The sequence below is a fragment of the Crotalus tigris genome, unplaced genomic scaffold (assembly GCF_016545835.1).
Source record: "Crotalus tigris isolate CLP2741 ecotype Arizona unplaced genomic scaffold, ASM1654583v1 scf7180000019642.961951, whole genome shotgun sequence".
Lineage (NCBI taxonomy): Eukaryota > Metazoa > Chordata > Lepidosauria > Squamata > Viperidae > Crotalus > Crotalus tigris.
This window is the reverse complement of record NW_024097636.1, coordinates 623,689-828,292: the sequence shown is the minus strand read 5'-3', so window position 1 is coordinate 828,292 and position 204,604 is coordinate 623,689. Positions and strand designations below refer to the sequence as shown.

General features: G+C 36.5%; 5 protein-coding genes and 1 long non-coding RNA gene across 9 annotated transcripts; 2 read left to right on the top strand and 4 right to left on the bottom strand.

Annotated features, from left to right (window-relative positions):
* Positions 1-14,537: 14,537 nt before the first annotated feature.
* Positions 14,538-20,288, bottom strand: F2RL1 (F2R like trypsin receptor 1). The gene is made up of 2 exons (XM_039363998.1): positions 20,155-20,288; positions 14,538-16,247 (listed from the first exon to the last, which is right to left on the bottom strand). The coding sequence occupies exons 1-2, from the start codon at positions 20,225-20,227 to the stop codon at positions 15,151-15,153; spliced, it is 1,170 nt and encodes a 389-aa protein (XP_039219932.1). The 5' UTR covers positions 20,228-20,288; the 3' UTR covers positions 14,538-15,150.
* Positions 20,289-20,388: 100 nt separating this feature from the next.
* On the top strand, positions 20,389-22,647 carry LOC120317405. The gene is made up of 2 exons (XR_005559228.1): positions 20,389-20,501; positions 22,015-22,647. It is a non-coding gene; the product is annotated as an uncharacterized LOC120317405 (long non-coding RNA).
* A 23,548-nt stretch (positions 22,648-46,195) lies between these two features.
* On the bottom strand, positions 46,196-51,623 carry LOC120317394 (proteinase-activated receptor 1-like). Its single transcript, XM_039363979.1, has 2 exons — positions 51,563-51,623; positions 46,196-47,376 (listed from the first exon to the last, which is right to left on the bottom strand). Exons 1-2 carry the CDS (start codon positions 51,621-51,623, stop codon positions 46,271-46,273), a joined length of 1,167 nt encoding a protein of 388 aa, XP_039219913.1. The 3' UTR covers positions 46,196-46,270.
* Positions 51,624-54,603: 2,980 nt separating this feature from the next.
* LOC120317418 (proteinase-activated receptor 1-like) lies at positions 54,604-62,776 on the bottom strand. The gene is made up of 2 exons (XM_039364048.1): positions 62,539-62,776; positions 54,604-56,505 (listed from the first exon to the last, which is right to left on the bottom strand). Exons 1-2 carry the CDS (start codon positions 62,621-62,623, stop codon positions 55,313-55,315), a joined length of 1,278 nt encoding a protein of 425 aa, XP_039219982.1. The 5' UTR covers positions 62,624-62,776; the 3' UTR covers positions 54,604-55,312.
* A 7,798-nt stretch (positions 62,777-70,574) lies between these two features.
* Positions 70,575-193,724, bottom strand: IQGAP2 (IQ motif containing GTPase activating protein 2). 4 transcript variants are annotated; one of them, XM_039364043.1, is made up of 38 exons: positions 193,049-193,724; positions 167,955-168,054; positions 131,993-132,149; positions 127,907-127,984; positions 126,302-126,378; positions 121,438-121,505; positions 120,944-121,057; positions 119,795-119,973; positions 118,445-118,532; positions 117,812-117,975; positions 117,315-117,402; positions 114,128-114,291; positions 112,808-112,968; positions 112,485-112,609; positions 111,572-111,735; positions 103,441-103,531; positions 100,524-100,685; positions 99,327-99,469; positions 97,211-97,381; positions 96,486-96,569; positions 95,798-95,869; positions 95,514-95,583; positions 94,321-94,529; positions 91,821-91,970; positions 90,667-90,830; positions 90,053-90,277; positions 87,448-87,588; positions 87,072-87,156; positions 84,342-84,574; positions 83,773-83,905; positions 81,360-81,462; positions 80,100-80,241; positions 77,879-77,966; positions 76,081-76,293; positions 74,695-74,855; positions 72,653-72,793; positions 72,392-72,500; positions 70,575-71,395 (listed from the first exon to the last, which is right to left on the bottom strand). In XM_039364043.1, exons 1-38 carry the CDS (start codon positions 193,098-193,100, stop codon positions 71,282-71,284), a joined length of 4,983 nt encoding a protein of 1,660 aa, XP_039219977.1. In that variant the 5' UTR covers positions 193,101-193,724; the 3' UTR covers positions 70,575-71,281. The 4 variants fall into 4 exon arrangements, with proteins under 4 accessions (XP_039219977.1, XP_039219978.1, XP_039219979.1 ...); XM_039364044.1 differs by lacking the exon at positions 193,049-193,724 and adding an exon at positions 192,672-192,785; XM_039364045.1 differs by lacking the exons at positions 117,315-117,402; positions 117,812-117,975 and having other exon boundaries at positions 193,049-193,719.
* F2RL2 (coagulation factor II thrombin receptor like 2) lies at positions 103,553-108,489 on the top strand. The gene is made up of 2 exons (XM_039364049.1): positions 103,553-105,660; positions 107,137-108,489. The coding sequence occupies exons 1-2, from the start codon at positions 105,597-105,599 to the stop codon at positions 108,228-108,230; spliced, it is 1,158 nt and encodes a 385-aa protein (XP_039219983.1). The 5' UTR covers positions 103,553-105,596; the 3' UTR covers positions 108,231-108,489.
* Positions 193,725-204,604: the final 10,880 nt, after the last annotated feature.

Sequence of the window (204,604 nt, the reverse complement as noted above, 5' to 3'; positions counted from 1 at the left end):
TTGAAGGATACCCAAGTATTTGTAGTACTCTTCCTCATCCAGACTCTTAATGTTATTTTCGTGGGGCATCTTGATTCCTTCAGTTTTCACTATTTTTCCTTGTTTGATAGTAAGTGTGGCACATTTGTCCAAGCCAAACTCCATTACAATATCTTGGCTATATATACGGACAGTGTTGAGCAGCGATTCTATTTCAGATGATGTTTTTCCATACAGCTTCAGATCATCCATGTAAAGGAGGTGGGATAGTCTGGCAGATGTTTTTGATGTTTGATAGCCATGTCCTGAGTTATTCAGTATTGTTGACAGAGGAAACAGTGCAATAACAAATAGTAATGGTGATAATGAATCTCCTTGAAATATTCCTCTCTTGATATTAACCTCTCCCAGCTTCTCACCATTGATTTGCAACTGTGTCTTCCATTGTGCCATCGATCTTTGCACAAATTTTCTGATGTTTCTACTGACTCCTGTTATTTCTAGGCACTTTATTATCCAATCATGTGGCAGAGAGTCAAATGCCTTTTTGTAGTCAATCCATGCCACATTCAGGTTGGTCTTCCTTCTCTTGCAGTTTTCCAAGATCATTTTGTCTATTAGGAGTTGATCTTTTGTTCCTCTGCTATTGGGGCGGTTTCCTTTCTGCTCAGGTGGAAAGAGATTGTTTTCAACTAGATGCTGTTGTACTGCATCAGCTACCACACCAGTTAGTAATTTGAAAGTTGTTGGTAAGCAGGTAATTGGCCTGTAGTTGCCTGGTGTTGCCCCTTTTGCTGGATTTTTCATTATTAGGTAGGTTTTCCCAGTTGTTAGCCACTTTTCAATTTCTCCTCCTTGTAGTATATTGTTGAACTGCTTGGCAATGAGTGGGTGTATAACAGTTAGATGTTTCAACCAAAACCCATGCAGTTCATCTTCACCTGGTGCTGACCAATTTTTGATTTTCTTTGCTCTTTTTTCTACCATTTTTGTTGTTATTACTAGTTCTTTCATTTCAACTTCTGTTTTATTTGCATCCACCTCTTTTAACCAAGCCGCATCCTTGTTGTATTTCTTTGGGTTATCCCATATCTGCTTCCAGAACTGCACTGTTTCTTCCTTGTCAGGTACTGACTGATTCCTTGCAGATTATTATTATTATTATTATCGATCATCGCATAGTCAGCCAGATGTTCAGACTGGATTTGGCATTTTGTCTACCTATCGAGTCCTTACCCAGGACCTGGGATAGGCAGATGTGGATGTCTGATGGTATTACAGATATCGTCGCAGGATGGAAGTAGTTCCTAGTAAGGCTGCCTTTTGCAATTGACTAATAGCAAATTTGTCAATGCCAATGGTGTTCAAGTGGTGCTCCAGTTGTTTTGGGATTGCACCCAAGGAGCCTATTACTATTGGTACTATCCTTGCTTGCTTTTGCCACAGTCTTTCTATTTCTATTTGTAGGTCTTTGTATTTTGTTATCTTCTCCAGTTCTTTCTCTTCTATTCTGCTATCTCCAGGCACTGCCACGTCCACTATCCAGACTTTTTTGTCTTTCTTATCGACAATTGTTAAGTCTGGGGTGTTATGTTGCAGGTGCTTGTCTGTTTGAATTCTGAAGTCCCAGAACAGTTTAATTTTATCATTTTCTATGACTTTCTCTATTTTATGATCCCACCAGTTCTTGCTTACAGGCAAATGATATTTTTTGCAGATCTTCTAATGCACCATTGTTGCTACTGTGGACCTAATGACTGGAATTGCCCAGGTGTTGATTGCCTTTATGGTATTTCCTTCACTGAGTTTGGACTTTAAGATCTTCTTCACTCTCTCTAATCTTTTTCTTGACTTCAGTGTGCTTGATGTTGTCAGCTTGAAGGATACCCATATATTTGTAGTAATCTTCCTCATCCAGACTCTTAATGTTATTTTCGTGGGGCATCTTGATTCCTTCAGTTTTCACTATTTTTCCTTGTTTGATAGTAAGTGTGGCACATTTGTCCAAGCCAAACTCCATTACAATATCTTGGCTATATATACGGACAGTGTTGAGCAGTGATTCTATTTCAGATGATGTTTTTCCATACAGCTTCAGATCATCCATGTAAAGGAGGTGGGATAGTCTGGCAGATGTTTTTGATGTTTGATAGCCATGTGCTGAATTATTCAGTATTGTTGACAGAGGAAACAGTGCAATAACAAATAGTAATGGTGACAATGAATCTCCTTGAAATATTCCTCTCTTGAAATTCACCTCTCCCAGTCTCTCACCATTGATCTGCAACTGTGTCTTCCATTGTGCCATCGATCTTTCCACAAATTTTCTGATGTTTCTACTGACTCCTGTTATTTCTAGGCACTTAATTATCCAGTCATGTGGCAGAAAGTCAAATGCCTTTTTGTAGTCAATCCATGCCACATTCAGGTTGGTCTTCCTTTTCTTGCAGTTTTCCAAGATCATTTTGTCTATTAGGAGTTGATCTTTTGTTCCTCTGCTATTGGGGCGGTTTCCTTTCTGCTCAGGTGGAAAGAGATTGTTTTCAACTAGATGCTGTTGTACTGATTATTATCAATCATCGCACAGTCAGCCAGATGTTCAGACTGGATTTGGCATTTTGTCTACCTATCGAGTCCTTTCCCAGGACCTGGGATAGGCAGATGTGGATGTTTGATGGTATTACAGGTATCGTCGCAGGATGGAAGCAGTTCCTAATAAGGCCGCCTTTTGCAATTGACTAATAGCGAATTTGTCAATGCCAATGGTGTTCAAGTGGTGCTCCAGTTGTTTTGGGATTGCACCCAAGGAGCCTATCACTATTGGTACTACCCTTGCTTGCTTTTGCCACAGTCTTTCTATTTCTATTTGTAGGTCTTTGTATTTTGTTATCTTCTCCAGTTCTTTCTCTTCTATTCTGCTGTCTCCAGGCACTGCCACATCCACTATCCAGACTTTTTTGTCTTTCTTATCGACAATTGTTAAGTCTGGGGTGTTATGTTGCAGGTGCTTGTCTGTTTGAATTCTGAAGTCCCAGAGCAGTTTAATTTTATCATTTTCTATGACTTTCTCTATTTTATGATCCCACCAGTTTTTGCTTACAGGCAAATGATATTTTTTGCAGATCTTCCAATGCACCATTGTTGCTACTTTGTCATGCCGCTGCTTGTAATCAGTTTGTGCAATCTTCTTGCAACAGCTTACCAAGTGGTCCACTGTTTCTTCAGCTTCTTTGCATAGGCGGCACTTACTGTCTGTTGCTGTCTTCTCAATTTTGACTTTGTATGCATTTGTCCTTAAGGCTTGGTCTTGTGCAGCCAGAATTAGTCCCTCGGTCTCTTTCTTCAATTTTCCTGCTCTTAGCCATTGCCAGGTTTTATTATTATCTGCTTTCCCAGCTATTTTTTTCATGTATTGGCCATGTAGTGCTTTGTCTTCCCATGCCTCTATTCTGTTCTTCATTTGGTCTTTCTTGTAGGCCAGTTTGGTCTCTCCAGTAGTTAGTAAGCCTTCCTGATATACTAATTTCAGTGCATCTTCATCATTGTTCTTCAGATATTCTTCCAAAGCCATTTTTTCTTCTTCAACCATCTGATGTACTTGTAGCATTCCACGCCCACCTATTTGCCTTGGTAGATAAAGTCTATCAATGTCACTGCGTGGATGAAGGGCATGATTCATTGTCATTATTTTTCTGGTCTGCCTATCCATTGCTTTTAGTTCTGCTTGAGTCCAGTCCACTATTCTAGCTGTGTACCTAATGACTGGGATTGCCCAGGTGTTGATTGCCTTTATGGTATTTCCTCCATTGAGTTTGGATTTTAAGATCTTCTTCACTCTCTTGATGTATTCACCTCTAATCTTTTTCTTGACTTCAGTGTGCTTGATGTTGTCAGCTTGAAGGATACCCAAGTATTTGTAGTACTCTTCCTCATCCAGACTCTTAATGTTATTTTCGTGGGGCATCTTGATTCCTTCAGTTTTCATTATTTTTCCTTGTTTGATAGTAAGTGTCGCACATTTGTCCAAGCCAAACTCCATTACAATATCTTGGCTATATACACGGACAGTGTTGAGCAGCGATTCTATTTCAGATGATGTTTTTCCATACAGCTTCAGATCATCCATATAAAGGAGGTGGGATAGTCTGGCAGACGTTTTTGATGTTTGATAGCCATGTCCTGAGTTATTCAGTATTCTTGACAGAGGAAACAGTGCAATAACAAATAGTAATGATGATAATGAATCTCCTTGAAATATTCCTCTCTTGATATTAACCTCTCCCAGCCTCTCACCATTGATCTGCAACTGTGTCTTCCATTGTGCCATCGATCTTTGCACAAATTTTCTGATGTTTCTACTGACTCCTGTTATTTCTAGGCACTTTATTATCCAATCATGTGGCAGAGAGTCAAATGCCTTTTTGTAGTCAATCCATGCCACATTCAGGTTGGTCTTCCTTCTCTTGCAGTTTTCCAAGATCATTTTGTCTATTAGGAGTTGATCTTTTGTTCCTCTGCTGTTGGGGCGGTTTCCTTTCTGCTCAGGTGGAAAGAGATTGTTTTCAACTAGATGCTGTTGCACTGCATCAGCTACTACACCAGTTAGTAATTTGAAAGTTGTTGGTAAGCAGGTAATTGGCCTGTAGTTACCTGGTGTTGCCCCTTTTGCTGGATTTTTCATTATTAGGTAGGTTTTCCCAGTTGTTAGCCACTTTTCAATTTCTCCTCCTTGTAGTATATTGTTGAACTGTTTGGCAATGAGTGGGTGTATAACAGTTAGATGTTTCAACCAAATTATTATTATTATTATTATTATTATTATTATATAAAAGCAAACAATCATGGTAGACCCTTGGGTATCCAGCTAACTATCAATATGAGTTTGGATATTCTTTCTTTTTCAAATCAAATGGCTAAATCACCATGTTTTTGGTTTTATAAAATAGAATATTGTCACAAGTTTAACTTGCTAGAAAGATGGTGTCACTCTTTACCAATTAACAAAAAATAAGTATCCTCAGTATATTGATCTGAAATTTAAAATTTATTGTAGATACATGAATGTTTACGGGTTAATTAAATTAATTAATTAAAATACTTAATGCTTCACAAGACTAGGTGGGCAGCCTCTGGGACCCAAAATATTATTGGAAATATGTGCCCAATCCCTTACCTGTCTAAATGCATTGAGTAAGAAAAGAATGCACTTCCTGCTGCATTTCATGTAATAAAATCTCAGATAGGACCCAAGCCCACTCACCTCTATTTGTACTTTCCACACTGTAAAAAACGACAATAGTCCTTTGATTCTAGTGAACATTAGTTGGAAAAGGCAGAACTATGGTTGAGGAATGGAACTCTGATCATAAAGTATGTGGATTTTTTTTTTAAAAAGGATTACTTTACCTGTATTTTTTATTATTAAGCACATTGCTATCACACTACATTCAAAAAGACTCTCAAGGGCTTATATAGAATAAAAAATATAATTTAAAATACTGCCCCCAGGATAAATCTAAACTAGCTGGCTGGGGAAATTGGGACTTGAAGTCCACACATCTTAAAATTATCAAGTCTGAAAAACACTGATCTAAACATTGCCCTCAACTTCATAAATGTCAATAATAAAACAACTTTGAGCAAGGAGGGACAATAATTTTAGTCCAGAATCCTATTGTGCATTACAACTAGATATTTTCTTTGGAGTGTGTCTCCCCCTTGTGTTTTGATACTGGGCAATTTCATCTCTAACTTTTGCAGTAGGAAAGCATTTAGAGCAGGAGTGTCCAACCTTGGGATCTTTAAGACTGTTGGCTGAGGAATTTTAGGAGTTGAAGTCCACAAGTCTTAAATTCTAGGAGTTATGGTCCCAGAATTTAACGCCACAAGTCTTAAAAGTTGCCAAGATTGGACACGCCTGCTTTAGAAGAAGTTTGTTCTTTCTTGCAGAGAACTGAAATATATCCACATACTTGCCCCAAGCCATTGTCTAAGTCTTTCAGCCAGTTATAATCACAAAAATAATCAGAAACTAGTGGCTTAAATTCATCCCCTCGTGACTCTATTTCAAGCATTTGAAATATATCCGCTATGTATTCAAAATGGACAGTGATTAATATTTATATGTTATTTATATGTAAGGATGTAGGTTTATACATATGCTGTATATAGCATGTTTAAATGTGTGTTATATTAGTGTACATTTTTTGAGAGCAAGCAACAAAATTTCATTAATGTGTGCCAATGTGCCCACAGTAAAAATTGACAATAAAGGTTATCTATCTATTTATTGCTATAATCAAGTGGAATAAAGTAAAATACCATTTCGTTTAAACAAAGAAGATGTATGATGCAGGAGCGTTCACAGGAGAATTGGAGATGGCAGTCATAACCACAACCCACCTAAGATGGATTATCCATCAGTTCAAATATGGCTGATTCTGAGTCTTGTGAATGTTTATAATTTTGATTGCATGGTTTTTAAAGGGTATTTTACTGATGATCATTTTTATTGCTAATACTAACTTATAGATTGGCTTAACACACTGTCAATTGTTTTTAATTGTTCCCTATTTTAGGGTGGAAATAAATATGAGGTTGAAAAATAGCATAAAGAAATCATTAATATAAAGGAATGAAACAATCTAAGTGGTTTTGTAAATGCTACATGAAAAAAACAGAAAATTAAGCCAATGAAGCTATTACTGGCATTGTAATAAAGTAGTATTGTGGAATTCCATGGTTGTGGCAATGTATAAATTGATTAAATGAATGTTTTGGTATGGAATGTTTTTAAAAGACCTGATGTTCAAAACATAATCAGAAGAGGGAGCCCATGACATATTATAAATAAATTGTAGATGGGCAAAATCAGGCTGGCCAGGTTTTGACAATGTTGAATAACTTCTTTTTCTTTTCTTTTTTAACAAACCACATGAGCAACCTTGGGAAAAATAATGTTATTGATGCTATTAGTAAACCACTGAGAATCAGTAATCAAGTATAAAAGTGCAACAAATTTAACCTGTGAATCCTAATTTAACTTTTCCCCACCTTTGTAATAATAGGCACTAGGTTAAGTTAATATTTGCTTTGTTACTTCTTTCATATTTAGCTAAACATTCCTGACATCATCAGGAATATTTCTGGGTAATTTTATAATCCACTATAAACCGGATTCCAGCCTATTAAAAGAACAATAAAGAGTTTATAAATCAGTGGCAGTTATGTTAAAGACATAAAGACATAATATTAAGAAACCATAACAGTCTTGCTCTGCAACATTCTTGCTTCTCATCTAAGTAAGGCTATAGCATCTTCCTTGTTTATTTCAGAAGTCTCTCTTTTCTCCCTCTAAGTAGGCATAACATCGCAATTGGATATTAATGTTACATAACATTGCTAGGACACAAAACAGGATTAACTTGGCTTATAAGCATGAAATTATACACTTGGAATGATTTAACCTATACTAAAGTACAGTCCTCACAGAAAGTTTTTGAGTTTGGTTAAGTAAAAAAAAGGGGGGTCAAATATTTTTAGTGCTTAAAGCAAAAAAAACCCCTTTAGATATTCTCAGGGCTGGTTTGGAAAATCAGCAACAAACTATTTTTGCAGGTGTCAATTAAACTATAGGGACATATTCATATAGTTAGTATTAGTCACGCTCAACTTAGCAAAGTCCTTATTTTAAAGCTCAAGGTCAGTTTTTTGGGAATAATCCACTGTAGGTGCCAGGTTATTTGCATGTATACTACACCATATCATATACTTAGGCTAGTAAGGTTTGCAAATATAACTATAATATCAAAATAGCTATAATTAATTCTTCAGCTACAGGGGTGCATATGCAGAGCTTTTGGAAAAAAGTAAATGCTCAAATCTACTTGTATTTCTTCTTGCTAGTCATTATATTTAAGTAGTAATCATAATTGGTTAATTTTACAGTAATTAATATTTAACTAAGAAAACTAATTCAATAGTGTAGGAATGTAATCAGCCACCTACTCTTAATGGATGCTTTTCATAAGAGGTCGTTTCCAGAGGGTAGTGAAAAAAATGTTTGTTAAGGTTACTACACCGTCTTTACAATTTTACCCTTTCTCAATTTCCCCCCATCTTTATTATTTTTATGTATAATTCAAGGTGGCATACATGCCTAATATGTCTTCTTTGTCCTATTTTCTCCACAACAACTCTGTGAGGTGAGTTGGGCTGAGAGGGAGTGACTGTCCCAAAGTCACCCAGCGAGCTTTGCACAAAGTTTCCAAGAAAACCACAAACATCTCAGATGACATATCTTAGATGTTTGAAGGTAGCATTATAATGCCATGCTTGATGGTCCTGAAAATCCAGTTCAGAAATCGGTCCCACTGATTTCAATAAGCTTAACTTTCCCATAGAAATACAGAGCATTTCAGGTTTAAGCCAAAAACCTATGTTAAAATTTATTACCAACTATGAACTTCCTCACTGTAAACTACTCATTTCTTTAAAAAAAATTTATCCTTTCTAAATCTATTTAACAAAAGTAATATGAGGGAATGGGATTCAATATTATCCATTTTGTGTGAGACGATAGTTTAAAATATGTTTCTTGCGGTTCATAGAATTATATGGAATGCTATGTCCAATTGTAATAAAAAACCAAGTTAGCTGCTTGCTTCTTCTATTATGATAGAAGCTTCAACCAACCTATCTTTTTATCACTGGCAGAGAATAATTATTGCTTAGTGGAAAAAATATGCTTTGTATGTGCAAATTTAATGTGATGATTTAGAGAATAAACTGCTTGAGATCCTAGAAAAGGGCAGCAAGTGAGAATATACAAGCTGAAATTAGTTAGACAAATATTTTGATCTAACAGAATGGAATTTGTCATCTAAGATTGTTTCTCTAAGATGAAAGATGGATCGTGTATGTGTGCCAGATAGCAATATTTATCATTTAGGTTTGTTCATATTTGTGTATAGTCTACAAAAGCACACTCTAATGCTGCTAATCAGACACAGCTCACAGCCAGAATACAGAAACAATTTCATACATAATCTGTTCTATAAACATTAGACAAACTAGTTTATCATCATCTGCCAACATCATGGGTGGTGATATGATGTTGCAGTACAGTTAAGTACAAAAAAGGCTATTTTTTGTAGCTGTAGCAGGAGGCCAAAACATCATTACTGCCAATAGTTTTTTCAAAAAGTTACAGAAGAATTCGATTCCAGTTAACATCAGCTTTGGCCTCCAAAATCCTACTTCCATTTTCAAAGCAAATATAAATGTAGGGATCCATTTGGAAGAGAAGGAATTCATACCAGACGAACTCTGTAGAATTTTTCAGAATGCAGTAAATAATCAGAGAAAGAAACTATTTTATGATGTTTGAAGCATAGAACATTATGAATTTAATCTAAAGTATGACAATCTGTATTATGGAAAAATGGAAAAGTCATGGATTTAATAGTCTATCTATGAAATGACTATGAAAGTCATTTAGGACAAAATGTTAAAAAGAAAATTATCAAATATTTCCTTTTCTTCAGCAAAGCCTTGGCTAGCTCTTTTCTTAAGATACCTATCTCTTTGGTCTTTTTTAAAAAAACATGGGAAGATACAGTATTAGACAGGAAGGTATAGCAAAGCAAAGGTGAACAGGGAGCATGTGGAATAAACAAAAAATGCATGGAAAAGGTAAAATATGTACAGTTGTCTTGATCAGTTTTCTCCAACTTGTTGGGGAGTTATGGATTAGTAATTCAACATATCTCAGAGTTCCAAGATGCGAAGACTGTGTCACTGTCTAAAATTAATCACCATGTTTGTTAATGTAAAATATTGTTTTGTTTTCCTTATGTCTGCTTTCTGCATTGTGAGTGACCTATTTGTTCTGATTAGCACTGAAAATCAAATTGGACAATTGCGTTATTTTTTTTCTAATTGCCCTTTTTGCAGAATGTGATGGAAACACAGCCTAAAAGCCTAATTACGTTTGCACACCAAATCATCCATTCCATTTTAAGACGCTACTGAACAGCAAACTATGTCATAATTCCTAGCAATATTCATTTGTTGCATCTACTTTATTATGCAATAGGCATCTTTTTTATTATATGAATGCACTCAACTACATTCCCTTTTACTCTTAAAAGCATTTTTAATCACTATGTTTCCAGCCTGATAAAAAAAAATTCTTATGAACTTGATTGCTTGCTAAGATCTTTGTTATTACTTCTCAAAGAATATGCACTTACTGTGAGTTTTGGTTCATCCCACAGTTAGCTTTTCTATATCTATGGTAGCTGCTTGAGGAGTGAGAAGGGGTTACAATATACAACAGCCTCCTTGTAAGTATCACTTCTCAAAGACACTGAAATTTGGTGGGTAGAACAAACAGCCAAAAACTGACTCAGTGCCAAAGAGGTGAAGTGCTTTTAACAGAAACTTGTTTAAAACATAGCAACACACTGGTATTAGATACTCAAACCTCTTATTGTTGCTTATGAATGTATTTGGTGAGATTACCTTGTTCCATTCCAGCAATTTTTCTTTGTTTTTGAATATTCTTGGATGAAATCCAACCTTTCTTCTGAACTTGCAGTGCAGTTGAAGGCCTTTAGTGAAAAATTGCTCTGCAGCACTGACTTTTATTCCGCTTAAGTAAAGAACTATTTTTTCGGGTTATAGTTCCTAAAAAGGCTGCAGAATGGCTCAGTGATTAGAGACGCTGAGATTGTCAGCTGGAAAGCTGACAGCCCTGGTTGAACATGACGGGATGAGCTTCTGTTATTTGCCTCAGGTCCTGCCCACCTAGCAGTTCAATAGCATGTGAATGCAAGTAGATAAATAGGTACCACTTTGGTGGGAAGGTAACAGCATTCTGTGTGCCTCGGCATATAGTCATGCTGGCTACATGATCATAGAAATGTCTTTGGACAGTGCTGGTTTCCTCGGCTAAGAAACAGAGATGAGCATTGCCCCCTAGAGTAGGACACAATTGGAATGGAGAAAACTTTACCTTTGTATTATTTTTAAAAACATCTTAGAATTGGACTTATCAGGTGCAAATCCAGTGGATTGCTCCTCCCAAGTTCCATGGCACATAGGTTTTTTTTAATTTTTTAGTCAATAGAGACCAGAGTCTTATGGAAGGATTTCTCTGCATATACTATGGGAATGTCCCCTTCAATAGGAAAGTGCAAGCTGCAAATCAATGGTATCATAGCATATTGCAAACAGTAAAAAAAACTCCAGTTGCTCTGCATTAAGTTCCCACCCCTTCCAACTTTCTGTACCTCTGCAGTGAAGAGAACAGAAAGCAAACAGCATGGTAGACTCTTCATTAAAAAAAAAAAGACAGAAGAAATGTGGTCTTTTTTTAATGAAGAGACTACCATGCTCTTTGCTTTCTGATTCATGATTCTTAGTCACTCACATTGGGACTTGCAATGGCATGAACAAAGCAAAGAAAAACTAGGGCAGTTCACAGTGAGTTGGGAACAGCTGTCCTTCCTACATTCTCCGTGTGTCTCCTGGCAAAATGCAGTTGTTGGGATGACTTCACTTTGCAGTATACCTGTCTCCTTTCAACACTATCAGGAGGTGAGAAAGCAAAGGTGAAAACAAAGGAAAGGAAGAAGGAATTTGAGACTGAAGGAGGACAGGAGACTAAGTATCCAGGAATGAGTATGCATAGATATGCATGGTGATATTGCCATTGGGAATCTTGACTAGGGTTCTTTAAGAGATACCAGATAAACTGCTCAGTCTCTCAACTTAAAATACAGTTTGCAGTGATTCTGATTTTACAATGAAACAACTGAGCTCATACAATCTGCAGAAGCTCAGATCTTCTAAAACTTTGCTGAGTTGTGAAATTTGGGCCATTTTCATAATAATATTTTAAGGACTGGCAGGCTCTGTCTAGTAGTATTAATATAGGAGCTCATTTATAAACCATGATTTCTGATTTAGCATACTCTGCAAACCCAGCAAAGGTATCTTATTTAGTAAATCCATGTTTTAGTGTGTGGTGACTGAACAATGTCACCCAGTCTTTCTTTGTCCTCATATTCTTAATATGTTCAAACCTGAATTTTCAAACTAACCTTATCTATCTCTCTTTGGACTTTAAGATTCATATTCACAAATTACTTGACCTTTAAGAAATTAATAGCAGTTGAAATCTAAGACATCTGGTGATTACCAACATTAGCAGTTGTTTTGCATACATTTCTATATGTAAAATATTTCTATATTCCTAAAACAGATTATATGCAGGAATTAAAGTGGGAGGCACTCTTTTTTTCTGACAACTTAGGTGCTTTGCTTTTAGAAAGCACCTAAAAAATATTCACAAAACCCACTCCTTCCTGTATTTCTGAGCATGACTCATATTTCTTTCTTTTTTTTTTGAAGAAATTTTATTGGTTTTTTAATTATTCAAACAAAATGCTCAAGACACACCGTGGTGTTAGAGTAGTCAAACATCCAAAGACAAAACATATATATATAATTCAGAGCATGACTCATATTTCTGAGCATGACTCATTTGAAAGGCAGTTTCCTGGAGTAGTGAATCATAGAAAAATGCAGCCGACAGGCTCCTGTGAAATAGTCTGGTATTATCTTGACAAGGTAGAGGAGGCCCTGTCATAGAAAAGTTACTCAGCAGATGCTTAAAAAGAGAAAAGTCACAGCCAACAAAGCAAAAAATGATTACTTTTAGAAAGGAAGTTGTTTATTGAAACATTAGGTTTTAAAGCACACTGTTTGGAGATCACATTTTAAGAAACCTTCTGAAGCAAAATTTAGTGATTGTAGTGATCATAGCAGCACAGCTACACTGAATTCATAATGTTCAAGATTTTTGTTTTGCAAGTAGGAAGAGAAATATCTGAAGACCAATAATTCATCTTTTTTAAAAACAAGGTACTTTGTGCTAGTTCACCAAAGATAGGATAAACCATCCCAAGGCTCTGTGACCTCTCATTGCTTATGTGATGTTGCCTGTAGATGTGAGTTAATATAGTTAAGAATTTTTAGGATGTATAGTTTTATTATCCTTGGTATTGTTTTAACTTCTGAGAGCCACTTTGGTTTAATGATTAAGGTATTAGGCTAGAAACCAGGAGACTAGAAGTTCTAGTGCTGCTGGTGGATGACTTTGGGCTAGTCACTCTTTCTCAGTCCATGATGTTAGGCTCAATTCCCGATTCAATGGATCAACAATTGGTTTAGTTAAAAAAAAAAGTAAATCCCGTGGGAAAAGCACTATGAAGGAAAATAAATGTTCTAACTACTGACTCTTCCATAGGGTGTGCATGACATGCCAAATTTGAAATCCCCAAGACATTTTGTTTTGAGCTCAGAATAGTTGAAACACTCAAAATGTTTTGCACTTCTATATCTCCATTTTTAAACAAGCTTATAATTCTAATTATATTGTTGACAGCTCTCTTCTCTAGAGGACAAAGGTGGGATATACAATTTAGTAAACAGAAAGAAAGTTCTTAAGTGCTAATATTAGTTTAGAAAAAGGATTTTCCTTGACTCGTAAGAAATTCAAGCTGGTTCTTGCCACTAAGGTTTTTTCGAAGTTTTACCAACATTGGGTTGCGTATACTAGTTTACTAATGATATTTTAAAAGATATTTGTGAGATCAAATAAAATAAAGATGTGGATTTGATCTCCAAAATATCTCCTTAATCCAGAAGAGAATTACTGAAAAAAGTCATTCTTCACAATACATACAAGCAAAGCTCATAAGTCTTGCATCCTGCCATGCCCAATTCAGGAACAGTCTACATTGTCAGAGATGAAAAAAAAAAACCGCTTATTTTTGGATTAGCAACAGAGATAAAGATTTTAGGCAAGTTGCAATCTAAGTTAAAACACTGGTATGAGCAACTAAGATTACCTTGATTACAAAAGGTGCTATGGACAGACAAGTGGGAGGAGGAGGATAGGCAACCATTGGGATATTAATGAAAATATTTAAAATGTTGCAAATGTGTTAGTGATGCTCCTACAAAATATTTCCTCTAGGAAATATGCTTATTAATAAAATAGTAAGTTCACAGAAATCAATTTGGGGAAACCGTTTCTCTCAGTCCCAGACAGTTTCCTTTTCTCACAAATTCACCATTGTGGGTTTGTGTGTGTGTTTGGACATGCTACATTTCCCAGAAGCCATTCAACCACTGTTTCTTCAGAAAACCTATGCGACTATTATAGGGGGAAAAAAAAGATGGTGTTAAATGCTGGTGCTTTAGAGTGGGGCAGCTTCTCATTTTTTTCAATAGGGATGAAATTTAATAAAATTAGATGGGCAGGAAGCCTAGCTAGACACACTTGTGGCCCTGGGCATCCTATAGTGGAGAAAATGAAATCAACCAGTTTTTCTATTGATCGATTTCACTGCTTTGGAGATGTGCTTCTTAAATCTTTATTTCATTTGGAGCCAGTGAGAAGAAAATGGAACTTTCACATGAAGAAAGAAGTTTGGTAAAGTGAAAGCAAATTTCATACATTTCCTATCAATCTAAATAAACTCAAATAAGTATATAAAAGTGTTTCTTTAATTAAAAACATTTAAAATATTGCAATAAACCTACAATTACATGCTACATTACTGGAAACATTGCGTATTCACAGCATAGTTAAAATAAAGGTATTAGGTATATTAGTGCAAAGAACAGTCACTGTTATATTAATAATACAGTATTCCAGGGCTTGCACAGTTCCTGGATTAGGAAAAGACAGGTTTGGCAAACACATACAATTACTCATATATGTTCTTCTACAGTTCCTTCTGTTATAAAACAGAAGATGTCTAAAATCTCAAACTAGTTAATATTAGTTAGGACTACCACTTGCGCCTGGATGCAAGATGCCTGTTTGATTAACACCAATATAGAAAACTTCTTTGCACAGCTGCTAATCACTTATAAAAACAATTCTGTCTTGTATTGGTCTAAACCCAAACTCACATATACTATATTGTCCATACCAGGCTGCCGCTTTGATTTTTTCCCTTTGTAAAGAACATGCTTGTCCATATGATTTTGTATGGAAAGTAGGTCTACCAGCTGTAAACATTTGTTTATTAAATGTTACTGGAGTTCAGTTTCATGTTCTGTCCATGGAAATCTTGTGTCATACACACAAATTTAATAAGTTGACTTAGTTGTGTTTGAACTAGAGGAATAAGAGGGGGATTTCCTTGGGTATCTGTTTGAAGAGAGGGAGACTTGCATCCTCTTGGTGGTGCGCACACTTCGACAGAGGAGGGCATTTTTTAAATTATCCCTGAAGTCTTTTGAAATGAAGTAGTAGATAAATGGATCGATGCAGCTGTTTAGAGCAGAAAGGCAAAGAGCTGTAATATATGATGCATATACATTACTGAAACCACTGGTTTTGATCTGGGCATAATGGACCACCAGCAGAATATTGCTAGGCACAAAACAGATCAAGTACATAGAAAGCACTGTAATGATAAGCTTGATGGCTCTTCTCCTTTTCTTTCCAATGGTTACATCTCTAATGGAAGCATTAAGAGTCTTTATCATGAGAATGTAAGCTCCAGTTGTGAGAATAGCTGGGAATAAGAAGACCCCAATAGCCAGGGAAAGGAAGTAGTTAAACATGTCACTGGCCAACACAGACTGAGGTAAGACATCATGACATGTGGTGATGTTAAGGTTAGAAATATAAACAGTTTGGTTAATAAGATATAGTGGCACTGTGCCAAGCAGTAGCACTATCCATACTGCAGCTGAAACTTTCATAGCAATTTCTGAATTCTTTCTTGAGTGCAGTATGGGGTTTGCAATTACCCAATACCTTTGCACGCTGAGGCATGTCATAAAAAGAATGGAGCAGTACATGTTTCCATAAAAGAACCCAACAAGTATTTTGCACAGGACTTCCCCATAGATCCAGTTGTTGCCATTAATATGGTAAGCAATTTTCAGAGGGAACCAGATTACGAAAAGGAGATCTGCCAGAGCCAAATTAGCCATATAGATCACCGCAGGATGCTTCTTCTTTGTTCTGAAGAAGAAAACCCACAGAGCCAAGACATTGCTTGGCAAGCCAATGATGAAGACTATAATGTAGATCACAGGAAGGAAAATTGTAGTCAGTTTCCCTGTAAGGATTTTGATTGCAAAGTCGTCTATGTTGTATGCATCTTTATTTGTTGAATTGCTTTTATGACCAATAAAGCTTCTTCCTCCTTTTGAAATGCCAGTTTGGTTTGACACTAAAAAAGAAACAAAGCAAATATGTTAAGTTACCTGGCCATTAACAGTCTCCCACACAGCCTATATAATGAAGTAACAAGTTATAAATACATAATTGGTATCATAATTCATTTGCTTTGGATAAAAATACTGTTGAACTGAGGAAAGTACACAGGCTAACTTGATTCCAGTAAGAAAAACTCTGCAGGTAGTCCTCAACTTACAACTGGCTGAAAGAATTGTTCACTGAGGGGAGCTGAACTTCTTCAGTGGGGTGCAAAATGGAGCTGAAATTCGGAAGCTGTTCCTGCACCCCACCAAAGGAGTTCCCTTCCATGCACAGAAGGGAACCAAAAGTCTTCAGCAGGCAGCTCTTTCAGCCAGCTCCCACAGATGAGAGGGACCCCAAATCCAACAGAGAGGTAAATGCTTGGCACAGGTTGTGCATGAGTGTCTCTTCACTCAGGGTCTGAAAATCCTGCTCGGATTTGGGGAAGGAGGATTTTCAATTCCCTGTTCTTACCCAACCTCTGAGACCGCATCTTCCCTGGGACTCCATCTGCTTAATGACCCTTGAGATTGCTTAACAATTACAACCCGGAATGCCAGGATTGCAGTCACTGAGTGAAACAGTCATGCAGCTTGTTTAACAAACACTTTGCTCAGCAACCAATAAATATTCCAGTGCCAATTGTGATCGTAAGTTGAGGATTACTGGTATAGCAAAATATTTTTGTCACATTTTAAAATGATTTTCTTATAGCTGGAAAAGGGGCGACACAGGTGCAGGGATGTAGCTAATCAATGTCATAAAAGTCACAACATTGGTCAGATTTTGAGGGGTGAAATAGGTGCTGTAAAACTCTAAAAAAGGAAAAAGATCAGTTCAGAATAGGGAGGATTAGGACGTTTATGAAATAAGGGCATTAAATGTATACCTTAACATAACTACTTTCCCCTTTACTCTTATTTCTGAACATTGCCTGCTCCAGGAACACATGTAACCTGCTGCAGATTACATTTCAATATCCTGGATGGAGCCAAAAAAGGAGGGACAAAAAGGAACGATCAGCTCTGCAACTGTTCTCACTTTTTAACATTAACGTCTAAATCCAATGTTATAGATAAATCATATCTAGTCTGGCCCGAATAGCAAATTTGAAAACGCAATTTCCTTTTTTAAGAAATAAATTTGTTGCCATTGTAGAGGATTTAATGCAAGCAAGGGAGTTTTCAATTGGCTTTAATCAAAACATCTGGGGGGCAACAAGATAGGGTAGATGTTGCATATCAATGAGAAGCGTTCTAGGATTGTCCCTAACATGGTTGCTTTATATAAAGGGAAAAAGATGCAATTCCTGCAGTCTAAATTGCAGGGTCTCACCTCAGACAGATCACAGTTTAAGCCTGAATACACATTATTAGAACAAATGCATACACCAAATTCCCACTTTGCCCAGCTAATGTGAGCTGGCCAGTTAGCCAGAACACATACAGCCCTCCCCCATCTTTTTAAAATATATGCAGCCCGTCTTTTTAATTTTTTTTTCAAATAAGTTCCTCAATATACTCACATGGATATATATCTCACCCTTTAAAAGCTCATTTTTGCTCAATAAATAACATGCATATTTAATAATTTACAACTAGTTTTACTTCCAACCCCGTTAGGTTTATTTTTATGTTAAGGGTCTAGAAAGTAAATAGGAAAGAACATTTTTCTTTTCTTAGAAATGTCCCATTCCACTACTCTGTCAACTGGTTTATTTATTTAGCATATGGCATATCCTATGTGGACTAGCAATATACAATATATTAACATTTCACCTAGATTAATAAAACACAATAAATCTGTTAATTGGTATTGTAGCATAAATACGGCATTGAGAATTGTGTATTGATTCATAACATGTAATTTCGACTATTCTTGTGCAAGAGATTGAGAAATAGGCACAATATTCTTGCCTGCCAATTCCCACACACTCAACATCACCAGCTCATTTTACTCTAGCATACTCAGGACTAACTTATTTGACTATGCAATTTATATCATATTCATGTTGTTGTGTGGGAGGCCATTAGTATTAACTGGATCAAAAGTTCATCCATTAATTTATGCAAACTCAGTCCAGTTCAGCGTTCACTGGAAAAGGTCATTTTTTTTGTACAGTACCCCCTTGAAACTATCTTGGATGGAAAAACAGGAACTATTTCCCTTATGTAGAAAGTATGTACTTTGTCATAGACAGAGAGGGAATCCTTATTAGGCAAAGATGCATCTTCTTTATTTAAGTCAGTGGTTCTCAACCTGTGGGTCGGGACCCCATTTGGGGTCAAACGACCATTTCATGGGGGTCACCAAACAAGGCTGTCCACCATTTTCCCCCCCTTTTCTTTGGCCACACTCCTGGCACCTGGTGATGTATAAGTGGTTGGGGGTCACCACAACATGGGGAACTGTATTATGGGGTCACGGCATTAGAAAGGTTGAGAACCACTGATTTAAGTAGAGGGCATTTTAAGTTCTTCTCATGTTGAACAATTTGGGATCACCACATACATTCCATGTTATTTTGCTCTGTAGAATAATACCTCAGAATTCCTAGCTCTTCATCCTTTTTCACCATTTCATATACATGCAAGTTAACGAGGGTAATACTGAAAATTAAACTGCAAATACTGCCTTCATTGATAAAGTTATTACATATGAATTGCACTGATCCTTTAGGAACGCTCCCAAATCATGGAGACTTAGAAATATCAGTTTAACCACAGATATATTCTTCTTCTTCTTCCAACTCCAAAAGAATGCACCACTGCCCAACTAATCAAATTGCAAAATTATATCATAAGCCAAGATAGCTTTATAAGAATGACTTCTTATGCTATTCTGAACATTTATTCACATGTTACAACAACCAATTACTGGAAAACAGATAGTGCTGTCCTGAGCTACCATAGTTAAGTATATAAGCAACAAGAAAACAACAATGTTCAACCTAAGCTTGTAAGAAAAAAAAATAGTGGCTTTTTGAAATAATAAACTCTTTAGATCTTTTCACTAACAATCAAAGTACAAGAGGTATTAGTTTGCTACAAGTCAGCTTTTCAAGCACTGAGCTGAGACTTCTCAAGTGAAGCAATCAAGGCAGAAAAAGTTTCCTGAACTTCTGCTCTTAGCCTTTGTAACTAGAGATTAAAAAAACAAACTTTTGCTTCTGCTCTAAAGAACCTGTTTCTATTAGGAACTAGGTTGTGTCATCAGGTTAAGCTTCAATTTATCAAGAAGAAAAACAAAAAAGCTTCAGTGAATTATAACATCACTACAGCAAGTTAAGCTCCAATGAAGTTACTCCTGTTTTGATTACAAAATAACCTTTTCTACTGCCTAGAATCTCAAACTAAATTCCCAATGTGGTGCCCAGAGCACAGCCGTACACCTCAGGTTTCCTATCCTATCTGGCATTTTCCTTTTTGAAAAAGGAAATGGGGAACGAAGCTGGGACCCACCACCAGATCCAGCATCTTATTCCCAAGAAAGGCCCCTAACCTTTCTCACAAAAGAAAAAGGGTGATCTTCGCTAAGCTGTCCTCCTGCTGACCCCAAAAGCATCAGGATCAGCAAAAGTAAGAAAAAGCTCGCCGTGGGTTAGGAATCGGGAGTAGGAGCAGAAGGGAAAGAGCAGGTAGCCATTCTGATAAAACAGGTTTTTGTCCCTGGTCCTATCCTCACGGTAGCCATTTTGTTGAGAGACCAAACACCCACCCCGCATCCAGCAGCCCCTTGGGGGGGGGGCACGTCCAGCATGTTCCCAGAACAGCCGATCTCCCCAGCGGTCCCGAAACGCGGAACCCCCCCCCCCCGCTTCGATGGAAAAGAAGACGGAAGAGGGCGAAAACGTCCCGAGCGCAGCTCACACTTCGCACCTGTAGCAGAGGCGACGGCCAGCGTTCCTCCCAAGACCAGGACCCCCAGCCAAGGCTGGCAGAGGCGCCCCATATCCGCAGCAGGGCTTCTCTGGATCGCTGCGACACAAGAACTTTCCACCTCTTCCCTTGTCAGCGCCCGGGAGTTTCACCGGAGTTTCACTGCAGCCTGAAAAAGGAGAGGGCGGCGGAGGCGGAGCCTCGCCCCTTCACGCCAGCCAGGTGCCCTTTGAGCCTGCGAGGGGCGGGGAAGGCAGAAGTTTCGCCCGGCGGTGGGCTGGCGAGCGCCGCGCAGAAGAGCCCGAGGGGAGCCGCGAACACCGAGAGTCGCGGGCGCCAGTTGGCAGGTTAGACCTGTGTCTCTACCTGCTTGGAACCTCTTCGTTTTCAATAGGAATTAAAAAGGGGAAAAAACTCTTGTGCGTTTTTTATGGAATGTTTTTATTAGACTAAGCACCCAAACGACCTGAAACAACAATGAAGAGAATCCGGTGTCTATAATCACGAAACACTCCGGGCTAATCAACGCTAAATGGGGCCACGCCGCTGCCTCCGCCGGGAGATTCGCGGAAAAGGAGGAGCCGCGATGGCGCCCAAAGGGAAGAGTTGTCTGGCATGGTATCTCCTTTACTGCAAACTGTTAAAAACTTTCTTTTTTCTGTTGATAATCGGCTGTCTTCAGACGCATTTTAGCCTATTGCGCAAGTTTTACCTCCGATAACATTTACAGTAAAATTGGTCTGCCTGTCAACCCAACAACTTTAAGATGTGTGGATTTTAAGTCCCACATTTTCCCAGGCTATACATCAGTGCCCCAGAACCGTCTTTTTGCATCCTCCAGAGTCGCATGTAATAGTTGAAAATCAATGATAAAATTTCCATTTTGAATTGAAAAAAATGAAAAATACTAGTGGAAATCTGGAAATAAATGTAACATTTTTAAAGGAACTGCCTAACCAGAAAATGAAAATGGGAAAATCTGTGGGATGAAACCTTTCCTACCCCAAAATATATTATCCTCAGTTGTAAAAACTGCCCCAACAACCCAGGTAATATTGACTCATTTGTCCATTGATTGGGATGTAATCACACAGGTATCTTAAGCTACTTTCTTTCCATTATCTTCATTATCTCTTCACTTCCTTTGTTAAACAAAGATGTTGGGAGAAAGAGTCTAGTTACTTTAACCAAAGGTTTCCTTTTCTCTTTGGTAAAATAAAATATGTCTGAATACACCAACCTTTGACAGAGAGCAACAGCAGTAGAGTGGCACTTAAGCTCAGCTGGAAGACAAAGAGACATGCAGACGCACAAGCAAGTGAATTCCTTTGGAGGGGACGTAGTTAGTCACTTTACAATAGCTAAGACTGCAGCTAATCAAATTTCATTTTGGAAAATAAATCTGTATTTGGGACACTATGATCAAGAAGACTTTGGCACTAGCATTCACCCTTGCAGTGCCAGAATGGGAAGAAATTTGGAGCAGGACTTCAATTAAGGAATTTAGGACATGTGTTGATACCTAGGGAAGAAATGTACCATAGGTCCTCAGATCTTATGTCATAAACACCTATATAACTCAAAACCAATATTTTGAATCTGACTTATGAACTAAGAGCTAGTGAAAGCCATTCAGAATATTTAATTCTAATTAAAATTTTGCCACATTTTTTTTCCCATGTAGAAGGCATTATTACAGTAGTAAAAACAAGAGGATTACCAGAGCATGAGTCAAATTATACATTTCTAAACGGGGATTACCATACTAAACTAGTAAGGACTACTTACAGAGGTCACTTGAAGTTATAACAACAGTAATGGATCTATGAGTATGTTTTAACTTTGGATTTTATTTTTCAGGAATCCTTCAAAACAGAATGAATTCCATTTCTCTGGAGCCACCCAGTAGCTGTCTGTTACTATTCTGTGGATTACATTTCAATTTGTTAGTTTTTATACAATTTATTTACTGTTGACTAGTACTACTTTAACATGTCTATGCTGAACACAACTCTAAAACTCTACATTGCCTTGATCAATAGTTTCATGGAGATATTTTATATAAGGGGGAAAACATGGAAATTGAGAATGGTACAACATCCAGAAGAACATTTCCAACAGCATCTTCTGGAAGTGCCCATGAAATTACAAGACTCGTCCTGTCAGTTTCATTAGAATTTAAGGAAAAGCTGCAGAATTATAAAACTTAATTTGTAAAATATTTTTCTTTTTTTTCTCCTTCATGTTGCAAAAAAGAATGGCTAGGAGAGCCATTCTCAAGTGCATATAATTCTTCAGAAGATGGTGGAACAAATAACTGAAGAAATATAAATGTTAAACTTTGAAATGATGTCATTCCATAGTAACTTTATTTCAATTGACACAATTGTTTAGTTTATTGTTTCTTTTCAGGTTAACTGTAATGCATTTTTAAAAATGTACTTTATCTGCTCTCAGATCTGTTTTGGATAAAAAATTGCTATTTTGACCCCACAATCTATTCCCTTTCTTCCATCAAATGTAGATTTCTGTTCCTAATTGCTGATTCATTTAGTATGAAGAAAAAAAAATCCCCAAATAAGACAATTATGCATATTTTAAAAGTTAGCAGATGGCAAAGATCCAGAGCAAACTATGCACAGAAAAGCTATCAATAACATTTAAATTATAAAGAAAACTGAATTTAAGAACTTAATCCTTCGTTTTTGCATCTGGTTGATCTAATCCAACTGGAAAACAAGATTGCATCAATTATGTCAACAGAATTGGGAAGGGAACAATAATTACTTTACTGAATGGTTGGTGTAATCTTACTATATATCTATAACATCATGAATCACTAATGCATTCAGTCTGCAGCTCTATCTTGAGACAGATTTTAAAGATAGAACTCATGACTATATGCTCTGTTCTAATTTATATATCCTACCTCAAGATATCAACATTGAAAAAATATTCTTCTGTCCTTTGTAATAACCCTGATGCTCTTTCCAAATGTTTAAGTAGAGTAGATGTGAATTCCTCACATAAGCAAAACTTTTATATCCATGGATTTAGCAAAGGGAGAAACAAACTTATAATTCATTTATTGGTTGAATTACAGTCTACTCTCTCATCATACAAAAAGCATTTTTTGTCAAGGAATGTTGCAGAATGGAAACACACTGGCATTTAAACTTGCAATTTATTTATATTATTTTTTAAAAAATACAGATGCTAATTATTTTCTCCTGATTTATTAAATTATTAAATAAGAAAATGTGTTTTAATTTTTAAAAACTCTGCTAAAGTGGAAGTATTAGGCTGAAAAAAAATCTTCAATTTGCTTAAAGAATGTTTATTAGAATATTTTAAGCTTTTTCTAATCTGTTGTCAGATTATGATTTTTAAAAAATCAAGATATGCTATCTTGAGGTCCAGATCTGAACTGTTTGTTCCACATAGAACAAGAACAAAGGAATATTTTCTATGTGATGTGTGATTTACAACCATTAGTTTATCTTCTAACAATTTCAGCAGATCACCATTTTCAAAGCAAGTCTGAAGAAGTTTGCTGCCTATATTTAGACAAGTTATGTATTTGCCTACAGATGTGTTTGCATAGCTATTCCCATTTTCTTGGTTAGCTGGAAAATGAAACAGTTCTTGCCATGATAAAAATGTAAATTTCATAGAAGATGTGGTACCTGTATTAGGAGAAAATTTTCATACTGAGAAATGGTATATGTGTGGGGGTTCAACCTTGACAACTTTAAGATTTGGGAACTTCAACTTCCCGGAGTTGAACTCCACAACTCTTAAATTTGTCAAGGTTGGGTATCCTGGTATATAAAAAAAATGTTATATGTATTAATTCTTTTCTGATCTTCAAAACAGCCATGTTGGGTTCTGGATTCATAGCAACCTGGGATATTCTAATATGGGTTTGACTCCACCAGTGAACACATGACCAACTGAGATAGAGAGTTTATTGTTACCATCACCATCCCTTTCTGCTTCCCAATGCACTACCAGCACATGATTAGGTCTATCGGACAGGCCTCTTCTGACTGGCTTATCCCCTGTTGACCACCCTAGATTGCTTTGAGGACTTCCTCTTTCCCCAGACCTTGCAAGGGAAGGTAGTCTTGAGAGTAGATAATGGGGGTGCTATTACTGAGAAAAGACTGGCAGGTGGAGGTGGAGGTGGGGATAGCAGTTGTATGAGTAGCAGTAGTAGAAACTCCTCCTGCTTTAAACAATGAATCTTCCCCTATCTGGAGAAGCAGTTCTTTCTGCTCCTGGTAGATAAAATAGATGACCATTTACCACAGAGATGGGGAACTATGGCCCTTTTATGACTTATGGACTTCAACTCCCAGAATTCTTGAGCCAGCCCATCTTTTCTGATCTTCAAAACAGCCATGTTGGGTTCTGGATTCATAAAACAAACAGCAATCTGGGATATTCTAATATGGGTTTGACTCTACCAGTGAAAACATGTCCAACTGAGATAGAGAATTCTGGCTTAGGAATTCTGGGAGTTGAAGTCCACAAGTCATAAAAGGAGCCATAGTTCCCTACCCCTGATTTGCCAAGTGAAATAACAAAAATAGGAAAGAACATCCAGCTCACAATGGCTTTCTACTGGTAGGTTATTTGATTTATAAGACTCCTTTGTGCAAAAAAGGCTTTGTGGTGCCCCAGGCAAAAAAAGAAAAGGAAAGGATTCAGCACAGCTCATATCTGTTAGGCTGAATTTCCTAAAACTGCCACAATATGTGCACTAGAAGATGTTAACAGACAATATGTATGAATTTTCTGAATTGATATACTCCTTTTGGAAGGAGGAAAACTGAAGTACATGAGCAGATACAGGTGGGTTTGGAATGAAATATTAATTTTTAAATTTTATTTTGGTGCCCCCCTCCCATCATGGTGCTGTTGTGTAATGCAAAACTCAGACACCTGCTTGTGGTTCCCCGATCTAGATATTCTGAAGAAAAGGACAACTCATAAATTTGGCCTTAAAATCCTCAGAGGTTTACATCATTGTTTACTTAGTGTTTAGCTGATTAATCCCTTTTCAGCATGACTAATTCTGCTATCATTCTGTTTAAATGTTTAAACTATGAGTAGACAGCTAAGCTGTCTGCCTGACTTCTCTGGTCAGTTTAGAATTAAGCAACTTTCCTTGCTTACTAAAAGAAAAGCTGCCATAATACAGAAATTACTCTGTTGTTATGTTTTTAAAAAATGTGTTATTTATTTTGTTCATTCAAACATTACAAAGTTAATAACCATTTATGACAAAAACAGGAACACCCTAACACAGCGGTTCTCAGCCTGTGGGTCGCGACCCCATTTGGGATCGAATGACCATTTCACGGGGGTCACCAAACAACGCGATCCGCCATTTTTTTCCTGGGGTGGCGCATGGGGCGCCACTGCGCATGCGCGCACATGGGGCGCCATGACGCATGGGGGCGCCGTGCATGCGTGCCGCACAGGGGCACCACACGGGGCGGCAGCGTGCAGGCGCACCGCGCGGGGCGGTGCATGGGGCGCCGCCGTGCAGGGGCAGCGCACAGGAGCGGCGCATGGGGGCGGCACCGCGCATGCGCGCCGCCTGCTTAATACCGGGGTCGCCGTATAAAAAGGTTGAGAACCACTGCCCTAACACATCACTGAATTAGGTTAGGTTATTTTATTCCTTACTCCCAAACCTCTTGGACTATAATTGAGCTGAATGAGTTCCCAGGGCAATTAATTTTTATAATAATTTTATTAAACATTGCACTTAATGAAAAACTAACACAAACTTTAAAAAAAGAAAAAAAATAGAAAATGCAAAAGAGAAGAAAAAAGAAACAAAAAAAGAATATAGTAAAGAAAAAGAAAAGAAATTATAAAGAAATGACTTCCTCCCTCATCATCATAAGTATAAACAGTTTTAGTAATTTGTCATCTTCTTTTAAAATACAACAAATTATCTTTTCTTTTCATATCTCATTTCTTATCTATAAACAAATCATTAAAGCTTCATCATTCAGTCCTGGTTAGCAAAACTCATTAAGGGTTATTAGAGATAGCAATGTATTATTTTAATCTTGATCAACTAAACCAACTTTATATTCCTTCCTTTTACTTTTTACAATCTTGATCTTTAAATCCTTCAAATAATGTTGTAGATCTTGATTTCTTTTCATTTTTTCTTCTCACAAAATTATTTAGAAAGTTGCTTTTGTAAATCCAGTATAGGAAAGTTATGCAGGTCACCCTTTTGATTTGTTATTTGTGTGTTCTTTTCAATTATTATGACATATTGAATGTAGCATCTTTTTCCAAATCATTCTTGTAGCCTATCATTTTTAAACCTACTTTCAGATCAGTCTCAGTCTTTCCAGTAGAACTAGTTCCTCTTCCATTACATCTTTTAAACATAGCCTATCCATAATGCCAGACACTCCTAAAATTAATTTGTACATTATTGTTCATAAATACCCTTTAATATGTCTAATGTTAAGGTATTTTGCTCTTCTAAAGTATTCTGTATTTATAACTCCACTTTAAGTGTTGTTCTCCTTTAATTGTAATCTCTATTTCTTTCTGGTTCCCTCCAGTATCCAACGTTCATCCTATATTTTTTTTAAAGAATTTAAAACAACAGCATTTTCCTATTGGAAGGTTTCAGATCTTATTTTAAATCCAAGTGGATTCTTAATCTGTTTGTAACTTTCTAAAACCAAAATTTTAATTACTCTTTTACTATTCAATCCAGAAGAAAATAAGTCCTTGTAATTGTATTTAAAATTTATTTTGCTAAGGATTGAAGAAAATTTATCCAGTGCTTGTCAATTCAAAGTCCCTAAGAATTGAAAAGCAATTTACAAATAATTTCTAAAAGTGATTAGAGAAGGCAGTATGCAAATTCAGGGTCCTTTGAAAAGGCACTCTATGGTTTGAGAAAAAATGGCATTCCCTTGTCTCTCAGAGCTCTAAACTCACTGGAAACAGCTCATGGCAATCTCCTCATGAGGAGCAACTGTCTGGACCACTTGTGGGTGATCTCAAGTTATCTCCTTGTCTGGAGAGAAATTACAAATATCTATTCTACTCTCTAGGTCCTCATTCCACTGCAGTTATCTGCTATGGTTGCTAAAATCAGAGCTGTCTTCAGTTCACCATTTCTTCACCCAAATCCCCCCAATAATATGTTTCTCACTTTCTGTAAATCTTCAAGTTGAGTGTGAATCCCAATGGATCACAGGAATATGTTTTATTGTAATATAGAAGTGGTTTTAATTCCCAAAACAATTATATATAGAAAAGTTCAAAATTCTGGTTTTATGTTTTAAGATCGGAGTATCTATATACTATTACAACTCTCATGCCTGTTCAATACTTTGTAACCTTCAGTTGGGTGAAATGTTACATCATAAGGCAAAACTTTGTCAACAAAGGTACTTCAAGTGAGCTAACCTTCAGGATGCAGGGACCCATTATTCCAGAGGGAATGAAATTTGATAATTCTTTTGCCACTTTAGCACTGCTGCTGTTTAGCACTGTCTCAGTCATCTGCAATCATTGTAATACTCATTTTCAACTTCCCACAACAGCTTCCCACAAACAAGCAAAGCCCCATCCACGAGATGCAGGCAGCACATAAAACTACACATCCTCCGGTCCACAGAAAAACCTCTCTCCATGGAACCGGTTCCTGTGCCCAAAAGATTGGGGACCTCTGCTCCACACCATGGAAGTTTCAAATTCAGTCACAATTTTGTTCCATACAGTAGTAACCTTGTGAATTCTAAAACTTCCCTTATATATTCAAGATGGACAGTGATTAATATTTATATGTTGCTTATATGTAAGGGTGTAGGTTTAAATGTGTGTTATGTATGTGTACACTTTGAGAGCAAGCAACTAAACCATCTATCAAATAACTCTTAGATATTTCAGTGTCTTTGATCTCCTCAAGTGCCATTTATCCTCCAGCAGAATTGCAACTTTCAAGCCTTTTAGATCATTAGTCTTTTAGCCTTTTAGATTCTTAGTCTTTTCTTTTCACAATAAGTCCGATCTTAAACTAATTTGCACAGAAAATAAGATATATGTGACGATATATGTGAAAATTAGAAGTGACACAGATTTATTTGCCAATTTAGGTGATGGCACTTTTTTTTTTTTTTTTACAAAAGTTGAATTGTGGAATTGATGTTCAATTTTTTTTTAAAAAAAGGGACGTATTACAATACACACTTCTTTGATTTGGTTTTGAATAGGAAATAATACTGAAAGGAATCCTGAGGAGGTAAATCTGACCCATGTTAAAGAAGTTTCATATATTCTCATAATCAAAAGTGCTAGTCTAGGCTCAACAGAAGAGCTTGGTCAGAGCTTGTATTTATCAAATGCTACCTTTGGTCAAAAGGAGACAAATGTGACCCTGCAAATTATCATTTAATTTGGCTCAGAAGCAAAATTGGTAAACTCTGTTCCAAGAACCTTTATTGGAAATTGGATTAGCTTATCCAGGATAAAGCACTTGCAGAAGAGAAAGATGGGTCAACAGTCTACATCGTGCTGTTTCATCTAACAGAAAAGTGTTTAATCAATCACGAGAATCTCTTTATATGATCACAACAGTTTGTTTATTACTAGGGTGGTGGCCTGGCAGAATACAACAGCTGTTAAATGTTAATAGGAACCAGACCTAGAGTAATGATGTCACATCGATAAGATGCCATCCAGAAATGCATTTGGGAAATTCCCTTTCTGATAAGTTTAAATTCATTTGCTGTGAGTTCCTGACAGCAAATGAGAAAGAGATTGATGATATTCAAAATGCAGAGACTGAATATTTTTATTTTCTATGCAATGGGAAATATGGGAGTGTCTATTTTATTATAATTCTATGGATGTTAAGCTTATGGTAAAACTACTGCACAAATTGCCACTCTCCTGCCAAATTAAGTTTGGGATATATTAGGCTTTAAATAACTCAGGACTAGATTACTTTAAGGAATTATTTATTTATGACCATCCTTTCCTACCATCTTCTAGACATTTTTACAGGATATAATTAAACATACATTTATTTAAATGCTGGCTTTCCCTACCCACTAACTCCTATAAATATAAAAATATAAAATATTATACACACACGCACACACACAAACATGCACACACTTGTAAATGTTTTAGGCTTGCCATTAATTAGAAATGGTTTGTACATGTTTTAGTTCTTGGGAGGGAGGAAGGAAGGAAGGAAGGAAGAGGTGTTTGTTATATATTATTTTTAATTTTATTTGTCTTTGGAGGTCTGTAAGTCACTCAGAGCCAGACATGACTGAAACAAGAATAAATAAATACTTCAGTGAATACTTGAAGGAGTTGAACTTATGGCCTTCCTTCTTTGTTAAGTGATGAAAAGCAGATCACTGCTCAGAATGCTTCTAGCCTCACATTAACTCTGAAATTCATCATTTATAGTGATGAAGTCTTGCCTCCTATAAGGCAATCTACATGTATATCTTGTGTAGACATGGATTACCATTTTCTGTAAACTTGGATCTGGTGTTGGAAGTGTCATTCAAAGCATTTGAAAGAGACCAAGCTGGGGAAGGATGCAATAATGCTTCAATTGTTGTCTCTGCAAGAGTCAGGTTTATATTGGCTTTGGAAGCAGAGCATCTCAATAAATAGATTTAAAATAGAGTTAAAATAAAATCCAAAGCATGCTGAACGTATGCTTTATAACAAACTATTAGCAAACATGGATATTCAACAATGGCAAGTATGTGAGGAGTTTACCTATGAATCTGATAGATAAGGAGCATATTTTAAAAAACGACTTAAGAGATTATTGTATTGCAGCCTAGTTTAAAGCATGTTTGTTTAAAAGTAAATCTATTTAGAACTGCTGCCTTGGAGGAAAAAAAATCTAGGTAGTTCCATCCCACTCTTTCTTCCCAGAACAAATTAACTTCTGGCAAGAGAAGCTGGGATAATCACTTCCAGATGTTCTTGGACCCCGACTTTCATCATTTCTAGCCAGCTTTGCCAGTAGCCTGCAATGATGGAGTCTCAGTATCAAGAGACCTTTGCAAGCATGGTTATGTTTAATCAGGGAGAAACATCAGAAAATAGAGACCTTCCTTGGTAAATAAGAGATGTGTATCCAGCTTACAAACATAAAACAGAAAAGAACATTTAATTGTTTCTGCCTCTCTCTGTTCTACACATGGACCTATCTAGTTCAGTATCTTCTCCTTTTTCAGAAGGATGTTTTTACTACACTAATATAACTTTGGTCTAGCAATTCCCATACTATAAGGATTTGAGCAAATTAGGTGACAAGATAGGTAGAACCTCCATATGTAGAAATACCTTTAATCAGAATTGACTTTCTGCTATGTGGCCTTCCCAGTCACCAAATCTTGGGAAAAATATGTGCATTTTTTAATTTCTTCTCCTCTGGCTTGAAAGGAAATCCCAACGTAAATTAGAGAACTGTCATCATTTAACTGTGCATGTTGCTTGAAACTTTGCATTCAGTTGTTATCTACAGTAGGTAGTACTATAGAATTACAGTATTAAGTCTTTTTGTAATATGCCTCTGTGCCATTGCCATCTAGTGGTAGACAGACAAACCAGCATCATCTCGCCCTGTTCTGATTTGCTTTGCCTCAGAAAAGTTAGCACTTACTGAGCAGGCTGTCTTAGTGGTTCAGTCAGACTGAAGGTCTTTTCCACATGAGTGATTTATTATGTCTATATAGCATTCCCCCAGCCATTACTGAAGTGATATAAAATCTGTCTATGTTACTCTTTGGCACAGAAATAGATTGTTAGAAGCATTCTAGAAGACACTATAAAGCACTGGTAAGGAAATTAACCATGTTTTTGTTTCCTTTGCATCTGTAGATTTTTTTTTTTTTTTAAAAAAGATAGTTTGTTACAACAGCTAGGAAAGCTCTGAGGAAAGAATTGCTGTGACAATTAAATATTTATATATTTATTGGGCTTACAGGCTGCTCCAGTCTGCTGACTTTGAATGGCATACCTAATACATAATTGGGATGAAAACATTGAATGAAGTAATACAATGAGTAAAAGAATTCCTAGGTAACTGGAGGTCATAACTAAAATCATTTGTGCTAATACAGACTCATTTTCCTTTCTGAGAGAGAGGGAGACCTTTCCCTCTCAGTTCAGTAATGTAAGGGCTGCCAAGATAAGCTTTATTAAAGGCAGACCTGAAACTCAGCAACAGCAGCTGGAAGCCAGAGGCTCCAGGCACGTGGTTTGCTGATGGATGGATTGAGATCTAAGGGCCAGAAGGTGACATTGGAAGTAACAGGGAGACTGTCAGCCTCCCACACTCTTCCAGATCATGCCCAGGACATTGTCTTCTTCACACTGGGTTCCCATACCCAGCCAACCTTCTGCTGACAACCTGACTTTGGCAAAACTAGTTCCCGCACTCATTCGGCCCAAAAGTAGCTTAATTTCCTCTAAGTGTAATTTAGGGTTAAATATATATAGTTTAAAATATTGCCATTGGCACTCCAAAGTAGTAAACAAACTTATCCTGTAGTAGTAAACAGTTCTTATCTTGAAGTTATCTTATGACTTATTGGTTCTTTTCCTGTCAAAAACCAACAAAGACCTACAGTTACTTCCTAGCAGTTTCCTTTATTGCTCCTCACCTATAGACAGGAATCTTGCACAACTAAAGCAACTACTTGCCTTACTAGAAATATACTCTGTGAACTGCTAGGGAAGAGCTTTCGTGCCTCTTTCTCCCGACCAAACCATGTAAACTTGGCTGTCACTTGGTCCTCTGGAAAGCAGCACCTGAGAATCCAGACTACATTCCACAGCATGTCATGGTAGCACAGCCTCTTAGGTGTTGTAGGGCAGGGTTTTGCCTTGTAGCCCTCAACTTCTACAAAAATCTTTGCTTTTCCATTCTTTGGGGTCCTCTTCCCTGTAAAAGAAGTGTCCAACAGATATTGCAATAAAGCTTAGCATGTGCTCCTTCTTCAGACCAAATCTATTGCTTATTGATTATTCTTCTGGTAGTGCAGCCTCTTAGATATTGGAGGGCAGGGGACAACAATTATTATCCACCTCTGATTTCTCCAACGGGCCGGTTGCCATGGTCACAATTAACACACTCGTGTGTCCACAGATACAACTGTTATAATTTACCAGGATGGGAAATAGATATAGCACAAACAGAAGGTGTAGTCACTCATGCACCCCAAATGCAAGTCACGGCCCCTTTGAGCAGCTTGTCTGAGAGGAGATCCAAGCAAACAAGTCCAGAGTTGTGGCAAAGTTAGATCAGAAAGCAGCCCAAAGATTAAAGAAACAAATGTGGGTGGTAGTCTGATCCAAAGTCCAGGAGTGGGATTCCAAGAGGCACAGGTTTTCATGAAGTGATCAAAATAGCAAGGCAAAGTCACAGTTGGAAGTGGCCCTGACACCAATCAACACTTTTTACAGTACGGTAATAATGAATAAGCAAATAATATAGTCCAATGTTTCTCAACCTCAGCAACTTCAAGATGTGTGGACTTCAGCTCCCAAAATTTCCCAGCCAGCATGATAGCTAGGGAATTCTGGAAGCTGAAGTCCACACATCTTAAAGCTGTTGATGCTGAGAAACATGGATATATAATACCACTTATTTATCTTTCAAAAGTTGCTTCTAAATCCTTAATCTATAGTTATTGTCACTTATCTTTTTAAAGGTCATCCTAAATTCTTAATTTATAGATATTGTCAAAGGGCCTTCTAGGCCTTTCCTTTTCTTAAATATATATGAAGGACTAACAGGGACAATGAAAAACTCAAGATTGTGGCTACAGCTACTTCACCAAAGTTCTGCTTCTTTTTACATGCACAGGTAAATTTTTTAGGCTTGCCATTAATTAGAAATGGCTCTCATCTTGACTTTTCTTTATATTTCCACATATACCCTATGTACTGAATATCTGATTCCTTTTCTCTTCTTTTATTTCCCAATTGACAATTGTCATATTGAGGGGGAAATATAATAATTGGAATTAATACCTGTAACCAATAGCATAGAGGATAAATAAATTGTGGAATCATAACCAGTCAAAAACGTGTTTCACACCATTGAAGAGATACTTGTTGAACTAAAACAAGAATAAAAGAAAACAGGAAAGTTTATGGTGGGACAATGTAATACTCTTTTATTATTTTTATAAAAGGAGTGAGATTTTCCTCTGTCCCAGAAGCCTCTTATGATATTGTGGTACAATCACAAGCTTTACATTTGAATTCCTCAGGCCAGCTGACCTGGTCTATGAATCCACTAGTTCATCTTCATGGTGTATCACTTCAAATGCTTTGGGATCTGTTATTTACTTCAAATCTTGTTCTGCTGTTGACTGATATTTTAGTTCTTTGTCCCATCAGCCTATCATTTTTCTCCAGGTATCGCACACATCATACTTTGGCAAGGTTCTACATTTAGGCAAGAAAAACCAAATGCACAAGTACAGCATAGGTGGCACCATGCTCAATAGTAGTAACTGTGAGAGGGACCTCGGAGTCCTAGTAGACAATCACTTAAATATGAGCCAGCAGTGTGCTGCAGCTGCCAAAAAGGCCAACACAGTGCTAGGCTGCATTAACAGAGAGATAGAATCAAGATCACGTGAAGTATTAATACCACTCTTCAATGCCTTGGTAAGGCCACACTTGGAATACTGCATCCAGTTTTGGTCACCACGATGTAAAAAAGATGTTGAGACTCTAGAAAGAGTACAGAGAAGAGCAACAAAGATGATTAGGGGACTGGAGGCTAAAACATATAAGGAACGGTTGCTAGAATTGGGTATGTCTAGTTTAACAAAGAGAAGGACAAGGGGGGATGTTATGTCCCGAGCCTTGCAAACGGCTTGGGGCGTTTGCAGGCGGTCCCGGGCAGGTGCAAAGCTGCCCGGGACCAAACAGGCTGTCGCCAGCGCCGTGTGCATGCGCGGGTGCTGGCGCCGGAAAAGTATCGCATTGACCCGGGAAATGGCTATATAAGAAGCTGGGAGGTTTTGGGAGCTGCTGAAGCCATCTACTTGTGAACTGAACACAGAATAAAAGAGAACTGAGAACTACGACTGCTTCTCGTGTCTGCTTTTCGCCAAGGACTCAACACTGGCGACGAAGGTGGGATTGCCTTACATCACCTGGAAAGGAAGAAATGTAAGCTTACCCAAGTGAGTCCTGAGCGGCGGAACGGCGTTGACTTGGCAGCTACTCACCAATCCAGTGCGCATTCGGGGGTAGGCTGGCTGATAGACCCGTCTCCTGAAGATGGCAAAGGTTGGAAGGCTTTCGGAGTTCGATGTCTCACATCCAGAGCGGTGGGAGTCCTACGTAGCCAGGGCGGAGAACTACTTCAAGGCAAACCAAGTGAGGGAAGAGAGCTTGAAGGCTGCCACCCTGCTTTGTGTTTGCGGTCAAGACGCCTTCGAAATCGCAGAAAACCTTGCAGCACCTGTTCCAGTAGAGTCTGTTAGCTACGCAGATCTAAAGAAGCTACTGAAGGAGCATTTCCAGCCTAAGATGTCCGTCATCGCATGGCGCCACACCTTCGAGCAGAGGGATCAACGATCCGGAGAGTCGGCCAAAGAATACATCGCCGCATTGAGGAAGGCCGCCAAGCACTGCGAGTTCAAGGACCTCGAAGAACGACTGAGGGACCGATTCGTGTGCGGTTTAAGGCATCGAGATCTACAACAGAGGCTTTTCGCCAAAGAAGAACTGTCCTTCCAAGATGCCTTAAGAGAGGTCACCGCAGAAGAAGCAGCAGGCGGCGCTGTCAAGAACATGCGGCCGATCAGAAACAGTCCAGAAGTTGCATCCGTGCACCAGGAAGACGTCCAAGGAAACTCCGAGGAGGATCCGGACGAGGAAGTCGACCGTCTCCACCCCACGAAGGAAGGAAAGCAGAAGGGAAGCTCTTCAGCTCCACTCAAGTGCATCGGCTGTGGAGGTCGCCACAGGAGAACCGACTGCAAGTTCCGCTCCGCTACCTGCCGGGCATGCGGCAAACAAGGACACATTGCAGCTGTGTGTCTGGGCCGACGAAAGGTACAACCTCAGGAAGAACTGCGCCTGAAAGGTACCGGGGTTCCCAGCCAGAATAGGGTAGTTTTTGCGCTTCGCGAAGAAGCATCTTCAGGACAGGCACACACAAGCCCATCAAGAAAAAGCTGTCACTCAAGGTGAAGCTACAAGGGGTTCCATTAACTATGGAACTAGACACAGGGTCTGCCCTTTCAATCATCTCCTTGCATACATTTAGGAAGATTTGTTCCGGTAGTGGAACTCAGGCCAAGTTAAGGCCTTCTGACATTGTGTTAACAGATTTTCAAAATTCAAGAGTGTGTGTTAAGGGGGAGGCCACCCTTACGTGTGCAATACAAAATTTTGAAGGTCCACTAGACTTATTAGTAGTAGGGGGTGAACGAACGAGTCTCATAAGACTCGATTGGTTTGAGGCCCTGGGGATACACGTCACAGGACTCAACAGCTTACAAACACTCGACCTACAGGACGTCTGCAAAGAATTTGCAGATGTTTTCAGCCCCCAGCTGGGCACATTCAAAGGACCCCCTGTGTCCTTAAAGCTAGACCCCACTGTCACTCCCATTAGAATTAAAGCAAGAAGGGTCCCTTTTGCTTTAAAGAGTAAAATTGACACTGAGTTAACAAACTTATCCAACAGGGAATTCTAGAACCTGTTATTCCATTCCTTGGGAGACCCCCATTGTCACGCCTAAAAGGCAAATGGGGACATTCGCATTTGTGCTGATTTAAATGCACTCTTAATAAGGCATTGCAGCAACAGCCTATCCTGTTCCTGTGTCAGTCATATTCTTGCCTCCCTCAAGGGGGGGGCGCGTTTTTAAAAGCTTGACCTAGCTCAAGCGTAAGACAGCTGCCTGTTGATGATGATGCTGCTATAGCTCAGACTATTGTGACCCACAGGGGAGCCTTTAAGGTAAAAAGGCTGCAGTTTGGAGTGAATGTCGCTCCTGGGATTTTCCAAAAGGTAATGGAAAACACACTGCGGGGCATACCGGGGGTTTGCCCCTACTTTGATGATGTCTTAATTGCAGGAGACCCACACACATTCTAGCTGAAAGGCTAAGGGCTGTTCTGTTAAGATTCAGGAAAACAGGCCTCAAGCTCAAAAAAGACAAATGCCAGATTGGGGTGCCTTCTAAGAATTTCTGGGGTTCAAAATTGATGCTGCTGGGATTCACCCTGCTGAATCCAAACTAACTGCTATTTTAGAAGCACCCAGGCCAAAGTCTAAGGCCGAACTTCAGGCCTTCCTGGGCCTCCTGAATTTCTACAATTCCTTCCTTCCACATAAAGCCAGTGTGGCTGAGCCTCTTCACAGGCTACTAGACAAGCAAGCAGTGTGGCACTGGTCACAAACACATGAGGCTTGTTTTAACAAAGTCAAGGCCTTGCTCACTTCTAACAGTGTACTTGCACATTTCAACGAGTCCCTTCCTGTGTGCATCGCTTGTGATGCGTCCCCTTACGGGGTAGGAGCTGTCCTGAGTCACCTCAGGTCTGATGGAACTCAGGTTCCTGTTGCATATTACTCCAGAACATTGTCTTCTGCTGAGAGCAACTACGCTCAGACAGACAGGGAGGCTCTGGCTGTTGTTGCTGGAATTAAAAAATTCCATGATTTTCTATATGGCAGGCATTTCACGGTCTTCACTGACCATAAGCCTCTGCTGGGACTGTTTACCACACGTAAGCAGACTCCCCAGATCATTTCCCCCAGAATGCTTAGGTGGTCTATTTTTTTGTCTGCATATGATTTTTCTTTACTCCACAAGCCTGGGAAAGAAATGGGCCATGCTGATGGCCTCAGTAGATTGCCTCTGCCAGTAGTAGAAGCTGACCCTGCGCCAGCTGTCAACATTCTATCAATCCAAGCCTTGCCCGAGCTCCCTCTTAGTGCCAGGGATGTTGCCGCTGAAACAGGTACAGATCACACACTTTCACGTGTCCGTTCCTGGGTTTTGTCTGGCTGGCCTGAGCACTGCCCTAGTCCTGAGTTTCAGAGTTTCTGGTCCAAAAGGAACGAGCTGTCCCTTTCTCAGGGTTGTCTGCTTTGGGGAAACAGAGTTGTCATTCCCACCTCAATGAGGACTAGGGTCTTAGAATCCCTCCACGAGGGTCATCCTGGCATTGTTCGTATGAAGGCTCTTGCGCGCAGCCACTTGTGGTGGCCTAGTTTAGATAAGGATATTGAGGCTAAGGTGCATGCATGCCACCTGTGCCAACGATCTTGCCCAGAGATGCCCCAAGCTCCCGTGCATAGATGGGAGGAAACACAGTCCCCATGGTCTAGGGTGCACATTGACTACGCTGGGCCCTTTCAGGGCCAGTTCTTCTTGGTCCTTGTTGACAGCCATTCAAAATGGCTTGAGGTTGTACCTGTCTCATCCACCACCACTGCAAAGACTATTCAGGTACTGAGGGGGATTTTTGCTGCACACGGGCTCCCAGATGTCATTGTGTCTGACAACGGCCCTCAATTCACTTCCTCCGAATTCCAAGCTTTCTTACAGGCTAACATGATTCGTCATGCCACGTCTGCACCCTTCCACCCGTCCACCAACGGTATGGCTGAACGTATGGTGCGCATCACAAAGGACGCCTTGAAAAGACTCACCTACGGGGACTGGCATCACAGGTTGGCTGACTTTCTCCTTTCTTATCGCACCACACCGTCCACTTCTACAGGGAGAAGCCCAGCTGAACTTCGTTGGGGGCGTCAACTTACTACTAAACTTGACCGGTTGCATCCGGACAGACTGCCTTCATCTACCTCACATCCTAGGGCACCTAGACCACTACTTGTGGGTGCCCCGGTTTGGACTCACAATTACGGGCCTGGTCATACATGGGTCCCCGCTTCTATTTCCAGGGTCACAGGTCCTCTCTCCTACGAGGTAGCCCTGGACAACGGTCGTGTCCTGCGTCAGCACATCAACCAACTCCGCCCTAGGCGGGACCTTTCAGATGAGACTCCTGGGTCTTTTCCAAGGGGGGAGGGGGAGCCCTTTGGAGCAAAGGGAAGGGAACGAGTTGCTGCTCATCTCCACTGATGGAGCCACTGACGGCCCATTTCAAGCTTCCGCAAGTGCTCCGAAAAGGAATTCATGGAGCTTACCCACACAACAGGCACTCACGCCTACTCCAGCCAGGGAGTCACCCCGGGGGCATACTCACTGTCCACACACATCACACAGCACTCCAGTCACGGAGGATACCCGGGAGCACCCCAACAAATCATTCCCCGCAAGAGAGCTGGCACACAATCCCCAGAGTTGGCCTGACCTTACCCCTAATCCTACAGGGGGTCAAACTTACAGGGAGGTGGTCGAGGAACCAAGTCCCGACCGCAACACCTCTAGCCCAAATCAGGGAGTAACTGAGTTTGGGGAAGGTACAGAGACCCACACGAGCCCGGACACAGAATGGGGCTTAGGGATTGGACAGCCTCCTGACAGTTCTTGGACGGACCTAGGAGGTTCTATAGAGACGCCCAGCAGTGGCTATCACTTCAAGGGGCCCGAGGGCCTACAGCTAGACAGGTCAACCAGGTCACAACGTGACAGAAGCCCTGGCCTGACGAGCCCGGTGGGCGAGCAAGTAGGCCGGGCATCGGGGCAAAGTCCTTGGAAGGCACCAAGGCATGATAAGGGGAACAGGCTCTTGTCACCCCTCAGTCAGGGAACACCTGTCAGAAACCCAGAGTTGAGAAGGTCACAGAGAGCAAGAAAGTCTCCTAAATACTTAGAGGATTACATAACATTGCTGGCTAAACAAAAGCCAGGTAACGATAGGAGCACTGAGAAGCAGAACACTGCATAAAATAAATGATTATATGTTGGTAGTAGTTTTAGCCCGGGGGAAAGGGGTGTTATGTTCCGAGCCTTGCAAACGGCTCGGGGCGTTTGCAGGCGGTCCCGGGCAGGTGCAAAGCTGCCCGGGACCAGACAGGCTGTCGCCAGCGCCGTGCGCATGCGCGGGTGCTGGCGCGGGAAAAGTATCGCATTGACCCAGGAAATAGCTATATAAGAAGCTGGGAGGTTTTGGGAGCTGCTGAAGCCATCTACTTGTGAACTGAACACAGAATAAAAGAGAACTGAGAACTACGACTGCTTCTCGTGTCTGCTTTTCGCCAAGGACTCAACAGGGGACATGATAGCAGTATTCCAATATCTCAGGGGCTGCCATAAAGAAGAGGGAATTAAGTTATTTTCCAAAGCACCTGAAGGCAGGACAAGAAGCAACGGGTGGAAACTAATCAAGGAGAGAAGCAACCTAGAACTACGGAGAAACTTCCTGACAGTGAGACCAATTAATCAGTGGAACAGCCTGCCTCCAGAAGCAGTAAATGCTCCAACACTGGAAGTTTTTAAGAAGAGACTGGACAGCCATTTGTCCGAAATGGTGTAGGGTTTCCTGTCCGAGCAGGGGGTTGGACTAGGTGACCTCCAAGGTCCCTTCCAACTTTACTACTACTACTACTACTACTACTACTATTATTATTATTATTATATATGTTTACATATTTTTTGCATTTTTTTTGTTAAACTTGATTATGTGGACAACTGGTTTGTTATCATGCATCTGACAATCCTATCCCCCACACAAGTATCTTTTCATTTTATAAGGTTTTCTATTGCTTTAAGCTGTTAACCATTTTATGGAGTTCTGAGGTAGTGATGCTAGTATTCAAGAGGGGATATATCTCAAGTTCCGAATTTTGACATGGTTTATCTCTTGTGATCTGAGGGCCAAGTTGGAGGATTGCTCCTGAAATGAATTCACACTGGGACAAATAAAGCAATTATGAACTTGCTTAGATCATATAAATATTACCTAAAATTTAGTTTAATGAATATTTTTAATAGAGATCTATTATTTTGCATGCATTTGCATCTGCATTGTTGGGAACATTTGGTGTCAAATGAAAGTGTGAAAAGGTCACACTTGCATCAACTCTGATCAAAAAACCACAGTGGAAGCACAACCAGTTGCATAGCAATTCTGCTACACTAGCATACATCATAATGGCTGCAGATTGTCTTTCAATCTTAAATTCAAACTTAATCAATTCCCTCCCAATTGTATAATTATATAGTAGTAGTAGTAGTAGTAGTAGTAGTAGTAGTAGTAGTAGCAGCAGCAGCAGCAATAATCATCATCATCATCATCATCATCATCATCATCATCATCATCATCTCTAGATGTTATTGGGATCCACTATCTATCAACTTCTGATAGAATTACCATTACTTATAACAATGATTATACCTAGTCAGTATGGAATATTAGAAAGCTATAAAAAGGATCCTATGAGGTACAAGTTTTAGCTGCATTCAGTATCTCATCTTTTTAAGTCTTTTCTTCACAAGGCCAGGTTTATAAATTTCTCCTTGCAAGCTTTATTTGAAATCATCTGATTATTTTGAATAGCTTTTTTACTTCTCTCTTCCAGCAATTCTTATTTGTAGAAGAATATGCTCTCAAGGTGTTTGGTACTTAATTTTCAATGTCAGGAAAAATTCCAGTAAAAATAAGAAAAATAATTGTAAAGGTTAAGATATAATCTGGCATAGATGTACACTTGAAAACCTGCATGATATGTGTTTTCCTTTGTTTTGTAAATTTATCTAGTCAGCAGTTGATTTCCCTTTCATATTTTGAGAAAAAGTATCCCCATGTATGTACATTTGCCACCAAAGAGAGGAAATACTTGAGGGTATGGATTAGAAAATCCAGCTGTTCCAGTTATAGATCTCAGTGAAAAACCACTGCATGCTTCAGTATTTGCTGAAACTGCTTTAAAATTAAGCGGCCAGAAGAACAAAAATGTTGTAACATTAATATTTAGAATGGCTCTGTTTGAAATACTGTGCAGAGCTGAGCATCACTAAAGAAGACTCCTCAGGATCTGGAGCAAAACAGTTTCATAAATCACACGAAATTTCTTCCTGAGAAAGATAAACCTCTTGCCATCATTGTTACTTTCAGCTTTTTCTTTTGTACCATCACTAAGGTAGAGCAGTGAAAAAACACACAATAGTTTTCAGTACTTTTTAGCAGAAGACGCTTCAATTAATTTTCCAATAAAACTGAAATATTATCAAATCACATATCTTTACAAATAAGAATATAAACTATCACATTTTGTGTAGAATATCAACTCTAGATGTAAAATGGAGTGCCTCTTACCCTTAAGAAGAGATTGCTGTTTTTAATACCTTAAAAGAAACTTAATAATGCAGGTTGATGACATAGACAATAAGTTGTCCTTGACTTATGACCACAATTGAGCCCAACATTTTTGTTGCTAAGTAAGGCAGTTGTTAAGTGAGTTTTGTCCTGTTTTATGACTTTTTGGCTACAGTGGTTAAGTGAATCACTGCAATTGTTAAGTGAATCATTGTTAAATGTTAAATCTGGCTTCCCCCCGTTGACTTAGCTTGTTGGAAGCTGGTTGGGAAGGTTACAAATGGAGGTTACGTGATACTGGGACAATGCAACTGTCATAAAGACAGGCCAATTGCAAGAGTCCAAATTTTAATCATGTGACCATGGGGATACTGCAATGGTGGCAAGTGTGAAAAACGGTCATAAATCACTTTTTCTGTGTTGTTGCAATTTCAAATGTTCACTAAACAACTGGTTGTAAGCCACCTGTAAAATGTCAAGGATAAAGACTGTGTAAACACTGAACTAATATGTACTCCGTGAAGCTCAGATCCATAGTTTCAAGAGGTTCTGCACTATTATCATTTTAATAAAATATTATAGACAAAAATGTTGCAGTGCTTTCAAGATTATAACATTTATTATTACAGAAGCATTTGTAAATGATATTTAAAATGATACTGTGCATTACAAACATTCTTGCATTGGTGAACTGATTAATGTGAATAAAAGCTGTTGTTGAGAGCAAGGAAATGAGTTGGAACTTTCCAAGAAATTTAGGTTTCTTGAAGTGCAAATCCTAGCCAAAAGGAAAGGACAATGAGTCATGTCTTTTGGAACAAAAGCCATCTATGTGCCAGGACCTTAAGGAGATATCCTTCTTGAGATATTTCAGGCTATGACAAATAGAACCGGACAGAACAGAGCAGAATAACAGAGTTGGAAGGGAGATCTTCTAGTCTAACCCCCTACTCAGGCAGGAAAAACTATACCATTTCAGACAAATGATTGTCTAATCTCTTCTTTAAAATTCCAGTGTTGGAGCATTCACAACTTCTGGTGGCAAGTTGTTCCACTGATTAATAGTTCTGTCAGGAAATTTCTCCTTAGTTCTGAGTTGCTTCTCTCCTTGATTAGTTTCCATCCATTGCTTCTTGTCCTGCCTTCAGGTGCTTTGGACAATAGCTTGACTCCCTCTTTTTTCTGGCAATCCCTGAGATTTTGGAACACTGCTATCATGTCACCCCTAGTCCTTCTCTTCATTAAACTAGACATACCCAATTCCAGAAACTATTCTTTATATGTTTTAGTCTCCAGTCCCCTAATCATCTTTGTTGCTCTTCTCTGTATTCTCTGTACTCAGCATCTTTTTTACATCGTGGTGACCAAAACTGGATACAGTATTCCAAGTGTGGTCTAACCAAGGCATTATGGTATTAACACTTCACATGATCTTGATTATATCCCTTTTTTAATGCAGCCTAGCACTGTGTTGGCTTTTTTGGCAGCTGCAGCACACTGCTGGCTCATATTTAAGTGATTGTCCACTACGACTTCAAAATCCCTCTCACATTTGCTACTATTGAGCCAGATACATTATACCTGTGCATTTGGTGCATGTAGAACCTTACTTTTTTCACCATTGAATTTCATTTTGTCAGATAGCATCCAATGTTCAAATCTGTCAAGATCCTTCTGTATTTTAAGCCTATCTTCTGGAGTGTTGGCTATTCCTGCTAGCTTGGTGTTGTCTGCAAATTTAATGAGTTCCCCATCTTTCCCCTCATCCAAATCATTGATGAAGACGTTGAAGAGTACTGGGCCTGAAACAGAGCCTTGGGGTATCCCACTGCAGACTTCCCTCCATGTAGATGCAGTTCCATTGAGGACTACATGTGGTTGGTCAGCCAGTTACAAATCCATCTGCTGGTGATGCTGTCTAACCCATATTTTTTCTATCTTATCAAATAGTAGGTTGTGGTCTACTTTATCAAATGCCTTACTGAAGTCCAAGTAAATTATATCCACAGCATTCCTCTGGTCCACTAATTTTGTCACTTTGTCAAAGAATGCAATAAGATTTGTTTGGCATGATCTGTTTTTGACAAAGCTTCGTAGCTTGATTATCTTTTCCACAATCTTCCCAGGTAGTGAAGTCAAGCTAATAGGTCTGTAGTTTCTTGGATCTTTTTTCCCCCCTTTTTTGAAGATGGGAACTACTTCAGTTCTTTTCCAGTCCTCTGGTAGTTCCCCAGTGCTCCAGGATTTTTGAAAGATATAGTTCAGTGGTTCTAAATCACATCTGCCAGTTCCTTGAGAACCTTGGGGTGTAGCCTATCTGGTTCTGGTGATTTGAACTCGCCAACAAGTTATGGTGCTAAGTACAAGTAATCCTCGACTTACAACAATAGAGCCCAAAATTTCTATTACTAAGTGAGATATTTGTTAAGTGAATTTTGCCTGACTTTATAACCTTTCTTGCCACAGTTGTTAAGTGAATCACCGCAGTTGATAATGTGGTAACCCAGTTGTTAAATGAACCTGGCTTCCCCATTGACTTTGTTTGTCAGAAGGTCGCAAAAAGGGATCACATGATCTTGGGACACAGCAACGGTCATAAATATGAACCAGTTGCCAAGCATCTGAATTTTGATCACATGATCATGGAGATGCTACAAGGTTATAATTGTGAAAAATGGTCATAAGTCCATTTTTTCAGTGCCATTGTAACTTTGAACGTTCACTAAACACACTGTTGTAAGTTGACGACCACCTGTAATTCAGGGATGATGGTGGGATAAAACAAGACTTTGAGATTATCATATTAATCAAAGAAGGGGGGTGTTGTGTGAGTCTCCTTTGTGAGGAGAGCAGCCTGGATGTGTTTCTGGAAGATATTTGTGCAAATGCAAGCTGCTTGGCATTTGGAGCTCAGATTATTTGGGATTTGGTATGGACAGCCAACTGCTCTACTGTTCCCAATTTCTTGCTCAAATTGTCTTTTATAAATAGATTCTTATGTGTTTCTCAAATTTTGGAACTTGCCCAATTAGACTAGGGAGAATGCATTAAAAAAGATAACTGCCCTGCAATATATTCTTTTTTTTTTTTTTGATAATATATTTAAGTTGTTTTGGCATATAAAATAGCAGGCCAAGTAGTGTGTTGCAGCCCACTGCCTTTGTGTTTACATAAAAATATTTATACACATATCATGGAGGAAATCTGTGTGGTTATTAAGAGTTGGCACTGTCTTGATTCATATAATCCATCAGTTTATACAGCTGTCTCAGAGGCACAGAGTCAACCCTAAACCTCAACAGTTTCAGTTTTAGATTTCAGATCTTCATACTAACTAATTTAATTTGAATAAAAAAATTGTGTTTCTGCTACAAAAATAGGTTGCTTTGTTGCATATTTGGAATAACGGGACCAAACCACCAAGCAGATATCTGAATGAATATATTGAGAGGAAGGAGAAATCTGAGAAAGCTCTGATGGGATGGAACTGATGAGATATAAAATGTATTTCATCAATTCCATTATATGAAGAACGGTTGTAGGAATTGGGTATGGTTCAGTGCAGAGAAAAGAAGGACTAGGGGTGACATGGTAGCAATATTCCAGTGTTTGAGGGGCTGCCACAAAGAAGAGAGAGTCAACTTATTTTCTAAAGCACCAGAAAGGAAGACAAGAAACAATGGATGGAAATTAATCAAGGAGAGAAGCAACCTGAATTTAAGGAGAATCTTTCTAACAGTGAGAAGAGAACAATTAACTAGTGAAACAGCTTGCTTTCAGAAGTTGTGGGTGCTTCATCACTCAAGGTTATTAAGAAAAGACAGGACAGCCACTTGTCTGAAATGGTATAGGGTCTCCTGCTTGAGGGGGGGGATGTTGGACTACTAGAAGACCTCCAAGATCTCTTTCAGCTGTATTCTGATTAAAGATGCTGAAAGAGACAGAGGTGAAAGCATCAAAAGGTATGGAAAGAAGCAGTGTATGGATGTGATGCAATAGCTTGCAAAGGAAGACAGCCAAGGTGCCTTTGAGTGAATGGTGTTGCATTAAACTAAATTTCTCTATTTCCTTCCTCTATAGTGCTTTTTTTGCCTACTATGTCTTACTCATTTTCTGTATTCTGTATACTGTTATTTACACTGAAAAGGACTAATGTGTTTTTATGAAAATGTGTATAAATGCCTTTGGCAAGTAAGCTAATTTGCTATTAAGTTGGATGGGTATTTGAAATAACTTAGCTGAACTCATATTCACAACTACACAAACAACACATACAAAAAAGAGGCAGAGCTTCAATTATGCAGTCGTGGTCCCCATCTTGACTTTTTTAACTATGCTGAGGATATTCCTGCTATACAGGTACTCCTCGACTTACAACCGTTCATTTCATGACCGTTCAAAGTTACAACAGCACTGAAAAAGTGACATGATCATTTTTCACACCTTCGACCATTGCATCATCCCCATGGTCACATGATCAAAATTTGGACACTTGGAAACTTGCACATATTTATGACGGTTGCATTGTTTCAGGAAATATGATCACCTTTTGTGATTGTCTGACAAGCAAAGTCAAAAGGGAAGCCAGATTCACTTAACAAGCATGTTACTAACTTAACAACTGCAGTGATTATTTAACAACTGTGGCAAGAAAGGTCATAAAGTGGGACAAAATTACCTTAACAACCGTCTTGCTTAGCAACAGAAATTTTGTGGTCATAAGTTGAGGACTCCCTGTATAGGACATTGAACATTTAGATTCACACTTGGAATATTATAAATCCATGCATTATGTAGATACTGCAATAAAAAACTAAATGGGAAACGAAGGGTCTAAGCCTTTGGGAGAGGGTGCAGTGCTGCAGCTTGTTTGACTACCTTTTCCATCCAGAAGCAGCTTTCTGGGGCACAAAAGATTCCAGACCTGCCTCTGACATTCTGAGGAGGCGTAATAGTAGATTAAGGGGTCGAGGCAACAGTTAAGGACACTCAGGAAAAGGCTGAGCATGTGGGCAAAAAAGATGCTCTGAAGCTGTTCATATGGAAAGAAGGGTTGTATTAATAGCAGGATATTGGCTGGACCAAAACAAAGAAAGAAGGTGCACAAGACAATGCTGGACAAGAAGATCGCCCGTCTCTTCCTCCCTGACTGTACTATAAAGTTAGACAAAAAAAGTTTCCTTATAATACATATATAACAAGCGGTAGAGATTAGTAAAGGGATAAAAAAGAAGAAAGTAGACAAAGCAAATAAGTAATAACTGAAGAATTCCACAGAAACAGAAATGTTTTGCGCCTCAAAGCAAGTTGTAATGTTCATCTGAGGTACCCACAGCGTGAGATCAAAGACCATCAATGGGCTTGCCCCCACTATGGCAAGTAGCCAGATGGCAAAACAGACCATAGAGGCACGTCTTGCTGTGCGCCAGGACAGAGACTTCATGGGGCAAACCAAAGCGAAGAAACGATCAATGCTGATCCCTGTCATCAGCAGAATGGAGCTGTACATGTTGCAGATGAAAGTAGAAGTGGCCAGTTGACACATAGTAGACCCAAAGACCCAGTTGTGTCCCCTAAAGAGGTATGCAATTTTAAGAGGCAGAATGCTCAGCACAATCAGATCTGCAAAAGCCAGGTTGATCATATACACCACAGCTGGCTTCCAAAGCTTTGTCTTCATCACAAAAATATGAATAGCCAAAACATTTAAGGGAACACCCAGAACAAACACAAGAATCTCGACTGCAGGGAGAAACTGGGTCAGCCATGGATTAGTGAGATATGTTTCAACATCATCTGAAAAGAGAGCAGGACTTCCTCCTTTATTGTGGATGTCTGGCAGATTCCCATTTGTAGAATTGATTAAAGCTGGCAAACATTTCCTAGGCTTAGATAAAAGAATAATTTGATCCGATGAATCTGGGTGGGAAAAAAATAAAAAGCAATATACAAATGAAATATATAAACACTGCACAAGTGGCCTGGCAACGTTTCATATAACTCTTTTCATCAAAATACACTACAAGAAGTACTTGCTTAACAACTGCTCTGTTTAGTGACCTTTTGAAGTTATGCCAGCATTGAAAAAGAAACCTTGTGACTGGGCCTCACATTTACAACCATCACAGCATCCCCGTGGTTGCAACTAGTGGGATTTTACAACTATTAGAGCAACCTACAGTCATGCAATTGCCATTAGTGCACTGCACAGTCAGCTTCCAATAAACAGGGTCAATGGAGAAACCAGAAATAAATCACAACTCATAGTCATGTGATGTCCTATTTAGTGACCATGGGTGAATCAACAACCGTGACAACCGTGGCAGAAATGAGGTTGCATGTTCAACTTGGTCACATGTTGTCTTGTTTAACAATTGTGTCACTTAGCAATGGAGTTGTCCCAGTTATGGTTGTTAACGAGGACCACTGGTATGCAATAAGTCACAGAGTAGAATATAATCAGGACTAATAATAATAATAATAATAATAATAATAATAATAATAATAATAATAATAAAAGTTGGAAGGGACCTTGGAGGTCATCTAGTCCAATCCCCGACTCAGGCAGGAAACCCTATACCATTTCAGACAAATGGCTTAAAAACTTCCAGTGTTGGAGCATTCACGGCTTCTGGAAGCAGGTTGTTCCACTGGTTAATTGTTCTAACTGTCAGGAAGTTTCTCCTTAGTTCTAGGTTGCTTCTCTTCTTGATTAATTTCCATCTGTTGCTTCTTGTCCTGCCTTCAGGTGCTTTGGAAAATAGCTTGACTCCCTCTTCTTTGTGGCAGCTCCTGAGATATTGGAATACTGCTATCATGTCCCCCCTCGTCCTTCTCTTCATTAAACTAGACATACCCAATTCCAGCAGACATTCCTTATATGCTTTAGCCTCCAGTCCCCTAATCATCTTTGTTGCTCTTCTCTGTACTCTGGTAGCATTGCTTCTGCCTATCACATCTTCTTAAGAAGCACAAGCTCTGATGAATTGCAGCATTCTTCATCAAATGTATAGTATTGCTGGACTGTGAAAGGACCTTGTCTATATCAAAACAAATGGGAGTTAGTGATGGGAGTCAGTGCTGCTCTCCTGCAGTTCTATACTGGGAGAAGTTGGCCATCAGAAAAGTGCATGCCTTTTAATAAAATATCTGAATCTGAAAATGTGCCACCAGGTTCCTTCTGGGTTTTGGTTACTATAGACTAACATGGATCTTCTCCTACAATGTCTAGATCAGAATATACGGATTTAGATTCTTAAATTTATCCATCCCGAGCCAATTAAAGTTGCTATACTTTTTAACTTTAGTTTTGCCTATTATAATTGGGACACTTCACATTCTAAATCTTCAGATTCTAAAGGAGGTATAGAATTGAGCTGGGGGAGCATTATGAGCTACATTGTTCAGCAACAGTAACAATGACAATCACACCAGCAACCACCCAAAAAACCCTCAATGCAAATAGGGTGCCTCTTTACAAGAAAATTCTCAGAAGCGCAGGCATTTCCTCTCCATTGAAATCCAATATTAAAGATTAAAGCAAACTGAAACATTGTAATGAATATTTTGCAATTTTCCCCTTTTACCTTGTGTAAAAACAGCTGAATTAAAAGTGACTAATTCCAGTGACATATACTTACTATTTGTTTTCACAGTAGCAAATATCACGCAGAGTATGAAGAAAAGAGAAAACAGCATCTTCATAGAAGAGTCCATTTCTTCTTTGGAAAAGCTGCTAACCTACTACTAGGTTTCTCAGTGCAAACTATAAATAAGTGACATTTCAAAAACCACCTTCCTTTTCTCTCTGATTTAGGTTTAATGGATACATAATTTGACTCTTCATTCTGTTGGGATCCAAAGGTTTGCTTAAGGCAGCAGGGCGTCACATCTGAAACCATTTCAATCCATGAAGTCAAAGGGCAGCATAAGAAAGAAGAAACGGTGAGATAATTTCTCTCTTGGGCTGGTCCAAAAAGCCTCTTATGGGCACTCTCAGGCAACCCGGCTCATTTCTTTTCTGCCTTTAAATTATTTTTCAAGAGAATAATGAGTTGTAATAATGGGAAAGCTCCAATGATTTTATCCCTTGAGCTTTGATTTTTGTCCTCAAAAAGTGCTTCCTAACAGCAAATTGTTTCTGAAAAACACATTATAGTAGATGTTATGGGCACAGATGCATTTATTGTGGTGGTAAATGAAGAATGGCCCAGGAAAAAATGGAGAGAAAGTAGCAATTAAGTTTCTTTAATCAACAGAACTCACTTATCGTATCTTTTCAGCAGACTAAATGTTTTGTTTTATTTCTCATCACTGGAACTTGAAATTGGAAGATTTATGTCTAAAACTAACCAATAGTTTCATTGATGAAAAAGTATTTTTCATTCTAAATACAACCAATATACAGTATCACGTTCATTCTGTATTAATCTCATGAACTGTGCAATTCTTCAAGAAGTTCAATTTCTAAAATTTTTGAAGCAGCTTCATAACTCAAAATTGAGTCTAAATTTAAATAAATAACCTTAGGAAGGACTTCTCAGATTTTTCTGCTGCTTCTAAGAGTTGTTACCGATACTATTGTATGCAATGTTGAAAATTCACTTCTGTATAGGGACTCTGACAATTACTTGAAAGTCAGACCATGAATTTTATAACTTCATTTGTCTCTGTGATTATTAAAGTTGATAGCTGGAAAATCAGTATGGATAAATCCTAGTTTTGTTTGTACCTGATATATAAATCCCTAGGCCAGTCCAGAGGAAGTGCAAACAGTCAGTTTAGCTAGTGAAATATATAGTTTGATGTTGATTTCTTAAACTTCACAAACATCAAAGCAGTTAACTGGAACCCTGGAACATGGGTTTTAAGGCAGGCCAAAGCAGAGAGAGACAAAAACATAAATAGGTGACAATTTATATTAATTGTGTATTTCTATATTTATACAGAATATTCCAGAGCTACTGGAAATAATACAGTGAGTAATTAGCATGGATGGTCCCAAAGGGAGAAATCCTTTGGTAAATCCAACCTTAACTCTATTTGTACATAACAATAGCAGAATAGAGTTGAAAAACAAGACATCAGATCACTAATCTGCACTTGAAGAAAACAGTTTCCAGTTGGAAATAGGAATGATGTGTCCATCAAAAATTGCTTTGGGCTTTGTTCTTTCAGCTTCCTTAATGTGGTTATTCACAAGTATTAACTTCCTTATGCTAAAGCAGTGTTTCTCAATCTTGACAATTTTAAGGCATGTGGACTTCAACATCAGCCAACTTTGCTGGCTGTGGAATTCTGGGAGTTGAAGTCCACATGCCTTAAAATTGTCAAGGTTGAGAAACACTGTGCTAAAGGAATGTCATAATGTCCTCTCAAAACAGCTCATGACCAACTCTGAAGACAATCTTGGGTCAAACTTAACTTTCGAATTATGCATGATTGGAATGCTTTAAGATCTTTTTTTACAATGAAGGAATGAGTGCCAAGTTAAGATTTGGAGGAAATAGTCATCTATTTGATTATTTTAAAAATAGGAAGCAATATCTAATGCTCCTTTTTTGTTTTATTTTTTAAAAATTTGTGGCTATCTACCTCTGTGGCATTACACCTGGCCATGCCGCTCCACTTTTGCTATCTCAGCTAACTCATAGCATGGTCAGAAAGCTGCAACCCTGTCCCATCCATGCATGTCACCAGTGAGGGACTATTACCCAGGAGCAACCATATATTCCAGTTGGTTGTACTGATCCTCCTGATACCCCATTAGAATACTGTACGCAGTGGGGCAACAAATATATATTGCCCCACAAGGGCAAGTCAATTATCATTTTTCACTGTTATGGCAAATGTGGGACTACAAAAAAGTATTTGGGACTAGAAAAGTAAGAGCTGATCTAAGTAATTTTCATGTTTAAGTTAGAAAAGGACAGTTTCTGCATTGTTTTAGTATATCTTGCAATTTTTGCTGGATAATTAGAAATAATTAGGAAGCTGCTGGTCTCTTTTTGCATATCTTGTCTCTGCCTGAAAGGGGTATATTCTTTAAAAAATATTGCACTGAAGCCATTGAAGAAAGCCAGATGAAACTTGACCAGGTTAGTACCCTGTGAAGGAGCTATCTCTAAGAGAATATCTGTGTTGTCTCTAAGGAAGGTCATCAACATGATGGCATTTAATCAATATCAGTCAATGACAATGAAAGGAGCTACTATCCCTGTTATCTTTATACTAAGATTTTATGATCTACCTCTGAACCAGCTACAGGGACTGAAAGCATGGAAAAGGTATTGTGAAGGTTGTCCATGGTTGATCCCAGTCGGGGTTGGCAAAGTAGGGAACATTAAACCTGAGACTCCTGGTCTGTGAGATTTCTCAGAGTTTGATGGTATTCCTTCTTTTTAACATCTGCATCACGGGTGTCAAACTCGATCATGTCATGTGACGTATTGTGACTTTTTTGCCTTTGTGGAGCTGGGGTGGGTGTGGCCTGTGTGTGATGCATATAGCCCTCAGGCCACCAGTTTGACACCCCTGATACATGAAGCTGCTGAATAAACTCACGTGGAAGCAGCCAAGTGATGCTATCAAGATTCTGTCACAGTGCCTGAAGATTATTATAGTCTGCATGTGAAGAAAACTGGCTTAAACTCAACCTTAGCAAGATTTAGGGGGCTGTGGGCCCATGGCTCATTAGATTTTGTAATTTGCCAACTTGGACTCCAGAGGGAATTACACTTTTCTTTTCTAAATGGAACAGGTACACAATCTGAGCTCTTTTCTGGACTCAGAGAGAGACAGTTGATAGCTCTCGTCAGGAAAACTTTTTCACATATTTGTCTTATATATCAAATGCATCCCTTCCTAGACTAGTACCTGGACCTTTCCCGAGATTAATCCTGTAGTCACTTTATACGTACATTAGCCCTGTGCCTACCCTTGGGGAGTTAATAACTAGTCCAGAATGCCTCAGTATGTCTCTATAACAGCTCTGTTACCAGTGGACTTCCAGGTGCAACTTAAGGTTCCAAACATTATATACAAAACTTTACATCGTGTAAGGCTGGATATTTGTGGACCAACTTTCTCCAATTGTTTGTGCCCATCCTATAGGTTTGGATTTCAAGAATGCCATCCTTTGAAATCCAGGAGGGGTGTCTTTTTTGTTGCTGAACTTTGGTTGGAAAAAAAATCAGGAACAGCTGATCTGTTGGTGGAGAAGCTAAGTAATTTGTGCTGGCCATAGAATCAAAGGGCTTTATAATAAATACTGTAGAGAAGCAAAGAAAGAAGCAAGATCTCCAAGGGAAAATGATGGAGACCCCATGTGAGAATGAATTTGTCATGGCTTTTAAATGCCCACGAGAAGATGGGAAAATTCAGGAAATTGTTATAAAAGTGCATGACATTTGCAATGGCAGCCAACTACATTTATAGAAATTTTTTTGAATGAAAAATTTAAAAAATGCAATTAGTTTTTCTTTTGAAACAACAGTACAGTAGGTACTGGAGTACAGTAGGTACTTTGGAATGAAATTTGCCATTTTTTTTAGTCAGTGAGTTACATCCGGATGATAGGAGCTCGTGTTATCAGCAATTCAGCATTTCAGGAAGCCTCAATCTCAGTGGTGAAACAGATGAAAAAGGATCAGGAACCCTGATAATGAATTCTCTGTCAATGATCTTGAAAATTACCCTTTTCAGCAACAAAAGATGTAAAATGTACTGGGGAGGGCATAATTACTGCAAAAGACAGCTGTTAGCCCAGCTGCAATAACCTTGCATTGTGAATTTTGAGGAAAAGTGTATCTGTTGTCTAACCTCACAAGAGATTGGCAAGTGACTCAAGCATTCAGCTGCTTGTTGCGGAAGTCTGTTCAGCCAAACTGAACTAATCACTGGCATGACTTGCAGGTTATAAAACCTGTAAGCGACCAGTAACAGCATGGGCAATATAGGGCAGCACAACACTGCAAAGAATAATGGCAATGCAGAATAAAGTTGTGGGTCTCGTTCCCCTGTGCTTATTGAATCAGTTTATTGTTTGTTGATGTGGCTGTGTCTTTTCATTGTATTTTTTCAACAAATCTTATACAGTATAACTGTCAGAAAGCAAAATGTAAATCATAAAACTATAATGCAGGGGTGCACTACTGCTACCTCTATTTTTAATTATCGTTTCTTCCTCCACATTATTCTTTGCAGTTCTTGAAAGATTGTTGGTTAATTCTGCTGTAGTTGTGGCAGCCTCTAGTGGCCGAAGAAGCAATTGAACTCAAAAGTCTACAACTCTCATATGTCATCATCATAACATCTGAAAGTATCTGCTTATGAATAAATATACAGAGTTTTTTATTCATGATTTGAAGGTAATATGTGAAATGTACATTTATGTCCTAAAGGTACTTTTTCAAAAGGCAACTGGAATTTATTTTTTCTTTAAGATCTTTAACTTCTCATCCAAGAAGCTTCTTCAGTTATAACGAAACATCTTCAAGAAAAAACAAAGTCCAGTTGCCTTTGGGACAACCATGACCTGGATGACCAAGAATCTCCATAGACATTTAATGAAGCAATGTTTCTCAATCGCAGAGCCTTTAAGATATGTGGATTTCAACTCCCAGAAATCCCCAGACAGCATGGGGAAACAGTGCACTACAACCCCATAGAAATCTCCACAGTATCATTTGCTTTCCCTCTGAAGACTTACAAGTTAGCGACAAGATTGTTAAGTCAATCTGGCTTCCCCATTGACTTTGTCAGAAGGTCGCAAAAGGTGATCACATGACCCCAGGGCACTGCCACTGTCATAAATATGAGTCAGTTGCCAAGCATCTGAATTTTGATCAAGTGACCATGGGGATGCTGCGAAGGTCGTAAATGAAAAAAGGTCATAAGTCACTTTTTTCAGTGTCGTAACTTCTAACGGTCACCAATTGAATGATTGTAAATCAAGAACTACCTATATCAAGAAACTTTAGGATTTGGTTTGGCCATTGGAAAAACAGCAGCCTTACCTGAATGCACATTTATGTGCAGAATGAATGAATGAATGAATTTTTTTTAATTTAACTTGTGGCATATTTTCAACACTGTTTTGAGGCTTAGTTTCTGAATTATGAATTAATAGAAAATCACAAACACAAAGACCATTTGCACATTTATTAACTGAGTATAATTCAATTTTAAAAAATAAAATATAAAACAGCTCTGCCCATCAACATTTGTACAGCATTAATAAAGCAAAAAATTACAAAGTAATTTATGGGCACTTTGCCCATAAAATAACAGGGCTGTGCAAACAATGGCTTGATCTTTTTCAAATTATGTGAAATCACAAAGAAAAAATTATTCTATGGCTCCCCTTGGTGCCTTTTTTTTCATTAATCTGTATGCCTCTCAAATTGTTTCTGATGCTCGCAGAAGAATATAATGTGGTGGGAGAAAAACCATATTTGATTAGAGACTGCCTGGATCATTTGGGCTCACATCTCGGAGAGAGTGATTTGGACACAAAAAGGAATTGTGTGTTACCATACCTCTCAGGACAGCCAACCCTCTGTGTAAAAATGTAACAATATAATCCTACAATAGGTCTTAGAAAAGACAAAGTCTCATTAAAGTTCAACAGCATTTTACAAATGCGTGTTCCATTTTTGCCTTAAATAAAGATATATGTAGGTACAGACATATTAGTTACAGTCTCCCAAAGTTTTCTCCATTTACTGCAATTCTTACAGTGCCAGATTTTATATTAATAAAAGAGACTAATAAAGGGTGTTCATGTCTAAATATTCCTCACAGCAGTATTTTTTAAAATGGAGGCAGATATACCAGAAATACCCAAAACATGTTTCTATGCTAGTAATTTTCGATAGAGACTGTTATCAATTGTACTGGTGCCAGTAACCCTTTGGCTTGTTCTACTCCCCAGAGGATTATCAGAGGTAAGGCTGCAGAGTTCAGAGTCCTTTCTGCAATGTAATAAATTGCTCAACTGACGCTGACATTCAGAGGAGGCATAATAATAGATCAAAGGGTCAATACAACAACTTACACTGCTAATGCAGACACAGAGGAGATAAGCAAAATATATATTCCCTGTGTAATTGCTGTAAGAAAAACGTACATAATGAACTAGCAAAAGAACATTTGTTGGGCCAAAACATATAATAAAAATGGATAAAACAGCCACAGACAACAGTAAAGCTCGTTTCCTTTTACCTTTTGCAGCAATGTTTGAAGAGCTAAGGCACCAGATGATGCAGACGTAACAAACAGTACAAACAATTAATGGCACAAAAAAGAAAAATGAAAAGAAAATAGTGAAAAAAATACGATAATAGTTTTGGAGATCAGCTTCACTCAGTACATCATGACAAGTTGTTATGTTTAGAGGAAGTATGTTCCTTGTTTGCTCAGTGATAAACAAAGGAACCACTCCAGCAATAGATACGAGCCAAATGGCAACACAAACCACAGAGGCACGCCTTAGGGTGCGCCAGGACAGAGATTGCATTGGATACACCACAGCCAAGAAACGATCGATGCTGATCACTGTCATCAGCAGAATGGAGCAGTACATGTTGCAGTAAAATGTTGCAGTGACAAAGCGGCACATTGCAGGTCCAAAAGGCCAGTGGTTTCCAGAAAAATGATAGACAATCCTAAATGGAAGCACACTTGCAAAAAGTACATCTGCAAAAGCCAAATTGAGCATGTACATTACAGCTGGCTTCTTCACCTTCATTTTTAGCAAGAACAGAAAAATTGCTGTGATGTTCAGAGGAAGACTCAAGGATGCAACTAGAGTATAGACTCCTGGAACGAAAAAGGTTAGCCATTCACTAAGTAGGTAGGGTTCCACATCTCTCACTAGACCATATTTTGGAAGTTTCCATGTTCTGCTTGGGCTGCTAGATCCTGATCCAATTTCCAGATCGTTTTCAGCATCGTTATCAAAAGGTGGAATAGGTTCGTATTCTTCTACCTGTACTCTAAAGGGAAAGGATCTTGGACTTGCCCGAGTGTCATTCGTGGAAGAAGATCCTAAGATGAAAAAAAATATTATGGTATTAGGTAATTACATATTAATCTTTTAGAGTTTAAAAATGTATTTAATTTTGCTAACATTACGTTTTTCAATTACAGCATAGTGCCACTGTAAGCAAAACATTTCCAGCATGATATCATTACAATACTGTATTTCCTATCTTTTTTTACACTTTTAATATGTGTGTGTGTGTTTGTATGTGTAATGGTCATATATTTTACTGTAGCTCAATACTAATTAGATAATATATCAGATTATTTAAACAAAATTTTCTTATTGATTTATTATTTCCATTTGTATGGCAGCCCTCTTGTATACCAGTATGAGGGCTTTAAAGCAGGGGTCCCCAACCCCCAGTCCATAGACCAGTACCGGGCTGCGGCATATCAGCAACTGGTCCGCACAAACAAGCAAAGCCCCATCCGCGAGATGCAGGCAGCACACAAAACCACGCACCTTCCGGTCTGTGGAAAAACTTCTCTCCACGGAACCGGTCCCTGGTGCCCCAAAAGATGGGGACCTCTGCTTTAAAGGAATTCTTGCAGATGGTAATTGACTGATTAGATATCTTATCTTTCCTTTCATTTAGTAGATGGAGGCAATGAATAGCAATCCCTCCTCCCATTTCTCCCTGCAATAACTATCCTCTGATAGACTAAGGAAGGACTATCCCTAGTCTCAATAATTTCCTACCCCTCATCCATGGAATCTTTTGCTAAATATTTGCTACTTTTTAGATCATAAGCATTTATAATCAGAGGTGGGGAGGCTGAAAACTATGAGAGCAAAACTATCTCCCCTTGCTCAATTTAAAACTGAAGAACACTGCTAATCAAAATTACTTTTATAGGGAAGTGAGAAATCCCAGAAGTCATGATGAGGCAAGATTTTCCATCAATGGGAGCCCACCCTGAGGCTCCATAGGCTGCCAGAGCCCCAACAGCAAATTCAGATTGGATGTCTTGTGTGGAACCATTACTATAAAATGAATTAGCTGAACTGTCTAAAGAAATACGATTGTGTGGGATTTGAAGCTGCGCAAACACCATTCATGGAAGGATCTGAAAGAAAAATCCCCCTCTTACTTCTAGAAGAGGAGAATTGCTGTCCGTTTTTATCATAAATTTATGAATCTAATAAGGAATATGTGATCTAAAAAAGGAAAAAAAAACTCCACAAAAACACTAATTGTTTTTTCACTTTTTTGGGGTTGTTACTAATTGCAGTCACTTTGAGGTAAGTGTAAAAGGAAAAGGAAAAAGTGTCCTATCACTTTAGGTAGAAATGTTAACAATTATTATATAAGAAAATGTAATAATACATAACAATATAATAAGACTTCAGAAAGGAAGTACAGTAACTTCTTTATGAGATAAAAATGTATCAACTGTGGGATGGAAATTCTAGAAATATATAAGTAACTGAAAAAACAATGATGAAAATGATAGGGTTGAGATAGTTTTTATGCCACTGAAATGCTGTTCATATTATTTTATTGATTTATGCTGATTATCATTGTCATAAAGGTATGTTACATGCTGCTTAAACTCATATTGCTTGAAACTATATAAGACCATGAAAAGAATAAACAAAAAATAATCCTATCCTTAAAGAGAATCTGCATGTTTATTAATTCAGCACTTATCAAACTACTAAAAAGAGGAACTCATCAAATTTGCAGATGACACCAAACTGACAGGAGTAGCCAACACCCCAGAAGACAAACTTAGGATCCAAAAAGATCTTGACAAACTTGAACAATGGGCCCTATTCAACAAAATGAATTTCAGTGTGGAGAAAAGCAAAGTTTTACATTTAGGCCAGAAAAATCAAAGGTATAAGTACAGATTGGGCAAGACCTGGCTCAAAAACAGTAACTGTGAGAGGGACCTTGGAGTCTTAGTGGACGATTACTTGACTATAAGCCAGCAGTATGCAGCAGCAACCAAAAAAGCTAATACAATCCTGGGTTGTATAAACAGAGACATAGAATCAAGATTATACAAAGTATAAGTACCGCTTTATAAAACCCTAGTAAGACCACACCTGGAATACTGCAGCCAATTTTGGTCATCATATTTCACAAAAAAGATGTTGAGAGTTGTGAGGACAATTAACCAGTGGAACAGCTTGCCTCCAGAAATCATGGGTGCTCCATCAGTGGAAATTTTTAAGAAGAGGCTAGATAGTCACTTGTCTGAGATGGTATAGATTCTCTTGCTCGAGCAGGGGGCTCGACTAGAAGACATCCAAGGTCCCTTCCAGTTCTATTCTATTCTAAACAGCCGTAAAAGGTAAGTTTGATCTTAAAAAGTGGCTTTGATGCTACCAGTTGCATGAATCCTCACCAGCCTGCAAGCACTGTTTACTGTACTGCTGGATTCAGGAGGTGGACTGGCATGATGGTCTTTTTGTTTTGTCCTAGATTTTTTTTAGCGTTTCTTGGCTATTGTGTAAATGTGGTTTATCTCATAATCTACTGATGGCCCATTTGTCTAAATGTCAAACTTCCAGGAACAGTTTTGGATTTGCCTTGGTCTAATATGCTAATAGTTCCCCATTTGAAATTGTGGTTGAGTCTGTCTGTGTTGTGAAATTAAGGAGTTTTTGTCAAGTCTTTTGACTGCTACGTGTTCTTAGTGGTCTTGTATGCATTTTGCTAGTCTTCTGCCTGCTGGTCCTATATAGTGGAACTATATATAATCGGTAACCCCATTTATTTTCTTGGGTCACTAGGTCCTTTGATTTGCTTAATATGATTTGGAGAATATTAGATGGTTTGTGTGCCATAGTGATGCTGTGTAAGTCTAGCAGTCATAGTCTTAATGGTATGTTACATGCTGCTTAGATTCATATTGCTTGAAACAGTATAAGACCATGATAAAAATTGTTTCTGAGAAGCTTTTGATACATGGGATACAACTGGATATGTTGTAGAGGGTTGTGTGCACTTTTTGATAAAGCTACATGAGTATACATTTTGTTATAAGATATTGTATAGGTGGTCTGTTTCTTCTTTCTGGCATACTGACTTGCTGAAGTGTGGTTATGTTCATCTGAATAAAGTTATTACATACAGTAGCTCCTCATGTGAAGTTGGTATTTTGGTAGTCGAAAACCCAATGTGGGTTTCTTGGGTTTCTAGTTTTCCGTCATTTCCTCTGCTGCAACTGATATCCAGCAGGGCAAGTGTGTTGTTATTTTCTTTTTCTCTTGTGAATGCTATTCCTCTGAAGGTGTTGTTGATTGCTTCATTTAACTTCTCTAGTTGTTCCTTTTTTATTATGACAAAATGTCATCTACATACCAGTTCCATACTTTTTAAAAATATAACACAATTATTAAGAATAACAATGGTAATTACAGTGAATTAAAGTTATTCCCACTACTTGTTCCAGTGCCTTCTTGGCGTTATTCTGTTTCTACAATAGGACAGAAGTGGTGTTTTTCTTTTTTCTTTTTTCCACTCCCTTTGTATGGGTAGCTCCATCTTGTTTGTGTGTATTTTAAAATCAGTTTCAGAGTTTCCCTACCTTTCTACTGGGTGAGATGGGCAACAATAAATTAGATAATAATAATTTAAGAAAGTTTTAAAATCTATTTGTTCAATAAACCAGATTGACTGGTGGAAGTGACAATGAGTAGAGAATAAGAATGGTAACAAGGTTGTTTTATTATAAATCTTATTAGTAACTTTAGATGGTAGGTATGCTTATCTTTTTATAATTCTAGAGTATTCTTTTAATTGTCAGCATAAATACATTATAACAGATATTGATTTTATTCTTTTTATGTAATGTCCATTGCTGTTTAGTTTTTGTTAATTTTTATTGTGGTCAAATTATCTCCCGATGGGTAACATTTCATATAATTTTTTGAGGTGGGTTGTTTGTTATGTTGAAAACATTTTCTAGTCTATTTTTCTATTCAGAAATAGAGAAAACTAACTTCTTAGTGGCATAGCACAGCAACTTTTGTTTATTTAAAAGAACTGAGGGAGGAGAAAGTTATGAAGTTTGCTTAACTGGAATCTGCCAGAGATTGTTATTCTGTGCTGTACAATCTGCCTTTAAGGAGTACAAATCTTGATCTTCTATTGACATTGTTCCGGTCTTTTTTCCTGGAGATTAAATATATCCCATTCTTTCAGTCTCTCTTATACAATAAAATTTCCAGTCCACTGAAGTCAACTGACCGGGTACAGGAGGGACCTATTCACTCATCTTCTTTAAATCCTAGTTTCAAATGAATTGTTACAGCAGATTATGCTATAACAAACTCATGGCAGCACAAACATCTAAATTTATTTTGTTAAAGAAATCATATACTTTTATACAAGACAAAAATACTTGTTAAACTAAATAATGCCTTTTTCTGCTAAAAAACCCAATTAAGCTAATATTTAAAAGTGGCTTTTCTTTCACAACAACATATACTACTTTGCTTTCTGTCTGTTTATCTCCCATCATTTTAATGAGATTCAAGAAAACTGAAAGTTCCACAGTATTTCAGCACTCTTGATAATTCAGTAGCTTGAAACAAAACTCAAAATATAAGAAAAGTCATGTTAGATTATACCAAATATCCAATCTAGCCTTTGCTCAATATCTACTGTTGATAATGAATCAAACTGATGATTCTGGCTTGAACATCTAGAGCAAGTCTCCTGAATGTCCTATCCTCATGAGAATTTATGGAATGTGTTCCAGTTTCCTTTTAAATAGTAATCCTCATGCTTCAGAATATACTCCCTCTGAAGGTTGAATTGCCCAACGTTTGCATTTTGTAAGCCTTTGAAGACCATCCCATTCTGATGTGCTTTTTTAACCTGGATGGTTTTGGGTGACCATAAATTGTTTGATGATTAAGTAAGTTTTGGGGCTTGGTATTTGGGGGGGGGGCTAAATCTTGCCTAAATAACAACTGAGGCAATTTGTAAATATTATAAATAAATAAACCACATGCCTGTTTCAAGCCTACTAACCATGTGTAAGAGCATCAACATTCCCTTAGTCATATCCCCAATCTTAGGGATACAACTGACTTTGACAACTGAAGTAATGAATTTCCATGATTATCAGCTATCAATAACTGTATACTCCAACAATATATCTAATTCTTGTTTAATTTGTTTAAGTTAATTATTATTACTACTCTTTGTTAATTCCTCTTCAATAAAATGTTTAAGTTAACTTCCTTTTGTTGACCTCAAGTTCTAATGTTATCACAGAGGGAGAAAACACCAAAGCTGATTTTACAGACCTACAGAACTGAAGTCACATTTATTCATACCAAGGATCAAATTCAGTAAAGCTCTTTGCTTTGCAGGAGATCCATCTAGAATTCCTCTCTCAAGCAGCTTAATCTCACTCTGCAAATGAATTGGATTGGAACTCTCCCTTCTTGCCCAAAGGTTTGTGATGCCCAAAGAAAATGGGATTTAGTAGTCCCACGCATTCCAGGAAGTGGTGGGAAGGAAAGGCTGCTGCAAAAATCGAACTGAGGAAGAAGGGAGGGTCAGCCACAATTCAAGACAAGACAATTTAAAAGAAGTGAGAGGAAGCCACAATAAAGGCAACTGAAAACACCGCTCTTCAGAACAGACTTCAAGTTTCAGTCGAAAGCAGCCGCAGTGGGATGGATTAAAAAAAAAAAATCCAAATCGAAATGTCAGTAGTATTTCTAAACTAGCAAACGTATATAGCAAGTGCTTCATTTAGTCATACAAGCGAGCAAAGGCGGTTCCGGGAGTGGAAAATTCAGCTTCTGCTTGCCAGACAAAGTTCAAAGCACCAGGTGAGGCACAAGCCCGGACAACTTCGCCTTTTATCAATCCCGAGGCGTTTTCATATCAAGGAAGGGGGAATATTTATCTCCAGGTATACAGAACTGCTCCTTGGGGAGACCAGCAAGGAGACTCAGTGCAGGGTCCCCGCTCGTGCTCGAAAAGATGGCTGAACTGCCCCCGCCGCGACCACCCTAAATCCCGCGCTTCCCGTCTGGCAGGAACACCCCCGCCTCAGCCTTACCATTTTGCGGTGAGGAGAAACCGTGCAAGGGAAGGGCCAGCACCGCGATCCACCCCAGGGCGACTAGGACGTGCGGCGGCCCCATGGCCGCTTTAGCCGGCGAAAACCGAGGGAAGAGCTGCGCGCAGCGGACTCCTTCTGCCTTGTTGGGAAAGGAAAGGAAAGGAAAGGAAAGGAAGCGCGTCGCCTTGTGAGGCCGAGGGAGGTTCCCCCTAAAACCCCCGCCCCAAACCGAGAGGGAGGCTGGAGAGATGCTGCCCCAACTTTGTTCCCCTTCAAGGAGTCGAGCGGAAGGAAAGAGAGCATTACTTGTTTTGGTAAGGCAAAACAAGAAAGACATAATAGGCTAAAATTTTATTTTTAAACCAGACTTTTGGCAGGATGAAACGATCTAAAAAGTTGGACATAATGGAAAAAGACCTTGCTTGTTGCCAATAGGAAATAAAATGAAATAAACAAACCTACCAATGTTTGGGGGCTGGAGGGGTAGGAGTATTTCACAATAGGAAAGCTATCACTAGTCCCCCCCCCCCCAATGCTATCCATGACTCCTCTCACATGTTAATGCACAGGAAGAAAAAGTCCAACAGCTACACTTGTCATGTGTGAAGCAAAAAATATTGTTTTTATGTAATATTTTATATTAACGTTTAATGGAGTTCCTCTTACAATTGGTCTAGATAGCTATTATGCCAATTGCAATACTAAATAGAATCTGCGTTTAAGCCAATACATGCAGAGATTTGAGACTGGTATCACCAGTTGCCTTCTGCAAGTTTTAGTGCATCTATTGGTGAAACATATTAAATAATTGTACTTGGTCATATATTCCATGTAAATTTCCTTTATCTTGAATCCAAATGTATTTAAAATGCTACAATGCACACTGTGGAATCTTCACTCTCTGGAAGTGATATTAGCTCCATCCCTAAACATTATACAAGCCCCTCAAGATCTGGCTGTGTTGTCAGGCCTGGGGGGGGGGGTGTCTCGGGACTGGGGTAGATTTTGCAATGGCTTCCTTGAGGGAAGTTAGCCCAGAGAAGGAAATATTAAAAGGGCAGAAAAATATATTTTTCCTCAAAAGGATTTTTTTAAAACCAAACCTGGCCCCAAATCTATCTCTCTGCCCCAAGCAAGAGCTAGCCCCATACAAATGCAGATGTAAAACCATCACAAAGTTGAAGCCAGAGCAATCAAGAAGACAAAGAGAAAATCTGCATGCCCCACCCAAACTCTAGGAGTCATTAGCCCCATCAACTGGGAAGCAGGATATGATACTAGGATTAAACCACAGATATCAAGGCCTAGACAAACACTCAGAAATAGCCTCAAGGTTCATGCCACAGGAACAGGAAACTATTCCAAACAAGGCTAGAGGGGATATAAAAACCTACTGCCCATGTGTTCAACTCCTCTTTCCTCTCCTCTGCTCTTTCTTGCAAGGACCATCTTCCTGCTTCTTGAATAAAGTGTAACCTTCTTCCCAAAGCAGTCACCATGTTCATCCAAGTCATCCCCGGCTTGGATGAACCAGGATGAAGACTTACTTCTGACAATTTGGCACCCCAGATGGGACTCCAAGCTAACCTCTCCAATGGACTGAGACTGATAAGCCCCATCTTGCCGGCAGCAAACCCCCTTGTGTCTGTAGATGGGTTTCCCAGGCCTTGCCCATGTGGAGCTAGGGTAGTAGAGGGAGTTTTGAGAGTTTGAGCTCAAGGGCTGCTTTGGAAAGAAAGTGAAGGTGAGTACCTCTAAATTTTAAGTTTAAAGCCCAGGGGAACACAGAAATGTGTGTATTTCTGTTTGTGTGAGTGGGAAGACTTTTTTTCCCCAATCACAGTTGGATTTTGCTCGTTCTGGTCTTTCCTAGCCGCAGAAAGGATCTGTTTAATTGGCAGAATCTGGAAAGCATGGGGGTTTGGTCAGAGCACAGAACCTTGTGTTAGGGAAAAGGGAGAGGCTGTGTGAAAATGAAATGGAATGAGTGAATGAAAGAATTGGATTTGGGCAACTAGCTGGTAAGGCCCTGTAAGCAAAGCAAAGCAAAGTTAGGAAATTAAGCCTCGGGCTAGGAGCGGCCACTTACCTCTGAAAGCAAGCAGAGGTCCTCACGGATATTTGAGGTCTGCAAAACAGTGAAGCTGGCCAGTTGGAGATTACCTGTACTTTCTGAGGGGAAACCAGAAGTGTCTCTACAGACCCCTTTTTGGTCTGAAAATGTAGTGGATCCCTCAAGGAGCCCACATACTCTGAGAAGGATCCAGAGTGCTCCATGAGTCCCCTTTTTGGACCCACAAAACCATGGGGGAAAGAGGAAGTCTCACAAGGAGGCTTCTGGCATATAGTGCCCTTTAGCTTTAGAGGAAAATCCCATTATAGAAGTAAGAAGAAGCATGGGAGGTTCCAATTCAAGGGCTGAGATAGTTCCCCAGTTGAGAGCTTGCTTGAAGCCTGGGACAGGAATTAGCTAGCTGTCCTGCCCGGTATGAAAAAGAGATAGGTAAAAATAGACTTAGCTTAGGGCTTTGCTGGGAAACCAATTTGGCTAAATAAAGGTACTTTAAGGGAAAATAAGAAATAGTGATTCTCTTTCCTTCTTTCTCTTCTCTATGCAACCATGTGGTATGTTTAAAATGTGTGCCTTCCCTAACTTGTGTTATCTGAAATTTATGGTGGGAATGACTAGGATGTGTAAAACTAAGACTTGTTTCCTTTTCTGTTCTCTTGTCTTTGTGTATATATGTTTGTCAAAGTCTGTGTGTGAGAGGTAAATGTGACTGTTAACTATTTCAAATCCAAAGAAAAAAGAATTTTAAATTCTGCTAGAAATTCTGCTTAAAATAAGCCACAAAAAGGAAATACCTCACTCTGTTTGTCTGGCCAACAAACAGAGTGAAGAAAAAAATTGTGTTTGTTTGTTTGTTTGTTTGTTTTCCTCTTTCTCTGTGTGTACTATTAAGAACAGCCTAAAGTTAGCAGGAGGGAATGTTTTAAGTTCATCTGCTAGAAAGATTTCATTCTTGAATTTAATAATATATAATAAAGTTGGAAGGGACCTTGGAGGTCATCTAGTCCAACCTCCTGCTCAGGCAGGAAACCCTATACAAACTTTATCAAATGCCTTACTGAAGTCCAAGAAAATTATATCCACAGCATTCCTCTAGTCCACTCATTTTGTAACTGGGTCAAATAATGCAGTAAGATGTGTCTAGCGTGATCTATTTTTGACAAACCCATGTTGGCTTTTAGTAATGACTTTGTTTGCCTCTAGGTGTTTGCAGATTCTTGTTTGATTATCTTTTCCAGAATCTTCTCAGGTATTGAGGTCAGGTTGATAGGTCTGTTGTTTCCTAGATCTATTTTTATTTTTGAAGAGGGGAACTACATCAGCTCTTTTCCAGTCCTCTGGTAGCTCCCTAGTGCTCCAGGGTCTTTGAAAAATATGGTTCAGTGGTTCTGAGATCACATCTGCCAGTTCCTTGAGAACTTTGGGGTGTAATCCATCTGGTCTTGGTGATTTGAACTCTTCTAGGCTAGATAAGTGCTCACTTACCATTTTCTTGCCTAACTTAACTTGTGTTTCTAATCTATTTTTTATGGTACTGTTTTTGATAAGTTGGACTGTTTGCTTTTTTATTATTTTTGACTGTGGTCACAAGCCTTAGTTCATTTTGAGCCTTATCTTTCTTCACCTCATCATTGCAGGCTCAGACTATTTGCTAATATTCTGCTGTAGCTATGTGCCCCTCTTTCCACCTTTTATACTGATCCAAATGCATTCAAGACAGTTTCCATCATTGTTGTGCCCTAATTCTGTAGATATGTAGTTATTTCTTATATAGAGAAAGAAGCTCTGTCTCACCTTTTATTTGGTCTGTTTCTTTTAAACAATTGAAATCCGTCTAGCTGAGTGTTCCATTTGTGGGTTTTATCCCACCATGTTTCTATAATGACAACTATATCATATTTGCCCTCATTCTTTATGACTGACACCTATGCGTTAATCCACTTTGTGTGACACTCACCATTAAAAGCTTGATTTTGCTTGATAGCAAGGTTGATATTCTTGTCCACACAAATCTATGTTACTTGCACTGCTAATCCTGTAATTTTTGATTGCCAGGGACAGGGATGTTCTGTATCAATTAACTTACTGTCCCTTGTTTAAATATTCCTCCAGTCCTCCTTGTATTTGCCAAGATATTTCCTCTTTGGAGTGAGGAGGGGGTGTCTTGTCTGCTGGGTCCTGCCCCAAGCTCTGGAAAATCATTCTGCAATATGTTGTAAATGAATTTGTGTTATAAATGGGTTTTATCTATCTATCCTTTTCCTGAAAAATGTGTGTCTATCTACAAGAGCCTTTTGAAACTCAAGTCTGCTTGTGTGAGGAAATAATTTTCTTAAGTTACTTTTCTTATCCTATTACTTACTAGTGAAACTACTGTGAAGCTTTCTGAAACATAAGCATTTTCCAATCTCTAAAATAATGTGATCTATTTTAGAATAAATGTTAAAGGCAGATCCTCCTGCCCTTGACAAGTTGCACATCTTAAAATATTAGGCTTTTAAAATTATTTGGAGTTTTCAGCATTCTCAAGCTGCCTAGCATTTTTTTTCTTTCAAGTTGCAAGTTCTTGTCCTTAATATGTTGCAAATGGTCAAGTTCAAAGGTGAAACATTTCATTTTGTTGTTCCCCATTTGTCTGTTTCTTTAATAACTGCAGTATTAATACCTTTTCAAACTGCCTGCAAGCTACGCCACCCTTCCAATTCTTTTCTTGCCCTTTGTTCTCCATACCTTTTGTCTGCCTCTCCTGGAAGAGTCCACCCAGAAAGGGGGGGAGGGAGACCTTGTTCTTGTATATTTCAGCCCTGCAATCCTCCCCCAAACTTTTGGAAGCAGAACACACAGACCCAGATGCTGCCTCCATCCATTTGAGCCATGGAATTGGGTTTTGAATCCAGCCATCCACTAAAAAGCCACAATGCAATCTGAGTGGAACATCTTCCCAAGTCCTACCATTCCCCATATGCCTGTGAGAGCTGCAGAAGGAAGGAGTCCTGGAGCCACTGGTGCCATGTGAAGCCTCAGAAGAGAAAATTAGACTGTGGGGGGAGGGTGGAAACTCATTGTAAACTTTCCTTTCTTGCCCCATTTGTATTGTAACAAGCCAGTTGAATGTATTAATGGAGAGATGGCATTTGGGAATAGTTGGCAGAACAAGTACTGAACACCTTGGACTTCTATCTGGTGGGAGAGAAAATTTATCCAGAATGTTTGTATTGCCTATTTTGTAAAAGTAGCTGCACATACATGCACACACACACACCATTCAGAATCACATTGAGTCTATCCCCTCCACCTACCTTTAGTAAAATTCCCCAGGCTTATTTTTGCTCTATTGCACCAAAGCTTAGGAACACCTTCCAACAGATTCCAAGGGGGAGGGAACTCTGCCCCCTCAGGTGATTTGCAATTCTTATGCCCTGACTAAGGAAACAACAGGAAAGAGATCCCAAATCTTAGCCCTGAATATCTTGCACTGTTGTGCTCAGATTGGGATTCCCAGAGCTCATTATGTGCAATTTAGAGAAAAATTTAATAGCCTGGCATACTGGCTAATCTCAATTGGACATTACAAACCTGGATGCACTGAACTAAGAGCTAAGGCAGGAAACAACCCTTGAAAATGGGCAGCCAGTGGTCATGTACTAAGGAAAACTGTGGCTGTGAAGAATTTTGGGAGGTATGCAAACCTGACTGGAAGCTAAAAGTGACATCCAACATTTGAAAATGATTGGCACAGAATATTGGACCTATAAATTTCTTTTCCACGTAACAAAATTTTTGCCCTGACTTTTAGAACTTTATGGGTGCAAGCTCCCCTTTTGGGAGCCACTAAAGGGATCTTTTTCTGCTGCCTCCATTAATGTCTTATTTTTCTGGCTTAACAGTTTAAAAGCTTGCCTATCAAGTCTCCCTGATCAGATCAATTTTAATGTTGTGCCAATAAGTGTGACATTCTCACACTTAAGGCACAAAGCGGGGATTGAGGGAAGCTAGCCCAGAGAAGGAAATATTAAAAGGGCAGAAAAATACATTTTTCCTCAAAATGACTTTTTTAAAACCAAACCTGGCCCCAAATCTATCTCTCTGACCCAAGCAAAAGCTAGCCCCATACAAATGCAGATGTAAAACTATCAGAAAGTTGAAGCCAGAGCAATCAAGACAAAGAGAAAATCTGCATGCCCCACCCAAACTCTAGGAGTCATTAGCCCCATCATCTGGGAAGCAGGATATGATAATAGGATTAAAGATATCAAGTCCTAGACAAACACTCAGAAATAGCCTCAAGGTTCATGCCACAGGAACAGGAAACTATTCGAAACAAGGCTAGAGGGGATATAATAACCTACTGCCCATGTGCTCAACTCCTCTTTCCTCTCCTCTGTTCTTTCTTGCAAGGACCATCTTCCTGCTTCTTCAATAAACTGTAACCTTCTTCCCAAAGCAGTTGCCATGTTGCTTGGATGAACCAGGATGAAGACTTACTTCTGACACCCTTATTGGGATTAATATTCTCTCCTGTGTGTTTATATATAATTATTTTTTAAATTGTGACTGTTTTTAAAGTATTCTTTTTTAATTTAGTGTTCTACACCACTCAGACACTTTCATGGGACATGGACAGTTAAACAAATATAAGTAAATAAAATAATATAAGTGTATATAATTAAAATGTAACTTTGGCTCTTTCATTTCTAAGTTCCACCAACATTTCAATGGATTTGCTATAGATTTGCCAACATTCCCATGGACTGTTTATAATGGATGTAAAATAGTTTTTAAATTTTAGGGTAATGTGTAATCAAAACCTTTGGTTTCCCAGTGGTCAACTTGATATCTCCAAAAACCTACAAATGGTGTCAGAACAAAAGGCTTATTATCTTTTCTCTTTATTGTTCTCAGAAACTCTGAACTTTGAAGCTTTCCTTTACTGAATTCAAAATAAAACCATTAGTAATACAATGACCACTTGTTCAATGACTATTCATAGTTATGATGGCACTGAAAAAAATAGACTTATGACCAGTCATTGCACTTATGACCAATGAAGCATCCCTGGGTCACCTGATCAAAATTTGGGCACTTGGTGACTGGGCTATATTTATTATCACTGCAGCGATCTTAAGTCACATTTTCCTGCCTTGTGCAAACTGCCTCCACGTTACTTCCTGCCACCACCTATCTCCCCCTCTGTCTCTGCCTTTTGGCTGCCTTGAACAGCATAGCCAAAATGAGGTTGCTATATTCCACCACCACCTACTTGGTGTTGTCTCCAGCTGACCTTCATTTTCTTCATCTTGTCTCTTTTCTGTTGGGCTCGCCAATGCTGGTGGTGGTGATGGTTGGTGGTGATCATGCATGCATGACCCATTGCTGGGGACAGGCTGAGATTATTGCAATGGGGCAGGCCTGCCAGGAGCCTAGTGGCCAGGAAGGCAAAGGCGAGCCCAAAAGAGGGAAGATGAGACAAGGAAAGCAGTCAGCTGGAGGTAGTGAGGGAGGAAGTGACAGCAGCCTTTTCATCTCAGCCATGCTATTCAGGGTGGCCAAGAGGCAGAGATGATGGGGAGATAGGGGGAGTTGAAGCAAAGGCAGCTCACACAGGGCAGGAGAGGAGAAGTATGACATTCTATATATATCTACATCATATGTAACTATATCTGAATCAAAAAAGTTGGAACTCAGCACATTTACTTTTATTCTTTTTTTGAGCCTTTTCTAGTTTTTTTATCACTGTTTACCTTTTAACTTGATATAGTTACGGAAAATCTGGGCTATAGTCTTGATTTTGTGGTCAACCCATGTTCTATCAAAGCCATTGCAAAATTTGAAATGAATAGTCCGTTATTGGAAATGGAGTGAGAAACTCTTTGTTTCCATAAGTGGGCACAGTAACTTCATAGTTACTGAGTCTTCCCAATTAGATATAAAAGAAGTACGCTTATTGAAAGAAAATTAAAAATTAACCAGATTAAGATTTATTGCATTTTATTTGTGAATTTTTTGTTTTCTTACAAAAAAGACAGGCACAATTTATTTAAAATACCTCAGATACACTGCAAAAAACAGATCACTATTCCAATTACTTCTTTACACTTATATTAAAAGGCTGTGTATAGATTTTACTGAGGCAGTAGTGCATTTTTAATAGGAATGAATTGCAAAATATATATTTTATACAGTAAATGTTAAATTCATTATTACTTATAAAACTTTAAATTGTACAATAATTCACTTTACAATTGACAGGCTTCTGGAAAAATAGCACTTAAGAAATATTTGCCAAAGCTATTCTTTAGAGGTTCATATTAGAAATTGTTTTTCCTATGAATAAGGAAAACTGTACTTGATATTGATTTACAAGTATATAATTTTACTGAGGTAAGATTTCTATATATGCTGTTCAAATGTCCATATTTTTAAAATCAGACATACGTTTGGATGTCACTTGATCTTATCTTTAATTGAATACCAACACCACAGAAATCAGGAAGTGTTTTAAGCTGATTCGTAGATTCTTATTTTATTATATTATATTATCAAAGGATGAAAAAGGCACACAAGTAATTTTTCTTCTGGGCTGCCTTGAAGAAAGATCTGTTGTATAATAGATTCAAATATTTAGGCTACAGACAGAACTGGAACTTGATTGAAACAAAATGTAGTGAATCATTTTCCATAGAATTTCTTGTTCAGCAGAAAAATCAGGAGGTTCACATTCACTTTAGCTTTCTCAAACATTTTCATTACAGAAACACCTTCATATTGCATTTGAAGCAAGTCCTGCAGCAAGGAAGAAAAGTGAAAGTATTTTCAAATTGAAGTCAGAATTGCCACTGCTTATAAGTCAAACATGTAGACAAGCAAAATGTGAAAACAGCCCTCCCTAGCACTTTTCCTAATGCTAGATGGACCTAAATCCAATCTTGAAAATTAAAATCAAGAAGTCTCAAAACCATTTATACAATTGATACAATTAAGCCAAGCAGAAACCTGTCCAATAGGAAGGCATTATGTTCTGTTTAGACAACTTGATGTGGCCCTCTAGAAGTTGAGATACTAGCCAGCAACTATCATGCACTTTTATATCAAATTTATCCTGAAAGCAGTTTGATGAATCAGTCACTATTTACTTTTGCTATAATAGATGGTAGTTTATTGCTTCCTTGTTCTTTTTCCTTTATTTTGGGGAAGATTAGTGCTCCTGCACTGGGAAAGAGACACAAACCTAATGACAAATACAAATCCAATAAGATCCAAAAATAGTGGCAAAGTATTGCTGAATTGTGACTACTTTAAAAAAGGATTATAATTCTGCATTACAAGAAAGCACAAGTATCTCTATAAGAAAAGACTAGTGAATACAGACTTATGTAAATTGTCAATAGTTATGTCAGAGTAATTATCTAATCCAAAGTTTCTCAATCATGATGGATAGGAATTCTGATAGTTGATATCAACATACCTTAACATTGCTGTGGTTGAAAAGCACTGCTCTAATCAGTTCTCCTAATTTTTGGCAGTGTATATTTTATCTCAAAGTTTATTAGTAATAAACATGACAAAAATCCAAGAACTAAACTAACTAATAACTGATGGAATTCTGCCTTTTTATTGTTTGATATGAAGATTCTGATAAGAGTAAACTACTTTGTAAAGTCCTATATTTCAAAATAGGACCTGTGACGATGCCTGAATGCATGTTCCTTCTTTCTATTCCCACTCTAGAGTCTAGAGAAGCCTCCAATGAAGCACACATGATTTAAAAACACAATTTACCTGAAAATGGAGCTGTACTTTTTCCATCTCCACACCTAAGAATTTAGCTTTAATGTCAAAGTCACCCACTTCTTCACCAGGTGTAATTTCAAACATCACATTCTTAAATCTATGAAGAGGAAAAATAATCATTTGTAAGTAGAAATATATTTCACATTAAAATGTTATTGAGTTAAAACCAAAAAACTTGTGAAAATGACTCATTTAAATTCTAAAATAAAAAATTCATTTGAATAGATAAATCAGCCATACAAAACCTACTGATTAGGCTGAAGTTCATCGATTTCTAGAATAACTCCCTTTTCATATAGTCTTGCTGCCGTGTATTTCAGTGAAATATTCTTCAGTTTGTTTCTTTTCTCCTCTTGCTTTCCATTTAATTTAATAGATCTTCGTGAATTTCTGTAAATTGAATCAGATAAAGAAATGTTAGGCCACCCACAGAAGAAACATGTTTTCCTTTTGCTAATAAAGACAAAGATAAAATAAATACAAATACTAATAGTTTATCAAGCAAAAAAACATCTATATCAGCATTCTCTTTTTTTGAGGAGCAAAGGCACTCATAAGTTGTTAAAAGGGGAACCTATGTTAATAAATTAATGAAAAGAAAACAAAATAAGAAAGGATGATTGTCACCCCCACCTTTATTTTATGAACTAGGATCTTCCCAAAGTCTCGCTGCTTTAATTTTTTTTAATAAACAACTCAAGGTATCTAATGCTCTTTCTTCCTATTTTCCCTACAACAACCCTGTGAGGTAGGTTGGGCTGAAAAAGAGTAGCTGGCCCATAGTCATCCAGCTGGCTTTCATTGCTAAATTGGGGCTTGACTCATAGTCTCCTGGTTTCTAATCCATAGATTTAACCACTAGACCAGTGATGGCGAACTTTTTAGAGACCGAGTGCCCAAAAACCGTCCCGTCCCCTGGCCTGCCTGTGCCACTCCACCCCCAGCGTGCCTGGCTCCACCCACCCCACCTCGCAGGGTCACCCGCTGCCTTCATGGCCTGCTGCAGATCGCCCAGTGGCCTTGCAGTGCCATGGTGGCCGCACCTTCTGCCCGTGCCCTGCAGCATCTGCACACGACAAGGCACACGGGCAAAGTCTTGTCCCTGCTGCCATGTGCTTGGCTGCTCTGCTCTGTGTGGGCTGCACCTGGGGGCGACTCTCCTCCGGGGGGGGCTGCTGGTGAGGAGAGGGCCATGGGGGAGGCGGGGCTGGGACGACGGTGTGTGTGCCCACAGAGAGGGCTCCGAGTGCCACCACTGCACTAGACTAAGCTGGCATTGGATATTCAAAGACCTAACCTTGTTTCTGGATTTTCAGGAAAAAAGTCCGTGCAATAATAAAGATAATTAATTATGTGCTTCAGGTGTGTAAGGGACAGGCATTTTTTTCAGTCTGTTGAAGGGAATATATTCTTTAATAATATTTTACCCACCTAGGACTATGGGCAAAATATTGTGTCCCATAACACAGGGTAGTTAGAGAAATGTTTTGTTTTTAGGTTTAGAGATCTTAAAGACATAATTTATCTGGTTTAACTTGCAGGGCATAATATACTCATTCTCTCTTCTTGTTTTATTTAAAATGGCACAATCAGAGATCAGCCATTTTGGTATTGAATTTCATCAATATTAATGCAACGTGCCCCAGAGTCTGCATCTAAATCAATGGCTCCCAACCTTTTGGGCACCAAGGACCAGTTTTATGGAGGGTGTTTTTTCCACAAAACGGTGGGGGGGGGACATGGTTTCGTGAGCTGCCTGGATCCCATACATGCGCAGATGGGGCTTTGCTCACTTGTGCGGTCTGGTTCCTGGAGGGCTGTGGACCAGTGGTTGGTCAGCAGCGCAGGATTGGGGACTCCTGATCTAAAGGACATAAATTGACCATCCCTGCATAATACCAGCTCCTAGAAAAGATCAGCTGCTTTATATATGAAGTTTCTTATTTGAAAGCTTATAGAATGACATTACAATAGAGGTTCCCAAACCTTTTTGATTCATAACACTCACAATATCTCAATAATTTTTTTCACAGCACCAAACTTCTGTATTAAAATATGTAATCACCCATATAATGATAAAAAATAATCTCAGCATTGCCTAGATTGAGAGGTTTATCTTAGTAGCATCTGTAGATTTGTTTAAATATTTAAAAGCTTCAGTAATTTATTTTCTAACATAAAACAGTACAGTTTTTATTTTAATATAAAACAGATAATATGTAACAATAATGCAAACATTTGCCATGACAGGTAGAAAGTACTTTCTTTGTATATAAAAAGTTTTTACTCACTTTCTTGTCAAATTATCTAAACATGTTTTAATGTAGGTATTGTAATAATTTATTTGATCTTCATAAAAAGCTTTCTTGGAATTGAGTGCATTCAGTGTCTGCTGAAGTTTTATCAACTCTGCTTTTCGATGTTGTCTGTATCTTCTTTGATTTCTGATATCCTAAAAAATCATTTCAGAAGAGAAAAACTTATTTCCTTACTGGATTTTTAAAAATCTGCAAACAAAATCTCTACCTTAGAGAGCCGCAAGAATAAAGTAAGATTTCAGGAAAAGAATGATAGGAATCTGAAGGGAAATTGCTACTTATGCTTTTACAGATAGTCCTCAACTTACAATCACAATTGACCCCAAAATTTCTGATGCTAAACAAGACAGTTGTTAAATGAGTTTTGCTCCATTTTATGACCTTTCTTGCCACAGTTGTTAAGTGAATCATTACAGTTGTTAACTTAGCAACATGGTTGTTAAGTGAATCTGGCTTCCCCATTGACTGTGCTTATCAGAAGGTCACATGTCCCTGAGACACTGCAACTGTCATGAACACATGCCAATTGCCAAGTGTCCATGTTTTGATCACATGACCATGGGGATGCTGCAACAGTCATAAGTGTGAAAAATGGTTGTAAGTCGCTTTTTCGGTGCCATTGTAACTTCAAATGAACACTAAACAATTATTTGTAAATCAAGGACTACCTATATTGGCAAAGCACTTGTTCTTTTATTTATTTAGGATAATTTATATGGCCACTTACTCACTCACAGTGACTCTAGGCGGCTTATTAGTAATAGAAATACAATATAAAAATAAAAGAAATTATCTCCTTAGTCAAATAAAGTGCTCATTGTGATGCTACACAATGTTTAATTTCATCTAGACATAACCGGTATTCAACACCAAGATTCAATATTGGCATCTAGGAAGCAAGTAACTGGAACATTTTGCTATTATGCAGAAACTGAATGCATTGTACTTTCTACATGATAATTGCAAAACCATCCTTGTATATTAAAAATGAACACTATGTATGAATCTTTCTAATGCAGGCAACTGAATTAAACGTACTGAAGCTGCAACCACGTAGGTCATTACCACAACTGTTTTTTGAAATATAGAGAATAAGAGAATAACTCACTAACAGTCATTGCAGCATGAAATTGCAGTCAAAATAAGTTTATAATAAAATATAATTACATATTTAAAATTCATGAACAAATATTATATTCAGATATCCAAGTCTGTCATTTATTTAATTTAGGTTACTAGGAATATTTCATCAATGCTTATATTTCACTTTACAACATGCTATTTTACTCAAAATGAACCTATTATATTCAGGATGAAAAGCAGAAACCGGTTGGAAAAATATAATAATATTTCCACAACCTTGGCTATTTCATTGATGATTTCTTGATACTTGTTTTCAGATGAAACCAATCCAACTTGTTCCAATGTTCGCAGGTTTCTCTGGATTTTCCTTTTCTTTTGTTCTAATGGTAACTGCCCTTCTTCAAGAATAGATCGACTATGTTTCATTTTCTCTGGTGTTTTAGAATCTAAAATTGCACGTTTCTCTATTATTTTCATGTGTTCAGCTTCCTAAGGAAAAACAGCAGTTCCCATAAGACTATATATTGTATTAATAGGAAGACAAAAATTATTATCTTTTATATAAGCAAGTTTATATGTTCATATCATAATTAAGAATAGCATATTCTACCTTTTCATGTTTACACAAAACCAATACATCTAACAAGAACATTGGGCAGGCATCAAGGAAGATTCAGCAATAAAGACAGTGTGGCAGCAGAGAGTTGTGGCATATTTAGATGACTGGCTTTATCCATATTGTTTCTTAGATTCATATCCTGCCTTTTCTTCTGGAGGTTAAGGTGGCTCACACAGAGATCTTCCCTCATTTTAACCTATATCTGTGTGCTTGTTGGGCTGTGAATGACTAATCAAAAATCACCCAGTGAGTTCTTATGGCTGATGGTAGATTTGAATCCGGAATGCCTAGCTTTAGTTCTTAGTTCTTAACTACTACACTGGTTTCCTTACCAAGAATAACCATTTTAACAAGTGAATTAAAAAACAAACCTAAGGCAAGAGATATTTTCATTTCTATTATTACAGCACAAATATTTCCTAACAGACAGATATATAACATGTAAGGAAACCAGCGTAGTGGTTAAGAATTTACTAATACTCCCCAATCTCTTCAACATTTCCTTTGTAACCATTCTTTTAGATCAGGGGTGTAAAACTCTCAATGTCACATGACATGTCACAACGTATTGCGACTTTCCCCCCATTGCCAGCAATGGGGTGGGTGCAGTTTCAGCATGACGCATCCGGTCCACGGGCCGGCAGTTTGACACCCCTGTTCTAGATACTTTCTCCTCCTCCTCCAAATGTTTCCATATTGGATAGTACTCCAGCAATACATCTCTCTAAATCTTTCTTTAAAGAGCTCAAAGCAACTTACATATGGACTTCTCTTGATTCTATCCCACAAAAATTACACTGGGAGGTAATTTGGCTTGAGAGAAAATAACTGGCTCAAACTCATCCAGTGAGTTTTCATGGTTAAGTTTCCATTAAGAGTCTTCTCAGTCCTCATCCAAAATCTTAATGACTACAGCATTTTGACATCTATTTTCTTACAGTGATATTTGTAGATTATAAAGAGCAACATGTAAAAACATGAAAACATAAATACTCTGATGCAGCTACTGACATTTTCTCAGAACATTTTTTTCATTTTTCTATCCAACCACATAAAGGAGAAGCCTCTTGCTAGAGAAACAAATAGTGATATTCCAATTTTCTGAGATCAGAGAGACTCTAGCCATGATTTCCAGCCAGCAGGGTCTGAAACTGTGCTGACTGGTTCTATAGTACACCATATCTGGAAGACATCAGGTTAGGGAAGGATAAGCTATTGGGTCTAGGGAACCATCCTGCACTAATCACAGTATCCTAGCTTCTAAACTAAAGAAGAAGAAAGACTCAAGAGTGATAATCTATTGGAAATAGGGCCCAATGAACACATATTATACCTTGTTATTCAATTATTCTCCAGAATGGAGATAGCTACTTTAAGAATATATTCGCTTATTTATATTTTATAATATTATTTGAGAATTGAAATGTTCAGATTCATACAAAATGGTATGGTTACCTGAAGTTCAGAGGCTGGTGTTTCCAGAATTTTTGCAAGTGACTCCCCAGGCTGAGCTTGTATTATATCAATAATTAGCCTTTTTGTTCTTAATGAAAAAGCCAGAGAAATTGTGATTAATAGATGGTTATTAAAAACTGCTACAGTATTTTATATATAGATATCTATTCAGAAATAATTCTCACTATATCAATAGAGTCTTCCCATACAAGTATGCATCCTCCCTGAGGATTACTATATAATACTTAGTGGGAGAGCTCACTAACTCTAATGAAAAATGTGACTATATAATCAAAAAAAGAGGTATGGGTCTCTGAAGGCATGTGGGAATGCAACCTGTCCAGGCAAAGAATTACAAAATGAAATCTAGAAGTGATGGCAAGCACTTTCAACACTGATAAATTTTCAAACTACCATAAGCCAATCTATTCTTGTATAATTGTGGCTTTATGTTGATTTATTTTTGTAGCATCTTCTCTGGAAAAGTATGTATGAGCCTTCAAATGAACATTAATTCCTGGAACTGCCTGGACAATTCCCTGGGGTATGACTTACTTAATAACTTTCTTTTTTAGCAACCAAAGTGTTTGGCTCAGTTGTGGTTGTAACTCAAGGACCACCTATAGTGCTTTTTCCTTCACTTGTTTATGAACTGCACTTTTCATGCTTTTTAAGAATGGCACAGTTTGTTCACTGTGGTTTTAATGAAAAGGCCTCATATTGAAATACCTTAGATTAAGAGTAAGGGTGTAATTCTGTCTCCTACATGTGTTACATCTGGCAAATAATTTTGGAGTGAAATGGTAAAATAATATTCTTTTTTAAAGTAATTTTAAACTAAAAGTTTTACATAAGCATAAGAACCAACATATACTAATAATGAACAAAAACAGCAAAGAAAGAAGTGCAAAACGAAAGAAAAAATAGAATCTTCTGATTTCCTTTGCAGCAAATATCATTATGAAATTATTTCATAGTCTATGATTACAAAAGCTCACTCTTTTTTATCCAATATTATATTCTTGATTATCATACAGAAATATACTGTGTATACATATACAAATTAGGCCTCTGCAATTCCTTAAGGCAACTGTATCTTTTCCCAGGATTGTGCAGGTGCTGCAAGGTGCAGCTGTTTAGATCCCAGGAAAAAGTAGTAATTGCTAACAGGTGCTGCATTTATGCTCCCAGACTCTATAAAGCACACTCCACACGTAGATAGAACATAGACAGACAAATCAATCACAACACCTAGAAATGAAGTGAAACTCCTTCTCTACTAAGAACTAAATGGCAGCAGACCATAAAAAGTAGAAGTTAATTTTCATCATATTCCCACAGAATACGGGAATGTGTGCCTTTTAAAAAAGAGTACTTTAAATATTTCTAACTATACAAATCCAAGGCAGATGTTTCCTCTGGTTTCCTGAAAATCTAATCTATTTCCTGCTGCTCAGTGTCTTTTTCATGTAACCTTATCATGAAACCACTTCAGTGTTCTTTCCACAAACTTTCCAATAGCATTTTAATTTAGAGATGCAGCCAAATACCATCATACAAATTCAACACTGCACTTAATAACATGACAGGAATTAAGAAAATTTCTAAATGTGTCTCACTGTGCATTTATGATTTTAAGAATGATTATAAAACTCAGTATTAAACCTACTGCCTATTGGGCTTAAATAAAGTTTTCATACACATACAGGCACATATATTTATTACTGTCTAACACAGTGGTTCTCAACCTATGGGTCGGGACCCCATTTGGGGTCGAACGACCATTTCACGGGGGTCGCCAAACAATGCAGTCTTCCATTTTTTCCCCCTTTTCCTTAGCTGTGCTACTCCCTTTTATTCTATTAGCTTTTGAAAGCCAATAGAATAGACTCTTTTGAATAGAGTCTAATTCTATTGGCTTTCAAAAGCCAATAGGAATTGTCCAGGCTGTCTCTGCCCTGCTGAGCCCACCAAAAGTCCCATTCTGCAAACGGTGCTGCACCAGTTGAATAGGCCTCGACTTACGACCGGTTGAGTAGTTCTCGACTTACGACCGGTTGGGGGTCGTGGCATTAAAAAGGTTGAGAACCACTGGTCTAACATCTCATCATGTAGTTAAAGCATGCAAAAAGTTTTTCAGTCACTGCAGAAAGGAATTATTAGTAATTATTATGATTCATTGACAAAAGCCTTTTAAATACCACATATTTTAAAAACATACTTTATCATTAGGCCCTTAATGTCTTGTTCTTCCCCTTCTCGTAAATCATATTTCTTGGTCAATGAAAGAGAAATTTCTGTTTTAACAAGCTGATTTAAAGTATTTTCCTTGTTAGGATCATTGGGATCAATAGCTCCTTCCCCTGCAGAGAGAAAAAAAAAAACATTAGTGCTTCTAACTTTTTGTTTATGAAGTTTTTTTAAAAAAATATGAAAGGTCAGAACAAAAACAGAGAAAGACAACACTGCACAGATAGTGCTTACTTTAAAAAACTTTTCAATGAGAGCAACAATTCAGGAAGATTTTGTGTATGAATTACATGAAGTATATTTGTAGTTCAATTACTCAAACATGTTATTCTGTTCTATAGAAAGTTATGGGAATACAAGAAATAAGAAATTTATAAACAGCTCTGACTGTATGCTATATGCTATTCTGATTAAAACAAGTCACTCTGCGGATTGCTTTTGTGAAAGGATTGACTAGCTTACACACAAGATACTGGAGTTTCCATGATAGTTCTCACACATGACATGTTATTGGAGATTTGTGAAAAAAAAATACAATTTTCACCTTTATTAACTAAGAATCTGAATTATCTACAAAGACATTTAACAGCTTACAAAAATGCACCTGTGCTTTTTCTAGTGATCAATTCTCGCATTAACTTTTTATTTTCATATTCACATATGCACATATGAAGCTTATATTCTTTTGACCTGGCAAAATACCAGATTTTTTTTAAAAAAATGAACCTAAAATCATATGCTGATAGAAAGGAAGATGAACCTACTGATTACATTGAATCACCATCTACAGATATAGAGGACAAATATCTTGTTCTGCTGCTAACCAGGCTCCCAAACCAAACCCTGAGTAGAAAGTGGACCACCTCACAACCTTCTCTTTATTCATTCTGAACTTTATTTCAACAAACATGGCCATATATCCACTTGGGCAATATCTTAGTTACACTGTTAGGAAAATATATGCATTCAGTCCATTTTGATATGGTAATTCTCTGATTGAGATCATGTCATTGTGTTCAGAACATTGTGTTTTCAAGGGTATGTGTGTACGTATGGATAATTATGCAGTTTCCATTGCAAAGGAAGGAAATACATTTTCAAATAAACAAAAATCCTGTTTTAACTCAAACAAAAATATTGGTCTAGTTTAACATATATTGTTTTAAATCGATGCACAGGTTATATCCAATCTTTTAGTTGCCTTTTTGTGGGTTTTGTTGCATTTTCTTACCAAGAAAAGTGTCTACATCTGGAACTTCCCCCAACCCTTGCAAGAGTTCATTTAAGACATCATTTTGGTCTGGAGCAATGGCATCCTGATGTTCTAACAATAGCTGTAAATGAGATTATACTTGTTAAAACTACAAATCTGATGTTTCCACATACTAATAAACTATTTAAATACATAACAGAACCAGAATGATAATAATATAAATGGAAATAATCACAAAACCAAAAGGGATCATAAAAAAGCATTTCAGGAGACATAGTAGAAGTAAATTGTATTCATCCAGAGAAATGCAAAACTCATATTCATATGGAAGAAATTATTTCACATGGATAGGAAATAAATCATCCCATTCTGAAATGTCTCTTCAATGCTATTTTAGGAATCAAACAACAGGAAGAATTTATGTACAGGGAAGAAAGAGTCATAAAATAGATTCTTAATTTTTGAATTGTAATTTACTCCAATAATTTGTTATTCAAAGCTGCTATTGTATATGCAAAAATGTGCTCTTCATCTAAAAAGACTATAGAATTTTTAAAGTAACGCTACTATGTTCATGTTCATATTAATTGGATTTGGTTAAGAGAATTGTCACAATCCTAAAGATATTTGGCACAAAAGTCAAATAAATTATTAGTCAATGAAACCAACATCAAATGTTTGATTTGAAGAATTCACTGAGAGAGGATTCTATTTAATGGTTTCCAATTCTCTATTACAAATCTATTGCTCCTACAAAACACCTCATTTCATAGTTGAGAATACTAATGGATTTTGAAAGACATCTGCTGGCAGAAGAAGCTATGTGCCAATAAACTGTGAGAGGGTAATTTTTTTATTGTCCCCAGCATGATCCTATAAGAACTTAGGAGCCCTACAGAAAAAAAAAATGGGAGGAGGAGGGAAGTTATTCTCTTCCTCTCTTTAGTGGAGGATTATTTTGTTCAATATGATTTGCAACATTTCATTCTTGCTATTATGGGAATGTTTTTGCTTATTTTTCATAATAATGTTTTTAAAAATCATTGTTCTAAAAAACAAAATGTTCTCTGGATTTCTGTAAAATTCCAAATGTATTACTATAAAAATATTACGTATTTCAGTTTCAGGAAACTAATCAACATGGTTTAAAACTCAAGAATACTAAAAAAAAAGGTTAAAGGTCAACAAGCAGTTAAAATGTATTATGCTTTTCAAGTGTTTAAACAATAATCTCAACCAAATGTTTTTAAAAAATGTGCTGCATTAACTTTTCAACCATGCTTTTCCTACAGTCAGCAAGTATTAGCACTATCAGAGGAACTATATCTACAGCCATAAATAACTATTAGAAATGCAATTATGTTTTTTCAACTAAGTCCAAGATATCATCCTTAAAAGAAATTTATAGATAAATATAAAGAGAATGATCATCCAAATTTATTTCCTCTAATTAGTCTGCCTGCAATCAGTAATTTTACTTGAGGTGTAAGAAATAAGGAAGATTATGATAATACATAACTTCCATTAAATAATCACATTATTTAACATTTCTCAAATTTGATATTTAAGCATGGCCATGCTCTGAATATCATACCATTACAATTTTACAAAATCTAGTTGCCCTAAACTTAAATTATCTGCCTACGGCATTAAACTCAGAACTCTGATGATTAAATCTGAATACTTCTAATTCTTCAGGAAGTCAAATATTTAGTCATTAAATTATATCATATTTTTATGTTGCAAACAGGAAAAAACTAAGAGAACCAGAAACATTTTATGGAGGAGTAAAAGGGAGATCTGAAATTAGATTTTAGATGTCCTATTGCACCACTGCAATTCCAGTTTTCTCCTATTTGGGTTGTCCATTATATTCTTCTTGGAATATTTAAATAAAGCATGGTTTTAATGGTTACGTATGAAACCCTTTTCATTCTTTTTAAAGATTTCTTTGTACATATGTAACAGCTCTTGTTTAAAATTAACATTCTGAAGAAGTATAAAAAAGAGATAAAAAGTCTGCTATCCAACTGTAATCCCTTTCCAATCTGTATGAAATAGATTATACAAAAATTTAAAAGTATAAACAGGTGACTTGTTCTATTTTCAAAAATTTTTATTAAGAATTCCTGCCCCTTCTCCCAACAATTGTTATATGCACTGATTATCTTTGTTAACACTAAGAAAAAGGAAAGTAACAAACACAATTCACTTTCTCTATGAAAATCTATCGAATACTCTTGAACATTTCTTAACTTAAAAGAACCCTAAAGAAATGATTTCTTATTAAAGTCTCCAAATATTTGCTCAAATCTTCAGGTTATCACAATAGGAAGAAAATATTTTGTCTCTATTATTAAATTATACATTTTACATTTCAGCTTCACAGTGCCCAAAACTTAAAACTTTTCTTTCTTTTGTATGCACTTACTGAATGGGTGTTGATAATTTCTTCAATAGATATATATATTACTGGCTTACTAAGAGTCACCATATCAGAATATTCATCAATATTGAATTTTTCTTCAGGTTCGGGAACCACACATGCTGCTTGAAAAAAATTTCTAAGGTGGAAAAAGAATAGAGTTTCAGAACACTACATATATATGCCACCACTATCCAATTGCTTAAAGTTTTCTAACTCTATATGGAGAAAAGGCATTTTAAGATACATTTTCTTCTTAGCATTAACTTAAAAGGGTCAATAGTAGTTTAATTATTTTCAGATTCATGGAAAAGCCGGAAAAAAAAGATGGGCTGCTTCAATGAACAGCAGAGAAGTGCTGTGCTCCTGCAAGATCTGAATTACTCCTGAGAAAATTCTGATGCTGGCTCAGCTTTAACAAGAATGCAGAATCTGAATGTTGAATGTTAAGAAAATGAAATGTTACGAAAATAAATGAACGTTAAGAAAAAGAAAAGCCTTTTATACAAAAAATATAAAGTAAGTGTGTAGAAGAGATACTTTCAATTCACACCCATATTTAGATTAGTACAAACCTGAATTTCTCGTATGTTTCGGATAGATAACTGTTCATTGATGAGAGATGAGCATTTTCCCCTTCAAAGAGATTATTTGATGCAGCATGTTGAAGGACTTTGGCTACACAACCTAAATTTCTCCTCTGATCAGAATGTATCTGTCCTCCAGCTGTCATATCAATGATGTCAAAACCATCAGGTGCAACAATAGCTGGATTCATAAACCGATAGTACAGGAGATTTCCAACAATCTATTGGGGAAAGACACTTTTAGATACTTTTACTTGGCATATTTATTCATATATTTAACCCTACTTCTTAAACAATTGGTTAAATACTACAAGCTAGAGAGGGAATATCAGAGATAAAATCCAATAGGTTTGGATCAAACCTATAATGTGCACAACTACATCACTTATCTGAAGATATAACTGATACCTATGTATAGTGTAATACTTAGTATGACTTATTATCATACTTACAATAGTATGATACTTCTCATACTAGTTAGGAAATAAACATTCTCAATATTTTCAGCAATTGTTTATAGATATTTTTATAAGAATGAAGATGTACCTAATTAAGAAAATGAATTCTTTCCCCCCAATAATTACATGCAAGAAGGGAGATTTATAAATATCTTATAAACATTTTGTTTATAAGACATTGCATGTGAATGGGTAGGAGGTGCTAATGGATGAGATAACCTACTGAAAATCATAGATCCTTTCAACATCAATTGCATGAGAGGAACCATTTGAATTTTAACTCTTTTTGTAATGCCAAAAGCATTTTTCTCTTTTCTTCTTTTTCTCTTAATTTATCCCACTTCCTTCTCCTTATTTGCATCCTGTTCCCTTCCTTCCTTTCTTGGTATAGCTATTTATTCCTTTTCCTCTTTTCTTAATCCTGTTGGTTCTTTCCTTCTCAAATCCTGACAGATATATCTACACACGTACACACGTTTATCTACCACTCAAACATTTATGGGGGACGAATCTTCAGGATTGGCTGCAGCTGGAGTTGGCAATGAAGACTGACAAGATGAAAAACTAAGGCATTTTTTTCTCTCTTTATGCTGGGATGAGCAGAGGAGACTCTTAAATTCATCTTCCTTTTCAATTAAAACTTTCATAATGATGAATAAATATTTTAAGTAGATGTATTGATAGTTGCATTTTGTCAAAATAGTCACATGTAAATAAATTACTGGAAGTGTGGTTAGTCATTCTGATTTTATGTAAAAGCCTTGCCTTTCCAAACTGTGATAAAAAAATAGACTGTAAAGTGTAGTAATTAATACACACTCAGTGACTTTCATTCCCCCCCCCCTTCACACTAATAAATAAGACAGCTTTCTTTGGCAGAGTAGTGCAACAGCATGGGGGGGGGGAGATGTCTAAGTTAAAACATTTTGTTCCATTTTTCTCTTTCTCTTTTCCATTGCCTTAAATGTCCATATGCTGAGTATAATAAGACACGCATTTTAAAGTTTTGGGAAAAACAACTTGACACCAAGCAATATCTTCACTATGACAAAAATAAATAAATAAATAAAGCTGAAAGAAACTTTTTACCTCTTTAATCATGCAATATTAGAGACTGCCTAAAGAAGAGCAAGAGCCAATTTGATGTAATGATTAAAGCATCAGACTAGAAACGGGAGACTGGGAGTTTCAGTCTTGCCTTAGGCACAAAGCCAGCTGGGTGACTTTGAGCCAATCACTCACTCTCAATCCTAGGAAGGAGGCAAACCCCTTCCCCAAAGAAACCTTGCCAAGAAAACTGCAGGGACTAATCAACACTCACTCAAAGGCACCAAAGACAAAAGCAAAACAAAAAGAGTTATTGAAGCAACAAAAGCCCCACTTGAGTGATCAGAGAACTCAGACTGGATCTTGAATTATATGGAGAGCTACAGTTGCATTCAAGTTATCCTCCCTCCAGAGCGCATAGTAGCTATAAAGTTGGGGAAATTGCAAGCTCAACACTCTTCTCTTTTTGAACCCTTCCCACATTCAGGCAAATGCCTTATTGTGAAGCAAATATTTTGCATGGCCTATTGCTTTCTAGGCTGGATAAAATATCACTGCCACTTTATATAAGCATTTTCAAACCAAGACAAATAAATTAATTTGTTCCAACATTACTGTAATTAGAGTAATAAACTGTTTTTAAAGATTTATAGCTAAACTGGACATAAAAACAAAGTTAAAAATATGTTATGGCTTTTTGTTAAAGACTACTAAATCCTGCACCAAATCTCCCTTTACTTACAACTGATAAAAATTAGCAGGCATTTCCTGCCATTTTGACGAAGACACACATATCCAGTACTGTAGGCCTAAAATAGTTTTAATATTGTTTGAAAAAGAGAGAAATAAATACTCTAACACAGAAAATTGCAATTATTATTTGTAACTGATTACATTTACTTATATTCTGCGATCTAGGAAATATACTTTACTAAAACACCTAACTGCAATACTACATATAAATAAAAGCATAATCAGTAATTTTAAAAACACCCTATTAACATGAATGATATGGCCCACCCATGATGTATTATCAAAGAAAGTTGAGTACTACTGATCTTTATCTAAGAAATCAGTTTTCAGATAGAAATATCATACTGTATTTTTGTCCTGGTTCTCCTAAGTTACTCTGTACCCCAATGCAAATAAATAAATTCCCTTTCGTATACTTAGAAAGTACAATGAAGCTATTGAATCATCCTCGCAAATCTACCTTTAACAGCTCATCTTCTGTTGCATCTGGGAATTTCTCATGAAGTGAGTTCTTCAGAACTTTGGCTATATATCTCAATCCATAACTACACGCAAAAACAGATGAAAAAGAAAAAAAAGTGGAAACTTGGAATGAAAAACAATATATTTAAGTCAACCAAAAAAGAAAAACAAAACATTGCATTTAAATACTTCAGAAATAAACAAAACAAGATGACATATCCCAAAAGTAAAAAAGAAAATACATTATGAATGGTTTTTTTAAATCTAAAGAATGGGATTGGTTATAGAGATGTAAATACTTCCGAGGAATTACAAAATAACTTTGCCTTTTATGTAAAAGTTCCACCAACATTTTCAGAGGTCCTTGCACTTACGGCATTAAGTTCAGAGATGAGAATATGGAGGCAAGGACTTTATCTGTTACTGCTCTAAGACTCTGAATTGACGATTCTAGTCGATTCACTACTTCAGAGTGTGTCAAGGCTTGTTCTGTTGTTACATCATAGGGTAATTTGCTACAAAAAAGAGAAGAAAATGATAAACTACAGAGCACAGAACAATTAATTTTATTGAACATTTTAAAAAGTTATACTTCATAACTTACTGAATTTGCTGAATTGGTTATAATTATTTGCATCATAGCTTATTTTAACAATACTAAAATGTTATTTTTCTATGTACTGCCATGTCATACATTTGATGCATTTGATTCTACCACCAATCCAATTTTTTTAATTACATCTTATTTTCAATGGAATTTTTATTCCATCGTTTTTAATATTAAGAGCCCAATATGCCAAAGTGTACAAGGTAAATCCAAAACACTGAAATAACCTATATGTCAGCTGATTATCACTAAATATAAGCTGTCAATATTTCTGATTATTTAAAACACTGAACTATACTTCAAACTATACTATTTTGATAGGAAAATAATAATTTTAATGGAAACACATTCTCACATCATCCATGAATTTCAAGATACATATGCACATATATGCATATCTATTTTAAAACATTTAAATTTTTTATCTTATTTAATCTTTTTAATGAGGTCCAAAATTGTAATGACCCTTCCAGGAAACATAGCACAGTATTGATTACTATACAGGTAGTCCTTGACTTACGACAATTGAGCCCAACGTTTCTGTTGTTAAGTGAGACATTTGCTAGGTGAGCTTTGCCCCATTTTATGACCTTTCTTGCCACAGTTGTTAAGTGAATCACTGCAGTTGATAAGTTGGTAACACTGTTGTTAAGTGAATCTGGCATCCCCATTGACTTTGCTGGTCAAAAGGTTGCAAAAAGGGATCATATGACACCGAAACACTGCAACCATCATATAAATATGAACCAGTTGTCTAGCATCCAAACATAAATCACGTGAACATGGGGATGCTGCAACAGTTATAAGTGTGAAAAATGATTATAAGTAACTTTTTTCAGTGCTGTTGTAACTTTGAACGGTCACTAAATGAACTGTTGTAAGTTGAGAACTATCTGTACTTAGGAAGAAAAAAATATTTTAAAAATCAGGAAAAAAAAGAAATATTGAGACCCCTTCAAGTATTCTAAAACAGAATGACTAAATATTGTTATTTATGCAATAAAGGGCACAATTAGGATGAATCTAAAGCTTACATATAATAAGCCCTGTAATTCATTTTAACAGAATGAGTATCAAACACATCATCCTTATTATAATAGCTGTGAATCAGTCTAGTCAGATATATTTCATTTTTATATATCAAACAAATGAAGCTTTTTAAATGAAATTATTGTATTTTTAAAATCTTTCTTCTGGGGCAGAAGGGCCTCATTCAGCAGAAACAGGGAAGCCTTCAAGTATAGCAAAGTTAAGTTCCATATTTGAAAATAATAATATTAAATACATAAGAGCCATGATTAGAACGCAGTACTGCAGGCTAAGTCACTGCTCACTCCAAGAATTCAATGTTTAGTGGCTCAAGACCAACTCAGCCTTCCATCCTTTCAAGGTTGGTAAAATGAGGACCCAGATTGTTGGGGGCAATAGGCTGACTGTAGACTGCTTAGAGAGGGCTGTAAAGCACTGTGAAGCAGTATATAAGTCTAAGTGCTATTGCTATAATGTATGTAAAAACACTGCTGTCTTTAAGTATTTCATTCAAATAACAATAGTTTTTTAAATGTCCAAAGATTTTGTACTCCATTGATTTGGTGATCTAGTTTACTTCATCCTCAATGCTTTGAAAGCATATAATCAATCTATCAAGTCAAAGATTACTTTTCATAACTTACATAGATTGCACGGCCATTGTTTTTGAATGTGTTGCATGATTGTCATTTAGCCATTTTATGACCTTTTGAGATTAAATAAATGCAATCTATTAGAACAGTTAACCAATGGAACAACCTGCCTCCAGAAGCGGTGAATGCTCCAACACTGGAAGTTTTTAAGAAGAGACTGGACAGCCATTTGTCTGAAATGGTGTAGGGTTTCCTGCTTGAGCAGGGGGTTGGACTCAATGATCTCTAAGGTCCCTTCCAACTATTATTATTATTATTTTAAATCATCACATTAATTTAATGTCACTATTTTTTCAGAGCCTAACGAAAACTAAAATTGAAAAACCCCAAATAGATTTCCTAATCATTTACTGCAGTGTTTCTCAACCTCGGCAGCTTGAAGATGGGTGAACTTCAACTCCCAGCCTAGCTGGCAGGGGAATTCTGGGAGTTGTAGTCCACCCATCTTCAAGCTGCCAAAGTTGAGAAACTCTGATTTTCTGTTTTAATATAATCTTCTCCACTCTAGGATTCTTCAAATATATTGGAATTCAATTCAAATAATTTCATTTGTTACGAGTAACCAATATTCTTTGCTGTTTGTCATCTATTCTGTCATAATCTTCCTCTTTCATCCCAAATTTTGCAACAGCACCTACAGATACTAAAAAAAAAAAAAAAATCAGTTATATTCATTTGTTGTGTACTGACCTGGCCTCTCCAGTTTGCATTTCCAGCTGGTTTACCCATGCTTTGTACACTTCCACAGGACTTGTATTGATGACTAGGGATTTGTCATCCATTATGTCCTTTACCACTGATGACAACAGCTGACGCAATGTATTCTGCCCTCGTGCACCTCGATTGAAGCTAACCACCATTTTTATGACAGTAGGATTTCCTGTGACAATATCCTGAATCTGATCTACTTTAGAACTGCAGTAAAGAAAATTAGCAACATTTATATTTTGACTTCAGACATCAAATCCATATTTTTGCTATTGTAGTGAGCTTTTTTTAATGAATCACATTTTTGCAAAACTATTCTATTTAATGCAAGAATTAGATGAAGGAACATTTTGAAATATAAATGTAAATCTACTCAATTAACCCACATCATTTCCGCTGAAGTTTACAGCCTGATCCTTAAAACTGCTTTAGTGTGATGCAAGCATCGTATATTGAGCAAGGAGAAACAACTTCCCATTTTCCCAGCCACGAAAAACCCATTATATTCCCTACACAAGTTTAAAGGAAATTTAAGTTTTTCTCTATTGTGCATACTCAAACAAATATTAAAAAGTGAAGGGAAGTAATATGCATACTTTATTTCTTCTTCTAGAGCAGTTTTAAACAACTTCAGAAGTAAGTATTCTTCTCGTTGATTAGAAGCATAATTGTATAGTGTGAAGATAACTGTATCCATAAATTTAGTGGATTTGTTCTGGGGCATCTGGAAAATGAGCTTTGCCAAATAAGTTGGATTAGTCTGTGTAAAAAATATTAAGAGTTAATAAAATGGAACATCCATATGTATTTTTCAACAGACTATTGATTTACTTATGAGAAATCTAAACTGTTCTTAATATATAAAAATATATTTGTACTTATGATTGAAAATTCTCTTGTAAAAGTGTTACCATTAGACTAGAAATCAAAATTAATACATTACTGACATAAAATATATTGTGCTAAACTAATGCAGTCTTTTCACTTAGCCTTAGTCCTTTACATACAACCATCGATCTTATAACCATTATACCTTATAATCAGGGGACTAATATTTATTTATTTAATTTTATTTATTTATATCCCACCTTTATTTTTACAAATAACCCAAGGTGACAATCATATCTAGCACACCTTCCTCTGCCTGTTTTCTCCACAACATCCCTCAGATGAGTTGGCTGAAAGTGACTAGGCTAATGTCATCCACTGGATTTCATGGCTAGGGTGCGACTTGAATTCACAACCTCCTGCTTTCTAGCCTGGTGCCTTAACCACTAAATCAAATCAGCTTATGACCATTTCCCAAAGTTACGGCCATTGCAGCACTCCTCATGTGATCAAAATTCAGGCGGTCGGCAGCCTACCTGCCTATCTCCTTTTGGCCCCTGAACTCCATAGCCCCGGCTGTCTGAATTGCTCTTCATAGTTTTCCTGCTCCTGCTGCTGACCAAATATGCCCAGCATGGCCCTTTGTGTGGTAGCTGCTGGCTGCACAAGATTTTCTTTCCAAGGTTGTGCATGAGGTTGGAGGGAATTGAAGGGGAGAGTGCATGAGTGAGTGTGTATGTGTCTCTCTCTGTGTGTAAAGGACTGGACAGCTGGATTACACTATAACCAGGTTTATTCAGATTGATTTCAACTGATTTTGTTTCAAAAACTGCTACAGCCACAGACAACAAAAAAGGACATCTATGATCCTCTATAATGCATAATTTATAATATTATAAATTTTCAGTTACTGTTTACTTGCCTGAAGAAGGTAAAACAAGTGTTGATAGGCTTCCAGTTTTTTTCTCCTCTCTTTGCTCAAGCCTTTGATGCCTTGCTTTTCTCCAGTTACCATCTCTTGCAGCTGGTTTTTGCTTTTTTTGTTCAGCTTCTTGCTATGTGACACAACATCCTGAAAAATGAAAGCCATGTGAACACTTCAAGTTGGATATTTGGTAGAAATAAAAGTTAGCTATTACAGTCAAATTCATTTCAATTTAGCATTTTGAGAGAAGTTCATAGTATGGCAATGAGTACCTGATCAATTACAAAAATAAAACCACTATGACAAAAATCTATCAAGCAATTCCTGAAAAAGAAGCGATTCAGTGCTTAGACCTTGGCTTGGCTCTAAGCCCCAGCAACAGAAATACAATTTCTTATGAGAGAAAGTTTAAATAAAATCTGGCAATTGAGAAGAGGAAGAGACACAATCATCCTTGGGTTTCTAAACTTGAAGTTTGGTGAGTGCATTTGTAATTTTGATATATCTTCTAAGTGCAAAAATGTTCAGAGCATCTATTTAACAGAATGTTATTGCCCCTTACCAGTACTTTGCCCTTTTTTCCTGACAGGTTAGTATATTTTCCAATTAACTTCTGGTTTTTGTGCACTTATTTAAGAAGATTTACAAGACACATTTGAGGCCTTGTGCATATGCATGGATGGTGGAAGATGCTTCTCTGCAGCATGCCAGTTCCCAAATGCTCCCAGCATTTTTTTTCAGTTAGAAAATGATGTTAAAAATATAAAACCTCATGGCAGCAAATCTGGCAGGAACTAAGAGAGGTATTCTCAGGCAGTGAAGGTGAATGTCTGTTAAATGCAAATGGACGTAAGTTGATGTAATTTACATAATGTGCATTAATTATGTAATCAGGGTAGATATGTAATTTAAGAAATTATGTTAACCATGTCAATTTATATTACTGCCATTACATGATACAACTAGATTAGGTCAGTTATCTGGATTGCTTCAGAAATTGACTGCAAAATTCAACTATTTGGAGTTGAAGTCCAGACCAAAAATTTGTCTGTTGCTACTGATAGATGCATACAATGAGGCTTCATTGTGATAAATATTCTAGATACTTATTTAAGCTCAAATAACATCTCTGTCTTTGTGATTGATCAAGAGGTGCATCCACAACTGCACATGACATGATAGCAGTGTTCCAATATCTCAGGGGCCGCCACAAAGAAGAGGGAGTCAAGCTATTTCCCAAAGCGCCTGAAGGCAGGACAAGAAGCAATGGATGGAAACTAACCAAAAAGAGAAGCAACCTAGAACTAAGGAGAAACTTTCTGACAGTTAGAACAATTAACCAGTGGAACAACCTGCCTCCAGAAGCGGTGAATGCTCCAACACTGGAAGTTTTTAAGAAGAAACTGGATAGCCATTTGTCCAAATTGGTATACGGTTACCTGCCTGAGCAGGGGGCTGGACTTGACAACCTCCAAGGTCCCTTCCAACTTTATTATTATTATGGATCATCGCACAGTCAGCCTAATGTACAGACTGGATTTGGCATTTTGTCTATCTATCGAGTCCTTACCCAGGACCTGGGATAGGCAGATGTGGATGTCTGATGGTATTACAGATATCGTCGCTGGATGGAAGCAGTTCCTAGTAAGGCCGCCTTTTGCAATTGACTAATAGCGAATTTGTCAATGCCAATGGTGTTCAAGTGGTGCTCCAGTTGTTTTGGGATTGCACCCAAGGAGCCTATACTATTGGTACTACCCTTGCTTGCTTTTGCCACAGTCTTTCTATTTCTATTTGTAGGTCTTTGTATTTTGTTATCTTCTCCAGTTCTTTCTCGTCTATTCTGCTGTCTCCAGGCACTGCCACATCCACTATCCAGACTTTTTTGTCTTTCTTATCGACAATTGTTAAGTCTGGGGTGTTATGTTGCAGGTGCTTGTCTGTTTGAATTCTGAAGTCCCAGAGCAGTTTAATTTTATCATTTTCTATGACTTTCTCTATTTATGATCCCACCAGTTTTTGCTTACAGGCAAATGATATTTTTTGCAGATCTTCCAATGCACCATTGTTGCTACTTTGTCATGCCGCTGCTTGTAGTCAGTCTGTGCAATCTTCTTCTTCTTATTATTATTATTATCTTTTAACAAAAAAGAATCCAGAAGCAGAGGTAGAAATGTTTACAGTCTTTCTTACTGTATTACAGATGTATCCATTTCTGGAATTCTCTGGAAAGCCAGAGAGATCTCACAACTACCCTTGTCAGGAAACTATTAACCAATGTTAATAAACATAATAACAATACATAATAAGCAATAATATTATTTCAGAGAAATTTTAATATTCAATCAGAGACTACTTGCATGAAATCAGTAACACACAAAACAGTCCCAGGCTACAAGTTTACAAGCTAAAGGGCAAATAAAAACACATAATAAAAAGAAGAGGAAAAAGCAAACCTAATTTTAATTACAATTATGAAAACATTATGTTCACTAACCTGCAATGTTATTCTGTTTTTAACCAGCAATCCTATTTTAATATCCATTAAGTTCAAATCTTTTTCTAACTGTTGACTAGATCGGATATTGGTGACCACCTCTTCCCTTAGCCTTGTAACTTCTAGCTCTTCTTGAAAATCTAAATCACTCTGATCCATGAGATAAGCAAATTTGCGCAAGACATTCAAAGGAGGATTTGCAGAACTAGCTATAAATAAAGTGAACAAATTAAAAATTACAGCATTCACTTCTAAACAAACTGTACCTGGCAGTCAAAACACTTTTATTTAAAACATTCTTTTATTTATTATTTTAAAAAGTTAAGCTCCCAAAAGCTAGAGATCTCTGGGCAGTTTATAATAAAGCATACTAAGAATATATAATCAGAGTAAAAACATATATAAAATTACATAAAACACAAAATAAAACACCATGTAATCTAGGCAACAGCATAGTGGATATTCAAAAACTAAAAGAATGTGAATTGAAATACAATTTAAAAGCCTGAGAAAACAGAAAAGTTTTCACCTGTCACCAAAATGATACTAATGTGGCTGTTAACTCAAGTCTCTGTGAGGAGAGAATTCTATAAATAGGGTGACATCAGAGAAAGCTCTTGCCGTTGTAGAAGTCCATCTCTCCTCTTTTGTTTAGGAGACCTGAGGGAAGGTTTCATTAGACAACCTTAAGTCTGGGTAGATACACATGGAAGAAAGTATTGTAACTTGACCCTTAAGCCAGTTAGGGCTTTAAAAATTAAAAACAGTGTTTTGAATAACTGAGTATGAACAACTGTTGCAAGGTAGTCTCAGGTAAGTTTGCAGTTGGGAAAGCAGCTGATGAATAAAAGGTAGTCCATGCTGTCAAGGCCACCTGAGTCTCTAGTGACAGTAATGGATCTAGGACCACTCCCAAACTGTGAACCTGCTTCTGTAGGGCATGTGCAGACCTCTCCAGGACAGACAAGGCACCATTCTGCTGGAGAAATGCACCGTCTATATCTTGTCTGAATTGAAAGTTTATTGGCCCTTATGCAATCCATTATCCTGATCACACAGCTTTTAGAACATCAATATCTTTATCGATATCAGATAAAAAGGAAAAGTAGAACTGGGAACAATCATTTTGTTATAATTACGGCATCCAATTCCTTTATATAGTGTATACTGAGAAAATATTATTCAGTACTTACTCAATGTTCTATAATCTTCCCTAGCTTTGTTTGCTTTAAGGAATGCTTGAATTTTCACAATTTCTTCATTCTGAAAAAAAAACCCATAATATATATGTTTACAATTATTACCTGGGGGTAATAAACTGGCTGCAAATATCTTTCATAGCTCTCATGGTATATTACAGATAGTGTTCATAACAATCTTATTAATTTTCTGTCTTTATTTTGTCCTATGATATAGGGATAATTTGTTGTAAGCAATTAACTATTAAACAGGAGAACAAAAAAGAGAAAAATCTTACATGATCTTTGAAATATTGTATCCGTTCTTTGTATGCTCTTCTTGCTAACCACATTTTGATCCATGACTGAATCTAAAAGTTAAATAATTTAAAAATATTTACATGATCAATATTTAAACAACATTTTTGTTTTTAGCATATTGTTAGTTTTATTAGCATTTTATTTTTATTAGTTCGAATATGCCTGTGTGTTATATCTCACATTAAGATGTGAATAAGAAATAGCTTCACTGCCCTTAAGCCAGTGCAAATTCTCTTCTTTCAACCTCCAAGCCCAATAAATATAATTAATCACATTTGGCTTCAAATCTCAAATGAGATTTCCACAGTTCCATTTACACAATTATACAAATTCCCGATGAAAAGCAGTCAGATGACTGGTTTCTATTTTTTAAAAGTAACTAACAGGCATAATTAAACTTGCTCTTGCCCAATTTCTCCAATCTTTCACATTTCATCAGTGACTTCATCCCATATGCTTCACTGGGCAACTACAAAGGTGTCACAAGCTGCAGAATACTTGTCACATTTACAATAGATTGTTTTTTAAAAGTAGTTGAAACATTTCAGATGTACACAAGTAAAATATAGGAATTCAGAGATTATTAGGCCATAGCCGCTGGACAACAGCAAGAATACATCATCCCGAAGTTAGTTTTATAATTCATTATATACAAGATATTTTTACCTTGATAACTGAGGCAACATTTGTCTGCAACATCTGAAGTCTTTCCGTGTAATTTTTCTTTTGTTTATACCCTTTCCAAAATGCCTGTTTATTTAAAACACAAGATGTATTAGCAATATGGCTAATACTAAATTGTTTGTAAACCTTCTCTAAGCATAGTGAAGTTGCCATACTTTCTGTTTTTTGACTTGCAAATTTCAGAATGGATATTTTTTTTTCTTTTTCAGATAAAAACCTACAGTACATTGCACTCTTAGAAGGAATACAGAAGTGTACTACTATTAAAATGTGATAGCAAACATGTTTTCCAACAATCATTTATAGTAAGCTTTATTTTAGTTTTCTACTTCATTATTCCAAATGGAAAAAATCTTACAAAATTGGTCACTAAAATATATGCACAGATTGTTTTTCAGCTGCCACAGAATGTATAGCACAGAATATATGTCACATTGCAAAAACAGTAAGTATCTCTTTTTGGCAAGACAAGTTTAGGGACTAAAGATGGTTGTTACATGTGCCTGGTAAAACTTCACAGGATAAGATCCCTAATTTAATTATTAAAAACAGAACTTTAATTGTAGCCATTAATTGTACATTTACAAGAAAACCTTATCTGTACTGACATGTTGGAGTGTTGGAAAACATAAAGAGGGAACACAGGTACTGTATTTGTTAATACTCTTCATTATGTTATTATCCATCCAATACTAGATGCATACTACCTGTATTTTTATCACTGATGGCTCCTGGGCTTGGAGGTATGTTTTTCTTTCTTTATATTTTTTTCTGACTAAAAATCCCTTTGCTTTAGCTTGCAGCTGAATGATCAGGTCCTCATTTGCAAACCATAATTGTTCTCTATTATAATTTGATGTGATCTCACTGACAATTTTCTACAAGAAAAAGATAATGTTAAGGAGATAGTCAAAACATAAGAAACTTGACAAAATCCATATTGTTTCAACAGTTAACTACACTATACCTTCCATCCAACCTGACCAAATTTATATAGATTATATTATATAGAGTATTTTTTAGCTTCTTCTTTGGAATATTTTTGAAAATAAGCATTTGTGAATATTAAATAAAAACTGTTAAATATGTGGTGGTTATAATTATTTTCATTTTGATATTTGTAACCCTCAGTAACTGATTGACTAGCTGATTATATTTATATTCTGTTTTTCATTCAGAAGCTCAAGGTGATATACGTAACACTCTCTTCTCTTTTTCCCTACCCCAAAATTCCTAAAGCTGAGTGGTCTGACACTAAATCATCATTCCAAAGTACAGTAACCAAATAAGTTTCTGAAGCTGAGGAGGAACTAGAAGTTAAGTTACCCCATTGCTATACCAACAACTACTGCATCGCCCCGACTCTCTTTTTTCCTGAGAATGCCTATGGCAATAACAACAGAATTTCTTTTTATTTGATAATTATTCACAAAATATAACATGCACCAATAATTAAAGATTAACATAGTAATATAAAATATAAATAGAAATCTTACTTCAAATCCTATGGAAAGTGGAAAAAATTATGTAATAGTAGTAGTAGTAGTAGTAGTAGTAGTAGTAGTAGTAGTAGTAGTAGTAGTAAAGTTGGAAGGGACCTTGGAGGTCATCAAGTCCAACCCCCTGCTCAGGTAGGTAACCCTATACCATTTCAGACAAATGGCTGTCCAGTCTCTTCTTAAAAACTTCCAGTGTTGGAGCATTCACCACTTCTGGAGGCAGGTTGTTCCACTGGTTAATTGTTCTAGCTATCAGGAAGTTTTTTCTTAGTTCTAGGTTGCTTCTCTCCTTGATTAGTTTCCACCCGTTGCTTCTTGTCCTGCCTTCAGGTGCTTTGGAAAATAGCTTGACTCCCTGTTCTTTGTGGCAGCCCCTGAGATATTGGAACATTGCTATCATGTCCCCCCTCGTCCTTCTCTTCATTAAACTAGACATACACAATTCCAGCAGCCGTTCGTTATATGCTTTAGCCTGCAGTCCCCTAATCATCCTTGTTCCTCTTCTCTGTACTCTTTCTAGAGTCTCAACATCTTTTTTACATCATGGTGACCAAGTGTGGCCTTACCAAGGCATTGTAAAGTGGTATTAACATTTCACATGATCTTCATTCTATCTCTCTGTTAATGTAGCCTAGCACCGTGTTGGCCTTTTTGGCAGCTGCAGCACACTGCTGGCTCATATTTAGGTGATTGTCCACTAGGACTCCAAGGTCCCTCTCACAGTTACTACTATTGAGCAAGGTACCCCCTAAACTATACTTGTGTATTTGGTTTTTCTTGCCTAAATGTAGAACCTTGCTTTTTCCCCCACTGAATTTCATTTTGTTAGATAGTGCCCTGTGTTCAAGTCTGTCCAGATCCTTCTGTATCTTAAGCCTGTCTTCTGGAGTGTTGGCTATTCCTGCCAGCTTGGTATCGTCTGTAAATTTGATGAGTTCCCCATCTATCCCCTCGTCCAAATCGTTGATGAAGATATTGAAGAGCACTGGGCCCAGAACAGAGCCCTGGGGCACCCCACTACACACTTCCCTCCATGTAGATGTGGTTCCATTGAGGACCACTCACTGAGTATGGCCGGTCAGCCAGTTACAGATCCATCTGTTGGTGATGCTGTCTACCCCACATTTTTCTATCTTGTCAAGTAATAGTTTGTGATCTACTTTATCAAATGCCTTGCTGAAGTCCAAGTAAATTATGTCCACAGCATTTGTCTGATCCTAATACATCATTCTATTTGTACATTTCATCCTTTGATCATTCCAGTATTTGCCAACACTCCCTCTGCTTTTTATCCCTAGTAACTATTTTGTCTACAACATCTTACCTGAATCTCTTCCCCAGTGAGCCAGGATGTTTTGGGAGTAATTCCTTCAGGAGGAGCACATGTACCCTCTTCACTTTCTTCATTGAAATAATAATCATAGCTATCTTGAATTAAAAATTTGATCCATGGGCCTTCATCAGGTTCTAAACATGTTGGAAGCAATATTTTATTGGTTACATGTTGCTGAAACACATAAATGTATTCTAAGTCTCTATTTTATACTTTAAGAAAAATGTATAAAATCTTTTTCTTGGCACAAAAACTCAATCCACTCCATAAATTGATAAGACAGAATGAAGAATTAGGTCTCCCATTAGAAAAATTGGGAGTAAGGTCTCTGTTGACCAATGGTATGTTACAAAGTCTCCACAAAGGGCCTTTTGAGGGAAGAGATAAATATACAAAGCATCGAAAGGGGCTTTTTATTACCATCAAATAATAAAACTAATAAGGCATTTCTGTGTATGTATCTGCATGGATAAATACATATTCTTTCTGCAATTTTTTCTGCAAGTGCAAAAGAATTTACCTCAAAGTTGCTAAACACATTTCACTTAGCCTCGCATCTCGTGCATACTTTGAGAGTTGAGCTGATTTGAAAATAAGAGCTGGTTTGTATTGTTGTTTTCTACTACTTGTCCCTGATGTTTCAGGGGAAGTAAATCAGTCACAGAAAGAAACAGGATGTTGGGCTTGGTGACTCACTGATTGACCCAATAATACAGTTCCTGTTTAAACAGCAAGAAAAGTTTCTCCACCATAGGATCATCATTCAAATACCTCGCACAGAAAGCACGAAAATGTATGCAATTTGTGGGCAATAACACAGAAATGAAAATGGGTAGGAACAAATATATTATAGAATACAAGCCAGACCAAGCCTTTCTGAAAGATAATTCAGATAGGAACAGCTCCAGAGGCATATAGAAAATCTCTTTAATTTTCAGTTAAATCAGGACTTTAATGGAACAAATTATATTGAATTAGCATATGGCACTCATTAAATCAAAGTATCCAGAAAAACTTCAATAAATATTTTGAGTCATACTCCTGGACTCGACTTGTTTCAAGGCCAGCAAACACATGATTTATCTTCAACAAATGTTTAATGAAATATTTACAGAAGTAGAGTGCTGGGGGTACCTTAGGAACATTATATATTTCCTGTGCTGTGTAAAATGGCACAAACAACAATACCTTTGGTTTTTAAACTCTTAGCTTCCTGCAAATGTTCATAGTAGATTTCAGCACATTCTGGAACAGCTTTCAGACTGAAATTAGGCGACTGTAAAATTGTGATGATCGTTGCAGAATCACCTTTTTCTAAACACTGGTTTATCATACATATTCCAATAGCCACTAAGGAGTAGAATCAATGAAGTATTAGTATCGTACATTTCCCACAATATCTTATACGAATTTTTTGCTTTCTGCACCCTCCCATCCCCATATTAAAGGTTGTCTACCTTTTTAAAGAGAAAAGCAATAATATTAAGTTACAGGCAGTTCTCGATTTACGGTGGCAATTGGGATCAAAATTCCATTGCTAAGCGATGCAGTTGTAATGGGCTATGGCAATTCCTACAATAATAATTGTCATTGTTAAATGAATCCTATGTGTGTTAGGAAGAGGCACCTTCCTGCTGAAAGGCTGAAACTCACAGACAGGTAAGTGGCTGCTGTGGATGGAGGAGGAAGCAAGGGAGTGCATAGGAGTGCGGGGAGGATCAGGAAGGGTAAGAGGGGGGAATGGCATAGCAAGGGTTGAAAAGGATGCACAAAACCAACTACAGATTAATATAGGATGGTGGTACATTAACTTTCTACTCCAATTCATGTCAACCAATGAGAAGGTTTACACATTAGTTTCAAAGACTAATTTGATTTTATTATAAATCTAATTTTAACATATAAAATTAAATGGGAACATGTTTTGTGCATGAATGTGTACACATATATATGAATGTACTGAAGCATTTATTAATGACTGTGAAAATCTGGGTGATAAATTGCCATGAAACTGCATATAACACTGAACAAAGATCTTTGGCCAGATTTATAGTATAAACTAGGTATATGCAAGGCAAAGACAGGGCCTGTGACAAAAGCTATATTTAGCTTATTTTAATATACATTATAATTAAATATTGTTAATGCAATTACTTTCCAAGTATTTAATTGTTCTTCCCTTCTGTTACATTAAACATTCAAAGTAACACATTACAATTCAGGATAACTATTGAAAGGGTTCTGGGGAATACATCCAAGATTTTCAAGTGACTACGTGCAGTCCTATGCCGTTAAATTTGACATTTCTGAACTATACATTTAGAAACACCATATGGTACACAGCCTTTCATGAACTCATTCCAGAATGTAGGTAACAAAGCAGTATTTAATATTCCTTCACACACTGAAAAGAGAATTAATCAAGATAAGGGATTCTCTCCAGATTCTTCCCAGATGTGCTGGTTTTCTAGGTGAAGCAATAATTGTCAAGAGGAGGGAGGGAGGGCAGTTGGAACCTTGAAATTCCTCATTCTTCTGTTCTAAAGTAGTATAAGATACTAAGAAGGCTCTATAGCTTGCTTCAGCCCAAGAGTTTCTCCTCTTAAATTTGAGAGACTCAAATTTTGGCAACTTATTTTTCATTTTTAATGTTGGATTTGATATTTATTTCCCACTCAAGAAATCCTATTAATTTCTGGTGACCATTTTATAAGATTGCATAGAAAAAGGTTGAGATGCAAAGTATTTACAGGTTGTTTACATTCCAGAATGTAACATCTTAGGAGTGCATTTGGCTTGGAACATTGGGAACAAAGTTCCCAAAGAATATAAATATTTAGTTTCAAAGTCCACGGCTTCATTTTTCAGGAAAGAACAGAGGAATGAATTCCTGTCTTAAGGTATTACAAACAGTATTTGTATCTTTATTGCTTATCATTATGCACTCTTTCACCTTTTAACACAAAGAACACGGATATGCCACCACCATATGTAAACTGGCATATTTTAAAATTACAAATTACTTAGACTTTTTTTTTCAACTATGCTTAATGCACATAATACCATGCTTTCTGTATTTAGATTGTAACAATCTAGACAAGCACCAGGGAAAGGCAGAGATAAGAGAATTGTAGCTTTTGGTCATCATCAAATTATCATTTAAATTTTTGCAGCCCAGATGCAGTCCACTTAACAACAATTTGCATTTCTCATATTATGACATGATTTAAAGCCATTTTGTGAAGCTTTTCAGAATTATCATAGCAAATATTTTGTTAACTATATGATTTCAGGTAATCAATTAATTCACTTACAAATAAAAGGTGGTTTCCTTCAATATATGCAGTATTATAATGAACTGTAATTGTAATTGAACATCAATGCTAAGTATAATAAGTATTTTAATTAATGCTGAGCAAGATTCTTAACAGGTATTTGTCTGTTTAATAGGGAACTGTGAAAAACATCTACATACTCAGCAAGTTCTCAGCAAAACATTTTTTTTTTGTTCAGCTCTCAATTGATCAGTAATATACGTGAGACCTTAAAGACCAATTTTTAGTTCCTTTTTATTTATTTAATACTCTTTTCTAAAGACCCATTTGATTATGGCTATCAAATCTTGGTTGCAAAATCCTGAAGATCAACTAGATAGTAGCCAAAAAACCCTCCACAAATTTTTCTGTATCTTTTTGTTCTCATCTGATATTTATCCAGATCCTGTTCCTAAAGTGGCCAAATACATGTCTATGAGAAGTCCTTAAGTTTAAAATGCAAAATAATCTTTCCACACACATTCTGTAGCAATTGGTGGTGAGAACCACACATAGCTTGTAGGGTGTATATAGTCATAATGACTATTAGTCACTGATTGCCTAATTCTCAAATTCAGGAGGTCATTGAAGTGAAATTGTGAAATCATTTTAGAAGCTCACATCTGTTACAAGATGTTGCACATTAAGTACTATTCTTTCAACAATCAAGTTGCCAAAATACGTTCCAAGATAGAAGATTAATTTGAGAAGGCATGCTGAAGTCAATAATAAATCTAGTAGTGACTGCAAAAGATGCAGGGCTTAATATAATGATTCAAATGAGTTCTCACATTTTGATGCCTCTTCCAAGTTTCTGTTAGCATCATCAATTCCTTTCTGTATTTCATTTAGCCAAAGCATGGATGAATCATCATGAGATTCCTGGTTAAAACAAAGATAAACCTAAACATTACAATTTCTGAAAACTTAACTTGGTCAACCAAAATATCCCAAGATTATTAAGCTATTTTAAAAGGGGGCTACTGGTATGAATTTGTCTTATGAAAATTAAAGGCCTGATAAGCATTAATTGCAAAGGGAGGCCTCCTCTCCCTTTCCTTCCCAGAATACCTATTAATTCTCAACACAACTTACCTTGAATTATCTCTATTGTACAGAATGCCTAGAACAGTGGTGGCGAACCTATGGCATGCGTGCCAGAGGCGGCACTCAGAGCCTTCTCTGTGGGCATGCACACCGTTGCCCAAGCCCTGTCTCCCCCCGCGGCTCCCTCCTGACCAGCAGCCCCCCCAGAGGAGAGTTGATCCTGGACGTGGCCTGCACGGAACAGCGCAGCCAGGGACATGGCAGCCAGGAAGACTCCGCCCTCATGCTCCGCCACATGCAGATGATGCTATGGGGCACGGGCGGAGGGCATGGCTGCCATGATGCTGCTGGGCCGCCTGGGTGATCTGCTGCGGCGGGCCGTGGAGGTGGTGGATGGCCCTATTGGCGGTTGGGGGGTAGGGCAGGGGGCAGTTTTGGGGCATTCAGTCTCTAAAAGGTTCACCATCACTGGCCTAGAACAATGTCAGTTCATGAAAGTCACATTATCATTACTGTATCAGATAAGATATATGAGTTTGATGTGTTAATTTGTTCTTAAAACCATAATTGAGAGTTATATTCAGTTTTTATAATTCTAATTTTCTACTTATATATTTGAACTTATGTAAAACATGGATTGAGTGATGCTATAATAATTAAAAAAGCAGGCATGCATATTTAAAATGTATTCCCAGTGAAAAACATGAAGCTGAATCAGATACCATAAGAAAAGTTAGCTTGTAGTTTCAAGTTTCCTGAAAGGAGCAATAAAGAATATTTCTAGTTCAGGGTTGAAATGAGGAGTCCTTGGTGGTCTCTGAGCTTGGTTCCTTGTAGACGTTTCATTACCCAAACTAGGTAACATCAATGGTGCTATTAACTAGGTAATTAAACATCTGCAAGAAAACAAGCAAGCTCCAAAAGTACTATGGACCCCTTATTCTTGAAAGGAAGCAGCTAAGTAGCCACATTCAGCCCTGAGAAAAAGCAGCACAAGGAGTTAAGCAAGAAGTATGAAAAAGAAAGGCAAAACTAGCCTACAGAAAGGCAATGTAACAAGAAGACTCCAAAATTAAGGCAAATTTGGTATAAAGACAGAAGTTTCCCAAAGGGAAGACCACTTGTATCTCTTTCAGTTATTGTCATATTATAGCTTCCTAAGGATAATTCAGAAAATATTTTATGTACACAGCTCCTGGACTGGAATACAGCTCCATGGCTAAGGATGTGACTAACGGATGCATCTACAGTTCAAAGAAGCAGCATCCTCTTTTAATAGTCAGTTCTTCCTTTGTACCAAGAACAAATTCCTTATTAAAATGCTATAATGTTATTTTTACAATCCAGTTGATTCTCCAGTTCATTCTCTCAGACATATACAATTTTGTTAAAATGTACTGTTTGCTTGCTAGATAATGCTACATGCTCTAGCTATGACTTCTCTTTCCAATTGTAGATAGGATTACCAAATCTGGACCATAAAAACCCATTCAATCACTAGAAGAAAGCAGGGGTTTTGTATATTTTTGCCCTTCATGTCTGGTAACTCTATGTTCCAATGAAAATGTAAAGAGACACTGTAAAATGTAAACAAATGTTTGTAAATTCGGTCACAATTTGTACAAAATAAATATTCTACTCTCTACTAATAGTACTTCAAGAGTTAATTCTTGTCCGTGTTGATTGAAAGTTTAAGCAGTCACGCCCACTTCCGCATTCTGATGCATCATACCCTTCTCACTATAAAAAGGACAAATCAGCTATTTTCAGCAAAATTGCTACATACAGGATGAGTTCAGTAAATAGATCTGATGCTTTGAGCTTTTTTCATTAAAATGGGGATTAAGCAAGACTCTACAAGTTAAAATGCCCATTCTAGAAAATTAAGATCACTGCTACAATGAAAACCTGGCTCCTATTGACAACTAGTTTTTTCTATCTGTCCTCCTGTTTGTGCCGGAAAGGTAGGATATCTGTGTTTTTGTGTGTCAGTAACTTGTCCCCTTTTATTTTGTTGGCAATTAGGTCATCTAATGAGAGAAAACAAGCATACAGGCTCAAACAGATTGTTAAACAAGATCTCAAATCAGATTAATTTCCCTTTCAAATTAATGCTTTTTCAGTCAAGGGACTTGGATAGAAAACATTATTGCATTACCATTACTGGTATGTCCTATTATACATAGATTAGCAATCACTTAAAAGTAAATTCAGAAAGAAGGAAAAACATACCTTTTGTTCTTAAGCACTTCAGCTATTTATTAAGTATAGTTCTGAATAGTTTTTTTTTTAAAAAAATACATCCATTTGAGAAGCATTCTATTACACAGGGGTGGACAATCTTTCTTTCTTATAAAGGGCTACATTCCCTCTGGAATACAGGTAGTCCTCAACTTACAACAGTTCATCCAGTGACTGTTCAAAGTTACAATGGCACTGAAAAAAGTGACTTATGACTGTTTTTCACACTTACAACAGTTGTAGCATCTCTATGATCACATGATCAAAATTCAAATGTTTGGCAATTGACTCATATTTATAACGGTTGCAGTGTCCCAAGGTCATATGATCATTTTTTGTGAACTTCTGAAAAGCAAAGTCAATGGGGAAGCCTGATTCACTTAACAACCATGTTACTAACTTAATAATGTCAGTGATTCACTTAATAACTGTTTCAAGAAAAGTCATATAATGGAGCAAAATTCACTTAACAACTGTCTCGTTTAGCAACAGAAATTATGGGCTCAATTGTGGTCATAAGTCAAGGACTACCTTTAATCCATTGAGAACTGCAGGATTTTACGGAGCCAATTCTCATTCTGCCCCCTCACCCACCTTCCAATGTCTTTATCTTCCACTAAGAGTTATTTACCCCTCTTCTCCCATTCCAGAATAGCAGACTTAAACGGGCAAATAACTCTTAACAGTGGCCTGCACGGTCTTGCCAAGAACTTTTGAAACCTGGCTGAGAGCTGTAGATTGCTCTTGTTTGCTAGAGGTAGATAGGGAGACAGACAGACTGGCCGACTGTTCCATCAATTTCAAATTAACAAATTTTACTAAAAGGCATAAGCTTTCCTGAACTACAGCAGGCTATTTTCTATATTACAGTTAGTTCAATTAATATAAATCAAGTCCTGATGTGAAATTCTGGAGGAAAGAGTAAAACTTTCTATCATCCTAAATATCACTTAAATAGTCTAAAGTTGTAATCCTAAACACAACTAATTTTATTCCCCAACATAATGCAGAAGAAACAAAGCTTATTTGATAAACAGGGTACTTTTCCACTCCTCTATTTTCTTTCTTAAACTAATTTAGAAATGTCACTCTCTTGTTAATACTTGTGGAATAAATCTTCTTCATGGAGAAAGTAATTTTTAAAAATCACTGTTTATTTCTGTTGTAGTTTACATTTCCTTTTCCCCTCCAATTTTTAGGAAACAAATGTAGCAACAGCAGCTTAAACTTTCGATATGATAAATCGCATCCCATTAAGACTTTCTATGGCACTCCACAAGACATGTATGAGCCGATACCTATTTCCGCCCTAGATGGACTGACCAATCACAAAAAAGAAAAGTGTCCTATGGAGATATCCAACATCTCATCATTGAAAGTAAATAATATCACCATGGAATACCTTACTAGCTCACTGAGTGTGAAGATGTTACCAGCTATATACACAGCTGTTGTCTTAATAGGAGTACCAGCCAATGTCGTAACACTGTGGATGCTATTTTTCAGAATCAGATCAGTCCGTACTGCCATATTCTACACAAATTTGGCTATTTCAGATTTCCTTTTCTGTATAATGCTGCCATTCAGAATTGTATACCACCTGAATGGCAATAACTGGATATTCGGAGAAGCAATGTGTCGGATCATGACTGCTGTCTTCTATGGAAATACGTACTGCTCCACCCTGCTTCTCACTGGTATCAGCATCAGCCGTTACATGGCCATTGTTCACCCATTTACCTTCAGGACTCTACCTAAACAGTTCTTAGCTACTTTAACTTGTGGGGTAGTGTGGACAGTGGTTTTTTTATATATGTTGCCTTTGATAATCATGAAACAAAGCTATCATCTGAACCAGCTAAATATCACTACCTGCCATGATGTTTTTAATGTCTGTGAAACTATGCTCCCTTTCCAACACTACTACTTTATCTTCCTTGCAGTATTTGGATTTATAATTCCACTTTGCGCTGTTATTTTTTGTTACATTTCAATTATTCGAACACTCAAGGTTTATGAACAAAAGTGGTTCTGGTACATCAAAGTTAGTCTTCTTGTCCTCAGCATTTTTGCTATTTGTTATATTCCCAGCAATGTTATACTGATTGCTCATCATCTGAATTATTATTACAGTTCTAAAGATAATTTATATTTCTTTTATCTGATTGCTTTATGTCTAAGCAGCCTGAATAGTTGTCTTGATCCTTTCCTTTATTTCTTGATGTCCAGAGTCAATGACAACACCAAGACCTATCTCACCATGGTTAAAATAGTTCAGGAAGAAAAAACATGATATACCTCTCTTGTGATATTTGAAAAGGTTACAGATACATAATTTTTTGACAAAATTACCTATTTAAGACTTCTATTTTTATAACGTCAAACATCAAATTATATGCAAATACTTAAAGCTATTCATTATTATACTACTCAGGAAAATATTTCATTAACAGGGTTAAAAATTACACACTTTTAGTTTGGTTTGATCATGGTTTGGTTGTAGCGTATCTTCATAATTGACAACAAAAATAAATATCTGGACTTTTTCTACAGCAATGAGTGATTCTTTAAGTTTAAGCAATATTATATTTCTTAAAAATCTCAAAAAGTAACTTACGTTATGATTTAATGTTTAGTTTTAATGATTACTTGGCTAAATTTGAATGCTGTTAATTATCAGATTAATTAAGTAATCTTCAACTTGTTGACCACCTTAATATTTAATCATTTTTTTAAAAAATCAACAAGGTAGCAATGAAAACACACACACACTTCATTTAAGCATTAAAGCTACTGGTTACACAAACATTTGGAAAGTGACGGCTTCAAGAGCCTTTCACATTCTGAGTCTCAATGGAAGGCCTTTGAGTACCACAGACATACTACAAGTAGTCCAGCTGCACCAAGCCCTAAAGGATGTAGGTACCAAAATTCTTTGAGAAGTGGTACGTTCTATGTAGCCATGCCACAAGGAAATCCGTCTTCCAGATGATTTGTACAGTCTTAGTTGCTCCTAGTTTATGGGCATTTCCCAAATTGTATTGCTAAACTGGAAGACTGCATGTACTGCTTGACATAATAGCAGCGAGACAATACGGCAAACATAATAAACAGAGTTGTTTATTACTCTACTCTAAACCCTAGAGTAGTATGTGGCTTTCAAATGTTTTGACTATGTTTTTCCCCCTTGAGGAAGATGTTTTGTTTTTCATCCAAGAAGCTTCATCTGGCTGGATGTTGGGGTGGGGATAGGAAAATGGAAGAATTAGTTCAGACTAATCTATCTATTATGCAACAACCATGATCCGTATACTGAAACTCTCCATAGATGATATCAAATTATAATTTTTAATAGGACATGAAAAAAACCTATTGTGCATGTAACATATTAACTATATTTTAGCTAAATTTAAATATAAATGAAATAAAATTTAGTTTTTGTTCTGGTCCTTGAGTAACATACCCTTGTAGTAAGAAATAAAAAAATGAGAGTAATTCCACTTTTGCATCATAGGACTGCAGGACAGTACAGCTATATCCTTTCATAAGTGTGCAACAGATTTCATGCTTTGACAATATGTTGTGATTATTTTTTCATGTAGATACAGTGAGGGGGAAAAATTATTTGATCCCCTGTTGATTTTGCACGTTTGCCCACTGACAAAGAAATGATCAGTCTGTAATTTTAATGGTAGGTTTATTTTAACAGTGAAAGACAGAATAACAACAAAAACATCCAGAAAAACACATTTCAAAAAAGTTATAAATTTGCATTTTAATGATTGAAATAAATATTTAACCCCTTCACAAAACATGACTTAGTACTTGATAGCAAAACCCTTGTTGGCAATCACAGAGGTCAGACGTTTCTTGTTGTTGGCCACCAGGTTTGCACACATCTCAGGAGGGATTTTGTCTCACTCCTTTTTGCAGATTCTCTCCAAGTCATTAAGGTTTCGAGGCTGACGTTTGGCAGCTCAAACCTTCAGCTCCCTTCACAGATTTTTATGGGATTAAGGTCTGAAGACTGACTAGGCCACTCCAGGACCTTAATGTGCTGCTTCTTAAGCCACTCCTTTGTTGCCTTGGCCGTGTGTTTTGTCATTGCCATGCTGGAATACCCCCCCACAACCCATTTTCAATGCCCTGGCTGAGGGAAGGAGGTTCTCACCCAAGATTTGACGGCACATGGTCTCATCCATCGTCCCTTTGATACGGTGAAGTTGTCCTGTTCTGTCCCTTAGCAGAAAAATATCCCAAAGTATAATGCTTCTATCTCCATGTTTGACGGTGGGGATGGTATTTTTGGGGTCATAGGCAGCATTCCTCCTCCTCCAAACATGGCAAGTTGAATTGCTGCCAAAGAGCTTGATTTTGATCTCAGCTGACCACAACACTTTCACCCCGTTCTCCTCTGAATCATTCAGATGTTTATTGGCAAACTTCAGACGGGCCTGTACATGTGCTTTCTTGAGCAGGGGGACCTTGTGGGCGCTGCAGGATTTCAGTCCTTCACGGCGTAGTGTGTTACCAATTGTTTTCTTGGTGACTATGGTCCCAGCTGCCTTAAGATGATTGACAAGATCTTCCCGTGTAGTACTGGGCTGATTTCTTACCATTCTCATGATCACTGAAATCCCATGAGAGAGCCCCGAGGGAGATTGACAGTTATTTTGTGTTTCTTCCATTTGTGAATAATTGCCCCAACTGTTGCCACCTTCTCACCAAGCCTTGTGTAGGTCTACAATATTGTCCCTGACATCCTTGGACAGCTCTATGATCTTGGCCATGGTGGAGAATTTGAAATCTGATTGATTGATTGCTTTTGTGGATAGGTGTCTTTTATACAGGTAACAGGCTGAGATTAGGAGCACTCCCTTTAAAAGAGTGCTCCTAATCTCAGCTCATTACCCATATAAAAGACACCTGGGAGCTAGAAATCTTGCTGATAGATCAAATACTTATTTCACTCATTAAAATGCAAATCATTTTATAACTTTTTTGAAATGTGTTTTTCTGGATTTTTTTGTTGTTATTCTATCTCTCACTGTTAAAATAAATCTATCATTAAAATTAAAATTTCTTTGTCAGTGGGCAAACATACAAAATCAACAGGGGATCAAATAAATTTTTCCCTCACTCTAGGCATGGGTGTAAAGCAGGGTTGAGTTATGTGTAAGATTACAAACTGCCCATTCTCAGATCACCACCTTAACCTAAGCATATATCTGTTACAGAATGAAACATCCACAAAGATGCAAGGAATTTTTTAGTAACCCCCAAATCCATTGTGCAAATTCTTAAAAAGCCAATCCTAAGAATTTTATTAAAATTGTGATACTGGTACAATATTATTTAAACAATGCATAACAGACCTCATAGTCTCTTCAAATTCATTACTGAGAAGACAATTAGATATTTGAAAATGTCAAGCTGAGGACAATTCATAACTCCCTAGCACCCCAAAACTCCACAGAATATGCAGAAACAAATTGTTTTGTCTACATTTTGAGGGAGAGAGATTATAGGAGATTTACATCTTCCAGAGATGCCATCAATATATTGTAATAAATAATTGCAATGAATTATCAAAAACTTTGACAAAATAGGAAAAAAGTACTGAAAATTGTCTACCTGACATTTGCGTGTTTTTGCATTGTTCAGAACTGCTTGATAATGCCAGGCATTTGCTTCTTTTACATTCTGCAATTTTGCTGTGGGAAACAGCAGGGTTTCTAGTGTTCTTATTGGATTTCCTCGATCAATAGCCTCATTAATAAAACCCACTGCCAAAATTTCTAAAAAAAAAAGTGTATAGTTATTATCTTATTAAAGAAATTTAACTGTAGTTATGTATCAATATTCAAAGTGTTTTAAACTAATTCCACATTTATTATTCAGTTTTTAATTGTTACATTTTTAAAATACATGAAAATATACTTTTATTTAAGAATGGCTGGTTGAAAGAAGCATATCAAAATTACTTGGTAGTCTTAAGCAATTTTAATTGGCCATCAATATGAGAATATAAATGAGTGAACTATAACTTGAGGAAGAGCAATTTGAAACCCATTTTTTTGGCCTAATTCTCCAAATATCTGCAGAACATCTGTACATTATCTGCTTGATTCTAACAATAAAAGCTAGATTAACACTTGCATGACTTTATGCTATTTTTGGAACAAAGATGCTCAATTTATTTGAAGCATAGGAAGTCTACCATTAATAAAACAGTCTGCCACTATAACTGAATTCTCTCCAAACTGTTTTTTAAATGGGTTTGGTAGTGGAAGTGAAGATGATCTTCCCTATATTCAATAAATAAAAGGGAGAGGTTTTTTTCTGCCAACACACTATAAAACATTTAACATGTATTTTTTGGTTGACCAATTGTTGTTATGGTTTGCAATCTCACAATCCTGTAATTTTTTTTTAAACGAACTGAGTATTGTTAATAAATTAATGCTATTTAGCATAAATTATACACTGATCAGTATTTTATTATTGAAATGTATGAACCAACAGTTAAATGTACCAGAATACTTACTATCATTTTCTTCTTGAATTTGTGTATTAACCATATCAATACAGTTCTGGATGTCATTCCAGCTTAAATATTGTTGTCCTTGAGACAAAGCCTCTAATTTAATAGACAGCAAGGTGTCAGCACAACTGTGAAGAAATAATTAAAAAGTTGTTTGTTTTGTACTGTAACCTAGAATTAGATTAGCTAAAAGATTATCATAGTTTAATGAACAATTCCACACAGTAAAGCAACATTAAATTATAGAATTTGTGTAATTAAACAATCTTCTTAAAATATAAGTGGTAAATAAGTCACAGAAATACATCTGTAATTAATGTTTTTACCGTTGCAAGTTCTCTTCCTCCACATTGTTAAAGCCAATGGATGAGTTGCTGAGGTGTGCTTTTATTGCCTCTATGTTCTTGCTTTCCAAAGCCTGATTTAACAGCACGACAGCTGAGAGCATTTCAACAGCAATAGACAGTTCATCATGAGCTAAGTATTTCTGTAGAAATATATTCAGATCAGTAAGAAAACAAAGTTTTCAATATGTAAAAAAATGAGTTATGGTTTAACCCTGAAAAATCTAAGTACCAATATTAAAGTAATACATCTAATAAGCAAAGTGCATTTTACAAAATAATATGTAAGCTTTTAAATTTCATTGTAGAAATGCAAAAACTTACATATAATTTGCAAACATCTTAACTGACCTAAATATTGCCTCAATAGACATTTGAGAATTATTTTCATTCACAGTACACATTAGACGTCAAGTTTTGCTTACTCAAAATTAGAATTCCTAAAAAAAATTAAGAAAGCCTAACTTTAACTATCAGAAAATAAAATAATTATTAGCTTGCATATTTCTCTGAATTACATATATATTTTAATTTTATTTCATTTTTATTTTATTAACAAAACATCAATGAACAAGCAAATTCTTTTATAGGCATTTTACTCTCTTTCTTTGCTTCTCTCCATGCTATCCTTTCTTCAAACACTCCATATCATCTTTTTTTACCCTTCTTCCTTTTTTCCTTCTCTGTATTAATTTTGACAGGAAAATTAGGAAAATCAATCCTGTTGTAAGAACAACTGCTTTGAAAGCACATATTGCCTCCCAGCTACAACAGCTAAATTGTTCGAATATAGAGCAACTGCTGACCTGCAAGGAGCAAAATCTGAAATAGAAAGAGGCCTGACAAGGTCTCTGCAATAGAAAAACATTGGTGACCAACTATTAATAGTAAAGAAAGGATTTCTTAAGGTTGGTCATGATGACCAAAGACTAAGCTATCAGGGATGCCAAGTCCATCCTAAACTGAAGGAAATTTTGGTACGTTAAAATCAGCAGCAAAATTAGTCAGCTAATTTTGACCAAAATTTGTGAGATAAAGCCTGGTACAAGAACAGAACTATTAAGTTAGGACTACATATGACTTTAGAAACAAACCTACCCATTTCAAAAATCTGGTATTTTTTTTTTAATCTATCTTCTAAATTGAATACATGTTTGTGCAAACACACTGACAACCAAGAATTAATACAAGTCTTTGCAGAAAGTGCGTGTTTAAAAGTCACAGACGAAATTATAGATATTTAGTATATCTATTTTCCAACAAGTTGGGTTTGGGAACATATTCAAACAGCTTCCATCTTACCATAGCATTCTGTTGCTGAAGATTGAAGAGTTCAGTCTGATAGACAGAGGCAGCAGAAGGGTAAACTTCAGGTAACTGGGCTTCAGGTTTCATTAAAGCAGCAATTGTCATGTTTGAGTCACAGTTACGAATTGCAATGTTAATATTGTCAACTGCAATAAGTTCTAGTGTCAAAAAATAGAAATATCCGAAAACCCAGTTAACCCTGTTGCACTGCATACTACTATATAGATTGTATATTTGGTATTTCTAATGATATAGAAGAAGAAAATTGTTAAGTCTTTTGTTTGAAGCTAATTATGCCACAGAAATTTGTTGAAAACTACCAAAAGGAAAAAAAATCTAAAAAAAAATATTCTAAGCGAAAGGTGCTCCTAACCATGCAAGCTTATACTTTATATTTAATTGACTAATTTGACAGGTTTTTATGAAATAATTTAATTAAAATAATTTTATTTCTTTGACCTTTGGTTATTTTAAATTTAAGAAGCATAATCTAATGCTTCTTTTTAAAATTATATAATCAAAGATCAAGGAGATAAGAAAAGTGACCAACTCAATATTAATTTGTATGTGAGAGCTGGATTACTATAAAGGACAGAAGTTAGTTTTCTCTTCAAAATAAAACAGCGGTTTTTAAAATTCTATTCTTAACATATTACATTAAAATCAGCAAATGCAACTAATTTTCTGATACATTCGCAACCTGAGATACAGTGGGGCAAAAAAGTATTTAGTCAGCCACCAATTGTGCAAGTTCTCCCACTTAAAAAGATGAGAGAGGCCTGTAATTGTCATCATAGGTAGACCTCAACTATGAGAGACAAAATGAGAAAACAAATCCAGATAATCACATTGTCTGATTTGGAAAGAATTTATTTGAAATTATGGTGGAAAATAAGTATTTGGTCAATATCAAAAGTTCATCTCAATACTTTGTTATATATCCTTTGTTGGCAATGACAGAGGTCAAACGTTTTCTGTAAATCTTCACAAGGTTGGCACACACTGTTGCTGGTATGATGGTCCATTCCTCCATGCAGATCTCCTCTAGAGTAGTGATGTTTTGGGGCTGTCGCTGGGCAACACGGACTTTCAACTCCCTCCAAAGGTTTTCTATGGGGTTGAGATCTGGAGACTGGCTAGGCCACTCCAGGACCTTGAAATGCTTCTTACAAAGCCACTCCTTCATTGCCCAGGGGGTGTGTTTGGGATCATTGTCATGCTGAAAGACCCAGCCACGTTTCATCTTCAATGCCCTTGCTGATGGAAGGAGGTTTGCACTCAAAATCTCACGAAACATGGCCCCATTCATTCTTTCCTGTACACGGATCAGTTGTCCTGGTCCCTTTGCAGAGAAACAGCCCCAAAGCATGATGTTGCCACTCCCATGCTTCACAGTAGGTATGGTGTTCTTTGGATACAACTCAGCATTCTCTCTCCTCCAAACATGACGAGTTGTGTTTCTACCAAATAGTTCTACTTTGGTTTCATCTGACCATAGGACATTCTCCCAATCCTCTTCTGGATCATCCAAATGCTCTCTAGCAAACTTCAGACGGGTCCGGACATGTACTGGCTTAAGCAGGGGGACACATCTGGCACTGCAGGATCTGAGTCCCTGGCAGTGTAGTGTGTTACTGATGGTTGCCTTTGTTATGTTGGTCCCAGCTCTCTGCAGGTCATTCACTAGGTCCCCCCTTGTGGTTCTGGGATTTTTGCTCACCGTTCTTGTGATCATGTTGACCCCACGGGGTGAGATCTTGCGTGGAGCCCCAGATCAAGGGAGATTATCAGTGGTCTTGTATGTCTTCCATTTTCTAATTATTGCTCCCACAGTTGATTTCTTCACAGCAAGCTGCTTGCCTATTGCAGACTCAGTCTTCCCAGCCTGGTGCAGGTCTACAATTTTGTTTCTGGTGTCCTTTGACAGCTGTTTGGTCTTCACCATAGTGGAGTTTAGAGTGTGACTGTTTGAGGTTGTGGACAGGTGTCTTTTATACTGATAACAAGTTCAAACAGGTGCCATTAATACAGGTAATGAGTGGAGGACAGAGGATACTCTTAAAGAAGAAGTTACAGGTCTGTGAGAGCCAGAAATCTTGCTTGTTTGAAGGTGACCAAATACTTATTTTCCACCATAATTTGCAAATAAATTCTTTCCAAATCAGACAATGTAATTGTCTGGATTTGTTTTTTCATTTTGTCTCTCATAGTTGAGGTCTACCTATGATGACAATTACAGGCCTCTCTCATCTTTTTAAGTGGGAGAACTTACACAATTGGTGGCTGACTAAATACTTTTTTGCCCCACTGTAGATGCTGAAGTAAATGGGAAATTATATCAGGCAAGAGCTATTGCACGTGTGCTTTGATTACTCCAAATATATAAGGCTCTACTGGATAACCCACTCCATGTAATATAATTACATTCTTAGACTGAAGAACAACACTTGATAAACTAATGGTTTTCTTTACATAATTAATATTTTCATTTAGTGTTTCAAAATAATGGAACAAAATACAGACATGCAAATAAAAAATATCTACCTCTAAAGAAATTCTGCTCAATAAGTCAACTTATGCATATATAACAAGCAAAAATGATTATGTTCAAGAATTCAATTCAAATATTATGGAGAATAAATTGCTCTTAAGTTAAACAAAGAAAGCATGAAATGAAGTGAGCTCAAATCAACGTCTAGAAGAAAATCTCTAATATCTCAAGAAGCAAAGAGCAATTGACAGAAAGGCAACTGCAAATTTAGAACCCTCTTAAACATAGTGTTCAAAGAAAAAGAACTTCAACTATAAATTACGCATATTCCCTTTTAAGTAATATATTATAGAAGCATGCCATACTTTCAAAATTCTATTTGTTGCCACACTAACTTAATAATACAAAATAACTGAGATGGGTAAGTAAATTCTATCTGTTATGCGGCAAAGTGTAATTAACCCAGTAACTGAACTGGATTAAGAACACAATAGTGTGTGTATGGAGGGGGGGAATTAGCTACTGAACCAAATAATGAAACCAATGTGACAACAAAGCAAAAATGACAAAAAGCACCATGGAACTAGCTTAGATAAAATATAATTGGATTCATATTTTATCACTATAACTGCTTAATCTTAAATTTTACCATGAGGTGAAGTTATAAGTGAAAATTAACAAGTTACTCACTAAATTTGTGAGAGTCTGATTCCTCATTGGCAACACTAACTTCATTCTGTATCTCATTTTTGTCGAGGATAATTGGAACCCCTGCTATCTAACAGATTAGGGGGAAAACATTTCTTACTGCATTTTAATTAAAAGGCAAATAAGTAATCAATACTATAATAATCAAAACTATTAGGTGGATACCAGCTTTAAGGACATTAATATTAGGCTGTCCTTATAAAAAATATGGTGCCCTTTCATAAAGCAAATAGAAATATTTCTTAGAACAGACAATTTTGACTTTTTTCAAATTAAGTTAGATTTTTCTCTGTTTATATCTAACCTTAGAAAATACTATGTTTCCAAGTTAAATTAAGAGTAAATTATTGCAATATTATATATAAAGTATTTTGAAATCCCCTCTTTTCTATTTGTAAGAAGGCCTAAGTATCAAGACTGAAATCACACTTTAAAGTTAAGCGATTTCGGTGTCACTCTAGCACGTTATAATCAGTTACCTGTGTTCTCTGCTCTTTAGTATCAAATAACTGTGCTAGGTACCAGGAGGAATTTTGCAGCAGAACTTCAAGCAGGCTCAGAGCTGGGTTGTTCAAGCCTGCCATTAGTGCCACTTCATCTTGCATGTCAATAGCCTCATTCACTTGGGCTAAAGCTATGTGAACTGAAAGGAAAACAGTGCTTACAGAAAGCAAAATATTATAAAGGTTCTTTTTTTCTTTTAGCCGTTTGATACATGCAGTTGTTTAAGAGAACTTGCATCAAATCCTGCTGGGCAAGCATGCAAGGACACTTCAGAATAGACACTTCTTAAATCCAACACTAAAATGCAACATGTAAGAGGGGTCAAAATTTACAGAACTTTGCAGCTGGCAGAAGAGGAGAAAAAGTAGGTAAAGCAGACTAGAATCATAATGCTTCTATTGTTATTGAGAATGCAAAAGGGCAAAGAAGAATGTCCTTGTCCAGAATTAGTACTATTAACAGCAAAAAATCTCTGAAAGATTGACATATTACTGATGAAATAATAATCTATGCCAGTGTGAGAAAATAATACATACTGGTACTTCCCACTAATATTAAGAGTGGTTATGTCAGGGATCAATGTTTTCATAAGAGGGAAGAATACTCACGGTTGACCTTATTGATGTTTCCCTGGATTTCAGCTTGTGTAAGCAATTCTTCATATACATCTCTTTCCTCTTCCAAAATTGAGTCACTCTAAAAGCAACAATTACCATCACAGAAAGAAGGACAGAGTTATTCCTGATTTCAAAAAGGAGGTGGTGAACACATACGGGAGGAAAACTCACATACAAAAGCATGTAACACACAAAGATATATTTTGACTGAATTTAGAAAGAAATAATTACTTTTCAAACACAAGTTATAATATTCCTCAGTCTTTTCACTATATCAATAGTCACTTTATCAACAGAAAGTGAACATTTATCTATAATTCAAAAATAAATCTAAGGTAACTATCTTTCCTGTATGAATAATTATTTTCTTTGCTACCCCTTCCCTATGTAGAATAATGTAATTCTTTACATAGAGATTAGTGATAAATTCAAAAAAATATTATATAATGTAAAGATATATTCAGTTTTTAAAACTAATATCTTTTTATACCATTCTAATATTTTAAATTTTCTATACTGAACCAAATTGGAATATAAATTGAACAGTCTATATTGTATTTCTTAATCTTTATTACACCTTTGGCACAGCAGAATTGGTAAATGGGCCTCCTTTTTAAAATATTCTCTGAGGATTCCAAGTCTTGAAAAATAAACTTTGTTACTTAATCTCATCTTAATAAGTGTCAGCCCTACCAGGTCTACCTGGAACGCCAGAATAAGACCAGAGTAAGAAATAGACTTTTCATACTGTACTTTTATTTAGATTGGCTATAGTAATAAAATCTTACAAGCCTAGTTTTGATTCTCCTTCTCCCTCTTTTATAGTCATGTGAATAAGACAGACAGAAAACATCTGTCTAAGACATTTTTGTAAATTTTCCGCCCCCTCCCTATTTGCATTCAAGGTATGTTTTCCTAGAGAGGAAAAAAGGAACCAACCCAAATTAGCTAATGCTTTATTCTTCCAGGTACCTTTTGAGGCCAGGCTATTATTTCTTCCCATATCACCACACCCCAGGAATATACCAGTCAGCAGGTCTACTTCCTAATTTTGGGAAACGCTGTTTTAAATTTAGATTTATCTTTTTTATTTTGTTTGATTCTTTTATGTATTTTTGTACAGGCATTTTTTCCTCATTTATTAATATATTAATATGTGATAAGATTGATCTTTTGGGCAATTACATGGCATACAAATAAAACAAACTTGTTTTATGTGCAAAAAATTATTTACTAGCATTGATAAATTTGACATTTTAAGTTTTACAAACTTGCATATTTAAGACAATGTTTTAATTATTCTATGACATACAGTTAATAATAAATAATTTATTTCTTCACCTTAAGTTTTGCATTCTCTTGTTTTTTCTTTTTTGCTCCAGAAAGTTCCTTCTGATATTCATGGGCAAAATTATCATCCACATTTACTAACTTGGCATTAGGATTTTGCAATGTTTTGATAGTCTGATTTGCAATTCCCTTCTCAATAGCTTCATTAACTGCAATAACTGCAGCATGCACTGAAAAAAAGAATAACTCAGAATAATAGTTCAATATTTAAAGATAAAAGTCTCAGTGAATTAAAATTTCCAAAATGTTTGTTATTAGCTATCATACTTTTACAATTTGCTTTCTCCACAATTTCTATTTAATAGTCTCGTTTCATACAAAACAGACAGCAAGCAAAAGGGGAATATGTAAAGGCATACTCAAAAGTTTTTTTTTTAAAAAAATCAGAACAGCCTAAATCAGAGTTCCCCAACCTTCTGGCTTTGCAGACCGGGGATAGTTCCAAACGAGCAACTGGTAAGTGCATGCACAGCTCCATTTGTGTGAACAGCAGACCCATGCACCTGCTGCTTGCGTAAATATAATGTGTGTGCATGTGGTTGTCCAGTGCTCATGCAAGTGGGAATGTGCATGCTCTTCTGCTGCTTCTGTGGCCCGGTTCCAAATGGCTCATGGTCCAGTAGTGGGCTGAGGCCTAGGGGTTGGGGACTCCTGATCTAAATAAAAATGCTTCACCAGAATATCGAAGGTATGGATATTTGAATGAAACCCTTATTCCTTTCCTGTTTCATTTTTAGGCTACAAATATACATAGCTAAACTAACAGAAAAAACTATCCCAAGAGATCATTAGAAAACAATTAGATGAAGGGTTTGTTATTTTTTTCCTTGGTAGTTACATTTTGAAGCTTAACTATTTTGAATGCTATTATATGGTTAATGATACTTTTCTAATTTTTGATGTGCTGCTTCTAACTCACAATGTGGATAGCAAACAAAATTTTAAAATATGTAAATCTTTAAAAAGTTCATAACACATTAAAATAGCTAGTTGCAAAAACAAGTACTTCGTGCCCTTGTTCTAGTTACTTGGTAAATTTGATAGTCACTTCATATTTAAAGTTAAAGCAGCTTTCAGGAATATCATCCTCTTTTAGGAAACAGGTTAGTACAGCATCTCCCAACATTTTGGGGAACTTACATGCAGCTTCATCCAATGAAAGCTCACTGGTCAAGAGTCCTCCAATTTTATTAAATAATGGCATCTGTATACCATATTTTTCCAGTTCCTTCCGCATATTACTTATTTCTTCCTCTAAATATTCGTGACAAGAGGAAGAAAAAAGAAAGAAAAAAAGAAATTTCAATACAAGAAAAAAAACCTGTCCAGATTATTAACTGACAAAATCAAGCATGACATATACTTACACAAATGAGACAAACATTATTCCTCTAATTCTTATCTCCTTTTTCTATATGGGAAATACTGTAGCACACATAACTGTAGTGTTTGTTATTCGGCATCTCTTTGTAAAATACAGCACATTTTTTACATAGCTACTTTACACCCACTTCAGCACAAAAACACAAAGAATGATGGAAGTGTAGAAGAACACTGTTAACCAATTAAGGAATTAGTGGAAGCTTCAAAAAATGAAATTTCCTCAATACAAAAAAGTTAAAGATTAAAAGTACCTGTAAAGTCTACTTTTCCAAGCAAATCCTGGATTTGTGGAGCTATTCCTAGTTTAAACAAATATAAACTGAGGGAGAGAAAGAAAAAGAAAGTAAATTGCAAAAATATAATAGGAGTAATTAACTAAAGTTGAGTATTGCCTATTTATGTTTATTGTACAATGAATGTGTTGATCTTTATACAATGCTGCAAGTTTTGTTAGAAATGGTTGCTTTCTTAAATAATAATAACTACATACTTTTCAAAACACTTTTAAATTGGATTTGTAAAACTTCTGTATCTCCTTTCTTTGTGACAGTTCAAAATAATATATATAAAATATTGCCTCAACAGTGAAAGTAATATTTATTTCACATATATATACCTTTGAATGTTTATATTTCAGTTCTTCAATCTCTGAAGAATCTGCAATAAACTTAAAACTATAGAAATTACTCTAAGAAATCCTATTTCATTTCGGAGGTTTGAAAATCTATATAATTACCATTCCAAAATGTGTATAGTAGAACCATCTGGACAACAGCTGAACAAAGCTGCCATGTGAAGTTAACAACTGTTAAGGATTTGGGAAATTTATTAAGATTAACCAAGGGACTATCAAAATTGCTATAAAAGAATGGGTCAAAGCAGTTCAAAACTGGCCAAGGCATATTTTAGATATAAAAGGAAGATTTTTTTTTAATTTGGAGAAGCTTAACATTTTAAAAGTTGAACCTGAATGAAAACAAAGAGATGACAAACATGAAGTTATATACTAACTGTAAGTAAATGTAACTGTGGATTTGCCGAGCTGTTAGAACATAGGGTGCAAACATGAAAAGAAAACAGCCATTTCTGGAAGCAGAAAATATTAGGAAAATTAGATTTCCAGTAATTTAAAATTTTCTAGGATTCAAAGAATATTAAATATTTAATAGATAACATATGAACCTAAATTTGGCATGTTGTGATTATCCATTTTCTACTTGTGATTTCAATTTTTAAAAGCAGCTTTGTATTACACTTAGAACCAATGATTTTTAGTAAAATACCAGTGAATAATTCCATAGCTTTCTAGTGTTCAGCAATTATTTTAATTGGCACAATTAAGTTCCTTAATTAGTCATTAATACATTCAATTTTGACATTTTAACAACTGCTATGATTATCATGGGTTAGCATAATATTTAATAGCTAGAGAGAAAAAGAAAATTGGGGAGAAGTATTGTGGACCACTAGAGGGCAATGGAATTCTATTTTTATCAATAAGAAACATTCACTTTAGCACACTTTTAGAAGTGCTTTATTTTATTAATAAAATAAAATAAAATCATACTTATGTAATATAATCTTTTCTTATTTTTACTGATAATTATTAATTAATTGCTATTTTCAGAATTTGTAGTTGTGTTGGGAATGTTAATAATCACACACTACTAGTATGAACTGTCTTAAAATATTTTGAAGCCTTAGAAAGAATTCATATTAAACAAAGCCGCAAGTCAACAACATGGCACAAATATATATTTGAAATTATTTGAGTTTTGAAGTTGTTTTTAACCATAAAATTATATATTCAAAAACAAAGAAAAGTACATGCTTGAATTTTATAATGTTATCATTGTTAGACATTGTGATGATGTAATAACTTGTTGCATCTGATATTCAAATCTCAATGTAAAATCATTCCTTGAAGAGTAGGATTATTCTGCATTCACATATGTTATACATATGCTCTAGTAGGCAAGGGAAACAGATTTGGAACATGCAATGTTTCTATTCATACACACACACAAATTTATCACTTTATGACAGTACAGCAGAGAGGAGGGGAGGATATCTCTCACCAATGCATGCACCAGTCCTCCCTGAGGACTCCTGGGTTTTCTACCATCACATTGCTGGCCACCTGAGTTCTGAAGTGTGTGGATGTATCTATTTCCCTCAGGAGAAGGAGTTCTACATGGGCACATATTTATTCTGTGACACTCTTCTGGATGATGCAGAATAGGAAATCCCCATATTCAGGAATAAGCTTTTCAATTAATGATTCCAGATTTCCCATTTAACTAGTGTTACTAGATCCAGAACCTGGAATACAAAAGACTGAAGTAATCAAGCATATCCTAAACCAGTGATGGTGAACCTTTTGGAGACCGAGTGCCCAAACTGCAACCCAAAACCCACTAATGCATCGGCAGGTGCCAGGTGGGTGTGGCCCATTGGCTGGCCGTGGCTGTGGTGGTAATGGCAGACTGAGTGGGATTAAAAAGTTCAATCAATCGATTCCAAGATTTTTTTTTCCCGCGAGAAGTTGAAATTGACTGATTGATTGAACCCCCCCCCTTTTTTTTTGCACATGGTGGTGGAGGCCTAAAGCGAAAAGGTTTTATAAAACCCAGCTGAAGGCTTAGGACTGGGGCAACAGCGCGTGTGCCCACAGAGAGGGCTCTGAGTGCTGCCTCTGGCACCCATGCCATAGGTTCGCCACCACTGTTCTAAACTGTTGATTCTTCAGCTCAAGATACAGATTTGGCTTTATGTTAGCAGTGGAACCACCACACAGGTGGGGGGGGGGGGAGACAAAAACACTTTTCTGTGGAATTTCTATTGTGGGCAGCCATCTCCCAAAACTAAAATAACAAGTGAAATAACTGAAATCTTTTAAAATTCCGAAGAGTTTACCAGCTAAAAACACAATTTTCAACAAAGATAATTTTTACATTTGAGACAACAATATTTACATGAATGTAAGACAAATCAATAAACAAATCACCAAAATATAGTACCTGAGACTAGGTTCCTTTAAAATTAAGTGTTTGTGTTTCCTAGCAGAAGAATTTAGACTGCAGCAAGACATTAAATTATTCTATCACTCATCTGATGGTTCAGACTGATGTATTCTAAATAATATCCAATTAATAGACATTGTCTTGGGAGGAAAGGATAGAGTTAAAACACATGGAAAAGTAGTTTTCCTTGAAATTATGTACAGGTAAATGCTGCCTAGGGAACGGTCAGGTAACAGAGGACACAGCATCAGCTGTCTAATGGACAAAGAAAGATCAGAAGGGACCTTCCCTAGTGTTAGGGTTAGATTAGGACCTTCCCTAGGTTCTCAAGCCTGTAAAGGAGACTATCTGGTCTACCTGGAAAACTGACATGTGAAGATCTTCATATCTATGTTTTTATAAGTCTAGAAATCACTTAAGGCATCTTTAGTAATCTAAGAGATATAAATATCTCAAAGCCTCCCAGTGTTCAACATTCTATAGAATTTGTGACCATGGATTATGATATCACTAGGGTAGAATTTAGCATCATTTTGTTATGAATTGTTTCATTCTAAAAATATTTACTTTTTGGAGTCCTACATGTTAACTTTGTAAAACAATTTCATCTTACACACATATTTAACAAGCTCAGTAACCAGATTTGCATAGTTATATTAATAACACGATTTAGCAAGAAAACAAACATACAAATTTAAAGAGTTCCAAAATTGAATGAGTGACACTAAAAACCAATGAAATTTGGCCCAATAATATACATGACCTGCCCATGTAGTTTGTCTCACATCAATCTATGCCCAGTAATTTTCCTTCCCCTAGAACTATTCATAAAGGTGGTACTCAGTCACCTGTCCAAAATTTTCTCTATCCTAATTCATTTAAAGATGGTAAAATGATGACTTGACCCAAGAATCTTCTTTAAAATTCCAGAAAGAGATTTACTATACAAATAATATCTGTCTAGATAAGAACTTACTTGAGATTTATTGCTCTTCCATGCTCAGATGGAAGCCTGCATAGGATGCAGCTATCAAAACCAAAATACTACATGCTGTGAGAGGAGGAATCCACTTCATTTTCATATGGGCATTGTGTTACATATATAAAAATCAATAATTTACATCTCTACCACTCTCAACTACAGCTTTCTGAACACTTAGAGACTAAAGTTTTGATGGCATTAAAAAGGAGACTTTATAACTCATCCTCAAAGTTATGGCTCATGCAGTGTCTCCACAAACACATGATTGCGATTTGGGTGCTTGACAACTGGTACACATTTATGCCAATTGCAGGGTCCTCATGTGATCACCATTTGCAGTCTTCAAATAGTCATTTGCTTTTGACAAACCAAGTTAGTGGGGAAGCTGGCAGAAAGTCACAAGTGGTGCTCACACTTAACAATGGTGATTTGTTTAATGATCATAGCTGAAGCTGACAAACTGACATTGTAAGTCAGGCACAGTCATGTAATGTTTTACTTTACAACCATGTTGCCTACTGATTGAATTGCTGATCTCAGCTGTGAGCACTAGCTGTAATTTCCTGTACAGTAATGTTTAAATGAATATTTATCACATACTAATTTGAGTATGAATGTAGAATTTTTTTTGCACATAGTACTTAAACACAGTATTTTCTGAATTATAGTAAATTCTATAGAAACAACAGGATTCCATTTATGACATCCAAATTTTAAAGAAAATTGTTTGAGTATGCTGCTGAACCTTATTATGTACACAATAGCATAAACTTGAAATAGGGCATTAGTGAATAAGTAATCAAAGATCACAAAAGCCAGTTTTACAGGTTTCCATAATTAAAACACAGTTTAAATATATACAGTAGAGAGAGAAGTTGGGAAGTTGGATTATTTTCATTCTCAAATTGACCCAGTTTTTATTTTTTGAAATTAATATTATGAAGTAATACTACAGAATTAAATATGAACAGAATTTTATTCTTAACAGTTTAACTGAATTAAACTGACTTAACTATGGTTCATAACTATGAAGTAATTAGGCTTTGTTGCAAACTTTTTAAAAGAAAGATATGAAAAAAATCTTAGAAATTCAGCACAGATCTGTTTTACCTTAATGCATGAATGCAATAGATCATACGAGGTATGTTTTTCCTATCATAAACATCTGTGGTCTCTGGGTAGAAAATCTAAGGATGAAAAGCATTTCAGTTAACAAATATGTAATATTACTCAGATTTTAGCTACTAATATGTTAAAGCAGAGGATCAATGGTACATTTTGACATAGGAAACAAATTCTTGCTCAGTGGAGGATTGGTGTCCAATAAATGTAAACACTACTACTCAAAAATAAAGTCCACTGGGAAGAAGGTTTAATCTCCCGATAAGCACTGTAGTCTGAATTTTCTAAGATCCAGCTTATTATACTTGCACTTTACGTTGTGTGTCATTATGCATATAATCTCCTATTGTATCCTATCATATTGTATTAGATATATTTGTATTTAATGATGTAAAATATCTGTTCTATGGATAGCCATCTTAAATGAAGTAATGATAAATCTGAATAACATATCACTATTAATTTCATTAACCATTGCATTCAAAGAAATATCACAAAATTCCACAGATAAATATGACAGTAATAGGTTCTAATCAACTATTTATTTCTGGGCCTAGATGAATAGTTTCCGCCTACTTCGTCAAATCAAAATACCATCCTCAACTCTTTAAAAAAAAACCTGAAAGATATGGAATGTTGACAAGTCAACATAAACTGATATTGGCTCAGTTCCCACAGAATGTTATTTTCTTCTCTTTAACAAGATATGTACAGTGGGCCATTGGCTTAGTATTATATATAAATTTAACCTCTGTCATATATTCAACAAAGTATGATTAATACAATATATTTTATGTACTTTAATAATGTTTCATTGTGTTTGAATAATTCTGAAATAAAAACTGTTTCCCAGATCTTGCCTGGGAGGAATTCATGCATATAAGATTATAGTTATAGCATGGCTCAAAATATTATTTTGTGTTTGTTCTAATATTTCAGAATGTAAAATTGGCATCTATATTAAACAACATATCCTAGCCAAATTTAAATGGCCAACTTTTGTACCTCATATAAAAATGGGCTGCACGCAATTGTACCAACAGTTAATGAGGGACTTAATCATGGGAGTCAGACATGGCTAAGAGTTTGTTCTAAGTCCAACTATAATTCTAAGTAGAATTTTAAGTCATGTAAGATAAATAGTAATCGATTGGTGTGTATTATCTTTTTTCAAAAAATGACAACTCTATAGTACAATATTTGCTTTTGCAATTAGGCATAGGAGATGACCATTTCTAATTAATTTTTTTCTGGTCATAACAATACTGGATAAAATAGGCAGTGATTTGACAGTATAGCCATTTTAACTTTTTCACTCAGTCCTTCCTTCCTCTATGTCAGTTATTCAGTTAGTTCTTCAGGTAGTTAGGGGAAAACTATAGGTAACTGGAATGGGAATGTTTAATGTGCAAAAAATCCCTAGTTCAATCCTTAGCACATTTATATCCAGTTTCACAATATTTCTAGCTATTACTGTTAGTCTAGATTAGAAATGAGTCAATGGTTTTATTTAATACAAACCAAATTTGTATCCTATTTAAATACACTTCCTTATTTTAACAAGTACTTTACCAACGGCTTTCAAATGCATACCTTCGGTAGACCAATAGATTCCATTGCCCGTAACCACTGTACCGTATTATCAGTATGTCGGAAATGTAGACCTGAACTCTAATGGAAGAAAGGAAAAAAGAGACAGAAACAAAAATGTTTATTTCAATGAGCATACACACGAAAATTAAATGCCTAACTCTGTCTTATACATGAAATTTAAATGGCATTTAAACAAGATTTTTTTTAAAAAAAAACCTTAAAAATAGCTTAAAATATAAAGCTATTACATGAGAAGCTGTCTTGTCAGCAAGTAACTCTACACATTGCAGGTAATTCTTGTTTAGCAATCACAATTGGGACTGTCTACTTGGTTGTCAAACAAAAAGGTCTCTAAATAAAACCACTTGTGATCTTACTTCAGCTTTCCATTGCTTTACAGACCAGCAAAGGGTATAAAAGCAAGGACTGATCATACAGTTACTTCTTTTAAATCACTACTGTAATTGAATGGTCACTAAACAATGCAATCACTAAACAAGGACTATCTGTATTCTACATAAACACACACATACATATACATGCCCACACATTTCAGGTGTTGGTTTTTGTCATGGGTATTTTTGGTTTTTTTTTATTGTATTCTATGAAAGTCAAGAAAATATTCAAAGATACCTTGAAGGTTTTCCTTAGCAAAAATAAAACCAATTTTTAGAGTGTTTAGCAAATTAAAAGGTTAAGATTTTTCTATTCCCCTTCTCCTGATCTCTCAGTTCAATGTATATACTCAAATAAGATACAAATCAAAAATATTCATCTATTTATCAAAAACATCCCAACAGAACTGCTACCAATGTGCAGGCGAGCATTATCGTGAGCCAACAACACACTGGAAGTGGTGCCATAGAAAATCCTGCCAAATGTGAAGATGCCAAATGAGTACTGCTAGTGAAGTTCATGGAGCATGGTTCAACCATCAATTCAGAAGTCTACTGTGAAATGTTACGAAAACTCAGACTAGCCATCCATAACAAGTGTTGGGGCATGCTGACTTCCAGTGTGGAGTTGATTCATGATAATGCTTGCCTGTACACTGCTAGACGCACCCAAGAACTTCTGAAGCAGTTCTGTTGGGATGTTTTTAATCACGCCCCCCCCATAGCTCAGATTTGGCACCGAGTGACTACTACTAAGGAATTTAAAACCTTGTAAGACGTTATGACAAGTGCCTCAATTTGAATGGAGATTATATCGAAAAATATAGGTTGCTTCTCTCTTTGATTAGTTTCCACAAGAAGCAATGGATGGAAAATAATCAAAGAGAGAAGCAACCTAAAACTAAGGAGAAATTTCCTGACAGTTAGAACAATTGATCAGTGAAACAACCTGCTTCCAGAAGTTGTGAATGTTCCAACACTGGAGGTTTTTAAGAAGAGACTGGACAGCCATTTGTCTGAAATGGTATAGGGCAGGGGTGTCAAACTCGCAATGTCACGTGATGTGTCGCGACGTATCACAACTTTTTTTCCATTGTTGGCAATGGGGTGGGTGTGGTTTTGCCATGACACATCCGGCCCACGGGCTGGCAGTTTGACACCCCGGTATAGGATTTCCTGCCTGAGCAGGGGGTTGGACTAGATGACCTCTAAGGTCCCTTCCAACTTTATCATCATCATCATCATCATCATCATCATGTTATTGTTATTATTGTTGTTGTAATTGTAATGTAATGTTGTAGTTTTCTAATGTGTATAATAAAATGTCTGTATCTGCAAGGGTCTGTCATTGATAACAGAGGTTTATTTCCGAATTGCCCTCGTACTAGAAAAGATAAAATAAAATTATTGAATCAGTTCCACAAACCTATTATTTACATTTTCAAGGGCTTATACAAGAAATAATCAAATACTTGATTTTTCTCATTCTTCCTTCTGAAACAGCTTATAAGCACTTAATTCAACAATATCAATTTAGAAGGGGATGGATGTTTACTCATGTTCTGTATGATAGCAGCTATCAAAAGAAACGTATCACCTTATCTGACAGAAAGCAATGTTCCTATTAGCTGATGATACTGTAGTACTGAAGAGGTTTTGTCTTCCAAACTTTTGGACTCATGCTGGCAGGCACCATATAAATGCCACACGCAGAACAGACCAAAGCACACAGAGATGTTCCCTAAGGATGGGCTCCAGCACGAGTTTGAAAGCTCGGAAGACAAAACCTCTGGTTCTGGTGGCCGACCCAAATTGGGTCCTGCAACATTATTCTGGGACATGTATATTCTCCCTTATTCAGTGTAACATCCTTTTAGAAAAATGCTTCTCCATAGTCTATTTTTAATAGAATTTTAGTAGAATTATTTCATTTATTGATACTAGCTAAAATAAAGCAATTTATTTCATTTTAATTCAGTTTTCTGATGAATGACTGTTTACTTTAATATGTTTATAATATCTCAAACTTATTCAGGAGCTGTGGTGATGCAATAGTTACAATGCAGTACCAGAGGCTAACTCTGGCCACAGTCTAGAGTTTGACCCTGACAGGGCTTGAGGTTGACTCAGCCTTCCATCCTTCCGAGATTGGCAAAATGAGGACCCAGATTGTTGAGGACAATACGCTGACTCTGTAGATTACTCAGAGAGGGCTGTAAAGCACTTTGAAGTGATATGTAAGTCTAAGTACTATTGCTATTATTTTAGGCCACTCCAGGTGCCATGGTTTAAGAATTACCATAGTTTCATTCCATACAGCATTAACCTTGTGAACTCTCAAGCTTCCTCTTTCCGTTATATACTCAAGATGGACAGTATTTAATATTTATTTGTTATGTATATGTAGGGGTGTGGGTCTATACATATGTTGTATATAGTATGTTTAGGTGTGTGTCATGTATGTGTTTCACTTTGAGAGCAGGCAACTAAATTTCATTTTTGATGTGTGCCGTTGTGCCCACAGTAAAAAAATGACAATAAAGGTTATCTTATCTTAATCACTAAGTCTTAATTTTTAAATTCTTTATTTTAAAAAATCTTTTGATGCATCCAATTCCGATAATGAAAAAATAAGGGAATCCTTGAAAAACATTTTAAATTAATATCTAATGAAATGTGGTAGATGCCATATTCATAATGAAAATTGCCAAAACATACACAGTTGGAAATTACTGGGACTTATCGTTATTAGGAGGAAACAGAACAGGTTTGAAGTACCTTCAACTCTTCTTCATATGCAATATTCCCCAACTACTGCAGAACAGGTTGTTGAAGCTAGTCTCAAGTTACAGTCTCAAGCAGATTTCAAAAATATAAGATTAAGAAAGAAAATCTGCCATATGGACATTAGTATGAAAAATCAGACTCTTTTTAAATCTTTGCTGAGTGGAAGAGTAGTTTCCCTATACATTTTATAAAGGAAGTTTGCATGTAGTTTTTAAATGATGAGATTGTTTTTAATACATTCTATATTTCAACATAATATATCTCCCTGCACTGAAGCATTAAGCACACATTTCTTAAGAATTTAAGGCTTTATGTTTCTAGAGGAACAAGTAGCAAAAATATCAGTTAGCAGGTTTTAGTCCTGACAATTGCTTTTGGTGCTAAGATCTAATCCTGAGACATACAAAGAACTTACTATAATCTTAATAATAGTGCATGCTGTTATAGTAAAAATATCAAGCATTAGTTACTAGAAAATTTTCTATATAGTTACTCAAATCTTATACAGGTAGTTATCAACTTACAATCATATGTTTAGCGACAATTAGAAGTTACAACAGCACTGAAAACAGTCTTTGCCCTTACAACTGTCATCACAATCATTTGATCAAAATTTGGGCACTTGGCAACTAGCATGTATTTACGATGGTTGCAGCATTTTAGGATCATGTGATCACCATTTATATCTGCCCCGTAGGCTTTCAATAAGCAAAATCAATGGGGGGAAAACAGATTTGTTTAATGACCATATGATTCAGTTTCTAATTATAATGATTCACTTAACAACTCTGGCAAAAAAAGTCATAAAATGCGGCATGTCATTTAACAATGGCCTTGTTTAATAATGGAAATTCTGGTCCAAACTGTGATCATAAATCATGGACTACTCGTATGTAAATTTTACCTTGTAACGTGTCTGTTCCACATCATAGATCTTCCTATCAGAGACCAGCTTTGGTGCAAAAAACTTAGCTAATTTGGCAAGGTAAACACCATTCCTTAAACCTTCTTCCAGTTCAGTGGTAGGTGGTAACTCTTCATCTAGGCAGACTTCCATCCACCTATGAAAACAAATATTCATAATAGTTGCAGCTTTACTGTAAAATAATGCTTTAGATTCTTTTTGTAACTCACCAAGCTGGCCATGATTCAAAGCCGAACTTTTTAAACCTGTGACCTACTTCAAAATCATGGATACACTGTTCAGGCTTTCTCCAAATGATTTTAATAAACCATAAGAGGAAATTTAAAGCAGAGACATCACCCTGCCAACAAAAGTGCGTATAGTCAATGCCATGAGTTGCAATGTATGGCTGTGAAAATTGGACCACAAGAAAGGCTGAGCGCCAAAGAATTGAGGCCTTTGAACTATGGTTGCTGGAGAAGACTCCTGCGAGTCCCTTGGACTGCAAGGCGTTCAAACCGGTCAGTCCTAGAAGAGATCAACCCCAACTGCTCTTTAGAAGGCCAGATCCTGAAGCTGAAACTCAAATACTTTGGCCACCTAATGAGAAGGAAGGACTCACTGGAAAAGAGCTTAATGTTCGGAAAGATTAAGGGAAATAGAAGAATGGGACAACAGAGAATGAGGTGGCTGGATGGAGTCACTGAAGCAGTAGGTGTGCACTTAAATGGACTCTAGAAGATGGTAGAGGACAGGAAGACCTGGAGGAACATTGTCCATGGGGTCATGATGGGTTGGACATGACTTCACAACTAACAACAACAACAAAGAGGAAATTTACTGAACACTTTGAGCATATTTATATCAATGGGATTTCATTTAACCGAATTAATCTAACTAAATTTACGTTTGAGTTTTATTCTAGTACTGATCATTTCTTTGACTTGACATATCCCTCCAAGACAAATGTGGACCACTGCCTAAAATAAACCCCTACTTGTATCTGATTTAGCAGGAAATGAGCTGGGGATACATTCAAAATACTATATCCTCTTGCAGTGCTTAACTTTCCTTTTGTGAGTTATAAAATTCTGTTTAGAAAGTAAGCAATACACTTTTTCCATAATATTTCAATTTTTTCCCATTTCCTCAGTCCCATTTTTGTTATTTTCCCTAAATCTGTACACATTCCATGCCTATTGAACATACTCAATTAAATTGTTTAGTATGATTAGATTTCTTCCCCTTAATAATTGGGTGATTTTGCAAACACCAGGATTCCATTAAGATTAATAATGAAATTACATGGATTCTAAAAAAAAATATAAGGTTATTCACAGAAAATAATTTCTATATCCACTAAAAAGAAAGGATTGACAAGAAAATTATAATATTAATCAAATTTAAGTGAATAAATATAACTGTAACAGTTATTCAAAATACACCTAATTTGAGGTGTTTTTATTTCATTTTAATTGTACTACTTAATTATAATTGCTGACATTTTAGACAGGTATATGCTATCCTTACTAATATAATTAAATCTATTAATATATTTGTAGCCTTCTGTCTACATTCCCATCTGCATTTTAAAAAACAATGAAATTAAATAAACACTAAACAATGTAAAATGTAGACAATTTTTTTCAATATCTGCATTTAAATTAAGAGAGGGAGTTTATTTTTCTCAGGAAAAATATTACTTAGAAATATCAATGCTGGTATATTTGAATGTGGATTACAGATAAGATAAGATAAGATAAGATCTTGCAGACGACACCAAGCTGGCAGGAATAGCCAACACTTCAGAAGACAGGCTTCAGATACAGAAGGATCTGGACAGACTTGAACATTGGGCACTAACTAACAAAATGAAATTCAATGGTGAAAAAAGCAAGGTTCTACATTTAGGCAAGAAAAACCAAATGCACAAGTACAGCATAGGTGGCACCATGCTCAATAGTAGTAACTGTGAGAGGGACCTCGGAGTCCTAGTAGACAATCACTTAAATATGAGCCAGCAGTGTGCTGCAGCTGCCAAAAAGGCCAACACAGTGCTAGGCTGCATTAACAGAGGGATAGAATCAAGATCACGTGAAGTATTAATACCACTCTTAATGCCTTGGTAAGGCCACACTTGGAATACTGCATCCAGTTTTGGTCACCACGATGTAAAAAAGATGTTGAGACTCTAGAAAGAGTACAGAGAAGAGCAACAAAGATGATTAGGGGACTGGAGGCTAAAACATATAAGGAACGGTTGCTAGAATTGGGTATGTCTAGTTTAACGAAGAGAAGGACAAGGGGGGACATGATAGCAGTATTCCAATATCTCAGGGGCTGCCATAAAGAAGAGGGAATTAAGCTATTTTCCAAAGCACCTGAAGGCAGGACAAGAAGCAACGGGTGGAAACTAATCAAGGAGAGAAGCAACCTAGAACTAAGGAGAAACTTCCTGACAGTGAGAACAATTAATCAGTGGAACAGCTTGCCTCCAGAAGCAGTAAATGCTCCAACACTGGAAGTTTTTAAGAAGAGACTGGACAGCCATTTGTCCGAAATGGTGTAGGGTTTCCTGCCCGAGCAGGGGGTTGGACTAGATGACCTCCAAGGTCCCTTCCAACTTTACTATTATTATTATTATTATTATTATTATTATTATTATTATTATTATTAAGATAAGATAAGATAAGATAACCTTTATTGTCATTTTTTTTACTGTGGGTACAAACGGCACACATCAAAAATGAAATTTAGTTGCCCGCTTTCAAAGTGAAACACATACATGACACACACCTAAAACATACTATGTACAATATATGCCAAACTGAAATATTATATATTGCTTGTGGCTTTTATAAAGGCCAAATATTTAAAATGTGCCCATATAGAATTAGGTAAAAATTTTTGTACATATGTGCATTGATAGATGATAAGTATAAACTGATTACCATTTTTTCTGTTTCTGATAGTTATTACTTTACCATATTTAACCACCTAATATTACTGATTTACTAATTCTTTAACTACATTCCTGGTGAATAAAATAAATAGATTAAACTTAGAAACAATGTAATATTATTGTAAAACAGTAAGGCAATCATGAAGGACAGATATCTATATGGTTGCTAGAAACTGATACCAACTTAATGGAACATAAACAAATGAAAAAGGCAACTGATTATTCATTACTATCTGATTGAGGATTTTAGAAGTTGTATTCAAGAAATAGAAGACTGTTAAATATATAATATATACCGTATATGCCGGTGTATTAGGCGACCAGGCGTATAAGACGACCCCCATCTTTGGCGCCGAGTCGCATTCCTAGAACGTTGTCTTATATGCCGGAAACTACCAGTATTTCCGGCGTATAAGATGACTCGGCGTATAAGACGACCCCCGTCTTTGGCGCCAATTTTAATGCTTGCAGAAGTCACCTTATACGCCGGCATATACGGTACTTTATAAATAAAATAGAATAGAGAATGGAGCTGGAAGGGACCTTGGGAGTTCTTCTAATCCAGCCCACTGCTCAAGCAGGAGACCCTGACCTATATCATTTTAGACAAGTGACCGTCCAGTCTCTTCTTAAAAACCTTGAGTGATGAAGCACCCACAACCTCTGAAGGCAAGTTGTCCCACTGGTTAATTGTTTTTACTGTTAGGAAGTTTCTCCTTAATTCCAGGTTGCTCCTCTCATTGATTAGTTTCTATCCATTATTTCTTGTCTTGCCTTCTGGTGCTTTGGAAAATAAATTGACCCACTCCTCCTGGTGGCAGCTTTTCAAATACTGGAATACTGCTATCATGTCCCCACTAGTCTTTTCTCTAGACTAGCCATTCCCAAATCCTGCAACCATTCTTTATATGTTTTAGTTTCCAGGCCTTTAATCATCTTAGTGTCGTGATTCTGTGCCAGCCTGTGTTCCCAACAGCTGAGTCCGGGGAATCTGAGGAGGAGGTGGAGGAGGCATTTGGAGGGCCATCAGGGTCAGAGGGAGGCTCTGATGAATTACAAAACTCACGGTCTGATGAAGAGCCTGGCCCCTCCAGTCATGTCACGGATGAATCTCAGCTGTGTGGGGAGAATGAGTCAGACTTGGAGGATTCACACCTGATGGACATTATTGATGCTCGTCAGCAGCAGTCAATATGACAACTCCAGGGGAGGAGGAGAAGGCACTGTGAGGCAATGCCTTGGGACTGCTTTATAAAAAGGGAGGGTGTGGGCGGTGCTGGTTGCTGAAGGCAACCGTTGCAAAATACTTCATGGGATCATGTTCTGTTAGTATTGCCGGTGACTACTTTTCTGTTTTGCATTGTGTTTCGTGTGGACAATTTCCTCCATTTGGATTGTGTTTTGCTGCTTTTGTTTCTGGACTATTTGGCAGGTTTGTTACCCATATTAAAAGGGGTTTGTTTTCTTTTGAGTCTCCAGTCTGTTTTCTCAACAGGAGTTTTGTCCTTGTGCCTTTAACAAGGACGGCCATAGGCTGGGATAGAACACTTAGTTGCTCTTCTTTGCACTTTTTCCAAAGTCTCAACATCTTTTTGGTAATGTGGTGACCAAAATTGGATGCAGTATTCCAGACGTGGCCTTACCAAGGCTTTATAAAGTTGTACTAATACTTCATGTAATTTTGATTCTATACCTCTGTTTATACAACCAAGGATTGTATTAGCTTTTTTGGCTGCTGCTGCACACTGTTGATATATAAAGTATATGAAGTAACTATTAATTTTTCCTTTTCATTTTGAAAAATTAAATTTTCATGGGCTAAATATGCTTCCAACTAAAGTTCCCAGGACCATACTACTAAAATTGAACAGCATGCAGACATAATACATCTATTTTAAGTAACAACATCCCCTAATATGAAAAAATTGGCTGAAAATTTTAGCTCTGTTCTTTTAGCAGTATCAGCTCAGGCCTTGGACCAATTATGAGTAGCCTCAAAACATTTTTTAAACAAAAAGTACAGTTCACAGCCACAAAAAAACTGTATTTTGTTGTTTTAGATACAAAACAAGTAAGAAATATCAGACAGACCTGTGACGAGCCATTATTTCATGACTGGGAATGTTTTTAATAGCATGCCAACAACTCTCAGACAATCTCTTCAGACTTATTGTATAAGTATTGCTAAAGCTCCTCATTTTAGTAAAATAACATTTTCAAGGCGGTGCAAGATTGACTTCCATTTGGACAGTAATGGAGACTGAAAGTGTATGATATAGAACAGTGTTTCCCAAACTTGACAATTTTAAGGCATGAGGACTTCAACTCCCAGAATTCCACAGCCAGCAACGCTGGCTGTGGAATTCTGGGAGTTGAAGTCCACATGCCTTAAAATTGTCAAGTTTGGGAAACACTGATATAGAAGAACAAACCTTTGGAAACAACACACTCTGAAAATAGTTAGCACAGCTATTCCTCTTGAACTAAATTCTTCTGTAGCTATAAACAGTAATTATTCCAAATCTGTATTCCAACAATTTATAATTTTAGCTATTTACAGTCTTCCTTACTAAATAAAAATTAAAATTGAAATATACTCAGTTAGACCACTAGAATATACTACTTTGAACTAGATGGGACAATCACGTAAAAACTCAGAAAAATATAAAGGCCACAATATGTTAATGCTGTAAAACCATTTATTAATTTCTATTCAGTCTAAAATTAACTGGAAAATGTAAGCATCAATCTATTCATTGACTCAAGTTATCGATGGTGATCTGCACATTTTTCAAGACAAGTTAAAAACATGTGACCAAAGTGCCTGGGCTATCTTCTACTTAAATTTCCTTGCGATTGTGTAAATTTGTACTTTTTATTTACAAAAACTTTTGTGCTTTTTAATCTACAGTTTTAACACACTGCCAAAATGAGAAATATGTGATCCTGTCTATTTTTAAGTGACAGATTTTAACATTAAGAGAACAAGGGAGACGATCCAGACCAGAAGAAGTGAAGAAGTAGAAACACTAAAGCTGTACTACATCGTTCATGAAATGCTTCACTACTGGGTTAAAGAAAAGAGAGGGCACAGAAGTTACCTTCACCCAGGAGTTTCCTGCTGTTTTCAATAACACTGAAAACATTAGAATAAAAACTATAATGTGGTAGCATCATGAACTAACTGGAGCACTGATTCTATTGTTTGAGAAAACTACTGATCTTCAAGACAAAGAGAAAATATGCTATCTTATCAGTCATTTGCTGTGGGAATTGAGGTTTTCAAAAGAGGAGTGTTTCATCTTTAACATTAGCATCAGGAGAGGTTGAAGATGATGTCACGCAGAGTAAGAAGTCTTCATAACCATCAGGTTTGGAGACATCAGCATGAATTCCACTCAGGTAAATGTGACTCAGTGAACATGGATAAATTCTGAATGCCAGTGGCCCAGTGGCCTCACTATATTCAAGCTTAATTGAGGAGAAGACAATAATGTTTGAGCAAGAGGCCATCTGAATCTGGATATAAGATCTGACTCAAACAAGTATCTTAAAGAATCAACAATTCTGAAGATAACAACAATTGCAAAAGCTACTCATAATTGGTCCCTGGCATTGGAACTTGAGAAGGTGTGGAAAACAGAAGGCCAAGATGTGATATAAGTATGTTATAACTGACTATAATCTCAGTGATTTGACATTAAGACTGAGCCAAATTGGAAAGGAAGAGAGCAGTCCAAAAGACCCTTATGATCATTCAGCATCCCCATGGTCACGTGATTTACATTCAGATGTTTGACAACTGCTTCATATTTATAATGGTTGCAGTGTCCCAGAGTCATGTGATTATCTTTTGCAACGTTCTGACAAGCAACATCAATGGAGAAGCCAGATTCACTTAACAACCATGTTACTTATTTAACAACTGCAGCGATTCACTTAACAAATGTAGCAAGAAAAGTTGTAAAATGGGGCAAAACTCAACAAATTTCTCACTTAGCATCGTAAATTCTGGGCTCAACTGTGGCCATAAGTTGAGGATACCTGTAAATCATACTGGTCTTGAAACTTTCTTCCTGATATATGTTTCCTTGATTTATGAGGAACTGGTGAGGATTGAATAATATGTCTTTGAAACAAAAAAAAAATCAGGAATGTAGTAATAGACTACATTCTAACAAATTTGTTTTAAAAATATATGAAAAAATAGGGTCAAAAAAACATCCTAACCAACTCTTTTCCACTAAAGACTAACATGACCCTTCTATTACAATATGGACTAGAGAGTCATTCAGAATGAAACTGACACTTTTGGGTTAGAAAAAGCCATTGTGGAGAAAACTTTGCAGCTGCTGGAGCCAGAATCAAGAAAGCAACCTATGGCCTTCATCCCTCTTTTTTATTTTGCCCTGGTTAAAATGAGTAGCTCCTTGGAAGACAGATTTCTAAATGGGTAATTTTCTGGATGCCAATAATGCAGAGCAGATGCCACTGTGGACAATGGAAGATGTGGTGAAGGAACTACCAATTTCTGAGATCCAGCAGAAGGCATGGAGGAAGACTGAGGTTGGGAGGGACTACAGAATCACTTGCCATTGGCTCACTTTCACTAGATGGAAACGATGCAATTTATCCTAGGATGTGGATGGATGGGGAGACTCCTGCAATGTTGATATGTTTAAAATGGGCCCCTTATGGCATAACATCAAAGGCATATAAAATACTACTTTTTTATTATATCCCAAAGATTATGGGATTTCCCTGTCCTGGGAAATTTGTCCAACTATTTCTTAATAAATGTATATCATTTTTTAAAAAAAGTATGTTCCCCCAGCTCTTTAATTTGAATTGTATTTCCTTTCTTTCTTTTTGTTATGTTGTTCTGATATTATGTTATATTCATTTGATTTATAATGTACCTTTCAATAAACTGACACTGTAAGTTGTTACTTATATTTGGTTAAGGATGCTTTTAAAAAGAATCTGGAAGGCAGAATTGATAAAATAAATATTCACAATTTTAGATTTTTTCCAGCATCTCCTAATAGTGTTTACTTAGAGAGAAATTATATTAAATAATGTGCCATTCCAAGATTTATATTGTCTCTAAAGATGTGCTGTTTTCATTTAAATGTTATATTCTCTATATCGGTGTTTCCCAAACTTGACAATTTTAAGGCATGTGGACTTCAACGCCAGCGTTGCTGGCTGTGGAATTCTGGGAGTTGAAGTCCTCATGCCTTAAAATTGTCAAGTTTGGGAAACACTGCTCTATATGAAAGAACAGAAAAGGTTAACAGAAAAGGCTTAGTCACAGACAGGCCTTATTACACAGAACAATGTTGTAGCTAGCCATCATTTTTTCCCCCCACTTTCAGTAATAAGTAACTAATTTCACCTATGCCTAGTGGCATAGAAAGAACATTTTAATGATCACATGTTAAATACACAGACTAAAGTTTGTGACTACCCAATCCCCCATGATCTGACTGGGCTTAGGTAAAATTATTTTCTGGAAGGTTACAATGAAATTAAAAAAATATATATAATTTTACAACCATTCCATTCTGGGCCTCATTTTACTGCTTTTTATATCAACAAGGCATGAGGATTTAACCCTCAGCTTTGATTTGTGGCCTACTTTTGCCTCTCCTATTTCCACAATTTACCTGACAACCGAATCTGTGTTAATTCAGAGCAGTGTCTCTGTACAGAAAATCATTGATTTAATAGATTAATGGGGAAAAGAGTAACCTGCCTATTAAAACAATATATATATTAAATCTAAATTGTTTTTAATACATATGTATTTTGCACATTCTACACACACATTAAATGGGAATAGGCTTTTACACACATGCACAAACACACAATTTTATATAACAAGGAGAAAGTTACACATACAGAGAGGCATATATTATACAAAAAAACCACATGCATTTGAAGTCTTTTAAATTCTTACCTACTGATTTGGGGGTTTACTGTAGGTAACATACAGAGCTTATAACCACATTATCTTACCATCATACCATGTTGATCTTATGAACGCCGGGAGATAGAAAAATGTAAAGAAAAAAGGCAAGAAAGCAAATGTCACAGCTGACAGTGTCAAAGCCCATGAAGAGCTAAGTCCAAATTCTAAAACTATTTGTACCAGATATAACAAGAGACCTGTGTTACACTTTCATTCTATTTCAATAATTGTCACTGTCATGTCAGTTATTATTATTTTCATAAACTCAAATTCTTAACTGTTTTCATTATGACTATGTCTAAAACTTGAGCATTCTGGAGACTACAGCTGGTGCAAAATGTGGCACACAAGTAGTTATGTGTGTGCTCTTCAAGCAGTACATATTACACCTCTGCTTCACAAAGTCCATTGGATGCCAGTGAGCTTCAGGGAACAACTCCATCTACTAGGACAGTGGTGGCGAACCTATGGCATGGGTACCAGAGGCGGCACTCAGAGCCCTCTCTGTGGGCATATGCGCCGTCGCCCCAGTCCTAGGCCTTCAGTTGGGTTTTATAAAACCTTTTCGCTTTAGGCCTCTGCCACCATGTGCAAAAAAAAAAAAAAAAACCAGTCTATCAGTCAATTTCAACTTCTCGTGGGGAAAAAAAAGATCTTGCAAAGTTGGAATTGATTGATTGAACTTTTTAGTCCCACCCAGCCTGCCATTACTACCGCAGCCACACCCACCCAATTGGCCACACCCAGCCAATGGGTCACACCTACCCGGCACTCGACGATGCTTAAGTGGGTTTTGGGTTGCAGTTTGGGCAGTCTCTAAAAAGTTCGCCATCACTGTACTAGGAATATCATCTGACTGGAATCAGAAAGAGAGTCTTTTCTAGTGGAGTGCCCACCCTTTGGAACATCATTCCCATGGAACCTATAATGGCCCCTACCCTTCTGGTCTTTAACAATGTCCTGAAAACATGGCTGTACCACTAGGCTTGAGGGTCTGGCAATAGTGGTGAGCCTTTAGCATGTCTATACTGCTGCTAACTGTGCTTGTTTATATTGAATTGAGTTTTAATGTTGGTTTTAAGATGGGTCGTATGTTTATTGTTTTTATTTATACTTTTATCGTTCTTGATCTTAATTCTTGTGAGCCACCCAGAATCATATAGATAACATGGGAGGTTGTACAAATTGAATGAATGAATAAATAAAATGTCTCCAAAGTTTAAAGGAAAGTAGCAAACATTAAGGAAAAAAACTAACACTGACACACATTTTCAAGTGTGAACTTGTCCCATGACAAACAGGTAATTTCAGAAATCTGGAGAGTTTCTGAAAGGAGGAAAAAAAATCCAACAATTTCTTTCTTTAAAAATATGTAGCCTGGCCTTTTGTTATTTAGATATGCAGAACTTGCAGATTTACAGTAGCTGAAGCATTTCTAACTTCCCATCAGCCTTAGCCAATATTGAAATCCTGTGTGAGCAAGCTGTCTACCATTTCCACAATCAAAGCAGTTTTTCATAGTGACAATATTGTTCCATGATTAACTAGATCATGAGCAGCAGCTGTGATATCAAGAAGAACTTTAAACACTAACAGTCCTGTTTTATTCATTCTTGTTCTGCCCATACAATCCAGTCAAAGGTAGATTATGGCAGGGGTCCCTAACCCCCGGTCTGTGGACCAGTACCGGTCCGTGGCATGCCAGCAACCGGTCCGCACAAACAAGCAAAGCCCCATTTGCAGGATGCAGGCAGCACACAAAACCATGCCCCCTCTGGTCCGTGGAAAAACCTCTCTCCACTTAACCAGTCCCTGGTGCCCAAAGGTTGGGGACCTCTGGATTATGGTATTCAGGAGCTCAGTCCTCCTTTTTCTAAGGAAAAAAAGAGCTTAGATTGCAGAAAAGCCTACCTTCTATTTCAAAATTTACCCTGATTCTTCGTAGCTATTGAACATATCTCAGGAGGCAACCAATGCTGCCTTATCCACCTCCTTATCAATCTTCTTGAATTATCCCACAAGCATTTATAACCAATGACTCTGAATGAGAAAAAAAATCATCAGTGTCTTTGAACCCTAATCTCCAAAATTATTCACCTTTCCAAATATAAAGAAACCAAATGTGAGCAAACTACCGCTAATAATATTCTTGGGGAACCCCAGCACAGTTGGTGAAGAAAGAATTTCATGTCTGCAGTGTTGTTTTCCACAGCTTTCTAGTGCAGGCTATGCACCCTGGATGCCATGTGAATTACTGACTTACTATATGGGTGCATTTCCTCTTTCTCCTATTTCCTAATTCTTTATGCTCCGCTTGGGGTTTGTTATGGATGGGAACAGTAGTCTAGTTTGCTATTGCTCTTCTATCTTATTTATGGCTTTGTTTCCTTTACATGAATCGTGAGACTTTTTCTTCTCCTCTGGGAAATGAACAGAGTTCTGAGGAAGAAGCATTTCCTCTGGCAACAAGTTGGATGCCTCCTACATCACGTTAGGAAAGGGGCTGGCAGAGAGAATATTGTCCAGTGGGATTAGGGGAAAGTAGAAAGAATGCCAATACAGGAATAAGAAGATAAAGCAAACAAGAGCTGTATTTTTTTTAATGAATTGAGTTTAGAATACCTGTTTGTTTGCCCTAGATTTCCTTCTGTCTAATTGCTGCCTACCAAATCAATGGGACAGCAGTTAATGAAGCCATAAAACCTAGCCAGCACTATCCTGGTTCAAGAGTTCATGGGATACCAGGTGCTTCCTGGAAAAAACTGGTTGGGAGTGGTGCCAGAACCGTACGTTTTTACTATTGGGTCATTGTCCAACTGAGTTATGCTTGAAGTACAAACAGGGCCAGTGTGAACCAACCACTCTGACTGGCTTTGAGACCATGTCACAGCCCGAAGATAATACAGTACCGTTTTCCTCAAAAATGCCTCAATGTAAAGATCTAGTTCTTACTAAATTTAGCCATGCTAAGCCTAGGGCTAAAACTAAATATCTGCAATAATAAATAAAATTCCCTAGATCCTTAAGTTACATAGTGTAATGCAAACTTTCTACATTTTTATTTTACTGTTCTTCTGTTATTTGGTAGAAGCAAGCAATCAAAAACCCACAAGCTGACTTCCAGTCCATCAGTTCCAGAGCACAGTAGAACATTAATATAATCTCTTTTGGCCTTTTGCCACACAGCTTTAGGACTTTTTCCAAATAGAAAATCTTCCAGGCACATGTACACAGTATAAGGTTAGAATTAATTCACCCTGAAGTACTAGGGCCGGAGTCTACAGTATAGTCCAAATGGATTTCTCTGGAAAGTTAACTACAAAAGAACAAAGCTAATTTAAAATTTCTTTCTCATCTTCATAATGTGATGGTTTACCTTACACGTGGATCAGAATGGCAAATCAGATGAGTTAATTATGCTGGAAAATAATTACACATTTAAAGTATAAATTGAGCATAAAAAATGAAACAGAGATTATACTCAGGTATGCATTTGATTCCCCCTCTTTTCCTGCCACACGGAACTCTCCTGGAAAAGATCCGTCTCCTCTCTGCCACGGTTCCTACTGCCACCTGGATCTGAGGCCAGGGGATGCTTCCACACCTTCCCGTAGCCTGATCTGAGCTCTGGAGGCCTTTTCCAGGCTGCTGCCACCCGGAAACGGGCTGCCAGAGAGCTATGTAAACATCCCCCAGCCACAGATCCAGATGGCAGTGGCCTGGAAAAGGCTTCCGTAGAGTGGATCAGGCCACAGGGGGGCGCGGAAGCTCCCCCCAGCCTCAGATCTGGGCGGCAGCAGCCTGAAAAAGGCCTCTGGATGCCCCAAATGAGCCTTCAGAGGCACATGGAAGCGTTGACTGCTTTGGTTCTGTTCTCTGTTGCAGACAACAGAGGCCTAAAGTACCATGAGATCACGCGAGATCAATTGCGTGAGATCTCGCCCTCTGGTTTTGCGTGATCTTGCGTTACTTTAGGGCTCCATTCTCTGCGAATGCATCAAAGGCCTGAAGCAGCCAAGAAAGTGAAGGATCTCGATCTTCACAGGGTGAGTATTGAAGGCCTAGTGCCTAGGGAGATCCGAGCGGGAGTGAGGAGGGAGGGAATAACCAGGGTGAATGTTGCAGTGCCACTGCGGTCACTTGTAAGGGCGAATGACTGCCGTGATGAGGCAACATTTGTAATTTCGGGACTTGCTCATAATCACTAGGGCACTCATCACGTAATTTTGAATGAGTGTTAAGTGAATGCTTTTAACTTGGGGATTATCTGTATATGCTTATATCAAACATGGTTAGAAACCCACTGACCATATATTAACTTGGGCATTCTTATGACTGAAACCTTCTGAATACAACAACTTTATTTTAATATTAGTTCAATATTAAATACAATGGATATAAAATGAGATTTTGATATGACTAAGCACACAAAGAACAGGCATCTGTACACATAAATAGAAGAGGAAAATTAATTAGCTCAGAATGATTTCCCAAGATTTCCAGCTGGGCTTCAGTTCAGAAATTATACAAAATCAAGTCTGTTATTGACAGAACTGCATGATATATATATATATATATATATATATATATATATATATATATATATATATATATATATATATATATATATAATTTTCTGGGAAGAAACGCAGCTCACATTTGATCTGTTATAACCTAGCAACATCACATTATATTAATATAAAAATAGACTTATGCAGACCCTAAACTAGAAAGGTTTGCATTTAATTCCATCATTCTTATGATAAATTTCCCATTACAAATGTAACGAATTGTCATGAGATAGCAACCATTTCAAGGGCAATATTTAAAGCATAATAATTAATATTATTATCCATACTAAGTTAAATAGTGTAAAAATAATTTTAAATAGTTTAACAATTAAATAATTGAAAGAATTAACTTTCCTAACTACTGCTACTCATAGAGAACAACACGTATGACCAATGAAAAAGAAACAATTAAGTGATTTATGCTTTTTAAAAACAAGTTTCTGATAATATAATGGAAGCAAACTCCCCAAAGGTTCAAGGTTGTTCAAGAAATTGGACAAGAAAGACATTGAACCTATTTTATATTTGTTACGTATCAATTTATTAAACAAGTTTCCAATATAAAAAAGAAATAAAGACCATTGGATTACATAAATAATGATATCATAATAATTTCATTTCTACAAGATAAAAATTTTAGCATCATGACAATAAAAGGATGTAAAATGGATTCTTTTGCAGAAAAAACGGCAGCATTTTTTAAACATTCTATAACAATACATGATGGCAATAATTGCTTCTTGGACTGTATTATCACTAAGGGTTTATTTGCCTGTTAGTTCAAAGTAACCTACAGTACTTTTCTAGGAGTAAGGTTATGAGCTGATTAAGGTGCTTGAACAAGGAAAATACTTTGGCACAGCAAAAACTTCAAAGCAGTGTAAAAGTAGTTGAAAATTTCCTCTCAAGAACCCATATGTTGAATTTAAACAAATTTCCAAATTATGTAAAATAAGAATAGACTGCTAAAACTGGTTACAGGAAGAAAGACAAGTGTTTAGTTTTTCAGAATGTCAGGACAATGGCACCCCCCATAAACGAATACTGGCAAATTCTGCATTAATCTCATGGTTTTCAAGACCTGGATAGAGTCCATCATCTGAAACACTTAAATACAAAGTACACTTATTTTAATCCTGATGCATTACTCATTGGTCTTAGTTTAAATATGAAGCAGAAATACCAACTGTATTGCAACAGCGTCCAAAGAAAGAAAGAAAAGCCTTCATTGTATCTAGGCTTGGAAAATGTTGTTCATTACTAATGCTCATCTCATATATTTTCGTTCTATCATGTTACCACATAAGAATCATAATTGAGCGTTAAAATAAGCACTGATCTCAAAATGATAAAGCATTATTTTTTCAGAAAATGGAAATTTGGTGCTTAATAAACTCATAAGGTAACAACTACTGCATGTCATGTTACATTAATATGTATATAGCCTTTGAATCTTATAGCTTTTTTGAAGAAGAAAAAAACACCAGAAAATACTCCCTAAGCATAAAATTCAAGTACTTATCTGTTGTGCTTCACAGCCCCAATATTTCTGAAGATGAACCCTAAATAGTGTCTATATAATGTGATCTCCCTGATGCAGAATTTGAGAATTGCATCAATATCCTTGTACAGATTTTGAAAAAACAATCAGCTAAGTTTTTAGCTCTTATCACAGCTTCTGGACATAAAAGCCATTCACCTATGAGTAGGATATTTCTCTAAAAAAATGTCTTACGAAGCTGATAAAATCTCACTGGTATGGGTTTATACTTATACACAAACACACATTCTCTACTTTCCTATTATAAACTTGTTGAAGTAAATTTAAAACTCTGGTAGAAAATACCAAATTGACCCAAATAACCTTGCAATTACCACAGTATTCAAGGGATGTTTTTCAGGAGTACAATATGGCATTACATATTTAGAAATGAAGTCAGAACAAATGTAGTATTATAGCCTTTTAATATATTTCTTATTTGCTGCAATCAATTCCATAGCAACGTGGTCTCCATAATATTAGCAACAACTCTAAGGAAGCCAACATTTCTAAAACTAAATAAACTTAGTTTAATTTTATTGTAGAATGCCAGGTAGCTCTCAGAGTACTATAGCAACCATTTCATGTTGCAACTTTTGGTGATGCAACCATTTAAAAACAGAGTAATTCTACTTACAAATACTAGAAATTGCATATTCAAAAACAAAAGTTGTTAATAATTGTATTTCTTATAAAATTATTTTTTAAAAAATTCCAGCAAAACCTGGAAATGTTGATTAGATGTTTATTAAACAACATTTACTCCTTACTCCCTGATTCTAAAGAAACACACTAAAATGAAGAAAAGAGAGGATGTTAGCTACTAAGTCAATAATTGGAAAAATGAATTTTAGGGTTAGTATTGGAAATTTTTCTAAAGGATAGATGTAAATCAGCTTGTAAGTAAAACTGAGTATATATCTCCAAATCTGACAGCTTTTTGATCGGACTTTATTAGTCATTATTATCAAGTTTAGTTATTAATTTATAAAGTATTGTAGTCAGGATGTTAAGCAATTTTAAGTACAAAAGCAATAGCCAACCTTCTACCAAAATCAAGAGTTGAATAAGCTCAACATATTGAAGATCCAACTCAGAAGCTGACATTTTCATTTGCTATTTCCACATTCTGGAATTTCCTCTCCACATAGATCTTGGTCTTTCTCCCCTCTTGAGTTTCAGGAGAGCAGTTAAGACTTGATCCTACCATCTTGGTCGTAACAGAAATAGTTCGTTCTACTGCTCTAAGGCACAAAATCTTTAATTCTTCTGCTAAGCAGCTAGTGTCAATTGCCATCTTAATATGATTTTTTTTAAAAAAAGGGAGGAATTAGGAGCACTATATTTGCACACCTGTTTTCTCTATCAAATGTGCAAAGCTTGTAATTAAGTATTTTTATTCTAGTTGCTAGGCAAGGATTCAATCTGTATTCAGAAAGCCAAAATATATATTTTCATCTTATGCATTTCAAAACAGTAATAGAAGGTTTTGAAATCAAATTAGATCCCATAATAGAAATACCAGAGTAGACAAGTTTATATGATCTTAATAACTATAACTTTCTAATAAATTGTGCAATGATGGCAGAATTGGGGAAGCGGAAAGGAATATTACACTTTTAAAGATAATCATACCAACAGTATTTCTGATTCAAGTTATATCTATGAATTCTTATATTATTGTATGTGAACCAAGCTCAAAGAATTAGTGAGCCTAAAATAATACTGAGGACAAAGCATTCAGAGTTAAAATGACATAATTCCCACCCCTCAAATAAATATGCTAGCCGTTTTTGCCCTCCCTAAGAAACTTCCAAGTAACTTTTTCCTTTGGAATGATTTTTAATTTGCTTTTACTCTTTTTCACAAACAATATTTTCCAATATCCTCAAATTATATTCTCTAATAAGCAAAGTGTATTCATATGAGAAGACAACATTCTTTTCTCAAAGCTATCTACTATTATGAATTTTTTCACTGAAGTATTAGTAATACTTCTGACAAAGAGAGGAAAGATATGAAACCATCACTTAAATTGATCTGTTCCTATAATAATTTAATCTTTTATAACAAAATTTATTAATCTCAACTGGTTAAAATATTATATTTTTATATTAATTTCCCATTTTTTCAAATTGAAAAGTTCCCTAGTAAAAAAAACTACTGATTTGAATTTAAGAATATACCCAGGTTCTTTGCTTTAGTTTACTATACAGAAATCAAGAGAAGAGAACATTCATAAAGGAGAAGCAACTATCTACAATCTATTTCAGTGATGGTGAACCTATGGCACACATGCAGAGGCGGCACTCAGAGCCCTCTCTGTGGGCACGCGCGCCATGCCCCGGAGATGGCAACCGTCCCTCTTCAATCAGCCGCCCGCTAACTCGCCGAGGTCCCACATGGCTGGATGCATCCCAGCATGGCTGGTTTCCCTCCCCCCATCCCATCCATTCTGGCCTCGCATGCTCTCCTTTTCCTGGGCACGACCCACTGCATCTATGCTTCTCTGAACTGCTAATGGCAGGCTGCAGAGCCCCAGAGTGTGCCATTGAGGGGGCAGCAGGCTGTGGTGGCTGACGGACACCGTCGGCCCCCATGCGCTCACTGGCATCTGTGTGCGGGGGCTGATGGTGTCAGGCAGCTACCGCCCCTGCCCCTGCCCCACCTTGCCCTGCGGCAATGGCACCCCTGCCCTGCCTCACCTTGCCTTGCCTCACCCTGCAGGATGAGCCTCCTGCCCACTGCCCCACTTTCCAGAGACCCCCTGGATCTCCCCCAACCTTGTCCGCCCGCCCACAGGCATCCCTCCCCATGAGCAACATTGAGGTGGCCACACCCACCTTGGCCACACCCATCCAGTCTACCATGACCACCACAGCCACACCCACCCAGTGGGCCACGCCCACCTGTCACCCAGCAATAAATAAGTGGGTTTGGGATTGCAGTTTGGGCACTCGGTCTCTAAAAGATTCGCCATCACTGGTCTATTTAATCGGAAGACTATATACAGCAATTCTACATAGGGGAAAATTCAAGTATAATATTGCAAAGAAAACAAGGTGATCTAGTATCAATTTTATTTCTGTTGTTTCAGGAAAGAAAAAATACATAGAATCAGCATTATGATTAAAACTAGTAAGAGGAATACCCCTAATTTATAATTTATATCAGGAAGGCTCAAAGCAGATAACAAAACAAGTATAACAGAGCAATGTATAAATAATCTTGCTAGTATCTTACAATTTTACTTTGACAAATAAAGTCTACCACAGGAGTTTACAGATTTTAATAATTTAACATGAAATACAACTTAATGTTGATTATTAATATTCTGGCACAATTTTATGTTTTAGAACTATGTTTTTTATTTGCAAAATTCTTATTATTAAAGATTTGCTGTGATGCATAAACATTCTGCACATGTTTCTGAATAATCATTTTTACTAACATAAAAAATGCTAGAGTAGTATCCATGTTATCAAAATATTCTCTTAATGGTAGCTTGATTAGAAGGCTTCCAATAGAATTAGATTTAAATCAATATAGATTCACATTGGGAAGATAAAAATAAAAGTCCTTCCTACACAAAGAAGATAAGCTGGATCAGTATGCTACACTTTTTCCCATGGTCCATTTTAGCATATATATGTAAATAGAAAAAGCCTAGACGTGAGTCATAGTTTGTTCACATTGTTCTAAAATATACAAATGACATTTCAATGTATACCTACATGGCTTCGCAACTACTACTAACAACAACAAATAGATCACATTACAAAAAGCTTCTGCTCTGCTATAAAGCAGACTCATAAAGCTTACAAATTCCTTGGACAATCAGTATCTTCCACAAAAGAAAAAAGATTAACAGCCACTGAAAAGGTGTTAACGCATATTCTAGATCTACGGGGAACTATGGAGAAAACCAGGCTGTAAGCTAGGAACTAAAACGAACAACAATAACAGAACAGAAGAAAGACTATGGAAAAGCGCTTCTATACTGTTGTCCCAAAAGCTAGTTCTCCCTCTTTCTCTCTCTCTCTCTCTTTCTCTCTCCCCATACACACCTCAAATTTAATGTACTTAATATATTTTATTTAACTGTTCCTAAAATTTTTACAAAGTCTCATTAATGTACAGAATACTTTGACAGCTTTATCATTCTAAACTGATTATGAAATTTTTATAACTCGACAACAGACCTTTTCACACAAAATTACATTTCTCTCCAGTGATTTACTCTAAAAAAATTACATTTTGCTGATCTAATTGCATTTTTAAACTATATTGATTTATATTGAATTGATTATAATGACTACCTAATACTCATATTCAATGTCTATGTATGCACATACATGCATGCATTTGGCAAAGCAATTGTTTTAATATAATTTACATACATTGCATCAAATATATGGCATTATTGTAGTAGGTGCTGTTTGAGTTTTTTTATACTTATCTGACTTGGTGCTCTATGAAGTCAAAACACACTAAGTGTGTTCTCAAGATAGAGACCATTTAATAGTAAGATCCCACAGGGATTCGTCTTTGAGCCAGTATTTCTCTACATTTTTATTTAATGATCTGGAGAATCGGACTGATCGGCTGCTTATTAAATTTGCAGATAATATAAAATTCAGAGGTGCAGCCAACTCACAGGATGACAAAACGAGATTGTAATCTTATCTAGACAAGTTAGAAAATGTCTGAAAATAACAAGGTGTTCTTTAATAAGAAATATAAAAGGGGGAAAATATGCAACACATTTATAAGATGGAGGATTGTTGGCTTCAAAGCATAATACTGGTGAAAGAGTTGATTGTGGTCATTGATAATAAGCTAATTAAGACAGTATGTGAAATAGCTTCTAAAACTACTAATGCTTCTCTGAGGTGCATTAGGAGCACTATCAGAGACAAATGAAATCTATAGTCCTCTATAATCTGTACTTATTAGATACATGAAGAGAAATTTGTATCATTTCCAGAAGGATATTAGCAGATTAGGATAGCTTCAGAAGCAAGCAACAAAAATGATAAAGCTATTTGAAGATATGCCTATAAAGATGTCAAGTCTCACACAACAAAGACAAGTTCAAGGAAACAGTATCTAGATTTATAGTGATTTAAGTAAGGTGAGATATTTTTGAACAATTTGAAATCTTCCTTTCCTATGTGGGAAAATAATATAGATCTGGCCTTGGGAATAGGGAAGCCATGAGCAAACTGCGGAGGAGAATTTCAAAAACAATTACGTAGACCTCAGAAAGAGGAAAGTGGCAGAAAGAAATGAAGACAGACTGGAGAGAAACTCTGAATATTTTCAAGATTCTGGTTTTCCACCTTATAACAATACAAAGCATTCCAAGAATCTCTGCTCTGCCTGTTTCAAAAGGCTGACAACCAGGTTTTTTCCCCTCTTAGGATAGATAACTTGTCATTTACGAGATAAGTTGACAACTGACTCACCCCTCTGTCTCTTGACTGTTTATGTCTACTCTCTCTTAGCCTCCCTACAGTTTCTCCCAAAGGTTAAGCTGAAGGAACTTGGAAGGCTCAATCTGGAGAAAAGAAGCCAAGGAGTGACATGATGCCATTGCAAAGAAACATAAAAGGGTGCCATCCAAAAGGAACAATTTTCTATGGGTACAGAAACTAGAATCACAAATGATGGCAGGAAATTGTAGCTACCTTGATTTTATTTAAGTAAAATATTTCTGATGACAAGACCTCTGCAACAGTCTGCCCATGGGTTCTGGAGATTTTAAGAAGTTGGTTTGCCATTTGTCAAGGATGTTTTAATTAATTTTCCTACACACTGCAGAGTTGAACTAGATGAGCCTTGTGGTCCATTCCAACTCTACAATTCTATGATTCTATACTTTGATATAATGAGAGAGATCTATTTCAGATGTAATTTATTTTATCATGGTTTCTAAGCACAAATCTTTTAAAACTTGAACTATTTACTATGACTATTTCAATCGCAGACTCGAAAAAGTCTTGCTTTATACAATTAATTGGAGACTATCTGCTCCGCTCTCCTTCCTCTTTCAAGAGCTACTTCTCAATTTGGGAAGGGGACTTGCAACCCATCTAGTATGTACCACTTTTTGAGAAATATTGCATTACAGGTGTTTGCCATTGAATTACATTTTTTTATACAATGCAAGATTATTCAACTATTATATAGGATCAAGAGGTGAACTACACAGAGAAAAGATATTAGTAACAATCAGCAAACTGCATCAATTTGTACTCTGTATTCAATAGCTATTTAGCTACAAAGATAAATTCTCGCACAGAAAGATTATCTCTGTTTGTGTGTGTGTGTTTGATTGTGTGTGTGTGTGTGTGTGCATGAGGGGGGCTTGTGTGTGTGTGTGTGTGTGAAAGAGAGAGAGACAGACAGAAAGATAGAGACAGAGAGAAATGTGTATTTGTCATGTTGATTTACAGTATTTAGTTATATCACAAGTTAAGCAAGCATTTATATGTGTCTAACTGTATTTCTCTAGCTGTATTTTCAATATTCTTACCTCTGAACCAGTGAATTACTCAGCTAACTAAAAAATCATGTGACTCCATTTTGAACTCAAGGAACCAGGAGTAAATGTTGAAATCAGAACTCTGTCACTGAAAAATCACATGTAGAACTATATTTATTTAACAGCAATAGATCAAAGTCTATTGTCCAAGGCCACAAACAGAATGGTAGGCAAAAGAGAAACAAGGTGGAGAAGTAACTAAAATAAGTAGTTCATCCTAAAACTAATTCTATATTAATATGACCTGCTTATCTGGGTCACAGATAGACTTAGTGTCATACAAACACTGTAATCCAGTCAGCAGGGGGATGAGTAGGACATCATTTTAGCTCAAAACAGACCCCAGTCACCTTGAACATGGCCTAACAGACTTCACTAAAAAGGAAAAATGTTTTTTTTTTCCATAATATATTATCTAATCTTACAGAGATCTGCAAGAAACATTTCCAAATAATGGCTAAGGAATAAAATGCTATAGGTTTACTGTACTGTGCCTTCCAGCTGAAGTTCTAAAATAGTCACAGCAAAGAATTAAGACTCAACACTTTCACATCGCAACTGTAGTCTCTGTAAAAGAAAGTTAGTATATAATACGCAGGAGGAAAACTATTCAAAACTACGTAACTATACTGCTGTAATATGCATGCTTTTTATTTATAAGATTGAAGTCTAGGCAACAAATCCGTGTATCCAATATTAGATAATGCAAAGCAGCTCCCAGTTTTTTAAAAAAACAGAAAGCAACAAGAAGCTAAAGGGAGCTTTTAACCCTCTCTTGCAGTCATCTTTAACCATTTCATCACTTGTCAGATTGCAAACTTGCATTTATAATTGTCCAAAAAATCCCACAATCTTTTTCTGTATTTCAATACTGCATCAAAATCTCTCTTACAACTTCCTATACATTTTCTTTCTTTGGAAAAGAGACTTCAGTTTTTCTACTTCTCTTCCTTTTGCTGATGGATTAGAGTGTCTGTATGATATTAATTCCATCTGAGACCCAGTTAAGCAGGTAAAATAAATCAGAGTTAATTATAGGATGAATTACTTATTTTAGTCACTTCCCCACCTTGTTTCTGTTTTACTTACCATTCTGTTTGTGTCCTTGGACAATAGATATTTTTGAATCTAGGTTTTTATTTCAAAACATCTTGCATCTGCTTTTCTTTTACACATCTCTTCATTTTTCTGTGATTTTATTGGATGTCTAATTTTTCAAATCTGAAAAGACTCACTGGAAATGTGGAAATTTAGCTCAAGTGTGCAGTTAGATGAGCTGTACATTGGTAATCAGGATGCTCACATATTCTGTAAGAATTCTGCTCCCGGGATCAGAATTTCTCTATGATTTCAAAACAATTTCCTTTCCATGAAATAGTGAAAATAGTTGAACAAAAAAATAAGAAATATTTAGTGTAGAATGAGCTCAAACAGCTGGTAAGGAAATGATGTGGCACTTCATTCATATGCACATTCTTCTAATCAATGTTATATTCTCCTATGGTTGTTTTCATCTAAACACTTTCTTGCCTGTCACGGGGTCCTTCAGATCTATTGGGATTACAGATTCAAAATTCTTAGTGAGTTACTGTCATGCTGGATACACAGCTTTACTATAGAGACAACTAGAGGATACCAGGGTAAGAAAAACTATTTTAAATTAACCATGTGCAGCAAATGCTTTCATCATACCACAGTATGCATTTGAAGGAAAAAAAAGATGGTTATTGTTAAGCTATAACAGTGAGATGGGCAACATATAAATTTAATAAATAAATTTCCTACCATGTCTGCAAAATTGGCATTGTTTTCTACCCTCTTCAAAAATTGGAAAGGGAAATCAACCCAAAGGTTAAAAGTAAATTAGGTTGCAATCTCTGCCAAGAGCATTTCTTTAAAACTTTAAATAGCTTCTCTTGGTTAAGAAGAGTTCAGTGCAATTGTATGCCTGTAAAGCTAAAACTCCACTATTGCTGACTTCAACAATAGGCCGGTATCTCTCTCACAGCCGGATTGACCTTACAGGGTTGTTGTGGGAAAAATAGGAGGAGGAAAGAATATTAGTTATATTCTCAACCTTCAGTTATTTAAAAATAATAAAGGGAGAAGAAAAATCATTAAAAATATAAAAGTTAAATAAAAAATTTAACAAGGGTTAAATTTAAGATATTACAGGATGCTCGAGAAAGAGGGGGACTTAAGGCACCTAATTTGAAATTATATTATGATGCAACCGCCCTAACCTGGTTAAGTGATTGGCTTAATTTAACAAATATGGATATTCTTTTTTTGGAAGGTTGGGATTTAATATACGGTTGGCATGCATATTTAATTTTTAATAAGAAAGTTGATCGGACTTTTAAATCACATATTTTGAGGAATGCCTTACTTCGTGTTTGGAAGAAGTATTATTATAGATTAAATTATAAAATACCTATCTGGGGGATTCCCAGACATGCAATTGAGGGAACCTCTAAGGGGACAAATTTTGATAAAATTTCATACAAAGAATTGTTAATTTGTTCTGGTTCGAATTGGCATTTGAAATCCCTAGATGTATTAAGGCAGCAAAATATTCTACAGTCATGGTTTCAATATTTACAAATAATGGATAGATGGACTGTAGACAAGAAAGAGGGAATAACACTAGAAGATAGACAATTGGTTATTCAGATTAAAAACCAAGGTCCGGCTCATATAAAAAGAATATATAATGTTTTATTAGAGTTAGATTCGGAAACAGAATTGGTTAAAGATTGTATGATTAAATGGGCTCAGAATATACAGGAGCCGATCTCATTGGATTTATGGGAGATAATTTGGATAAGAAATGTTAAATTTACACAAGCTCAAAATTTGAGAGAAAATTTTTATAAAATGTTTTATAGATGGCATTTAGATCCTAAAAAATTATCTTGTATGTATTCCAACATACAGCCCAAATGTTGGAGATGTGGCAATAATGATGCGACATACTTTCATATTTGGTGGAATTGTAAAAAAGTAAAGGCTTTTTGGATTATGATTTGGTGGAACATTCAAAAGATTTTTAGAAAAAAGATAAAGTTTACTCCTCAACTATTTTTACTTGGTATTTTTGTTGACTTAAATGAAAAAGAAACTACTTTGATGTTGAATTTATTAACTGCAGCAAGGTTACTAGTAGGTTTATATTGGAAGAAAGATTCTTTGCCTACTTTAGAAGAATGGATATTTAAAGTATCTAGTTTTGCAGAAATGGCAAAAATTTCTGCTTATTTAAAGGATCATACACAAGAAAGATATATTACTGTATGGGGAAGGTGGATAGATTATATTCAGAAAAAGTATGGAATTAAAAAGTTTTATTTATTTTATGAATGAATATCAAATATTATAGAGAATTGTTTTATAGGTTATGGAGTTAAAGGTTAATTATGATATTTTTTTTCTTTCTCTCTTTTTTTTTCTTTTTTCTTAATTATTATAATTTTCTTTCTTTCTTTCTTTCTTTTTTAACCCTGTATTCTGCTCTGGGAAGTGAAGGGAGGGGGGGTGGGGGTGGGAGGGAGGGTAAGGGGGGGGGTTCTCTATTTTAAAATTTTATTGTATTTTTATAAATGATTGTATGTTTTAAAAAATAAAAATTTTCAATAAAAAAAATAATTAAATGGATACTCAAAACTCTTATAGTTCTAAGGAACAAATATATCACAAATATAATATAGTTTCCAATTATCAATCTTTGCAAGCCAATGATGCATAAACTTTATAGGGGCAATGATTATATTTGAAATTTAGGAATGTTTCACAAAGGTAGATGTCATGGGAGGACTTGTCTATTTAAAGACTGGCAATCACAGTGACTATAGCACTTAATGCACTTAAAATAGAAATTAACTAATTTTGACTATTTTTCTCTTCCTACCACATCCATTTTCTGTTGGTCATATTTCTAAGCAAAGGACGTGGCAGCAACTACCTATCCAGGAATGCCTATGGGGCCTATGAATCTTTCCTCCAGTTTGTGAACAGACAGAAAAGTGTAATAACATTGTGCTGCTCTCATTGCCAGGTTCTATTAAATCCCAGTAACAAGACCAGCAAGTGGTGCTATTCTTGTAGTTTTTGTTGTTGTTAGTTGCGAAGTCGTGTCCGACCCATCGCGACCCCCTAGACAGTGTTCCTCCAGGCCTCCCTGTCCTCCACCATCTTCTGGAGTCCATTTAAACTCACACCTACTGCTTCAGTGACTCCATTCAGCCACCTCATTCTCTGTCGTCCCATTCTTCTATTGCCCTCAATCTTTCCCAGCATTAGGCTCTTCTCCAGTTAGTCCTTCCTTCTCATTAGGTCGCCAAAGTACTTGAGTTTCAACTTCAGGATCTGGCCTTCTAAAGAGTAGTCAGGGTTGATCTCTTCTAGGACTGACCAGTTTGAACGCCTTGCAGTTTTAATGCAGGACAAAAAATGAAAGCCATAGATATTTTTTTTCCACTTTTTTCCCTTTGAACAAGGTGTGATCTGCTGGTCAGAAGCCCAACCCAAATCACTCTCTTTGAGGTGAGATGGGAAAGAATGGAATGAGTACAGGAAGGTGTTTTGAACAGCAGATTTAATTAGTTGTCAAATTGCTCTGTCAAGAGAGAGTTAAACTCACATATATCTCTGTATATGGATGTCTGTATATGATAAGATGTAACAAGCATATTCTGCCTCTATGGAAGCAACCTGTCCACTTTCTCCTGTAAGCCAAGACAAAATGTCCAGGGAGAAGAGACCCTAGCAACAGCAAGGGAAAGGGTATGTCACAAAGCTGTATCCCAGAGGGAGCTTGACAGGTCCCAGCCACAAAATGTGCCAAGTTGTGTCCACAGGAAAAAATATCTTGAGACAAGCATGAAAGTACTATTTCAAAATTGAAACAATTAACGACTTTAAGCCACATTTCCTTTGGGTTAGGACCAAGAAAAAAGCAACATCTTAATATCAAGTTATTTAAAAATTACTAATGAAACTGTTCATGTCATAGTTAGGATATAAAGATGAGTTCAATATGAGGCTGAAGACAATCTTATAAAAAAGAAATTAGAAGTTGATGTTTTGTACAATTCAAGATTTCCTTTTGTTTTTTTAAGGTAAAAAGAATGTAAAAATTCTTTATTTTATTTAAAATATATTTTTTTTATATTTTGAGCCTGGCATCTTTATTATTACTTCTCTAAATTACACGAGGCACAGATAGGTAAGATAGGACACAATATTTCCATCTTTTAAAGAAGAAAATTCAGCCTAGTTCACACCACTTTTCTTTAACTGATATTTCAAATCAAGGAAATAAATATCTATATACAAAGAAAACTGGTAGCCAAGGAAACTGGGTCCTCTTCCTAACATTCTTGATTCTTTTATAAACAAACTATTCAACAAAACAATTTCCCCATATGCAGTCTGAAAGAATTGGGACCAAAAATATTGTACCTGGTTATTTGGTGAGGTCTAAAAGGTCTCTGCAGCTGTTTTCTGCAACTAATATAGAAAAGTATGCTTTATTTTAAAAGCATTACTTAAAAAAACAAAAGCTAAAAAGCCTTTTCTTGACTTCTCAACAATCATGTCCACAGTGGCATATTGCTTTTAGCAAGGCAAGGCACATTAAATCTTATCAGAGCCTTAAAAAAATGGGATACTGCACATAACAACAGTTTTCAGTGTATCCTCATTGCCCAGTTGCTAGACTTTGTTAGGTTTATTCCTCTTCACGTTTGCTCTCATTTCTACTTATTTTTCAAAATAATTGTTAATGTTCATATAAACTATTCATGGGTTAATTTGAAGTATGGTATTTTTCTCATTTGGCATTTTAAACAAGATGCCTTGTATTCTACCATCAACTGAACACATTGATAATATTATCTTATTTCTTCTATAATCAGCATTCATCATAAAATACAGAAACCAAAAGCAGACTTCCAGGATAAACTGATATGACAATCCAGCCTTCCCCAATCAGAGTTTTGGGTATATAACTGCCAGAAGTTATAGCAATGGAAAAACTGAGATGCTATCTTCAAATTGTCCCAAGCAACAAGTCCCTCATATCTATTTCAGTTATTTCAGGATAAATTTAAAATTTAGCTATGAAGACTTATGAATTTTCTGCACTGAATTTTTATCCATACTTGCTACTCACTGACCATACCCTTAACAAGAGCAATATTGCATAATCATCATTTGTGTAAACAGACCCTCATACTAGTTGAGTTATTCAGTTATATATTAAGAAAGTACCATTATTTTTCAATCAAGGCATGAACATCACTACCACCTTACAAAATATCTATTTCAAAAGCAGAATACAAGTGAATACTAATTCTTTGGGAACCTTGGCAGTTTCTTTCATGTTCTGCTTATAAACTTCCTGAAAAATGTATTTGGCCACTGCGGGAAACAGGATGTTAGATTATATGGTCTTTGATCTTATTCATGGGGTGGCACTTCTTAATTATTTGCATTTGTGATGTTAAGTCTGCAATAAAATTTAAACTGTTGAACTTCACTGTTAACATTAAAATTGCTTATCAGCATTTAGTTTGAGCTGATATTAAGTTAACTCTAAGTCAATCTTTATAAAGTTCCATATATTTTAATGACTTGGGTTGTGGAATTAGAAGTCAGATTTTGCAAGATCTTTGTAACAGTAAGTTATTTAACTTGTCTTAAGCAACCAATTAATAATTGCTTTTTGGAAACAAAGGAATAAACAGAAACTAAACCAGAATTATACAACTTTATTTTCAAATGTACTACATTTGAGCCCATCCTTACTTTACCTCCCCTCAATGCTAGATTTAATAAAAAAAATTCTAGCAATTATCTAATAAAATATTCTTTAGAAAATACTTCCTTTTCTGAACACAGAGGAACACTGGCTTTTATAATAAGATCTGTGTAAGAATAATGCAAGATAAGATGAGATACTTCACATCATATCCATGAAAATAAATGACATCATTGGTGACATCCATCTTGCCTGAGCTAAAGTCTTTGGGAATTTTTATTTATATATTTATTTGTTTCCTGCCTTTATTATTTTTACAAATAACTCAAGGCAGTGAACATATGCAATGAACATATGCAACACATCTTCCTCCTCTTATTTTCCCCCACCCAACAAGAATCTCGTGAGGTGGGTGAGTCTGAGAGCGTGACCAAAGTCATCCAGCTAGCTTTCATGGGTGAGGCAGGACTTGTAAGATATACTATATCAATTTGGGTTATTACAGAAAGACTATCATCCATAGTAAGTTATTAAAATCCATATGAATGGTACTTCTGTTTTATCCACAAATCATTTCATCTTTTCAAAGTTCTGCACTATCTTCTATCTTTGATTTATTCTCTAACCCAATTTTGTGTATTTATCCATGTCATTCTGACCAAGTATAATCCTCCCATAACATAGCATGATGTAACAAGATACAAGGTAGATGTATATCAATTTAAAGAACTGTCAGTATATACATATCATCTTAAATATACAGTATAGATGTAAGTTCATTAACCTTCTTCTAAAACTGACATGCAGAGTTTTTGTTGTTGTTGTTAATTGCGAAGTCGTGTCCGACCCATCGCGACCCCATGGACAACGTTCCTCCAGGTCTTCCTGTCCTCTACCATCTTCTGGAGTCCATTTAAATTCACACCTATTGCTTCAGTGACTCCATCCAGCCATCTCATTCTCTGTCGTCCCCTTCTTCTATTGCCCTCAATCTTTCCCAGCATTAGGCCCTTCTCCAGTGAGTCCTTCCTTCTCATTAGGTGGCCAAAGTATTTGAGTTTCAACTTCAGGATCTGGCCTTCTAAAGAGCAGTCGGGGTTGATCTCTTCTAGGACTGACCGGTTTGAACGCCTTGCAGTCCAAGGGACTCGCAGGAGTCTTCTCCAGCACCATAGTTCAAAGGCCTCAATTCTTTGCGCTCAGCCTTTCTTATGGTCCAACTTTCACAGCCATACATTGCAACTGGGAAAACCATGGCCTGGACTATACGCACTTTTGTTGGCAGGGTGATGTCTCTGCTTTTTAGAATGCTGTCTAGATTTGCCATAGCTTTCCTCCCCAGGAGCAAGCGTCTTTTAATTTCTTGGCTGCAGTCCCCATCTGAGGTGATCTTTGAGCCCAGAAAAATAAAATCTGTCACTACCTCCATTTCTTCCCCATCTATTTGCCAGGAATTGAGAGGGCCGGATGCCATGATTTTGGTTTTCTTAATGTTGAGTTTCAAGCCAACTTTTGCACTCTCCTTCTTCACCCGCATCAAGAGGCTCTTTAGTTCCTCTTCACTTTCTGCCATTAGAGTGGTATCATCTGCATATCTTAGGTTGTTGATATTTCTCCCGGCAATCTTAATTCCAACTTTTGATTCATCTAGCCCTGCCTTTCTCATGATGTGCTCTGCATATAAGTTAAATAGGCAGGGCGACAGTATACAGCCTTGCCGGACTCCTTTTCCAATTTTGAACCAATCAGTAGTTCCGTGTCCAGTTCTCACTGTTGCTTCTTGACCCGCATATAGGTTTCTCAAGAGACAAATGAGATGGTCTGGTACTCCCATCTCTTTAAGAACTTGCCACAATTTGTTGTGATCCACACAACAAAGAATCATATAGTCAATGAAGCAGAAGTAGATGTTTTTCTGGAACTCCCTAGCTTTCTCCATGATCCAGCGTATGTTGGCAATTTGATCTCTAGTTCCTCTGCCTCTTCGAAATCCTGCCTGTACTTCTGGTAGTTCTCAATCTACATACTGCTGGAGTCTAGCTTGTAGGATTTTAAGCATAACTTTACTAGCATGTGAAATGAGTGCAATGGTGCGATAGTTTGAACATTCATTGGCATTGCCTTTCTTTGGAATTGGAATGTAAACTTACCTTTTCCAATCCTGTGGCCACTGTTGAGTTTTCCAAATTTGCTGGCAAATTGAGTGTAGCACTTTTACTGCATCCTCTTTTAAGATTTTGAATAGCTCAGCTGGAATACTGTCACCTCCACTAGCTTTGTTGTTGCTCAGATTTTCTAAGGCCCATTTCACTTCACATTCTAGGATGTCTGGTTCGAGGTCAGTGACCATCTCATTGTGGTTATCTGGGATGTTAAGCTCATTCTTGTATAGTTCTTCTGTGTAGTTTTGCCATCTCTTCTTAATCTCTTCTGCCTCTGTTAGGTCTCTGCCATTTTGGTCCTTTATCATGCCCATCTTTGCATGAAACGTTCCCTTCATATCTCCAATTTTCTTGAAGAGATCTCTGGTCCTCCCTATTCTGTTGTTTTCTTCTATTTCTTTGCACTGTTCATTTAAGAAGGCATTCTTATCTTCTTCTAGCTACTCTCTGGAATTCTGCATTCAATTGGGTGTATCTTTCTCTTTCTCCCTTGCCTTTCGCTTCCCTTCTTTCCTCAGCTATTTGCAAAGCTTCCTCAGACAACCATTTTGCTTTCTTGCATTTCTTTTTCTTTGGGATGGTTTTAGTTGCTACCTCTTGTACAATGTTGCGAACTTCCATCCATAGTTCTTCAGGCACTCTGTCTATCAGATCTAATTCCTTAAATCTATTTGTCACCTCTACTGTATATTCATCAGGAATATGATTTAGTTCATACCTGAGTGGCCTAGTGCTTTTCCCTACTTTTTTCAATTTAAGCCTAAATTTTGCAACGAGAAGCTCATGATCTGAGCCACAGTCAGCTCCTGGTCTTGTTTTTACTGACTGTATAGAGCTTCTCCATCTTTGGCTGCAGAGCACATAGTCAATCTGATTTCTATGTTGACCGTCTGGTGATGTCCATGTGTAGAGCCATCTCTTGGGTTGTTGGAAAAGAGTGTTTGTTATGACCATCGTATTCTCTTGACAAAATTCTATTAGCCTGTGCCCTGCTTCATTTTGTACTCCAAGGCCAAACTTGCCTGTTATTCCGGTTATCTTTTGGCTTCCTACCTTAGCATTCCAATCCCCCATGATGATAAGGACATCATTTTTTTGGTGTTAATTCTATAAGGTGCTGTAGGGCTTCATAGAACCGGTCAATTTCATCCTCTTCAGCACCAGTGGTTGGGGCATAGATTTGGACTATTGTGATATTGAATGGTTTGCCTTGGATTCGAATTGAGATCATTCTGTCATTTTGGGGATTGTATCCCAGTATTGCTTTTCCTATTCTTTTATTGACTATGAAGGCTACTCCATTTCTTCTGAGGGATTCTTGCCCACAGTAGTATACCTGATGGTCATCTGAGTTAAATTCACCCATTCCTGTCCATTTTAGTTCGCTGATTCCTAAGATGTCGATGTTCAGTCTTGTCATCTCTTTTTTGACTACGTCTAGCTTGCCTTGATTCATGGATCTTACATTCCAGGTTCCTATGGAGAAAAAATCTTTACAGCATCGGACTTTCCTTTCACCACCAGATATATCCACAGCTGAGCGTCCTTTCGGCTTTGGCCCAGTCGCTTCATTCTTTCTGGCGCTACTAGTACTAGCCCTCTGCTCTTCCCCAGTAGCATATTGGACACCTTCCGACCTGAGGGGCTCATCTTCCAGCGTCATATCTTTTTGCCTTTTAGTACTGTCCATGGGGTTTTCATGGCAAAGATACTGGAGTGGTTTGCCATTTCCTTCTCCAGTGGATCACATTTTGTCAGAACTCTCTGCTATAACCTGTCCATCTTGGGTGGCCCTGCACGGCATAGCTTATAGCTTCATTAAGTTACGCAAGCCCCTTCGCCATGACAAGGCAGTAATCCATAAAGGCGATGCAGAGTTTAAAAACATCTATATTCAATAATTTAATAAATAAGTTGCAATATGATTAAACAACAAAGGAAGCCTCTAATTAACTGTAGCTTCCCTTAGCTTCCAAAATAGAAAATTACTATTCTGAAACAAATCATGGTATTAAGAAATTTGTGAATCAAGTGGTTGAAAAATATTTGTATAAAAAAAAATCACAAATTGAAAGTCCAAAGCTGATTAACTATGAGAAGAGAGAGGGAGAGGGCTGCATTAGGGGAAAAATAGTTTTTTCTTGTATCTCACAGTCCTCTGTGAGCAGTTTACAATGGCATATTGTCCCCAACAATCTGGGTCTTCATTTTACCAACCTCAGAAGGATGGAAGGCTGAGTCAACCTTGAACCAGTCAGGATTGAACTCCTGGCTGCGGGCAGAGTTAGCCTGCAATACTGCATTCTAACAACTGCACCATCACAGATACATGAACATTTAATTTTTCTTATTGCTTTAAAGATCTCTTCACAATTTTCATGCAATAACTCCTAAAACTAAGTTTCAAGTATACATTCAGAACAGTATAGAACAGACATGTCAAACTCGTGACGTCACGTGACATCGCGCAACGTATCAGGATGGTTTTGCCAATGCCGGCAATGGGGTGGGTGTGGCTTCCCAATGGTGCATCTGGCCCGCAGGCCAGCAGTTTGACACCCCTGGTATAGAAAGACCAATTTCTTATTCATGTTATGCCTTTTGCTCACGTTTTTTCAGCTAAACAAAAACAAATGTGTTACTTATCCGATACTTATCCACTTGGGAGATAAAATGCTTGCCATACTTAAACGCAATTCCATTCCTTTAATGAATATCACCTTGAGCAGAAACCATTGTTTACAGAAATGTAATTAACTGAAATAACTCTTTCAAGTTTATTGCATATATTTTAGCTTATTAAACCTACAACTCAGGAAGTATGCAAACAGTAATTTTAGCAAGTACTCAATATACACCCACCTCAACTTATTAATTGGCATTTTGAATTATATAATCATAAGTCAGCTTTTAAAAAAACAAGTGTGACAATCTGCAGTAATATTTATCTATTAAGATGTTCACTGAATATGGTTTCAGATCTGCTACCTCTGTTCCAAAAGGCCCTCAAAACAAATTCTTAGTGGAATGGTCCTATCACAGTAAGGTGAAGCTAGAAAGAACTCCTCAAGTTTAAAAGCAGGTTGGCCCTAGAATGAATCAGCAAGAGAAGCTATGAGATATCCATTATTATTTGAAAAAAATATATATCTGAAAAACATTTATAAATGGATCTTTTAAGTACAGAATGTCCTGAACTTGAAAAAATAGTTGATAAATTATCAGAGAAGGTATGAAAGGACTATCTAACCCACGTAATTACCAAATTTATAACTCTGGAAGTACCCAATCGCACCTTGCATCAGATTTAGGATAGCATGTTCTGACTCATTCCCAATCTGGAGCATGAACTGAGGAAAATAGAGTTCTAATACTTATGTATGAGAAAAATAAGCCCAAGAATACCTTTATTTTTTAATAATCAGAATAAATACATTATAGGAAAGATGTATCATTATGAAGCAATAAAGAGTGTCAAATTCCATATATGAATATGAAGATGGAACTAGTATTGCCTTCTTACCTTAATCTGCTTAGATCGCTTTCACAGCAGTCTCAAATTTCCAATAATCCTTTGCAACTGGAATCTAATAGAGGCTTCCTATCCTTGATCACCATGGTTACATCGTCAAACATACACATTTATCAGAAAGGCCAAAATAAAATGGGAAAAAGAAAATATTCTTCCAAAAGGACAGAAATATAGATAGCTGTAAATAAAACATTTTTACAACTTTGCAGCAAAACAAATTGATCAAGAAATAATTTACAAGAGGGAACATGAAAAAGGAAACTACGTAAACAGTATTAAACTGAAATATTGTCTTTGAAAATATTAAACATTAGAATATTTGCATGTCGCAAAGAGAAGAAATATGAAAAAAGAGGCATAGATTGTTTTATAAACAAACTGAAAGAAAGAGGTTCAAAAATAAATCACTTAGTCATTCACAAAAGGAGTATAATCTCACGTAAAGCCACTCAAGAAGATTGTAGATGAAAATTGTGTGCAATTCTAACAGAAGCCAAATACATGTATCTTTTTCTCTCTACTCTGTCATAGTTTCAGTACCTGTTCAAAAACTGTAACTGGGCTTGCACAATGTGACATTAAGATTTGACAACAGATTTGTAGAGTACCAAAAGTACATTAGAGAAAAAGCTTAGCAAGAAAATTGGAACTGGAAATAGAGCAAATTAAAGACATTAGTCCACTTCAAGAAATCTAAAACAACTTTGAATTTCTATATCATGCTTTAGGTCCACGCTTTATAAGTCAAATCACAGCCCTAAATTCTATGCCTACCATAGGTCTATGGCAAATAACAGAGCAGGGCAAATCATTTTATTTACAGCAGCATCATTTATTCAGTGGCAATTCTTATCGAAGTGTCTTCTTTGCCCACACGCTCTACCTATTTTGCACATATAACCTGGGAAAGCCTTCAAATGGCAAGATACAACAGTGGATCAAGTGGATACCACAGACTCTGAGCTTCAAATAGCAGCATTCAGAATCACCACAAACAATAGCACCCATCTGAATCACTTAACACACCTGTAGTAAGTATGTAAATGAATCACTAGCACACGGTAATTGATTCAACTTTGGAGACTGAGGCCAAAGTCTCAAATACTGTAACTAGGGCAGAGGTAGGCAACCTTGGCTCTTTTATGGCTCGTGGACTTCAACTCCCAGAATTCCTGAGCCAGCCTGGCTGGTTGGCTCAGGAATTCTGGGAGTTGAAGTCCACGAGTCATAAAAAAGCCAAGGTTGCCTACCCCTGAACTAGGACATTAAAAACTTGAGTGAAGTTGAAAAAAAATCAGAAGAAAACCAACAATGTTACATTAAAAGCAATACACAATATGAAGTTAAAATGTAGAACTTTCTTTGGACTGAGAGTCACATTAGTTTTTGAATAGTGTTCTGAAGTATGTACTCTAAAAAGGGAAAGAGTCAGGAATGCAAAGATTACTGAAGTATACTCCTATAATTAAATTAAGAATTGTTTAATTAAAAGACTTAGTTTTTCTCCATATATCAAATTAATTTCCTATAAAATAATTTGATTTCTTTATATAGAAGGAGGGTGAAGAAAAAATAAATTTGCTTCTAATTCATTTCTAATGTCTGCAGTGGAGACAAGGGGAATGGCAGTGATTACCTTAAACTAGATTACCCTAAGATTGTTGTCATTTTCCTATTACCCAAAGTAATGGTCTTTATTGCCCTCTTCTTTATATAGTGACACCTATCTTCCCTGTGGGATAAGCCAACCAAAAACTGACATGTTTTAGGTATTTTCTTAGAAATGCATTTATTTATGTTGATTTCCCAGCTACAATATTAGCTGTTTTAACATTTCTGTAAAATGAGATGTACTGCCAGTATCTTTCTCAAAGCTCTACAATAGAACTTTCCCAATATCATTTAAATGATTACCGTTTTGCTTCTTCTAGATGGCATAAGTATTCATAAGCAATATTCTGACGTCTCCTCTCATCCATCTCCTCTGCTGAAAGCCGTTCATCATCCACAATAGCTGTAATTAGAAAACCAGGTCAAATTAAATGTAAAGAGGACCGGTCATGGCAATACTTTTAGTAGGGCAGAAGACACTATAAATTAGCAATTGCTCATTATGAACTGAGCTGATTATTTAAAAGATAGATTTAAGTTCCATGTTTTATATTCCATATTTTTCATAAACATTTTGCATTTCTATTAAAGGTGAAATACAAAAAACAAAACAAGGCAATCAAACTGGTCAGTTCTAGAGATCAACCCTGACTGCTCTTTAGAAGGACAGATCCTGAAGTTGAAACTCAAGTACTTTGGCCACCTAATTAGAACGAAGGACTCACTGGAGAACAGCCTAATGCTGGGAAAGATTGAGGCAATAGAAGAAAGGGACGATAGAGAATGAGGTGGCTGGATGGAGTCACTGAAGCAGTAGGTGACAGCTTAAACGGACTCCAGAAGATGGTAGAGAACAGGAAGGCCTGGAGGAACGTTGTCCATGGGGTTGCGATGGGTCGGACACGACTTCGCAACGAACAACAAATTAATTACCAAAACACTAAGAGCACAAATTCTGAAATAGAAGAATTTAAGAAATTAAATTCCAGTTGGCACGGTCCAGGAATCCTTGTCTGCTATCACTCCTGCCCTTTAGAACATCTTGTCCCCTAGAATGAGGTTGGCTCCTACCTTCCTGACCTTCTAGAAGAGCTTCAAGACCTGGCTCTGCTAGTTGGCTTGGGATTCCAAAGGGGGGGTTCACATTGGGGATGGTTAATACATTAATAACAGATCCCACCTCTATCCCTGCTTATCCCACTCCCTCCTTCCCCATTTTTAGCTAGGGTTGTGTATTATATTTTTGTAGTATTTTATTTGTATAATTTTATCTTTTTAATATTGTAAGCTACCCACAATTATCCTGTGGTAAGATAAATGGCCAATTGTCTAAATAAATAAAGCATTTAAAACTGCAGTAAGATATACAGCCAATTAATTGTTTAAATAAATAAACAAACAAATAAAGCATTTAAAACTGTAGGTTCTTAATGATTTACTAAAGACCTTCTTTCTATAGCCACAGATTGCCAGGGCCTCCCATTCCAGGTAAGTTGTAGGTGGCACAATAACTGAAGCTGGGCAAAGGTACCCCTGGCCATTGCCTCTGCCTGCCTATCTAGCAGTGACCATGAGGGGGAACTCCTCAAATCACAAACTTGCTCCTTCAGAGGAAATGCCATTCCATTCATAGTTATAACTGGAGTTGACAACCCTTCCGACAAACTATTCTGTGGTTCTAGGGTTCAACCTCAGCCTTTTTTAGTTTATCAGACCACAACAGCTTTTGTTTTCACAGTATTTCCATATTATATTTCCAGCTTGGCCTCGTATAGATGTAAAGCCGTACACTAATGATAATACATTCCAAACCACAGCTGCCCTCTCTCAGCAATTTCATGCAGACATTAAAATCAGTAGAAAGAAAATCAGACCTTTCAGCATCCCACAAATGAGTTCCACGGGGTGACCTCCGCATTCCCGACACAGAACAGTCCATTCAAGAAGCAACAAAACCATTGAAACATAGTATCACTCATTCCAAATTCTTGCAGATGGTCAAAATATATCATGGTCAATAGTACAATAGTACTCAACACTGTTGAGCAATCTACCAAGACCAGAAGGGTGCCTCCTGTCATCCAGGTTATGACAAAAATTCTCCACCAGAATAATCACTATCATTTTTGTCCCAGCCCTAGACCTAAATTCAGATTAAAGTTTTCTACAATAAATATCTAGAGTCAACTGTGGGGCAAACTCATTAAATCCACAATAAATGGCTATTAGTACTGAAATATAAATTGTATCAAAACTTGATTTACTTCACAATGCCATTCAAAAAGCAGTTCCCTCAGTGAGGAGTCACACAGGGCTGCATTTTGACACCACCATTATTGATTTTTTTCTACCAGAGTTGGCACATAGATACATCCCAATGTTATTTTCCTTTTTTTTAGATTCCAATTAGTTTAAAATGTGCACTAAGATCATTTGCCATTCATTGTACAGATGATAAATATGAAAAGACAAAAATATTAGTATTTGCTAAGCGCCCTTGAATCCATATGGGGCAACTAAGTAGACACAAAACTGAATAAGCTAAAGTTTTCAGGTTTCTTGGAATTGTCTTCCAGGCTTTAGGTCACAAGAACACACATCTAGATTATGTAATTAGTTACACCCACAGGTCAGCTTTAGCAATTAAAACTTGTTACAGAACAAGAGGTGCCTTTTTTGTATCAGCCTCTTTTTTTTCCCCCACAGCTATTTACAGCCAAGTATGTACCCAGTTATGGTATGGTCACAGCTAGGCCCTTATGATAATTATTCAGAATTAGAAACTGGACAATCCAAATTCTTAAGACATAGTCTCCAAGCACCATTGCAAAATGGGACCAATTAACATTGAGACAAAAAAAGGGGGGGCCTGATTTTCTTCACATAATGCCTGGGGTTAATTTTTTCCCCATAGGTTTGACCTCCCTGACATTAGTAGACAATTTTTAGTGCTTAGATGGAAGTGAAAACTCCTTGTTAAATTGCTATTTTATGAGTTTTCACAAGAGGCTTTTCTTTCTTTGGGACATGAACAAGCCAGGAGAATCTTAACATATTCTGGATGTGGAAATACAAGACCAGGATCTACTGCCAAGGAATGCTTTCCTGAGCAGCCAATCTTATATGTTTAAACTGCAAGTTACTTAAACAATATTAAATATCCACAATGAGAAGGCCTTTTAACATTGGCAACCATTTTGAAAGGCAGATACAAAAAAATTCAAGACTACATGCTACTTGATTATGTCCATGTGTTACAAGCACCATAAAATTTATTACCCACATTTTACTGTACTGCTGCTTTTATATAGATATTATAATCCATTTTATTTCCCCTTATTTGGTAAAATACTCAAGTCATTCTGATATTTTCTACCTCTCTGGATATAGCCAAATTCCGTTATGCTACTAGTAAGACAAGATTCAAGCTGACTGATCTCCATCCTTCAGTACTGTATAGTATAACTGTGCCTAACTTTTAAACAATACTAAATAAGTATAGATAGATGTCGCTTTATTCTATTTTATTTTAACCTAAGAATTTTAGCTTTATGTCTAAATTTTAGATAAATAACATTGTTTTTTGATCCTAGAACATAAGACATAGATTAAAAGTATGTCACTATTGTTACCACTGTAAGATATGTTTCTGTTATTTATTTAGTTGACCAAGTGTGGTTAGACATACAAGGAATTTGTCTGAGTGCTTCTATACAGGAGACAAATTCCTTGTGTATCTAACCACACTTGACCAAATAAATAAATAAATAAATAACAGAAACATATCCTACAGGGAACAATAGTGACAATATACTTTTAATGAAGTCTTATGTTTGGTCTACCTTTTTTACTTTGTTTGCTAACTGTTTTGTCTATGCTGGTCTTTGTTCAAAATAAGGACAAACATGACATCAGCCCCTTCCCTACTTGCCATCGGAAAGGCTTCAAGGTGTGTCTGGAAGTCATGGCAACTGGACTTCTTTTTCTTTTGGTTTGAAACCTTTTGCTGATCAAAATAGCTTCTTCAGACTGAAGATCCCCAACACTCTACCTATTATTTCAAGACATGGAGTTTCCAAACATCATTGTTAGATAGATCTAGCCTTCATATATTTATTTAATCAAGATTCACTGTCATTTAAGCTACTAATTATTGGAAAGTAGATTTCCAAATCCTCTTTTGAAGCAGTTGATAAAAACATATGCAACTTCATATATCAATATAACCTTTTAATTAATAACTGCAGGGATAAGGAAAGTTATGAATACTTTAAGCAATTACCCATTTATCTCAGCCCCAAATCACATCTTTCTAACTCCCAACTGTCAACTTATAGATTATACACAGACATAAACTTCTCATCATCTTTTCCTCTATAATTTAAACTGACTTTCATACCACCCAAAACCTTCTTCAGTCATAGCTAACGTGAAATAGAGGAGTGTAAACAAAGGGCACATTTTTTATAAGACACAAAGAAAAAAAATACTTTTTATGTCTGACAGGCAGAAGAGAGAGAAAAGCACAGAGTCCTTTCTGGCATTCTTCACTGATTCACAATGTATATTGCATACTATGTGAACCCAGTCATTATGATTTATAAAATATGGTTTATCAGCATCATTTATTTAATATTACATAAACATCCAGCTTTTTTTTTCTAGAAACTCTTTTGAAGAAACTTTATCTGAGAGGAGGGGAGAAGCAGTGAGAAGTCCAAATAATTGACTGGACTCCATGATCAAATTTGAAACAGTATTTTCCAAATCTCCAAATGCTATGGTTTCTTGTTAGTATTTATTTTTTAATTCAAAAAACTTAATAAAGTTATTTAAAAATTTATTTTGAATGGTTACCGAGTGAATGGTTGTTAATTAGGGACCATCTGTATGTAAATCAGGCCACAAGCCTAAGTCAATCTCTATTCAGCACAACTTTCAAGAAGAGAATGCTACCCAATCTTGTGCTGCTGAAGAACAATGGAAATGGTACTTCTATATATCTTGAAGGCAGAAGGTGGGAAAAGGTAGTTCTCAACTTACAACCACAGTTACCGTAAGCCCAAAATTTCCGCTGCTAAACAAGGCAGTTGTTATTTTTTTGCCACATTTTACAAACTTTCTTGCCACAGTTGTTTAAGTGAATCACTGCAGTTGTTAAGTTAGTAACACAAATTGTTAAGTGAATTTGATTTCCTCATTAACTTTGTCAGAATGTCATAAAAGCTGATGACATGACTCAGGACACTGCAACCACCATAAATGCATCCAAAACATGACCATAGGATGCTGCAACCAACATAAGAGTGAAAAACGGTCATAAGTAACCTTTTCAATGCTGTTGTAACTTCAAATGGTCACCTAGTGGTTGTAAGTCTATAACTACCTATACTCTGTATATCAAGTTTTTAAAGCTATGAACTATGCCAATTCCTGCAGTGAGTCTCTAAATAATTCCAGCATTATTTATTATTTATTAGAGATGCCCTTCATCTCTAATAAATGTTTTTATAAATAAGATCAATGTAAAATTGAATAAAGCTAAGCAATACAGCAGGGCCTTTTAACCTTTTCACAGATTGTACCACTTTTAAGACGTGACAATATTCGAGTACCACCAGTGCTTAGCAAGGTGTCAAAAACTTGATAATTAAAAAAAATGGGGGGAGGGGATTTTGGGCTTTACTGGTTAAATTCATTTGTTGTTATAGAAATGGCTAAGTTTATAATATTATGGAAGAGTAAAAAGTTGAGGTTCAATGTTAATGCTTCTTTCCTATTACAACAATGGAACTCAGAAATCAATGCCTTTTCTTTTCTTTTTCCCTTCTCCCCCTCACTTTTCCCTTTTTCTCTTACTCTTCGCTTGCAACCCCACCTCATCCTTTGCTAGCAAAAGCCTCTCGCTTGCTCACATTCATGCACACATTGCTCGCACAAGCTTCTTTCTCAGTCTCATTCCCACACATGTTGCTTGCAAAAGCTTCTCTCTTGCTCTCATTCACACACATGTTGCTTACAAAAGCTTCTCTCTTGCTCTCATTCACACACGTTGCTTACAAAAGCTTCTCTCTTGCTCTCATTCACACACATGTTGCTTACAAAAGCTTCTCTCTTGCTCCATTCACACATACGTTGCTTGTTGCTCGCAAAAGCTTCTCTCTTGCTCCATTCACACATACACACATTGCTCGCACAAGCCCCACACTCGCTCTTTCACTCACCCTTTGCTTGCAAAAGCCACTCACTAGCTCTCTCCTCACCGCTTCACTAACAAAAGCCTCTTCTCTTCTCTCTCTTTCTCTGTTTTTTTTCTCTCCTGCCTTTTATAGCTTCTCCTCTCTTCACCTCCTCTTTCTCCTTTTCTCTTCCGGGTCCGCCAGAAGCTCCAATCAGCATGCAGCCACGCAGGCAGATCCTGGGGCTTCTGCCAAGCCCTGCAGCTCCAGCTGGTCTCCTTCAAGTCTGTGTGGTGTGGCTTTAGCTGGTTCCCTCCCCCGCTACACTTGGCTAGGGGTCGCGTATCACCTGACCGGTGCTAAAGTACCACTGGTGGTACGTGTACCACTGGTTGAAAAGCCCTGCATACAACAATTAAAACAATTGGTTCCAAATGCAGGATTTGAACTTTCAGTCAAAATCAGTATTGCTAGCAAAATTACTTAAACAATTTTGAAATGAATTGCATTCCCGTATCTAATAAATTGGCTGCTGGAACAACTTGAGCCATTTGGGGTTATTCTGATGAAAGTATTCTATTATCATGCTTCTTGTTCCTGGGTATGCAAATCAAGATTACAAACTAACCTGTAAAAAAAAATATTTATATAAAAAGTCTGGCTTGGTGTTGATGCAAAATTACTACACATTTTCAATATATATCCGTGCATGTATAACATCATTCTACAATATTCATGGATTAATGAAAGATATTTAAAATTAGATAACCTGAATTTTATTATTTTCAATCATGCAATAATGAAAGTTACGTGCAACTGTAAAAATTACAAAAAGTAAACACAATGGTGCCAAACAAGATAAGATAAGCAAGATTAGAGATTATTAGTGTCTCAAACTTCATTGTGAGTACAGTATTAAGACTTTCTATTACTAGGAGGGCATAAATTACTGATGTTAGGTATAAGCAGACATATCATAGGACAAAACAAGCATAACCATCAGTATAATTTACCAAAATAGCTACAGATTCTGCCATCATCCAAATAGAGAATAATTTGAACCTGAAGAATCAGGAATACATTTCCACACATTTAAAAAGACTTGGGGCTTGTTTCTTCTAACATCAATCCTACTTCTAAAACAAAAACTGTAGTTTCCTTTCAGATCTAAGATTCTATTCCAACTTTCATTTGGAATCCTTCAGATGTAGTAGAGCTTCAATTTTCAAAATTCTGGGTATTGCTGTCCTAGTGTATGGGGGAGGTAGGTAACAAATTTGAAGACTGCTTTATCCAAAATACTATAACAATTCTCTCAGAAAATGTATGTCGGTGTATGTTAGAAGTGAGGGGGAAGGTCACTAAGCATACCAAAACTATTAGCTCATTGGAATGAGATCCATATTAAATTTTAAACTCTTATGAGTCCAAACACATAAAGCTTCTTTAAAATCAAGTTTCCAGTACATCTATTCATACTGTCTCCTCCAATTATTTTCATCCTGATGGATATCTAAAGAGTTAAATGACTATCATTCTTAACCACTAGTATCTTCAACATCTTGCTGAAAATAGTGTCAGTTATAGCCTAATACATGTGACAGGGGGATATCAGACTTCTATCTTATTACCATTTATTCTATTTTAATTGGTGACAGTTCTCTCTTAATTCTACTGCCTGAAATCCTTCAATTAATAATAATAAAGGCCTGAACTGATTAACTCCTCCATGCAAAGATTATGTTCCACTATTAAGAACAGTTACTTGGGGAAAAATGTGTTTCTATAGCTCAAACTATTTTTCTTCAGTATCTCAGAATTTAAGAACCATTTTATAATCCATTTTCCATTGCAAAAGACAGGAGTCAGAATTAAATGCTATGGTGGAAATCATCCACTGAACTGACTCATTATTCAGGCCAAGATCTCTTAAGGTCCCTTAAGTCTAATTCTATGCAATCTGTCAAACAGATGGAGATAATCCATAGTTAGAGCCATGCATCTTCCCGTCTAGTCAATCAGTTCTTTATTATGGTCAAAAATTAGAATTTCACTTTAAGAGACAGAAATTAAAATTTATAAAATAGAAGTTTAAAAACTAAGTACAATAACCAAATAATAAATATGATTAGCAACAATAGCAAAAAATGGCTACAAAGAAATTGAGTTATATATCATTAACAACTACTATGCATTAAATAAATCTGAATAACCTAGAAACTTAATTAATATACCGTAGCAAGGAAGATATAAAACCTAACTTTGCATTTTTATAAAATGGTACCCCTATAATACATGGATTGCATCTTCAACCACCACTTCAGCACAACAAATTCTTACAGAATAAGAAATATTCTAGAACTTTCTCTGAACAAAAGCTGTTGAAAGTGTATTAAAACATGCTAAAGTTAGTGATCTCCTAAATTTAGGAGATTTGGTTTAACTACTATATTTTAAAAGGAGAACAACTATTAAAAAAACATCTTTAGGAGGGCTGATAAATCTAATTGACTTTCTACAACCATAACAATTAAGACTTGACACCACCTACTTATAGTATCCTAATACCTATCAGTAATACATCATGTGAAAATCCATAACACTGCAGCATCTAATAATTAATCTTCTACAATTTAAAGGTATTTAAACCTTCAGTTTAAAGATATCAATGAGAATCAAACAACCTCAGACCATAGAAAAACAATATTTTCAGCCAGAATGTAAATATAGATAGCCATCTGCTGGTTTCCACAGTATTCACAACAGCTTCAAGGTGAAGAGTTATATTAGGTACATTTCACACTATCTTCCTTGTCTATATAATGTAAGTCAATGTTTTTCAACCTTGGCAATTTGAAGAGGTGTGAACTTCAATTACCAGAATTCCTCACCCCAGTGTGCTGGCTGGGAATTCTAAGACTTGAAGTCCACAAATCTTCAAGTTGCCAAGGTTGAGAAATGCTGATTTAAGTCATTGCCAATGCACAGCAACTATCCTTTCTATAGGACTTTATTTTTTAAAATTATTTGTGAACAACCTTTGCAGAACTAAGGATTGACTTAATCTTTTATGAGGAAGAAAGGGACTACAAAAGTTAGGAGGCTGCCAAACAAAAATGGCTGAATCATGCAAGTGGTACCAGAAATTCTTTTTCTTCCCCCTAAAAATGTTGGAGCTAACTTTTTTTCTACATTATATCTATTTTAGAGGTTACATCAGGTTGGTCATGCATTTTCCACCATAGAACAGAAACAAATGCACTGCCAAATTTATAAAATGAAGTCAGGGAAGGCTGACTTAAAAAATAAAAATAAAAAATAAAAAAGAGGCTGGAGGAGCAAACATCCTGTTATACTTGGTTGGTCACTTAAATGTCACTTCAATGTCACTTAAAAGAAATAGCTAAAGATGTACTATTTCAGCTTTTCCACTTTGCCAATGAAGTACAGATGATATTCAGTCTCATAAACAGTTTTTTTACTGGTCTTTTGTTAAGGAGGCTTACACTTCACGTGCAATTATAGAACAGTTAGATGTTGCAAAGCATCATGAAGAATTAAGAAAATGTAATATGTACACTATTTAATAAACTGGGACCAACTTGAGATTTGCACCTGCATAAATTAATGATTAAGAAAGATATGGTATTGCCTTACTATCTCTTGCATTTACTTTTATAAATTGATAAATTGATAAATTTATGCACCTCCATAAATGAATGATTAAGAGAGATATGGTATTACCTTACCATTTCTTGCATTCACTTTTATAAATTGATAAAGAGAGAAACGTCTGCTTTTTTTGAAAAAAAAAAAGATTACATAGATAAGTAGAACATAGAAACATGAGTCTCCCAACATTGCTATGGCAACTAGAATAAATGGTAGGCAAGTGGACTGAACATCAAATTGAGCTTTTTGTTAAAAAAAATCTTGTGCCTTATAGAATGTTCAAAACAGTAAAATGGCAAATCTTTGTCTACCCTCAGTATTTAGCCATCTTGAGAGAAAGGTAAAGACATACCAAAAATCACATTAAAAAATCTGTTTGAAGAATAGTAAAAAGGTAGGATTCCATAAAAAAGCAGCTTTATGAGGAATGTTGCTATGTTACAAAACAAATCTATACATATTATAGAAAGTTGAAACCATAAATTAGTTGAATGGGTACCAATGAATACAAGGTTTAAGGTAATAAGACTTACACAAGTGGCTGAAAAAAAGCCAGCCTATATATAGCCATCAGAACCCAGAGGAAGATAAGTATGTAAGTGGATTTTGACAAAGTATCCAATAAGCATTTGTTATTCCAGCTTTCCTTAATCATTGAACTAAAATTCTCATAATCCCAAGTGAGTTTAGCCAATAGTACTATAATCTAAAATACAACTGGAGGATTCCAGTTTGGGATGGAGGAAACTGTCAGTAAAATATGAACATTAACACACCCTATACTATTCTTACAAAAGAGTGGCCTCATAGTCAACACCGGGTGGGTTCATTTGTTAAGTATGGTTTAACGTAGAATAGCTGGGTTCACAGAAGATGCTATGCCAGTGGTTCTCAACCTTTCTAATTCCGCGACCCCATAATACAGTTCTCCATTTGTGGTGACCCCCAACCACTTATACATCACTGGGTGCCAGGGGTGTGGCCAAAGAAAACGGGGAAAAAATGGCGGACAGCCTTGTTTGGCGACCCCCGTGAAATGGTCGTTCGACCCCAAATGGGGTCCCGACCCACAGGTTGAGAACCACTGTGCTATGCCAATACCAAATAAATCACACTATGATTATGCATGATGTACAAAGTTATTGCACTCAAGCACAATTACAAATATAAGCCTAAAATCAGATGCTTGCAATAATGCCGATAATTTACCTTTCTATATTGCAGTGGAAAAGTTCACATAAACCAATAACCAAAGACAATGGCCTGATCCACAGATAATACTAAGCTATAACTGAGTGGGTTAACAAATCATCCTAAGTCAAAACAAACTAATCACATAATAAATTGTTATAGGTTAACCACAGTTTCTAATTATATAAACAATTTATTTATTATATTCCATAATGTATTATTCTCAAATACATTTTTAGTAAAACCATGAGAAAATGCCAAAAAGTAAAAACAAAAACAGGCAGATAAAAAAGATGATGAAACAAAATGGGAGATTTAATCAAGAAGTAGCTTTAATACTGAGGGTGTGATGCAACATTTTACCAGTAATTTAAAGGGAAACACCACAGAGCTAAATTATCGAACCTGAGTAGTAGTTCTAAATTTCATATGCTATTACATTAGCTTCATCTCTAGGAGACAGGAAGCATAGAAGGAAGATGAAAGAATCTCTGGAAAGACTCGTGGAAAGTGGAGAGGTAGGCCTCCGAGTATTTTGGCATCAGAAAAACCAGCAGTTTAAATTGGTCAATGGGCATTCTTGACTACACTGTCAGATGACCACCTAGGAAAGTATTACCCTCTTCTTTCTTATTCTGCTTTTATTATTTTTATAAGTAACTCAAAATTGGTGAGAAAAGTAAGGTTCTACATTTAGGCAAGAAAAACCAAATGCACAGATATAAAATAGGTGGTTCCTGGCTCAATAGCTGTAGCTGCGAGAGGGATCTGGGAGTCCTAGTGGGCAATCACTTAAATATCATTGTGCTGCAGCTGCCACAAAAGCTAACACAATCCTAGGATGCATTAACAGAGAGATAGAATCAAGATCACATAATTAATACCACTTTATAATGCCTTGATAAGACCATGCTTGCAATATTGCATCTAGTTTTGATTGCCACAATATAAAAAGATGTTGAGACTTAAAGAGAGTGAAGAACAAAGATGATTAGGGGCTGGAGGCTAAAACATATGAAGAACAGTTGCAGGTATTGGCTATGTTTAGTTTAATTAAAAGAAGGACTGGGGTGACATGATAGCAGTGTTCCAGTATCTAAGGGGCTACCACAAAGAGGGGGTTAACCTATTCTCCAAAGCACCGAAGGCAAGACAAGAAGCAATGGATGGAAATGAATCAAAGAGAAATTTTCCAGAAAGAACAATTAATCAGTCAGTGGAACAACTTGCCTCCAGAAGTTGTGGGTGTTCCAACACTGAAGGTTTTTAAGAAGAGATTGTCCCCAATTGTCCCCAATTGTCTGAAATGATATATAGGCAGTGGTGGGATTCAAATATGTGAACAACCAGTTCTCTGTGTGGAGGCTGCTTCTGGAAGTCCACTCTGGTCTGGGCAACAAAAATTAGCTACCAGTTCTGCTGAAGGGGATGCGAACTGGCTGAATCCCACCAATGGATATAGGGTTTCCTGTTTGGTTAGGCAGTTGGGCTAGAAGACCTCCAAGGCCCTTTCCAATTCTGTTAGTCCGTTAAAGCAGTGAATATACTTAATACTCCTTCCTTCTACTTTTCCTACTTCAACAACCATCCTATGAGGTGAGTTGGGCTGAGAGAAAGTGACTAGCCTAAAGTTGCCCAGCCTAAAGTAAAGCCTAGTGCAAAATTAAAACTCACAATCTCATGACTTCTATTCTAGCTTGGGGCCTTAACCACTGGACTGACTTGGTCATTCAGATGACATATAGGCTATCCAAAGGAGTTCATACTCCCAAACTACAGGCTGGTCAATAGATGAGCTTCAGTTATTCCTCTAAATCCAGCATGTCACTGTATACAGCAGTGTAATATCACTTCATATCTCATGTTAATTGTTAGAATAGTATAAAATAAAACCTTTGGCTTAAAGCCCACTGATCACTGTTTTGAGGATCAGGGCAGTATAATGGCTAAGGTATGGGAGCAAGGAAATCCAACCCCAACAGTTTAGTGGCTGACTTTTGGACAATCACTTTCCCTCAGCCTACCTATCTCTCAAGGTGCTTGTTGTGGAGAAATAGTAGAAGAGAGCATTACATATATTGCCTTGACACCTGTTACATAAGGTGGAATATAAATCTGATTTTTTAAAAAAAAATTGATCAGGACTTCCACATCCTCTTTGGCATCAACTGAAAAGATACACAGTTGGGTGTTGCAACCAAAATTCTGAATGACATTGCCAATGAGTTTACATAAATGTCAGAAAGCACTAGACTGCAAGAACTTTAACAAACAAAGGCAGTAAATAAATCAACCCATATTTTGGCTTGACTATATTAGCAAGACCTGGATGTATAGTAATAGTTTTAAGATAATTTATTATTTATAAGCCATGAGATGGTGGATTCTATCGTGTTCTAATATTGTAGTATTTCACAAAGCAAATCTATCTTAAGAACAAAGTAAATACCATACTTACGTATCCATCTAGAGTTTTCATGATATATTTATTTATTAAATTTATACGTCACCCTTCTCCCCAATAACTATGATTCTCGGCAGCTTAGAGATACATAGTGCTGAATTATTTTTTAGTGAAATTCTTATTACCGTAATTCTGTAATAAATTTAGGAAAATGAAAACATGCATATAAGTGAAAAACTGAAGATCTGAATAAAATAAGATTTTCAAACTCTCTCTCTCTCCCCCTATACACATATACATATACTATACATATTCTTAAGATGACTGCATATTTTGTAAAGATAACTGTGACCTAAAACAAATGGTCTAAAACTAATTTTTTCAACCACTTTATGTTCTTTTGATGATATACTATTATCTTATTGGTAAAATAACCTACTGAACTTTCACCTCTTGCCTTCAACTAATTTGTATTTAGCTGATGATCACATTAAATTAATAGTCTATGCAGTTCCAAAGTTATTTGCCACTGGAGAGATGCCAGCCAGCTATTAAAAACCCAATCGTACTTTTACAAAGAAGTTGGCTCATAATGAAAAGTTCTGAAGTAAAGCTAAGTAGACAAGCTAAATTAAATCTCAGTTTTATAGCAGCATGTTACAACCTTTTCTTAATAAAGTCAAAGGGGAAACTTTTTCCCAATCAAAAAACACCATGAGAAAAATTATTCTCAATTTTACAGTAGAATGAAAACACATTAGAACACTTAGTTTTTCAAAAGGTAGATTTTATGATTCAAGTCATATAAAGTGAGATGCAAGGTGGGGTTCACAGACATTGCTTTGGCAGTTAAACAAAAATAGGCCACAACACTGTCTACTTTTGAGATACTAATTTAATAGACAACACTCTTCTTTTTGTACGTTTTTATGGAAATAGAACTAAGTATTTAGATAAAAGTTTAAAACAAATTGGAATTGGCTGCCTTTGTTGATGACTGAATATTAATAGCAATACCATTTAGCCCTATATATGGTCCCATAGTGCTTCACAGCACTCTTTGGGCAGTTTACAATATCAACATATTGCCCCCAACAATCTGGGTCTTCATTTTACTGACCTTGGAAGGATGAAAGTCTGAGTCAATCTTCAGCCCCATCAGGATCAAACTCCAGGCTGTAGGAAGAGTTTGCTTGCAATACTGCATTCTAATCATTGTTCTCTTGATTTTATTTTAATACAGGTAGTCCTCACTTAACACCCATTCATTCAGAGACTATTCAAAGTTATGAGACCACCGAATGAGTAGTTGCAATGGGTCCTTGTAGCTTTGGCTGTTGCAGCTTCTCTTATGGTCATGTGGTTGCAATCTGGATGCTCTGTAAGCAGCTTGCAATTAATGGTGATCACATGACCAAGGGATGATGCGACTCCACAGAATCTATCTAATAATAGCAACTGGGACTACTGGAACTGCTATGGTAAGTTGGCACATCATGTGATGTCGTGCCTTATAGCCATGACACTTAACAATGTAACTCCTGCTCCCAATTTTCATGTGGTAAGGATTACTTTTAGGAAGTTCTGAACCTCTACTACAACCATAGTTTAACGGATTACCACATGCATTTGCCCACTGAATGTTTTGGCCCCAGTTTTAATTGTATTTGTATTGCTTACACTCCATTTTCCCTTCTTTTTGTCTTTTAGTTTGAAAGCCCCCTCAAAGAAAGCTTCTATTATTAGTATGATTATTGTCCACAGAAAGCAAAAGCAAATTTTTTATACAAAATTCCAGAGGTTAGGTACTAGAGTGGCTAAGTCATCCAAAACTTTCATTCTGTTTCCCAATCCAGAGGCCCCCAGAAATAAACTATTGAAATACAAAAAATAAACATTTGTAGAGTTTTTCCATAGTTATAAGAAAGAAATAGGTGGATTAAGTCTTCAGTAGTCACAAAGTATTTAACATTTAAGCAAACCAACCCTAAAAGGAGTAGAACAGACTGGAAACACCAACTCTGCCATGCAGTAGCTTCATAATTATCTTCTGTAGGCTACGATTTTTTAAAAATTAAAAGTTTGGTCTCTACATTTTTTATCTATTTATCCAAGGTATCCTGAGATCTTAGGAAGGGAAATAAAACTATGGCTTTTTGATAAAACCTCTTACAGCAAAGTATTAATATTAACTACTGTACTTGACAGTACTATTTATAACCACATATACTTGATTTTTATTGAGATACTTCATAATTTTCTAAAACTGATCCATTTTTGATAATTAAGAACTTACCTTTTCCTTCATTTTGCTTTCTGTTTTTGGATTTAAACTATAGACAGAATGAAATGTCTATAGCACTTTGTATTTTCAATGGAAAACAAACATGCTTTCTATTCTTGTAACCTTTACTGCAAACGCAGATATTCTTATTTAACCAAATATCCTCCATCTAGCCTAATCAAATCTATGTAATTTTACCCATTTAATTTTATAGCTATCGTTAACTGCAGGCAAAGGCTTTTCCAACAGTGTTTTCTTCTGTCCCTCCCACACTGCTTGATATGGGAGGGAGAGTGAATTGTTTGTATGCCCAACACTAGACAATTAGGAGTTCTGATGAATTACAACAATCTGGTATTTACTTTGTGACCTTTTCAATTGTTTAAAGGAAGGGGGTAAGATTAAAAACAAGGAAGAGAGAGGCATAAAGTCACTAAATAACTGCTTCCCCCCAAAAAATACAAGTCTCTATTATCTGTTATCAGAATAGTGTTAATTCACATTAATATAATTTGAAACCTTATTCCAATCCAGCAACACTGGGAAGCACTCATTTTAGTATAATTTTAAGGCAATTATATTTCAATAATTTTAATTATTGTATACAGACCAGACTCACTTCTGGTAAATTTGATTACTAAATAAATAACAATTCTGCAAGCATTAACTATTTTGTTACATGTAGATAATCCTTGCTTAACAAGTTCAATTGGGACTGGCAACGCCATCACTCTGCAAACCATTTATTAAGCAAGACATCAATAACTGCAATGTATGTTTTTACTGGCAGCTTCTCCATTGATCCTGCTTATTGGAAGCCACCTATGAAGCATTTAAATGGCAATCATGTGATCTTGGAACGCTGCAACTATTGTACATGCCCATTGATTGTGAAGCACCAAATCTATCATGTGATCAGGGAAGCTACAAATTTTCTTAATTGCAAGCTATGGTTGTAAAGTTACTTTTTTGGCCCTGTCGTAACTTTGAATTCTTATTAAATAGGATAGTTGTTAAGCAAGGACTACCTGTACTGATTCTGAAATATGTGTAACACTTGATATTAGTATTCTACACCAACAACTGTAATGAAATATTCAGGAAGACCTGAGCATTTCTTACTAAATAATGTTCGGTCTACATCATTTATGACAACTACAATATTATGAATTTGTTCTGTTTGCAGGGAATTGTTTCACAATATGCTTCTCTATACCAAAAATTGCACTTATATTATTGAGTTGTACAGATTGCATATCAATATGTTTGTAAACAAAGGAAAGTAAAATGTATAGAATAAAGCATTAAAACATATATCTAAAATTTTTAAAATACATCTCAGAAAATAGAAAGTTCTACTGAATTTAAGAATTAAACAAAATAGTGAAAAAAACTTAATTTTTCCACTTCACACAGCTTGAATAAGGGGTTTTTTTTAGTAAGAAACCTCTGCTTTAGTAAGAATATTGAAATCTTCACAATTTAATGTAACAATTTAAGTAATGAGCTATGAACTTTAATGGTTCCAACAGTGTTTCATAGGCTACATAACTTTTTGATTCTCCTCATCTGCAAAAGTATGTTTATCTTGGAAAAAGAAATAATTTCACCTGTTGCCTTCCCAAAATTTTTACATGAACTCAAGTTGGGATGCCTTGACTTTCAAAAGTAAAAATAGGCTTCTAAAAGGGCAGATTGGAAAACCCATTCCATGCCTCGAATCAAAATAATTACAATGTCATAAATTAATCAAAAATTTAAAAATAAAAAACAGAGAAAGATGGAGAAATGCAAAAGTCTTCCCATCTCCACCAGGCTGCCTCTTACCAATAGCTTGGAAAGCTCCATAAGATTTCTCTGCCTAAGGCCTAAAATGATGACAAAGATCATCAATAAGATGTCAGATCTAATCACACTTGCGAAAGGAATACAGAAAAGGCTTTCCAAAAAGGATCTTAAGATTCAAATAGGCATGTAATCTGCTTACTACTTAGATAGAACAGATTAGGAAGTAAAAAAAGAATATTCTGAAAAAAGTCAACAACAAGCCACTCCTAATATTGCCGTTAAGAAAATTGTATGGACAAGTTCATCCACCAGAGATGTTACCTTTCAGAAAATTTTCAGTTAAGCTGTCTCAAGTAAGAAAAGCTTTTAATGTTAAAACCAGCTCTTAAAATAAAGGCTTGGTTTTTGAACTGGAAAAAATAGACAATATAGGCCAGAAGTCCCCAACCTTTTGGGAACCAGGGACCAGTTCCGTGGAGAAAGGTTTTTCCAAGGACCAGAGGGTACGTGTGGTTTTGTGTGCTGCCTGCATCCCACAAATAGGGCTTCGCTTGTTTGTGCAGACCGGTTACTGGCATTCCATGGACCGGTACTGGTCCACAAACCGGAGGTTGGGGACCCCTGATAGACTAACAGAATATGTCCCAGAGATCTTTAATCTGCTGGTAATTTTAACTTCCAGGTCTAACAAAGGCTTAACAAAAAAACAAACCCTTTTCCAATCTATTCTTGGCTGTGTTGTTGGAAGTAAGTTTGAAGAATTAAGAAAGCAAGCAATATAAGCACATCGTAAGATTAGCACATCCTAAAAATTACTTACCTAATCAAGAATTCAAACAGATCTTTGCTCAGTTCATAAGTATACATTATTTCTCAATTCCATCTTGCAAACACAGCAAAATCACTACTTGAGTCCACCCTCCTATGACTACAGCAAAAAAACTGTCTGGCCTAAAATCAACTTTCAATTTTGAGTGATAAGAGGAAATAGAAACCTTGGGCTTCTTTTATGAATATTTTTTTAATTTTTCAACATGGTCCTTTCCTTTGTACATGCTTGCTCAAGACTATTTTTTCATGGCTACAGACTACTTCGTTAGATATTGTTTTCATATGATGAGGAAGACTGTAAAAGTTTATGGCATAAGAATTTTATATTTAATCTACCACAGAACTTTGATGTGTTTTGTTTTTCCAGAATTTTGTAATGTGTCATTTTATCTTGATACTGTTTGTGAAAAACAATAGTAAACATTTAGTGTTTTCTACTCAAAGAAAACACACTAATTATGAATATAGGTAGAACTCATTCTTATATTAGAGTGAGGAAACTACTCTAAGGCACAGAGCATATTTTTAAATTAGTTTCTGACTGGCTTTCCTTAATTTAAGAGAATTCTTTTCAGCACTTTATGTACACAAATGCATAATATAAAACCAAGGTCAAATCTGGATCTCCTGACAATGTAATCTTGTCCATTCAGTTATCAACTCAGAGGCACATAAAGAAAGCTACAGCTCAACAATGCCTTGGGTCCACTTTGGAGTAATCCCAGACTGCATCAGAATTAATTGCTAATTTAAATTCTAAGGATTAAGGTTAAATAAAAACTTACCATTCATCAACTTTGCCTTATGTCTGAGATAAATTAGATTGGCTAAGCAGACATGTTACAAGAGTCATCAAGCCTACTCACTACAGAAAAACTAATATCTGTTTAAATTATGTTCTATAGAAACAAGTTCTATTATATAATTATACTGAGAAATATTGGGTATGCTGGTCTTTTTCTGATATAAAAAGATAAATCAAGCTTTCAGAATTCTTTAACTTTTAAAGGCTATCTATATGCTATTAAACCCAGACAAGTTTTTAACCATTGCAATTATTCCTACTTTCCCACGTTCACTCAACACACATTTTAAATGCTGATATAAAGCTGCTTATATCTAGAAGAAAGACTTCAGATTGTTATTATAAACTGTAATTCTACATTGGTGTAGTCCTCACTTACTGAAAATTGGGCCCAGCAACTCCATCACTAAATGATGCAGTCATTAAGTAAAACATCATGACCATGCCAAACTTGCATCAGTTCTGCTGAAGGTTAACTGAATCACCCAGAATTATTAAGAGTGACACGTGACTGATTTGCAACTTAATGCCAGCTTCTCCATTGACTTTACTTGTCGAAATTTGGCTGCAAAGGTCACAAATCATGATCATGTGACCACATGGACAATTTAACCATTGTAAATTTGAGTACCAGTTGTAAAACTACTTTTTCACTGCCTTTGTAAGTTGAATGGTTGATAAATAGGATGGTCATTAACTGTGTACTATATTGATATCACCGCTGGGGTCTTCGTATTCTGTTACTTTTTGTTGCCTGACATAAACTAAAGGTTATTAACTATATTGGACCATACTATAGTAACTCTAATCTGAAATCAAAATATGTACAATATATTTCACTGTTTTTAGTTCAGGTCTAATATATGGTACAAGAAGTAGAACATATCTAGTGGTTGTCATGACATCTGCAGCTCAGAGACTACAGACTTACTCAAAATTCCTAACTGCAACACAGATCAAAACTTGCTCAGCACAATATGTAAATACAGACATTGATTTCAATGAGCCCAATTTTAATTGAATGGGTTGCATAGGATATTTTATGCTGACTTCAATATGTACCTAGCACTGCTAAGGAAAGAGACTTGCTGTTTTATGCATCCTGAAAATTTCAAAACAGCATTTATTCACATCTGTCTCCAGACCTAGTTAAAAAAAAGTCTATTCACTAAGTAGAATGCATAAGTAAACAAAAGTTTAGTTACTGTGAAATGGAATACCAAGTAAAAAGAATTTTAAAAGTCAAAATGTGTAGATTACCTTGCTGAAGAATATGTAACTTTCAAAAAAGTAAATCTTGTCTTCAGAATCAAAAAAACATTCATCAATTTCAAGAATATCCTCCATGTAACTAAACCTAACAAGAAAAATGTAGTCTCAAGAAAAATTCCAGTGATGACTTGACCAAAATGTCAAAAACTAATGAGGTATTTTCAAGTTCTTTATCGAGCAAAATAAAAACATAAGAGTTTAATCACAATCTGAAATATCTAGTTCAGGGGTATCAAACTGCCGGCCCACAGGCCGGATGCATCATGACGAAACTGCGCCCACCCCATTGCCGGCAATGGGGAAAAAGTTCCGATACGTCACACAACATCATGTGATGTCGCAAGTTTGACATGTCTGATCTAGTTGGTTTCAAGCAGCGGTAATTTGCATATAGTTCTCCAGCCCTCTATTCTTTTTCTTTCTTTTTTATAACCACAAAACAGTAAAATTTTATCTTTGAAATTCCACAACTACACATCAAAATTCAGTAGAATGCTTTTTTTTAAGGGTTTTTTACAATAATATAAAGCAAAATGTATTATGCTGCCCACAGGCTTAGTGTATTTATTTTGCTTTTTTTAAAAAAAAAAATTATGAAAAGATGAAAATTTTTCAAGTTTTGGCTGTAAAAAGGTTGCCTGATTGGTCCTTCTAAAGACTGCATCAATATGGCCACCCTGAGAAAAATCTGCATGTAAATGTAATAATTAAATAAATATGGTTTATTTGCTTGATATAAGTTTAGTTAAGTGTGACACCTAAATGGTTTTCTCACCATAAAATCAGGCCATCCTGATGAACTTTATATCAAGCAAATACACGTATAAAAAGAGTGAAGATTAGAATTAAATCTAGCTACCAAAATTATTGCAATCACTAGCTAGCTATAAACTAGCTCCAGAAAATATAATGTTATAGATACATCTAAAATGTACATAGCAAGCAAACATGATTTGTTTTTAAAGAGACATTCATTTAAATACAGTCCAGTTAAAACTATAATAATTATACAAAAATTAACTTACTCATTATGAAAAATCATAACCCTTTTACTTATAACCTCTGCAATTCCTGCACATAGGAAGGGTGTGTACATTCTACAAGTAGAAATTCAATCATGTGACATGAGATATAATTCATGTTATACTTTTAGATTCAAAACTTCATGCATGCAACCAGTTGCAAACAGTCAAGGGTAATCAAATGCCCATTTAAAATATAGTCTAAGAAAAGATGACATTTCAGCAGTAATTCAGTATGATGAAGTAAGCTCTTATGAAAGTTTATAAAATCGATCAGTCACCCAACTTGTTTTTTAACTTTCATTATTTGACTTCAAGTCTCAGGAGATGATAACCCTTACCCAACATTGTCTGAGCTTACATTCAGAGATAAGAAACTACTAGAAAATATCAAGGCTGTAGAGAGTAGGCCAGAATTCCAGAAAGAAGTCAATAGCAAACTATTTCCATACTATTTCTAAGAAAACTACAGGGGCATAGTCCTTGATTTATGACAATTGCTGTACGTTAGTATCGACATTAAATGAGTCACCTCATGACCTGTTTCATTTTACGACCATGAATCACCATGGTCATTAAGTGAACTACATGATTATTAAGCATATGCAATAGGTGTTTGTCAACAGGATGTGAGATGCAGTTGTAAATGTGAAATAGTTGCCAAGTGCCCAAAATGCCGTCAATTGACCAAGGGCATGCACAATATTTTCTAATGATCAGATGAGCTTTACAGGCTGTTAAGCATAATTTCTACGGCTGACATCACTTTGACCAGCTGTTAAGCAACTGGTTGTTAAGTGAGGACTACCTGTATATCTACAAAGTCACCAGGATCTGAACTCAACTGGAAGAAGACTTGACTTCTCATTTGACTTCATGTTTCAAAGAATTTAAAAAATGCAGTAAGATTATAAAGTGCATGACAGAATAATTATATTAAGAGGAATTGTTAGTTAATACCCTCTGAACTAAATACGGGGTTAAGCAGAACATGTCTAACAATCCTATAACCTTCTTTTATTAACTCCATTTTGATTAACAGAGGTAGTTAATTAGATTGCCTCAAGCCCAAGTAGTACATAAAAGCAAAACTTCAATTTAGAAAAGAATATAAATTAGAGCTTAATATGAAAAATAACTGAAATGATATTGTTCTAATGAGAGAATGTAAATTTAAAGATGCAGCTGTTTGGTCTTAAGCCTCTGTTGAACTATTAAGTTTTTAGATAAGTGAGTTTACACCTGAGGTTAATACTTAAGTATTATAACATGTACTTGCAATATAAGAAAATAAACACAGTAAAAACTCATTTTAACTAAACCCTTGTGGTGATACCCATTTTTTCCTAACTTCCAATAAATACGAAAGTATGCCTTTGCATGTCATTAATGACATAACTGAGGCAATGGTATGATTATATATGTTATAAAATTAAGATATAATACTCATGTGAAATAAAATCAATAAAAGTAAAATGAATGTAAAATTAATTGCATCATGTAGACTACTTCAGACACAATTGATCCGTCCATTATTGGTGGTGTGAGGGGGAGCCAAAGGTGAAACCTGGTCATGGCATCCAAACGTACCTAAACCGATGATTGTAAAATGAAATACTCATTGTAATAGAATTTTGAATTAAAGACTATCCTAATTTATATTTGTTGCCATTATACAATCTACCTCCATTTCTTATTCAACTTGACTTATATACAAAAAAGATGAAGATAACTATGGTTTAGTAAATATGGCTCAATCTACTGGAATTACAGACCACAACTGCTAAATTCGTATTACAAACTAAACTAAAAAGTGATTTGTTGGATTTTAATTTAGTGTGAAAGTCCAGCCTGAGTGTCTATAACCGGACTGCATCAGCACATATTTCCCAAATGATTAGTAGGAAAAATAATAAATTACAAGAAAGTGAGGTATAAATCCAGATGAAAATTATCTAAGCTTATCTTGTTATATGACTGCTTATAACACTAAAGAATAAATCTTTCATTTTTAATATCTGCAGTATAGGATTCTTCTTTGCACGAGAGAATCATTTGATTCTATTCACGCTATCTAATACATCTAACCTTAACAAAATATTAGTCAGATTCTACTCTTGAAACTGTTCCCAAACCTTGCTTTGCCAAACAAGAACTGTTTTCTCTGCTTTGCATTACTGTCACCCTCAGAAAGGTATATCTTTTCCCAAACCACTTCCTGCTCAGTCTGAAGGACTCTGAACTTCTGTTACAGTATCATGTGATTGCCCTTTGTGTAGGCAATGATTGTCAGAGGAAAAACAGCACATTCTTCAGCTGGAATTTTTAGACCTTTTGGGGACATGAGCACTGGGACATGATGGCATACTGCAGGAGGAAGAAGGGCTACCAAGCCAATGTATCATTTTCCTGTAGTTACCCAAACAACACTCAACCAGCTTACAACAAGGAGCAAGTTCACAGAAGTCATTCAAAACACCAGAGCAGAGTTCACAAGATAGGGCTTATCATTTCAAAGAGGCAAAAGGGGTTTTTTTTCCACTCAGGAACCCCACCTTCAACATAGTCCGATTCAGAATTTGTGTACAGGGCAAGACAGCCCCTTGTAGGCTGTATCACCTGTATTTCCATTTCATGTGGATACTCAGGACTTACATAGGCCTAGCAATTAAAATCATAATGTTGGCGTCTTGGAATTTTCAAACCTTGCCAAGAGAGGTAATTGAACAGTACAGTACAAGTAATGGGAGTGGTCAAAGTACACAGTACTTGCTTATCTGTATCACAAGCTTAATAGCACATGCAAGTGTAGTTGGGTAAATATCTACAACAATAGACATGACTTTAAAGACTCAAAATAATCAAGTTATGACTCATTTCTGCTAAGTTACTCTGAAAACCAGCTAAAACACAACCTCAAAGTCTTCAAAAACCTAATATTCATTTATCCCAAGTCAAAAAAGCATGGAGGAAGAAAATGTCAGAAGGGATAATAAAAGCTTTTAAGAAAAGCTGTAAGTTTCCACTTTAAAAACAGTGAAACCAATACAACTTTCTTCATATAGGCATTACATTTTGAGAAGAACAAGGATTGTTGAGCTGACCTCAGACCGTCCTTTTGAAAAATTGTTATACAATTACTGTATGTATACATATGTTTTTAAAAAATAGATGTGATTATTGTAAAGCATCCGCAAATCAGCATGTTGTACAGAATCTGTGGCACTTTTTATTTAACACTGTTAGAGGATGCTAACTTGGATATTATGGATCTAAAATCCTATACTTGGGTACAAGTGCCCTTGAACTTCTCTTCAATGGGCTTTACCCCATCAACTGTTAATTAATCTTCTCTAAGGGCCACAAAAGCTACCGCATAGATGCTGACTGTAGATGACATTTACCTCTGAATACCTAGGGAAACCCTACCTAAAAACCTAAATCTGTACAGCGGAACTATTACTTTCTGCCACCACCTCTCTCTCAAAGCTACTAGAGACATCTGGTTGAGAAACGACTTTCCACATCCCCTTTCGAAGTATAAACTTCCTTCCAAAATAAACAGGCAGAACCTTTCTGGATCTCTCTTGCCGGATTCCAGTAATGTAATGTGGACTCCTTTATAAGTTATTTGCCGGTGCTCTTTGCAGCTTCCAGATGGAAGGAAGGGAGAAAGCCCATCCTCCAAACCACTCAGGTAACTCAAGCAGAAGCAGCGACAGGTGTTTCCGCCGCCCCTTCTACCGAGAACAGCGCCCAGCCGGGACGCCACCCATCCCCGTGCGCACGTGCCCTACCGTTTGGGGGGGAGGGCAGGAAAGGGAGGGGGCCGCGCGCGCCCTCACCTGAGTGCAGCCCGAGCCCCCGACAGAGGGGGGGAGAGAGGAAAGGGAAACAAGGTGAGGTTGGGCGCTCCATTTTGGCGGCAACAAAACCCGAGTGTACTCACAGCCATAGCGGGGTCTCTGCAAGGCCGGCGAAGAGGGCTCCTCATAATGCATTCTCTTCGGCGCAGCTGGGAGTTCTGTCCAAGCTGGAACAAACTTCGCGTAATCGCCGCCCCCGTAATCCTCGTTCCCGGAGGAGCACCGCTGCAATCTTGAACCGTCCTGTAACCGCCACCGCCGCCGCTGCTCTCCCAAATGCGGGCACACACACACACACACACACACACACACACACACGCACAGCAGGGGGAGTTGCCCGTTCCTGGCGTCTTCCGCAACAGCCCCAAGGCGGTCCCGCTCGTCTTAGCCACTCTCGCAATCCCTGCCGACCGGAGGCGCGCGCGTCTCGCCGCGGCGCGCTAAAGAAGTTCGGGGCAGCTCCCGAGTCTCCCCGGGGCCTCTTGATCCGCTTCCCCCGCTTTTACCTGTCTTCCGTGCAAGCTGCGCCTTCTCGGACTACGACACGCCACGGGGGCAGCCGCCTCCCGCGCGCGCTCAGCTCTTTGCTGAGGGGGCCCCCCAAAGTGAACTCTTCCTCCACCCCCAGTTCGGCGCCTTCACTCTTTCTCTCTCCCCAGCCCCGTTATTCATCGGGGAGGGGGGCGGTGGCTGAGGCTGCTCCACAGCGACCTCTGCTGCCCGCAACGGCGAAGCGAACGGGTGGGTCGAGCCCCTTCCTCTCCTCCGCTTGTAATCTGCATAGGCGATCGCAGGAGGTCACGGGAGCTCTCGGCTTTCTGACTTCCTTTCCCTCGCCTCAGCTCGGTGGCGTGGCGCTTAAGGTTTGCATGCTGAATAACACAGGGACACAAGGAAACAACATCATTAGGGTGTTTCATCCTATTTCTATTCCAGGCAGTTGCTCGGTTACAGAGAAGAACTCCTTTTGTCGTAACTATGTCGCCAATGGACACCTTTCATAATCTGAAATTATTCGCTGCCAGCCTTAAAACAACGTGTTCACATAATTTGCATTGTGGCAGACATAAATTCACTACAGTTCACTTCCGGAACGCTTTAAGTGTTTCTAATGAACTTATCCCGCAACTGAAAAAGTGAGACTCTAACGTGGCGTTCCCTGAATGCCTTTCAAAAGGCAACTGGACTGTTATTTTCCTTGGAGGAAGACGTTTCGCTATTGATTTGGGGTAAAACAAATGCTCACCAATCTTGACATGCCTCTGATCATAATTATGGCTTCGAAAGAATGTTCCAGTGATGCGTTTGATAACATCCATCCACCTAATCTGCGGTCTTCCCTTTCTTCTCCTTTCCTCAGCTAAATCAAGCATAATTCTTGTGCATCATAGATTCATCCACCCACACAGACCATATGTAGTACCGATTTCCATATCTGCTGGGTAATTTGATCATTAGCTGTGTATTTAGAAATGCTGGAAAATTAAACCCAGTACATCTGGAGGATATCAAATCAGACATTGAGAGTAAGGACTACTAAAATCAACAATACTGTTGTTTTTTTTTCAAGAGACATATTTGATGTAGACTGTGGAGTACAAAAATATAATTATTTAGAAATCAGAAGGTATGTTTTTCAAACCCTTTGTCATGTAATATAAGTGATACTAATTGCTTTTAGAAATTAAGCCAGGGTTTAGTTTTGAGAAAATAAGAATGTATGGTCCTGCCTGTAGAACAGTTCATCATTAGTTAAAATGATGTATCAGATTAATTAGCTATTCTTTTTGTTTATTTTGCTTTTGTTTGGCATTGGATTGTATAATTTGGCTTGGACATCCCACTAGTCGTCTTTGATTTCTTAAGCATAGATAAAAGAATAATCGGCTGATTCAATTTTTTAAACAATATTAGAAAAACTAAAGTTCATATTATTGATTGGCATATTTGGCCCTCATAGAACCTTGAAACAGCTACTAGTTTACAGATTAAATAGCTAGTGAATTATAATAAATTATCAAAATAAAATGAGATTACACTGTACCCATAAGGTACAATAGTGCATTGTTACACTGAATACAATCGTGCCTGCTGCCCAAACAGTAATGGTAGTGGTTTTAGGATTGCAGTTTAAGCCTGATGGTAGACCTTGTTAAAAAGAATCATCTTCTAGAGAGATAAGATCAAGGTACACACATTCTTGTTAACCAGACAAATGAGCTTTGCCTCTCATCTGAATAGAATATTTTATCACTCTTTCAATAGTTTTTAACATCTGCCTTGACCAAGTAAATTTTTTAATAAGTTTTGAAAACAATTGCTCAAGAAATATTTGAGTGGGAGGAGTTGAATCATCAATCCAACAATAGAATTATAAGAAAATATATTTGGAAACAAGAAAAAACAAAACAAGACAAAATGGACATAACATTTACATGATTTCTACATTCAAAGGAGTTTTTTTTAGCGTGACTATAGCCACTGACTCCAGAACTTAGTAAAAGTCTAAACACAAGAGACAGGTTATTAGCTGTAACCATTGAAAGTATTTGTAACAAGCCTTGACTATTTTCTGTGATCTGGACTGGAACCATTATCTCAATTTTAAACAAAATTGGGTGCTTGCTGCTTGGACAGAGGATCTTCAATACAGCTTTTTCACACACTTTAGCATACACCCACTTTCGTTTGAATGTAATACACATCGGGAGACAATGTACTGTTATATATTTTTGCAGGTAAAAACAGACAGATTTCAGCAAAAGATCGAATATTTCTTGAAGAAGAACATAGATCATAAAATGATCTTTAATCATGCCCATTCATGTAAGATTTTGATAAGATTTCTGAACTTCCATCTGTACTGCTGTGAATTGAACTAATTGAATGCATGCATATATGAATGGTAGTGCCTAAACCATATGACATTAATATCTATGATAAACTCAACAACTGATGGTATAATTCACTGTTACAATGGAAGCTGTCCCACGCAGAAGAGATGAAGGTTATTCAATATTGTGTTGTGGTGGGTTGCCAGTCTTGCTCCTTCCATTTGTCTTAATGCTGTAATTCCTAGAATTTTCTGCCATTATGTTGTTCTGGTGATTCTAGAAGTTGCAGTCCTTAACATTCTTTGAGTGGAAATTTAAATTTTCTTAAACAGCTCAATATGTAGTTAATTCTTCATTCTGATTCTCTTGAGTCAATATAAACAAATCTATAAAATCACATTTAGTAATAGTAATAGTAGTAAAGTTGGAAGGCACCTTGGAGGTCATCTAGTCCAACCTCCTGCTCAGGCAGGAAACCCTACACCATTTTGGACAAATGGCTGCTCAGTCTCTTCTTAAAAACTTCCAGTGTTGGAGCATTTACTGCTTCTGGAGGCAGGCTGTTCCACTGATTAATTATTCTCACTGTCAAGAAGTTTCTCCTTATTTCTAGGTTGCTTCTCTCCTTGATTAGTTTCCACCCGTTGCTTCTTGTCCTGCCTTCAGGTGCTTTGGAAAATAGCTTAATTCCCTCTTCTTTATGGCAGCCCCTGAGATATTGGAATATTTGGTAGAATGTCTCAATAAGCTCCAAATATAAGCATACAAATAGAGTGTAATTTTGAGTCCAACAGACTTTGTGCTGCCAGTCTGCTGGATGATAGACTGATTTTTATAAGAATTTTCCTGGATGTACGTTTTATTAAAATAATGCATATAAGTAATATCCGCCCCTCTCCCAAACTTTAAACATAATTTTTGTATATCACTGCTGAAGAAACTTTTCAAAGTAAAACGGTCATGTTTCCTCTCATTTTTTTTCAAAAACATTATGAAACCCCAAAAGAGGAACTGAAATATATTTGAAAAAAATATAAACCAAAACACATATTATTTAAACAGAATTTTAAAATCTAACAGCCCAGAGATTTTGCATTTAGAAGCTACTTCTGGTTGAAATCCTTCAGTAATTTAAATAAGAATGAAACAAATGATGTAAGTTAATAGAAAGGTTTGTTGCTAACATATCTCTGTGGTGCTGCTGCTATTACAATACAGTTGCTTTATTGTGCTAAAATTAGGTACATTTGCATTTTAGAAATTCTTTTACTGGTTTAAAATAAATGTCTTCAAATTATATAAAATGAAAATGTTTAGTTTTTGCATAGGAGTAAAGTTTTAGTTTTTGGATAGGAGTAAAATAGTAGCTTGCTACTGAAAAATCATTTGTTTGAAAGGGGTCAGACTGTTATTTTTGGGGAATGGCTCTTTTATCCCATGATACAGTGTAAAGATTAACTTAATGATAACCTTCAGATATCAAAAAGAATTTCAGAAGCTTTTTGTCAAACAGTTAATTAAATCTAAGATTCAAAATAGGAAAACAGAATTGTTTTGCTACACAAATATTTATACAAATAATATTTATATTTTCAAATGTATTTATTGCTAAAGGGCACAATTATGTATTCTAACTAAGATAGATAGTGGTTTATTCAAAGCACTATAGTTAAATAAGCCATAATTCAGCATAATCTGTACTAAATCAGTCAATATCTATAATTCTGATTTTTTTCTTATTCATGAAACAAAATGAAAGGCAAATTAAAATCCTCATATAAAATCATAGCTAGCCAGATTGTAATTGTTGTATTGCAGCATTTATTTATTATTTGTTTGTTTGCTTCTGGTTGTCCTCCTGAGATGATCAAATTTAGGAATTTGATAGTTTCATCTGCAAAGCTGGTCTTTGCATGATGCATGTTCAATAAAAAGGCTTTTAAGAATATAAGAAATGGACATGAGCATTGAAAGATGGCACTATTCCAACTGACTCATTTCACATTTTCTCACATTAAAATTGCTATATTAAATTGCTCTAATTGAAGTGTATACAATCTGTCTGTGTAAGGAAGGAGAGAGCTCTGCTTCTGGTCCCTGACCCTCTTGTGAGGCAGGTTAGTGGGCAAGTTTTAAGCAATCTGGTGGCCTTGCTACTATTTCCCTTCTTATTCTAAAGCAGGGGTGTCAAACTGTCAGCCCGCAAGCCAGACACGTCATCCGGAAGCCGCACCCACCCCATTGCCAGCAATGGCAAAACCATCCCGATACATTGCATAACGTCATGTGACGTCGCAAGTTTGACATGTCTGTTCTAAAGAATCTTTAAAATAATTAATTAACCAATTTGATTTATACCCAACATTCAGGAGCTAAAGACAACTACATGACACTTGCTTCTCCAATTTTTTTCTTGACAACAATAGCCCAGGGTGAGCTAAAAGGGGTTGGTAGCCCAAAGTCACCCAGTGAAATGCCATGGCTGATGGAAGACTCCACTAAATTGACTGTCAAGTTTTAGAAAACTAATAGTGCCTGAGAGTTTAGGGATGAAGTTTGTTCTTTATTTCCTCCTACATGAAAGAACAATCTCAGGCAATAAATTATTAAAATATATTCCAACAGACTGAAGTACAATTCAAATAACTTTTTACTCCAGAAAACTTTTTATTCTGAATTATTGCATGCCTATCTGGTGTCTTCAAGCATGACATATAACAAGAGAAAATAGCTTCCATGCATTATAGAGAATATAATTTGCTTCTGCAACTCACTAGGCAGAAAGAATCAATGCCATGGATTATAGCTAGTGTTATGTGTATATTCACTAACAGTTATGATTTATAGGTATGTATATTACACTAAGCTGAAAATAAACAAAATGTGTCCCGTTTTATATTTTGGAAGCTGCCTTATGAATATTTGGCTTTAAAATATAGTATGAAAACTTTCTGAATAAAACTAATCTGACTCAACTTTAGAAACACCCAAGGAAAAAAATAGTTTTATTAAGACAGTCTTTGTCTTGAAAGAAATCTTAATATTCTTAGACAATGCTTTATAAACCAAGCATAGAATTCTATGGCATGTACTCAACATGTTACACAATTTTGCATACTGATCTCATTAGATTTAGCTGCTACTGTTCAACGTCTACCAACCCACTTGATCTTTCAACTAAATCTTTCCTTTTTGAATTTTTGGAATAGTACTAAAGTTGGTGTCAGTAGTGTATGAATCTTTGAAACAACAAAAACAACTAATACCTCTTGCATATTTAAAACCAGAAATAAAATCAGTAAGCTATTCCAGCTCTATCAGATCATCAGACGGTTCTCCTTGTAAAATTCAAATTGCCTGTAAAATTTAAAACCTTTTTCTAATATGTTTCCCAATTTATTTCACATTCATTCAATTACCAGTTTTATTCACCTTCTCCTATTCTTCATAGTGGGTGAATTACTTTGCAATACCACGACAAGCCCAATGCCTATCTGTCTCCACCTCTATGATTCCTGCATATTTTCCACTTATTAACTTTTCCCCATTATCTCCTTCAAACCTTTTCTATCTCAATGTATTCTGTTATCACTAATAAATACTAGAAAAGTACTCAATGGCAATTAATCAAATTAAAGTCCTTATAATATCTGCCTCCCAACCTATTGTATAATAAAAGCTGGGCCTAATACCTAGCTTCAAACCATGGTTTGTTATAATCCTTGATTTAATGTTTCAGTTTACATAACTTCCATGTCTTGTATTATGGGTTTGACACACAAAGGTTTATAAATCCAAATAACCCACATTAGGAAGAGGACAATGAGTAACTTATGCTAGTGATTGGTTACAAGTTGACTATGCTATAAAGAATAGGGCCATTGAGATATGGATTACAATATTCTGGATGACCACTAGATGGTAGTTAAAAGGTGGAGTTTTGGGTATCACTTTGCTGACACCTAGAGGTCCCACATATAGCCAACTCGCTATATGTGGGACAACAGAACTACTTATAGGTCACAAGTAGGACACAAAAAATGTATTAAAACATTGCTAATGTTTGTATGAATTATCAATATGTCATGACTTTGTTAGCTGAACATATGTAGGTATTGCATAAATAAATAATGCATTTCTATTCTTTGGTGCAGGGGCAATAAAACGTAGAGTGAAAAAGACCCAGGGTGTAAAGGCAAGAATAGTGGAAATATGGGTGAAAATATGCAGATTTCTGAGCCACTCAGGATTGCTTGTCAAACCACAGCATAGAGTCAACTAAAGTTGAGAGCAAAAACATGCTGGAAAATGGCTGACCCACTTGCTAATTTTGATTTGGCTGCCCTAGCAATGTTTTTGAGTCACTTATGATCAGGGAAAATTCATTCAGCCCATGTGCAAGAAGCCATAATTTGTTTCAGAGGGAAACAAAAATATATTTGGCTTAATAAATGTTTCAGCTGTGTTCTCCATTTCATCCATTCTTAATATGCAGGGAGTTTCATCATATAGCTGAAAAAAATGAATCAATTCATTTACAGAAAAATAGGGCCATATAAAGACAAAAAATCTGAAGAACATAGCCTGCAGCAACAATTCAGCTGCATTAAAATAACTGCAAAAAGAAATTTTTTGTGAGAACATATATGTAGAAGTGTTCATGTGGTATGTACAGTATATGAGGATCAGATCTACACTATACAACTCTCACGTCCCAAAAGATTGCTGTAGTCATATAGAGAATGAATGAAATTTGAATCATAAAAGAACATGAAGGAACAGTGAATGGTTAAAAGGAAGGTTTCTTTTCTCCTTCCTTCAGTTATGACTGATTCCTGGACACTGCCTGGAAAATCCCTGCACTTTTCTTGGCAATGTTTTCAGAAGTGGTTTGCCATTGCTTCCTTTCTGGGGCTTTATGACTAAGGAGGACTAGAACTCACAAGCTCCTAGTTTCTAACTTGATGCCTTAGTCAGTACACCAAACTCTTTAACTAAGTTTAGTTATGCTTATTTTTTCATGTTGTGTGTTTAATTTCTGTTGCTTTATATTTCTTACTTTTTAAATGTGCTTTCTTAATATTGTTTATCCCAAAGAGAACAGTGTGATGAATATCTGTGTGAATACATACAATAGCTAACTAGATGGATATTTTTTTTGAGAAGATGGTTTATTTTAATTATAACTGGCTGAAGAAGCCATAGTTGCCAATAAGTAATGGTTTGCAAAAACAACAGCTATTCATACAGCATAAAGCCAAAATCATATAAGCCACATTAGAGCTTTGTATGATGTTTGAACTCATTGTATTTGGTTCCCCCTAAACAACCATTTTATTTTAGAAAGTGCCATCAATTATTAAGAAATTCTGCCATGTAAGCCTCATGACTAAGTTATACATTATTTAAATAAATCACTAATTAAGCAAACTGTATATCCTAAGAATAGGAAACTCCAAAAAAATAATGCATCAAGCAGTCCTGGGGATGAGATCAACCACTTATTCTTATTGGCTTACAACTGCATCAGGAGTAAGGAAGAGGCAATCCTCTGAAGAGTCATTGGGGAAAAAAATATTTTCTAACTTGTATTCTAGCACTTAAAACTAGCCAAAATGTTTGGATGATCCTATCCATTGTAAACCGCCTATAGCCAGGTGAAGCCACTATTCATGTGGCTTCCTTCATTCCATATTCACTATTTTATAGGATAACCTGGACGAAGTAAGTGAGGATGTTGGATGTGCTGAGCAGGTCAGCTCTTGTTATTTTCCAAGAAGCCTCAGGAGTAAGACAGTAGAGCTGGAGCGATGGATAAAGGCAAAGAATTCACAAGTCCAGTACACCATCTCCTTATGGGATGATTTATAAGGGAATGGCACAAAACCTTGGTGGAGACAGATGAGATTGCCTGAGTAGATCACCCTTTCCAAATCAGGCATCCTGCATGAATTCCCTTTATAGTAGTTACTGTAGTTCAGAGTCAAAGAAGTCCTGTTCCCAACGATTCAATTATATTCTACTACTTTGTGGCAGATTGACAAAGATTTGTTTTTGGTTAAGACACTGGATTGTCATCCAGAAAATTGGCAGCCGAGACCTGAGCACTGTGTGGCAGGAAGAACTCTAGTTACTTGCCCCAGTACTTGCCAACCGAGCAGTTCAAAAGCATGCAAATGCAAGTAGATGAATAGGTACCACTTTGGTGGGGAGATAGGAGGGTTCTGTACACCTTGATGTATAATCATGCCAGCCAATGACTATGGAAATGTCTTCAGACAATGCTGGCTCTCTCAGTTAGGAAACAGAGATGAGCACCAGCCCTAGAGTTGGACACAGTGGGCAGGGGAAACCTTTACCTTTTTAAATAGATGGTGCTCACTGAACACAACTGCAAATAGGCATCCTTATTATATTATGCTCAGTACATTATTTCAATCATGAGTTTCAGTATATTATGCAAACCCAGAAAACTGACTTGAGGAAACCATAGTTTAATTATCTAAGATTATGCATATAATGCAGAACAAGCAATACAGGATTTTTTAGCACTGTCATGAAAGTTTAAACTGACAAAAATGATTGTTGAAGTAACATTTTGATATCACACACATAAGAATTGGCAGACATTATTGGGCAATATTAGAAGTCATCATGCCGAAATAATATATTTTAGCCTGGCAGCTAGTTTCTTCAAATGAATCAGGTATGTTTCTTTGAAGCTCCATCTGGTGATCACACTGCAAGACTACACTTTGAACAGCTTCCACCTCTTCATTTATATTAAGGAAGTTCTGAAACAAGCACTGACTAGTATTGTCTTGAAGAGAAACAACTCAATTTTCCATGCATTTTTCTGCTCGCACCCTTCCTATTGCTCCTACTTTCAAATTCTCATACTCCACAATGAGCTACTACTCTTTCTTCTGCAATGAAAAACTGGCATTACTACTTCCACAGGGAGTTGCTGTTATTATGCAATGCAGTGGAGTTGATCAGTCAGCTTTCTGAATCTTGTGTCCTTGAGAACTGCGTGGCTGACAGCCAGTTGGGCTGACAGGGAGTGGTGGGTACTAAATGCGAAGTGGAAAAGATGTAGAAATAAACTTGCCTCAGGCAAATCACCATTTCATGTTTTCTGTAGTGTGTGTGAGAGAGGGGGAGAGAGAGAGAGAAGGGGGAGAGAGAAAGAAGGGGAGAGAGAAAGTACCACAATATTCTGTGGTGGAATAGCTATGTCATGTTATCATAAATATGGAATGAAAAAACACTTCCTCATATATCCCTCCTTTGACTGGAACTAGAAAAGAAAGACTTGGTTAAATTACTTCTATTAGGAAGTTACAGCTGTCAGTGGAAATACATCTTTTCCCTTTCTTTCTACTGTCCTGGGAGTACTTTCTGTATAGTTGTGTCTTACTTTTTCTGAAAATTTCAGGACATAGATCAGTTTTTGGAAATTATTTCATTTTGAATGAAGCATGGAAGTGTAGAAATAGAAATTTTTCTGTATACAATGCACTTTTTAATAAATTCCATTGATGACATAATTGCAAAGAGGGAAATAGATGGAAAGAGCCTTACAGAGCCAACTTGGAATGTCTCTTTCTTTGCAGTTATTGTTTAAAACAGAAAGGAGGAGTGCAAGAACCACTGGAGAGAAAGTGCACAATGGACCTGAATTAAATATTTTTTCTTTTCCCAGTTTTCCATCTATACTGATTTCCCGAGCAGAAGGATGAGGAAGCAATGATCTATTTTGATATATGGTTTTCTGGACATGCAAATGATACATTGTATATTTGGATTCAGCATTAAGAATTCAAATCCTGGTCCAGAAGTCAAGTCTCTCTCTCTATTTTTTCTAAAAATGTAATCCAAACATTTCTCTTAAAAATAATTCTGATTAAAACCAAATATTCTTTGATTTATTGTTTTTGGACCAGTCTTGAATTGGAAAGTAACCAGCATAATTTAGTCCTTTTTTTAAAAAGCCAGTATAAATGTTGCTAAGGAGAAACGAAAATGCTCATCTGTTTGAATCCATCATCCGATGCAATTTCCTGCCCTTGCATTCTTACATTTCAACCAGGATGCGCCCTTCATTTTTGTAAAGTAAGGAAAATTGCAAAATACATATATACATAAGTTATGAAGCTTCAAACATGCTGCCAGCTTTTGAACCTAATATATTCTAACTAACTGATATTTGAGTGTGTTTCATACATACACAACTCTCATACATAAACAATGCAATTACACAATCTGATAGAAAGTTTAGTTCTATGGGAGAAAAAGGAATTTTTATTCCCAGGCTCATTGCCTGGAGAAGTTGAATATCTCTCAAAGAGGCTGAAATGGGTCTCTAAGCAGACAGGGAAATCTAATTAGCATTTCAAATTCCTTCCCACCAATGTCAAGTTCGTGTACAAAAACTGAATATGTTGTGCAATAGTTTGCATTTAAAGTAAAGCCAAGAATGAGCTAATCTGACATTATGATTGGAATCAGTAATGTTTGGGTGAGAGGCAGGAATTGTAGATGAGGCAGTCAAGCAAGCAAATGTTTGCTAACAATAGTTCAGTAAGCCCAGAGCAACTGTTTGCAAGAGAAATTTGAAGAAAATGATTGAACTATATATGAAGAAAGAAGTATACATTCCATGAACAGCTTGAACTAGTTTACTTTTTCTGTAGATTCCTGGAGACAGGGTTGGTGATTTGGACCCCTTCACTGAATTGTAACCAACATTGATTTTGCTAATTAGGGATAGTGTCTTCACCAGCATCTGGGAAACAATATTAT

Coding starts and splice junctions, on each gene's coding strand:
- LOC120317418 (XM_039364048.1), bottom strand. CDS start 62,623: ATGGGGCCGCCGCACGTCCTAGTCGCCCTGGGGTGGATCGCGGTGCTG. Junction 56,506..62,538: donor TTTCTCCTCACCGCAAAATG/GTAAGGCTGAGG, acceptor TTTTCATCTTAG/GATCTTCTTCCACGAATGAC.
- F2RL2 (XM_039364049.1), top strand. CDS start 105,597: ATGAAAACCTGGCTCCTATTGACAACTAGTTTTTTCTATCTGTCCTCC. Junction 105,661..107,136: donor CTCCTGTTTGTGCCGGAAAG/GTAGGATATCTG, acceptor TCCAATTTTTAG/GAAACAAATGTAGCAACAGC.
- F2RL1 (XM_039363998.1), bottom strand. CDS start 20,227: ATGGGGCGCCTCTGCCAGCCTTGGCTGGGGGTCCTGGTCTTGGGAGGA. Junction 16,248..20,154: donor GGCCGTCGCCTCTGCTACAG/GTGCGAAGTGTG, acceptor TTTCTTTTTTAG/TGTCAAACCAAACTGGCATT.
- IQGAP2 (XM_039364043.1), bottom strand. CDS start 193,100: ATGCATTATGAGGAGCCCTCTTCGCCGGCCTTGCAGAGACCCCGCTAT. Junction 127,985..131,992: donor TGGAACAGACACGTTACAAG/GTAAAATTTACA, acceptor TTCTTCCATTAG/AGTTCAGGTCTACATTTCCG. Junction 80,242..81,359: donor AGATGTAGACACTTTTCTTG/GTAAGAAAATGC, acceptor TTCTCTCTGCAG/GGGAAGGAGCTATTGATCCC.
- LOC120317394 (XM_039363979.1), bottom strand. CDS start 51,623: ATGTTGATGACCTTCCTTAGAGACAACACAGATATTCTCTTAGAGATA. Junction 47,377..51,562: donor AGAGATAGCTCCTTCACAGG/GTACTAACCTGG, acceptor TTTCCCACCCAG/ATTCATCGGATCAAATTATT.